The 287,386-nt window shown below is 47.6% G+C and overlaps 3 protein-coding genes and 1 long non-coding RNA gene across 7 annotated transcripts; 3 read left to right on the top strand and 1 right to left on the bottom strand.

The window, feature by feature from the left end:
• The first annotated feature begins 52,487 nt into the window (after positions 1-52,487).
• On the top strand, positions 52,488-238,982 carry SLC22A23 (solute carrier family 22 member 23). Of its 3 annotated transcripts, XM_030817249.1 has the most exons (11): positions 52,488-53,222; positions 92,065-92,168; positions 98,001-98,155; positions 183,426-183,594; positions 209,546-209,673; positions 217,821-217,923; positions 220,637-220,869; positions 222,605-222,637; positions 222,758-222,781; positions 223,741-223,864; positions 234,577-238,982. In XM_030817249.1, exons 1-11 carry the CDS (start codon positions 52,566-52,568, stop codon positions 234,932-234,934), a joined length of 2,088 nt encoding a protein of 695 aa, XP_030673109.1. In that variant the 5' UTR covers positions 52,488-52,565; the 3' UTR covers positions 234,935-238,982. The 3 variants fall into 3 exon arrangements, with proteins under 3 accessions (XP_030673109.1, XP_030673108.1, XP_012364345.2); XM_012508891.2 differs by lacking the exon at positions 222,758-222,781 and having other exon boundaries at positions 52,566-53,222; XM_030817248.1 differs by lacking the exons at positions 223,741-223,864; positions 234,577-238,982 and having other exon boundaries at positions 222,758-223,732.
• Positions 204,138-249,021, bottom strand: PSMG4 (proteasome assembly chaperone 4). 2 transcript variants are annotated; one of them, XM_030817250.1, is made up of 3 exons: positions 248,725-248,997; positions 244,218-244,293; positions 204,138-204,362 (listed from the first exon to the last, which is right to left on the bottom strand). In XM_030817250.1, the coding sequence occupies exons 1-3, from the start codon at positions 248,896-248,898 to the stop codon at positions 204,286-204,288; spliced, it is 327 nt and encodes a 108-aa protein (XP_030673110.1). In that variant the 5' UTR covers positions 248,899-248,997; the 3' UTR covers positions 204,138-204,285. The 2 variants fall into 2 exon arrangements, with proteins under 2 accessions (XP_030673110.1, XP_003272258.1); XM_003272210.3 differs by lacking the exon at positions 204,138-204,362 and adding an exon at positions 240,178-240,376 and having other exon boundaries at positions 248,725-249,021.
• LOC115836340 lies at positions 240,391-261,776 on the top strand. Its single transcript, XR_004031338.1, has 3 exons — positions 240,391-240,867; positions 241,594-241,597; positions 261,728-261,776. It is a non-coding gene; the product is annotated as an uncharacterized LOC115836340 (long non-coding RNA).
• Positions 261,777-279,737: 17,961 nt separating this feature from the next.
• On the top strand, positions 279,738-283,243 carry LOC100600510 (tubulin beta-2B chain). The gene is made up of 4 exons (XM_003272206.3): positions 279,738-280,033; positions 280,848-280,956; positions 281,249-281,359; positions 281,707-283,243. Exons 1-4 carry the CDS (start codon positions 279,977-279,979, stop codon positions 282,765-282,767), a joined length of 1,338 nt encoding a protein of 445 aa, XP_003272254.1. The 5' UTR covers positions 279,738-279,976; the 3' UTR covers positions 282,768-283,243.
• The last annotated feature ends 4,143 nt before the right edge of the window (positions 283,244-287,386 follow it).

Below are 287,386 nucleotides of genomic sequence, written 5' to 3'. Positions count from 1 at the left end.
CCATAAATGACCCAAATGTTAAAAACAGAAGTGACCTTGGGATGCCATCAGTCCAAGCCACTGGTGTGGCAGATGAGCAAACCAAGCTCCAGAGGAAGTCAGGGTTGACCTAGGGCCACCCCCTCAGGTGGTGGCAGACAGGACCAGAGCCAGCTTCTGCATCAGTGTCCTTGTCACTCAGCCTCTGGAGGTCACCTCCCACCAGCGTTGTCCACACCATGTCCTGAAGGGAGACACCACTCCTTAATGTCTCCTTCTGTGTTCAGAAAGTAGACAGGCAGGAATCACTTTTTCACTGGGGAGTGTGAGATCAAACACATGACACTTTTGCAACTTCAGCGGTTAAAGTGTTTTTCAAGGTGATGGATACAAAGCACAGGGCAGGAGGGTGCTCAGGTCTCCAAGGTTCAAGGGTGTGGACAACTGCATCTCACGGGGCTTTCCAGCTTTATGCCACAAACAACAGAAGTATGTTCCCAGCACCATCTCCTCTCCCTGAAGACCTGCCTACTGTATCTTGAGTGCTCAGCCTGGAAGCCGTGGGACGAGGACCAATCTTAGAGTAGAAAAGGGAATGAAGAACAGCCTTAGCGGCCACTCTCCGGATGAGACATTTTCTCCCTGCCAGCCACTACGCTGTGGGTTTTACACACAGAGCAGGTTAGTGTCACAGGGCACAAAACGCAAATGTGCAAAAAGGCCACATTTTCACTTTAACTGCATTTCATGTCTACCTCAAGCCTCCATTCTGCTCAGAGGCAAAAAACTTAATGCAATGACTCCCCAGACAGTCACTTCACGTGAAATGCAGCCAATCCAGTGCTGACTCCTTCTCTGCCAGCACATGTCGATGTTCTGAGTGACGCAGGCAGCATTCAGCTCTTGGGAGAGGGGTCTGGTTGAGGTCATCTCCCACTCCGCTCCCATGCACACCAGGGTGTGCTTCTCCTGATTCACCCTTGGGAGCTAGAATCCGTCCCCACTGGCATCTCCCAGGAAATCTGAGGGCTTGGCACCCTCTTGCACAGCAGCCTATGTGTTCTTCTGTTTCCCCTCCCCAGCCTGGAGGAGCCCGTGGCTTTGAGAGATGAAGCCAGCTGGACCTCCTGGGTCGAGTGAGGAGAACTTTTCTGTCTTACAAGAGGATTGTAAAACACACCAATCAGCACTCTGTAACTAGGATTGTAAAACGCACCATTGAACTCCCTGTAGCAAGCAAGGGGATTGTAAAATGCACCAATTAGAGCTCTGTAAAAACGCACCAATCAGCACTCTGTAGCTAGCAAGAGGATTGTAAAATGCACCAATCAGTGCTCTGTAAAACACACTAATCACTGCTCTGTAAAATGCACCAATCAGCGCTCTGTAAAACGCACCAATCAGCAGGATCCTAAAAGTAGCCAATCGCAGGGAGGATTGAAAGAAGGGCACTCTGATAGGACAGAAATGGAACATGGGAGGGGACAAATAAGGGAATAAAAGCTTGCCCCCCTGCCCCCCGCCCCTCCCGCCCCTCCCCCGTCCCCCTTCCATGCTGTGGAACTTTGTCCTTTCGCTCTTGGCAATAAACCTTGCTACCACTGGGTTCCTACCATTTTTAAGAGCTGTAACACCACAAAGGTCTGAGGCTCCATTCCTGAAGTCAGCAAGACCAAGAACCCACCTGCAGGAGCCAGCTCAGAACACAGCTTCACCAGCTCTCACTCAGGCTCATTTCCAGCTCTCCTGGGTACATAGATTACACTTCTCTTTGAAGTTGGGTGACCTTATGTCATGTTGGGGCTGATGAGACTTTTAGCAGAGACATCTCATCAGCCAAAACATGACATAAGGTCGCCTAACTTCAAAGGGATGGGAAATGTATGTATGTGACTTCCAGGTAGAAGCCTGTGAGAACAGAGGAGTAAGCCTCCACCTTCCTTTCCCTGTGTCTGGGGTGTGCAGTGGCTTTTCTGGCTTCCTAGGTCTTTGGATGAGGACAATGTGAAATAGACACAAGATGTAGCAGCAGCGAGAAACAAAACCTCATTGTTTCAAGTCACGTGGGATTTGGGGGCTGCTGGGAACCACCTAATATAGAGGATAATGAAGTGTTCAAATGCTCTCCTGTGCCTCTTGGGGCCAGGGGAGATAGGTGAGTTCTTGGGGACCCTCCATACGCTAGCCACATGTCCATCTTGTGCCCTCTGCTGCTACCAAGGGGCAGAGGTCTTCTCTGTACGGTTTGCTGTGATATTCAACTTCCGGCATATGAAACACAAGGCCCCCAGACTCTCAAATTCTGAAACTCTTCTGAGGCTTCAGTGATCATTTCTCACCAGAGGCAACTTGGTCTACAAAGCGGAAAGACAGGCGGGGCGCTATGGAGTCCACCCACTACCCACAGCGGGACCCACCCTTCTCCTTCCCTCTCCACCGACTTTGTCTCAAACATTGATCTAGATCCAAAGGGCGCATCAAGCTGCTATAGCCATCGATTCTCCTTCTAATGCATTGTTTGTGGCATGAACTTTATGGCTATCTCCTCAGAGGGTAACCTTTTTAGATTGTCAAGCTTATGCTCTTGCAAATCCAAAGCATTTTCTCTCAAGACTGTCCATTTCCTTTTTCTCGACAACTTATTTTTTAAAATCATCAAGGAAATACATGTACATGGTTAAAATCAAAGAGAACCACAAGCCTTGTGATGAAAACGGACACTTTTAACTCTTTGCCATTCTAGTATTCACAGCCTTAATTCTAAACAATATTATTAAAACATTATTTCTTGATTTATCCATTTTAGACATCATCCAATGACTTCTTACTATGGAAAACGAGCATTTAGTATCTTGCGTCTTCTCAGCCCTTCAGTCTGCAGTCCCTCCTCCTCCACCTTCCCAATACTGACTAGATCAACAGTCTGCACTTAACCGTATGATGGTCAGGAACTGTGATTTCATTTATTCCTTACTTACAATTTTAATTTTTCCCGTGAATCTAATAATCTAATAACACTAATAGTTACCATTTGGGTAGCTAATCATTTTTATTTGTTTGCTTGGTTTGTTTGTTAATTCTTCCTTAATCCTTCAACAGAATTATAAAACCCTTCTGAATATTATTGTCTACCTACATGACTAAACACATCAGGTAACTGATCCATTCCATCTTTTTCCAGGATATTTCCCTCCTAAGCCTTCAGTCCTCCTACCGAGAGGACTTTGACTGTGCTGGTCCCCACATGCCTCTGCCGGGGGTGGCCTGTGCTTCTCTCTGCTTTGGGATGCTCTGTTCCCTGGAGCCCCTGTCTTCCTCATTCTTGCTATACCGCTTTATTTTCCTGTAATAACTCAGAAGAAAGGGTATATGAGAGTAGATGTTTTTAAATCATGCCTCACAAGAGACAGGACAAAAGGCTTCCTCTCTCTGGATGGATAATTTAGTAAGGTAAGAGTCATTTCCCCCTGAATTTCTGGCTTCCATTATGGCTTTGAGAGGCCCCTATGAAATTCCAATTCTCTTGCCTTTGCATGTGAACTTTTCTTCTCCTCTCTGGAAGCCTTTAGTACCGTGTCTTGTTATTAGTGTTTGAATATTTCAGCAATGTGTTTTAGTGAGGGTGCTTTCTTATCCACTGTATTGGGCATTCTGTGGGCCTCTCAGTTTAGACGTTTATGTATTTCATGATCAAGCTGTGCACTTCAGATCTGTGCATAGTATTTATATTCACATGGTACTGTATTTGCATATCAATAGCATTTTTAAGAACAGGAAAGGAGAGACCCTACTTGGAGCTCAAGAGCTGAGCTGTTAACCCTTTTGTATCTATCCCCCACAAATCCCTCCCCCAAGGCCATACACACTTTGAGAGAACAGAGGGCAAAGGTGATAGAAATTGTGGTCAGGAAGGAGCATGCACATGGGGAGAAACTTGGCTAATATCTCAGAATTCTGTCTTGCCACGCTTACCTGGCTTATTTAGGCCTTACAGTGGCTCTGCAAGGTTGGTATTATTATCCCGTTTACCAATGAGAAAATCAAGACTCAGACCATTTGAGGAACTTCTCTAAGATCCCACTGCTAACTCAGCTTTCAACCTGATTTGGAGTCTTGCTGACCCTGAAGCTCATCTTCTTCTTCTTCTTCTTTTTTTTTTTGGCTGAAAACTTTTCAAGTTTTATAAACCCACAGATCAAAGGCACTGAACAAGCAGCCTAAGTGCGTAGTGTAAACACAAAGAGAACCTCACCAGGGCCCTTCGTAATCCAGTTTCTGCAAACCAGTGACAAGGAGAGAATCTTTAAAAAGAGCGAGAGAGGAAAAAAAAAAAAAAGTCATGCAGAGGAACAGAGTCTCAGGCAAGAGGCTGCTTGTCAGAAACTAGCAAGCCAGGGGACAGTGGAATGATATATTTTGTTTGTTTTTTAAACCTCACAGTCTTAATCAATGGAAAGAATAGGCCACCAGCTGCTGAAAGGAATGTTCTGTGAGCAGCACATGTCAAACCCCAGACTTGAGATCCTTTTGTTTTTTACTTGCTCTCTTTCTGCTCCCTTACAAGGCTGGTGGATCTTCTAGGTAGAGTCAGATGAAAACCTAAGCCCTCTGAGGCCACAGAAAAGTGTTGTTTTCTTCCATGGAATCCAGCAAGATTAGGAATCTAGAGAAGACATTTTTAATTGACTAAGAATGATCTTGTTCTCCTGCCCCCTGTGATTCTAAGCTTATATTGTGTCGGCATTGACCACATGTCCATAACTCCGGAGGCTGGCAGAGAATACCCCATTGGATCCCCTTCCTTTTTAAAAACAGATTTCTTTTGGAGGTGATCTGGGACTCCTTCACATAAACAGGAAGCATGAACAAACCTGCTGAGTCCCTGTGGGTTTTCCCCATTGGGCTAGTTGACATTTTTCCAGCTGATTCCCAAATGTTTCTTTTCCAATTCCATGGTGAAAAGTAGGCCAGGCGCGTTGGCTCACACCTGTAATCCCAGCACTTTGGGAGGCCGAGGCCGGCGGATCACAAGGTCAGGAGATCGAGACCATCCTGGCTAACACGGTGAAACCCCGTCTCTACTAAAAATACAAAAAATTAGCCAGGCGCGGTGTCGGGCGCCTGTAATCCCAGGAGGCGGAGGCAGGAGAAAGGCGTGAACCCGGGAGGCGGAACTTGCAGTGAGCCGAGATCGCGCCACTGCACTCCAGCCTGGGCAATGGAGCGAGACTCCGTCTCAAAAAAAAAAAGAAAAGTAAACTAAGCATTTTGATTTTTCTAGTGACACAGAAGTCTCAATGAAGTAGGACTATTCATTAGTGTAATAAAAATCCAATGGAAATGGAGGTAAATATTTCCCTGATAAATGAAAACTGCAATTGGATTCTCTTTCCACAATTAAATTTGCTAGCTTAGTATCCTGGTTTTGCAACACGGTGATTAATACGTTAAACCCATTAAACCCTAAGTAACTCTTTACATCTGTTTGCATATTTTTTTTTAGAAGCGCACACAGAATTAGTCTGAACCAAAGGTGTAATTTATTTGTCTGCAGTCTGAGTCACTGAGTTCCCTCAGGGTATCTTTCAACTTGTTTTTTTTTAAATCTCTATAGAGTGTGTTTTTTTTTTTTCAAAACATGTGATCTATTTAGAAACAGGCTACCCAGCACAGAACCAAACCTGTTCTACTGTTTTCTATTTCGGAATTTGCTTACATGACTTAAAAAATTTTAAGGCTCTGTATTTTACATGTTTTCACAGCTCTGAATTGAAAAAAGTAATGCAAGCTTGTCTGACCCACGGCGCACCGGCCACATGCAGCCCAGAACAGCTTTGAATGCAGTCCAACACAAACTCGTAAACTTTCTGAAAACACTATGAGATGTTTTCGCGATTTGTCTTTTTTTTTTTCAGTTCATCAACTATCATTAGTGTTAGTGTATTTTGTGTGTGGCCCAAGGTAATTCTCCTTGTTCCAGTGTGGCCCAGGGAAGCCAAAAGATTGGACACCATGGCTGCTTTATGGCAAAAGTCAGAAATTGCCTCCCTCCCTTGATGTGCTTGTCAATATTGGAAAGGCAAATCAAGAAGCCAGGAGACTAGGCTGCCTTCACACAGCCTTTCAAATATATGAAGCGTTATGGAATTACAGCGTTAGATAATATTTTACCTAAAGTTCCGAAAGAGTTTTCTTCCTATTTAGTTAGCATTCAGCCTTGAGTTGAATGAGAATCAAAGATATACACAATTATTAAAACCCAGATATAAGACCACAGCTTTTTGCAGACACTTCTAGAATATTCATGCAACCCTATAGGGTGTGGCCAAGAAGACACCAGAACTCAAGCTGCAGGTTCGTTACCAACTTACCCTCTCTGAGCCTTAGTTTCCTCATGTAGAAATGGGGATAACAGCTGGCAGGCCCACTTTATGAAGCTGTGTTTGGGTCCAAACGGCTTAACATCTGTAGAAGCCCTTTGCTGTGCATAAGATTGTCCTAACACAGGCATTGTCATGTGGTTTTTAATTACTGATCTTAAACAGTGATCTCCATAGAGAGGCCTGCACCTGGACCCATTGCGGTGCAAGAAAGTATCAGAATGACTAGAATGTTTACTCTTGACGTCTAATTTCTATGTTTGTGTTTCTATGTTTTCTATATGTGTGGACTGTGTGATTTGTGTGTGCTTGATGGTGGACTGGCTTGCTCCATGTCAGTTGCAGTTTTCTTCTGGTTAGACTTTCTAGATGGCAGAGACTGGAAGGCTGAAAAATCACCCTTCCCAGACTCCCAGACTCCTGTGGCTAAGGTTTCCCGAGGTGATTTGGCTTTGCATGTTAGCCATGTTTCCAGATTCTGTCAATTGGATGCTTTAATACCTGCCCTGCATGGAGATGCTGAACATGCCTTATACTGGACAACCCAGTAAGATGCCCGAGTCAATCTGCCTTGGTCTCCTGCTTCCCTTGTTGGTCTCCCCTTCCTTGAGGAACATCTTCCTTTCAGGGGCTTGCTTTTCAAATACAAACCAACAAATCCGGAGTTCACACGTCCAACCACCTCCATTTTCAGGCTGTCATCCACTGCCCCAATCACTCCAGGGCGAGGCACCAGATAGCCACGGGCAGTCCTACGCCCAGAGCCTACTGAAATTTTCCAAACTGGCCAATCCTAAACCTGCTTACCCTGCCTGACCTGTTCCTTCCTGCAGAACCACCATGAAGGCTCTGGCCCATGCCTTCCCTGCTCCCTCTGCCCCCAACTTACCTTAGTGCTTCTCCATGTGGCCCCCATCGTATGGCATGCCCCCTCCTCTTGGGAACTGTGACTAATAAGCTTTGTTGTTGTTGTTTGAGACGGAGTTTCACTTTTGTTTCGCAGGCTGGAGTGCAGTGGCGCTGTCTTGGCTCACTGCAACCTTCGTCTCCCAGGTTCAAGTTATTCTCTTGCCTCAGCCTCCCAAGTAGCTGGGATTACAGGCACACACCACCATGCCCAGTTAATTTTTTTTTTTTTTTTTTTTTAAGTAGAGATGGGGTTTCTCCATGATGGTTGGGCTGGTCTCAATCTCCTGACCTCAGGCGATCTGCCCACCTAGGTCTCCTAAACTGCTGGGATTACAGGCGTGAGCCACCTCGCCCAGCCAATAAGCTGCTTTTCAATGCCGGTTGTCTCCTGATCTGTTGGCCTAGTCCAGTTGGATCTGAATCAAGTCTTTAATTTCATCCAATTTCAGTCTTTTGCTGCTTTCCAGCTTCACCTGAGGTGGCTCAGAGACATGGAGGGGGTTGTGGGGGCACAGGCAGCCTCCTGACCAGGTCTCTGCCTTACTCCTCCACTTTCTCCACTGCCCTGACGTGAAACAGAAGAAACAGAAGATGTGAATCAGGAGGGGAGGGCGAACACACAGCCCCCACAGCTCTTGTTGGAAGCCCTCTCTCAGGCTCTTCTCATTTTATCACCTCCCAAATAGGTCAGGAAGTGGCGATGTGCAAAATGGCATGGTTGAAGAAAGCTGTCCTCTGTCTGTCCCTCTGTGCTCCGACCTGGCTCATAAGAACTTATCCGTGTGTGTGTGTGTGTGTGTGTGTGTGTGTGTGTGTGTGTGTGTTTGTGTTTGCTTTTTTGTTTGTTTGTGCCTTTGGTTTTTCTGGTTTGGGGTCAGAAAAATGAGAAGATGGACAGTGTTATTTCAACATGTTGTGACATTACCATCTTTTGCTCCTCGCTCAAAACACTTTCATGTTCTTTCACAAATGTATTTTTCTGATAATTCTTGGAGGTAAGCAGCCTCATGTATTCATATAAGTCTTATTTTTTCTGTGAAGAAATCCAAGGCTAAGGGAACTTAAGGGACTTGCTGGAGGTTACCTAGGGAGTTATTACCTAAAGCTCATTTGCACTCAACATTTTTGCACTTCATTTTAATAATGCATACCTACAAAATAATGTTGCCCTTCCAATATGGAATATTGCATTGGTTTAACACTGTCATGATATAAACAAGATTGGGAATGGGTTATTGTATTAGTCCATTTTCACGCTGCTGATAAAGACCTACCGGATACTGGGCAATTTACAAAAGAAAGAAGTTTAATGACTTACAGTTCCACATGGCTGGGGAGGCCTCACAATCATGGTAGAAGGCAAGGTGGAGCAAGTCACATCCCACGTGGATGGCGGCAGGCAAAAAGAGCTTGTGCAGGAAAAAATCCCCGTTATGATAACCATCAGATCTCACGAGACTTACTCGTTATCACAAGAACAGCACAAGAAAGACCTGCCTCCATGATTCAATTACCTCTCACCAGGTCCCTCCCACAACACGTGGGAATTCAAGATGAGATCTGGGTGGGGACACAGCCAAACCATATCAGTTATAAGCATTGCTCATAGCACGGTATGTGGAAACATTGCTGCCAATTATGACAGTTGTTGCTGATTTGTAACCCAAGCCAGCTTGTGTCACCCTGGCCTTTAACCTATAGTTTGCACTGGCCCAAATCCCTGTTCCAGGACTTGTCAAAGGCAATGCCACCCCAGAAGTTCCCATGGTTATCTCTGGTCCTGAGTTCCCGTGCTTTCCAGGCATATCGAGCCTGCAGATAGCCCCTACCTACTGGGCCCATGTCAACCTATACGTGGGTGTCTGGCCCCTTCTGTGACTGTTATCAAAGAGACACCATTCAGGCAAAACCTTTGTGTCTACAGCACACTTTCTGAGGATTTGAGGACAGGGAGGAGATTTCCATCGGAATAAAGTCAATGTTCCCATTTCTGAAGTCCTTTCAGCCTCTCCCAGACCAGGCACTGCTAACTGGCTGCCACTCCATGCTGTGTCCCAGGCTCACCAGCCACTTGGTCAACTCATCTTATCTCTTATCTCTTCTCCCATTTTGCCACATTCTGTCCTCTTTAGTTGTTGCTGGGAACTCTAAACTCTTCCCATTCCATGTTGTAGTCTGCGCTTTTGTAATAAAATACCTGATACTAGGCAGTTTATAAACAGCATAAATGTGTTGCTCAAGTTCTGGAGGTTGGGAAGTTCAAGATCAAGGCACTGGCAGGTTTGGTGTCTGATGAGGACCCTGTCTTTGCTTCCAAGATGGCGCCTCGGATGCTACTTCCTCCACTGTCTTCACATGGTAGAAGGACTAGAAGGTCAAAAACGCCCAGCTAGTTCCCTTCAGCCCTTTTATAAGTCATTAATCCCATCTATGAGGGTAGAATCCTCATGATTTAATCACCTCTCAAAAGACCCTCCTCTTAATACTGGTGCATTGGGGGATTAAGTTTAAACATGAATCTGAGAGGGAAGACAAACATTCAAACCATAGTATTCTGCCTCTGACCCCCAAAATTCATGTCCTCCTCACATATAAAATGCACTCATTCCATCCCAATGGCCCCCAAATCTTAACCCATTCCAGCATCAACTCAAAGGTGTAGGTTCAAAGTCTCATCTAAATGTCATCTACATCCGATATGGATGAGACTCAAGGTATACTTCATCTTGGGGAAAATTCATTTCCATCTGTGAACGTGTGAAACCAAGCATGTTATGCACTTCCAGAATACAGTGGTGGTAGATATTCTCATTCCAAAAGGAATAAATAGGAAAGAAAAAGGGAGTAATGGGTCCCAAGAAATTCCCAAACCCAACAAGGCAAATAACATTAAATTTTGAGGATTGAGAATAATCTTTAACTTTATGTGCTTCCTTCCAGACAACTGAGGTATGGATTGGGCCCCAAAGGCCCAAGGCAGCCTCACCCTCATGGCTTTGCTGGGTTCGGCCCATACTGAAGCTCTCAGGAGTTGGAATTGGGTGCCTGCAGCTCTCCTAGGCTGGCATTACTCACTGATGGCTCTCCAGGTCTGTTGTCTCGGGGGTGGCCTTGCCAACAAAGATCCACTAAGCATTGCCCTAGTGGGGGCTCCCTGTGGCAGCCCCACCTTTGTGGCAGTTATCTGCCTGGGCTCTGTGGCTCTCCAAGGCATCTTTCGAAATCTAGGAGGAGGTAGCCATGCCTCCACAACTTATGTATTGTCCATGCCTACAGAGTTGACATCATGAGGATTTTGGCATGGTTTATGGCCTGTGCCTCCTGGAAGGACGGCTCAAGCCACACCTGGGCCCATTTGAGTTATAGCTAGGGCAACCAGAGTGCTGTGCTTGAACACAGGGAGCAGAGACTTGAGGCAGTGCAGGGCAGTGAATGCTGAGTTTCCATGCATACTTGAGTCCTCTCTTTGGACATAGCTCTGTCTCCTAGGTCTTAGCACTCTGGACTTTGGTGAGAGGGGTGGCCCCAACAATCTCCAAATTATCTTTGGGGTCATTCTTCCATTGTCTGGATGAATAGCATGCAGCTTTCTTCTATCAATACTAATCTCCTTATCAAATTCTCACTTGGCTACACCCTTAGTGTTTTCTCCTCAAAATACTTTATAATTTGGCCAGGCTGAGAATTTTCCAAATCTTTAAGTTCTGCTTTCCTTTTAATTATAAATTGCATCTTTAATTTGTTTCTCTCTTTTCACATTTTACTATAAACAGCCAAGAGAATCCATTCTGAATATTTTGCTTAGAGGTTTCTTCCACCAAATGTCCTAGTTTATTGCTTGCAACATCTGCCTTCCACAAAGCATTAAGACATGGATGCAATTCAGCCAAGTTTTTTTGCTGCCTTATAACAAGGATGGCTTTTCCTCCAGTTCCCAGTACTTTGTTCCTCATTTCTGTCTAAGACCTCATCAGAATTTCCTTTATCATTCATATTTCTACCCACATTCTGATCACAAATGCATGCTTTCCTTACAGCTCTCCTCTTCTGAGCCCTCACCAGAATAGCCCTTTATGGTCCAGTCTCTACCCATTACCCAGTTAGTTCCAAAGCCACTTCCACATTTTTAGGTATTTGTTGTAGCAACATCCCCCTTCTGGTAACCAATATCTTAATCCATTTATGCTGCTATAACAAAATACCTCACATTGGGTAATTTATAAACATCTTAAATGTATTTCTCACAGTTTGGAGGCTGGGAAGTCCAAGATCAAGGCACTAGCAGGTTTGGTGTCCGGAGAGGTCTCTGTCTCTGCCTCCAAGATGGTGCCTTGCATGCTGCGTCCTCCAAAAGAGGGGACAAATGCTGTGACCTCACATGCAGAAGGGACAGAATGTCAGAAAAACCCAGCTAGTTCCTGCGGCCCTTTCATGAGGCACTAATGCCATCCATTATTAGAACCCTCATGGTCTAATCACTTCCTAAAGGCTCCACCCCTTGATACTGTTGCATTAGGGATTCAGTTTCCACATGTATCTTGGAGGGACCATAAACATTCAAGCCATCTCATAGACCTACTATTCAACTCTTCTAGCCCTTGTGCCCAAAGTAAGCTCTGAGCTCTCATCTACAAATCCAAAATCAAAAGACTCAGTGAAATAAAGGGGAGGTTTTTCCTTTAACAGCATAGCATTTTGTGTTTACTCTCTAATGCATCCTTTAAGAGAGTCCCTCCTCCTTAAAAAGCAGATATGATTTAATTTCAAATAGCCATTTGTTTCCTTTTTTATATATTTATGGAAGTAGGCCCAATGAGATATCTGCTTGGAAAGATTTTATATTTCAATGGGTTAGATTTATGTAAGTAAGTGTTTTAAATTAAGAAAGGAAAGGCCCACCCATTACCCCAGAAATTAATATAACATTGTTTAATTTGCTTAGCTGTTCTACAGATATCCTTATCTTTGTCAAGATGCTACAACTAACCTCTTATCACCTGTTCTTAAATGAATGATGAAGATTTTAAGGAGAGACATAATAAACAGGGTAAAAGAAAGTAAATTTTATTTGCTATTCATCCAGACTTCATTGTGCTCACGGGTCTCCCTCTCACCTCTGATTTGAACCGTGTTTATTGAATAAGGCTCCATTTTTCACTCTTATCTCATGGTGCCTCTCAGCAAATTCCCTTAACACTTCCTGGGGCATCTCTTATAAGCTGGAAACAGCTTATCCTATTTTGTTGTTAGTCAGTCTACTCCCCTATAAGCCTTCAAATTGGTTACTCAAGTTTGCACACTTTAGGTGTCGGTTTTCCCAGTAGACACCAGAGTTCACTCATATGCAATGGTCATTCAAAGTACAAATTTGCTTTCCTGATGATTGTCAAGATGAAAAAAAGAGTCAAATGTTTGATAAGCCAACTAGCTAGCACATGATCTCTTCTTTCTTTCATTCCAGGTTCGTGGGTTTTTGTTTTTGTTTTTCCTGATTCAAGTTTTCATCTCTGCTCTTGAGATTAATTCCCCAAATTAGTGTCAAGTGTCTTCTTTTAATCATCTCAAAAATAATGGTAATAATGAAGCTGGAATGTTGGGAAGGAAGCAAGGAAGGAAGGAAGGAGAAAGAAGGAAAGAAAGAAAGAGAAAGAAAGAAAGAAAGATAAAGGAAGGAAGGAGTTAGGGAGGGAGGGAAGGAATACAGAGAGAAAGGCAGGGGGTGAGAAGGACAAGAAAGTAGCATTAAAGCAGGCCAAGCTTTGAGTGTTTCACTAGCTCATGGCACAAACTGCAGTCTCCATCCAGAAAGCCTCTACCCATCAGTGACCCATTGCATTCAGGCTAGCTTTGTGTGGAAAACAAGTCATTTAGGGGCCGCATAAAAGCTTATTGATTATCAATGCTCCATTCTGTGCTAGGTACTTAGACAAGGGGGGGAAAAAAGTTTAAATAAGCCCCAAATTTACTTCTGCAGAAAGAAATGGATGAAATACCGATATGGCACCTTCCCAGCTTAGATCATTTCTTATACTCATTAAAATGCAAAAGCCATGGTCCAAGTGTGTCCTCCAGGAAACTTCCGGTGTCACTAATGGATCTTCCTAACCTTTTTCTCCACCTCCAGTGAAAGTTCTCTGAGGGATGGAGGGAAAGGAGGGCAAACACTGAAGGTGGTGGTTCTCAACCTTGGGCATCCATCAGAATCACCTGGGGCACTTGTTAACACAGCTCTGGCACCCACTCCAGTAGGTCTGAGTCAGCCCAATAATGCATTTCTAACACCTTCCCAGGTGTTTTGGTTCATCTGTGCTACTGCAACAAAATACCATAGACTGGGTTATTTATTTATTTAGAAACAGAGTTTCGCTCTTGTTGCCCAGTCTGGAGTGCAGTGGCGCGATCTCGGCTCACTGCAACCTCCGCCTCCCAGGTTCAAGTGATTCTCCTGCTTCAGCCTCCTGAGTAGCTGGGATTACAGGCATGCACCACCACACCCGGCTAATTTTGTATTTTTAGTAGAGATGGGGTTTCCCCATGTTGGTCAGACTGGTCTTGAACTCGCGACCTCAGGTGATCCACCCGCCTTGGCCTCCCAAAGTGCTAGGATTGCAGGCATAAGCCACCACTCCCAGCCCAGACTGGGTAATTTATAAACAATAAAAATTTATTTCTCCGGGTTCCGGAGGCTGGGAAGTCCCACACCAAGGCACCAGCAGGACCAGAGTCTGGTGAGGGCAGCTCTTTCCTTCCAAGACGGTGCTTTCTTGCTGCAGCCTCTGAAAGGAAGGTATGCTGTGTCCTCACATGGCAGAAGGCAGAAGAGCAAGCAAGAGTTCCCTTTAACCTAGAGCCGTTTTATGAGGGTGCTAATCCCATTCATGAAAGTGGAGCCCTCATGACTTAATCACTCCCAAAGGCCATACATCTTAATACTGTTGCATTAGGGATTAAGTTTCAACATGCATTCTGCAGGGGACACTATTATTCAAACCATAGCACCAGGGGATTGAGGGCTGCTGGTCTGGGGACCACTCTTTGAGCACCACTGGCTACACTGGTTACAAGGCAGTAAACCATAATGGTGATGAACATAGACCACCTCTATCCAAACCCTTGCTCCACAACTCACTAACTCTGTGACCCTTGGCAATTACTTATTGGTGCCCCATCTTTAGAATGGAAATAATGGGAGCACTTCACAGTACTGCCTACTTCATAGATTGTAAAGAGAACTGACTGACTTAATAGGGATAAAGCACTTAGAATAATGCCTGTCACATGGTAAAGACCATGTACAAACATTAGCTAATAGCTATAAATTTTTAACATCTTTGTTGTTTGTTCTGTGATTCCTTCCTGGCCCTGAGTGAGCAAACCTGTTCTTTTGAATGTTTTTTGTGTGAACCCACATTCTCCTCTCAGCTCTGCAAATCATTTGCTGAGTGACTGAGACAAGTCGAAGCATACCTGGGCCTCAGTTTCCTCATCCATAAAATAGGGGGGTTGACTGGCTGACTTTCAAGGTTCCTTTTTATAGTAAATAGAAAATGACTTCTCTAGCTTACTGGAGGCCCTTTGAACGTTCTGGGCTGTAACAAGCTTCTGAGTCAGCACATCTTGAAGAGTACCGCAGAGCTGATTGTGCGTGGATTGCTCCTGAGTGTCCCTTGTCTCTTTCAGGCATGTTCCTTGCCTCCCCCACAATCATGGAGGAAGGAAAGGAAAGAGGGCTGAGCCAGCTGCTGTGAAAGCCCCTCACATATTCCTTAGGGCAGCCCCTGCGGGCAGGTGGCATGGTCCCATTTTCCAGATGAGGAAATTGAGCTTAGGAAGTCGCCTGCTCAGAGTTAGCCAGTTGGCATGGAATGGAGCTGAGATCTGAGCCTGTGAAAGGGGATGGGGGTGGAGACGTAAACATAAAAACAGCCAAGACCAGAACACCCCCAGAGGGTCCATCCAGAGTGGGCACACTCCCGGGCCAGCTGCCAAACCAGTTCTCAGTGCCTGTTTGTCACAATCCTCCCAGAATAATCAACATTTTATTTTCTTCCATGGTTTTGGGAGGGCACCTTCTTCCTCCTCTTCTTTCTTCTCCTTCTCCTCCTCCTCTTCTTCTTCTTCTTCTTCTTCTTCTTCTTCTTCTTCTTCTTCTTCTTCTTCTTCTTCTTCTTCTTCTTCTTCTTCTTCTTCTTCCTTTCTTCTTCCTCCTCCTCCTCCTCCTCTTCCTCTTCTTCTTCTTCTTCTTTTTTGAGACGGAGATTCACTCTGTAGCCCACGCTGGAGTACAGTGGCGCCATCTCAGCTCACTGCAACCTCCACTTCCCAGGTCTCAATTCAAGCAGTTCTCCTGCCTCAGTCTCCCGAGTAGCTGGGATTGCAGGCACGCACCACCATGCTCAGCTAGTTTTTGTATTTTTAGTAGAGATGTTGGCCAGGCTGGTCTTGAACTCCTGACCTCATGATCTGCCCACCTCGGCCTCCCAAAATGCTGGGATTACAGGCATGAGTCGCCATGCCCAGCCGGGAGGGCACGTTCTTAGAAAGCTCAGGATGACAGGCAGTTCCTACAGGGTAAGCATTACCCGGGTGTGGAGAGCCCAGAGTTCTGTTAACTTCCCCAAATTTTACAGGGAACAAGAGGCACCAGCTGCCCTGCCTGTACTTCCCTCCACACACCTATTTCCCCTTCTCGTGGTTAGGACACCTCTCCACTGCCCTCCCCCAGCCCCTGTGCCCACTGGAGTCATCACTCATCTGTGATGACTTGGCCCATCACTGCCCCTCCAAAAACTCTGAGACCTGTGTTCTCATTTGGCAATGCCTGCTCCTCCGTCCTTGCACCCTGCAGAGCACCCTACCCATCTCTACCTTAGCCCTGGGACAGATTAAAGTACTCTTACCTCCTTCTGTATGACTCCATCTATGATATGAAGCTGTGCTCCACACCCCAAATTCATGTGTTGAAGCCCTAACCCCAAGGGGTAATTATGATTAAATGAGGTTGGCCAGGCACAGTGGCTCACACCTGTAATCCCAGCACTTTGGGAGGCCAAGGTGGGTGGATCACTTGAGGTCAGGAGTTCAAGACCAGCCTGACCAACATAGCAAAACCCCGTCTCTGCTAAAAATACAAATATTAGCCAGGAGTGGTGGTGCATGCCTGTAGTCCCAACTACTTGGGAGCACAAGAATCGCTTGGACCTGGGAGATGTAGGTTGCAATTAGCTGAGATTGTGCCACTGAACTCCAGCCCAGGTGACAGAGTGAGACTTCACGTCAAAAAAAAAAAAAAAGTCATTAGGATGAACCCGTATCCAGTCAGACATATCCTTATAAGAGGAGGAGATTCAGACACAGACACACACAAATACAACCCCTTCACCCCAACACCCCAAATACTTGTATTACAGCAAACAGCTTGGCATCTTAGGGATGGAGTAGTGTTCATCCAGGAACCGCTCACGCTCAGGGTAGCCCGGCTCTTAGGAGGCCTTGGTAAAGGCATGCTGGCTGAACCAATGCATGGGTATCCATCCTGCTCTTTCATTGTAAAGCCCCTATTGTATGCCCTCACCTGATACAGGGGATGCATGAGATAAACTGAGACCCCCTCACTGCAGCTTAGAGCTGTGCATGAAAAATAATGGGTGAATGAAATTGGCTGAATGAATTGGTTTTTCTTTAATGGGGTGCAGGGAAAATGAACAAATTGCAACCCCTGACATCCAGAGACTGGCCTGATACTCACAGCTGGGCATACGCCGCAGCACAGAATACCAATCTCAGATGCCATTCTGCAACCACGACACAATGAGGCAGAGCAAGGCGACTGCATAAGCATAGATCAAAATCAAGGTCACCATGCCACCCACAAAAATATCCCCCTAAAGCCCTTCTTTTGGCTAAAATGAATGACTACCACTTTGCTGGTGACAGCTCTGTCTTGTTCTCATCTCTCTTCCTTATAGAGAGTTGTTGAGATGCCCAATCACAGACTTGCCCATCTTTCTGACAGCATCCAATCTAGAGCCGACCTCCACTTCCTGACAGCCTCCCCAAATCATCCAACCAAATCTCAAATCCTATCATGGAACCTTCCTAACACCCTCTATAGAGACACCCCATGGCTCCCATGGGGGGCGTCCTCCCACACTGTAACTCGTGATAAACCCAACGTGTTCAGTGGCAGGGGTGCTCCAGGGGTCTCAGGCTGGGCCTCCGTGACAGTGCCATTCAGTTGGCTTCTGTCTGATGACCCACAGACCAGCTGCCAAATTTGTGAGAAGATGTGTCGAGAGGATGATAAAATGGAGGCCCTGAAGATGAAGAAGAGGGTTTGGATGATTTCTGCAGAGAAAGAGAAAGAGGAGTTTGGAGGGCGTGTTGGCATGAGTTTCCTCTGTAAGGCAACGCAGCCCTTTCCTCCATCTCCCAGCCTTCAGCAAAGGATGGATGGTTCATTAAGCTCTTGAAGGAAGTTGGGTGTGGGGCAGAGAAGGGTTGGATCTTTAGCAGGATGAAGAGATTGGACTATAAGCTGATACCACAAGAGAGGTAGATGGCCCCAGAATGCTCCACCTATCAGGTTACCAAGATTTTCCCTTCACCAATCAGTCTGCAAATGTCTACAGGACAGACAATTTAATCACATTTAGTCCCTACCGTACCCTATACTGTGTACTGGCCATGGTGGGTTCTCAAGACTTGGGTTCTGGGTGAGAGGTCCTCTGTGAGAAGAAACTCTCTCCCTCCTTCCAAAGAGAGCTAGCCATGTGACCCACCGCCACCCCGCCCACAGCCAGAGGAATTCGCTCTGGGCTCCTGACCTGAGGAAAGCCCATCAATAGGCTCCCGCCAGTGACTCTGCAGATCAGGGATGACAGTGGCTGATGGGCTCCTTCTGGCCGTTTCTCAGGAAGTTTGGCAGTAAAATAGAGAAGAGACAGTGTGAGTATATTCATTTCCTGGGACTGTCAGGAGCTACCACAAACTGGTGGCTTCAACACAAGAGATTATTGTCTCACCGTTCTAGAGAAAAAAAGTTCAAGATGAAGGTATTGGCGGAGTTGATGCCTTCTGAGAACCACAAGGGAAGACTCTATTCCAGGCCTCCCTCCTTGGCTTGCGGGTGGCCATCTTCATGTCCACATGGCACCCTCCCTACACGTGTGTCTCTGCATCCAAATTTCCCCTTTTTACATGGCGTGATCGTACTCACGTATGGAAGATTTAAAAAGGTTGATCTCGTAGATCTAAAAAGTAGAACAAAGGATACTCGGGGCTGAGAAGAATAGGGAACAGAGGATTAGGGAGAGACTTATTAAAGGATTCAAAATCACAGCTAGATAGGAGGAGTAAGTTCTTTTGTCCCATAGTACTGTAGGGTGACTATCACTAACAATGCTCTGTACTTTCAAACAGCTAGAAGGAGAATATCGAACGTTCCCAACACAAAGAAATAATACGTGTTTGAGCTGACAGATATGCTGATTACCCTGGTCTGATGACTATACACCACAGTTCCCCAATCTTTTTGGCAGCAGGGGCTGGTTTCATGGAAGACATTTTTTCCGTGGATGGGGTGGTGGTGGATGGCTTCGGGATGATTCAAGTGCATTCCATTTATTGCTCACTTTATTTCTACAATTATTGCATTGTGATGACATATAATGAAATAATTATACAACTCACCATAATGTAGAAGCAGTGGGAGCCCTGAGCTTGTTTTCCTGCAACTAGATTGATGGGAGACAGTGACGGATCATCAGGCATTAGATTATCATAAGTAACTCGCATGCACAGTTCACAACAGGGTTCATACTCCTATGAGAATCTAATGCTGCTGCTTATGTGACAGGAGGCAGAGCTCAGGCAGTAATGCAAAAGATGGGGAGTGGCTGTAAATACAGATGAAGCCTCACTTGCTCACCCACAGGCTGCTCACCCCTTACAGCCTCGTTCCTAACAGGCCATGGACCAGTAGCAGTCCGTGGCCTGGGGTTTGGGGATTCCTGCTACGCACTCTATGTATTGAAACATCACTGTGTACCCTCACCCCGTGAATATGTTCAATAATTATTTGTCAATTAAAAACATAAAATATTTAAAAACCAAATTTCCCCTTTTTATAAGGACACAACTCGTACTGGATCAGGGCCTACCTTAATGACCTCACTTTAACCCAATTACCTCTGTAAAGACCCTGTCTCCAAATAAGGTCAGACTCTGAGGTACTGGGGGTTAGGACTTCAATATGTAAATTTTGAGGGACACAAATGGACCTATCACAGCGAGCCACCAGCAGACACCCACAGCAGACCCTGAAAGACATCATCCAGACTGTCTCTTTCAAACCTTAGCACATGCAGATTCTGATTTCTTCGTTCTGGGTTGGGCTCGAGGAGTCTTTATTTCTAAAACAAGTGTCCAGAGGATGCTGATGCTGGTGCTGCTGGTCCATGAATCCCACTGGGACTAGTGAGGGAGCAAGACCTCTCCTGGGGCCCCTACTGCCCCCTCGAATAGGACTCGTGGACCTGAAGGATTGAACTGTTCTCAGCGGCTCCTTGGATTCTGTGAGCTTAAGGTAGCTGTTCTCAACTTCGCAGCTCATTGGAACTACCCCGGAAGCTTGAAAAAAGTCATCATGGTTACCTCCCAGAGATCCTGATTTAGCATTTTTAAAAGCTCCCCAGGGGATTTGACCACTGCTTTCAGGGATCCTTCCCACAGGTCATAGATTTACATTTTAGCGGGTACACCTATTAACCAGTGACCCTTACTGTGGGAATTTCAACCACCAGTTTCAATGGTGGGAAAATATCTATGGACAGACAAGTCTTTTGTTCTTCAAATAACAACAGAATGAGGTCATTTTAGTGCTTTGTAAGATCGTCCTTGCCAGAAAGTATGGGGTGGGGAGTGAGAATGGGCTTGAGTCTTATTTAGAACAGAGCAATGTATTAAATCCTTATTTTCCAAGAATGCGTTGAGCACTTCTCAAGGCGAGAAAAAGCTCTCACCCTGTGCAACGCCTGTAATTGTCAAGGGACAGGAAAGAGTCTCTTAGTTGTTGATGATGCCTTAGCAGAATGAGGGTGTCTGGATGGGAGGGGCCTCCTGAGACCAGTCCTCTAGGGACCGTGACTCAGTAGGGACACCTCCAAGACTAAGTGCCTGGAAATCATGAAATATGCTTATGAGACAATTAGCATATGTGGCCTACAGTGTTGGCCGTGAGAGCAGGAAGCTGAGATTGGGTAAAATAGGAGAAAGTCATTTCAATGACACCATGAAGAAGGGTTTTTAAACATCATATAAAATATGAAAAAATAAAATAAAAACAAGCCAGGTGTGGTGGCTCATGCCTGTAATCCCAGCACTTTAGGAGGCTGAGGCGGGTGGATCACCTGAGGTCAGGAGTTCGAGACCAGCCTGGCCAACATGGTGAAACCCCATCTCTACCAAAAATACAAAAATTAGCCGGGTGTGGTGGTGTGCACCTGTAGTCCCAGCTACTCGGGAGGCTGAGGCAGGAGAATCGCTTGAACTCGGGAAGTGGAGGCTGCAGTGAAATGAGACCACACCATTGCACAATAGCCTGGGCAACAGAGCAAGACTCTGTTTTAAAAAAATAAATTTAAACATTTACAAAAATATTCCCCTGTTAAAGAGTTTTATTTTCTCTTTGTCCAAAATTTGTATGACATATGAGCATCAAGTTCTAAATACTCTTCGGTGTGAGTGCCACCCTGATACTGTAAATGCCTACATACAACTCTTTCTTCCTGACCATAGTCCCTTCTTGGGAAGCCTGTGCCGTCTCCATCAAGGAGTCTCCGGTGTCCAGCATGATGCCTGGCACATCGCCATCACAGACATGATGGACTCTGTTTGTATGGTTTGCTCCCTGTGGTCCCAGTGCCCTGCAGAGTGCCTGCACACACAGGTGCTTAGTGAGTATTTGATAAATGAGCATCAGCCCATGGAGAAGTGGAAAGTCAAGCTCTCACTAGCCAGAGGTACGCTCTCTGATTTTTCAGATTATTTCATTCACCCAGATTGGTGCAGCGTTAGCAGGAGGGAGGGTGGGAATGGTGAGAGGTGGTGGCCATGAGTGGCAAGGAGTAGGGTGATCTTTGACCCTGACCTTTACGTTTTCCCTTGGAGACAGTCTGTGTTGCAGCAGCCCAGCCTCCTCCCTCCCTGCTCACCCCTGAATTCAGAGCCAGGAATCCAAGCTGCCTTTCCACAGAGCACTGTTTCTTCAGAAGATGCCTGCAGAGTCCTTGTTGTAGACACCGCCTCTGTCTCACACTTTTCTACTGCTTCCCACGCAGTCCCACACCCAGCTCGCCACGCTCCCAGCCTTGCCCTCAAATGACCCTGAAAGCTGCCTTTTTCCAAATGTGGAGACCCAGCACTTCTTAGCCACTGTCAGGAATCTCAGACCAGGACTACACGCCCCAAATAGATTTAAAACAGCACAGCTGACATGTTGGAAACTGATTAGTACTGTGACATTTGCTCAGCCCAGCTGCCTAAATTGAAATCTATTCACATCAATCAACTAGTAGCTGTTGAATATCTACTGGGGGTTTAAGATTGTGCTAGGTCCTACTGCAGGAGACACAAAAGAAACACAAAATGGTCTGTACAGGGAAGCAGCGTCCTCCTTTTATGGGGTGGCAAGAGTAATGCTGAGGATAGTGGCCAGGTGCTTCCTTGTGTTTTGATGTGGATGCTGAAGGTACAGCAGTCGAGGGCCAAGAAGAGGATTGGGTACAGGAGTAGATGGACAAGGTGGGGTTGGGACTTGAGCGGACAGAGTACAGAAAGAGGGAAGCGTGATTGTGTCAGTGATTGTGGGAGCAAAGGTACAGAGGTGAAAAAGAGCATGGTGTCTTAGGGGACCACAAGGAAGCTGGCCCACTTGGACGGAGGGCATGTGTTGAGACTTCTGACAAACCGAGTCAACTGTCTGGGGCAGGGCCAGCTGATGGGGGATGTGGAAAGCCTTGCCGTATAGAGCATCAGGACAGTACTTGGGGAAACCAGCTTCCCCAGCAGGCTGAATAGGAACTAGACCAGAAGCTACAGGGCACCAACCAGAGAGGAGCATGGCAGGCATGACGTGGTACAGGCCTGGGCTGTATTAGCAGGACTGGAATGGGGAAGGAAGGACCACTCTAAGCTAAGAACGAAGGATTTGGCGACACATTAAATGCAAAGAGCAAAGGAAAGAGAGACTTTAGGGTGCCAGGAGGTAAGAGGTAAAAAGTTTCAGGTAAATTTTAATGGCATGAGAATTAGTTGGAGAGCTGTTTTTCTTTCTTTCTTTTTTAAATTATTATTTATTAAGTTGTAGTAAAAGGTATATAATATAAATTCACAATTTTAACCATTTTAAGTGTGCAGCTCATTTCACCATGTTTGGAGACGGAGTTTCGCTCTGTCGCCCATGCTTTCTCCCACAACGAGGCTGAGACCCACTGTGGTTAAATGCCTTCCCAAAGGGGCAGGACTAGGATGGGTGGAGAAATTGCATGTCTGAGGGCATTCACACTGCTGTGCAACCATTGCCGCCATCCACCTCCAGAACTCTTTTCATCTTGCAAAACCGAAACTTCATTTCCACGAAACAGCAACTCCTCATTTCTCCCTCTCCCCCACTTCCTGGTAACCATCATTCTCTCTTCTGTCTCTGTGAATCTGACTACTCTAGGTATTTCATGTAAGTGGAATCATACAGTGTTTGCCCCTTTATGACTATCTTATTTCACTGAGCATCATGTCCTCTGGTTCATCCATGTTGTAGAATGTGTCAGAATTTCCTTCTTTTTATGGCTGAATAATATTCCACTGTATGTATTTTGTTTACTCATTCACCATTGATGGATACTTGAGTTGCTTCCACCTTTTGGCTATCGGGTATAATGCTGCTGTGAACATGGTGTGCAAATATCTCAAGACCGTGCTTTCGTTTCTTTTGGGCATATAACCAGAAGTGGAATTTCAGGATCATATGGCAATTCTCTGTTTAATTTTTGGGGGAATCACCAAACTTCTTCCACAGAGGCTGCACCCATTTTACATCTCCACCAGCAGGGTACAAGCATTCCTGTTTCTCCACATCCTCACCATGGAGGGCCTTTAAAATGCAGATTCTCAGGACCCTTGGATTTTTGGTTCCAGGATCCAATGTGAGGGCCCACAATCTGGATTGCTAACAAGCTCTGCAGCTGATCCTGATGCTGGTGGCCCTCTAAACACGCTTCGGTTGGGGTTCTATTAAGGTTCAGTCACTGGCAGGGCCTTCAGAAGGAGATTCCATCATGTGTACCCAGGGTTTGCTGAGTCTTACACATGCCAGGCTGTTGGAGGCAGTCTGAAATGAGCCCCGTATTCCCCAACTCCAACTAGTGTCAACACAGCTTAGGAAGAATACATGTGGCATTCCCTTACAGACTCTGATGTGCCAAGTGCAGGGCAGATGGCCTGTGGCGCTCGGTTTGGGAAGCTGTGATATCCTGGAGTGGGTGCTGGGTCTCAGACACGCAATTTCCCCGCCCATCCTAGTCCTGCCCCTTTGGGAAGGCATTCAACCATAGTGGGTCTCGGACTTGTGAGAGAAAGCGTGACCTGTTCTCAGAGTCGTACAAAGGGCTAACTCTGATAGAGAATGTGGAGGCGGCCGGGCACAGTGGCTCATGCCTGTAATCGCAGCACTTTGGGAGGCCGATGCGGGCGGATCACCTGAGGTCGGGAGTTCAAGACCAGCCTGGCCAACATGGTGAAACCCCATCTCTACCAAAACTACAAAAATTGGCCAGGCATGATGGTGTGTGCCTGTAATCCCAGCTACTCAGGAGGCTGAGGCAGGAGAATCGCTTGAACCCAGGAGGCGGAAGTGGCAGTGAGCCAGGATTGCACCATTGCACTCCAGCCTGGGTATTACAGCGAGACTCTGTCTCAAAAAAAAGTGTGGAGGCACTTTAGCACCCTGCACACTCATGGAATCCTAGCCACAGCCTTGCAGGCCACGCTAAGTGGTCTAACAAACAACGGAAGATTCCCTGTTCTCTCCTCATCCCTTGGCAAACGTCTTTCGTACTGGTCGCTTGCCTGCTATGAAGTGTGGGAGGGGTAGTGTCCTCTTTGGGTGGCATTGTTTTAGAACAGAGACCAAGAATGGCAAATATTGTATTACAGAGGATTCTTAGCTGTGCGCAGTCTCTGTATGGACAAACGCCTGATTGGGTGGCAGTGTCTGCCACGGGCATGAGTCAGCGGGTGTAGGGTGACAGAAATGTGTGATTCCTAACCCAGGCTCTGTGGGACCCTGCTCTTGTTTTTCAATTGATTAGGCTTTGGTGACCCCACCACCACTCTTCAGGATGGGAATCTGTGGTCCGAGGATATAGAGTCATAATGCCAGAGGGCAGTAAACCTATTTAACGATTGAACCCAAAACTACCATCCTGTCAATCTTCAGTTTTTGCAGAAGCTAACACAGGGCCTTACACTAACTGAATGTTTGATGAGTGAATACCTGCGTGCACACAAATGCATTGCTATGAAACTGTCCCTGGCATTGCACCTCCAGCAGCATACCTTGGATCACAAAGAAAATAGAACAGCAGACCTCCACGTTTCATCTCAGATGAGACAAATATGTAAGATAGCAAACCAATACATAGTCACAAGCGGATTCACCTGGGTTTCCAGGCATCCCCCTTTGGCATATTCCAGCAGCTCTCTTTCCACCCTGCCATTTGGCAGCTCCTGTGTTGTATTATAATTACATGACTATGCTGTCCCTGTCACTACAGAATAAGCTCCTTGAAGACAGGAAGCCCCTTTTATTATTCTTAGTTGCCAAAGCCTGGCACAGAATCTCCCACGTAGTTGTGGTTGCGTGTGGGATGACTCAACAGATGAAGGAGGAGGCAAGCTGTGGAGCCTCCAGAGCTGGAGATGCCGGCGATGGCTTCCTTGTTCCCATTCCTTTCCACGTGTCTCAGCACCTAAGGGTAGCAGAGCAGGCATCACTTGATTTATTTTGGCCTTTGTGTCTGCGAATGCATACATTAGCTGGCTTTTTAGAAAGAGTGGCTATTTGGAAGACTGGAATAAGACATTATTTTGAATGCTTAGAGGGCTAATTATGGGATTAGAAAAATGCCCTCACCCCAAATAGGAATTGAGATGCTTCCTGTTTTTTAATGTAAAACATGAAATCAATATAATTCACTGTCATTTTTAATGCCCATGTACATTACAGAGACCCATTTAAGATAAATGATTTTCAAATGTCTGATCAGTCTGATTTGAAAGCCTCTATGGAATTAATGTGATATAATGTATTCAAAGCATTTTCAATCCAGGCCCTGCTTCAATATTTGTTTCCCATTGTCATCGTTGATGGAAATACAAGTCCACATAAATAGGACATTGCCAATGGGCTGTGTTCTGCCCTGACTCAAACACTGGCCTTTAATCTGAATGCTTTTCTTCTAGCTCAGCCCAGATGAATGGTCAGGTCACAGAATAAGCCTCCGGAGATGTTTATTGTGACCCACGTGCAGTGAGGAGGGACAGAGGTGAGTGGCATGAGAGTGTGTGGTTGTGTGTGCGTGTGTGTGTGTTTAGCTTCAGATGATTGTACATACCTACGGGAGCGAAATTTTAAAATCTGTTGGATGCAACAAACAGAAGTATACACATGAAAAACTTTTGATTAAAAAATCTGTACATTGAAAAGTTATCCTCCCACCTCCTATTCAGTAATTTCTAGTGTGTCTCTCCAACATTCCTTTATGAATATGTAGCCATATCTTCTTATTATTCCCCCATAAAGGATATTATAAAGGAGAAGAAGTAATAGCAGGTTATATTTATTAGTATTTATGACAGGCTATAAGCATTCATTTGCTCCTTGAATCAATTCTAAGAGGTATTAGTATTATTCTCACCTCATTTTATAAATGCAGAAACTAAGGCAAGTAGAAACCGAGTTAAGTAACTTGTGCAGGGGAGTGTGGAGGCAGAATTTGAGCCAGGCGGAGTTGGAACCCCTAATCTCCACTCCTCCATCTCTCAGACAGAGAGAAGCGTCTGTGGGGCTTCTGTTCTCACCAATGGTGGAGTCTTCCCAGTACCTGGAAAGTGCTAAGGATCAAATAAACCATTGCTCCCCAGGTCCTAGAAAAGAGGCCAAGAGGTCCCTGGAATGTGAGAGGCAGGAGCTGTAAGGATGATCCTCAGCCCAGAACCACCGTGGAGTCAGTCACTCCTATGGACGCGTCCGTGTCTATGAAGGAGACTTGCGCTACTCCAAGGCGTGTCCAGGATGTGGCAGAAAGGCAGCTGCACGTGGGTGGCCCTTCTGTCTCCCCAGCGTGGTGTGTGTGCTGCACAAGAGTGCCAGAGCCCAGCAGCGACTGGGGTACCTCTCTCTGTGTGTTCAGCACCTAGAGCCGTCTCTGACATACAAGGTGATGAATGAATTTATGCCCAGAATAAGAGACGCAAACATTCACTGATCCATTTACAAAACCATTGCCGACCACTATGGGCCAGGCACCCGGCTAGAATGGTGGGGATACAGGGGTGACCAGGACATGTTTCTGCCTCAAGGAGTCCATGATTTAGTGAGGAACGTGAGCAAGTTCACAGAAAGCTGCGATGCGGGACCGTAAATGCTGCACTGATGGCACCACATGTGCTCGCGGAAGACAGCCCGCTGTGTCTGCCAGCGTCCTGCTGGGAAACAAATTCCGCACAGATGATTTGTCTGAAAAGGTGTGGGTGGAGAAGGGGAAACAATTGGGGGTTGTGGTGTAAGAAAATGTGTGTATTTGGTCTTTGTCCCCTGGTTCCTGGCACCAGGGCTCCTAAAACTCTTGGGACTTCCTGAGCCGTAGGAGTGTATTTTGTTATCCATAACAAGCCCCTTCTGACTATATCTGAGTTTATGCTAATGAGGTAACTATTCGTGGGCCCCCAGATAGCTTTAGGGGAGGGGCTGCTAGCCAGGGCAGCCAACAACACGATTAAAGGGCTGGAAATTTCAGACCCACCACTGACCTCTAGGTTGTGAAGGGGGTGGGGACTGAGTTCAGTCACCAATGGCCAATAATTTAATCAATCATCTGTAAGTAATAAAACTTCTAGAAAAACTCTGAAAAATGAGCCTTGGGGATATTTCCAGGTAGGTGAACAAATCAATGTACCGGGATAATGGTGCATCTCAACTCCATGGGGACAGAGTGCCTGCACTCAGATGCTTTCCAGACCTTGCCTTATGCATCTCATGATTTGGCTGTTCTTTATATATATTACATTCTTTATAATAAAAGTATATTATATTATACTTTTATATTCTTTATAATAAAAGTACATTATATTATACTTTTATATTCTTCATAATAAAAGTGTAATTGTAAGTACAGTGCTTTCCTGAATAGTTTGAGTTGTTCTAGTGAATTATGAAAGTTGAGGTGGGGCCAGGAAGCCCTGAATTTGTAGCCAAGTCAAATAGAAGCGTGAGTCACCTGGGGACCTGGACCTTGCAGCTGGCATCAGAAGTGGAGGCAGTCTTGTGGGACAGAGCCCCTTAGGCTACGGGATCCGTGCTAACTTTGTTAGTGTCAGGATTGAGTTGAATTTTATAGCACCCACTTTGTGTGGGAGAAGCGGGACATAGGGGTGTCATGGCACCCAGAGTCTGGCAGCAGTGGGAAGCTGTTACCACCCCCAGGGGTGGAGGGACAGAGGAAAGGAGTGGCAACCAGGGACAGCAGGAGGCATGAGGAGAGAACCCAACAGGAGCTGTCATTGAGTGTGCAGCTGGAATTGTGCTCACAGTGCTGAACGCGAAGTGGGGAAGCAGCACAGATGAGAAGACATGACTTACATTAGATGCTGTGGAGAATGGAAAGCAGGTATTGACTCCGGAAATATCAAAGGCTGTCAGGTAGTACCAATGGCTCAGCAGACGGTGATTTGTAGTAACACCCACCTGGAGTGCTTTCTCCAGCAAAGCTTGGTAGCCTAAGTTTAGGAGCACGAAGAAGAGAAAAAGATGGGTCTAGCGATAGGGTTTTGGAAGAATGGGGCAGAGCAGATTAGAAGAACAAAAAACCAGTGGGGTTTGGGATATTAACCAGATTTTGTGAAGGTGGTGGGCTGCGGAGTCTAGGTCAGAGAAGAAGTGAAGGCAGCAGGAAGGGGGTGGTAAAGAAAAAGGGTTGCACAGAGGAGTTGAACTTCTCCAAACCCTGGTGAAGGTGAAGACAGGTAGAACTGGAGTAACTGAGAGGATGATCTGGAGGAGACAAGGTTGTATTTAGAGATGGGATAATCAGTCTCAGAGTTTGGGGTAAAAATGGCTTTAGGGCATTGCTATGCACTAAAATGTGACCCCCTCCAAAATGCATATGCTGAAACCCTTTCAATGTGATTGTATCTGGAGATAGGGTCTTCAGGAGGTAATCAACACCAAATGAGGGCTGGCCATGGTGGCTAACACCTGTAACCCCAGAACTTTGGGAGGACGAGGCAGGTGGATCACTTGACGTCAGGAGTTTGAGACCAGCCTAACCAACATGGTGAAACCCCATCTCTACTAAAAATACAAAAATTAGCTGGACAGTAGTGGCGTGTGCCTGTAATCCCAGCTACTGGAGAGGCTGAGGCAGGAGAATCACTTGAGCATGGCAGGTGGAGGTTGCAGTGAGCCGAGATTGTGCTGCTGCACTCCAGCCTTGGCAACAGAGTGAGACTCCATCTCAAAAAAAAAAAAAAAAATCAAATGAGGTCATAAGTGTGCTGCCTTAATATCATAGGGCTGTGGCCTTATAAGAAGAGGAAGATATAGATGTATATCTCCCTCCTCGCCTCCCTCTCCCTCTCTTTCTCCCCTTCTCCCTGTTGTGTGAGGGCACAGTAAGAAGGCAGCTATCTGCAAGCCAGAAAAATGACCCACACTAGACCCCAATCCAACTGGTACCCTGATCTTGAACTTCCAGCCTTCAGAACTGGGAGAAAATAAACTTCTATTGTTTAAGCCACCCAGTGTGTGATATATTCTTATGGCAGCCTGAGGTGACTAACACAGATTTTGGTACCAGAAGTGGGTTGTTGACACAAATACCCAAACACTTGGAAATGGCTTTGAAACTGGGTAATGGGTAGAGGCTGGAAGAGTTTTGAGGTATCTGCTAGAAATATGAGCATTAAGCGCAATCTGCTAAGATCCCAGATGGAAATGAAGAACATGTTATTGAAAACTGGAGGAAAGGTGATCCTTGTTATAAAGTGGCAAAGAATATGGCTGAACTGTGTCTAGTGTTTTGTGGAAGTATAACTTGCAAGCAATGAAATTGGATATTTAGTTAAGGAGATTTCTAAACATAGTGTTGATTGAAGGACAGGCTTGGTTTCTCCTTACTGCTTATAGTCAAATGTGAAAAAAGGAAGATGGATTGAAAAAAGGAATTGTAGGCTGGGCATGTGGCGGCTCACGCCTGTAATCCCAGCACTTTGGGAGGCCGAGGCGGGCAGATCATGAGGTCAGGAGTTCCAGAACAGCCTGGCCAACATAGTGAAACCCCGTCTCTACTAAAAATACAAAAAATTAGCCAGGCGTGGTGGTGGGTGCCTGTAATCCTAGCTGCTTGGGAGGCTGAGGGACGAGAATCGCTTGAACCTGGGAGGCAAAGGTTGCAGTGAGCTGAGATCGTGCCACTGCACACCAGCCAGGGCGCAACAGTGTGAAACTCCATCTCAAAAAAAAAAGAAGAAGAAGAAGAAGAAAAAAGGAATTATTAAAAAGGAACCAGAACTTGAAGATTTGGGAAATTCTCAGCCTATTCATATTACAGATGCCCCTTCCAAACAGCTGTGCCAGTGGGTCTGGAAGGCAGGGCACAAACTCGAGGATTATTCTAGAACCTTAAGATATAATGGGGCTGGGCGCGGTGGCTCACGCTTGTAATCCCAGCACTTTGGGAGGCCGAGGCGGGTGGATCACGAGGTCAGGAGATCGAGACCATGGTGAAACCCCGTCTCTACTAAAAATACAAAAAATTAGCCGGGCGTGGTGGCGGGCGCCTGTAGTCCCAGCAACTTGGAGAGGCTGAGGCAGGAGAATGGCATGAACCCGGGAGGCAGAGCTTGCAGTGAGCCGAGATTGTGCCACTGCACTCCAGCCTGGGCGACAGAGCAAGACTCCTTCTCAAAAAAAAAAAAAAAAAAAAAAGATATAATGGGATTTGCCTAACTAGGTTTTGGACTTGCTTGGTGCCTGCTGTCCCTTTCTTCTGTTCGATTTATCTCTTTTGGAATGGGAATGTCCCTCCTATGCCTGTCCCACCATTGTATTTTGGAAATAGATAACCTGCGTGAGTTCACGGGTTTCAGCCAGAGAGGAATTTTGCCTCAAGATTCATCATCAAATCTCACTCGTACCTGATTTAGATGATATTTAGATGAGTCTTTGGACTTTAGGCTTTGGAGTTGATGCTGAAATGAGTTAAAACTTTTGGAGCTGTTGGGATGGAATGAATATATTTTGCATGAGATAAGAACATGAATTTGGGGGGCAGGGGTGGAATGCTAGAGACTGAATTGTGTCCCCCTAAAAAATTTGTATGTTGAAGCCGTAGCCCCCAATATGACTATATCTAGATATAAAGTTTTAAAGAGGTAATTAAGGTTAAATGAGATCATAAAGATGCATCCCTAATACAATGGAACTGTGGCCTTATAATAAGAGGAAGAAAGAGAGCGCTCTCTCTCACTCTCCTAGATATGTGACTCAGTGAGAAGGCAGCCCCCTGCAAGCCAGGAAGAGGGCCTTCACCAGAACCTGACCATGCTGGGACCCTGATCTTGAACTTCTAGCCTGCAGAACTGGGAGAAAATTAATTTCTGTTTCTTAAGCCACCCAGTCAATAGTATTTTATTATGGCAGCCTGAGCTGATTATTAGAATCGTGGCTGTGGGAAAGATGGAGTGGAGAAAAAGGTCACAAGCTGAGGAAGTCAAGGAGCTGAGAAGTCAAGATATCAGCTGGGTGAGCCACATACACATCAAAGGCACCAGAATAACAGTGGGACTGAGAGTGCTGATGACAAGGGGCAGTTGCCAAACACTTTAAAGCACAAATGAGGGGGACTGTCCAGGAGGGTGTCAGATGACAGCACATCAGAGGGATAGGATGCATTCTCCCTGAAAGCAGCAATGGCTGCTGATGGAGGGAAAGAAGACAGGCTCCAGGACCCCAAGAGTGGGGTCCACAAGGGAACAAGGAGATGAACAGCCCACCTCAAAGACAGATGACCTAAAAACATTTATACTGCATTGACTCCGCCACCCAGATACTTAGTTCAGTACACAAATGCCTCCCATCAAAAGCCCAAAATGTTTCTCTAAAGTTTCCCTGTGAAAAAGAGACTGTGAAAGGAGAGGCAATTATTAACACAAGTGATAGAACATTACGAAAAAGAGAAGATGCCTAGGGGAGTGATGGCATTTCTGAATGTGGGGATTCACAAAGGGCTCCAGGTACATCCTTTGGGGATAATAATCTGATCTGCAACACAGAGCAGATGAAAAGTGCATGAACTAGAGGAAAGAGGCACTGTCAAAGAAACTGACACAAAGTCATGGATTGCCACAACAATTGTACCAGATCAGAGGGAAGGCAGCCCAGCAGAGGGCAGGTGTTTGGGCACCTGGGAGTGAGTCCACTCAGTGTCATCAGGAATCCCTGAGAAATTCCAAGGGAGTTAGCCAGTCCTCCAACCTCCCAGTGAGTGGGTACCAGTCAAAGTGGGCAATGCACTTAAAACCAGAAGAAGCGGGCCGGGCGCGGTGGCTCATGCCTGTAATCCCAACAAGGCGGGTGGATCACGAGGTCAGGAGATCGAGACCATCCTGGCTAACATGGTGAAACCCCGTCTCTACTAAATGTACAAAAAATTAGCCGGGCGTGATGGCGGGTGCCTGTATTCCCAGCTACTTGGGAGGCTGAGGCAGGAGACTAGTGTGAACCCGGGAGACGGAGCTTGCAGTGAGCAGAGATCGTGCCACTGCACTCCAGCCTGGGTGACAGAGCGAGACTCCGTCTCAAAAAAAAAAAAAAAAAAAAAATCCAGAAGAAGGTTAGGAAGTAAAGAGCACTGCATCAAGACTTGCCTCTATTTCTAACTGGAAGAATTTTCCAGTCCTTTAGGGCAGGGGTCTAACCCCTGGTACCAGTCTGTGGTCTGTTAGGAACCAGGGCACACAGCAGGAGGTGAGCGGAGGATAAGTGAGCATTACCACCTGAGCTCCACCTCCTGTGAAATCAGTGGGGGCATTAGATTCTCACAGGAGCACAAACCCTGTTGTGAACTGTGCACACGAGGGATCCAGGTTGTATGCTCCTTACAAGAACCTAATGCCTGATGATCTGAGGTGGAACAGTTTAATCCTGAAACCACCATCACCTCCTGCCCCCTGACCCCCATTCCATCAGTGGAAAAATTGTCTTCCACAAAACCGGTCCATGGTGCCACAGAGGCAGCAGGAGCAGTTTTGTGTCACCTACCTAGGTTTTAATGCACATAGGAATGACCTGGGGCTTGTGAAAATGCAGATTCTGATTCTGTAAGTCTGGGCAGGGGCCTGAGAATGTTCTTCATAGTTAAGAAAACTGTTAAGAAAACTGCAGTCAAGTTCACCCACAATATTGTATTAATTATTCTCCACTGATTCTTATTGTTTACAAAATCCTGAGTTACAGAGTGCATCTTTATGATTTCTTAAATAAGATAAAAGAAGCATAAGCCACAACAGAAAAAGATTGATAAGTTTGACAAAATGAAAATGTCATATTTTTATATAACAAAAGACACCAGAAACAAAGTTAAAGCCAATATCAAGGACAAAAGGAGCCACCGACTGGAGGAATATATTTGTAATGCATGAAACTGATAGAGAATGAGTATTCAGGATACACAAAAATCCCTGCAAATCACTGTTTTTGAGAATGAACAATTAAAAATAACTAACATATTCACCAATAAGTAAATGAATGCACACATTTTAATAAATTCATAGAAATAATGCAGAAATAGATGTTCAAAATGAATACACTAGATCTCCAAATATCAACTGAGACAAGTCTTGAAAACATGGAACTGAGTGAAGTGTAAGTTGTAGAAAACTGGATGAAGTATTATTTGTATAAAATACAAAACATTACTAAATGTTGATTATGTACACCTATGCATGGGTAGAGGAGATACACACCAGTATCAGAATGGGGGTTCTGCTGCAGAACACGTGGGGCTGGGAGGAGGGAGGAGTAGAAAGGAATTTCCACCACAGTGTCAGAAGTCATGGAGCAGGCTGGGTGCAGTGGCTCATGCCTGTAATCCCAGAACTTTGGGAGGCCAAGCCAGGCAGATCACTTGAATCCAGTAGTTTGAGACTGGCCTAGGCAACATGACGAAACCCTGTCTCTACAAAAAATAGAAAAAATTAGCTGGGCATGGGCACACGCCTGTAGTCCCAGCTATTTGGGAGGCTGAGGTAGAAGGATCACCTGAGCCCAGGAAGTTGAGGCTGCAGTGAGCCGTGATCATGCCGCTGCACTCCAGCCTGGTTAAAAAAGCAAGACTCAACAAAGAAAAAAGAAAAGAAATCATGCAGCAGATGTGGTTAGAAACCCATATTTGTCAAATCTGTATAGCAATTATTATTCTCTGAACTTTTCTGCATGTTCAAAATATTTCGGAGAGAGATTCTTTCAGGCATCTGGAACAAGGCGACCTGAGCTCCTTTCCGAGTCATGCTGAGCTGCTTGCAGGTCCCTAAATGGCCCGGTAGGACTCCTTCCCTCCCCTCACTACTTCAAGTGAGGTTTGCCAACAGCCGCATCACCTATAAATGCACGTTCTCAGGCCCCCGCCCAGACTTTCAGAATCTGCATTTTCACAAGTCCCAGGTCATTCCTATGTATATTAAAACCTAGATAGGCTACACAAAACTGCTCCTGCTGCCTCTGTCCCTCCTGTCCACTGCCCCTATTATTACCTAGATAACGCCAAAGGCTCTACCTGGATGGAGTTTAAGGATTGCATGTTCGAAGACTGCTGTGAACCCCTATCTAGGGCAGGAGTTATCTGCGTATACTGGACACTTTATTTTGTCAAGATCTGCAGCATTGTTATCAGCTGCTAACCAGACAGTGAATTCCATATTAGTCCCATTAACCTTTGGGGGGTTGTTCATCGCCTTACAGTACACAGCACATGGCATGAGTTCAATGAACCTTTTATGAATAAATGAAGAATCCACATTTTTAAGACACTGGTAAGGCCATCACCCATACTGAAAATGTTCACTCAGGGAATGGAATTTCTGATTCTGGAACACTTTAATACATGGAATTAATTTCTTATCATCTTTTAAAGTTCTAAATCTAAAATAGATTAAATTTATTTAAAAATTATTGGCATTTAAAAAAACTGTGCATGTTTAACCTTTTGTAGCAAAGTACTATTTTTTATAGCACATCTTAATAAATTGATGTAAAAAATGTCTCCACTTCAGGAACTCTTAGTCTTTCAAGGACTCTTCGCCCCATTTGAAAGCGTAATGGCAGATATAGACCTTTTCCCCAGACAAATGCACATAATCAGCAATACATAATTTCAGTCTTCACAAACCCCAGGCAAAGAGTATCTGCCCTAAATTCAACAAGGCTGTAGATGACATCCTTATCTCACATCGTTCCAGAGTTTTCTACTGTGTCATGTGAATGAAGATGTGTCACAGAGAATCTCACCATATGACACCTTTCATAGCCACTTCATTCCTCTCGCTGTGAAAACAATCCCCCAAATTATGACACCTTAAAAAACTCTTATGAGCATTGACTGATAAAGTGGTGGTCAAAAGTGTTTCCCTGGCCGGGCGCGGTGGCTCACACCTGTAATTCCAGCACTTTGGGAGGCTAAGGCAGGTGGATCACGAGGTCAGGAGATCGAGACCATCCTGGCTAACACAGTGAAACCGTCTCTACTAAAAATTAAAAAAATTAGCCGGGCGTGGTGGCATGTGCCCATAGTCCCAGCTACTTGGGAGGCTGAGGCAGGAGAATCGCTTGAACCCAGGAGGCGGAGGTTGCAGTGAGCCAAGATCGTGCCACTGCACTCCAGCCTGGGCGACAGAGCCAGACTCTGTCTCAAGAAAAAAGAAAAAAGTGTTTCCTTTTGAACGTGTCCCCTGGGTTTCCACCTGTGGATGTGGAAGACAGGAAGTCTAGAATCCATACTGCTGCTCAGAGGCCATCACTCAGGGTACATGGGCCTGAGTGAGTGACCACACTGCCCTCGTTAACTGGACTAAATAGTATTTTATCACATTTTGTTGTTGTTTCGTTGCTTTTTTTTTTTCTTGAGACAGTTTCATACTTGTCGCCCAGGCTGGAGTACAGTGGCACAATCTCAGCTCACTGCAACCTCTGCCTCCCCAGCTCAAGTGATTCTCCTGCCTCAGCCTCCCGAGTAGCTGGGATTACAGGCACATGCCACCATGCCTGGCTAAATTTTGTATTTTTAGTAGAGATGGGGTTTCTCCATGTTGGCCAAGCTGGTGTTGAAATCCTGATCTCAGGTGATCCACCCGTCTGGGCCTCCCAAAGTGATGGAATTAAAGGTGGGAGCCACTGCACCCGGCTCTTATTGCTGTTCTCAAGAGACATTTAAAAACGCCTTGGTAGCAGGTAGAAAAGCAGCGGAAATATTTTATTCTATTTACAGGCACCATCAAACTACCACATGGTTTTAAATATAAACAACTACCAATAAACAAGTAACACCCACAGAAATCCAGAGCTAGGAGGAGACATCTGCATTAGGCTCTGGTGCTGAAAGAAGCCTCCATCACCAGGTCAAGTTTATTTGCCAAAAAGAAAAAAAATAAATAAGTCCACCACCCAATCCCTTCTGGAGCAGCTGTCCTTTTCCCCTCCCCCTCCACATTCAGTCACTGGAACTGAAAGTCACTTTCATGCCAAATAATAATGACGGCCGGGCGCGGTGGCTCACGCCTGTAATCCCAGCACTTTGGGAGGCAGAGGCGGGCGGATCACGAGGTCAGGAGATCGAGACCATCCTGGCTAACACAGTGAAACCCTGTCTCTACTAAAAATACAAAAAATTAGCCAGGTGTGGTGGCACGTGCCTGTAGTCCCAGCTACTCGAGAGGCTGAGGCAGGAGAATCACTTGAACCCGGGAGGCGGAGGTTGCAGTGAGCTGAGATAGCACCACTGCACTCCAGCCTGGGCGACAGAGCAAGACTCTGTCTCAATAATAATAATAATAATAATGACGATACTAATTCATTATTAGTGTCATTTAACAAATAATGAACTTGCACCATTTTTAACTTTGCAAAGCTCTTTCACTTTTGTTAGTGTAGCATTTTAATTATGTTACCAGAAAGGAAAGAGTGAGCTGGAAGCTGGACCGCCTTCCTTCACTCAGCCCCACAGCCCATCCCAAACGGCTCCAAACACAGCTCCTGCAGAGCACCCGCAGAAACCACCCACGTGTGTGTGTGTGTGTGTGTGTGTGTGTGTGTGTGTGTGTGTCTGAATTCGTGCTGAGTCATGGGAGCCAGTGTTGTGCATTGTCTGGTTGGTGAGGAGCTCTCAGATGTTTGTGAAATGATCCCTGGGGGACATGAGTAAGCTCTTCCTAGACTCTGAGTGCTGAGGTCAGAGATTGATTGAAAAAGAATTAGAAATTTTGAAAAAGGCTTAGAAATTCCAAGCAGAGCAGAATTCCTAAGAGAGATTAGCCTTTTAAAAATTACTGACTCTCTTTTGAGGACTCATATCATTAAGGATCTGGAGATAAAGAGAAACTTTGGATGAGTAATACTTTTATTTTGAATTTTACATATTGCACTGATGTTTTTAAAATAAAGCAACCTCATCCAAATAATAGAAGTGCAAGATGAGCTTCCCATAGTAGAACTTGCTTCCACCTGTGGCTGGTTAACTACAGTAATTGGTTAACTAACAGGGCAGTCAATTTGGTCCTTGGTGGGATAGCTGGTTTCTCCTTGCTTCTTTCATTCACCATTTATTGAATGCTAACCCTTCATTCGCACCATTTACTAGGTGCTAAATGTGAAGGAAACACAGTTGGACCTTCATAGAGCTTAATGTTTCATGGAAGAACTCAGAGAAAACCCATTTTAATAGATTTAAGCCATCTGTTTCCAGAGAGATGAAGCTGGGAAATGACCGTGTAACCCATCATCTGTGCAAGAGGGGAAGCATACCCTATTGTCAGCCATTTCATTACTGGTGAAACGAAGGTGTTCTACACAGATTCGGTTTTGCAGGGAGGCAGCATGGAGAATGTACTGGCTGAGAACCAGAAGAATTGAGCTCTAGGACCGTATCACCCTCTAATAAACTCTTTTTTTTTTTTTTTTTTTGAGATGGAGTTTCACTCTTATTGCCCATGCTGGAGTGCAATGGCACGACCTCAGCTCACCACAAACTCCGCCTCCTGGGGTTCAAGTGATTCTCCTGCCTCAGCCTCCCGAGTAGCTGGGATTACAGGCATGGGCCACCATGCCCGGCTAATTTTGTATTTTTAGTAGAGACCGGGTTTCTCCATGTCGATTAGGCTGGTCTCGAACCAACCTCAGGCGATCCGCCCACCTCGGCCTCCCAAAGTGCTGGGATTACAGGCATAAGCCACCGTGCCTGGCCGCCTCTAATAAACTCTTAAATTTAGGTCAAAGGATTCCACTTTCCTAGGCCTCAGTTTCCTCTCCTAGAAAACGGGGGGGCTTCAGTAGATGGCTAGAGGCTCCATTTAGCTTCATTATTCACTATCACTCAAAAACCTCACTGTGGTGAGAAAGGGAGCCATGATTAATTCCTCGTTGTGTTGGAAGAGAACTAGTTGTGGTGCACTAGCCAACGCACAAGCAAGCTCAGCCCTGAGCCAGCGGTTGCCTTCCCTCTTCTACTGTGACTAACCACCACCGGACCTTAAGGCAGTTGTCGGAACCAATAAAAAGAATGTTCCTCCTGCCCGTAAGTACAAGTGGTTATTTGCAAATCTACATAATGACCTTAATTAGTGAGAGTTCACACTTGGGCTTAATGTAAACAGACTCTCCTAGTAACAGACAACTTCAAACAGTGAGGCTGAATTCCAGTGAAGATACTACCTAAGCAAGTGAAGAATCAATTTTGAGGGGAAAATTAGAGACTTTGGGATGGAGTCCAGAAACCATGGGGTGGGGCTCGGTCATCGGAGGAAGGAGACAGGCCACCTGAATGATTTTCCCGGAGCAGCTGATGAGCACATTAATCTGGGCAACAGAAGATCCCTATCAAACTATTGATACAGCTGTGTTTGGGTCCAAGTGTGCTCAATCTGTGCTAGCTCTTCACAAACTGTGATCTAATGAGCTGAGGAGAGGAACTGGGACCTGGCCCTTGTGTGCTCCTTTGAAGGAAGAGGCGGAGGAATCAAAAGTGGAGAAAAGAGGGCTGGGTGTGGTGGCTCATGCCTGTAATCCCAGCACTTTGGGAGGCAGAGGTAGGCAGATCACCTGAGGTCAGGAGTTACAGACCAGCCTGGCCAACATGACGAAACCCGGTCTCTACTAAAAGTACAAAAATTAGCCGGGCGTGGTGGTGCGCGTCTGTAATCCCAGCTACTTGGGAAACTGAGGCAGGAGAATTGCTTGAACCTGGGAGGCAGAGGTTGCCGTGAGCCAAGACCACGCCACTGCACTCCAGCCTGGGCGACAGAGCGAGACTCTGTCTCAAAAAAAAAAAGAAACAAAAAAGAAAAGCGAGCCCACAGGAAGGGGACACCGTTTTGACTTTGTTTTCTGGTTCTTTTACCTTACCTGCATTCGAAAGCTAGGCCTATCAGACTAGCAGCAAATATGAAACGTACCTTTACGGAGGGGACATATGGGCAAGGAATGATTTAAATTCTTAGCCAATTCCTCTTGGGGTTTAGACACATTGTCACTCTCGTTAAAAGAAAATGTGAAGGATAAATTCTTAGCCAAGATCAAAAGGAGTGGCATTTGAAAGTAGCGATAGAGAAGAAAGCGGGCTCTCTCACAGTCAGAGGCATAATCTCGCCCCGTCCCCACACCGCACCCACCCGGATGAGGGTTCCTTCCTGGACGCTTTCATGTGTCTCAGAAGAAAATAATTACCATCAGAGCCACTTGAAGAACAACAAAAGAAATCCTTCCTTCTTATTTTATAGTCACGGGTTATTTTAAACCCCAAATGGTATTTCTCGGTTTAATCACTAAACTTGGTTTCAATTAACTTTCAGTCAGTTTTCTTAAAGTCGAGAGCATAAAAAATTTCTCACAATTGAGAATATTCAAAAGAACCTGCGGAAGACTCCAAATGCAATGTCAGGAAGAGGGGGCCAGAGGGGTTTAGACAATACAGCACCTTCTTCAGAAGTCTATTGTCCTCTGTGGAAGAGGTGAGAAATTTGTCTGTACAAATCCAGGCCTCCTTATTTTAAAATATCTAATTTTATATGTAACATTCTTATCCGATAGGCAGCATTAAGATCATCTTAAAATGAACTCAGTGGAGGAAAAGGGCAAAACCATGATGTACAGTCATAGGAAACAGTTTAGATTTTCCTTGATTGGATTCCTTCTGCAGAGAGATCCCCTAGGACCTCCAGAGCCACACCTGGCTCCTTTGATGACTTTCAAACTCGCTCCAGGCACCGATGGTGAATCCCTAAGGGGCCTCAAATAATGGTGGGTGTCGAATGAAAGGCCAAAGTAGTTTACCTGAGTGTCTAGTGAGTTCTGTTTCCAGTAGTGGGGTTTTCTGAACGTCTCACATAATGAAGACAGAGTGGAAGTTACAGAATTTTATACTCAGGAGGCTTTGAGTCTATCCCAGAACCGGAAGCAAAAGAGAGTCAGGCAACTTTTTAAGAAGCCCTCACTGTCTAGGGGCCTGTTTCGTTCAGGGAATAAGGGCTAATGCTAAAATGATCCTTCTGACTTTGTAAATGATTTCCAGGGAGCTCAAGGGCTTACGGATGTCTCCAGGGAGCGCACAGTGGATGACAGTACTGGCCTGAGGAGCTGGAAGTGGACACTTTCCTGGAGGGAAGTGATTTGGGATTTCCCAAGGTCACTGGTATTGGGGCAGAGAGGAAGCCAGTTCCAGAAGCAAAGGTATGAGTCACAGAAGCCCACTGGGCCCAACTCTTGCTGAGAGGACAGGGAGAGGAAGGGGCAGTGGGCATGCAACCGACTGGAGACGAGCCCTGTCAGATCTAGACATCTACCCCATGGAATCAGAAAGACCTGGCAGAAGTACCCCCACTCTTTCCACCCAGGGGAGGTGGCTAATTGCAGTGGATGAGAGTCCCGAGCATCAGCATGAGACAGGTCTGAGTTTCTGTTTTGAATCCTGGTTCTGATACTGCGTGACTTTGGGCAAGCTACTTAACATCTTTTAAGGTTTGTGTTACGTGCGTCCGTGTGAAGAGTCCACCAAACAGGCTTTGTGTGAGCAACAAGGCTCTTTATTTCACCTGGGTGCAGGCGGGCTGTGTCCAAGAAAGGAGTCAGCAAAGGGTGCTGGGATTATCATTCGTTCTTATAGGTTTGGGATAGGTGGTGGAGTTAGGAGCAATTTTTCGTGATCAGGGGGTGGATCTCACAAAGTACATTCTCAAGGGCAGGGAGAATATTACGAAGTACCTTCTTAAGGGCAGGGGAATAATCACAAAGTACATTATCGCAAGGGCAGGGAGGGTGTATTGTCATAAGGTCAATTGATCAGTTAGGGTGGGTAGGAACAGATCACAACGGTGGAATGTTATTTTTTGTGGTTCTTCACTTGCTTCAGGTCATCTGGATGTACATGTGCAGGTCACAGGGGATATGATGGCTTAGATTGGGCTCAGAGGCCTGACAGTTTGTATCCTCGTCTCCATAATGGTGCAATAATCCTTCCTTCGCAGATGTGTAGGGTACTTTAAGTGAGATGAGATATGTGGAAAGGTGATCGCGTGCTCAAGAAATGCTAGCTGTGAGGATTATTAAGGTTATTAGGAATGTGTCACGTTTCCGGTTCTGTCCAAGATGCAAAGCAACGTGTTTGCAGCGAGACAGGGCAAGTGGGAGAAGGTGGAGCCAGGACCTACCATTAGAGCTGCCGGGTGGATGAAAATAGGGGCTGCCCCTTGTGGGGGTTCTGTGGGGTGGACAGGACACTGCTGGAGTGTGGCAGGCCTTCACTCTTGCTGCCCTTTAGCCTAGGGGACCACCCAGAGGGCCAGATCTCCTGCCCTGGGGCAAGGCGAGGCAGCAAGGCATTCAGGACAGCACAGGTCTGGCCTGCAGACATTTGCTACCAGGAAGTCTGATCATGGCAGCAAATTCAAGCTCTGGGTCTATTGGTCTCTAATGTAGAATTATTTAGTAGAACTAATGGAATGAAATGTCCACTGGGGATTCCAACCTCTTTTCTCTATTTGATTGACAGTGGAATCTGGCCCCAGATTTGTGATCATGAGGAATCAGATAAACTCTATAGAGATAGCTTGAGTGGTTGAGGTCAGGATGACCACTTCTGATAGCAACTCAATCATACCGAATTCATCCACATTATCTCATTGGTTCCTCACACCAACCTGTGTGATGGGCAGTAACTCAGGTGTGATGATTATTCCCATTTTACAGATGAGGAAAGTAAGGCTGGCAGAAGTAATGGGATTTGTTCAAGGTCACACAACCAGAAGGTTGTGAGGTCTGGGCAAAAATACAGGAGGTCTGACCTAGATGCTCTACCTTCCCCACGAGGTCCTGTGAGGTGTTTCTTTGGGCTTGAAACTTTATCCTCGTGAATGTAGGCTTTTATCTTTAGAAGCAGACAGTGAAATAGGGCTTCATGTGCAAGGAAGCAGGCAATGGATTTGGGACTTTTGTCGTCCGTACTCACCTGTCCCAGGTTAAGGGGGAACTAAACTCCCAGATACTTCTTTTTTTTGAGACAGAGTTTCACTCTTGTTGCCTAGGCTGGAGCGCAACGGTGCGACCTCAGCTCACTGCAACCTCTGCCTCCCAGGTTCAAGCGATTCTCCTGCCTCAGCCTCCCGAGTAGCTGGGATTAGAGATGTGCGCCATCACCCCCAGCTCATTTTGTATTTTTAGTAGAGACGGGGTTTCTCCGTGTTGGTCAGGCTGGTCTCCAACTCCCGACCTCAGGTGATCCACCCGCCTCAACCTCCCAAAGTGCTGGGATTATAGGCGTGAGCTACCGCGCCCAGCACACTCCCAGCTACTTCTTACTGTGTTGGCAAATCAACCAAGACAGTAGTAATTAAAAAGCAACGCTTTGAAAAACAGGTCTAAAGTTGGGGGCTGATAGAAGTAAAAGTCCTTGAAGCTGGCCTCCTTTCCCCAGTCTCCAGACCCCCAAACTTAAGTAAAGAGCCTGGAGGGAATGTGGACAAAGCAGCGAAGTCAGGCCCTACAGTGTGACTTTGGCCAGGAAGGCTTTGAAGCGCCCTGCATCCCAATCACATTATGCTGGGTCATGTTAATAGCAAATCTTGGTATTTTTGGTTACATGAGCTAATCAAGTTCCTTTTTTGCGTAAGCCAGTTTACCCTGAGTTTTCTATAATTTGCGTGTGAAAAAATACCAATGCTGATGCACTTACAGTACAGGTAATTTCCTGTAGATTTCTTGCCATGAAGTATGAAAACCTAATATGCCACCTAAAACTAATTTTCAGGCAATGACATGTAAAGTATTCCCTGTAGATTCAGACTCACTGACCAGCATACTGTGCCTTCTCCCCATTGTTGCTGTGTCCTCATAGAATGCGAGCATTATTCAAATATCATAAAGTCATAAGCTGTTCTTTGCCAGCTCAGATGATGCTCTTCCCAGCCCTGCTTTCTTTGTTCCATTAGCGGCCATAAGGACAATTTTTGTGGATTGGTGATCCACAAGGTGTCATTTTCAAAAAATGAGAAATGGTTTATCATACAACCCATCAGTCCTACTCCTAGATATTTATCCAGAGAAATGAAAACATATTCTACACAAAGTACTCTATACAAAGGTTTCTAGCAGCTTTGTTCATAGTAGCCCCAAACTGGAAGCAACCATGATGTCCATTAACATGAGAATGCATGACAAGCTAGGACCTATGCCTGCAGTGAGACACTGCTCAGTGACAAAAAGGAATAAAATGTTGACACAGCAACCACATGGGCGAATCTCACAAGTGTTAAGCTAAGTGAAAGAAGCCAGGCACAAGAGAGTGTGAGCTGCCTCGTTCCATTTATTCCAAGTTTTAGAATAGGAAAAACTAATCTGTAGTGAGAGAAGGCCTAGGGTGGTGTGTAGGGGGTTGGCCGCAAAGATGCACAACAGATCTTTTTTGGAGAGAGTGAAATGCTGGGTGTCTTGATTCAGGAGATGGTTTCAAAGGGGTACACATCACTGAACTGTACATTTAAAATGTATGTATGTAAATTATACTTCAATAAAGTCATTTTTTAAAGGTGAGGTATTTTGGGGTTTTCTTAACTTCCTTTTAAAACTTGTAATATTGCTGGGTGCAGTGGCTCACGCCTGTAATCCCAGCACTTTGGGAGGCCGAGGCAGGCAGATCACCTGAGGTCGGGAGGTTGAGACCAGCCTGACCAACATGGAGAGAAACCCTATCTCTACTAAAAATACAAAATTGGCCAGGCGTGGTGGCACATGCCTGTAATCCCAGCTACTCGGGAGGCTAAGGCAGGAGAATTGCTTGAACCCAGGAGGCGGAGGTTGCGGTGAGCCAAGATCGTGCCATTGCACTCCAGCCTGGGCAACAAGAGCAAAAAGAAACCTCTGTCTCAAAAAAAAAAAAAAAAAAAATATTTTTCAATCATTTTAATTGTTGTGTTCCTCCCATCAACTTTGGGTTTCAAACCATCAAACCTTTTCTTGATTAAAAATGTCATCATATCTGGGTGCAGTGGCTCACGCCTATAATCCCAGCAATTTGGGAGGCCAAGGTGGACGGATCACTGGAGGTCAGGAGTTCGAGACCAGCCTGACCAACATGGAGAAATCCTGTCTCTACTAAAAATACAAAATTAGCCCGGCATGGTGGTGCATCCCTGTAATCTCAGATACTCAAGAGGCTGAGGCAGGAGAATCACTTGAACCTGGGAGGCAGAGGTTGAGGTGAGCTGAGATCATGGCACTGCATTCCAGCCTGGGCAACAAGAGCGAAACTCTGTCTTAAAAAACAACAACAACAACAACAACAAAGTCATCATAGAGATAAAAATCTATACAGAGAGAAATTACTGATTGTATTAGTTCATTCTCGCATTGCTATAAAGAAATACCTGAGACTGGGTAAATTATAAAGAAAAGAGGTTTAATTGGCTCACAATTCCAGAGGCTGTGCAAGCGGCAGGATGGGCATCTGCTCAGCTTCTGGGGAGGCCTCAGGAAACTTACAATCATGGTGGAAGGCAAAGAGGGAGCAGACACTTCACATGGCCAGAGCAGGAGCAAGAGTGGGGGTAGGGGTTCGGCTTCTGCTATGTTCAGAGAAGCCCAAAACACATTTTGGGTGGAGGGGTTGCTACACACTTTTAAACAGATTCCAAAAGAGAACTCACTATCTTTTTTTTTTTTTTTTTTTTTTTTTTGAGGCAGAGTCTCGCTCTGTCGCCCAGGCCAGAGTGCAGTGGCATGATCTCGGCTCACTGCAAGCTCCACCTCCCAGGTTCACGCCATTCTCCTGCTTCAGCCTCCTGAGTAGCTGGGACTACAGGCGCCCGCCACCGCGCCTGGCTAATATTTTCTATTTTTAGTAGAGACGGGGTTTCACCATGTTAGCCAGGATGGTCTCGATCTCCTTACCTTGTGATCCGCCTGCCTCGGCCTCCCAAAGTGCTAGGATTACAGGCATGAGCCAACGCGCCCGGCCCCAGAGAACTCACTATCTTGAGGACAGCATCAAGGGGATGGTGCTAAACCATTACTGAGAAACTGCGCCCATGACTTACTCACTTCCCACCAGGCCCCACCTCCAACAATGGGGATTACAATTTGATGTGAGATTTGATGGGGAAACATATCCAAACCATATCACTGATTTAGAACTTGAAATGAAATATTAATGTTCGAGATGTCATTTTTTTTTTTACAAAAGTAAACTTTTAATTTTAGAATAGTTTTAGACTTATAAAAAATATTACAAAGATAGTACAGAGAGTTCCCTCATACCTCACTCTCAGTTTGCCTTCTTAACATCGTACATTAGTCTGATACATTGTCACAATTGATGAATCAGTATTGATACATTATTATTAATCAATGTCCATTGTTTAGTGCAATTTCCTTAGTTCTTCCTTAACATCTTTTCCTGTTCCAAGATCCTATCCAGCATATCCCATTACGTTTTGTCATCCTGTCTCCTGTAGGCTCCATCTGGACATGACACGTTCTCAGTCTTTCCTTGTTTTTGATCACCCAGACAGTCTGAGTACTGCTCAGGTATTTTGCAGACCCTCCCTCAGTAGGAATTTGTTTGATGTTTTCCTCATGGTTAGACCAGGTTATGGGGGTTATGGGAGAGGAAAGGGCCATTCTCACTGTATCATATCAGGGGTACACAGCGTCAGCGTGATTCATCGCTGTGGATGCTAACTTTGATCACCTGGTTGACACAGTGCTTTTCACTGTCAGAGTTTTTCCACTGTAACCTTATTTTTCCCCGTTTCCACACTCTTTGGAAGGAAATCAATACGTGCAGCCTCCACTTAAGAGGAGAGGACTTACACTCCTGCTTGAGGGCTGAGTATCCACATAAATTATTTGAAATTTTCTGCATGGGAGATCTATCTCTTCTTCCTCATTTATCCAATCATTTATTTTTCACATACAGACACATAGTATAGATTTTATAATTTGGGTTATTTATTATTTAATAGCACTTTATTTTTTGCTCAAATGGTTCCAGCTTTGGACTTTGGGAGCTCTTTCATTTGGCTCCGGTGTGCCTTTCACATACCCCATAGTTGTGTGGGTAGAGGGGTGTGGAGGTGTTCAGCTCTTCCTTACTTCCTGGCACTACACAAAATGCCCCAGGATCACCTTGTAGATTTCCTGCCCTGTCCTAGAATCAACCATTTATCTTCAAGGGGTCCTGGTTCCTTATATTGGAGAATGGCATTAGATACCAAGATCTGGGTGCCAGGTGTGCTTGTTGATACTAGGGTGTTAAATCACCTTATAAATAGAAAAAGTGCTTTCCTCAAAGTTCAAATTTCAAAACCTTAAAAATACTGTTAACTTAGAATGTTTTAGTGACTTTATCCATATATTTACATATATTTTGCTATGGGAATGATAAATTTTAATTCAAAGCTCTCTTAGATGGCCTAGAATTTAGACTGAAAATAATATGCATACACAGCCAATTTTTTAAATATGAAAAGTCATTTATGACTATCTAATGGTAATAAATTCAAGCCAGCCTTATTAAAGAAAGAAGTTAAATAAACCAAAGTCTTGGTCAAAACAGCTTGCCTCAGAAAGTATACTCTGGGTCTAATAATCTACCTCCTTCAGGAATATTCATTCCTCTTGTCACCCGCTAGCTTCCAGTCATAGAAAAAAAAAATCCATTTAATAACTTTAGATTTGGTTACATCCATCTGTGATTTTTTCTTCATCTCCATTTAGAATTAGTAGGAAAAGCATTAGGACAAAAGGGTTGTTTAAAGAACATTAGTTTATCTCTTTTGAAAAGTGAAACTTCTTTCCTCTAAGCTCTGGTTACTCAGTTGTTCTTTCCACAAGCCCTTCTAACAGTGATTATCTGCAGTTTGCTCACCCATTGTCAAGAACTCAGCATCCATACTTGAAACTCAAGCTTCATATGCCAACTTTGGGATTATTCTCATCAAACAGAAGAGGCTGTTTCCATGCTGGAATAAAACATGTAATATTCACTTATAAGTCTTGGCATTGTGTTATTTTCCTGTGTGCGTGCGTGCGTGCGTGTGTGCGTGTGTGTGTGTGTGTGTGTGACAAAGAACATTCTTTTTTTTTCTTTTTTGAGATGGAGTCTTGCTCAGTCACCAGGCTGGAGTGCAGTGGTGTGATCTCGGCTCACTGCAACCTCTGCCTCCCGGTTCAAGCGATTCTCCTGCCTCAGCTTCCCGAGTAGCTGGGACTATAGGTGCGCACCACCATGCCCAGCTAATTTTTGTATTTTTAGTAGAGATGGGGTTTCACCATGTTGGCCAGGATGGTCTTGATCTCCTGACCTCATGATCCCCTTGGCCTCCCAAAGTGCTGGGATTACAGGCGTGAGCCACCGCGCATGGCTCAAAGAACATTCTTAAGTACAGTAAGACAAAGAGGACATCTATGATTTTCATCAAACAAAAGCCAACATCAAGTTTTAGATCAATTTGCTTCACTAATTTTTTTAACTCAATAAAAGAGTTCAAAATTACATTTTGACCAAACTTTGAAAGTAACTGGGCCCTAGCCATCACATTTACAATGCAGTAGCTTTTTGCACAGAAGTCTTATCTTCACTTTTTCTGTTTTCACTTGGCCTTCTGATGAATTTGGCTTGTACTAGATGAGGAGGTAGTTTTTCTCAAGATACTACCTGTAGCTTTCCTTAGGATAGACCATGTGACATTTTTATTACTTCTGTCACTTAACCAAAGTAGCTTTTTCATTTTCATTTATGATAGGTTTTGTAAATGTCAAATTTCTTGTTAAAGAGTCAGACTTGACATTCCAAAAGGCAAAGGATGATGTAAATAATATTCAAGTATACACAACTAGAGTTGGAAATAATTTCAATCACTTTCTCCCACCCTCCCAAAATCAAGGTAACCAACTTTTCAAATAGTTATTTGAAAGGAAGAAATCAAGCTGCAGTTAAAAAAAAAATGACACAGGATATTCTAAAATGTGATATATCTATCTATAATTCAAGTATAGAGACCATGAATAATCAGAGAAACCAATGTGAAATCCATTTGGTATGACTTGTAGCGTACATTTAAAGTTAATTAACCCTGACTTGAATTCCTTAGAATTAACTTTTACAGAATTATAGAGGATTTAAAATTAGGTTTCCATCAATTTTAGAGGTAAGCTAACAAATTTTTTCTCCTGTTATCTCCAAGGAAATAAAACTGTTCAAATGTATCGGTGATTAGGTTATGACTTTCATTTCCTTTCTTTATTTTCTCAATTTTTAGGAAACTATAAACTGGTAGATTCTTTAACATACTTTCAAAGGAAAAGGGAATGACGCAGCTTCTTTATGAAGATCACTGGGTTCGGGATACTCACATAAATTTAGGGTCACAAACAGCTACTTTTGGGGGCCAAATGACATGCATGAGGGGCGTGTGTCAGGCAGGGATGAGGGCAAGCTGGGGAGCGCCTGCTCATTTACTGCAGTCCAAGAAAGCACAGTCCTGCAAACACGGGGCATCAAAAGGACAATGGCTTCTGCTATGTTCAGAGAAGCCCAAAACACATTTTTTTCTAAGTATTCAATCTCCCAATTTTGAAATGTTAGCAATGATTTTCCTGAAAACATTGCCTATGGTCTGTGAGCTGCATTTGGCCTATAAGCCACCATCTGCAAGCCAATACTGCCCAAGAGAAGATCATATTGGGAGCTAATCCAGCAACCGCAATGCCTTACAACAAGACATATAATTGCCAAATTTATTTCAAGTCTCATGTTGGCTGATCTGAGCACCATCTTTGAGAGATGAACAAATACAAAAAGGTTGCTTGATGATTTAAGAAACAAAGTAAACAGTTTGACGATTTGAATAGACAGTATCGTCAAGTGATTAATAACTTGATACACTCATTTATTTGACAAAGATGTATGGAGTGCCTTGCATGTACCAGGCACTGTTTTAGCCACCAGGCATACAGCTGAACACAAGGCACCTATCCCCGAAGGTGCTTACATTCTGGAGGCAGAATGTAAATAAATACAGAGGTAGTAAATAACTAAGCAAACAAGAAAAATAGCAGCTGATGATAATGATCATGCAGAAAATTAAAAACAGTAATTTTTTAACAGGTGTCTGGCTTTCCTATCCTGGTCCATGGATCTCAAACCTCACCCCCTGAGGCTGTCAGAGTGTCAAATTCTTCCTCTTTACTCCTTTTGCTCACGTTATGAGATCACTTGTGGTATGTTTTAATAAATTGAAGGCCACTTTATTTTAAAGTAGTTACATTTTAATCTTCTTGACTAGATTTGGTGGAAATATCAATCCAGGAGGGATTTAGGGAAACCTCTAATCTAATCAACAGCTTAATTACAATGCCTGGGTCAGTGCTGCAGCTAGTTAATTTCAAACATTTTATGTTGCCTCCTTTTAGCTTCAGTTTTAGAGGATACCATTTTCCAGTGTGTCCCTAAATTCTAAGAATGTACCATTTGAGGATTTTTACCACCTTTTGGGAACAAAGACTAATAACATCTTCACAATGAAACTCTTTTCCTAGGGCCAGGGCTTCTGCCACGTAAAAATGCACATTAACAAACATCCTTGTAAACTCTTCCCTATAGCTGCCCCTGTATGATGAAATGGAGAAATACTGTAATGTCCAGTCAGGAAATCTGGGTTCAAAACCAGATGTTTGGCTCAGCTGGGGACAACTCTTTGATCTGGTAGCCAGTCACCTGATCCTTGCTGTTTCTCTTTGAAAGCCCACTTCTTACGGCGCTGAATATGAGGACTGAGTGAGAGTGTGAATTTGAAAGCCAACTCTGAAACGCTGGCTATGATAGTTATTCTGATTGGAAGGGCCATTAAGGTCAATGGCAATGCTCCTTTTGTGATCAGTTACAAGAAAACAAATGGGTCCTTGTGACTGTGGGGGAAAGGAGGCAGAGCCAGACACAAAGTGGACCTCTTCTGGAAAATCAGCCGCTGAAAGGAAAATAAATAAAATCCGTAAAGTTATATTTCAGTTCAAAAAGAAATGTGATTGTATGTAATGGCAAGAGGAGCACTGGTAATAATACATGGCTAACATTCACTGCGCACTTACTCTGTTCCAGGCATGGAGGTCAGAACTTTGCATGTATTAGCTCTTCAGATGAGGGGAGGAGAAGGAAGGAAAAGAGAAGTTAAGCTAATAAATAACGTGAAGTTGAAAAACTACCACGTACACAACGTGCACTATCGTGTCCCCGCCCCCAGTTCTTTATATATGTGGTTTCCAGACCCATTTCTCAGAGGTTTGGTGTCTTTTGCAGCCCTTAGGGCCCCTTCCGCCCATTGTTATCTAATCTCCCCTTCTCGGCCACGCAGGAAGGTCCCAAGACCCGCCCCCCCACCCCCCGGCAGCCTTCAGATATAGTTCTCTCGTACGTATGTGCCAGCATTTTATGCAGTAAACACATGTTGCCCTTAACACTGAACTGCAGGTTAAAAATGTATTCCACTAAATTATGCAGCGGTTAGCTGAGCAAACAATGAAAATGCAAAAGAATACATTCAGTATATGGAGCTTAGAATACATCCTTTTGGAAAGCTAAACATTTTTTTTTTTTTTTGCCCCAAATAAGACTAGAAATGGATTGCTCCATTTAAGACTTCCATTAATAAACTTCTCAGAATATGAAATGTCTCCAAAATGTGGGGACGCTGGGGTGAAAGGTGCCGGATAATTCTCATTGGTGCGTGCGCTGGGTGCAGGAGGAAATATGCTAATGTAGCCGTTTGCCGCAGGGCTGGTGTTATTTATACAGCGCTGGCTGGGCAAGGTTGGCGCTGGAGCAGGAGAGGAGGGAGAGGTTTGTCTTCTTGTGTGAGAGTATAGATGTGTGCGCCTGTGCACACGGCGTTCCAAACGTGAATACAAGATCTTAGGGAGGGGGTGGGGAAGGCCATCACGTTTATACTGTATTATAACTTGTGTTGGAGATACATCCCAGCATCGTGCTTACATCGCATTCACTTAGGAGTGGGGGAAGAAATGGCGATTTGGGAGTGGGTGCGGCGGGTCGCAGGTGGCCAGACACTGCGGGGGACTGGCGACCTGAAATTGGCAAAGGCGCCTCCTTGACCCTGCTCCACGGACACAAAAATCAACCTTATTCGCTCCTGGAAAAAGCGCAGAGGGTTGTTCCCGAAGGCTGAAGACCCTCGGGCTTGGGACTGGGAGCGGGACGCAGGCAGCGGGACCGCCGGGCCCCTCTGAAGAGACAGAGGTCACGGAGACCTGGAGCGCGCGGAGTGGGTGGGGGGCCCGGGCGGCTGCGGGAGCCCAGCCTCAGAGAAGACCCGGCCCACACGTTCTCAGCGCACGCCGACTTTGCCGGGCCCCGTCGTCGGCTGGCGACCCCTGCTACGCGCGCCTCCTCCTCCCCCGCCCCGCCCGGCGCGAAACGGGCACGGGCAGGGGATCCTCCAGCCACGCGGGCCCGGGGTGTCCCGTTTCCCCCGCCCCCCTCCCGTAGATCCCGGGCGGCGGCGGCCGCGCGTCCGGGCTGGAGGGGGCGCTCGCGAGCAGGAGTCGAGCGCAGCAGGTGCCGCGGTTACCTCCACCTCGGCGGGGGGAGAGGGGGCGGGCCGGGGGCAGGGAGGAGGGGGAGGAGGAGGAGAAGGAGGAGGAGGAGTGGGGCCGGCTCCAGGAGCTGGAGAGCGCGGCCGGCTCGGCAGGCTGGGTCCCGAGCTCGCGGCTTCCGGGAGGCGCCCGAAGTCGGAGAAATACAGCGCGGCCACCCCGGGAGCAGCAGCCGTTGCCCGCACTGCCGCCCGCACCGCCGCCCGCAGGGCCCTGAACCGCCGGCAAGGGCGCGGGCCGGGCGCGGCGCCGGCTCCTCCTCCTCCTGCCGCGTCCGGCGCGGAGCAGCGGAGAGCGGCGGGCTCGGCGGCCGGCGCCCGGGCCGAGGAACCGATGAGCCGCGGCGGCTGAGGGCCCGGCCGGCCTCTGCCCGCCTCTGCCCGGCGCCCGAGCGGGGCCGCAGCGCCCGGGGCGCGGGGTCCGGCGGGTGACATGGGGGCGGCCTGACGCACCCGGAGCCGCCGAGCGCTCTCTCTGGAGCCGCGGGCCCTCCTCGGCGGCAGCGGCTGCAGGCGCCTGGCCCGGCGCGCTGTGCCCGGGGCGCCCGCGGAGCCTCCGCCGCGCTCTATGCGCCTCTGCGGGAGCCGCGGGCCCGGGCCATGGCCATAGACCGGCGGCGCGAGGCGGCGGGCGGCGGGCCCGGGCGGCAGCCGGCCCCGGCCGAGGAGAACGGCTCCCTGCCGCCCGGGGACGCGGCGGCCTCGGCGCCCCTCGGGGGACGCGCGGGCCCCGGCGGCGGCGCCGCGGAGATCCAGCCGCTGCCCCCACTGCATCCTGGAGGCGGCCCGCACCCGAGCTGCTGCTCGGCGGCTGCGGCCCCGAGCCTCTTGTTGCTGGACTATGACGGGTCGGTGCTGCCCTTCCTCGGGGGCCTGGGCGGGGGCTACCAGAAGACCCTCGTGCTGCTCACCTGGATCCCGGCGCTGTTCATCGGCTTCAGCCAGTTCTCGGACTCGTTCCTCCTGGACCAGCCCAACTTCTGGTGCCGCGGGGCCGGCAAAGGCACCGAGCTGGCAGGGGTCACCACCACAGGCCGGGGCGGGGACATGGGCAACTGGACCAGCCTCCCCACCACCCCCTTCTCCACTGCCCCCTGGGAGGCTGCGGGCAACCGGAGCAACAGCAGCGGCGCGGACGGAGGCGACACACCACCCCTGCCATCCCCTCCGGACAAGGGGGACAACGCCTCCAACTGTGACTGCCACGCGTGGGACTACGGCATCCGCGCCGGCCTCGTCCAGAACGTGGTCAGCAAGGTAAGGGCCGCGGCCGCCCAGTGCCTCCAACCCTCTCCCTGCAGACCGAGGTCCAAGCCCGAGCCAGCAGGAGACCCGAAGTCCCCAAAGTGGTGGTGCTAGAGTGTGTGTACGGGCATTCTGCACTGGCTTAATCTCCTTCCGTCCTCCAAACCACATGCCTTTACTTGGGTGTAAAGGGAGCACCATTGCCTTTACTAGTTTGCACCCAAACTCCTGTCCCAGTACGCGGATGGAAAGCGCGCCCTTCCCCCACCCTCGGGGCGAGGCAGCTGACCTGTCACCAGCCCGCTCTGGAGGAGTCGGACTGGCGTGGTTCAAGGTCTGCTGGGGGAGTCGGGACCACAGCCCTGTTCTGCCCGGCTAGTTGTCCCTGAGTCTCCCATCTCGCACTTGATTTTGACACAGGTAAAGCCCACTAAAGAACTGGAGAGCCAGGGAAGCAAAGACTCCTGCACATCCCCAACCCGCAGCCCATGCTTAGTCCTCCCCAAAGATATCTGACTTTAGAGTTTGCTACCCCAGTGTCTCCTCCAGTGTTTTCTCAGCACTTCAGTAAACATCACTACAGTATAGGAAGGACGCGGAGAATATGTCATTTGGGTGTTCCCCGGCCGTCACCGCTCTTACACAGCAGCTGCTTTGGGCTGAGGCACTGAGAATGGGGGTGTGCTTTAGCTGAAACATGCACCTTGTCCCCTGAGTCCTGTAGCTAAAGCGCCCTTGCAGAGGTATTGCATGGTGTGAAATGTAGCAGAAGGGAGTTGTGAGACAAGTGTGAAGGCCTAAACACAGAGTGGGCAATAGTGGACACTCAATGCCCCTAGACAGCTATAATTTTATTCTTAACATATAGGAGATATCAAGACATTTGTAGTTTTGCTCCCTGTGTCTAAACTAATTAATTCACATTTTAAAGTAAATATAGACTCTCCCCCACCCTACCCCCTACCCATTCTGGGCAGTTCTGGCAGAGTTTTAAATGCTTTGTCGAAATGTATGAAATTGGACAGTTTTAAATAGTCAATGTGCATGTAACCTCCCCCCACCCCGGTGGTTAACAGTTGTAGCTCATGGATGTGTAAGATGAAACTCTTACATCATCATAATCATTGTTTTAATCTTGTACCAACCTGGCCAGAAATGCCCTGTCCTGTGGGAACTGTCTGACTGAGCTGCCCCTGCTGCCCTGCACGGTAATGGGGAAGGTCCTTCTAGCTGGGTTCACCTTGATCCCACCCACCTCCTACCCCCTGCTTTGTAAAGGTGTTTCTGTGACTGTTTTCCCTTCACGGAGGGCAATATTTCTTTTTTGGTTTAGCAGCACAGAAAAATTAAGAACAATGACTATTTAAATCACTGTGTATGTCTGACAGACTGAGGATTTGGCAACATTGTTAAGTATTTTAAGTACCTTTCTAGAGCAGAGGGAGAATAATGTATCAAAGTGAGTATGTGTGAAGAGCGCTGTGTCCTGGGGTCAAAGTAGAGGTGAACTTGAAAGTGATGAGGTGGGATAGTGTGCCATTACCTTGGCAGTGAGGACTCAGGAAACAGCTATTCACACTCAGCCATGCATGGTGGGAGGAGAGAACAAAAATAGTTCTTAAAAGCAGACTATGGAGGCATATTGGAGAGCTGGGCAGTTTTTCTAAATTAGCACTCGAGAGGGTCACAGACAGCACTCATGTGTGTGGCATGTTTTGGGTGATGCTTGATGACACGTTGCAGTTACTGGGCCAGACTGAGAGGGGAAACCTGGGAACAATAATTAGACACACATTTTCTTATACGGTAAAGCCTAGAAAGGACATATTGATTTTCACAGACAAAAAAAAGATCTAAATAAAGGACTGCCTTCCCAGTGTTCTGTGTGTTTCAAGCACATAACAAATGCTTCAAAGAGCTTTTCAAGCACATTTTGGCATGTTGGAAGGCAGACTTTTCCTGTGCTGCTGTGTACGTTGAATACTGTATCAGATGCACAGATGTGGGATGTACACTATGATGAGTGCAGGAGTTCTAGGGGTCAGGTGCTTGTCAGCCCACATCCCAAGTCGAAGCAGAAGTGGAAGGAGCCTTTGCCTTCTCTCAGCGGATAAAAGCTCAGGGTTTGAGAAGCTGTCTTTTGTGCCTCTTTCCTGCTCTGTTCCATGATCTTTCCCTTGCAAATAAGCCTCATGCTGTCTTCAGCATGTATCCTGTATTTAGCATGTATCCTTTAGCATGTGTGTGCCCTGCAAAATATGCACTATTCTGTCCCTAGGTGCCAGATAGGGAGAGGAAGACAGAAGAGCCACCAGGCACAGTTCTGGACCTCTTTCTCATGTGGCTGCTGGTATCCTAGCACCTACCTACACACGTGAAACTGTCAAGCCAGTTAGAATCCCAGGTTATTGTAGTTAAAAGGGATCTTAGGGCTGACCAGCCTCTCTCGCCTTCTGCATGATATCTCTGACATGAAGTTATCCATCCTAGTTTGAACACTTCCATTGATGGGAAGGGAGTGCTTTGTTAACAAGGCAGCTAGCCCATCCTGTAGTTGCTCTTCCTTGCAGGAAACCACACTTTTTGGAAAATAAAACTCAGGTCAACTCATGCCTATTTGTGCCACTTGCTCCTCAGAATAATTTTTTTAAATTATTTCTTAAATAAGATGTGTTTTCAATAGCTTCTTTCCTGGCTGAAAAGTCTACAGTACTTAAGCTATTCCATACGTGCAAAAATTTGCCATATTTATCGCTCTGGTTGGCATGTGTGTCTCTTATGCATGGTACCCAGAATGCAACCCAGCCAGGCCCTGTGTGTTCTAACCCAAAGAGGGGATTGATGGATACTGTCCTTCCCTTACTGCAATCTAGAGTTGATGCATTAGGCTTAAACTAGACATGACATACTTCTGCTTCCAGACCGTGATCACCAATCCCCCAACGTTGTTTTCCTGGGAGTGGTGGATGAAGTCAGGATTTTTTCAGTTTTAGGCTCATGCAGCGTGACCATGACTTAGGTTTCATCTTCATAATTTTGAGTTTCTAGATCTCTCCTGTTAGGATCTTTTTGTTTTTATTTTTTGCCTTGGCCTTGGTATTTGTTCTCGGTACCAGAATTTGTATTGCAGAATCTGCAATGCGTTCAAAATAATGACAACACTAATGTCACTTTCTTTTGTGCAGCCCTTTATAGTTTATAAAACATTTCATATACATTATTTTCTTTGATTAAGAATAATAACCCAAGGCCAGTCTCTAGTCTTTTTTTTTTTTTTTTTTTTTTGAGACAGTGTCTGGCTCTGTTGCCCAGGCTGGAGTACAGTGGTACGATCACAGCTCTCTGAAGCCTCCACCTCCCAGGCTTAAGTGATCTTTCTGCCTCAGCCTCCTGAGTAGCTGGGACTACACGCATGCACCACCACACCTGGCTCATTTTTATTTTATTATTTTTGTAGAGATGGTGGTCTTGCTATATTGCCCAGGCTGGTCTTGAACTCCTGGCCTCAAGCGGTCCTTCTGCCCCAGCTTCCCAAAGTGTTAGGATTATAGGTGTGAGCCACCAGCCAGACTAATGGCAAGTGATAATCATGGATTTTCAGTCAGTGAACACACATTTGAGTGTGCCATGTGTTCTGTACAAGAGCCAGGTACAGATGCTCCTCTGCTTAGGATGGGGTTGTGTCTTGTGTCCAGATAAACCCCTCATCAGTTGGAAATATTGAAAGTGGAAAATACATTTAATACACCTAACCTATTGAATATGCTGGCCTAGCCCAGCCTACCTTAGATGTGCTCAGAACACTCACATTAGTCCACAGTTGGGCAGAATCATCTCACACAAAGTCTATTTTATAATGCGTTGAATATCTCATGTGACTTACGGAATACTGTACTGAAAGTGAAAAGGAGAATGGTTGTGTACTCCAGATACACAACCATTGTGTTTTTCGCTTCTGGTGAATAAAGCAGCCCTTATCGATACAGTTTCTACTGAATGTGTATCGTGTTCACACCATCATCAAGTCAAAAAATCGTCAAGTTGAACCGTTTTAAGTCGGGGACCATCTGTGTTCAACTTTCTGATGACTTTCACAAGCTCTGCATTTTATCTCCCAGCTCTGTTGTAAGGTATTGTCAGTGCCTTGCAGAAAAGAATCATATCCCTTCCAAGTCACATAGACAGCAAGTTTTGGGGAACTAAGGACAAACAGGTCTGCCGCTCAGCTCAGTTGGCTTGCTTCTCCCACACCAGCACTCCCTGCGCAGCCCAAGTTCTCAGATACTTCTGAGATCTTAGTCAACAAAGTTAAAACAAAACAAAACAAAAAAACAAAGGCTCCATGGACTTCAAATATTGCTATTGATGATTTCCACAGGCTGGGTGCCGTGGCTCACGCCTGTAATCCCAGCACTTTGGGAGGCCTAGGTGGGTGGATCATTTGAGATTAGGAGTTCGAGACCAGCCTGGCCAACATGGTGAACCCTCATCTCTACTAAAAATAGAAAAATTAGCTAGGTGTGGTGGCGCGTGCCTCTAATCCCAGCTACTAAGGAGGCTGAGGCAGGAGAGTCACTCGAGCCTGGGAGTGAGAGGTTGCACTGAGCGAGATCACACCGCTGCACTCCAGTCTGGGCGACAGAGTGAGACCCTGTCTCAAAAAATAATAATAATTTGCACAGTGTATCCGGCATTGTTCTGACTGAATCTGTTGGTTTCTAATACTCAGCACTTTCTTGAGTAATCTCTAGAATTTTTGCCAATAATCAATGCCAGCTGAACTTGGCCCGTTTTTCCTGTATTTGAAGGGTAGGATGTTTGTCCACCTCCAGTCTTCTGGTAGCATTTCCTCTGTTCTCGTGAATTTGCAAAGATTTCTGACCTTTATCCTGAAAGTTGCTTAAATATCCTGGGAAGTAATTTGTATCCTTTCTCTAGGGCTAAAGAGTAGAAGTTATTTAAAGTGACTTTAAGTACAATTCAATTAAGACTAGAAATAATGATATCATTGCAACAGTAACACTTTTAAAAATAGCCCACGATTCCATGATCCTAGTTATCATATGATAACTAGTCTTCACTTTTGAAATGCCTTACACACAAACCTGTTTTTACAGTTCTAATCAAAGTGTTCATTTAATGGAATCTACTATTTTCTTGACACCTTATCAAAAGAATTTGTCCAGTTCTTCCGAAACATTTTAAATGCATGGTATTTTTGCTGATTTATTAAAAGTTCTTAAATTCTTTTCCTAATACTGAACTGACGGCTGGGCACAGTGGCTCACGCCTGTAATGCCAGCACTTTGGGAGGCTGAGGCGGATCACGAGGTCAGGAGTTCCAGACCAGCCTGGCCAACATAGTGAAACCCCATCTCTACTAAAAATACAAAAATTAGCCGGGCATGGTGGTTCACGTCTGTATTCCCAGCTACTCGGGAGGCTGAGGCAGGAGAATCGCTTGAACCTGGGAGGCGGAGGTTGCGGTGAGCCGAGATCACTCCACTGCACTCCAGCCTGGGCAACAGAGTGAGACTCCATCTCAAAAAAAATAATAAAATAAAATACCGAACTGACTACCATGAGGTCATCCCAGTGGTGGCGTTTGTCTAGTATATGCAACAACAGTGGATATCTTCATGCATATCTATTTTTAAAAATTGACTATAGTAGGTAATACATGTACATCATACAGAAAGCATAGCATAAAAGTAACATTTCTTTCTGTCTCTGCCCCCAGTTTCCCTCTTCAGAAGCAACCATGGTTACCAGTTTCTCACATCCCCTTCCAGAAATGTTCTACTTTCATTTACATATTTTGTCTCAGAAACACTAGCGTATCCTAAACACTGTTTTTTCACTTATGCTGGAGATGAATACATCAGTACATAGAGATACTCATTCTTCTTTATGTCTGCATAGTATTCCATTGTCAGACTGGACTGCCATTTATTTAACTAATCACTTACCGAGGAAGCATTGAGTTTGTCTCCAGTCTTTGCTGTTATATTCACAATATATCACAAAATCTTGGCATGCACAGACATTTGCACGTGTGTAAGAAATTTTTAGAAGTGGGAGGGTCAAAGTAGGACGCATTTTTATGTTAATAGGTACTGTCAGAGTGTTTTCTGTAGAAATCTTAGATATGTACAATTATACTAATAATGTGTGTGGTCCTGTTCCCTACACCCTCCCTGACCCAGGGGGTTATCAAATCTTTACATATTTTCTAGTCTGATGTGCAAAAAAATTATATTTGGTGGTTGTTGTGATTTGCATTTCTCTTGTTATGAGGGAAGTTAAACATCTTTTTGAAAGTTTTAGAGCCATCTATATTTCCTGTTCTTTGAACTGTCTCTTCATTTCCTTTGCCTTTATGTGTGTGTATATGCTGTGAGAAGCATTATTTTCTTATGTATTTATAGGTACACTTGATGTATGATGTAAATTAACCCTTCTAGATGACTTGTAACCATTTTCCTCGAGTTTGCTGTTGGGTTTTTTAAATTTTGTAAATGATATTTTTGTTACATAGAAACTTATGGTTTGGTTAGAGTTGTATGAATTAATCTTCTTTTTTATGATTTCTTATGTTAGATTTAAGGCTTGGAAGATTCCTGGAAGACTGGGGGGAAATCCTATGTTTTCTTCTAATATTTTTATGATCTTATAACTTCTTTATTTTGGGGTTGGAGATACCTGTTTTGCTTTTCTGAGCTATTAGGATAAATTGCTAGAAAGGTCAGAGGATATAACCAGCATTTCATGCAGACTTTGACTTGCTCGTAACAACATCCTAAATATTTAATTTGGCAGTAGCCCTTATTAATGTCAGGATTAGAGGCTAACCAGCTGTTAAGCAGCCTTTCCACCTGTTTGGGAGATAGCAGTCTTCCCAGGTCATAGGTCTACCTTTCCTTCTTCATCTCCTGTTCTGAACCATCTGCAAATCTCTCCCTCTCCCTCTTCCTCTCCCTCTCTGTCAGTAACATTTTTTGCAGGTTGCCTTTATTTTGGCCTTTAGCCCAAGGTAGGATTGAGTCAAAAGTTGGTGTCATTTAAAAACATGGTAGACTTTCTGAATCTTTGTCCTGAGATTGCCACAAACTGGTGGTGTGTGGGAGTCAGCTTGGCTTCTACTGACTCTGAACCCGCTGCACATGTCTTTTCACGCTCAGTAATGTCATGCTGGCAGCTTGAAATTCACCATGGTGGGAGCATTTACACCACAGGAATTGGCAAACAGTATAGATCAGGGTTTTTTTTTTTTTCTTCATAGAGCCAGTTGTTAAACATTTATCACACTAATGAGTGTGACCCTGGGCCACTTGAAAAAAATTTTTTTTGGCCTGGTGCAGTGGCTCATGCCTGTAATCCCAGCAGTTTGGGAGACCGAGGGAGGTGGATCACCTGAGGTCAGGAGTTTGAGACCAGCCTGACCAACATGGTGAAACCCCGCCTCTACTAAATATACAAAAATTAGCTGGGCATGGTGGTGGGTGCCTGTAATTCAGCTACTCAGGAGGCTGAGGCAGGAGAATCGCTTAAACCCAGGAGGCGAAGGTTGCAGTGAGCCAAGATTGTGCCATTGCACTCCAGTCTGGGCAACAGAGTGAGACTCTATCTATCTCAAAAAAAAAAAAAAAAAAAAAAGAGGCCAGGTGCGGTGGCTCATGCATGTAATCCCAGCACTTTGGGAGGCTGAGGTGGGCAGATCACGAGGTCAGGAGATAGAGACCATCCTGGCTAACACAGTGAAACCCTGTCTCTACTAAAAATGCGAATAATTATCTGGGTGTGGTGGCGGGCGCCTGTAGTCCCAGCTACTCGGGAGGCTGAGGCAAGAGAATGGTGTGAACTCGGGAGGCGGAGCTTGCAGTGAGCCGAGATCGCGCCACTGCACTCCAACCTGGGTGACAGAGAGAGACTCCGTCTCAAAAAAAAAGAAAGAGAAAAAAGTTTATTTCCTCTCTCCTCCTTTTCACAGATTTGAGTGCCTGTTCTGAGCTGAGCACTGTGCTATGTGTTGGGGACACAATGATATGTGAAAGTAGACAGCTCAGCTTCAGTAGAGCTTAGAGACTTCTGGGGAAGGCACACCCAAACTGATCAAGTAAGAATCTTTTAATTACAAACTGAGTTAAGTGTGTAGAAAGAAAGGGAATTGAGAGACTAGAACAACAACAACAACAAAACCCTGACCTGGACAGACTGGTCTGTGTAAGAAAGTGACATCTGAGATGAGAGCTGAGGTTTGAGAAGGAGATAGAGAGAGAGGCAAAAGAGGAGAGATGTGTGTGTTTTCCAGAGAGTGCAAATGGCATTTGCAAAGGCCCTGTGGCATGCAGCACCTGGAATTGATAGCAATCGATATGGGAAGGGGGGGTGGCGATGGCTTATAAACCGTGCTAAGAACTTTTCCTCTAATTTCAGAGCAAAGGAAAACCATGAGAATATTAAGTGGGATAAGGGATATGATGCAGTCAGAATTCATATTTTTGAAAAGACCTCTCTGGCTGCAGTGAGATCTTGTGTGGTGGGGAGGGGAGGCTGTGCTGAGTGCACAGGAGAAAGCCGGTGAGTCCTGTAGAAGATGCTGAGTTATCCCAGGGCTGACGGGGAGGCAGACACTCTCGGGAGATACCAAGGAGATGCCCTTAGCCACCCGAGGTGAGGTCTTGGGAGTGGAGGGCTTCCATGGAGGGCATGTGGAGTGAGACGAGGGCCTGGGCCCAAACACTGCACGTACTATGAAGACTTGGGGCTCTGCAGCCACCCGTAGGCAGAGGGGAGGGAGGAGAGCTTTTGACAGGGAAAGGCAGCCTGACCAGAGGTTCTGGAGGAAACTGAGCCTGTTTGGGAAGCAGACATGCTGGCCTGTGCAGGGGTCCTGGGGATGAATGGTGGGAAGTCCTACTGGAAGCTCAGAGGCCAGACAAGGGGGCCTGAGCCTGTTTCCAGGGCTGTCGACAGAAAACACGGGGCCTTTGGAGTGTTCTGCCATTTTCTCTTGCCCTCCTACTCAACAAGGGAGGATGCTAATTAAATTTCCACACAGCTGAAAGACCCAGATATGTGAAACCATAGGGCTAGAATTTGCCTTCAAATTCAGCCAGCTCTGCCTTTGCTAATTGCTTAGTCTAGGTAAAAGATTGTCCTGGGCATGGCAATGTTTAATATGATTATCTAGTCCAAGCCTTCAGTTTAGATGAGAAGGCTGAGCTGGAGGGCCATTGGCTTGTCCAAAGCCACAGCCTATTAGGGTTTGAATCCAGTTCTCCTTATCCTCTGCCCCAGAGTGGCCCTTACCATGGGAGAGGGGCTGGGAAGGGCTGGTAGGGGCTCCCACCCTTTGTGACTTCTCCCTGGCGCTGGCCTTTCAGAGGTGACCCTCCCATTGTGCTTGAGAATGGTGGTTGCTCTATTTTTGGGTTTCTGGACAGTTCTGCTGTGGCTTTGCGTGGGTGGACTTCTGCAGGACACCTCTCTGGGCAGATTTCTCTACTCTCTGTCTTGGACCCTGGTTTGAAGGATGTCTGTCTCTTTCCCCTCCTGAGGGTCTTTGACTTTATGAGGTCAACACCATAAATGTCTGAATTCACCTGACCTTGACGTCATGAAAAGGGCAAGAGTGGCCGGGCGTGGTGGCTCATGCCTGTAATCTCAGCACTTTGGGAGGCCGAGGTGGGTGGATCATCTGAGGTCAGGAGTTCAAGACCAGCCTGGCCAACATGGTGAAACCCTGTCTGTACTAAAAATACAAAAATTAGCCGGGTGCGGTGGTACATGCCTGTAATCCCAGCTACTCAGGAGGCTGAGGCAGGAGAATCGCTTGAACCTGGGAGGCGGAAGTTGCAGTGAGCTGAGATGGCACAATTGCACTCCATCCTGGGGGACACAGTGAGACTCTGTCTCAAAAAAAAAAAAAAAAGGCAAGAGTGGCAGGCCTGGCTTGAAGCCCTGACTGCCACTTGTCATGGGTCTGTCTCCTGGAGCGTTACTGCACCTGTTTCCTCAAGGGTAGAATGGGGTCAGTGCTGCCTGACCTTGAGGGCCATTGTGAGAACAGAGGCAGAACACTGGGAAGCGTGCCCCACCCCCATGTGCCTGACAAACAGCCCCCACCCTGGAAGCCTCAGGTGCCTTTCTTCCTCCCCTTGGTGGGATGAGGATGACCCGGATGAGTCATCTGAGAAGCGCTTTGAAGGGGGGGAGCTGAAGGCCACACCTGGAAGGGCGATTTATTCCTTGGGTGCTGCCAGGTGTCTGCCGCCTTCGCCCAGAAACCAATGACGTTCAGAGCCAGGTATGCCCTTCAGACAGGAAGCCTGCATCCAGGGCGATGGGAGGAGCCCCACCAAAAAGCACCCTCCACAGGGTTTGTTTATGTGCCGAGTTCCAACCTGAAAACAAAACAGGTCACTGGGCCACAGGGCTCAGAGAGAGGCCAGGATCAGAAAGGAGGGGACCTTCCTGGGTAGCCAAGACCTGGTTAGCCAAGGCCGGGAGAGTGGGGCTCTGCCTGGCACTTCACTGCCTCCTGGAGTTCTTGGGCCGGAAATCTGAGTTTATGCCCTTTAGTGGAAGATGAGCTTCATGTGTTTGAAAGCCTGGTTTGGGTGTGCTGCGTGAAAATATGGCTCAGACAGAGTGGAATTTGAGAGAAGAGTTGATGATGACTTTGAGCTCATAGCAGCAGAGCTCAGAGAGCAAATGTAGGGGCAAGTTGAAAACTGGAGAAAGGCCCTTCCGACTTGCAGCTGAGATTTTATGGGAGGCCATGGACTTTGACCTCAGTATTGTAAAAACCTTAATCTTCTGCAGGCTGGGGTTTAGTTGTTTTATTCTTTTGGTCACTGTTGATGGGCAGATCTCCCTCCGCACAAGTGACTTAGAGATTGACAAGGGCCTATTTGTCTAGGAAAGGGCAGGGGCTGTTGAGTGCACGAAGTGGATTCCGCTAAAATAAACCATTGCTGGGAGAGGACACCGCCAGCACCGCCTGCCCATGGCATCTGCATGGTATTGTAGCCTGTCAGACCTCTCTTGGGTCTCTTTTGGCTACAAGTAACTAAAACAAGTTTAAATTACATTAACAAAATATAAAAGGAATTTCTTGGAAAGATGCAGGGCAGGGGGTGGCGGGTGGGATCTGAGATCACCAAGTGGGGTGGGAGTGTCTTTTAGGATACTCAGGAGCTATATCTTCTCATCCTGTTCTCCAGAAGTGAGCTCGGTTCTCGCTTCAAACTGGCTTCGCCTGATGCTTTTGCTCATGTGATCCCTGGTCAAGCAACGGCCAACACAGAGGCCAGCATCTCTCTGTCCAACTCCAGCTTCCTGGGTGCAAATCTGATTCCCAGCATGGATTGGGGTGAGGAAAAGGAGGTTTTGGAGCAGGGAGTGAGGTTACCCAGGGCTAGGGACTCCTTCAAACGGTGTGACAGGATATGGTTCCAGCTGTTCTTCAGGCTGGGGTGGAAGGGGTTATAGGCAGATGTTTCTGGCAATTAATTGAGGGTAATTGAGTATTGATGATTTAACCACTAAATGCTTTAAAAAAAGTATTCTTTTCCCTCCCAGAAACTCAGGATGTAACTCACCTGCTGGCTACTTGGGCTGAGTGTGGAATTAGCAGGAACACACCTCCTGAAGCTTCTCTTCTAGGAATAATTAAACATGGCCTTAGATATTAGCTCCAGATCACCCAGGGAGCTTGGAAGGAGCCGTTGGACAGTCACCAACACAGTGTTGCCAATTGTCACTCCCACCCCTTCCTTCACACAGGGCCAGTGTCCTGCTTTCCAAACATTTCTTCTAGTCAGGGCCAGCTACATAATTTGCAGGTCCCCGTGGAAAATAAAAATGCAGAGTCCCTTGTGGACAAAGTGTGTTGTCACCACTGCAGAGCTAGGCAAGGGTCTCCCCAAGCCTTTCCCAGTGTGTCTGCCTTATTTCTCAGGAACTTCTCTGCCTCTCCTCCGCTGTATTTCATATCTTTTTCTAGATTTCTTTTGGTAAAAAGCAAAACACACTTTTTGAGGGTCTGCTTTTCCCGGGGAACAGCTTTACAAAGCCCTGAGCAATTTTGTTTGGAATGTTTGGTTAGCTCAAGTGTGCGGTGGCATGAAGGAGCCAGGGAGCAGTCTTCCATCTGAAAATGCCGCCCTCTCAAAGTTAAGACAGTTGCTTTACTTATCTGAACAGAGAACCAAAGAGCTGAGTCACAGAGATGTGTGGTTGAGGATGTTAAGTCATAGGAATGCTAGTTAAGTGTTTATCAGGTGTTGGTTTTTTTTTTTTTTTTTTTTTTTTTTTATAAAGTGGGGAGGAGGCTCAGTCCTTTATATAATTTAATTTAACTAGCTGACAGTCATGCTTTATTTCTTAGAATCATTTTAAAAATAGGTGCAAAGGAGAGAATGCTGGCTTAAAGCAACCACAAGCACCCCAGTGGTCATATTGTATTATGGACGGGTTATGTACTTAGCATCGGAATTTGCACTGTGGAGTGTTTCCTCCCAGACTAGATGAAAAGCTGCCTTTTGCGTGTGTTTACAAGATGCTTTACAAATTGGGCGCCCTTGATTGCTATGTGTTGAGGACCTCTACTGTTCTCAAATGGATATATTTTAGTGTCTGCAGTGAGCGGATAGTCTTTGTCCTACTCTTTTTAAAAACTGTCTTTATTTGTAATTGTGGTAAAACTATGTAAATTATAAAATGTACTGTTTTAGCCATTTTTCAGTGTACAGTTCTGTGGCATTAGGTACATCCTCATTGTTGTGCAGCCGGCGCCATCATCCATCTCCAGAACGATTCCATCTTCCCAAACTGAAACTGTCCCCATGAAACCCCAGCTCCCTGTTCCCCTCCTCTGGCAACCCCATGCTACCTTCTGCCTCTTCGAATTTGCTTACTCCGGGTACCTCATATAAATAGAGTGACACAGCATTTGTCCTTCTGTGACTGGCTCACGTCCCTCAGCGTGTGATGTCTTCAAGGCTCATCCATGTGGTAGCGTGTGTGTGCGTTTCCCTCCTGCCTTAGTCTGAGGAATACGCTATTGTGTGCCTGTACTACATTCTGTTTGTTTGTTCACCCATCGGCGGACACTTGTGTCACCTCTACCCCTTGGCTATGGTGCATGTGCAGCTGGGAACTTGGGTGATGCCCTTCTTCTTGAAGACAGTTCTGGACAATCCCTCCATCCCTCCCCTGCCCTCCCCTTCAGAGGCAGTGCTGCAGCCGCTTGCGTAGTGTCCCTGTCTTCCTCTCAGAACATCTGCCCTGGGCTGGTGTCACAGATGGGTAGAAGATCGTGCCTGCCCTGGAGAAGGGAGCTCCTCACGTAGCTGGAGACGGTTGGGAAATTGAATATCCCTGGCATGTGGCACAGGACGAGCGGGGCAGGGAATGGGAGCTGAGGGTGTGGGGGTGAACCGAGCACATCCCAGGAAGGCAGGTGCAGTGCACCGTGAGGTGTCTTGGCCCAAGAACGGGACAAGGTGCAGGGGTGCAGAGGAGTCGCTTCCGTCAGTGGGCAGGGAAGCCCAGGGGGCTGTGGCATCTGAGCCATCCCCAAGGAGGGCTTGGGTTTGAGCAGTGGAAAGGATTGAGAGAGGACCTCTTCTGGGAGGAGCTGATGAAGGCGGGGAAGGCACATGTGCAGAGTGCAGAGAGGACGTGGCCTAGAGGAGGGCATGGGTCCTGATCCTGCAAGGCCCCCCTACAAAGCCATAGAGTCAGCCTTCAGCATAGCTTGATTTTTTTCCCCCAGTAGACAATGAGTCTCCTGAACTTTGTAAGTAAGGAAATGATAGAAGAACGAGATTTTAGGACTTGATGGGAGAGATCCAGGAGAGAAGGGCTCATGTCCACCCAAAGGGTCTGTCCACAGCCCCTCAAGCCAGGCCCTGAGGTGCTGGACCTCCAGGACACACCCACGTTACTCAATGCCTCTTGAAAACCGCCTGAACAAGCCGCCATCACAAAACACAGCCATGTCCTACCTGGGGGCCACAGCCCTCTCCCTCTCGACATGTCTGAGCTCCTGCAAAGCGCCTTCTCTGCCCAGTGCCCAGTGCTCCTGCCTCCTACAGGCCCCAGCCCAGCATCATGTGGTCTCTCCACTACAGGGGCTGTCAGGCTTGCCTGATGCCGGACCCCATACAACTGCTCAGGGATTTCAGCTGACCTCCCTGGGTAAGTTTCTAGGGCTGCAGAGTACCACAGACGGGCGGCTTCAACTGCAGAGATGTATTTCCTTACAGTTCTGGAGGCTGGAAGTCCAAGACCAAGGTTCAGCAGGGTTGGTTTCTCCTGAGGCCTCTCTCCTTGGTTCATACATGGCTGTCTTCTCTGTCCTCACACAGTCTTCCCTCTGTGTGTGTCGCATTTCCCACCCCTGCTGTCCTGGCCCAAATATATATCCTTCCTTCTGTGTGTGTCTTATAGGGACCCCAGTCGAATTGGATCAGGGCCCACCCTAATGGCTGCATTTGACCTTAATACCCTCCTTAAAAGCCCACTCTTGAAACACAGTCACATTCTGAGGTCCTGGGGGTTACAGCTTCATCGCTGGAGCTTTGAGGGGACAGTACAGCCCATGGCAGCAGAGCTCCAGCATGCACCCTGAGCAGGGCAGCTCTGATCTGTATCTGCACCCGGGATAGTTCCCTGAAGCCCTAGGCCTGTGCATTCCCCAACCTGCTGGACTGGCCCTCTCCTGTGGTACCTGATCTTATCTGTGCCTTTTCCCTAAATCCCAGTGTTTTTGGTCCTTGGACGCTAGCTGAGTGGCTCTTTATCACTCCCTTGCTTCAAATCCTCCGTGGCTCTCCATGACCTTTAAGATGAAGTTGGGCCTGGGTGGTAGGTTTCAGGGTCTCTGCCTGCCTCTACTGCCTCCATCCCCACCATCCCCACAGGGACCTCAGAGCTCCACCCTCCGATTTGTTTATTTCCCAAACAATGCTCTGTGTTCCCCCATGCTCTTCTTTCAGCCCAGAGTCCACCCCTCCATCCTGTTGCCTCCTTCAGACCTTCTTGGCTCCCTCTTCCTCCCTTCCCATTTCCCACCCCTGCTGTCCTGGCCCGAATATATATCCTCAGCCCCTGGGCCTAGCGGGTACTCTATAAACACTTCCTGCATGGTGCCAGTAAGGAGGTGGCGAAAGGGTTTTGCTGTCATCTGGGTGAGGTTGGATGGTTTAATTCTAGGATGACAGGAATAAAAGAGGACAGATTCATAAGTCAGCTCAAACCTAAAGTCACATTTCAGTGAGCTGTTGAAGATTAAGAAGAGTTATGTAGCTTATCTGAAATGGCAGCTAATCAAACTTGGGCGGATCATACTGGGCTCTGGAGTCGATTATGTCTTTAAACCACTGCTGTTCAGAACTTTAGGTAGGTCACAGAGCCTTTTCTTCACGTGGAACGGGCCCATCTTCGTCCAGGGCTGCGGTGGCTCCGGTGCACTTAGAGTCACCCTGGGGAACTTTCAGAAATGCCTGTAGGACCCCAGCATCCATCGTTTAAATGAAGTTGTCTGGACACTTACCACGTGGTGTGATTTTGCTGCCAGAGGACATTCGGCAATGTCTGGAGACGTTGTTGTTGTTGTTGTCACACCTTTGGGGGCATAGGGGGAGGGTGCTACTGGCACCTGGTGGGTAGAGGCAGGGGTGCTGCTAAACATCCTACGGGGCACAGGACCGTCCACATCACAAAGGATGATCCGGCCCCAAATACGGCAAGTTTGAGAAACCCTGGTCTAGACTAATGAAAACAATCATTGTATTTGCGGACCACACCCAACAGATGGCCAAGCCTGTGGGGTGGGACAGTGGGACCTCTGCTCTTTAACCCACAGTCCGGGGTGTTTCATCCTGCTGGGAATTCCCACGAGGCAGCCACGGTTCCCTGCCGTCTGTGAAGAAAGGGTTTGCTGAGCTCGTTATGGGATAAACAAAGCTCAGCAGGCAGCAGGCACGGTTAGCCCACCTAGGAAAGCATGTTTGGGAAAAGGGCCATAGTATATTTATACAGGAATGAATGTTGCTAATGACCAAGTCACTCCTTGAAGTAGATCCTTTGAACCTCTACTTAGAATAACGGTTAATTACTAGAAAAGGAAATGTTTGTTTGGAAGTAAAAGGTACTTATTTTCAAAATGTCTCTAATTCAAATTGGCCTTTTCCATAATTAATTCCTATTACGGTGGTTTTATAGTGTTGTCAGCAGCAGGAAACTGGAGCTCTCCCGTGGGACACAGACACCAAGCGCTGGAGGCCAGAGCTGAATGGAAGCACTGTTTACGTTTGCTGAGTAATAGATCGGGCTGGCTCCCTCCAGGGGCCCAGGCAGCAAGCCTGATGGATCATCCAGTCCTAGCGAAACATCTGCTACCTGTGCCGAGGCAGGCACCTCGTGGCTTTGCCGGCTCCGAAAGTGAATGTGCTAGGTATTAGCTGGACTGCTGGCCGGGGCCCCCTCGGGTAACCAGAGCGACCCCTTCCCCAGCAGGATGGGTCCTGCTTACATGATCGCAGCACTGTCTGCCTTGTCTCACTCTCTTGGCCCTGGACTTGGTAGCGTTGTCTTCCTTTTGGAGTGTTCTTGATGTTCTTGGTGCCTCTAGCACATGGCTGTCAATGGTGGTGGTGGCAGGGGAGACTTAGCTGGGTGTCCTGGCAGGAGCCCATGTCTGACTCTCAGAGCTACTTTCAAGCAGGCAAGAAAGATGTTCAATTGGAGCCCATCTGGCCAGAGGGAGCGAAATGCAAGAAAGTGATGGGTTCCCACAGGAGCCTGTCCGGGGCTTACCGGTTTCTGGAACTCTATTTCCTGGAGTCATCAAAATTTTCATGAAAAAATTAGGTGGGAGTGGTGGCACATGCCTGTAGTCCCAGCTATTTGGGAGGCTGCAGCAGGAGAATTATTTGAACCTGGGAGGCAGAGGTTGCAGTGAGCCGAGATGGTGCCACTGCACTCCAGCCTGGGCAACAAGAGCAAAAAACTCTGTCTCAAAAAAAAAAAAAAAAATCTAGTAGGTTCCAGAGTGGGTTTTTAAAATTATTCTTTCTTTATTTTTTTTTTTTGAAATGGAGTCTCACTCTGTCACCCAGGCTGGAGTGCAGTGGCACGATCTCAGCTCACTGCAAGCTTTGCCTCCTGGGTTCACACCATTCTCCCGCCTTAGCCTCCCGAGTACCTGGGACTACAGGCGCCTACCACCACGCCAGGCTAATTTTTTTTTTTTTTTTTTGTATTTTTAGTAGAGACAGGGTTTCACTGTGTTAGCCAGGGTGGTCTCAATCTCGTGACCTCATGATCCGCTCACCTCAGCCTCCCAAAGTGCTGGGATTACAGGCTTGAGCCACCGCACCTGGCCTATTATTTCATTTTAAAAGAAGACTTATTTGTAATATTTTTCTGGGAAGTCCCATAAGAAACAACTTGTCAGAAGTGGATATCATCAAGACTATGAGGGAATTTTGATGTGTGTGGTTTTGTTTTGTTTTGGGGTTTTTTTTTTTGGTTTTATGTGTTGGCTGATAATGTGTTTGATTTAAGTATAAGCAAGTGGTTTCTCTGTTTAATTCATTTCTCATTTGCCTTCTTGTTAATCGTTTATAACTATAGTTCTTTTGGGGCAGAGTCTTAGACAAGTGACCAACGGGAGGGTGGTGAGGAAAGGCGACAGCAACTTTGACGATGAATCTCATTTTTAATAGCAGTTTTTGCGAAGCCGAAATGACCTTTGACAGCCAGAAGGTTACCAGGGAATTTACAGACTGAGGATGTGTGGATCATCTTACTGAAAAGAGGTTTTTAAGTCTTCAGGAGGCATTTTCTCCCTGAGTACGGGGAAGCGACGACACACAGCAGCCTTTCTTTTGCGATCTGTTTGACTCTGTATAGCAAACACAGTGGTCTAATCTTATAGTTCAAAATTATGTGGGGAAAATACCGCACCAGGCATGTCCTGAGCAGTGTGTAACATTCAGATGTTTATTGAGCCGCTACTTTGTGCACAGCACTGTGCTGGGAGCTGCAGGAGACAGGGAGGATGGATCTGTGAGTGTGCCTGGAGAACAGGTGGTCCCGGGAGACAGAGGCGGGGCTAAAAGAGTCAGCCTGGCAGAGCGGTGCACTGCGCACAGAGATGGGAAGAGAGTGAGTTGGGAATCCCTGGAATGTGCGCCCTGTAATGGGAAGGAGCGGGGGACGACACTTATTTCAGTTAGGAGGAGAGAATGGCCCAAGACTGCGAAGGGTTTGAAAGCTTGGGGGGGTCAGTCAGGATGCTGCAAGTAGCAGAAACCCCTGCATCAAACTGGCTTTAAAAAAATACAGAAGTGCCCGGGCCTGGTGGCTCACGCCTGTAATCTCAGCACTTTGGAAGGCCAAGGCGGGCAGGTCGTCTGAGGTCAGGAGTTCGAGACCAGCCTGGCCAACATAGTGAAACACCATCTCTACTAAGAATACAAAAAATAGCTGGACGTGGTGGCGGAGAATCGAACCTGGGAGGCAAAGATTGCAGTGAGCCGATATCACACCATTGCACTCCAGAGTGAGATTCCATCTCAAAAAAAGAAAAGTATAGATGACATTTCTGGAAGTCCAGAGATAGGACGGGCTGCAATCTCCAGTTCTTTCTGGTTCTCTTCTAAGTCATCCTCTGCCCTGGCTTCATCCTCACGCTGTATGAGCTTGCTGGGCTGTATACCAAATACCACAGACATGTATTCTGTTACAGGTTTGGAAGTTGGAGGTCCTAGATCCGGGTGTGGGCTGGGTCGATTTCTCCTGAGTTCTCTCTCCTTGGCTTGCAGATGGCGTCTTCTCCCTCTGTCCCCATGTGGTCCTCCCTCTGTGTGTGTCTGTGTCCTCATCTCTCCTTGTAAGGACACCAGTCATGTTGGATTAGGGCCCACCCTAGAGACCTTACTGTAACTGAATCATCTCTGTAAAAACCCTGTTTCCAAACAAGGTCACATTTTGAGGTTCTGTGGTTTGGATTCCAGCATGTCTTGTTAGGGGCAGGGTGGACACACTTCAACCTGCCCAAGGTCCCTTCAGGGAGAAGGGAGGCAGTCGCATCTCTGGAGCATGGGCTGAGTGTGTTCTCACGTCACTTCTGCGGTAAGTGGGCTTTCCGTCCAGTTTGTCTGTTGTAAATCAGAGATGTGCAAATGAAGGCAGCTGCCAGAACTTCCATGGAAGTTGGCTGCCATGTTCAGAATCCAGGTGGTGACAGAAGGGAAGGGCAGGTTCCATCACTGTAGGAGAGGTAGCTGGGAACTGGGGTGGGAGTGTGGGTCCCCGTCACAGGGGAGGAGGAGGGAAAGGAAAGGGGGAAAAGGGAGAGGGAGAGGGGAAGGGGAGCAGGGATGGTGGAAGAGAGGGGAAGTGGGGAGAAACAGGAGGAAGAGATGGGGAAGGGAGAGAGAAGGGAGGGGAGGAAGAGTTCATTGTTGCAGGTTGGCTGGGCTGAGTGTTTTACAGATGCCATGGCTGAATCCTGACAGCCCCCTGAGAAGTGGGCTTCTCTGTGGCTTATAGCAAAGCTAAGCCACCTGCTGGAGCTGAGATTTGGACCCCAGCAGCCTGAATCCCAGCCCCTGCACACTGCCCCTCTGAGCAGGGGACTTCCAGCATGGGTCCTTCACTCCCAGCAGCCGCTCCCAGCGCCCTTGTTGCCTGGGTTCTCCGCCCAGGTTTCTATGGAGCAGTGTGGATGGGTTGGGGCTATTTTTCTTGCCTTTGATATAGTGACAGTAAGGCTCCTGTTTGGAACTGACAGGCAGCCCATAAGCACACCTGTTAAGAACCTCAGACCTTGACATAGCATCTGTGTGACTCGTTCACATCTCTTTTCTGAGCTCTTGGCCTGGAGATCTACTTCCTAAGCACAAGGGAGGATACGATCAAATGCCCCCTCTCCTGGAGATTGATCCAGGCATTGCGGTTATTCTGTTGGTGGATTGGCCACACCCCTCGCGTCTCCTCCCATCTGCTGCCTAACCTTCTGCTGTTGGAGGAACAAAAAACTGATGCTCCTTGCAATCCATCAGATATTTCTGCCCTGTCTTTGGATCCATTTTAAATAATTTCACAGATTTTTTTTTTTTGAGATGGAGTCTCGCTCTGTTGCCCAGGCTGGAGTGCAGTGGCACAATCTCTGCTTGCTGCAACCTCTGCCTCCCAGGTTCAAGTGATTCTCCTCCCTCAGCCTCCCGAGTAGCTGGGATTACAGGCGGGTACCACCATGCCCCGCTTATTTTTGTATTTTTAGTAGATATGAGATTTCACCATGTTGGCCAAGCTGGTCTCGATCTCCTGACCTTGTGATCCACCTGCCCTCCCAAAGTGCTAGGATTACAGGCATGAGCCACCGCACCCAGCTCTTTATTTATTTATTTATGTTTTACAGAGTTTCGCTCTGTCACCCAGGGTGGAGTACAGTGGCATGATCTCGGCTCACTGCAATCTCCACATCCCGGGTTCAAGTGATTCTCCTGCCTCAGCCTCCCAGGTAGCTGGGATTACAGACATGCACCACGACCCCTGGCTAATTTTGTATTTTTAGTAGAGACGGGGTTTCACCATGTTGGTCAGGCTGGTCTCAAACTCCTGACCTCAGGTGATCCACCACTTCAGCCTCCCAAAGTGCTGGGATTACAGGCATGAGCCACCATACCCAGCTTTCACAGATTTTTTAAAGTGGAGGCATAATGACCATCTAGTAAAATGGACAGATGTTAAGTGTATACCTTAGTGCTTAGTAGGTTTTGACTTGTATATATGCCCATCAACCACCCCCTAAATTAAGATATTTCCCTCACCCTAGTGACTTCTGCACCACCCATCTCCAGTCAGCCCACCCCTTAGGCAACCGCTGCATTAATATCTATCTCCATAGCATGGTTTTGCCTATTCTGGAAGGTTATATGAAGGAAGCCTGTGGTCCGCCGTGTCAGTCTCATCCCTGGATTCCTGCGTGGTACTGTGTGCATTGATAGTTGTTCCTGTTTGTTGCTGAGCCATATTCCACTGCATGGGTAGACCGCACTGTGTTTCTCTCTCCATTGATGATGGACACTGGGTTGTTTCCAGCCTGTGGTGATTATGCATAGACTGCTGTGCACATTATAAGCTGAACATTGTCAATCCTTTCCACTCCTGGCTACCCCTCTGTTCTAATATTTAAAAGTTGATTGGCAGAATCAGGGCAGCCAGTGAAAAGTCTTGACTTATTTATAAGCTAGGCAAGTTTCCGTCTTTTTCTTTTCAACATCTTTGGGGTAGGAAGCAGGAGTGATGGGAGGAATGTGGGGAGAGGGTTACCATGTGTTAGGGGCAGGGATCCCTGGCCCTAGAGACTTGTGGCCCCTGTGTGGCCCCACAGCTTCTGGGACTCACTCCCTAGGGCCGATAAAGAGGCCGTAGGAATGGTGCTAGTACCATTTGGGCAGGGAGAAGCCACCTGGAGGTGGCACTGCCAGTCAGCTGCTGTTTGTGTCCCAAGGGTGACTTAGCAGCTGTTCTGAGGAGTTTCCTCCTGTCCCTATAGCACACGAGAGTGGCTTTGGCAGCCAGGCCCTCCCGCCTCTCTGTAGGCGTCTCTTGCATGTGAGTGTTTGATGGAGACCTCTTTATCCTCCCTTTTTGTAAGAATGACCTGGGCAAGCCTTTTGAGCGAAACTCAAGCAAAACAGGCGGGGCCTCTGTTGTCATCCAGCCCACAGCTAACTGCAAAGAGGCACAAAGCCCCAGCTTGTAGGGTTTCAAGCCAAAGAGGGGAATTATTTTGTGATGGAACCTGCCCTGCAGAATTGTACATTCCCTTCACAAGGTTCCGGAGGCCACTGGGGAAGTATTTCCCAACAGGGGTGAGTTAGTGAGAGAAGAAGGGCCGGGCCTCCTGATTTGCCTGCTCCTTGCTAAAAACCTTAAAAAAGGGCAATGAACTGTATGTGGGCATTTCCACAATATTTAAACATATGAAAAGCTCAGTGCTTTTTGTAAGATTTTCCCAGGGCTTCAAGTTTGCAAGCCACTCTGCACTTCATCAGGAAGCGTGTTTGTGCTTGTGTGCGTGTGTCATCCTGAGACGAACTGCATTCCTCTGAAAGCAGGTTAAACAACTGATGGTGTGCTTTTATTAGGGTAACAGTTTAGAATTTCAAAGCCCCCAAATATTCCACATAAATGATGCATTTATCATGATGGCTACTGAAATTACCGAGCCAAAGCGGAGAGCTAGAAGGAGACGCATTCCTGGAAGTCCTCCCTCTGCCTGGTTTTACAGTGGGCTGAAGAGCAGTTGTACACAACAGCAAGGAAGATTGGTTCCTTTAGGTTCTGCAAAAGCAATTTCAGAATTTGGGGAAAAACCATTAAACATTTATTTTAAACTTAGGCGTCTTCAAAGTCTCACAGCCAGCCTGCCCTCAAAGCCTGAGTGATTGTGGAAGGAGCCAGCATTCACTCAGCAGAGGAACAGAGCTTTCCTGCCGCAGGCTCAGTGACTGAAGATCCAGGGAGCAGAGGCGCAGGCAAGGAGCACTGGGCTCAGCTGCAGGAGAACCGGTTTGAACCCCAGCACTACCACCTCTACACTGAGGAACTTTGGGGATTACGCAGCCCCCTGGAACCTAATTTCCAAGGTGGAGATGACACCTACAGCATAAAGCTTTGTGGGGATTACAGAAAATGATGGATGTGACGCTCCCTTTCAGCAGAGTGTGTACTTTGAGATATGCATTTAATCTGAGCCCTTTTCTGCAAAGAGCTCCCAGTGGAGCTCAGAGGACAGTCATGTAACCAACAACTACAATGCATTATACAACCACCTGCAATCTCCCAACCATTAACTCTAGACCTCTGAAACAGAAGTATGGAAGCTCATAGGAAATGACCGAGGTCAGCCCTGGCAAATGGCGGTCTTTGTGGCCCCCAGCTGGCCACCTGAGCTGTGGACACGTTTGTCTGCCGTGTGCCCTCACTTTCAGAACCCCTCCTCCTTTGGCCTCATATTGTCCCCATCTATTCCACATCTCCTCATTTAGGAGTGCTTCTCAGGTGCTCTCAAATGACCTCTTTTTCAAAATTTCCTCTCTATTCCTACTTTCCAAAACCAAAATATCTGGGCAGCTAATTTTAGCTAAGAGATGAAAGCAGTTCACACTAAGGTACGAAAGACTGATAAGATTGACCCTACGCCCTCTGAGCTCATCCATAACTTCAACTTGTTAATTGAGGACTGGCCAATAGCCCACAAACTTCATGCCCACCCATAGGTGATTCTGAAAGGCTGACCCTTTAATAGCCCTCCCTCCCTTTCTCCCCTCCCTGTCCCCTGCAGAGCCAGGCTCAGGAATTTGGTCCTCCTTTTCTGAAAGGCTGTGATCCTTGATCAGGATATTTCTAACAACAGTAGCATCAACTGAAAGCCCCAAATAAGGTTTGATTGAGTTAACATTTTAATTGCATTTTAAGTCTAGTCCTGATTAACATTCCACTCTGTGACATGGGTGCAGGGTGTGTCCTCACAGGACCTGCCCCCACGCCCATTCTCACTCAGTGTCCAGTCCAGGTGCAGGTTTCCCTCCTGGAAGCCTCCCTTGAGCCTGCCCCACATTTTTCAACCCTCACACATGCTGTGTTTTCTTTTTCTTTGTTTCTTTCTTTTTTTTTTTTGAGACGGAGTTTTGCTGTTGTTGGCCAGGTTGGAGTGCAATAATGCAATCTCGGCTCACCACAACCTCCACCTCCCAGGTTCAAGTGATTCTCCTGCCTCAGCCTCCCAAGTAGCTGGGATTACAGGTGCGTGCCACCACACCCAGCTAATTTTGTATTTTTAGTAGACATGGGGTTTCTCCATATTGGTCAGGCTGGTCTCAAACTCCCCACCTTATGTGATCCACCCGCCTCAGTCTCCCAAAGTGCTGGGAGTACAGGCGTGAGCCACCATGCCTGGCCATATGCTGTGTTTTCTAACACAAACAACTCCTCTCCACTCCCCTCCACCCTCATCCCTTCTGGTCTTCCCGGCATGGATAGAGCTGGCCAGGGCACACTCACAGCACCTTCTGTGTGTCTGCTGCCATTACTCTTTACCCCTCAGCATCATCCTTTCTTAGACCTGCCCCAAACTCTAAAGAGCAAGGACAGCACTTTTTGCACTACTGTTTCCTTGGGGTCTGACACTCAGTAGGTGACCAATAAATAGTCATGGAACACTGAGACTGTGGCACTGGTTTGCAGTCCCTCCTGGGACCTGGCCCACAATACTGGGGACCGGGTGGTGGCACAAAGGAAGAAAACGTATTTACACAAGGCCAGGACGTAAGAGCTTGGGGTGGCCTGCCTTGAACATGTGAGAAGTCAAGGGGGTTGGTGACTGAGGGAGGGGGACAGTCTGGTCACTCTTCCTTTTGGCAGGCAACGTCCTTCGATCCTTTCACCCATGGACAAGCTTGGGGAGAAAGGACATCTCACTGCCAATGGAGACGAGATGTCAGAGAGGGCTGCACCTTGGAGATTTGCTCATAAATATAACCCGTAAGACAACAGGCAGGAAGACCGTGGCTGCTCTGTGCTTTCTGCTGCCTAATCCAGGATTCTCTTCAGAGTGCTCTGCCATCCATGTTTAAGTTAATTGGGATACTGGCTAGCCCATTTTCTGAAGATAACACTTTCTTTAAACTTTTTTTTGTGTGTGCGTGTGGGAAAATATAACAGAAAATTAACCATTTTAAGTGTACAGTTCAGTGTAAGCCATTCACATTGTTGTGCAACCATCACCACCATCCATCTCCAGAAATTTTTCATCTTCCCAAGCTGAAGCTATATCCCCATGAAACTATAATTCATCCCCACTCATCCCAGCCCCTGGTAACCCCCATTCTACTTTCTGTGTCTATGAATTTAACTACTCCGGGCACCTCATATCAGTGGAATCATACTATATTTGTCCTTTAGTGATGGCTTATTTCACTTAGCATGTCTTCAAGGTTCATCCATGGGTAGCCTGTGTCAGAATTTCCTCCCTTTTTCAGGCTAAATGATACTTCATCATGTGCATGCACCACGTTTTGTTTCTTTGTTCATCCGTCAGTGAACACTTGAGTTTCTCTCAGCCCTTGGCAACTGTGAACAGGGTTGCTATGAACATGGGTGTGCAAATATCTTTGTATGTCCCTGTTTTTGCTTTTGGGGGGTCAACAGACTATTTTTTAAAGGATAACATAGGCTAAATCGTTGCCTGCATACTTCCTAATCAGCCCTGGACTTGGGCTAATGGAGCAACTGTCCTTCCGCAGAGAGGTGGGGACATGCAGGGCTGTGATTTGTTCTCAAGGAAGTGGAATTTTACACAGTTGACTGCTTCTTGTTGTGGTTGACCTTTTGCAGATCATTTCCTTAGAGTTTTCAATGTTTGTCCATATCTTACCAATTAGCAGTTATAAACTCTTGAGAAGACAGGAAAATAGTTATTTTTATTTTCTCAGATCAAAGGCAGAAAAACATTCCTCTGGTTCTTGTGAACATCCTTTGATGTACATGCATATCCCCCCTCTCTTCTTTCAGGTAGATTGTCAGGGGTGACAGGACTGTTTTACCCCAGCCTTTAAAATCCCAGAATTTCCGCGTGTTATAATTTTGCACTGTGTTCACATATTAGGTCATGCGGGGCAAACAAAATATACGTGGCAACATCTCTCGTGTTCTGCAGCCCAGACGTGCCTTTGAAAGTGTGTAGGAGGGAGAGGGTTTCCGAAGCCAAATACATTTGAACAAATGCGTTCTACAGAGCCCCCTCTTCAGGATTCATGATGCACATTAACATATTAAAGGCTCTTGAGAAGTCCTGAAAATGAGACACCAGCTTAACTTTGTTTCACTGAATGTTATCGCTAATTAGCCAGTTACTCCCTTTTTTAGATGAACACTTATTGTTATCCTTTTAGGCATGCCACCTTCAAAAAAAGATTCAACTGCTGGCTTAGAAGTGGGTGTGTCTTTCAAATGTAGCTACACAGGGAGGAGAGTCCAGTTGTGAAGGGCTTCCTTATTGGATCGTTAATTTTATTAATATATTTTTACCTTGTCTTTTGCTGTCTATTTGCCTTTGAGAGAGACAGAAGGAAGAATTGGGGAATGCTGAATGGATCAACTTGACTGTCCTGTAGCAAGCTTTGTCAAACCCGCTGTGCCGCGTCAGTAGTGAATGGAGAGAATTATTTTGGCAGGGCTGGGATGGAGTTCGGGTGCCCTGGCTTGTTATGCAGAGCCAAGCCCGTGAAGCCCGAGACACTGATTGCAGTTAGTACTACAGCAGAAAGGCCTTCTCATGTTCATCCCTGGAGTTCCCCCAAAAGTTCACACCCTCCAAGTCCTGTAATTCCAACTCCACAAGTAACAGAAGGATGTCCCCTCAGGAGCTGGCCATCCCAGGCGTGTCACCAGTATTAAAACACTGTACCACTCTGAGCAGCCTGGAGGGTGAGGAGGGGCAGGAAGGTCTGATCAGAGACTCTGGTAAGGGCCGCGACTTGGGCAGCTTTGCGGCCTCCTTGGCATGAGAGGGTCTCTGTTCCCTTTCTCTGTCCACTTACTGAGGTTTGAGTTGTGACATGTGTTCTCTGCTCCTTTCCCTGTCCCACACGCGTCTGGCCAGGCCCCGGTGAGTTCTCAGGGTAGTGATCCTGGCTTTGGCGTAAGGATGCTTTGAGGTTCTATCTGAGGAAACTCTTAGAGAGCTGCCTCTCAGTCCGCTTGTCCCCAGGATGCCGGAGGCACTGAAGTGGAAGGTCGGGAGCCTTCCTGGCTCACCCCACCTCTGGTGCAGCCGACCTTCTTCCTCTCTCGACCAGAGGGCGGGGGCCGGGAGCCAGACTGCACAGTCACTTTCTGCTGTCATGCTGCCAGTTTGGCACGGTGTTTTTAGAAGATTAATAGTTAGTTCAAAGGAAGAAAATAAAAACACACTCTTGGGTGTAATAGTGTCAGCTTTTGAGAACCATCCTACTGTGTTTTTTCTTTTGGTCAGAAAAATAGTATATTTAAGGAATGATTGCAGGAAGTGTTGGAAATGAAGCTGTTGCTGTTCCCAGGATGCTGCTGAGGAGGTCAAAGTGAAGGGCACTGCATCCTGAGAGGTGGTGGGAGGACCTGAAAGCACAGTAGAGCCCGGGTAGACCTGGACCCGCTTCTCCCTCAGCATCTCCCAGCTGTGAACACAGCTGCTCCCGGGAGGGCATCTTCCATCCTCGTCTGGCCCACTTCCTAATCTGGTGCTGACTATGCAGACAGGATGTAAAACTAGTAAAATACCCCTTAATTTGGGTCAGTTAAGGGTGAGGCTAAAATGAGTAGCTCCGACTCTAAGTAATCAAAACCCTTTTTGAAGTAGTTTTATTACTCTCAGATCCAAAATGTTACTTACCAACAGACATAAGCCCCCGAGGACCTGCTTAACTGACAGACAAAATTAATGAGTAATAATCACTTTGTGCCGGTTACTGCACCAGGCACATTCCTGATGTTATTTTTGACTCTTGTAACAACCCTGTAGTGAAGGTTTTGTGACTCCTACGTCATAGATGTTAAAACTGAGCCCCCACACAGTGTAAAAGCTTGCCCTGATGATCGTGGGGCAAAACTAGAAATAAAACTGGGGCTTATCAGGCTCAAACTCCGAGCTCTTAGCCTGCATCCCAGCTGTGCTTGACAGCACATTTGCACGCTGGCTCAGATCCTACTTTAGGCTCTGAATTCCATGCGACCAGGCTCTCGCTTACCATGCGATGCCCTTCCTCAGAGACCATGGTAAGCCAGAGTCCAACCCAATGAAGACAAAGGCCAAATGGGTAAAAACCTGAAGGATTATGCTGTCCTGTGGTAGTAGTCACACCTACTACAGCTGAGACCTACTATAGTTGAGTAATTTTGGGATGTGGCAGCCTCGAGCTTTGTGTACCTTGTTTGTAGCTGGTTGGTGTTAGCTGTTTTCATGGAAAAGGTCATCATTTAGATCCACGGTTGTACTGGCTTCTAGTTTGAGCTAAATAAAGCAAAAAAAAAAAAAGAAGAAAGAAAAAGGTATCATGTCCTCTTCAAGATGGTTAGACTGTGTTGAAACAGTAGAAAAACTGGTTTACCATCTCAGGTACTCTGATTCATATGTTACAGAAAAAGATGAGTATTTGGCAGGAAGCCTAAGAGTAGGTCTCAATTAAAATGTTAATTTTTTTTTTTCCTAATCCTTCCTGTTGTAAGAGTTTGGGACTAGAATGAAGGTAGTACCACTACACTGACCATTAGATTAGCAGTTGTCCTGGCTTGGCAGTAACTGACTTGTGAAATTTGTTGGGATAGTCATGCGTCCCTGTGCATCAGGTCACCCTGTCTGAAAATGACATTTTCCACGGCAGCCTGGTATGGAGCAGCTGAGCCCAAGGAAACCTGCGCTCTGCTCAAGACTGGCTTGGCTATAAGCTTTTTAAATTCTGAGCGAGTCACTTCACCTCTTATTCAGTTTCCTTGTTTTTAAAATAGGGAGTTGATCATAACTTTTTTCAGCATTTCAGTACTAAAAATTCTATTTAAAAAAGATACTGCAGTATTAGTATCTTAAACAGCCATGATGTGTCAAATATCTGCTATTCACAGACCCTTGACAAATTATTATTTGTTTAGTCACTGTAACAATGAAATAACACCAAAGTCTGTCCTGTTTTCAGTGTGCTACTTTGCTTCTATATGCACATAAAGTGTATTGAATACTTGTCAAGACAAATGCTATAACCTATAACAAATTAATATAAACCAGAGAGTTGTGTTTGTATGAACTAGGGCTGTTTCTTTGAGCTTACTGGGGGAAAGAACCTGAGTTTCAATCAGATGCAGATTTATAATTTATGTAAGAGACACGTGATCTTGGACTAGCGTCACTTCTCAGCCTCAGTTTCTTCATCTGTGAAATGGACACACTGGTAATAATGTCCATGCAATGGGCCTGCTGTGCTGTCAGGGTGCTTAGTCAAAGCAGCTGGCAGAGTCCCTAGCACAGGGTAGATACTTAATGAATCTTAGTTTCCTTTCTTTGCCTAGAACAAAGCTTAATTTAATGTCATAGATTTGTTCTATTACGAGAGAATTATTTGGCCGGGCGCGGTGGCTCATGCCTCTAATCCCAGCACTTTGGGAGGCTGAGGCAGGCGGATCACAAGGTCAGGAGATCAAGACAATCCTGGCTAACACAGTGAAACCCTGTCTTTACTAAAAATACAAAAAATTAGCTGAGTGTGGTGGCGGGTGCCTGTAGTCCCAGCTACTCGGGAGGCTGAGGCAGGAGAATGGTGTGAACCTGGGAGGCAGAGCTTGCAGTGAGCCAAGAATGTGCCACTGCACTCCAGCCTGGGCGGCGATGGAGCGAGACTCTGTCTCAAAAAAAAAAAAAAAAAAAAGAAAAATTCATCGTTTTAAATAAATTTCTCATATACCCAATTTTCTATTGGCTTTTATAATAAAACTAGAAATATCTTTCCCTAGAGGAAAATTACCAATAGAGAAAAGTTTGGTAGAAACATTTAAAAACTATATTGCCTATATAAATTTGGTATAATAATTATGTATTATTTAAATTAAATTATACTTGAAAAATAATCACAGAAAGAGGATAAAGAAGATAAATAGCAGAGCACAGCGAATACAGGTGGACACAGGAGCATTCTGACTTCTGGGAGGGTCATTCCTACCTGACGTTAACACTTTGCCCCTCCCTCATTCTGAGCGTTAGCTTAGGCATGAAGGAATAAGACATGGTCCCTTTCTTCAAGGAACTTGCAGCCTAGTGCAGGAGTCAGCAAAATTTTTCTAAAAAGGGCCATATAGTCAATATTTTTGGCTTTGTAGGCCATGTGGGCTCTGTTTCAGTTGTTAACTCTGCTGCTATAGTGCAGAATCAGCTGCAAATGAATATATGAATGAAGGAGCACGGCTGCGTGCCAATAAAACTTTATTTACAAACACAGCAGGGCTGTGTCTGGCCTGTGGGTTACAGATTGCCGCCCCCGAGCTAGTGGAAGAAAGACTTGTAAACAGGCAATTATGGTATATTGTAAGAACAGTCTATGTGTTTTATCATGAGTACAGGATGCTTCAGAGGCACAGAGAAGAGGCTCCTGATCCGGTCTTGGGAGAGGATACCCCTCAATGGAGTTTATTAAACTTTATAGAAATAGAGAAGCATTTTCATTTGTGCATTTGTAATTTTGTACCCCTTTCCCTTTTCACTTGGTTGTGTGCTTGCGAAAGTAATACGTGTTGCTTGAAAGAAAAAATGCATGCAGTACAGAAAATCGGTCATACTTTGACTGACAGGTGATATACAATGTTAAATCATTTTGGTTGTGGTGAGGTTTGTCCTTTAAAGCAGGCATCAAGCCAGAAAAGTTGGAGTGGGAGAATGAGGGTGTTGTGGGAGTGGGGCACAGAAGAGCAATGTGGGCCAAGGGCATGGAGGCTCTGGGGAGCCGTGAGCACTTTGGCAAGGCTGGGTCATGGCAGGGGTTGGGGCAGGCGGTAGTGATGAGAGAGGTAGGTGGGGGCAGCCACCCCTAGCTCTCTTCCGGAATTGATGGCAGCCAGTTTGCAAATGGGAAGAATAGAAGGTGACAGGTGACTCCAGCCATAAAGGGACGGTAACAGTGTCCTGTTACAACAAGGCCATAGCCTGTGGCTGTGGGAAGCCACTGAGGCATTTGTTTTCAGCAAGTGGAAGATGACTTTCCTTCACCCTCCAAGTTCTCTCCGGGATGGATCACCTGGGTCATTACAGTCTTCTCATTTCAAAGATCCCCTGAGGCTCCCAGCAGAAGCTCCCTACCCCTGGCTCTCTTCCGGAATCGATGGGGACATCTTAAATGTTAATGCTACAGTCCAGCTCTGTTGATGCGCTGTGTTATACTAGAAAATACCCTCCAGTAACACTTGAGACAACTTTTGAATTTCTCAAGTTAACGGTCTTCAAGTTATTTCATATAAATGAGTTGCTAGAAGCCTGTGTGCTGACTTCTTGCAGGGCATTAATAGCTGCTCCCTTTTGATGCTAAGGGATCTGTGGGGTTCCTTCCTTCCTCCCTCCTTCCCTGCATTCCTCCCCACTCCCTCCTTCCTTTTTAACTTACAGGGCTTACCCTTAATTTCCTTTCTTAGAGGTAGTTGATGAGAGCCGTTAGTAAAATACACATTGCAGAATTTGGAAAGACTCTTCAAGGTTTTGGTAGCTAAAAGGGCATTGCTTTTTAATTATCTCCACTGCTTTGTGGGCATCTATTCAGCTTCCCCAAATGCCACCAGGGCCCTGTACAAAAAGAATAAGAACGTTCAATATGCAAACCTCTGCTCAGAAAGATACACCTCCCTATTTCCTTCAAGAAAAAGTAAAAGAAACAAACAAAGAAAAGTGACTCATTGTATTTTTCCCTCAGAGATAATCCTACACATCGCTGAGTATGTGTTCAGGTGGTATTTTTTTCTGTTTTTCAAGTTCTACGTCTCTAGCCCTTTAAAAATGATCAAATTCAGTGCGAACCAGGAAAGCCCCAGTGTCAGTAAATGAAGCAGTTTCTATTTCTCTCCCACCAGGAAGGCTGCACTGCGCAGAAGAGGAGCGGGCAGTAGAATTGTCATTTGAAGAAAAAAAGACAAAAAAAAAAAAAATTATTGCTTAAAGGTTCGAATGAATCAAAAGTTACTACATTACTCATTAAAATGGGACTACGTGAAGTTTAAGAAATGTGAGCAGCTTTCACAGTGTAGCTCCGGGATGGGTTTCCTTAGAGAGGCTCAGAATGCAGGTCTGCTAGAGTTCGGGTGTATCTTCCATCTAGCAGGAACGGTTTGCAATCTATTTTTGCTCTGGCTATTCCCCTCAATGTGCCATGGTTATTATTTTAGCACTCAGGTAGAAAAAAGGAAAGATGAGGAGCAATTTGAGCAGCAAGTAATATTCATTAAAAAACAGAGAAACAAAATTGAAAAGAAAAAATTTCCCGGGAGTGCCCAAGGATGTTCCTTATGTCACTCAAGGAAGCTTGCAACGATGCCAACTCTCACTGGCAGTTGTGTTGGCTACTGTTGACAGCAAACCTCCTAAAATTGGAGGATGAGCTTAGAGGCAAAAAGCAGAGAGTAATTTGAGGTTTTCAAGTCATGCAGTATATCTTGAGTTTTGATGGAATCTTTTAGGGGAAAAAAAAATCTGTCAACTGTTAGATTTAAAATACTGAAAAACACATTTAGGTAGCATAGGCTGCCTAGATGTTGAGAAACTAATCGTAGCTAATGTGCTTCATCAGCCTGGCTTGTGGAGGGTGTTTCTTTTGTCCGTCTGTGACTCATCTTCCAGGGTGGACTCTGTGTGTGTGTTCTTGCCATTTCTATTGTCTGCAGTTAAGAAGTGCAGAGCACAGCACATCCATGGTATATAAAACACTGGTTCATGAGAGGCTGCTGAAACTCTATTTTAGGGGGGAAAAATGCTGACCCTCCATTTCTCTAAATTCCTGTGACCCAGTCAGGAACTTTGTTTTACTTAAGCTTTTGAAGTTTTAAGCAGTACTATCCTCTTTGTAGGGCTGAACAGAAATATTTTCTTTTATCTCAACTGACACTGCTCAGCTTTAGAACAGACAGTGTGCACAGCGATTGGTAAAACCCTCATGGTTTGCTGATAGAACAATTTCAAATGGGGATCTCCACTACAAAAGATGAAACTTGGGGGAAAATTTTCATTCACTTCCCTAAAAACCACTTTTCGCTTTAGTCAGTGAGCATTAACATGCTTAACCTTCAGGCTGTGAAGACGTGGTTTGTTCCCACTCACTTTCAGAATAAGCTTCCTGTAGGCCTGATTTATAGGATTGTCTTAAAATACGTGTTTCCGAGAAGGCGAAAAGGTTTTTCCTTTGTTGGTTTGTTTTTTAATGATTTTGTCTTTGCCTCCCCACCATCGCTACCACTGTGGGAGTTTACGTTATTTTTCCCTGCATTTTTTTCTGTCATTTGAGGGCTTATAGATTCATTGTAGAAAGTTTGGAAAAGTGAAGAAAAGTATAAAGTTGAAAATAAAACTCAGTCTTATTTCTACTCTTTAGAGAATATTTTGGAATGTCTTCTTTTAACTTTTCCTGCGTATACAGACATCTCTTCTAGTCACCGTTTTTCCATTCTGAAGCTTTCATGCAATTATATCATGAGCATTTTCCTCGATGATTCATTTTCAAAAGCGACATTTTTAATGGTGCTGTGGTATGATTGACATTTAATCAGGTTCTCAACTTCTGCTCTGATAAGTTACAAACAGTGAAAATCATTACATAGGGACCGCTGTGGGTGTCTCTGATAATTTACTTGAGATAAAGTTCCAAGAAAGGGAATTGCTGGGATAAAGAGTGGACCCCATTTAAAGTAATGTGCGGCATATTGCCAAATTGTCTTCCAGAAAAACAGTGCCTAGTTGATGCTCCTCGTACAGATTGGTACCTCCTTGTTTCTCCTTCATCTTTAGAAATTTTTTTTAAATTTTCTTTTTGAGTCTCATTCTGTCACGCAGGCTGGAGTGCGGTGGCACAATCTTGGTTCACTGCAGCTTCTGTCTTCCAGGTTCAAGCAATTCTTGTGCCTTAGGCTCCTGAGTAGCTGGGATTACAGGCACGCACCACCACACCCAGCTAATTTTTGTATTTTTAGTACAGGATTTTACCATATTGGCCAGGCTGTTCTAGAACTCCTGACCTCAAGTGATCCTCCCGCCTTGGCCACCAAAAGTGCTGGGATTATAGACATGCAGCCGGCCGTCTTCATTAGTGAAATCAAACATTTCCCAAGTGTTTAACTATTTGTGTTTCATATTTGGTTAATCATCTGGGCGCTTAACTCAATTTCTGGTTGCAGTATTGGTGTATATTGATATGCAAGTGGATATCTATTACAAATTTAGGTCTTTATAATTTTGCTTATTGTATTTTTGATGTGTAGATTTTAAAAATAGTAATTAATAGTAAAGTAGTAATCGTTAAACTGTTACAAAATCTACCAGTTGTTTCCTTAGGTAGTTTTTCCCCCTTAGTTTTTCTCTTTAGAGATTTTATCTTCACTTCAAAATTAAAGAAGCAATCTATTTGCTTCCAATTTTTTATATTCTTGTTTTACATTTTATCATAGAACTAATTACTGTGGAAAATAAGATTGTTTTCTTTATCTCCCATTTATTTTCCATCTTCTTTAGAAATTTTCTGAGTTTCCTTGATGAATGTTTCTCCACTCTGACAAGTCAAGCAATTCGATTATTCCTTTCAAAATAATATTAATGGTATTTTCGTTAGCTTATCCTTAAACTATATAGGTACAAAAACAGTCTACCAGATTTTCTGTGCCTCCACAGTTTTTGGGTTTTTTTTCTTGTTTTGCCAGAACACGTAGCAACTAACGTGTGTGAAACATAGACACACTCTGGAGTCATTTGTCTCACCACTTAGTCATGGCTCAGAAGCGTCACATGGCATCATCATGAATGTCCCTGGTCTTGGAAAAATGACAAAGCAAGCAAGCCTAAGATTATGAAATGGGGCCATGACTTTAGTGCTTTTATGATCTTGTTAAACCTGCTGATTAGGTGTTAACAAGCTTCATTAAAGGATGCTTTTCATTGTTCTCTAGGGAACGGATTTGAGGGAGGTTGGAGTTAATGCAGGGAGACTCTTGTATTAGTTCAGGAGAGGGAGGATGGATGGTGACTTGGCATTATCTTGTCTGCTTACCCCCTGCAAATTCCATCCCAAGGAAATTTGACCAGAGAACAAGGTTCAATTTGCAAATGACAGAAGCCACTCTGGTATTTCAGGAGATGGGGACTGAATACAGGGAATAGTGCTTACTGAGTTGCTAGAGCAACTGTAAATGGGCCTCTGGAAGGATTCCCAGCAGAGCTAGCCTGTCCAGGGAACTGTGCCTCCATTAGGAGGCTGAAGAATTAGAAAGTCACTGTCCCAACCACCGGTTCCAAGATCACACCTCCTTAGCCACCTCCAGAACTGTTGGCTCCCAGACCACCCAACCCTTGCCAGATCTGACCAGCAAAACGGATGTTTCCCTTCCTCCCCTCTTAACTCTCTTCCTAACTCAAGTCATCCGGAAATTAGAACAACGTTGCACACAGAAAGTTATTTTGGGGTGTGCACCTCATTGGCAGGACCAAAATCACATTTGAAACCATAGGTATACCAGAATCTGGAAGTATTGTTTTTGGCCTCCCAGCCCACACTATAGGAGCACACATTGGAAGGAGACTGGAATCACATGAGTGAGCGCCTACCCCATCCCTATAAATCGGGGTGTCTGTGGGGGCAATGGAGCACGGATGGTATGTTCAGGATATATTTGAAAGGTAGAACCTGCTGGAATTGGTGATTGATTTGATGGGGAGGGAGGCGACAAGGGTAATATCAGAGACAAAACCCATTACATTAAGTTCTGGTTTTGTACTTTTTAGAACATTACTCCTGTTATATATTTTTTTTAATCTGAAATATTATAAATTGCTTTAAACATTGCCTACCCAGCTGGTCAGTGACATGACCAGTTGCCATATCTTATCTAGAGCAATGTGAACAAATTTCAAGAGCCAGGTGACCTCAAAGCTTCCTCATACTTCTGAAATTCTTTAGGAGATTATACTGTGTCTGAACGTATTTTCTTTTCCCGATACATTTTGTCAATACCAGAAGTAGAAGTCAAACAAGGGTGTGGGCACCATGGGTTCCCCCAGCGCCACCCTACCCTGCTAAACGGCGGTGCCTCCAGGATGGCAAGGGTGGTGTTGCAGGTGGATCCCCAGGCATGAGTAACCCTTATCGTGGTAAACTTACTGGGCCTGGGAATCCAGTTGGTGTACTTGTTGCTTCAGATATGCTGTCTATTCTTGTGCCTAGTTGAGGAGGGTTTAAGGTAGCAGGTGGCTGCCTTGCCCTGGGTTTCCTGCACCCCCTCCCCATGGGGAAGCCCATAGGCTGGGAACTGTGGAGCCAGCAATACTTCTAACCAGGCTTCCTCTCCCTACCAGGCATGTGAGTGGCTCAGTCTCCCTCCACTGTCTTCATTTTCCACTGTGGCACTGTTAATGGATAGGGCTGACCACTGAACATCTTATTAGCTAGCACCTTAATGGGGTCATGGCTGCCCAAGGCCAGGTCTGGTCATTGCTCAGGTGGCTGAACTCACAACAGTTTTGGCAATTTCCTCCAGTCCCCTAAATGCTTTATTAAAATTTCTTCTGCCTCCTGGCCATCTCATAGAAGCATAATATACTCATTTGCATCCTTTAACCTCAAGTAAACTCATCAATGGGAAGTCTTGGCTGAGACATGAAAGCATTTCAAATGACTCCCTGCCATCGAAACAGCAGCTGGTGCCCTTCTCCCCGGCAGCAACCTGGGGTTGGGATGTGTTCCTCTCCTGCCAAGATTGTGCCCAGCTGAGGCTCCCAAAGGCATGATGCAACTGGGAGATGAGTGGTTACAGGTGTTGAGAGCACCACCTCTCCCAGAGTGTATAAACCAAGCTGGAAAAACAGAATATGCACCCACCGTGATTTATGAAGCTGTCACTCACGTTTTAAGGCAAAACCTGCATTCCTGAAGTTAGAAATAGGTTGCGTGGTGAAAGGTTTTTATTATCAAAAATACATTTTTTCCCAGAAACAGCATACATATGTGAATGTTCGTTTTCCAGGCTTGCCTCCAAAAGCTCACTGAACTCATCACCTAGCTGTACAACCCTGCATTTGCAGGGCAGAGCAGCAGCAGCCAGTAGTCTTTTGCATGGTTCCTACAGCGTTTTTGCTTCTCCCTGCTCTTGGGAGTTGTTTGAACCCCAGCCCAAGACAGTGAAGCTCATTCATTGTCTTCAAAATGGCAGGGCAGTGTTGGCCAGTAGTTCTCAGAGTCGCGGGGCAGGCTTGCTGAACCACACTGCTGTGCTTACCTGCAGGAGTCTTCATTCAGTGGGCCTGGGATGGGCCCCAAGAACTTGCCTTTTCTAACTAGTCCCCAGGTGGTGCTGATGCTGCTGGTAGCAGTTTGAGGACCACTGGAGCAATCATGGAAGGAAGTTAACCCTGTAAGGAGCTCCTGTGTCTGAATTCTTAAGAATCTGTGCAACCATCAGTGCCCTGCTCCCCAAATTCATGAATAAACCCTGACAACAGCAAATTCCAAGCCTTCTTTTATTGATGAGGCCCTTGTGCAGTCTGTGCTTACATTCCCATATTCCGTTTCTTCCTGGGCCTGGAGTTGCAAATCACTCTGGAAGCAGATGGGGTTGAAAAAGAAGTCACCCTCCTCAGATCTCTGGAAAGCCATACCTGTGTTGGGGACATCGGCGAGCCAGTGTGTGTCCCAAGGAGTCCAGGGCAGAAGTGGGGACATTGTGACAGGCAGTGGCTTTCTACTTATCCCAGCCAGGCACCTTTCCCTGTATCCACTGACACAGAGCTTGGCTTTTCCTGAATTTTAGTGAAGCTTAGAACCACAGCTGTGGTCTCAGGGGCCTCAATAAGGCTCTGGAAGTTTGGAAACATGGGGCAAGACCTGAGCTTACAGTGCCCTCTAAGGATCCTCTGTGCTTCAGTCTGGGTAGCATAGAGACAAGGGGTGGGGGGAGACATCTAAGAAGACAGAACTAGGACCAGGGGTCAGCCCATCACCTTCCATCTTCCCCACCCCCTCCAATCCTGCCTCTGTTCCCAGAATACCTCCCACTCTGGTGTTCCCAAATGCATTGGCGTGAATTTCTTCAGCTGCTTCCCTGCACCACCCCACCCCCGTCTCCACTGACCTGGAGTTGCGCGTCCAGACCAGAAGCTTTGCCCACTTCTTTGCGGCAGAAGCAGGGGCATCTAGACCCCCAGCTCTGCGTCTCCATGGCCTGGCCAGGAGGGACCCTGCTTATTTGCCCCTCTGGCCCAGAGGAAAGCTGCATGTGGATTTGAGTCCACACCTTGGACACACATCACTTAGAGGGAACAAACGGGTTTATATCCTGATTCTGCAAGTGGAGAAAAGAAAAATGAGAAGATTTGTATTTGTTTGTATTTTTCTTATTAAACAATACAATAGTCTGAATGTTGTATTTACTAATTGACCGGCTTTCTCTCCAAGGAGAGCAGATGGCTTTAGAGGGAAGCGTAGGAAAACGCAAGGGACACTTCCAAGGACAAAATAGAATGTTTAGTTAAAGTTCGTATTTCAGCATTTACTACTAATGCTCGCCTTTATTTTTAAGACTCCTCGTAAAGTTTGGGGAATGTTTTGGGATGAAAACGCAAAAGTTACTTTTAACCTCCTCATGTCATCACGATGCCCATGCAGAAAGTTGTCAGGGTCTCCCAGCCCCTGGGCACTCGGAGCAGCTCTTCATGGTGAGGGACCACTGGTCCTCAGGGTTGCCTGGTCTCTGCGGCTGCCCACCTCTGCCTCAGTTTACATTTCCCGTGGTGGTTGGGACAGAAGAATACACATCCCCAGACTTCCTGAATCATTTTTTGCAGACTTGTAATCTGTCCCAGACTAAAATGTTACATTTCCTTTTGTGGGCAAATTATATGTCTCATTGGATTTTCAAAAACGTGGAAGAGACTCTGACTGGCATATGTGGCATGGTACTGGCAACGGTGCTGTGGTCCCTGCAGAGTTATTGTATTGCCCTTATCATTGAGTACGACTAGCTCTGTGTATGTTTCTCTCTGATTTATTTTCTATTTGCCCCTCTCTAGTGGGATCTTGTGTGTGATAATGCCTGGAAGGTCCATATCGCTAAGTTCTCCTTACTGGTTGGATTAATCTTTGGCTACCTAATAACTGGATGCATTGCTGACTGGTGAGTACCAATGTGCCCGCGGCACGAACCTTTGGAGGCCACAGTACGCCTTTGCTGGCTAAAGAGAAGTAGTCAGTGTTAGCTTACCATGACTGTCTTTTCCCAGTGCCAGAGCAGAAGGCCAAAGCTGCCACGTGGAGAATGCAGAGCTCAGAGAAATGGCCCATGCATGTAGCAGATCATTTGGAAGGGTGAATTTAAATTCAAAGCAGTTCTCTAGCTTCTAGAATATAGCAAAACCAGCCTGCAGCCCCATCTACTTCTAACCTTTGAGGTTTCGTTAGAAAGAGCTTGAAGACTTATGTGCAGGGTTCCAGTGGGTGGATGCACTAAGGGGCGGATGCAGAAGATGCATTAAAAAATAGGGGATGGGGGAGCTAAAGACCCTTCCCCCATGTGAGCTGAATGAGTCAGGCAATGCTTATTAGCACTTCTAAATGTCACGTAGATTTTGGAGAGGGGCAGTCCTTGGCTTGGCCAGGAGATGCCTTTGTGGGGTCTGTAGGGAGCTGCACCTTGAGCCATAAAGAGCATTTGGGTAATACAGATGGGCGCTGTGGGCAGGGGAGGGTGGTGGCCAGAGGTGAGAATGCATATGCAATAATGATAACATTAGCAGCTGGAAGATTACCATGTAGCAGGCACTATGCTAAGTAGTTCCATACATTAACATCTCCTTACAACACCCCTAACAGGAGATGCTATTATTACCTGTGTTTTACAGTTGAAAAAGCACAGAAGTGTAAGTAAAATCTCCAAGTTCACTCACTTTAAGCTGGAGAGCCGGGACTTGAAACTCAGCCACCACGTGGCCTCAGAGCCTGCCCCTCCACCGGGATGCTGCAGTGCTTTTATTTAAGGCGTTCTGTGGTCACAGGGGCAGCAGCGGTGATGTGTCTAGGCATGGAGGCAATTGTGCAATGTCGACAGGTTTTTCAAGTAGCGAGATTGCTCAGGAGAGAGGCGTAGTGTAACTGTCTCCCCAGCTTACATTCTTTTATCTTTAAAGGATTTTTTTTTTTTTTGTGTGAATCAGGACATCTTGGCCTTGATGAAATAAGGGCCCAGAGTGATATGGAACAAATTCTGTAGATTCTGTGACCTCTACACCTCAGTTAACTGAGAATGCTGGCCAAGGCAAGTGCCTGGGCGGACAGCAGCAGAGGGTCACATTACACATGTGGAAAATTTCTTCCAAAACCCAGCATCTATTTGGGAGTTCCTTGAGCTGACATGTAATGTGATTTCCTGTGTGCTTGACATCTGCCTCGTCATCATTTGCAAGTGCTTCTCATGGACACGTTCTCTGTGGACAGCAACAGAGAAGCAGTCAGTGATCTCTGGAGACCTATGCAGGGGGCCTCTTGGGGGCTTTCTTTGGTAGAGGCAACACAGGGTTTATTTTTTAAACCAAATACTTGAGTTCATAGGTTTCTAGTGTGAGCTATATTGGTCTAAAATATATGGTTTCCCAGAAATCTACATTGAAATAGATTAGAAAACTATACTAATATAACCCATGTCACTGTCTTTCTAAAAAAATGCAGACTCGACTGGGGTCATAGTGTCCTTATTCAATAAATAATTTAATAGAAAAGTAAAAATCGACTTTTATGAATGAACCAGTCTGTAACAGTTTAAATGTTTAAAGATTGTTTTCTTAACTTTCTTCTTGTACACACATGTGATGTGGCCTCCCTGATCACACACCAGGCCTAAGGACAAAAGAGTTTGTGTCTTGCTCTTAGAGTAACCAGAAGTCTGACATCGCAAACCATTTCTCTGCAGTTGCTTTTCTGAGGTTCCTCCTCAGATGGGCAAGATTGAGGGGGTGCCCTGGGAATCAGGGGCAGGCTGCCTGAGTGGTAGTTTTTGAACATTTTGAGTGGGCTTCCCTTTCAGTTTGAAAGCTTGGTATTTTCCAACCCCGTTTTCTGGCATTTGACTCCCTGCTTGAGCCTTGCTTAAAAGGAAATAAACCCATTTAAAGGGAACTCCAGACCTCTTGGCTGTGGGCCCTGTTTCATGGCTGCAGGGGAAGTGGATCAAGTCATATAATATGCTTCCTAAGGCTGCAGTCAGCATTTAGTAACATTTAAGTAGTACACTTCTTTCTTTAAAAAGTTACTGTTTTTGACACCAAGTTTTGTCTGGGGATGTTCACTGGGTATTGGTATAGAATCCACTAGCTCAGGCGGGTGGGCGGGCCGATGGCCAGTGGCCCCAGGGATGCGCTCACTTCTTCACTGTGTTCGTTACTGCAGCAGCCCTCCGCCTCCTTCCCCAGCCCGCCCTGGGAAGCTGGCCAGTGTGGGCTTCCACAGAGGACCCCTTGCCCGCCAGCTCCTGGCCGAGTGTGGCCAGTGGGGAGCACCAGCTGTAGATCCTCAGGCGAGAGGAGAGTGCGGTCAGGCACTTGTATGCCCAGCTTGCTCTCTGCCAGGCTGGAGGGGCCAGCCACCTCCTGTCCATGACCTCCACACAGCACCTCTTTCTCTCTGGGACCAGGACCGTCCTTCCCCTACTTCCTGCTGTCGAGAGCCGCAAGGTCAAACACCGTCTCTTGTGGGTTCCCTCTCAGCTTGTTCACTCTTCTGTAAATAATCCCTTTATTAAAATCTCCTCCAGTCACTTCATTTGAGTGGGACCTCTGTTTCCTGCTGAGACCCTGTGTCAGTTCTCTGGTTGCTGTTACAAGTTACTACATGCTTGGCGGCTTCCAAAACCCAAATGAATGATCTTACAGTTCTGCAGTTCACAAGTCCAACAAAGGTCTCCCTGGTCTAAAGTCAGGGTGTCAGCAGGGCCCCGTTCCTTTTTGCAAGACCTAGGAGATAATCTGCTTCCCTGCTTTTTCTAGCTTCTAAAGGCCACCTGCATTCCATGGCCCATGGCCTTATCCTCCATCTTCAGAGCCAGCAATGTCAAGTCCAGTCCTTCTCACACCACTACCTCGCAGGTTCCCTGGAGCCAGGGGAGTTTTCCTTGTCATTAGATTGGACCTACCTGGAAAGTCACCTCATCTCAGGGTCCTCAAGCTTAATCTCAGCTTCAGAATTCCTTTTGCCATGAAAGGTAAAATACTCACAGGTTCTGAGGATTAGGACATGGACATATTTGAGGACCATTGTTCTGCCCACCACAGATCCTAAGTGATAAAGTCCTCTGCATTACAGACAAGGACTGTGGCTTTATCAGTCCTCTCTGAGAGGGTTCTGCCCTGGGAGCCAGTTTCTAGGAAAACCATCCATGCTTGTAACTAACATGTATTGAACGCTTGCTGAGGCATTTGTTCATATCCACTCCTGTCAACAACATTATGAAGCAGACATTAATTGGCCCTTACCAAAGGGAACTCCAGGCTCATTTGAACAAGCCTGGCCTTACTCAAGATCACACAGTTCAGAAGTGGTGATCCTGGATCCAGAACCAACACACTCTGACTTCAAAGACCGTGTTTGCCCTGTAGACCTTGATAAGTTTTACTTGTTGATTTTAGCAACCATTTTTTGGAGGCAGGGACTTAGAATGGTTGCTACACGCTTAAAAAAATCAAACATCTGGCCGGGCGCGGTGGCTCACGCTTGTAATCCCAGCACTTTGGGAGGCCGAGGCGGGCGGATCACGAGGTCAGGAGATCGAAACCATGGTGAAACCCCGTCTCTACTAAAAATACAAAAAAAAAATTAGCCAGGCGTGGTGGTGGGCGCCTATAGTCCCAGCTACTCGGAGAGGCTGAGGCAGGAGAATGGCGTGAGCCCGGGAGGCGGAGCTTGCAGTGAGCCGAGATGGTGCCACTGCACTCCAGCCTGGGCGACAGAGCGAGACTCCGTCTCAAAAAAAAAAAAAAAAACAAACATCTTTTCTAAAATATCAGAACAGAGCAAACCATGTTTGGTAGGCATCAGGAACGTAGAAATGCAGGAAGGAATGAGCACTACAACATTTCATTATTCCCTTTGTGCCGGCATTGCATCTGTGCCCATCATCCCCCCTAGTGAAGGATCTCAACACTCCACAACGTGGGATGCTTATCCCCATTTCACAGACCAGGAAAGTCAAGGGTAATGCAACATGTTAGAGTTAGTTCATTTTTCTTCATTTTAGGAGAATGACTAAAGCTGTATTTTAAATTTATTTTTGTAAATGAGTTAGATTTGGACAAAGTCAGCTACACAGTCTTTGCTGGTAAGGGCTTCCTGACCCCAGCAGTGGACAAGGGAAAGTAATAGCTAAAATCTCTAGGTGAGGTTATTGACTTACATTGAACTCCTAGCCTTGGCCTTGTTTCACTGAACCAAAGTGACTGATGGGAATGGTTAGAACTAAAAGTTCTGAGTGTAATTTCATCCTGTTTTTCGTTTCCCAGTATTTTCTTAAAATTACATCTCTCTCTATAGGGTAAGGCCATGCCTTACTTTTTTTTTTTTTTTAAGTTTTATTGACATATACTTTGCATCCCATAAAACCCACCCATTTTAAGTGCACAATTGAATGAGTTTTAGTATATTTGCAGAGTTGTACAACCATCACCACACTCTGAATTTAAAACATTCCCATCCCCTCAAAGGATGATGGAAACATCACCCCCCAGTCCTGGACAACCACAAATCGACTTTCTGTTTCTGTATATTTGTCTTTTATGGGCATTTTACTTGCATGTAGATGCCTTGTAATAAACACGTCTAGGACAGTTCGAGCCCCTCAGCTACCCTTTATGGTACTGGGGACATTAGGTCTGGATTTTTCCCTCTTTTTTCTCCTGGCAAATAGCATCCACTCTGCCCCCATTTCTCTGAGTTATCCTGTAGACCAAGCCAATCATGTTTGATGGACAGTTATTGTTGCCATTTTATTTCTAATCGGTTAATGAAGGAAAGATGGAAAGTTAGCATGGGGCCACAGGAACTGGTGACTTTCCCATTCTTGTGGACCACCCTCTACTGTCCTCCTAGGCACTCTAGAAGCACATCGCCCCCTAGTGGTCACTGATCTGAAACTGGCCAGCTCCAGAACCCACGAATTGAGGGTATCTGTGGCCCTTTCCAGAAAATCATCACAGCCTGGGCTCCCTGCCTCTCAGTGCAGCCAAGGGGCTGCACTGTCAGCTCACTATCAGAACACTGGGCATTTAAAGTTCAAGCTGTCTTACTTTAGTGTGTGATCCCTTAAAAATTACTTCTTGTCGTGTAGCTGAAACAAATTGACAGATGGCTTGGCCCTGGCTCGGATAGGCTGTGTGTAGGATCAGGTATCTGACTTAGTTAACAACCTGGGGAGAGAAAACAAAGCCGCTTTGCTTGGTGACCATGTTGACTTTTGATTCAATCCCAAAGGTCAACGATTTCTCAAGACTTTTTATGCTGGGTGTATCAAGGTTCCTGTTTAGAGAATTATTAATTTTGTTCCTCTTGCCTTGAATTATATCACTATACACTCAGAAATAGACTCAGCAACAGGAATTGGGCTCAAGTCTGAATTCTCTTACTCTGTAATTGGTTGATCCCTGCTCCTTTATCTTGAGAATTAGGGGATTGGGCTAAATCTCCCTTTCTAACCCTAGTAGTCTAGGATCTAGTGAAGTGGATATAGATGGCACAGGACTTTTTGCCCAGTACTCATTCAACATAGGTTGAGTGCCTGCTGGACACCGGGTTTCAGCATCTAGCGTCATTGTCTTGTTTCACAATGATTCCTAACTTTTTCCCTATTGTCTTGTTTCACAATGATCCCTAACTTTTTCCCTGTTGTCTTGTTTCACAATGATCCCTAACTTTTTCCCTATTGTCTTGTTTCACGATGATCCCTAACTTCTTCCCTCTCCATCTGCAGGGTCGGCCGGCGGCCTGTGCTGCTGTGTTCCATCATCTTCATTCTGATCTTTGGACTGACCGTGGCACTGTCAGTGAATGTGACAATGTTCAGCACACTCAGGTTCTTTGAAGGATTTTGCCTGGCTGGAATAATTCTCACCTTGTATGCATTACGTAAGTAGGAGCCTTCACGACTGGTCTTCAAAGAATTTAGCAAAAGTACTGTTGCCTGGGAGGTTCTGGGAAAGATACTATGCATGCTGCTCGTTTGGGCTGGCAGTTTTGTGGAAACACAAACATTAAAGGCCTCAAGTGTTGTGAAAGAGGCTTTTCAGGTGATGCCGTGAAACATTTCACTCAATCCTGATCTCCAGCTCGGGCTCAGTGCACATCAAAGGACACGGGAGGTTGCGTAATTGCTTGGAGGAGTGGCGATCGGTTCTTTCCTGATATGGAGAGACTTTGGGTTTTCTCCAGAATTTTCTGCATTGACATCCTGTGTGCTTCTATCTGGTGCTTGATTGGGTATCCACACACAATCCAAATTTTCCACATTCTCATGTCCACAGATGTGACCTTAAGTGGTCTGGAACTGAGACCTAAGCATTGGTACTGGAAAAGTAAATGACAACGTTTGGTAGAATTTGGTCTTTTTAGGAGGTTGAGACATTTCTTTCATTGATCTATCTTGTCTGTTGGCTGTATTAACGCTGGTGAATATAGTTAGGTTTCACTTATTTGTAGGTGGTGTTTGCTAGAACACAACCACACACCCATAAGGAGAAGAAGAGTTTTAGGCATGGTTATTTTACTTATTTACTGGCTTTATACTTTTTAGTCACTTTGTGGAAAGATCTATTGGGAATACTGTAAGATTTACCATGTATTTTGTCTTTTTCTCTTTCTTTGACCACATGCATAGGAGTCAGGTATAGATTAAGTAGCAATTTCCAGTGTGACAAAATAAGAATAGTTCTAATTCTCTTAAATTTGCATATTAAAGACTTCTTTTAGATAGCTAAAATTTCTGTTCCACTAGAAATATAATCAATTCAGGACATAGTTTTATTGTCACAGGAAGGAGCAGACACAGAAAAAGGCTACCGGTATATTCTTCTAGATCCATAGTTGGCCATTTTGTCATCAATCTTTAACTGAACAGTAGTTTCTTAGAAGTCACCTTTTCCAGTTTACTTGCATTTATCTTAGAACCCTTGTCTCTTGGGAAGTTGTTTAGGAAGATATGCATGACAAGATCAGTGGGCCTGGGGGATGGTGTTTGGGGACTTCGTTTCTTTGAATAAATGACGTGAGTATTGGGCTTGAACTTCCCCAGGCAAAATGCCTGTGCCATTGTCTATGGCCCTGACCCCTGACAGTCTGTGCAGGGGAACAGGTCTGAGCACTTTTCTGGAGAAGCCTCCTGGTCCTGCCCTCAGGCAATCCCTTGGCCTACATGTGTGCAAGTGCGCTGGGAGCCTGACTCCAGGCAGCCGTCCTTCCCAGGCTTCCATTCTCACAGGGGAGGGCAATCCAGTCCTCTCACATGGATGGCCATAAAAGGGGACAGCTCTGCACTGGGACAAAATGGAATAGCTGTGCTTCAGGAGCTCTGCAGAGAATATAACCTCAGCCTCACCACCCCCAGGCCAGAGAGTGTTCATGGAAAATTGCCTTACTGTAAAGATGGTGTATTGGTTTTATCTTGCATGCCAACTACTAATGACTGGCTGAAGCTGCCAGAGAATGGGGAGAATACTTCTGAGGAGACTTTGGGGCTCAGCAGAAGAGAACACCTTGATCCATTAGCCATGTCTGCTAGTGTCAAGGAAGGAGGGTAGGGAAGGGCTACCTGTGTAACTGGCATTTGCCATCTGGAGAGACTATCCATGAATGAAGCCAGACCAGGAGTGAATTGTACCTGAATGGCATTGTTTCTACCTCACATATTCATGGAATTGTTTTACTGACTTGCACTGTGACATCATGCCGTTGACCTCTGAAGCCAATTGCTATATTTACTACAAAATATTATGTTGAAGATGTGTTTTCATTAGATTACATAGTGAGCTCTTTATAGCAGAAAGTTCTCTTCCACTTCAGAACCATTCAAAGAAAGTACTTACCCTAGGAGATTGCTTCACTCCAGTCTCCTAGGCGCAGAATCATATAACCCAGGCATTAGCAAACTTTTTCCATGTGGGAAGTTTTTTAGGCTTTGCAGGCCATATGGTCTGTCGCAGTTACTCAACTCTGCCATTGTAGCCTGAAAGCAGCCATAAAGAATATGTAAATGAGCAGATGTGGCTGTGTTCTAATAAAACTTTATTTACAGAAACAGATGGTGGGCCAAATTTGGCCAGTGGGCCATAATTTTTCAACCACTGATGTAAATATTTGTGTGTGGGCCTGGTAACACAAGCTTTAAATTCTGACCTGTCTCCTAGTTTCATCTTAGCTTCCCTACTTTAATGTCTGCTTTGTCCCATTTTTCTTCCTCCATAATTTGTGTTATTTTGTGTGTATCTTGTTAGTATAAGCAGCCTTAGGTTTTTTTTCTGCAGTAAAGCAGGGCTTAAATAAATGGTCATGTTTTCTTAGATTGGGACCACAAATTAAATAAACATCATGACAAATGCCATTGCAGTGAAAATGTCCCAAGGATCAACAAGTGATTGACCCACTGTTAGACCTAATAAAGTATTTGGGGTTACACAACTAAACTAAACCAAAGGGCTGGGAATGATGACTCAGAGTTTGTTGAGATAATATTTAAACAATGAAAATTTAGGAGAGTTGGTTGAGAGATGGCAAAAGAGCAAAGCTTCTGAGAGAAGAATCAACAGGAAATAAAGGGAGAATTTAAAAAGGAAATAGTCATAATGGGCAGGTGGGATTGGGGTAGGATACGGTTGGCGTGACCCATGTCTCTGCACACGTGGCAGTCTTGGGAGAAGCCAGAGGCTGGTGACAAGAAGTTAAGACAGCAACTCCCAGTCAATAAAGCTGAGTCAATAAAGCAGAGTCACTGAATATCCATATTAATGTACTTGCCAGCATTTTATATACAGTAGTATTTATGCCTAGGTAATGCTTGGAAATTTGTTTTACTTGAAGAAAATTATTGATAAGCCAGGTCACAGGGTTGAAGTACTTCTTGACTCTAAAGGGAAGTTTAAAACTTTGGGGCATTGATTATTTGGAAGTTACATTTGTAATGGCCCCAACGTCTTTTCTTCCTCCAACCATAAGGTTTTTATCTCACTTAATGTATCTGCTGGAAAGGCCTGTGCTTTCTCAGAACAGAACTGGATAGCATTCTTTTTTTAGTCTTGCAGGTGCTTGGCAATGTAAGTAGGGAAAGTAATGATTTTTGCAGTTTTAGTTTCTTGTGTGGCTTGCCGTAAGGGTGGACTCTTCATTTTGAGAAATGCTGCTGACTTGTGGAAGTTTTCTGCTTTATTTGCAAGGCTGCTGAAGGCTTTTTTTCTGCTTTGGAGTTTTTCTAAAGTACATTCCAGTTAAATACTCTACACTGTACATGTTTGTTTCCCTCAAGTCGCCAAAGGGAGATGTGGTTGTGTAATTAGTACATAAAATAGAGATTGCTGGCATCTTCCTAAGGAGTGTTTGCATGGAAGCAGAGTGCACATTGGCAAGAGCAAGAGAGAACAAGCCAAGCTCAATGGATTTCCCCAGCACAGTAGTGGCCTGTAAGACCTTTGTGAGATACTGAATTAATTTCTAAATACGCTTGGGCTGGATCAGTGGCCTCTGGACACACATACACACACACACACACACACGCACACACACACACACACACACAGGCAGTCGAAAAACTGACTTAGCAAGGCAAGGGGCACAGACCAAGAAAAGAAGCAACAGATCACATTTTCCTATTTGTTTATGAAAATGCAGGTCTTATTTTCAGCCTGAAGAAATGGATACTTCTCAGCATAGGCGGACGTGATTTGTTGTGGTATGAATCCTTTTCCTAACCAGGATCCATAATATCACAGACAAGGTCATATAGCACTGCGAAGGGTATGTCTTTCTTCAAATGGAGCCATGAGAGATGATGTTTTTTTAAGTTGATTTGATATTGGATGTAGTAAGTCCTGTGGGAGGGAATTTTTTTAAATAGAAATACTGTTTAAAAATGTCTCTTCTAACTTGATCTCTGCCTTTTCCCTCTCCACTTCTAACTGCCTCCCCCAGCTACACTTTCCCAGTTTGAAATAATGAACAATACCTTTTGCTGACAGAAAGACCAAACCTTAGTTCCTGTGGGCAAATGAAGGGGTTTTTTTCCCCCAACAATGAACAATTTTCTTGAAAAAGTCTCTAAAGATGTTCTTATTATAATAACCCTCCTTCAAGCCAGACAGCCTAAATACTTGGATAAACGTTACACAAGATCAAGGAGCAACCAGAAATTTCACAGCTGACTCAGTCACTGATTACTTTGCAAAAATAGAAGCCAAGTCTTGACTTAACTGGTAATAGACTCAGAGTTTGAGTTTGCTCTGGCCGGACTGCTGGTCCCTTTTTCACATGACACTAATGGTTTCAGACACAGAAGTGATTGAGTAATTTCTAATGTGCTGGTGTTGCATGGCTTTTTCTTTCTCACTATCCCATATATTTTTACACTTTGATATTTCCCTGAACTAATATTCCTTGCAACGTATTTCAGTCAACAGGATCGTTAAGCGTCAGCACTATGCTATATAAATAAAAAAAAAATTGACTGAGCCAAATGGCTCCACAGAGTGAGTTGTCAAAGTGTGGAATGAAGAGAATGGAGATTGCCGATGTCAACTAGAAATGGCTTCAGCTAACTTGTGGGCTTCTGGGGAGCAAACATTTGCTCTGCATTTGGGTGAAGGGAAAGTTTCACGTGAATATGTGCTCAGTCATCTCTTTCTCTCCACCCGGTTTCCCCATCTTCAGATACGTGGGCCTTTCCAGTAGCAGCAAGTTCTCAGGGCGAAAAGCCCTTCTCCCGGTGGGACCAACTCCACTCACAAGGCTTTTTCCACCAAGGAAATGAGTCAGAGTTTACCGAAGGCCTTTGACAAATTTTTTTTTTTTTTTGAGACAGAGTCTCGCACTGTCGCCTGGGCTGGTGTGCAGTGGTGCCATCTCAGCTCGCTACAGCCTCCGCCTCCTGGGTTCAAGTGATTCTCCTGCCTCACCCTCCCGAGTAGCTAGGATTACAGGCGCCCGCCACCACACCCGGCTAATTTTTTTGTATTTTTAGTAGAGACGGGGTTTCACTTTGTCGGCCAGGCTGGTCTCGATCTCCTGACCTCGTGATCCACCCGCCTCGGCCTCACAAGGTGCTGGGGTTACAGGCATGAGCCACCGCACCCGGCCGACAAATCTTTTTTTTTTTTTTAAGCTTCAAAGGAATTTTGGTTTTACTGAGGTTCAGATGGGCACAACCGGGAAGTCGGAGCAGATTGAGGTCTCTCCATCAGTCATTTTCTTCACTGGAAACACATTACTAACCCTGCAGGCAAACTGCGAAAAGCAAAGGAGTAAATTTCTAAGCAAAAAATAACAGGGCATTTGCTCTGTACCCCACTGTCTTCCCTATCCCACCTCTGAGCAGTCAGAGCTTCTGGCCTCACTGCAGGGTAAGTAAGAATAGAAGCGTCTGGTGAGGCAGTTCCAACCCCTGGGAAGGTGAGGATGCTGTGCTGGCCAGTTAGGCAGGGCCGCTGGTCATGGGTCGGAGCCTGGAGGGGTGAGCCATCCAGCAGGGAGCCACAACATGCCGCTGGAGACTGATTTTTCTCAAAGTTGTGCCAGTCCTTCAAATAAAAATTTGCTCAGGCCTTTCTCTCTATCTCTACCTATATGTTAGCCAAACCCTGGACTTTTCTTTCTATAGACATTTCTCTGGAAAAAATGCAAATGTCTCTAGGGCATGTAAGGATATATCATCTCACCTGCATATTAAAAATGGAAATATGAGGACAGAGAAAGAATAAGCGGCCAGTGGCATCACTGAGACCCATCTGCCCAGTCTTCTGTCCAGAAGTCTGTGCAAGAAAACATGTAGCTATTGCCTAAATGTACAGATAGGCTTTCCAGTGCGTATATCTTTTGGTGTTTTGAATTTGGTGAAGGTAGATCTATGTCCAAATCAGAGGAAAATAGTAGTAAATATTCGGAGATATCTGGGCATTTTAAAATTAGAGTATTTGGATGCTTTTCCACACCAGGGAGGCTGTTCCTAAACTGTGCATCAAAACCTTAGGGACTAGGTTTTTTCCAGACTGGAATTTTAGTAGTGTGTCTGTGCTTCATTTGAAACAAAGCTGTTCACTACTCTAAAAGGGGAACTGAAAAGATCTGAAAATCAGGAGGTCTGAGTTGGATTGCAGACTCCACAGTTGACTGACAGTGACTGTGACAGATTGTGAGATCTCTCTGAGCTTGTGTCTCCCGCTCTATAAAGTAAGGGGATGAGATTTAAACCAAGTTTTGTGTAGCTGTGCGATCCCTTCCTGGAATAACCTGTGGAGAAAACGAATGGAAAACAAAACAAATGGAAAACTGTTGAGCTTCAACATAACTTCCAGTTTTAGAATTCTATGGCTTTTGAATTCTTAGCCATTAGCCTCCTTCATTGTTGAAGATTTCTTGGGGTGGGAGTGGGGGCAGTGAAACCAGGGGTGCTTCCTCTTACCTCCCTAGATGTGCCAGTCTCAAGTCCACACTAGTAACTAGAGTTGTTGGACTTCCATCCTTCCTTGCTGTGTGGCTGCTGCACCAGTGCAGATCTACAAAGGTGAGCTGGGAAGAGATGCTGTGATAGGGTAAGATTAATGGTTAACAGCTTCCCTTTCCCCAGGGTTCCAGACCCTGCCCTCATGTCAACAACCTTGCCCTTGCTGGCCCCTGCTGGGAGATCCTTTCCTGCTTGCTCCATTCGCCTCTCTTACCACATGTTTGCTGGCTGGAATCCTATTACACTCCCTGGGAGTTTTTTTTTTGTTTTTTTTTTTTTTACACCTGGACAGACAGGATGGGACCTGAAGCTAAAAGCTGAGTCGACCAGAAAAGATTGTTCAGTAATGTAAGACAGCAATATTGGGCTGACTTTGTTTTGTTTTATGTTCTTAAAAGCAAATTAAAAGAGGAAATAAATCAGTCACCTTGAAAACAAGTAAAAAAAAAAAAACAACAACAAAACATTAGGCTTCTTGAAAACATCGAAACGTATCTAGTGGGAAGCAAAATCATTACTGGTTTGCCAAGACTTGCTGTTAGTGAAAAGACAGACTCTTGGCTGAGAGCACAGAGAGAAATATAACTCAAATGGTGCAGAGCCATGAAAGTTTGTTGTCAACAACTGTTTCTCAAATCAGCGCATCCTGCCAGATAGGCTCTGCTACAAAGAGTTTAAGTTTTAGTTTTTCATGACCTGCCTGGAAGCACAATTTTCTCCTTTGCTCGTTTGCTCCATGAACATGTGAGGACCTGTCGGGTGTCAGGGGATGGACAGTTGGTTCCTTGATTACATACTAAACCCTCGCCATTGTTGAGTGTTGAGGACATAGAGGCAAATATGTGTTCCTGCACACTCAGAGTTTAGTGAGTGAAGAGGCAGAGACACACCCTGCTGGGACAGTGAGCACCAGAGGAGACTCCTGAGCTGTGAGTTCTGTGGGGTCAGGGAGAATAGGTGTTTGCTATTTGCAGTGGATGCTTAGATCCTGGAAGAGCCTAGTGCACTCTGGGTAATGTGGGTGATTGAGGTTGGCTGGAGCCTAGTGCACTCTGGGTAATATGGGTGATTGAGGTTGGCTGGAGCCTAGTGCACTCTGGGTAATGTGGGTGATTGGGGTTGGCTGGAGCCTAGTGCATTCTGGGTAGTGTGGGTAATTGGGGTTGGCTGGAGCCTAGTGCACTCTGGGTAAGTGGGTGATTGGGGTTGGCTGGAGCCTAGTGCACTCTGGGTAATGTGGATGATTGGGGTTGGCTGGGGCCTGGTGCACTCTGGGTAGTGTGGGTAATTGGGGTTGGCTGGAATCTAAATTATGACTAACAAAGCCAAGGAAGGAGGATGGAACAACACACACAGACCTATCCTCCATGACCTTAAGGTAGTGGCAGGCCACTGAAGGACCTCAACTGAGAAAGACAAGCCTTTAGATGAATGTTTTGGAGGAATGTCTCAGGCTGCAGTGTGAGCAGGCCGAAGAGGAAAAGAAGGCCAAGATAGGAGCTGGGAGGCTGCTGTGGTATCGAGGCGAGGAAGAAGAGCCTGAATGAGGGAGGAAGAAGAGCCTGAATGAGGGAGGAAGAAGAGCCTGAATGAGGGAGGAAGAAGAGCCTGAATGAGGGAGGAAGAAGAGCCTGAATGAGGGCCATGGCCATGGCGCAGGAGGGCCATGCCACACTGAGGAGGCAGAATCACAGCCTCAATGACTGAGGAAATGTAGTGATTAATGTAATGTGAATTATTTCGAGCATAGGTTTTAATTTATGTATACCCCAGAGAAACACTGTCTTGTCCTATGCCAAGTATTTTAGAAAGAAAGTTACATTTTTTTTATTGTGGTAAAATATACATTACATACGGTTTACCATTTCAGCTTTTTTTTGTTTTGTTTTTTGTTTTTTTGTTTTTGTTTTTGTTTTGAGATGGAATCTCACTCTGTTGCCCAGGCTAGAGAGCAGCGGCACAATCTCGGCTCACTACAACCTGCATCTCCCAGGTTCAAGCGATTCTCCTGCCTCAGCCTCCCAAGTGACTGGGACTACAGGAGCCACCATGCCCAGCTAATTTTTGTATTTTTAGTAGAGACGGGGTTTTGCCACATTGGCCAGGCTGGTCTCAAACACCTGACCTGAAGTGATCCATCCACCTTGGCCTTCTGCAGTGCTGGGATTACAGGCATGAGCCACCATGCCTGGCCCATTGCAGCCAATTATAAGTGTGCACAATTTAGTGATATATTTCCATCGTTGTGCAAGAAAATGATTTTTTTAAGAGTGGTAGATGTTCATGATTATTGAGCAGAAAAAAACTGAATTGGAAGGCAAGTCAGTAATGGCTATTTTTGCTTAAAGTCACCTGAAACATGATATTCCCATGACTCAATAACTGGATATTCAGTTACATTTAATACAATTGAGTTGAGTTAGAGATGCAGTTTTGTTCTGATGTTCCAATGTCCATACTGAAAGGCAGTGTGTGCAGACTTGCCATATCCCCACCCTCTTTCTCAGCACACACCCACGTGCACACACGTGTGTGTGATCACACGGAAGCAGTTGAGAAGATGCTTGGGTGGAATCCAGGCTTGGATTGGAAGCCAAGCCCCCCACTTGCCAGCTGTGACCTTTAACAAGGTAGCTGACTGACTACTCAAAGTCAGTTTCCTCACCTAGGAAAGACTGGGCAGGTGGCTGACAGGATGAACATGACTGTCATCTGTAAAACCATGAAGTTCCAGGGAAGTGTTGGTGGACATCTGCATGTTTGTGACGTGATGGCCACCATCCTAGTGCAAGCACCAGTGCTGTCTGGAATAATCGGCCCTTTCCTCTTCCACGAGGCCCACTCATGTGAGGGAATCTGGGGGCTCGCAGCAAGCTTGGGAACTTTGGACTGTGGCTGTCTAGTAGCTTCAAATAGCAGAATAACTGGTGGGTGGGGGCAAGAATCTGCTTCATAATTGTTTTTCCAGTGGCCAGCTTAATAAATTACCTCTCATATAGCGTCCATTCAGAGCTTTTAAAATTCATTTTAAAATGCAGTCTGGCCGGGCGCAGTGGCTCACGCCTGTAATCCCAGCACTTTGGGAGGCCGAGGCGGGTGGATCGTGAGGTCAGGAGATCGAGACCATCCTGGCTAACACGGTGAAAACCCATCTCTACTAAAAATACAAAAAATTAGCCGGGTGCGGTGGCAGGTGCATGTAGTCCCAGCTACTCGGGAGGCTGAGGCAGGAGAATGGCGTGAACCCAGGAGGCGGAGTTTGCAGTGAGCCGAGGTTGCGCCACTGCACTCCAGCCTGGGCAACAGAGCGAGACTCTGTCTCAAAAAAAAAAAAAAAAATGCAGTCATAGGCCAGGCGTGGTGGCTCACGCCTGTAATCCCAGCACCTTAGGAGGCCGAGGCAGGTGGATCACTTGAGGTCAGGAGTTTGAGACCAGCCTGACCAACATGGTGAAACCCCATCTCTACTAAATGCAAAAAATTAGCCAAGCGTGGTGGTGCATGCCTGTAATCCCAACTACTTGGGAGGCTGAGGCAGGAGAATCACTTGAACCTGAGGGGCAGAGGTTGCAGTGAGCTGAGATTGTGCCATTGCACTCCAGCCTGGGCAACAAGAGCAAAACTCCATCTCAAAAAAACAAATGCAATCATATATTGCATTTTGAAAGTCTTAACCACTTTAGGGGTAAGGGAGGACAATAAACTCAAGAAAAAATTCTCCTGGACAGATCATTCCTAGGGCTCTTCTATCGACTCCCTGAGTATCTGTCACTCACAGAATGCTTCATTAATTGGTAAGAAAACCCAGTGAAGAAATAGAATAGTGGTACTCATTTTCAAGATTTATCTTATCTGTATGCAACCTCTCCCTTTCCCTTCCTTGTATTAATCCCTAAAAACGCCTGTAAACATTTTGTTCATATTGTTAAATATTAACTCAAGACATTGCTCATTATCTGTACCACAGCTGTAGGCTTGGCCCTGTGGTTTGCCATGTTCTGCCATAAGGTTTCACTGCCTTCCTTCTGGAGGGGTGGATGGCAGTTCCTGTTTGCGATGTGGCTGTGTGAGAATGTGTGTTTTCAGGATGGACATGAATGGCCGCTTGAGGAAGGGCATGACTTTGAATAACACATGGTTCATTTTTTATTGTAATTTCAAATGGCCCTTCTGGGGGAAAAACCATTCAGGAACCACATTCCAATTGCTGGCCCAGAATCCATGTAAGACTTAGCAAATGTTTGGGGTGAAATGATGGGCAGTGCCTTGTTTTGCACATTTTATGATGTGAGTTTGTGGTCCCCTCTGAAGAGGCGTTTCCTCTGCATGGTGAACAACCTCCCAAGTCCAGCCGCCAGGCCTGTAGGAACCCAGCTCCCACTGGCCCAGACTCTGGAAGCAGGGCCTTGCTGGCAATTCTCTAAATGGTGAAGTCAGACTCAGGGGCCTTCTGAGTGTTTTTTGGTTTTTTGGTTTTATTATTTTATTTTATTTTTAAGAGTCAGAGTCTTGCTCTGTTGCCCAGGCTGGAGTGCAGTGGTGCGGTCACAGCTGACTGAAGTCTCGACCTCCTGGCCTCAAAGGATCTTCCCGTCTCAGCCTCCTGAGTATCAGAGACCACAGGCATGCACTACTGTGCCTGGCTACTTGTTAAATTTTTTGTAGAGATGAGGTCTCACGATGTTACTCAGGCTGGTCTTGAACCCCTGGATAAAGCAATTCTCCCATCTCAGCCTCCCAAAGTGCTGGGATTACAGGTATGAGCCACCACATCTAGTCCTGGGTGTTTTTAAAGCTAAGACCTCTACCCCAGTAGAAACCAACGTCAAGGAGCCTGAGGAGGCAGGGAAGATTGCAGCTGGGGTGAGATTCTCTTGGGCGAAGCTGAAGGGCCTCCACTTCAGGGCAGTGTTCCCAGGTGACAGAGTGGGACAGCTCAGAGGGCCTCTGAACCTCCTGCACAGAACACCGAGACCAGAAAATGGGTCTCTGATTAAGGGCTGTTATTTTCTTTTTGTTTTTCCTTCCACAGGGCTTTTGATGATTCTTGTTAAAAAAAAAAAAAAAAAAAAAAAGAGTGCTTTGTATCCAACCAGAGTTGGCTCTGCCTGCCCCTGTTTGCTGGCTGAAAGGTGCTTGTGTCCTTTCTAACCTCTGCCTTTTGAAAGCATGTCTTGCTTGTTATTTGCTTTGTGTGAGTTCTGGGAAAAGGCTCAGAACTCCCTCCAAACTAAAGTCAGATTGTCAGGGTTGGGGGCAGGGTTAAGAATTAAGAGCTATTTAGTTCTAGTTCATTTCCCCATCCATATCAGTTTTAAATAGTAAATAAATTTTGCTAAGTTCTGTGGGACTTAGAGTTTTTCACTATTTCTTCCTTGGCATCAGTTTAATATGTCAAACTGGCATTGCTAAGTGTGCAAGGCTCCCAGGGTGAACAAGGACTCTGAGATGGAGAAGAATGCAAGGGAAAATATGATTTCTCCTCTTTGGTAAATAGTACTGGTTGCTTTGTGTTAGGGTGGGGGCATGTGACTACCCTCACAGCGTGGGAAGTGCTTGCTGGGAGGCCCCAGGGCCCCCCATTCTTGGTCATTTGCTCCCCGTTGGGCTGACCTCAGTGCTTGGAGCATGATTGTGTCTCATATCTCATTATGTCATTGCCTTACCTCTTTTTAGAAAGAACCATATACAGCCCTGGAGTGTAAGAGTTAGACATCTAGTAGCTGCAATGAATCTTGGCTTGAGACCTCCCTTTTGGCACACCCCAGCATGTGTGCATGTATATAGCATGGCGCTGTATAGCTGAGCACTGTTTTGATATTAGGGAGTAAAAAGGGATTGAGGCTATCATGATAGTGCCTTGATAACAATGATAATAAGCTATTTATTAAGCATTTTCTAAGTTCACAAACTATGCTGATTATACATATCTACATATACACAAATATATATAGAGAGATGTCAATTTCACAGTAACCATGTAAAGTAGCTCCCACAAATAGCCCCATTTTACAGTTAAGGAAACTGAGACTTCTAATTCCTGGACCTTGTCTAATTTGCTAGAGATGCCTTTAAGCCAGAGATAACACTTACTGAGCTTGTACACTGCATCTTCCCTGAGGCTCTCTCGCCAGGGACCCTGGCCAGCCAGGATGTGACTCTCCATAGGTGACACGGAATTGTCATGTGGGGACTGTGCAAAGGTGAACTTTTTCACTGCTGAGTGCTATGGAACTATTTAATCCACCCAGTAATTCTGTGATATAAGCACTCATTTCACAAATGGAAACCTGAGGCTTAGGGAAGGTAACTTGCCTAAGGCTACATACTAATCAAATGGGAAAAGTTCCCTTGTTCCCCTGGCAGGGTGTGGGATGGGGGAGTGGGTCACTCCTCCAGTGCCGCACTGCTCAAACCTCTAGGGGAGCATAAAGTGGGCAGGCTGTGGGGCTCCGACCCCACAGCAGTGTCTATGGGTGGATGTTTACAGCTCCTGAAGCCCCAGTGGGCGTGTGTGACAGGGTGCTCTTTTAGTTTAGCCATCGGAAGGCAGCTTGTGTTAGCTCAGTCAGACCTCTGCCTTATTGCAAGGACAGAGGGCTTTCTGTATCCTGGGGTTCTTGCCTTGGTGTACCAGAAGAATCAGATCAACCTGGGTTTGGAGAATGAGTGCAAGGTTTTATTGAGCAGAAGTAGCTGTCAGCAGATGGGGGAGCCAGAAGGGAGATGGTTTTTCCCTGGAGTCAGGCTGCTCGGCGGCCTCACTCTTCTCCGACTACCCCACCAAATTCCATGTCATTCTGCTGGTCGATGGCCCGCCAGCCTGCCGGTGCATGCCGGTGCCTGCCGGGGCATTCCTCTCAACATCCGGCCGCCTGTGTGTTCCTCTGCTGATGTGCTCCTCTCAATGTCCAGCTGCCTGTGTGCCTCCCTGCTAGGGTCTTGGGGTTTGTTGTTGTTGTTGTGTTGTTTTGTTTTGTTTTGTTTTTGAGGCGGAGTCTCACTCTGTCACCAGGCTGGAGTGCAGTGGCCTGATCTCGGCACACTGCAACCTCTGCCTCCCGGGTTCAAGTGATTCTCCTGCCTCAGCCTCCCGAGTAGCTGGGACTACAGATGCCCAGCTAATTTTTGTATTTTTAGTAGAGGTGGGGATTCACCATGTTGGCCAGGATGGTCTCGATCTCTTGACCTCATTGTCTGCCCGCCTTGGCCTCCCAAAGTGCTGGGATTACAGGCATAAGCCACTGCACCTGGCCATCTCCAGGGCACAGGATGGGGGCGTGGCAGGCCAGGGTGGTCTTGGGCAGGAAATGCCTGTCCTCACCTAGGTCTGTGGGGGTGAAGCCCTAGCCAGGGACCATGCCCTCCTCTACCCAGCTCTTCCCTTCCTAGCACTTCCCTTCCGTATCACTAAGAGGTGGAACAAACAGAACTTCCCTGGTCCCAAGTCCGCCCGACTCTAGTGCCCTGTTTATACTGCTGTGTTGTTCCCAACAGCCCCATCTTTTTTTGACTTGAAATATGTTAGTATAGTATTATTTAAATGTGTGCAATCATCTTGTAAGGAATTTGCATGAGTTCTCGTAACTTCCAAATAACTATAAAACCAAAGTATTAACAACAGACAGTTTCAAAACCTGTATAATATAATTTCAATCCAGGAGTTCCGTGTGATGGACAACAGTCTTTTCCCGAAACAGAATTACCCACTGACTCATGTTGGGTTGAATAGCAGAAAGATGTAGCTTCAGATTCAGATTAATATTTAATCTATTTTGGCATTTTGACTTGGGTAATTCCAGTGTACATGTTGCCTTTTTGCATAATTTTGCCATCTGAGATGGCAGTGATTTTAAGGCTTGGCTGGCATGGAATACTCACGCTTTATGTATTTCACCCCTGGCCTGCTCCATGAGCAAGCCTCAGTCATTCGCTGTAATGGGGTGTCACTTGATATCTGCACTACTCTATCTGTCTCCTGAAGATAAAAAGTTAGATTTGTGGCATTACTTTAAAGTAATAATTAAATATGCATTTAGTCCATTTATGGCTGTCATTGAGACTGGAAGCATTTGTTATTGCCTGTTTCCTGTTACTCTTCTTGCTAATGAAGCTGATCTTTGCCACATGGATGGGCACAGTCCTTGTGGTCCCCTGCCTGACGCTCAGGCTCAGTAGGGTTTGCCGTACACACGAGAGATCTTGATTCTCCTACTACTTTATTCATACCTGTTAGACCTGCATTTGTGCAGCCGATCATGGTGACATGTGGCCTTTGGTGAGTATAAATCCAGATGAAAATGTGGGCTCCAAAATCTTATTATAGGTTCACACTGGGCTACAGGCGTCCCATCCAGATGATTGAGAATACCCTCGTATTAATATAAGACTAAGATTTTCACTGACGTGGGAGCATACGATTTTAAAACTTGTGTAGACTGCCAAGAACGCACCCAGAGATGGCTACAATCTTCCCGCCCACATATGGAGCCAGCCTCACCTTGGTGACCCGTCCTTCCTGCCCCATACCTGCCTGCCTTGGTGCCTGCTTTTCATCACTGGGTTGACGGTGTGGTTTAGACCTGCCCCCTGCCCATGACTCCATGGTCTGGCTGCCTCTGTGACTCTCTGGCTGCTTTCTCCAGCATCTGAGGATGAAGTCCCTTCCCCGAGTCTTAGCCCCTGTCACCAGGGAGCCTGGCCAGACAGGATGTGATTCTCCACAGAGGACACGGTATTATCATGTGGGGGCTGTGCAAAGGTAGACCAGAGCAGGACAGGCCTCAGAGTGACGTGGAGACTTAAGGGGTCTGGTCCTTACCCTGTGGGCCCTGAAGAGCCACTGCCAGCTTTTTGAGGGACAAAGTGATGTGCTTTGCTTTGTGTTTGGGGGAGATCACTCTGGGGGTCACACCCTTCTGATTCCAGGGGCTGTCATGAAGCAGTCATAGTTTGTGCAGTTTCACAAATTCAACCTGAGAATTTCCTCTTTGATGCAGTAGGCACCCTGGAAAAAGTTAAATGGAGAACTAATCATTCAAATGTATATTTCCCATAAATGAAATTTACCACAGTCATTCCTGTTCTTGACAGTTTTGCCACTGAAAAGATGGTCTTTGGAATAATCGTTCAGTTTTCTTGTGTTTCACCTGGGCTTCTTGAGTCCTGTGAGTCTACAGCCCACCAACCACATACAGAAATTATTGTGAGAACTTTCATGGGTGCCTGGAGTTGTTGGGGGAGGATCTGATGACTCTGTGATACATGGATCTTGTTCTTTGCAAGGATTTAATCGAATTACAGAATGCACCACCCAGGGAGTGCAAGCTGCAGTCCTGGGATATTACAGTGCCCAATCCCTCTTTTCCTTTGTAATTGTTACCCTAAAGCACAGTGGTGTTCTCTGACCAGTTCTGGGTTGGATCTTATTTTCCGTTTCTTTAGTGGGGTCACTGCCAGATCTCATTTCATGTTCTCTGCAGGGGGTCATTGCTCTTCTGCTGTGTTTCCAAGCTCTCCTTTTTGGCATTTTTCCTCTTCACCTTGTGACAGTAGAAGCGAATGTTTGCACAGTTGGCTTTTCCGTTTGTGGTGCCTGTGTGGAGTGCAGGGAGAGGAGGGAAGGGCACAAGGAGAAGCCACACCATCTCCAGGGCCTGAGAGGCATTGCCTCGTTCCTATCCTCTTTTCAGAGGGATGAGGAGGTAACTCCAATGAAGGAATGATTGAAAACCTGAGAATAATGATCTCCTGAGAAGCTATGCAGACCGCTGCCCTCTTCAAACGTTGAAAGTTATTATAAACAGTTTGTAAACATGAACCCGAAGAATTTGGACAAAGGCGTGGAGCAACGGTTGTCACATGTCTAAGTTATAAAAGGAAAATCAAGTGGGAAACATGCTTTTCCTCTGCCATTGTCCCGCTCACATCATCCTACAAGGCAAACCAAGCATAATCAACAGTTTCAAAGAGGAACTTAGAGGAGGATTTAGGTCAGAGCTGCCCAAGAGAGCCTGCAGCATCAAGGGAAATGGTCTCTACCTGCACTGCCCAATAGTCCAGCACTAGGCACGTGTGCCATTGAGTGCTTGAGATGTGGCAGGAGTGACTAAGGGACTGAATTTGTCATTTAAAACCATTTTAATTCACGTAAGTTACCATATATGGCTCGTGGCTATTATATTGGACAGGCCCAGTTCAGGCAGCAAGTAGAATTAGAGACAGTAGCATCATTTCTCCCTTTCACAGCAAAACTTCTCCAAACATGAGCCCCAAGCATTGTCTCTGGGGCCTTGCTTCCCGTGCTTGCCTCAGTCCACTCAGGCTTTCGTCATCCCTGCTGCTCGGGTGGAATTCCCTTGATAAGATAACCCACAGCCTCCAGGCTGCCACAGGCTTAGTCATTTTCTCTTTTGCTTATCTGAACTCGACTTCTCAGCAGTGTCTGACCCAGCTTGACCACACCCTCTTCTTTGCTTTCATGACACCACACTCACTTGGCTTTTCCCTTCCTTTGCCCTCCCTCCAAAGGTTGGATCTGGGGCTCCTGACATTTCTCCATCTGGATTCTCTGCGTGTCTGCCCTGCTAGAAACATGGCACTAATTCACCTCTCCATAGGCCAGAGACTCCCAGGTGTATATCACCAACTTTGACCTCCCTCTTGAGTTCTAAAATCGTATACCCTACTGCCTTGTGGATGTTCCACTTGGATGTCCAGTAGGCATTTCAGATTGTGTGGCCAAAACAGAACCCTCCTTCCTCCCACATCCTCAGAGCCATCCCTCCCTAGAACCATTATCCTTGCAGTCGCTCAAGCCAAAAATGGGTAAGAGTAACCCTTTCTTCTCTCTCTCTCCCTTGATCAGCAAATCCTCTCAGTTCTTCCTCCAAATTACATTCTGAGTCCCTCAATTTCTCTCTATCTCCACTGCCACCCCCTGAGGCAAAGCCTTTTCATTTCATGCCTGGAAAACTAAGCACAATGGCTTTCTAACTGATCTTCCTGCTTCCTGCTCAGACCTCTACAGCTCATTCTTCACTTACAACTAGGGTGATATTCATACAGCCTGAATCAGAACTTCTACTCTCCTGCATCGATCTGTCTATATAGTTAGCAATAGCTTCATTTCTGAAAGCATTTAAAACCAGAACAACAGGGATTTAAACAAAGTTTATTTCTATCATCAGTATAGTCAGTCCTGGGCTGCTGTGGCAGTCCCATGACACTGAGAATCCCAGGCCCCTTCTGCTGTCCTGATCCAGCCAGCAGAGCAGTGGAAAAGAGGAAGAAGGAACACTTCTTCCCCTTCAGGTCACTGCTCAGAAGTCATGGGTACCACTTTTCACATCCCATTGGCCAGATCTCAGCAACCTATCCACACCCAATTGCAAGGGTGGCTGGAGAACTTGATCTTGTTTTGTACAGCTATGAGCCTGTAGGAGGAAGGGGAGAATGGTCTTGGGGGATGACTAGTGGTCTTTGCCACACCCTCTAACAGCTTCCATCGTGCCTTCCACACTTCTCACTGCAGCCCATGCTATCCTGCGTGGTTTGGCCCTTTGATCTTACACTGTGTCCAGCCAGATGGACCTTTCAGCTCCAGCTTGCTTCTTAGTTCCTTTGTACTCACCTTTCCCTCTGCCTGAAATGCTCCCCTCCAGACCTCTGCAGGTCTGGCCAGGTCTTGTCACTATGATCTCTGTTCAGTTGATGCCTGTGAAACTTCCTCAGGCTAGCTAGTCTAATCAGTACCCAAACAATTTCTTTAGACTCACCCAGCCTTTTTTAAAGCATCTGCCCTACCTTAAAATGCCTTCATTTATTTGTGTATTTGTATCTCCGCATACCACTCATCCACTCTAGAGGAAACACCTTGAAAGCAGGGTCTTTATTGTTCTTGCTCTCTACTCCATCTCCAGTGCTTGGATTTGCACCTGGCACAGAATGGGTATCTAAATACTAGTCTGATGAATGAATGAATTCATGAAACATGATGAAAATCTGTGCAGAAGTATTGCAGAATAGATATACATATGTGATTCTAAATTGTTAAAGCTGGGAGGGCTAGACTTTTTAGTCCAATCCCCACATATTAGAGATATATCATAAGTGTTTTTGAATAGTAGAGGGAATTTGCTGAGATTTCTCACAAAGCCTCATGACCCAGATGGATTTGGTGTGGATGCCGGAACAGTTGGTGGGATTCAAAACCTGTTGCTCAACGACATCCTACAGGTATTGATTAATGAATTGATATCAATCAGAATAAAGTCTCCATGAGTTGGTGAGGACATTTGTGTGCAAATCACATTTCCATGAGCCCACAAGGGGAATGGTGAAGAATGAATGATAACCTAGAGTCACTCTCTTCCTTTTCCTTACTATTACTGGTTGATTCCCCTGAGTCATTGCTGTTATTTTCATTGTAGCTCCGTGAGAGGAGGGACAGGGCTGATCTTGTTTCCTCTCATCAGGGGCATTTTGGTAAGTTTGAGAAATTTTTCATCACTCTAATGAGTCAGGCTATGATTTCTCTTCATTCCATTCAGGCAGTTGACCAAATTTGCGGAAAAAGAGGCGCCAACATCAACAGTAAGTGTCCTGGTTCCCTCAGACCTCTGGGTGGGGCTCCTAGGCAGAACTCCAGCTTCCACATTGGAAGCCAGTGGTTTGGCAGATAGGCAGCATATTATTTAAGCCTGTAGGGCCTGAGACTGATGTTTAGAATATAAATGTTTAGTGATGATGTTTAGTACACTCTATAGCCCCAGTCGGGGTCCACTGATACATACCAGGCTCAGAGCTGCTGAGTGGCAGCCAGCTTTTGGTGCATGGAACTGATGGATAGTGAAACAGAACCAGAGTGGCCCCAGTGTGTACATCTCTGCATTAGGTTATTCTTAGATAACATTTAAACCTGCAAGTGAACCCTAAGTGTACCCCCAGAACTCTAGGCCCCTGGGAGCACTAGAGTTCACTCCAGCTGTGTGGCTTTCTTCTCATGAGAAATCCTGTGGACTAAGGTCATGGTAGATGTGAACAGAATTCTTAGCCTTCTCATGTTAGGTTGGCACTTGGACTTAATTGGACTTTGGGGAGGGAGGAGAGAGGGAGTGGGGCAGAGAAGAGGGATGCAGGATCTACTTAGATCTCTCTGCATTCTGACAGAGGGGCATCTTTTAAAATCTGATTGAATAGTATTCTGTGATTGAGGCCAATTACCTGAGATGGCTGAGTGCTTGTAAAATTACCAGGCAGTCCTACTTTCTTTCTTCAGTACCTTTTCCTCCCCGGTGTCCTTGGATGTGAAGTTTAACATAGGCCCAGAGGTTATGGAGAGAGCCTCATTCCTTTTCCTGACTGTGGCTCACCGCTGGTTGCTGTTCCAGATGAGCCCACGGATGGATGGTGGCAACTGGCCCAGTGATGCCGTGCCAGGAGAACTCTGTTCATTTCATCCCAAACCAGGCCTTTTTTTTGAAATGCAAAGTGATGATGTCACTTTTGTATTTTAGCCCATCCTTTGACTGGCTGAGTATTATTTTTGGAGGATGGGCACATCAGCTTTGCGAAGTTAGCCAAAAGGCAACAATGAGAGAGAATCTTTGAAACCGGTTCCAGCAAGGCCATTCTGCACTAACAGGTGTGGTGCTGTGCAGTGGATTCCAAGCAGCTGGCAGCAGGCTGAAATGCACGTACCAGCTCCCTTTCCCCTTACACCTGCTTTGCAGGGGTGATTCTGATCCTTCGGTAAGTCAGGAAGGATAACTTCATCCCTGTACTTTCTCCTGCACAGGCTCTAGGTCATCTCCATGAGTGACTCCACCACCCTGAGGAGTTTAGAGCTTCATGGAGTGGGAGGACGGGTGACTCTAGGGAGCCTGCAAAGGTGGCGAGGCAGGGCAGTAAGAGAGCAGTAGACAGAAAGGATGCCAAGCACTCTGTGGAGACATTGACTCTGTTCCTCGCCCCACCTCCCTGCTGAGAGAGGCCTTCCCTGACTGCCTCCTCAGCGCTCACCAGCTTGTTTCTCTGGTCACAGTCTCCTACTCTAATTGTCTGCAGAGACTTCAATTTCAATTGTGATAGAAAACATATCCCATAACATTTACCATCTTAACCGTTTTTAAGTGTACATTTCAGTAATGTTAAGCGTATTCACATCGTGCTTCCGTCATGCCATGCCATTCAGCCCCACAACTTTGTTGTTGTTGCTTTTTTTTTTTTTTTTTTTTTGAGACAGAGTTTTGCTTTTGTTGCCCAGGCTAGAGTGCAGTGGGGTGGTCTCGGCTCATTGCAGCCTCCACCTCCTGGGTTGCAGTGATTCTCCTGCCTCAGACTCCTGAGTAGCTGGGATCACAGGCATGCTCCACCACACCCCGCTAATTTTTATATTTTTCGTAGAGATGGAGTTTCACCATGTTGGCCAGGCTGGTCTCGAACTCCTGACCTCAAGTGATCTGCCCGCCGCAGCCTCTCAAAGTGCTGGGATTACAGGAGTGAGCCACCACGCCCACAGCCACCGCAGAACTTTTTCATTTGCAGAACTGAAACTCTGGTCTGCAAAAAATACTAACTCCCCATTCCCCCTCCCCACAGCCCCTGAGAACCCCCATTCTGCTTTCTGTCTCTATGAATTTGACAGTGCTAGGTACCTCATAAGTAGCATCAGATGGTATTTGCGTTATTGTGACTGATTTACTTCAGTTAGCATCACGTCTTCAAGGTTCATCACACTGCAGCACGTGACAAGATTTTCTTCTTTCTCAAGGCTGCATCGTGTTCCATTATATCCATATATCTCTATGGATGGATCACATTTTGCTTCTCCATTCATCAGTTGATGGAGACTTGAGTTGCTTCCATGTTTTAGCTGTTGTGAATAACGCTGCTATGAACTTCGTTGTACAAATATCTTTCTGAGTCCCTTCTTTCATTTGTTTTAGGCATATACCCAGAAGTGGGATGGCTGGGTCATATGGTAATTGTATTTTTGTATTTTCGAGGAAGTGTCACAGTTTTCCACAGTGGCCGGCTGTTCCATCTTACATTCCCACCAACAGGCCACAAGGGTTTCAGTTTCTCCACATCCTTGCCAAGACTTGTCATTTTCTTTTTTGCTTTTGTTTGATGGTGGCATTGTGATCTGCATACACTTTCCACTCTGATGTTTTTGTTTATTGCATGTTGTTTCTGTTTATTGCATTTTATTGCATTTCTGCCCTCCCCCATGAGGATGTATGTGAGCCCTGTGACACCAGCACTTTCACCTGACCTACTGATTCTCACGTTCCAAAGCACTGGATACATTTGTTGGATGAGTCTCCTTCGTTCTTTGTTGAAGGAACCCCCTTCTGTGTTTCTGTGGCGGGCTTGCCCTCTCCCTACGTCTAGGCCAGTGAGCCGTTTTGATTTTACAAAGTCAAGGGCTGTACCAGTGATTTGAGTGCTTGATTGTAGCCTGCATCCGGTTTTAATTTGACTTTAGGATAACTGGTGGGAAAAATTGCATTTGCCAGAGGTGCCTTGTTGGGCTTCTCTTTCAGGCAGCAAGAACAGCACAAATTCCACCCAAAGGAGATGCTGTGGCACAGACTGTCGTGGGCTGCCAGAACATCCTCGCTGTGGCCTGCCTTCTCCTTTCCTGCCACTCCACCCTCAGAGAACTTGATCAGAGAAGCCCACGACTCTTGGGTTTCGTTAACTCTTTGAATGAAATATAAATATACTTACTTGTTCACCATATTTTAAAAACATTTTAAGGTAATTTTGGACTTATAGAGGAGTGGCAAAGGCAGTACAGTTAAAATAATTTTAGACTTACAGAGAAACGGCAAAGGCAGTACAGAGATTTTCTGTAAGCCCTTCACTCACCCACCTTCCGCTAACATGAACTCACATAATCACGCTACAGTCCCCAGAGCTGAGAAATGGACGTTGTCGTGGGACTAATTAAATGACAGACTTTCCTCGAATCTCACCAGTGTTTTCTCTACTGTCCTTTTTCTGTTCCAGAACACTCTATTAAATGTAGCTGTGTCTCCACAGTTGCCTCTGATCTGTGACAGCTCCTTGGGTTTGTCTTTTGTGACCTTAACACTGCGATGAGGACAGTGTTGTAAAGGGTTGGTATTTTACAGAATGCCCCTCAGTGTGGGTCTGTCTGATACTTTCTCTTGATCAGACTGGGGGGAAGAGCACCACCCTGCTCATGGCGTCGTATCGAGGCAGGAGCTCTGATGTCAGCGTGAGCCGTCACCGATCACGCTAACCTTCCTCAGTTGAGACGGGGTCTGCCAGGCTTCTCCTCTGCAGTTACTGTTTTTCCCTTTCTCCACTTAGTTTGTTAGGAGCGAGTCACTTTATTTCTTCCGGAAAGGGACTCACAGCTATGAAGGGCAGATAATCCACATGGCTAGGTACGCTGCTGTTTACCTCCTCACTCCTCAAAAAGCTGTCTCTTCTAAATGTGTGTATTTTTTAAAGGTTAGTAGGGTTTTTCTGAGAAACAAAGGTAAAAATCTGAGTGAGGTTGGAAGAGAAGAGTTGTATATGGTTGTTGTTGATTTCAAAGGCTGGAGTGGTGGTCTGAGTGATGAACCAGAGAAAGGCCTGCTGTACCCTGGGGTGCCTGCCCTGCCCTGGGGTGCCTGCCCCACCCTGGGGTGCCGGCCCTGTGGAAGCAGGTCCTTGTTCCCCATGTTGCCGTCAGGTCCGTGTGTCAGCATTAGAGTATGCAGACTCTCCAGATGTCCTTCCAGTGGTGCCCTGGGTGGGAGACCCAGTCCTATTGCCGCCTCCACCCCTCCCACACTGGGTGACCCTGGGGCAGGTCCCCAGCAGTCCTGGATTCACTCTTTTCATCTGTAGAGCAAGAGGGTTGGCCCTGGAAGTCCGTTCTGAGCTCTCGGGCTGTCCCCGGCCATGCTTGGCATGGCTACTAAGGAGCAAGCAGCCTCCAAGCCTGGCAGTGCCAGCCTCCTCTGTGTCTGGAAGAACAAGGCCGCCTCAGAACCCAGAGCCTCCTGGTGGCTGCTTTATTCAGACCCTCCCCCACTTTCCAGAGAAGCCAACTTCTTGAGGAGGAAAGAGAAGCACCAACTCCTGGTGCCACATCCAGGACCCCGGGGCTGGTGGTGCATGTGGCGTACGTGGAGCAAGCACACTCTCCCTTCTCCTGCACTCTCCAGCCTGAGGCTTGTCTGCCCTCCGGCTTGGGCCACCGCCACCCTCAGCAGCCTTTTCTGCCTCCCCTTCCTACCTCCCCTCCCTTGGGTTTCTAAACCCCTAACTGTGCGCTGTCAGGGCACACTGGCTTCCCTGTGATGTTCCCTGCTAATGTCAACCCAGATCATTAATAAATCCACCTTGCCAGGTAATGAGACACCCGGGAGGGGTGTGGAAAGGTGTGAGTTCTTCAAGCCGATTGAAGTCCCCTCATCAGTGACCACAGGAATGGGCGTGAATGGGGAATTTGAGAGCTGCATCATTTAGAGTGAGATGTGTCCCGTCTGGCAGCGTCCTGCTCAAATGTGGGGCTGGAGCATTTGTTGCAGTATCTTGGCAGCCTAATAGGCTATTCTGTGGATGTTCTTTATGGAAAAGAACTGTGAAAAAAAATGAGATGACCAAATTTCCCTTTGCAGCATGCTAGCTCTAATACGTCTCTCTGTCCCGGCAACAGAGTGCTCTCTGAGGAATGTTGTTTGTTTTGAGGACAGGGAGTTTTTGTTTTTCATATGGGCCAGTTGCAGGCATATGTGTTTGTGGGCAGCCCTGGTCAGGCGTGGCTGGCACTGAGCACAGGCTGTGACTTCAGAGGACTTCCCCAAGGAGCCCAGACTTGTAAGGGAACTCAGACAATTAGCTCCAACAGTAGGGGACAAAGCTAATTTTTAGTAAACTTGTCAGTTGTGTGGTTCAGCTAAGGCACCTGTGTTTTACAACTTTCTATTTGATCATGGTAAAATACACATACCATTGAAATTTACCATCTTAACCTTTTGTTTGTTTTTTGAGACAGAGTTTTGCTCTGTTGCCCAGGCTAGAGTGCAGTGGCACCATCTCGGCACACTGCAACCTCTGCCTCCCAGGCTCAAGCACTTCTCGTGCCTCAGACTCCCAAGTAGTTGGGACTATAGCCGCAGGCCACCACACCCGGCTAATTTTTTTTTTGTATTTTTAGTAGAGACAGGGTTTCGCTGTGTTGGCCAGGCTGGTCTCAAACTCCTGGCCTCAACTGATCCACCCACCTTGGCCTCCCAAAGTGCTGGGATTACAGGCGTGAGCCACCGTGCCCATCTTCACCTGGGATTACAAGCGTGAGCCACCGCGCCCGTCTTCACCATTTTTAAGTGTATGGTTCAGTGGCATGAAGTTCATTCACCCTGTAGGGCACCCATCACCACCATCCATCTCTAGAACTCTTTGCATCTTTCCAAACTGAAAGTGCACCTATTTAACAACAAACTCCGATTCTCCCTCCTCTCCCCAGCCCTTGGCAACCCCTGTTCTCTTTTCTGTCTCTGTGGATTTCACTACACTAGTGCCTCATATAAATGGATTCATACAGCATTTGTTTTCCTGTGACTGGCTTATTCCACTGAGCAAATGTCCTCTGTGTTCAGCCATGTTGCAGCAGATATGAGAAGCCCTTTTCTTTTTAAGGCGGAATCGTATTCTATTGTATGGATAGGCCACATTTTGTTTACCCATTCACACTCAGGTTGCTTCCACATTCTCGCTATTGTGAATAATGCTCCTGTGAACACGTGTATACAAATGTGTTTTGTACACTGAAAGAGTCCTGCTTTCAGTTCTTGAAAGACTATACCCAGAAGTAGAAATGCTGGATCATATGATTTGGGGGACTTTTAAAATCATTATGTTCTTTGGATGCTATCTGTGAGGTGCTGGCTTAACTTACTGTAAGCATTAATGAATAAAAGTTTTTATTGACATTTTTTAAAATAGAAATAACAAGAAGCAAAAAGAATGTGGTAATTATTTGGTAATTAAGTTTCAAGTTCAAACTAGGTAGTGTGATGATGAAACCAAAAGGCAGCTCTGTTCCACGATTTATTTTCTTTGTATCATTATCTACCTCCATGTTTATTCTTGCCACCAGGAAAATATGTTTTTTAAGTGATTTTCCCACTGATATGATTTAGAATTATTTATAAAGTGTTTACAGCATTCATAATTTTTACTTATCTATACTTTTAAGGGATTAAGAAACATTCTTAGACAGAAATGCTTATTTAACATGAGTCTGAGATTAAAACGTATTTTTATAAAGCGGACGTATGATAGGAGATTCTTTAATTTAGAGAAGGAGCAACCGGTTTGCAAAGATTCACTGTGAGATGTCTTTACAATTGCAGCCCTACAGGTGCACGAATATTTAATTCAATGTACAAAAAGTCGATTTACGCAAAAATGTTTTCTCCTGCTTATAGCAGTCTATAAGCATCTGCTATGATAATGAAGCACCTCATGCAATTTTGACCTGGCACCGTTTTTGTTCTTCTCAAGTAATAGGGGCGTACATCATTACTGCGGACATCCAGGAACTGGCACTGGTCTCAACCCAGCAGAAACCCGAGGGACTTTAGGATACCAGAGGAAGTTGGTGTTGCCGCAGCCGGAAGAATCTTGTAAAAAGGCAGCTCTGATCATGCCACTTTTCTCCATACCATAAATCTTTCAAAGGCTCTTGTTGCTTTTAGAATAAAGGCTTTCTGTAGCTGGTCAGGCACATAGTAGGGCCCCAGGTGGCCCTCTCAGCCCCATTGCCTGCCCCCACCTCATTTGCTCTGCCTGTTTTGCTGAGCTGGTATCAGTTCCTTGAAAACCTTGCAATCTGTGTCATCACTGGACTTTCGCCAGAACACTCTCCTGTGACCTTTTCTTGGGGTGAAGTTTGCTCATAAAGTCCTCAGATGAGGTTGGCGCCACTTTTTCTAGGGATTTTGTTCTGACCCCTCACATCAGAGTCAGAGGCCCCTCCTCCGTGTGCCTGTAGCACTCTCCACTGTCCTAGTCACAGAATCATAGCGCTCATCACACTGACTCTGTGTTCAACATGGTTTGGTTTTATTTAACCAGGGAGTAGATATAAAAATACTAATAAGATATATGTCAGCTATAAAGGATTCTACACCATGCACGTTCATGTACTCACTACCCGGCTTTGGTGCCTTTCAGGCACCCTGGGTGTCCCTCCCCAGCCCCACCCTCAGAGGAAAAACCAGCCGGAATTTTGTGTTATTTGTTCCCTTTTCTTTATAATTTTACCTCATCTGTTAGTATGCATAAACAGTACATCATTTAGTTTTGCATTTTTAATAAGTCAGATCATACTGTGTGTGTTCCTCCATGCGCTATCTTTCACTCAGCATTATTCCTGAGATGCCGCCTGTGTTGATCTTTATAGCTTTATCATTCGTTTGTTTCTCTGCTGTCTGAATATGCTGCTATTATTTGGGCTGTCATTGCTTTTATACACGTCTCTATTCCTTCTCTTTCCCTTACACCCCCATCTTCACCCTAACACACAATTTCAGTCTCCAAAAGGGTGGAGTTTATCTTGCTTGTTGTTATGTCTTAGGACCTGGCATAAGAAAATGTTTGTTAAATGAAGTGCATACCCTTTGGTCTGAGAGTCTGCCTGTAAACAATGAGTGAGTTTACCATTCCATCATTCCATCAGTAATCAGCAGCAATGCCCTTCTTTGGCAAGAGCCCTTTCCTCCCTACACCTTCCCTGGCTATAATACTAGACTAGGGCTCAGCAAACTTTTTCTGTAATGTCCCAGATGGCAAATATTTTAGGCTTTGCAGGCCATATGTTTTTTGCCACAGCTACTTAATCCTGCCACCATAACATAAAGCAGCCGTAGATGATATGTAAACAAATGGGTGTTACAATAAAGCTTTATTTACAAAAGCAGGCAGTGGGCCAAATTTGTCCCACAGGCTATAGTTTGCCAACCTCTGCTCTAGATGACTCACTTCGTTGGAAGGAAGGACAGTATTGCTACTAGGTCAGAGATGGGAAACTTTGATCACAGAGTCCAGGGGGACTCGCCCAGTCTATTAATAGCACAGGCAAGGATAAAGCTGAGCTTGTGGTACCTCATAAGGCCTTGAGGCAAAATAAAAGTCAAGGGAGAAAGGTAGCAATTTTCAGACTAGGGCATAAGTGCATCTTAAGGGTCAGTATGTTATGCATTGTAGACTACATTACAAAGCCACAACTAAAAATACTACCATGAGATTTGAATTTTGGGCTGGGACAGAGTGTAGGCATTATCTCACTGTCCTTCATCTGACGCTTTCTTCCCTGATTCATCTCCAGCATCTGAGGCTTGATCCTGGCTGGCTATGCATACTGAGGACTAAGAGTTGGTGGCTCAACCCTGTCACTCTGTCAAGCATACAGAATAGATTCTCATGGCGAAAATATTGACTTGTCTTTGTTGAACTGAGAGAGCAGAGCAGCATCCTTGAAGAGCTCTAAGTACAAGTGGAGGATCCACCTCCACTGAGTTATTCTCCTTATGTTAAAGCAGACCCCCTTGTCATCCTGACATCAGGGTAAGCGAGGTGGAACATTGCAGGGAAAGAGCATGGGCCTGGGGCAGACAGATGGGAATCTGGGTCACTCATAGTCTTCTCATTCTTTAAGCAGGGTGCATGCCTATCTCACAAAATCATTGTGAGGGATGTGTCTTGCTCATGGTGGCAGCAAATGAGTCTGAAAGGAGTGTGGCTGAGGAAGGCCAAGAGGATGCTGATAAGAAAAGGAACTAGGGACTTTACTGTGCACTGCCAGGCATTGTTCTAGCTCTTTTCTCCTCATTCCATTCTGACTATAAGCCTGTAAGAAATAAATTCCACTACTGTCCCCCTCGCACAGATGGTAAATGGAGCAGAGAGAAGGCAGGGCGCTGGGCCAGGCTTGCTTGGCTGGAAGGCAGTAGAGCTGGGATTGGGAGCACAGCGTGTCTGGCTGGAGAGTCCCCACTCTTCTCCGCGACATGGTTTATCACAGTGGCAGTGCTGATATTTTAAGCCTGGCTGTTGTTAATTTTTATTGAAGACTGGTCCTGAAACTCCTCACCACTGAGGCTACTCAGTCAGCCCCATTCTGCTGTCCTGTAGTTAGTTGATCCTGCCCAACCTGTGGCAGAATAGACAAAAGGTGTCCTAGGGAAAGGTTACCAAAAAGATCAGAGTATAAAGTTGAAGACGGCTGAGCCACCACTGTACTACAGTGCTGTGGTTAATGGGCAGATAGACCTCACTAAGGCAGGGTTCCCTTCCCCACCTCCCCACAGAGAGGCCCCAGTAGGCTGGGGAGATGCGGTGTCCCCATGCCTGGCAGAGATAGCCACGGGAAGGGACTTCAGTTAGTCCTTTTGATGGTTCTTGGGCTCTGATGAAGGAGACACAGAAAGTGGCCTAGAGACATCAGCCATTCTCCTAAGGACACAAAGCACCCAGGACGTGGTGTCAGTGCCTTCACATACGATGCATCTTTGAAGCAGCTTCGAAAAGTTGAAGAGATTTCAAAATGCCCATGAGGTTGGGCAGATCCGTGCGACTGGTCCTGACCAATAAGCTGTGAGTGGAAGTGACAGTGTCACTTCTGGACTGGAGCATTCAGTTACCTGTGAGAGACCTGCTAGGCCTCCTGGATGCCGGCCAGCAGCATTCACAATGGTAGCTGCCCCTTCAGCCTGCACCCCCACGTGACAATGACAAGCAGAGACCCACCAGCCCTCAATAGGCATGTATTGTGAACAAGAAATAAGCTGTTGGCATTTTCAGCCTCTGAGATTTTAAAAAGTTGTTTGTTACTTCAGTGCAACACAGCTTGTGGCTGATACACAAACTCACTGCAGTTTTCCCCGTCCTTGCTAATAGCTTGATTTTTTTTTTTAATAACTTAATGTGAGTTAGTACTAGCATGAAAGGATGTTAGTGTTGACTTTGGGTGTATAGAGTTTTGTAGAGAGTAAATAGGAAGTTCCAAAATAGAATCCAATTTCACAGGACTTTGTACATATTGATTTCAATCTATCGGAATGCCTAGTTTCATGATAATGTCAATAAATGTTTGATTCATTGGTCAGGCCATTGTTAGGCCACTCAGATGTATGGAAATACTATTAGCTGATGCATCCAAATTAGTTATTCCCTGGAATATTCTTCTTACCAATTCCTTATTATTGTGGTTTGAAATAGTTCAGCCTTATACTAGTATCTTACTCAACTATGTCAAGATAGGTTAGTGGAGGTGTTATAGTCAAGGCTATCATGCCTAGTTACCCAAACTGATTCATTTCTGTTTGAAGCTTTCATCCAAATGTTTCTAAAGTCTGCTCCCCTTGTTGAGTTTGGGTAAGCCACTCACCCCTATGGAGTCAGTGTTGTTTAGATATCAAGCACTACTCTGGCTTAGAATTCTTATTCTATTATTTATGTCTTTAACAGAGATTGTTTGGGATTTCTCCACTCTTCACCCTCTAGCCCCCTCATCCCTCATTATTTTCTCACATTTCCTCTCTTTATCTCTCCCACAGGCATGTGTACACATGCGCGCACGCACACACGCGCGCACACACACACACACGCACGCATCCACACTCCTTTCTCTCCAAAGATTTAAACTGATCCTGTTCTAAGATCCCTGATACTGGGAAAATGTGTGCACAATATTTATCATCCCTAATAAACAAAACCACAGGAACCCTTTGAAGCCCCTGCTCGGAGCTGAGGGCAGCTTGTTGAGTAGTCATCAGGTAATCTGAGCCCGTCCCAGCTGCATGACTTCTGTTTGAATTGCGTAAGTTTCTGCTTAAGCACATGCTGCAAAGGTTTAGGTTTTCAACTTGTGTTCAAGGTGATAGGAAGCAAGGGTAGTCTTGGTGGGAGAATTTCAGTATTGGGGGAAAGGAAAAAATGGCAGCATTTCAGTCCCCAAAATGTCTGTTTGCCTTTCTCTTTCACTTAAGCTAAACTATCCAAAACCACGTGGAAAATGCTATCTATCCTTCTCTCTGCCCACCCTCGCACACCTCCCAAATCCCGTGTCTAAGCCCTGCAAGCGTAAAGCCTTGAATTTGCTGCATGGTGTTCGATAGTTCTATGACAGCGTTCCATAGCAGGAGATATACATCTCATTCTGGACAATGAGAAGCACACTCTGAACTTTATCAGGGAGCATTAGGTGGTTTTTTGAGTTCATAGATACTCATTAAAAAGGTAGACCATTCCCTCAAAGAACTTCCAGTCCAGCAGGTTTTTAAACTACTTTTGCCAAGAGGAAAGAGCATGTTTATTGGGGGGGGAGCCGAAGTCCCATTGGTGGAGGAGAAGGACATTTTAGAATTGTTGCTGTGGTCTAGACTCGACATCAGAGACTAGAACTTGTCTCAGAGACAGGCCAGGCATGGGAGAGAATCTCCAGAGAGCCCATTAAGGGCACCAGAATTACACTGTGGAGAAAACAGGGCAAAAAGGGGCAGGCTGGCAGGGAGGCCCAGACAACTCTCCCATAAAGACAGGTTTTGCCTGACCTGCAACTTAGAGCCCAGGCCACGATTCAGCTCCTCCTTCATGTTAAAACCTGACACTGAGGCTGGGCACAGTGGCTCAAGCCTGTAATCCCAGCACTTTGGGAGGCTGAGGCAGGTGGATCACCTGAGGTCAGGAGTTCAAGCCCAGCCTGGCCAACATGGTGAAACCCCGTCTCTACTAAAAATACAAAAAATTAGCTGGGTGTGGTGGCAGGTGCCTGTTATCCCAGCTACTCGGGAGGCTGAGGCAAGAGAATCACTTGAACCCCGGAGGCGGAGGTTGCAGTGAGCCGAGATCATGCCATTGCACTCCAGCCTGGGCAACAAGAGCAAAACTCCATCTCAAAAAAAAAAAAAAAAAAAAAAAAAAAAAAAAAAGAAAAAGAAAAGAAAAAAAATCTGACGCAGAGAGAGGTTCAGAGACGTAACTAAGGCTGGACAGATGGTATCTGAGCCAGGGTGAGAACTCAGACTTCCAGTCTAATGCCCTTCAAGTAGTGAAAGCCAGTCACAGTTGACAGATAAGAACCACACAAAATAGGAGAGGAAGTGATGGCTTTTCAAGGGAAACAGGCACCCTATTGCCTCAGTAGCAACAGCAGCAATGGTCGCTTTGTAAAAAGTTTTAAAAATACCCCTCAAGTCTTTCAGGAGTAAGGGCTGAAACATGGGCAGAGGTCTGCAGGTGCTTTCACCCTTCTATTCCTGGGAGAACTGTCCTGGTTCTCACCACCTGTGCCTGATGGACTTTGGGCCATGTTGACTTCTGACCTCTCAGTGCACCCACCTGACAAACGTGGGCCCAGCTAGGAGGGAAAAGGACCAAAGGCTTCCCGGTCAGCTGAGCAAAAAGTACAAAGTGTTCGGAGCCATCGGTGATATTAAATGTTAAAGAGGAGTCGCGGGCATGTAGGAATCAGTCATAAGTGCCCTAGGTATTCTTAGGTATGTGGCATCGTGGTGGTTTCCGGGTAAACAGATTCCATAACAACTGTTGCCCTGCCCGGCAGACACCTCGGGACTCCTGGGTGTCCTGTTCCCTGGAGGAATTGCTCCCAGGAGCTATGAAACAGCAACATCCTCAGGCTGGCAGAACTGCTGATGCCTCAAATGCCTTGTTGTTCTTTTGGTGGCTGCTGGGCTGTAGAAGGAGCACGATCCCCTCAGCAGCGGCTGTTCTCTGGAGGAGCTGAGACTCCCTGTATGAGGTCTAAGTACTTCCCTGCCAGGGCCACTGTGCTAGTGTCATTCCATCTTGGGATGTTGTCAGTAGTCTCCTCACTCGTTTCCCCGCCTACAGCCTCTGCCTGGCCCAGGTGCTGTTCTCGACTGCTCATTGTCTTTCTTTAGTACAGCCTGAGTCACTGATCTGCAGCCTAGACACGTTCAGTGCGAGACTTGGAGGGGCACAGTTTGCTCATCAGGTCCTGTGGATGCAGCTGCATGGGAGGGGAATGGCATTAAAGCTATAATGGTGCTTTCTGCCTTCATGCTGCCCACAGACTGGAGAGAGCACACACGTGGCACCCAGTCACTGCACCATTCAGGCACAGCAGGGTGGCCTCCCCTGCCAGAGGGTCCAGGAGGCCTGGCGGAGGTCTGGCAGTTGGTGGGCTCTCTTAGCATTCATCCCACTGCTTTCCATCCAGCGTTCCCTCCGTTGACCCTCTCCATTCCATCATTCCATCAGTAATCAGCAGCAATGCCGTTCTTTGGCAAGAGCCCTTTCCTCCCTACACCTTCCCTGGCTATAATGCTAGACTAGGGCTCAGCAAACTTTTTCTGTAATGTCCCAGATGGTAAATATTTTAGTCTTTGCAGGCCATATGTTTTTTGTCACAACTACTTAATCCTGTCACCATAGCATAAAGCAGCCACAGATGATATGTAAACAAATGGGTGTTACAATAAAGCTTTATTTACAAAAACAGGCAGTGGGCCAAATTTGTCCCACAGGCTATAGTTTGCCAACCTCTGCTCTAGATGACTCACCTGGTTGGAAGGAAGGACAATATTGCTACTAGATCAGGATTGGAGATCTCCACCCAGCCCTTCCCCTGACACCTTCACATGGACCCTTCCTCCATCTGAAATGCCCTTCTTCCTCCATCTACCATTTGCATAGCCACATTCTATCTGTTTCTCAGGGACTAACTCAGAAGGCCCTTTTTCTTGAAAGATCTTCTTCCCATCTCCCCCACCCTCCCAGCCAGGAGGCCAGCCTCACTTTCCAAACCCCTGCAGGACCTGCTTCACTTTTGCCTTTCTTACACGATGCCTTCTCACTCCAGCTAGTCTTCAAGATAAATGTCTGTCCTGTCCATTTTTGTCCAAATGACCTAATTCAGTGAACTGTGCCTAAATACACTGAATGAAATGTTTGTAAAATAAGTGAATGATGTAAGGATTGATGCTGGGTGGCTGAAAGTCTTTGGAAATTTAGGAGAAGGGAAAGAACGGCATGAACTTTGAAAGATAGGAAAGTCTCCCTGTGGAAGGAAGGACTCGAGAAGGAGGTATTTAGTTGGGCAAAAGGACAAGAAGGCACATTCTGGGGTGAAAGAGGCACAGAGCTACTGAAATGGGAGCTACAGGATGTTGGTGGGGGCAGGCAGAGGGGAGGTGGGAGGTGAGGGGCAGTAGGGACTATAACCCAGCTCAGAAAGGTCAACTTCAGAGGAGGACAGTGGGAAGGTTTGCTTTACTCCGTGATATAGAGTTGGTTTCCTTTGACTGAGGCACAGCAATGGGCAGATGCATTGTTCAAATCAGACGGTGAAATGAAGAAGGAGGAGGAGGCAGCTGGGTGTCCAGTCTTCAGTCTGGTTTCCCGCTAATGGATAGAGCTCTGCAATGACTGCACAATAAACCTTTTACTCTGAAGCCAGCATTGGTATTTACTGAAATGCTCTTACTGGCACGATTGTTTAATAAAATCTGCACGATCTTTATTGCCTCAAAAGCAATGTGTTTTTCCAAAGAAATGTATATGGCCATAAAATATTCAAAAATGAAATATGGAAGAGGCTTCCTAATGCCTTCTAGAAATAGAATTGAAATACACATGGCACCAAATGAATTTATTTCTACTATTAAAATTCCTAACTTACCAACTACTTAAAAGGCAACTTCAAGTAAGCAGAATAGGTGTGTGTTTTCCTCTGAGGGGAATATTTTAATAAGAATAGAGACAGTTGATAGATAGATATTTGTACCTGGATCTTTTCATTCTGCCCCATTAAACCGGAAATTGGTCTTTGCCAGTAGTGACCAAGTATATGCGTCCAAAGCAAGATGATTAACTGGAAGGGGGCCAACTGCAGAAGTGCTTATCCTGTCATATTTAATACCCACCTTATATATTCAACACAGATATACACATTAGAGGCTTTAAATCCCCTCCGTGGTGAGAGAGACTATACACAAAGCAGTAAATTACATCTGCTGAAAATAGGTTGAGCAGTTTCTCCCCAGAACTCATATCCCTGCCCACAGTGATGGCCTCAGCACTAGCCCACTGGCTCACATTGATTCTGGCAATAAAGCTCACTGTAGTGCACCACTACCATAGTCAGCGAATGGTTTAGTTGGACGCATAACTGTGCTGAATATATTGAAAAGCAATTAGCTTCCTGAGGGTCAGTAGCTGATATTCCATTTCAAAACACTGAATGTTGTCAGATATAATCATGAGAATTCATCAGACTCCACAGAGTTTATAAGCACTATTTTGACAGGAGGTGGTTTGTTTTGAATCTGGGAGTACTGAAAATGTTAAATGATGAATAGAGGTGGATAAACCAACCATCAACTGGTTCATTTTTTTCATAGGCTTGTTTGTCATTTTTTTCTGCTGATTTTTTTCTTCCTGTAGCTTATTGTCATTTAAAGTCTCACTTCTTGTTGCTATTGAGATGACTGTTTTCCTTTATGCATAATTTTGTGTGAAATAAAGGATGTTTGGATTTTCTTCCAAGACGTCCTTACTCCCATCATCAGCACCATTATTCATTCAGTTTTCTGCATTTACTCTTCAAAGACCCCTGCCACCGCTAATGAGCTACCAGAGTCCATCAGTTCCCTCTCTAGAAATGGTTCTTAAAAACCACAGCCACCACCCAAATTCTAACCTGAATCTATTAGAATCCTAAAAGGATAAAGTGGGAAAGAATGTCAGAGATGGTTCTCTGAGGTCTTACTTGGACAGATCTAGCACTGAAACTGCCTCCAGTTTTGGGTTTGGCCTGTCCCCAGGGCTGGCTGTGCTGGGTGACATTGTGCTGAGATTCCAGCAGCAACTTGTCAGCTCCTTGCCCCACTTCAGGGCTTCGGCCCAGCTAAGCCTTCCCTCTCTTCTGCCCCCAGATTCATCTTCCCAAATCCTCACTTTCATTATGGTCACTTTCTTTCTCACTGGCTACCAATTACTTTCAAACTTTTTTTTACTTAAGGGTCATCATCGTTTCAGCCCACTCAGTTTCTCCAAAGCATGCCCTTTATTCCAGCCAACCTTCCTTTGGCTTATCAACTTACCGCCCTCATTGCTGGCTCCAGCACTTCGCTCATGTTGTTACCGTCATGTAGATTGCTTGTTTTCCCTTCTGACTCTCCAGGATTTACCTTCAGGATCCATCCTCCATGTGTTTCTTTCTGCCTGTCATCCCAGGCCTCCCAGTCCCCAGTGGTTATTCTCATCCACCCAGCTGGTGTCCGACCGCTCACCATGTGCATGGTGCCAGGGAGGGAACCCAAAGATGCACCAGGCTGGAGCCTGGACACACAGCTGAGAGCCCAGCATAGGCATTCAGACTTGCACACAAATCATTCTGATGCTGGAGAGGATGTTGTAAATGCTATTTAAAAAAAGAAAAAGATGAAGGTAAAGTTGGGCCTGTGTTTATGCTAGTGCAGACCTCTCTCTATGTCCAGAGAGAGGTAGTATGACATAATAGTTAAGAAGTGAGGTTTTGAAACCAGAGGATGTGTTGCTGATAACTAGCCTTGTGACCTTGGGCAGATTGTTAATCTTTTTGTGCTCAGCTTCCTCATCTGTAAAGGTGGAGATAACAAAAGTACCTGCCTCCCAAGGTTGCCATGAGGATTGCTGGAGTTAACGTCAAAGTGCTTAGGACAGTGCCTGGCACGTAGTGGGCACCAGATAAGTGTCCACTGTTCACTGTTACTGCCATAATCACCATCTCCATTGCTGCCTCCTTTACTGGACTGTAAGTTTTTGAAGGGCAGCGATCACAGTGTCACTGTCCCCTGAGCATGTAACTGGTGCCTGGTCAACACTGAATGGAACAATAGATGACCTGCTGTTGCTGCTGCTTCCTCCTCTTCTTCCTCCCCCTCCTCTTCCTTTTTTTCTTTTCTTCTTCTTCTTCTTCTTCTTCTTCTTCTTCTTCTTCTTCTTCTTCTTCCTCTTCCTCTTCCTCTTCCTCTTCCTCTTCTTTCTTCTTTCTTTTTTCTTCTTTCTTCTTCTTTCTTCTTCTTCTTCTTCCTCTTTTTCTTCCCAGCTTCTTCTTTTGATTTAGGGTGGGTATAGTCAGAGCCCTCCACCTCTCCCCCAGGCCTTCCTATGCCTCACAAAGCACTACTCCAGAACAGTATTCTAAAATGAATTGGCTGAGGATGGCTGTGTCAGGGGTCCCCAAGACCACCCCCAGGTTGGCTGAATAACTGGGAACCACAGCACTCAGCATATAGTTGTACATGTGGCTATGATTTGTTACAGCAAAAGGACACAGAGCAAAATCAGCAAAGGGGAAAAGCAGATGGGGCAAAGTCCAGAGGAAACCAGACACAAGCTTCTAAGAGTCCTCTCCCAGCGGAGTCACACAGGATGTGCTGACTTCCCCCACATGGGATTGTGACAACACATGTCCAGGGTTGTCTATCGGGGAATTGCGCTAGGGACTTAGTGCCCAGGGGGTTTTGTGGGACTGGTCACACAGGCACAGGCTGCCTGGTGCATGCCAAAATCCCAGACTCCCAGAAGGAAAGCAGGTGCTTGGCACAATCCACATTGTTTGTGAGACATCTTAGGGAAGATCAGTTAGGGGACAGTGTTAACCCTTCTGGAATCCAACGTCCCAGATGCCAGCCAAGAGCCAGCCTCGCAGGCAGGCCTTCCTAAGGAGAGCAGCCTCAGAACTAATGGGTTAATTCTTTCCTGCATGATAACATAGGCTGAAGGCATGGACTGGGCAAACTTTTGGCTAATTGGAGTTTTATGGAAGAATCCTGACTCTCACTTAGCATATTTTAAGTATTTCATAAATGTTTGGCGATTAACTATAATGAAGAGAAGGAGATTGGAGATCGACATTGTGAAATAAAAACAAATCAGAATTTGGAAGAGAATGTTGGCCTAGGTTGTCCTAGGACTTGCGCACCCCGTACCTAACGCCCAGGCTGTGCTCCAGCTCCCTGGGATGCTCGTGGTCTCCCCTGCTGCTCACAGCTGAGCTGGGAGGCTGCAGTCCGGGCTGAGGACCCTGTGCATGAGACACGGGGGAGCCACGGTTTCCTCAGGCCACGCTGCCAGTACACGACGCAGCTCCAGGCTGGTCTCTGGCCCCTGAACTCCACAGCCCACATGTGTTCCTTCTACACAAGACAGTAAAGCTCAAGTGTAAGAAAGATCTCCCTGGGCTTCTCCTCCTGCCCTGCTCTGTCCACGTTACGTGCTGTCAGCATCCATGCCCATCCCCCCTTCCCAGCACAGCCATCAGGAGGAGCCTGCAGGCTTAGATCTTCGTGCGTCTTGCCACTTTTATTCCACATTTTCAAATCCCTGTTATCTGTTACTGCATTCATACCCTACTTTGAAACACTAGAGGGACAAGATTTACTGGCCTGGTGGTGTTTACCCTGCTTCAGACTTCCTTGCCCTTCTCGTGCATATCCAGAGTCCCAAGTGGTCCAGCCTCCTCACAAGAGTCTGTGCCCTCGAGGCAGAGCTCAGATCCTGGACTAGGTTGCCCAGGTTCACGGCCTCAGCACGGATGCTTCTAGCTGTTTAAGCATGGGCTAGGAACTGTTCCTCAGCTTCCTCATCTGTAAATTAGGGATGATGAGAGTACCTACCTCCTGGGATGGTTGTGGGATTAAGGAAGATACCATATTGTATTGATTCTAAGAAGCATCCTCCAAAACACACATACTCTTGAGCATTTGTGAATCAGGATCTTACAGTCGATGCTGTGTCAGAGGTTAACTTGCAGCTTTTTCTTTCTTGGTGGTACATTCAATAATGGTGCATCTTAAAATCAGTGGCATCTTAGGTTAGATGAAATACTGTAAAAAGTAGGTAGCACTTAACACAGTACCTGGCAGGAAACAAATGTTCATGAGGGTTAGTTGTTATTGCTGTATCAATGTGGTTATCATCATCAAAGAAGGAGATTAGCCAACATTCATTTAGTGTTTTCTGTGTTTCAGTATCTAATTCTTAGAACCCACAAGACAAGATTTTTATCCCCATTTTACAGATGAGAAAACTGAGGTTCAGGAAGTTCAGGCAATTCCCCTCCACCCATAGGGCTGGTAAGGGGCAGGCCTGAGGGTCCATCCAGGAGTCTAAGCCCCCGCCCACTGGCCAAAGCCAGCTGCCTGTTTTCATAGCTGCCTGCAAGCTATGAATGGTTTTTACATTTTTAAACAGTTGAGGAAAAAAATTAAAAGTTCAATGTTATGTGACACATGAAAATTTAGGAAATGTCCATTTCAATGTCCACAAATAAAGTTTTATTAGAACACAGCCCTGGCAACCCTTCACTTATGTTGTCTATGGTGACTTTTGCTCTCTAGCAGCAGATGCCATGTGGCCTGCAACACCTTAAATATTTGCCATTTGGCTTTTTTTCTGGAAAAGTTTGCAGATTTCTAGTCTAGCCCTTGGCACTCTGACTTGCGCCCATTTGAGGAAAGCAACGTCTTATTTATCTTCTTATCTTCCACTCTTGGTAGGCACTCAATAATTATTTGCTAAAATGACTTTCCATAATCACTCTAAGTCTGAAAAGTAAATCTCAAGTCATGAAAGTTACCATGGCACCAGATAAACATCAAAATAACATGCTCGTCAGCTCGAGGAGAGGAAAGTGAGGTGCAGAGGCTCTCCAAGACTCTTTTTCAAGTGAGTTCATATTCGTCTTGTGGTATCTCTTGGATCTCTTGGAGATTAAGTAAAATAAAATGATTCTAAAGAACAAGGCCACGTTGCTGGGAGCAGCTGGATGGTACATAAATCTCAAGTAGGAGCTGTTTTCAGGAAATTGAACACTTAATAGTCCCTGCTGCAGGTCTGCAGAGAAGTGAGTCGTGATGTCCTGGCTTTGAAAGTCCTATTGGTTTTAAGAGATCAATCAAGTTATTGAAGCAAAACCACAATTGACGTTTTCTCTGCATTAAATGTTTGCAAGGGAAGCAGGTGTAGGCACACTGAAGGTCATCGTGAGGACTTGCTCAACTTGGAGTTTGAGCTGGCCTTGAGCACACAGGCCTGAGTCAGGTGAGAGGCACTGAGGGGAGCCAGGAGCTCCCGCCACTGCATGCTGAACGGGCTGGGCACGAGCTGCCCCGCAGGCCACCTGGCCGCCACCTCAAGGGCTGTGTGTGTATCTGTGGCTACAAGGTTGCAGCACACCTGGAGGCTTTGTCTCCAGTGTGAGTGAGCCTTGCTTTCAACACCTGTGCAGAGAAAGCTTTGTACAAAGTGAGAGCCAGGCATGGACCACCTGCCGTTGGAAGGCATGTGCACCCCCGCTGCCCCGGTGAGCCTCGCAGTTCCTCGAAGACCCACAGTCAAGGCTCTCCAAAGCTTGTTTTAAGCATTTTAGTTGTACTGTTAAGTAATTTCCCTTCCAGTCATCTCCCACAGAACCATAATTCTTAAAAGGGTTTTTGCCTTCCTACATATGGCTAACCTCTTTGTTTTTTGAAAGAAAATCCAAGGAAAAAATAAATTTAGGGAAAAAAAATTCCCAACCAGGAATTTGTTTAATGGAAATGTATATTCCAAAAAGTGAAATTCAGCAAAGTCTATTGTAGCCGATTTTCTGATAGTCATCCTGAAAAAATTGGATCTATTTTCTTATAATTTGCCTCTTCCTCCAAAAAGAGAAGTGTGATGCTCAACAAATCTTAATTGTGGTTACAGCATACTGAGTTTTTGTTCATTATTTTTTCTCTTGAATGTGGAGATATACCTACATGTAAGGGAAATTTTCACAAGAAAACATAGTCATGCTTGAGATTCATTGAAAACCATTTCTAAAACTGAAGCCATGTTTACATATGCGTGTGCACACACATTCTAAGCATGAAACATTTCAACAGTTTTTGGGTTAAAATGCTTGTATGGACTAGTCCAGGGTTGCTATAAATGAGAACCTAAACATATGTTTATTCCATCACTTTTTTTTTTTTTTTTGAGATGGAGGCTCACTCTGTCACCCGGGCTGGAATGCAGTGGCACGATCTTGGCTCACTGCAACCTCCACCTCCCAGGGTCAAGCCATTCTCCTGCCTCAGCCTCCTAAGTAGCTGGGATTACAGGTGTGTGCCACCACACCCAGCTAATTTTTGTATTTTTAGTAGAGATGGGGTTTCACCATGTTGGCCAGGCTGGTCTCGAACTCTTCACCTCAGCTGATCCGCCCGCCTTGGCCTGCCAAAGTGCTGGGATTACAAGTGTGAGCCACCGTGCCCTGCCTATTCCATTACTTCTAATCAGTTATCCATGGACGTTTAGAAAACATTTGTGGATGTGGATACTACCTTGAAGGGTTGGAGAAAAATTATAAGGAGGTGATGGTGACCTTTAGAATGCTAAGGCTATAGTCCTTTTTGTGCCACCATTTTTTTTAACCCTTTAGATTTAACTGGGTGAGCAGGGGACAAGAATTCGCATGGTTTTTGCCAGTTCCCTTCTGCCCAGGAATGTCACCACATCTTTAGACGAAATGCTTGAAGAAGACTAGAGGAATTATCAGCCAGGCTAAATTATTCATGAGAATATTAAGAAGGGAAAAAGTATTTTCATAAAAAAAAAGTAAACCTCACACTGTAGTGACAGTCAGAATTAGGTTAAAAATAGAGCCATCTCTGGGAAAGACCATCGAATTTTAATTAGCTCATCACTCTGAGCAATTCTGGTGTGTCAGCAGGTTCTTCCTTGCCATATAGTCATTTTTATAGGTTTAAGTAAAAATAGGAACTGGTGCACAGCCTAAACAAGCTGCATAACGAACCCACCTTCCTGGCAACTCACATCTTGGAAAGAGGATGCCGCTGCCTGGCCTGTTCGGACTTCCTCTCCTGTTTGGCATCTCTACTAATCTTGGCTGTCTTTCCTCACTCATACTATTCTTGCCCACCCCCATCCCTTTCACAGCTAATTATTCCCCATTCTATTGGATTTTTTTTTTGTGCATAACTTATTGCATTGGAGGATTTGTTTTAATTTCCCTGAAATCTTACAAATTAAATTGCCCATCCTTAACTTTCTCAGCTGTTCATCACTCTGACCCACTTTATGTTGAAATTTGGCCAATTTGACTGAAGCCAAAGCTCCTTCTAGGGCAGTATTTCTGAATCTTATGAATATTTTTGGGTCAGAGACCCCCTTCCAGAATTTGATGGCAGCTACGGGTCCTTCCCCTGGAAAAGCACATATCTCTTACACACATGCACACATGCATAGAGTTTCACATAAAGTTACAGAGGCCTCTGGTATCCCTGAATACATTCATGGATCCCAGGTTGAACATTACATGGCCAGAGAGCAGCTTGGGTTGAGCATGGGGTGCAGGGGCCTCGCGGGGAAGCCTGGCCTGCATCTTTGCCAGCACCGGGACCATGTGGAAGAGCAGGGTGTGAGGGGCTGGAGAGGGGAACGTATCCCCAAGATGCCGATGCCATCAAGCCCTTTGTCATGTAGGACCAAGGATTCAAATAAACCTTCTGTTTCCAGAAAACAGCATTTGTCCAAAAGGATGGGAAGTGAGTGGTTGTGACTTCCCAGCCCAAGGCCACCCTCCTTTGCTCTCTGCCTTCAGTCACCTTGACCTTGCTCAAGTCCAGTAATTGGTGCTGGGCGTCTCTGTCTGCTGGTGAAGATGCAGAGAGATGGACATTTCTGAATGAGGCTGAGACAGCAGAGAGGACTCCGTATTCTGGAAAATGAGATTTGACCCAGTGAGAAAAGCACAGAGTCCAGTGTCGGGGTTTTTCCCTGTACTAAGCAGAAGGAAATGCTATTACTGATTTGAGTCCCAGTCGGGGTCACTGGGTGCATTGATGGAGGCTGGTTCCTCTTTTATTTCATGTGACTAGTCTTTAAGTGCTAACAAATAGGAGTTCTTCCACATAGAAGCCACTGGAAAACTTCACCTAGAATTCACTGTAAGCCCTTCTACTGTCACTATGAGCTGTGTGACTTTGGGCAACCTAACTTACGTCCCTCAGGCTCCTCATCTGTGTGATGGGAACATGAGTTTTTTCCTCTCCGGACCATAAAGTCATAGAGTAGCTGCCTGGCCCCTCCTATGCACTCTCTGAGATCCAGATGCATCTCAGTCCTGACCAGGCTGCCAAGGAATGAGATACAGGTACTGCAGAAGCCTGTTCCTAAGGCAATGGGAGAACAACCCTGTAGGCGCCGTCACAGCCAGCTTGCTAATGCCCAAGATGATGGCATATTGGAATAGACGTTTCCCATTACACAGTAAATCACAAGCAAAAAGACAGAGACGTTTTCAATGATGGCCAAAGAATAGGCTTTGAATACCCGACTAACTGAACCAGACTGACCCTTTATCCTGCTTCAAAAATTTGATTTCTGGACTGTTTTGGAAATGTACTTTGACCTTCCCCAGGCCATGAGACTGATGCTGTTGCCACTAATGCAGTTATAACCTCAGGGAAGCAGAAAGCTCCAGGGAAAAGAGCATTTCCTTTAAAATGCACACACACTTCCCTCTAAAGGTTTGCTAGCAGATGTTTGGTGGAGACAGAAGGCATCTCATCAGGAGTTGGTGGGGTGCTTGCAATGATTGATTGCCATGTTTGCACATAAGTAAGTTCTTGTTCATCTGCTCGCTGCCTAAGACCTGGTGTTCATCCCCCCTGCCCTTCCTTCTGGAGGAAAATGATTTCTGCCAGGGGAGTTGAGTAACCCTGACAAATATCAACTAAGTTTTCATTTTGAGTGGAGGATGGGGTAGGAGACAGAAGCCACTTGCTTGAACTAGGTCTTACCCACCATTGCTAGGATCCTGCCTGTCCAAGGTTCATGGTGGCTTCTGCTGGGGATGAGGTCGGGAGGTGAATTATTAAGCTCTGTGCTTTCAGTCACTCTCTGAGGCTGATATTTCGGACTGATGTTTAGCTTATGGGAGTGGTCTGTGAAGTTTTTTGAACTTCAGCAATTACATAGATCGCATAGAAGTATTGTCCACATGAGATAGCTTGAATAGCAATAACTCAGGAAAAGTTAGTTTGCATATACTACTGGTGGTAATAATACTAATAAAGTAAGAAGTGATTTGTGGAGTCAGGAACTGTGCTAGGGACTGAGCATGTGTTAACCCATCTCCCCGCAACACTGTGAGTTAAAATTAACACCATTTAACAGAGGAGAATACCGTGGCTCACCAGGTGAACCAAGACTACACAGCCCTAACGTAGTGACATCATACCTCATACCCTTCTCTTTCTTTCTTTCTTTCTTTCTTTCTTTCTTTCTTTCTTTCTTTCTTTCTTTCTTTCTTTCTTTCTTTTCTTTTCTTTTCTTTTCTTTTCTTTCTTTTCTTTTCTTTTCTTTTCTTTTTTTTTTTTTTGAGACAGTGTCTTGCTCTGTCACCCAGGCTGGAGTGCAGTGGTGTGATCTCGGCTCACTGCAACTTCCACCTCCCTGGTTCAAGCGATTCTCCTGCCTCAGCCTCCCTAGTAGCTGGGACTACAGGTGCATGCCACCATGCCCAGCTAATTATTTTGTATTTTTAGTAGAGACAGGGTTTCACCATGTTAGCCAGGGTGGTCTCAATCTCCTGACCTTGTAATCTGCCTGCCTTGGCCTCCCAAAGTGCTGGGATTACAAGCGTGAGCCACCGCGCCCAGCCATACCCTTCTCTTTCTGATGCTGACACCCATGGACCTTCCACCATGTCTTCTGCTGTTGCATGATGCCATGCACACTCCGATGCAGCATCATTACTGTGACAAATTAAAGGAGCCAGAGAGAAATTAAGTGAATAACAGATAAGAAACTAACATGTCTTTGGTTAGCAAAGTATGTCGGCCAGAAGATCAAGTTTTCTGCTTTCCTTTTTCCTTCTGCTGCTGATGTTTCCAGTAGACTTAAGGGTAAGGATGCATGCATTAAGGACATGATGACTTTTTTTTAATGTTTTAAAATTTTTAGGAGAAAAGATTGAACGTATGTTCAGCCCTTGACTATAGGAACAACAGAAAAAAAAATACTTTTTAGTAGGACTATCCTGGAAAATCCAAGAGGATCATTCCCAGAGTTTTGGGTCTAATTTGTTTTCTTTAGTGTTAGCTCTTCGCCGGAAACACTATTAAACAGAGAATGTGCTACGCAAGGGCATCAGGTCTGCCCCCTGCTGCATCCCCAGCACCTAAATGGTAGCACGCACTCAGGCTCGGCAAGACCAAGTGCCTGCCTGAACCAGATCTACAAGCCAGTATTTTAGGAAATTCTGTTTTGTGTCAAAGCATCTTCACTGTAGTCTACTCCTGTGTTTTCCCAAATTAAACAAAGAACAGAGGTCATGTCTGTCTGGAGCTAGGGCAGTTTATTTTGTTTGTTTGTTTGTTTGTTTGTTTGAGACAGGATCTCGCTCTGTCGCCCAGGCTGGAGTGCAGTGGCGTGATCTCAGCTCACTGCAACCTCCACCTCCCGGGTTCAAGTGATTCTCCTGTCTCAGCCTCCCTAGTAGCTGGGACTACAGGTGTGTGCCAACATGCCCGGCTAATTTTTTTTGTATTTTTAGTAGAGACAGGGTTTCACCATGTTGACCAGACTGATCTCCAACTCCTGACCTCAGGTGATCTGCCTGCCTCGGCTTCCCAAAGTGTTGGGATTACACGTGTGAGCCACTGCGCCAGCCATAAGGCAGTTTATTGGTTAATAAACTATACAGCAGACACCTGTGCCTCATTCCCTCAGCCCTTTAATGTCCCCTTGGCTCCCTGGGGCTCAGATCATTCCAGGGACCTCTGCACTTTTTGGCCGTCCCCCTACCCCCTCTCCACCGCACCGCCAGAGTGAGCTTTCCAAACCCAAACCCGTTGCCTCACTCTTCAGCTTCATGTCCACTCAGCTGCTCTGACTGTCCCCAGGCCAGATTCCAAGTGTTAACCTGCACGTCCTGGATGGTGGACAACAGTAGCTCATCTCCCACCACCCTCCGTGCTGTGCTTCTCCTGTCAGGTGCCTCCTGCTCCTGTGTGGCTGCCTCAGCTGGGAGTGAACTGTTCCCTCCAACTGTGCCCTGCATGCGTGAGACCTCTCGCTGACCCTGGAAACACAGCAATAGGATCACTTCCTCATGCCCTCCCTCACCTCTGTGTTGAATTTAGATGCCTCCTATGTGACCTCATCACATGGTGTGAGCAGGGCACGTGGGCCAGGTGTGACCTCATCACATGGTGTGACCAGGGAGCCTGCACTTGGTGTGACCTCACTTTTTTTTAAAGAAGGGAATGATTTTTTTTTTTTTTAAGGAGGGAACAAATATAAAAAATCTTTGTCCTAGAGTCAGAAAACCAAGGTTCAGGTCCTACATTTGAGGCTTTCTTAGCTCTATAACTTTGAGTAATTTACTGTAGAGAGCTGATGTTGGTTCCTTGAAGTATAACATGGGAATTGTGCCTATTACATCTTACCTAATTGCCGTAGAAATCGAACGCGCTCATATGTATGGAGAGGTTTTAGAAGCTATGAAACCCTGTACAAGTGTTTGGTGGCACCATAAGGACAGTTAGTGTTCATTTCCAAGCAATACAATATTACATATTTGTGTGCAGATAATGAGCTTTCTATTACCTTTGACTCATCCCAAAGAGGTTAGTGAAAGTGCCCCAGGAGAGAGGGAAGGCAAAAGCTCTGTTGGGTGAGATGCACAAATGTCAGACCATGCCAGAGCCTTCTGTTGTGTGGGTCCATGGGCCAGGCCAGATAAAGTCAGTACTGTTTGGGGCCCACCCAACTACACCCGAATGTCCTTCATGCCTTTGCCATGCCCAGAGGCAACTCATGCCTGTGAGGATCAGCCAGTCCCTGGCTCTGCCCCATGTCCTGTCTCCTTTTGGAATGCAGAGCTAGTGCCCAAGAGAGTACCAGGACGGGGGCAGGGGCACTGGAGTAACCATGTAGTAGATGGCTGAGCAGAGGCCAAGGAGGCAGCTCCCACCACTGCCCCAGAAAAGTACCCCTTTTTCTCTCCAGAACATGGCAGTGGTTGAAGCCAGGAAGGACCAGGCTGGAACACTGTGCTTTTTCCTTTTTGGGGTGGCATTGTCCTCTGGAGAATCGCAAGCAGGCACCTTAGTGCTGAAGGTACCACGTCCTAGTTTGGGTGTGACTGCCAGGTGCCCCTAGTTTGGGTGTGACTGCCGGGTGCCCACACTGGGCCCAGGGCCAGCCGCAGGCAGCAGCCTGTCACATCAAGGTGAGCAGCAGGCCACGGGCAGGGACAAAGCCATGACTCATATTCCTGCTCGTTCCTTTCCATCCCCTCCCCTTCTCCCTCATAGCCTCTCCTCAGCCTGTGTCCTGGGGTGTCACAGTTCCCCGAGGAGGAAGCCTGGGCCCTGTCTTAGGTCCTGTTCTGGCGGTGGCCTGGCCCCTGGGACACAGCCCTACAGACAATTGCTGACCATTCAATCCTGCTGTGGCACATGGGCTGTCGCCGGAGCTCACCCATGCTGCTGTGCCTGGTGAGGACAGGCCAGCCAGGGCTGCAGGAGGAGAAGCCTGACTTTGGTGGAGGGGAGACCCAACTGCTTTTGTATTTTGTGTTAATTTAAAATGGCAAAGACATAAGTCACAAAAAACATGCCCCTGCATGAGCGTGCTATGCCTCACATCCCAGCTGAGCGGAGAGCCTGTTTCTGATGCTCATCAGAAGTTGCAGGCAGTGGGCTGCGGGATGTCCCAGGGTGCAACGAAGGGTCCTGGGTAGATGTTCTCAGGCAGGGACATCACCTGCTATAGGCACAGGGGCCGGGCTGCCTGGGCTGGCTGTGGTGGGCACGGACCCAGCCAGGGCAGCCAGCGTCCAAGGAAGTAGGGTCAGCAGGACGCTCACGCGGGACAGGATGCTGTGCCCACCGAGTGCTGAGCGGGTCAAGTGGGAATGCAGATCAGAACTCTCTTCCTTGGGCTCTGAGCAGTGCCGAGTTGAAAGGCTGTTAATTGGCCAAGCCTATTTAATATTTCATTCACGCAGACATGGAAACAAAGAGGCGGTCATGGCAAAAGCTGGCACAGGACATTCCCCTTTCCCCACCACCCCATTCCCCTTGCCCTTGAAATCCTTATTGGATGGTCCTTAATGTCTGCATTTCATTCATGCTTCCTCTCCTGGGTCCTGGAGGTCTGCCTGCTTCTGGGACCTGCAGCCTTTCTGCATGGGGAGAGCTGGGCTCCCATCTTCGCTCTGTAGTGGAGAGACGGAGAGGCCAGATTTGTAGATGGCATCTTGGGAGTTCTGCCTGGCCCCAGAGCTCCATTCCTTTGTTACCTTCTAAAGAGATGGGATGGGGGGCTTTGCTGTGCTCATTCATCTCAATCCCATGGAGCCCAGGGCCATGGAGAGATCTCAGAAAGGTCATGGCCTTTGCCTGGTTAACAACTGTTTGGTTCGGGAAACAGTATCCTTGGAGGGTGTTTCGATCCCTGATTAAAATGCATGCTAATTTTTTTTTTTTTTTTTTTTTTTTTTTGAGATGGAATCTCGCTTTGTCACCCAGCCTGGAGTGCAGTGGCATGATCTTGGCTCACTGCAACTTCTGCCTCCCGGGTTCAAGCAATTCTCCAGCCTCAGCCTCCCGAGTAGCTGGGACTACAGGCACATGCTGCCACGCCCAGCTAATGTTTTGTACTTTAGTAGAGATGGGGGTTTCACCATGTTGCCCAGGCTGGTCTCGAACTCCTGAGCTCAGGCAATCCACCCGCCTCCGCCTCTCAAAGTGCTAGGATTACAGGCATGAGCCACCATACCCGGCTGCTAATTTTTTTTAAAGTTTGCTTAAAAAAAAAAAAAAACTTTATTTTTTCCTAGAGGACCTCACAGAGCCTTTAATTTGCTGACAAGCAAATGAATCTGAAGGGAAGGTGTGTAGAATGATCTGATAGGTTTCCTCCGTGTTTCTACAGCCCTTGTGTGCACTCCGGTGTGACCGTCAGCACGTGGCAGTGTGGTGTTGGATTTGGAGTATTTTCCATGCCCGATTGTAAATCCCTTGGGGTAGGGACTGTGTCTTTATCTCCCTAGGTCTTAGCGTGAGAACCGGCACGTGTTTCCCGCTTTACAGGTGTCCCAGGCGTGGATGCCTTTGCGATCTGTTGAGATGGCCTCATGTTTCTTCTTGCCCCAACAATGTGATTCAGCAAAAAGACAACTGGGTAACAGACGCATGGAGCAGTATTTCTTGGATCCCTTGGGGCTTGCTGTGTTGAGACTGGGCTTTCGAGTCTGAATTCAAATGAGAGTGAGGTGTTGCTGATGCAGAGAGACTAATGGGCCCAGCCCCTTGTCCTCTGTAAAGCTGGGAACAGAAGCTAAGTCTGGAGACTCGAACCCCAGAGTTTTAGAGATAGAACTGATAGGCAGGTCGCCGTTCTCCTGGGACCCCAGCCTTTGTGGCCTTTCCCAGCAGCTGAACTTTGGACCCCTCTCTCTGTGACATCCTGCTCCTAACCTGGCCACATGATGCTGCTTGAGGCAGCCACAGCCTGAGCCAGGGCAGGTCTCAAGAGAGGAGGACAGGCTGTGGGATGAATTGTCATGGCCACAGATGGAAGGGACCCAATTCCTTAAAAAAAAAAAAAAAAAAAAAAAAAAAAAGAGTGATGTAGGAGTCTTTAAGCTTCTCTAAAGGGCAGGGCTTGGGGGTCCTCGTGTCCCTCTTATTGAAGCACGTTTCCCTCTCTTTTTTTCAGTAGAAAGACAGTCAAGGGGGTGTGTTCTGTGTGACGCTGCTACAGGCTCCTTTGGGGGAGAAACCCTGATCTAGGTCACAGCTGGCTGGGGTCTTAAGTCCTTAAGCAGTTTAACTTGAGGTCAGGCATAAAATAGGGGCGGGGGTAGAAATAGAAAATATACAAGCAACAGGAATATAAAATGTGGGACACTTTCTGTGGCCTGGACGTCCCTGCTGCCTCGAGCTCCCCGCAGTTGCTGATGTTCGCTAGCGCCTCTCGTCACCCCAGTACCACGCTCTGACCTTCTGTTCCTGCTACACCCGTTCCCCACCCCAGCATCTTTGCCTGAGGGAAGGCTTCGTCCAATCCCGTTCCCACCCTGGATGGCCACGCCACCTGTGGGCCTGCCTGGCCGAACGCAGGTCTCCATCAGAGGGGCCCGTCTGCATGGGGGTGCCTGCACATCTGTCATGTTGACATCACTGAGGACCCCTTAGGGGCTCAGGCCAGCTTGTGAGCCTCTTTGTCTCCTAAATAACTGGGACAGTATCTGGGGCTTAGATGAGCAGTCAGCATAGCAATAAGTGACCAGAAATACAGAGATGTGTGGACTAACACTGTCGAGGTTGACTCGGATGTGTGCAAAGGCCCCGAAGTGATCTCCTTCCACTGTTGAGCCGTTGCCTGAAACCCGACTATGAGAATGCAGTTCTGTATTTTAAGGCACATGAGACAAATGCCCCCAAGAATGGCAATGCAATGAGCTCTGTGACTCACCCCACCTTGTGGTGATTGAGCTTATCTGATCCTCCTGAGTTTAAGGATCCTTGGGTGGATGGGTGGGTGGGGCACAGCTGAGGCCAGAGCGCTCAAAGGCCAATACTACGGACTTGCCTTTTTTGTTGTTGTTTTATTTGGAGGGGGGTGTTTGTTTTCTCATGGTAAAATAAACATAGCATAAAAATTACCATTTTAACTACTTTTAATTGTACCATTCAGTGGCGTTAAGTAAGTCACATTTTTACGCAGCCATCACCACCCTTCATCTCTAGAGGTCTTTTCATCTTCCCAAACTCTGTCCCCAATAAACACTCCCCATTCCCATCCCCTAGTCCCGAGCAGCCACCCTCCTACTTTCTGTTTCTATGAATTTGACTACCTAAGAACCTATTTAAGTGGATCATGGCAATATTTGTCCTTTTGTGATTGGCTTACTTCACTTAGCATAATGTCTTCAGGATTCCTTCAGAACAAGGACCTCTAAGGACAAAAATAAGTGAAAATTAGAAAAAAAGAAAAAATGCTTCCTTCATACTATAGCATGTGTCGGAAATCGGCTCCCTCTTTAAGGCTGAGTTATATTTCATCCTCTGGATGGATCACATTTTCTTATCCATTCATCTGTTGATGGACACCTGCGTTGCTCCCACCTTTTGGCTGTTGTGAATATGCTGCTGTGAACACAGGTGTGCAAATATCATTTCAGGTCCTTGCTTTCACTTTTGGGGGGTTATACCCAGAAGTGGCATTGCTGGGTCAGATGGTAATCCTCTGTTTAATTCTATGAAGAACAGGATATTGTTTTCTCCAGTTGGCTGCACCATTGTACATTCCCACCAGTGGTGCACCAGGGTTCCAGTTTCCCTACATTCTTGTCAGCACTTGTTATTTCCTGTTTGTTTGACAGTAGCCACCATCCTGATGGATGTGAAGGGGTACCACATTGTCACCATGATGTACATTTCCCCGATGACAGTGATGCTGAGCATCTTTCCATGTGCTTCTTGGCCATCTGTATGTCCTCTTCAGTTTTTTTGTTTTGTTTTAAACTTGCACTCGGATAGTTATATGTGTGACCTAAGAAGAACCACTCAGTGATGAAGAATAAATGTGGCAACACCAGCTAGCATAGCTTAGCAGCATCTGTTATCTGCCTGAGGGCGGTGAATTCCCAGTGAGATGCTCATTCTAGTACTGTCCTAGAATGAAATGAGTCTCAGCTGGCATGTTCCTCACGCTCCTTCTTGGTGCCCATCTTTTTCTTAGTTGAAGTGATCTGTGATTCTGGATGCAGCCTGTGTTGTTCTGGGATGTCTCTGTGTTGCGCTAAATTAATAAAGGAGCTTTCATTTTTGCAGTTATGTATTTTGAACTCCCTATTCCGTCTTCATCCTGAATGACTGAGACATGATTAGACGTCGGCACAGCACACCTGACATGGTGCTGACGTGGAAATGCAATGGATGGCAGCTCAGGACGCAGACACCACCCAGGACGCTGTGCCCGAGGGGAGCCAGGGCTTCCCTCTGAAATGGCAAAGGTTCCCACCATCCCTCCAGCCCCCGATGGCAGATCCCTTCTCACTTCTTTCTCACTGGAGCTGTGGCTCCTTCCGGTGTTTCCCTTGGGTTGATGAAACAGAAACTCTCCTGGGGCCTTTTTAATTTTATTTTTAAATTTTATTTGTGGTAAGAACATTTAACATGAGACCTACCCTCTTAACAGATTTTCTAAGTGTACAGCACAGTATTGTGAATTATAGGCACAATGTGTGTGTAGCAGAGTTCCAGAGCTTATTCATCTCGCCTGACTGAAAGTTGATGCTAGTTGACTAGCAACTCCCCACGTCTCCCTCCCTCTACCCCCTGGCAACCATCAGCCCACTCTTTGATTTTCTGAATTTGCCTATTTTTACATGCCTCATGTAAGTGGAATCATGTAGTTTTTGTCCTTCTGTGACTGGCTTATTTCACTTAACATAATTCCTCCAAGTTCATCCGCGTGTCGTATGTGTCAGAATTTCATTCGTTTTTAAGCGGAATCATATTCCATTGTATTTTTCACTGTGTTTCGTGTGTCCATTCACCCATCAGTGGACCCCTGCCTTGTTTCCATATCTTGGCTGTTGTGGATAATGCTGCAGTGAACATGCTTTGAGATCCTAATTTCAATTCTTTTGGATAAGTACCCGGAAGTAGAATCACTGGATCATATGGCAGTTCTAGTTTTAGTTTTCTGAGGAACTGCCATACTGTTTTCCATAATGGCTGCACCATTTTTGCATCCCTACCAACAGTGTTTAAAGGTTCCAATTTCTCTCCATCCTGGGGACTTTGATACTGAGAACCTAACCTGTCTAGCCTCTTCTGCATTGGCTGCCTTTGCAAGAGCTGGTTGCCTCTCTGAAAACTCTCCTCCCAGGCTTCTTCCCTTCCCCTTACCCACATGGCAGGACAGTCCTACTTACTTTTCCCTTAAGGGAAAATTCAAATGCTGCCTCTTTGGTGAAGTGTCTTCCCCAGGCCTTGTCCCTTTCTTTGCATTCCTGCAGCACAGGACCCCATCTGTGTCTCTTCCATCAGACTGTGAGCCCCTTGAGGCCGGTGGTGTGGCTTCATCTTGGCATCTCCCCTGGCATGGTGCTACCTCATCCTCCTTGCTGAATAAGTGAATGAAAGGCATTCATTATACACAGCCTCCTTCTGTTTTCCATTATTTGCCATTATTCAGTGTGTTCTGTGAACCAGGAGCTGGGCATGGCTTGTGGAATAAGAACACAGTCCCTAAACTAAGGAGCTTTTAGGTTGGTAACCAAAAAGGGAAATTCTAAATTTTTTTATGATAAGCTTTTAGATATCTTTTTGATATTTAGAATGAAGTAAACACAGTAGATGTAGTCCAATTTTGGAAATCATTTAAGACCTGAGCCTAATTGAGCAGGTGGAAAGCCAGGAAGAACACACCTACTTTGTATCTGCCGTCCTTTCCTCATGCTAATTGATAAGGGGATTAATCCTTATACTATTGCTGAGCCACACCCCCATTTAAAAATAAAAATTAGGAAAGCTGTCTGGATAATTATTAGCAAAGACTTTACAGAGGCTGGGATAAGTCCTCCAGCTGGCTGTTTGCACTGGGAGTTTTATAGTGTACTTGACCTTTGCTTAAGGTAAGGGAGTTTGTTTGGCAAAAACAATGATAAATATTTCCATGGCATTGGAATCCTGCCGGATTTCTGAGACTCTGGGAATGCAGATGTGGGCACTGGAGTAAATGTGAGCATTTCATTACAGTGCCTGCCTTGTTTTGGGGTTTTTTTTGGCTCTCTTTTGGTTTTCTCTTCCAGGCTGTATTGCTAGGTTTACTGCTTTAAAATTGTCTTTATGGTTCAGGCTGCTGCAGCCTTTAGAACAAACCACAGCAGTTGGGATCTAGAAGCCTGCACCTCTCCTGGAGGCACCACCTGCATCACAGTGTCCATGACCTGACCTTTGAAGGGGCCATTTCCCATCTTGGAAATGGGGATACTAGTTGATATTCTTATTTATAGGATTTGGTGAGGGCATATGAGGTAACACATCCACAGATGCTCTGAAGGGCTTGAGTGGGATCATGCACCTTATTACAGGTGGTTGTTGATATCTTGGGCAAGTTTCAGGACCTGGAGGTTCAAGTCAGCCCATCTCACTGCTGAGCCAATAAGGAGGAAGACAACATGGTTACAACAAAGCTTCAGGCTTAGGAAGAAATGTTTCACGTGGATGGTGTCCTGGCCAGCGGGTTTGGTTCTAAAATAAACACTCTGGGGTTAAAGATTTGCCCAGGACAGTGGAGAAGCCAGCGGGAGGGTAGTGCAGGGTGGCTAAGTTTAGGGTCAGCTTTATTTTCACAGGCAAATGAGGAAGTAAGAGGCTGCCAAAATCACTCCTCTGAGGCTTCCCCTGCCCCTTGGATGAGGTTGCTGCCATCTCTGAGATGGGGGTGTGGCCTTTTACCCTTGTAGGCACCAAGGGTGGATCTAAGACACTGTTTTACCATCCAATCCTGTCAGCTGTTCCATGGCCCACCGTTTCGTTTTGAATGTTTCCAGGAGCCAGAAGTCCAGATCCCAAGGGCTGGCACGCGGAAGGAGAGCCCTCCCGAGAGAGCACGCATGCTTCGGGTTCTTTCGTGATTAACTATGAGATGTTTCTGATGTCATGTGTATCTGCTATCCAGACTCAGAAACAAGCCTCATTAATAAGTCCCACCCTCCCACCCCACACCTTGTCCCCCTCCTGCCCCCCGCCTCATCCCCCTCCTGCCCCACGCCTCCTCCCCCTCCCCTGTCCACAAGTCTCCCCACCCCGTTTGCTGTTTTTTATCCTCATGAGTTTCGTTAGGTTTTACCACATCTAGAACACTGCGTTGTACAGTTTTGCCTTTTAAAAAAAACTTTCTACAAATGCTGTCATACTGTGTTTGTTTTTCTGAACTTCCTTCTTTTTTTTATACCTCAGCGTTCTATCCAGTGGCTCCTCCGTGTCGGTGCGGAGACAGGGAATGAGTGAGAGCGACGCCAGCTTTGAGAGCTGGGGTTTGTGCAGGGCTGAGTGAGACCTTGGGCTCCCGTGGCCCAGGACTTAAGAAATAGCAAAAGAGAATAGTAGATGAGCCAGAAGTTGAGAGTAGATTTGGGAAGGCACAGAAAGGATTGACCAGGCATCAAGTGGCCTAGCTCTGGAGCCTGGGAGTGGGGCTGATACAGGGAGCCGGACGGGAGGGCAAAGACCTAGCCCAGACTCATGAGAACGGTAACCTTGTTATGACCTTGGCCTTCACACAATAACTTCCCTCTGCCCAGCAATGTCCTGTTCTCTTATACACATGGTAAGAGGGAAAATATCTATCTATAAATGCATTTATATTTCTAAGAGATTATCATGGAGATTATTTTTCTTGACCCGGGGAGGGTTGCTGTGTTGCATAGAACAGGGTGTGAAGAGCCCATGCATTGCATGCTTGTCTTCCTCCTGTCTTTTAAGTTCAAAGGCTTCTCACTGTACCGAATAAGTCAATGTCTTTACTCTGATATTATTTCTGATTTCCAGTTTGAAGATGAGAAAACTGATAGTATCAAGGCCTCTCTATTCATCCTATTTTATTTGAAGAGCTGCTGGATAGTATTTGGAGGGAGACTTTTTTTTTTAGCTGGGGAGGGTGGCGGCCACAAAGATAGGGAGCTGTTTCCAAGCGGATAGAGGGTAGGAGCCCAAAGATAAGGATTTGAATACTGCCATGTGGAGAGGTGCTGGGTTTTTTGTTTGTGTTTTTATAAACTCAGTACTAGGAGTATCTTTTATTGTTTTTCCTGTTGCCTGTTTAAAGGAAAGAGTATAGCACAAATTGTCCAAATGCCTTGTGCTTTTAGGGGCGGAGTTGAAACTGTCGCCGTCTGGCCCTCAGGTCCTACTTTGTCTGTTCTGCTTGTTGTTTACCCATGAACTAATGAGGCTGCCTGCTTAACTGACATGGAAAGACAAGTGTCAATTGAAGAAGATGATGTTGAATTATGAGATTCAGCAACCCATTATGTGGCCACTTGGCCCAGCATAGTACCTTCCCCATTTGTTAGACATTCACTATTTGATTGATTAGTAAGAAATTAGAGATGGTGTGGATCATTGAAATCTAGAGCAACCCCTCCAACACCTTGACTTCCCCCTAACACTCTTACTTGGACATCAACTAAAAACAGACTGTGTTTCAGTTTGTCCATTACTTTGCCCACTAATAAATCGTTCACCCATCCTTTCCTGAGTGCCTGCTGGAAGCTGGGTCTCTTGAGGATGGAAAGACATTGCCTTGCCTTTGAGGCACAGAGTCTCTACTATATCAATGGATCTGACCACAGTACCATTTATTCTCAGACCTCCAGGAAGCTTGGCAGTTTCCATATGCTGTGAGAGTATGATTTAAGGACTCAAGTGAGTTCATTTTCCATGATTCAGGTGAGTCCCAGTAGCAGGTTTCTCATTTTCAGATGGAAAAACAAGAATGGAGCAGAGATCAGAGCCTTTTCTCCCTTTTGTTATGGCTGGGGCTTAGTGTGTGCTCGTATGGCTGGGGCTTGGTGTGTGCTCACCTGCTCTCTTTCTCTCTGTCTGTGTATTTGTGTGTCTGCGAGTATGCCTATGTGTGTATGTGGCTGTGTATGTGAATGTGTCAATATGTGTCTGTGCATGCATGCTGGTGAGCTTCTGTGGCTGTGTCTGTGTGTGTGTCTGTGCATGTCTGTGTGTGCATGCTTGTGTCTATGGCTGTGTGTGTGTGTGTGCATGTCTGTGTGTGTATGTTTGTGAGTGTCTGTGTGTCTGTACATGTCCGTGTATGTGGTTTTCGCTGTCAGAGCAGCAGGACAAGAGGCACTCTCACATCTCCTTCCACAACCTGCCCTGCTCCTCCCTTCCTTATCTGTGGTCCTGGTGGGCCTGGTTTTGCCCATGGCCTCTGCAACCTCTCAGCACTCTAGCAGCCCTGCCTGGGGAGGGGAGGCCATGGAGTGCTTTCGCCTTGACTCCCATTTCAGAAACAGAGCAGCCTTCCCAGTCAGGTGATGGACAGCCATCCACCCAGAGCATCCCTCCCTGCTCTCCTGTTTGGTGTGGCCTAGGTGGGAAGTCCATCTTCCTCGAGGTGGTCCCCATGACTGCAGCAGCTCAGGCCTTGGCCCTGCTTCCCATCCTCCTGCTCACCTGGGGGTCATCTACATTTGATGAGAATGCGTTAGAACCTGGGTTTCCTGGCTCAGTCCTGAATGAAACAGCAAGTCCCCTTGGGGACAGTTTTGATACCAAACAGCAGAAATATGGTTCCATAGGGCCCACCCTGTGGTACAGTGTGGCTGGGGGAGGAGATGGGTTACAGAATCTTTGCAGTGGCCAGTGACGTGTTCTTAGGCGAAAGCCAGGAAAAGGTCGAGGGGAGAGAGGTTTCCAGAGCGGCGGGTGGGGTGGGAGGGGTGGGCGGGAAGCCACAGAGAGGGCTGTTGATTGAGCCTGGATGACTGCTCATTAGTCCTGACCATCCAGTACTTGTGGGCTGAACATTCCCCACTGCCTGGCACGCTCAGGGCAACCCCCAGGATTTGTGTTCATTGCCCAGCTCAGCCACCCCCACCCCATAAAATCTCGAGACTTGTCTTTCTTCCAGCACTAGCTGATAACATCAGATTATTTTTCCCCAACCCTTTTCCTTCGCCCCTTCGTTTTCCACCCCAAGAGGCTAAATTGCCTGGCATTTTCCACCGCACTCCGATTACACTGGACAAAGGGCCATCCGGCTAGAATGCTAATAGGGAGATTTTTTTTTCCATCCCGCCTGAGCCTCACAAAAGCTGGGGGCTTTAACTGCGAGGGCCTCTCTAGTGCTCACTTTCTTTCCTGTAATTCTATACAAACGGCATTAGCCTTTTATGAGGTCTTTGTTTGTGGTCATTCTGAGGGTACTTTTCATCTCACATGGGTTTCTTGAATTTTAAGTGGAATTTGTTCAAATCGGCCTGGCCTTGCTTCTCGTAGAGGAAATGCAGGCTCACCATTATAAGTTAGTAAATTCAAAAGGGATTTTTTTTTTAAGAAAAAAATCTTTCTCTCTCACCACAAATTAAATGCCTCAATAAGAGAAGATGATTAAAAATTCAAGTGCCCTTTGAAGATGCAAGATGATTGACCTCAGAATGGGAGCGAGAAGGGCAGCGAGACCAGCTCCCCATTACCACCAAGAAATTCCATTTGTTTTCTCTCTCTGATGTGAAAATAACTCAATCTCCCTTGAGGAATCTGCTCTCATAATAAAAACCACCATTTGCATTTTTTAAGTGATAATGCCGATTTTTCTGTTAGAAACTGAAGGATAACTAAAACATGCTGGCTCTGACAACCAGTTTGACGAATGGATCAGTTAATCCAGCCTGCAGCTGTCAAAGCTTCAGAGCAGGCATGGGCCAAGTTTTCTGCAAAGGGCCAGAACATGAATATTCTGGGCTGTGCAGGCCATACGGTCTCTGGCCCACCTACTCCCTGCTACCGCAACAGCAGCCATGGACAATCTGGAGGTGAATGAGTGTGACCACATTCCACAAAAGCCGCGTTTGTCGACACTAAAATTTCAATTTCACATAAACTTCACGCACAGATATTATTCATCTTTTGGTTGTCTTGAACCATTTAAAAATGTCAAAACCATTCTTAGGGACAAGCTGAATAAAATCAGGCAGTGCGTTGCACAAAAACAGCAGCCTTCAGCAGGATTTGGCCCGAGGGTCATAGTTTTCCAACTCTACTTTAGAGCAGCTTTTAAAACTGTAGTTTATGACACATTAGGGCTTGGGTTAAGGGTTATAGAATCCATCGGGTGGTTCCTGCCCAGCATTTTTAAAGAAAAAAATAGAATTAAGTGCATCACACACAATAAGGGTTAAGTATTGTTTCATGAAACGGGGGTGTGTGTGTGTGTGTGTGCGTGTGTGTGTGCGCACGCCTGTGGGTGTGTGCGTGTGTGTGTGTGCGCGCATGTGTGCCTGTGTGCTGAGTCACTATGCTGTCTAGTACTGGGAAATAATTTTCTATCAACCATGGTCCTACTCATCCACCAGACTTTTATGTGCTTCAAAGGACACAAAGACCAAGAACCAAGGGACTGTGAATGTACTTAGCCCACAAGAGGGGATGGAGGCGACCGTGATCATTTGCCTTCGTGTATCACAGGAATCAAGAGCCCTGGGAGAGGTGCTCTATCCCAGGTCTGTGATCAGAGAGCGATGGGCACAATAAGCTGCCACCTTATCTTTCCCGAAGATACCAGGTTGCTTGGGCACTGCCCACTCAGTATGAATTTCCTGCTTTCATGTTAGGCTGATTTCTGAGTAGTTCAAAGAATTCATCTTCTCCACTCTGCTCTTCCACCTCCCGAGATTCAGTGATATTTAAAGCACTTGGGTGGCTGAGTATTCAATATTCTTCACCAAACAGTAATACAATAGTGTGTGGGAAGAGGGGTCACGCATTTTAATCTGATGAAAACAGTTCATGCCAGCCATGACGGTTAGCCTAACTGCAAGCTAGGCTGTGAGGAGGTGGAGGAGGAAGGAAGGTATATTTTGGTACTATAATAATTCAGGGCCTGCAGGGGATGCCCCATGGGTGAACCACATTCTAGAGAGGGTTCCAGAAAGTCCAGGGGCCACAGGGCTTGCCTCGGGGTTGGCATTGGGATTTCGTGGTGGGAGTCAACTTGGCTGAAGAGTCCTCGGGTAGGTGGGATAGGGAGAGAGAGGCTGCCTCTTAGGTCCCCAGGAAGTGGGGAGGAAGAAAGACAGGTAGGAGACAGAAAGGTGTTTGGGGCTCCCACTGCCCAGTCCGAAGCCCCAGCTCAGTGCTGAGCTGCTTGGTGGCTGGGGCAGGCTTCCTCGAGGGCTCTGCAGGCTTCGGCAGGGAGGAACGAAGAGCAGGGAGAAGTGCCCAGAGGCCAGTTGGCCCCAGTGGGAAGCACCCCATCGCCTAGCTGTTTGCAGAAAAGGCAGCTGTCCTCGAGGGCAGAAGCAGAGGAGCGTCCCCCTTCCTTGTCATCCTGCTCAGGGGAGGCTTTGTGACTTTCTGGTTTACCCAGAGGGAGACACTGTTTACTCTTCTGAAGGGGTTCTGAAAGATGACTATTTCCAGAGTGGTGATGAAGGCTGGGGAGACAGGTGGAAGGGAAGAGAGTACCAGTTGACTCTCCTCTGGAGCAAAGCCTCTAAATTCCTAAACCCTCCCTGCCCTGTCTCTGGGTCATGGGGACCCGGTCCGTTGGCTGGGAAGGGTTTGTCTCCTTGTGACCCAGGATGCTTGCTGTAAGATTTGGTGACTTTCTGTAGCTGGAAGGTTTGAAGCTCTGTTTTCCTTGGACAGTTTGCTAGTTGGATCTTGGGTTGAATGAGCAGCCGCTAGGGTGAAGTGTCTGACCTCAGGTGTTGGGTGGGTCAGGTCCTAGGAGTTGGGAAGGGCACCACACCCAGCTCAGTGCCAGGAATGTGGTGGATGCTCATGTGATTGCCAGGTTAGTAAGTGCCGAATGGTGGGCTGCATTTTTCCATCAACAGGGCCGGATTCTATAGTGTGCACTCACTTGGGTGCAGATGGGACTCAGAAGACAGTGGCCTTGCTAAATAAATAACCTGAGAGCAAGATAAACACAATGCCAACTGCTGTTGTCACTCTGAGCAGATGGCCACAAGTCACCCAAAGCTCAGGTAAGAAGAGAAAACAGAAGCTTGTAGAAAAATACAGCTCCTGCTCCAGGAAAGATGGCACCTAGGCCTTGGTTCGGAGACCAGACCCCTTAGTTGTAGTAGTTGTTCCAGGCCATAGTCAGAAACCAATTCCCTCCCTCACTTCCCCACGTCCCCACCTCCTTCTGTCCACAAGCATGGAGTCATGGAATGTGCAGGCACCAAGGATTAGAGGTTTGGGACTGAAGATGACAAAAAGAATGTCTCTTTCCTCCTGGAGCCTTCAGTCCAGAGCAGGAGACACACAGCACACAGGTAATTAGATAAGTGTGTCCCCTGCAGCTGGGACAGGTGCCGTGAAGGAGAAGCCTGCAGTGAGATAAGACAGCCAGGGAGGCCTGAGTTAGATGAAGGAGTGGAGAGCAAAAGCCTCCATGAGGACACATCACCACGCAAAGACAAGAGGGCGTCCAGGCTGTGGCACCAGCTGCACACCTCCTGACCCTGGGCAGAGCTTCGTCTCTAGCAGTAGAAGGAAGGGCTCTTGACCACAGCCTGAGGGCAGGGCAGACTGTGTAGGACCTCCTATGCCAAGCCAAAGACTCAGGAATCTTGTGCATAAAGTGAGTCTCCAGTGGAGATTAGAGGAATAATGAGAAAATATCAGACTTTTAAAAAATTCAATATGAAGTCATAAAATCAGATTTTTATGCCAAAAAGTATAGATCAGAAAATGTTAAGTAGGAGGTGAAAGAGAAGACCATTGAGAAGAACCAGGAGGTAGCCAACACGGGCAATGAATGAGAGAGGGAGACTGGGGGAGAAGCAGCTTAGGAGACCCAAGAGATCAAGCAGATTCCTGAGGCATTTGGCAGTTCATTGCATGGCTGGGCCCTGCCTGCTGTTACCCAGGGGAAGGAATGACTAAGTGCTCCTGGTGTATTTAAATTCTGTGCAGTTCAGCTCTCAGAGGTCGGCTGTGATGATGCTCCAATGTTGGGGGTTGGTTGCTCAGGTCAGCCGCCAGCACTCACCAGAGTCTTCTCTGCGTCAGCTCTTCACCATCCTGAGGGGTGTGAGGAAGTGTGAGAGAAGGACGTGGCCCACAAGAATGCCGGGGTCCAGGTGGGGGGACAGAAGCATGTGCGTGTAAGACAATGCAACCGTACAAAATAGGAAGCCGCTGAATGTCCAGCAGTGATGCAAGGGGTTAAGACCGTGAGTGGCGTAGCTGCACGGTCAAACTTTGGGCACTCACAGGACATCACAGTGTGGGGGTAGTTAACGACTTGGGGAAATGTGTGCAACGTAATGTAAAATAACAAAAGCAAACTGATAACCATTTTAAAAAAAACTTTTTGAAAGATTGGGAGGAAATGTACTGAAATATGAACACTGGGTGTTTCGGTTATTGGTGATTCCCTTAATACATATCTCTGTATTTTCAGGGAATTCCCATGGTATCTTTGTTTAATGTGAAAAGTTGAAACGTATGTATGTTTTCCATTAGATGCTACTAAGGGGTATATGCTATGTGTGCCCTGACCCAAGACAGCTTTGCCAGGTCCTAGGTTAGAATTCATTCCAGGTGTCAGCAAGGGCAGAATATTTCTAATAGAACTGAGCTGAGCAAAGGCATGGCAGGGAACCAAGTGGAAGGTGGGTCTGAGGGATGGCCAGGGAATGGGCACAGCTCCCGTGGACTCCCAAGAGGCTGTGGGAGGGTGCAGCTGGGAATAGCTGGAGGTGTTGCATGCCTGTCCAGGATCTGGATGTGATGACACAGGAATGCAGTGCCAACACAAGGGTTTGAAGAGCCACTTGCTTGCTTGGGGACGCCCTTGTAAGCTGTGTGGCAGCAGATACGGAGGGGACCCTACCCAAGCTGGAACAGAGTAGCGGCAATGGGGTGCACAGTCACTAAGAGGATTTGTAGGGAGGAAGCTGGCTGGACTGGGACTTCATCTATGCAGGGGAGGAAGGGGTTGCTGCCCCCAGTTCTCATCCTGGAGTGACTGAGGGAATGCATGGGTCATTAACAGACATCAAGTGGATGGAAGGGCTGGCTTTTGTGTGGAGAGGGGCAGGGGTGAGTGCAGCTTCAGATGTGCAATGCTGGGTGTTAGAGGTACGTGAGCATGTGAGCAAGTCAGCAGAGACGTTGAGCTGGGATGTGGGTGGAGGTGGCGCTGGCTTGTCAGGTTGGCATCGTGCACATCCAAAGAGAGTCCATGCCCTTGAACGGCCAAGAGCCCGTTTGGGCTTTGAGCAGTTCGAGGCGGGAAAAGTTTCAGTGGCACCAGGCTGAATCACCCATAGGCTGTAAGTGGAACATTTCAAATGCTGAAGTGGAAGCCGTTTAGTGGCAGCATGACAGCTGACAGCAAGCGTGTGTACCATGTCGCTCAGTGTATTCTGCAATACCAAGGAAGGCCACAGCAGCCAACACTCTCGGAGAATAGGAGACACCAAAATAAGAAACAAGCTCAGCTGTATGTACAGCAGGTTATAAATATAAAACTGAAACAAAAACAAAATCTGTTTAGCAACAGGTAGGCCAGTTCTACTTCATGATTATTTGGAGGCAGAGTTGGTTTTACATAATGACAGAAATGTATTACTGTAGTCAACAAGCATTTGACCATCTCAATTCCATATAAATACAAGTCCCACGTTTCTCTTATCCTCTTGTCCTGGGAAGGGCTCCATGTTTTTAGAAATATAAACTACTAGGGCCAGGTGTGGTGGCTCACGCCTGTAATCCCAGCACTTTGGCAGGCCGAGGTGGGAGGATCACCTGAGATCAGGAGTTTGAGACCAGCCTGGCCAACATGGCGAAACCCCATCTCTACTAAAAATACAAAAATTACCCAGGTGTGTTGGTGCATACCTGTAATCCCAGCTACTCAGGAGGCTGAGGCAGGAGAATCACTTGAACCCAGGAGATGGAGGCTGCAGTGAGCCACAGTTGCACCACTGCACTCCAGCCTGGGTCACAGAGCAAGACTCTGTCTCAAAAAAAAAAAAAAAAAAAAGAAAGAAAGAAAGAAAAGAAATATAAACTACTAGTACTTTCTTTATAACTTAAAAGTGAGTGCTTTCCCTCTACGAAGTTGTTTTCTTAAGTTGACTGGAGGTGGACTATATAAAACTCAAACATGTGTCTTTCGTTTCTCAGTCATTTGAATGAACCTCAGTACCTATTGAAACACCTCTGTGCGCTAATTCCCTAGATGCTGATGCCAGGAGTCTACTGAATTTGGGAATGTAGTAGAAGTAACACTAAGATAAAAGTAAGTTAAGAATTCTGACAAAGCCAATTGTTCTTTGCATTCAGACACAGGGACATATTTATTACAGTATTAGCCAAGGGTCTTTTGTGTAGTCAAGTACTGGGCAATAAATGGCCACTTTCTTTGTATAAAGGAATTTTGCTCAGTGAGGAGTCCACTTGTTTCCTGATACTTAAAATTTCTTGAACAATTCACCAAGACGAGGAAGATGGTTTCCTTAGCCCAGGCTGCCAGTGCTGCCAAGAAATGAGTTTTCTCCTGTGTTTGCTTCTAGTTCCAGAAGCACCTTTACCCCATTTTAAGGAGGCAGCAGGTGGATAGTTTGCAAGAAGCTTGCTTCTGAAATTATAAGGACCAAAGTGTGATACTGAAAGAGTTCGTGATTGCCTAATGCATACTTATTTCAATATGCTTAAAGTTTGGAATTGGTTCTTTCAAGACATGCTGTTCATTTCTACCTCCAGAAAAAGGATCTTTATACATCACTCTACGTGTACAAATTAGTTTCATTTTAACCTTCAATGAAATCCCAAACATTTTAGAATGGCTTTTAGTTTTCCAGAAAACGTAGAACCCAGGCTGTTTGGCTCCAGAGCCCAGGTTTTTTGTTTTTTTTTTTGGGACGGAGTCTCGCTCTGTCACCCAGGCTGGAGTGCAGTGGCGCGATATCAGCTCACTGCAAGCTCCGCCTCCCGGGTTCACGCCATTCTCCTGCCTCAGCCTCCTGAGTAGCTGGGACTATAGGCGCCCGCCACTGCGCCCAGCTAATTTTTTTTTTTTTGCATTTTTGGTAGAGATGGGGTTTCACCGTGGTCTCGATCTCTTGACCTCGTGACCCGCCTGCCTCGGCCTCCCAAAGTGCTGGGATTACAGGCATGAGCCACCGCGCCCGGCCGAGCCCAGGTTCTTAACCACGTGGTCGTGTCAGACACTATTGCTTGTGTCCTTTGAACTTTTCAAGAGAGCCCTTTAGACTCATCAAAGGGATCCAGTAGAGCTTCTGCTAGAAAAGGGGAAGGAAAGAGGGGAGGAGAATAGGGCACATGTAGAGACTTAGCCAAGCTGTTTTGGGTATTCTCTATTATTTCTTATGCTTTTTCCATATATGCGAAATATTACTTTTTTTTTTATTTAAGTTCGGTTTTCCCCTCCTTCTTACTTACATGTCATTGAGAATGCTAGGAAGGTGTTTTCATTTTGACACATTAACATCAGATTCTAGATCAGTGCTGTCCAGTAGAACACTTGAAGTGTGGCCAGTGCAACTGAAGAACTGAAGGTTTACTTGTACCTAATTTTAATTAATTTAAGTTTAAATAGCCACATGTGACCACTGTATTGGACAATGCAGTTCCGGAAGAAAAAGCCACAGAAACCAAGGCATTCCCCAGTGCTGTCAGAGACTGGACAGTAGATTCTAATTCGTGTACCATTCCCCTTAGTGAAAATCCTCTTAAAATATTTTTTAACTTAGGAAAAAGTGAATCGAATGTAAAATTTACTTGAGAAAATATTCTCAATATTTATAGAATGTAAGTTCCTTCTTCTGCCATCCTGTGCCTTCTGTCTTATCTTTCCCAAATGAAACTTTTTTTTTCCTTCTTGTGTGTGTGTATCTAAGGGCTGCTGTCTGTTCGGCACCAATGTTTGACAGTGATTGGCTCTTCCCTTAAATATAGCCGACTCCCCAAGGTCATCAATCACCGTCATTATGTTTGGAAGCAGTTGGGCAATTCAAGAGCAACCTAGGGTCTTTCGACATTTGGCCGGTTGCTGAGTATTTAATTACGTCTCGACAAACACGGGAGAGAGCCCTCATTGATAAGCTTGGCTTGTTAAGGGCTGGTCTCATTAATGGTCATGGTGATAAATTGTGCTAGTCTTATTGAAAAAAAGATGTCTAAAACGAGGACATTATGTCTAAATGATGAGGGTGTGTGTGTGTGTGTGTGTGTGTGTGTGTGTTTGCGGGGGCTGGGGATGTTTTCTTTGTTCTTAAAGGATAAATCTGGTGTTTAAAATCTGAAGATCTGAATTCAAGTCCTAGATACTATAAATCATATGACCTAAGGCCTATTTGGTAACTAACCTCTTGAGGCCTCCCTGTTAAATAGGATTAGCACTTGTTTACATAGCAAGAGTGTGGTTGGGAATAGATGTGGAAATGCCGTGACTCTGTTTGCTGCTGAAGTGGTCCAGAATATGCCACTGGCCATAAGGACTGTTTTAAGCTGAAAGCATTTGAGAACCAGCAGATGCAGGACGCAGCTTTGTCGGAACTCCCCCATCTACCTAGAAACAGAGCTTTCCCAAAGAATTCGACTGTCATAAATCCCCCTTTAAGGGAGACTTCTCCCAACAGAGGTGAAGATGAGAAGTTGGTGCAGGATGAGAAATTTCATAAACACACCTTACTAAAACAAACCTTCCCTTATGTTATTTCCCCCGTATATTTCTCCGTCATTTCCCACTATTTATTGTCTCTTGAATTCCTAACCCCCTCCCTGCATTAGGATGGTATATAAAGCCCCAAATTCCAACCTTTTCTCTGAGCCATTTTTTGCACTCTCCTGTCGGTATATGTATGTGAATAAGCTTTCTTTTCTCTTCTTTCTTTTCTTTTGTCAGTTTAATTCACAGGCCCCAAGCACTGACCCTAGGAGGGTAGAGGAAAAGGTTTTCCTCCCCAGCACTAACGTGAAGGTGTTATTTGTATGACGGCAGTTTCAGGCAGATGAGAAATCCCAGCAATTTTGCTGACATCTGACGGCAAAAGCTCCTCAACGTTTCAATCTCCTGGTCCCCCCATCGACTGGGTTCCTGGGCTCCATCTGGAAAGCATGTTTCTGGGAATCTGGGCTCAGGGCCCTGGGGGACTCTGATGCTGTGGGTCAAGGAAGCCCCACCTTTGAGAAGCACTGTTTTCAGGGACCTCTGCAGATTGGAAGAGAAAAAGGGGTGTGTGTGTTTCAGAGGAGGTGAGCCATGAGCCCAGGGGGCCTCACTTCCATAGTTTCTGGGGCTGTACTTCATTCTGAATTTCAAATTTTAGTATTCGGTTGCCTAGATGAAGTAAGGTCTTCCTTTAAATTTTGTTTTATCTCAATTTGTTGGCCACACAATGACTTTTTTAAAGAGAGTTGTGTTAACGAGACACATAGCCTTAAAACAGCAAACCACGTTGGGCTGGATTTCAAATTCAGGCTTCCATCTTGAAACAAAACGGTAACTGAAAATAAGTTTTCATTTTCACGTAGACACACCTAAAATTTAAACCCGTAGTATGTACCTAGAGGAACAAAATGCTAGTTTAGGAGCTGCTGAACCGGGATTTTCTTCTTAATGCTACTGAACAGATTTCTTCCTCTATCCATGAATCGAAATATAGATAATCACTTGGGCCCTAGGATTTGTTTAGGAAATGAAAGAAGTACAAGAAGATTTAAGTTGTATGATTTTTTAAAATCCGTTAACTTTTCTTTTAAAGGATTTACAGGTGTGGAAAGGATGGTCCCCGCCTGGAATTTTATTCCCAGCTTGTGTTCTGTTTCCTGCACTCCCCTGCCCCCACCCCCCTCGCTTGACAGGGAAGCTTCCGTCACAACAGATGACAAATGAATTGTGCGTGTGGTTTCTTCTCTTTTGCTTCTTTTCTCTTCTGCCAACTCTGTCAAAGGCAGCCCAGCGTGAATCAGAAGTGCGGGCTGAACACTTACCCCAGAAGTCTGAGATGGTTTGGTAATCACGGCATTTACATTTGAATGTCACCTAACACCAGTGATTAACCAGTGACTGCGGAGTCACATCCTAAGTAGAGTAATACTGTGATTTTTTTTCTGGGTTTTCATGTTCTGGACCCAAGGAGTTGGAAGAAGAGAGAGAGAAAGAACAAAACCCATCCACCTCAGAGTTTTCCAGTGAGGTCTGACATCTGCCATTCTAAAAAGTTTCAGGTGTGTCCTCTAAACCTCGCCTTGAAACAGCCTCTTGCACTGTATAAAAGTTAGGCTTTTGGAACAAAATCTTTTGAACAACTACAACAAAAAGTATGCTTCAGTGGCATAACTTTTTTTTTAGCATTTCAGTCCTTCATATTTAACATTTTTCCTCTCAACTTGATCCAAGGGAGGGCATCCTGAGAAACCCTCTTTCCACTGAACCTGGAAACAGCTTCTGAGGTCATCTGTGACTCGGGCCAGCCTCTCAACAACCTCTGTGTGGGGAGTGTTTCTCTATATTAAATGCTGTGTGTTCCTGAATGTGCTTCCTTCAGAGCCAGGAGTTCACAGGAGCCATGTGACCCCTGACTTCACAACAGGCCACCTTCAACCCTGTGAAGGGAGGGGAAGGTGCCACAGCAGGCATTGGTTATGTGTAACATGAGAGACCGGCCCCTCCTCATTCAACCTTATCCTGAAAGAAGGAGCATAAGCGTGAAGACATGAGTCCTTTAAATATCATTCCCTTAAACTCATATTGCCCTGGTTTCTGTTTTCCCAAATGGTAAATATATCCTTTCCAGACAGATCCCATCAAAACCCACAAGTACCTAGGGACAGTCTCTCAGTTCTCATGTCTTCAGCACATCATAGGGCTACCCTTTTCCCAGTAGACCCATCTGTTTTCCATAAGGGCTGCACTCTGTCACTTTATAAATTTGCTATGGCAATTGTCTCCTGCTTTTTCACATGGGACCTTGAAAATCGTTTTTGGCCTTTACACAAAGGATCGTTTAGAAAGGTCCTTATATTGTGGTTAGAAATCGGGTCACTTTGCAAGTTGCCATTCTTATGCAAAATGTTCCCAACTTTTGCAAGAATTATAAACTATTACAAAAGTTCATTTATCTCATGGTTACCTGGAACTAAAGGGGCAATTTGTCATAGACTCTGTTGTGGTTACGCATGGGTCCCCAGGCCAGCCCACAGGGCTGTTTAATTGTGTCCCTGAATTATTATACTAACGTGCTGTTTGAAGGCACTAGAGAGAATGTGCCGGGCAGGCGTTTTACCTTATATCATCTGGGCGTTTTACCTTATATCATCATTTTCTTTGACTCTCACAAACATTTCTTCCAGATAGTACCTCTTGCCATTTCATAAGAGAGTCATAAGTATGTTAAGCCTCTTGCTCAATGTCATTCATATAGCTGGTACTTGGAAAATGGAAATGCCAACCAATTTCAAAGCCCTCGCCCTTGCCACTCCCTTCTCCAGGCCATCCCTCCTGGATAATACTGCTTCTGTGGGAGCGCTCTCTGGGCTAGGAAACACCTCCCCTGTGGGGAGAGGAAAGGAGGGAAGCCGTATTCTCATGGACACATTTTTAATTTCATATGTCTACATAAGGAGGCTCAGATGTTCCTCAACCATTATTGTTACGGGAAAGGGGTCCTGATCCAGACCCCAAGAGAGGATTCTTGGATTTCACCCAAGAAAGAATTCAGGGCAAGTCTGCAGTGCAAAGTAAAAGCAAATTTATTAAGAAAGTAAAGGAACAAAAGAATGGCTGCTCTATAGACAGAGCAGCCCCAAAGGCTGCTGGTTGCCCTTTTTTATGGTTATTTTTTGATAATATGCTAAACAAGGGGTAGATTATTCCTGTCTCCCCTTTTTAGGCCACATAGGGTAACTTCCTGACTTTGCCATGGCATTTGTAAACTGTCATGGCGCTGGTGGGAGTGTAGCAGTGAGGACAACCAGAGGTCACTCTTGTGGCCATCTTGGGTTTGGTGGGTTTTGGCCAGCTCCTTTATTGCAACCTGTTTTTATCAGTAAGGTCTTTATGACCTGCCTTTTGTGCTGATCTCCTATCTCATCCTGTGACTTAGAATGCCTTAATCTGGGAATGCAGCCCAGTAGGTTTCAGCCTCATTTTACCCAGCTCCTGTTTAAGAGGGAGTTGCTCTGGTTCACATGAATTGGAAAGCGGAGGCTGTCACCCCAGGAGGGACAGGACCAGGGTTTGGGAACTCAGCTGCACCTGGGGAATGAACAGAAAACAAAAAACTTTGTAACAAAGCTTGACAAAGTCTTTGAAGACAGATCACCATCTGTCTCCATCTAAGGCCTGTGTGCCTGGTGGTGGATTATCAGATCGGGGGTGGGGGAAAGCACACTGTTTTAATTTTTATTAAAGTTGGGAGAGGGGTTTTAAAGGATACGAAATCCTGATTGGTAGGAGGCTGACATGGATTTCGGCTGCAATGGCAATAATAGCCACAGAGCTATTATATCACTTAAGAAATGACTGGCTCCTCCCTCCCCTCGACCCTGCTATTCCCTCTGCGGCTCTGTGCTCTCCACACACATCCCCTCTTCAATTGCTCAGACTTCAGCCTAGGCTTTACTTTCTCCCTTGGGCCTTCCTGGGCACCTTCTTTGGACCTCTCTTGCTCCATGTTCCCCATCTGGTCAACGTTGATGGAATAGTGGTTCTAGACTAGAAAGAGCTGACGTTCTCAGACAAGAGCAAGAAACCCAAAAGGTGACATCATCTTACATAATTAAACTCAGTGCTGCCACTTTTAATTCTGTATAGGCTTTTAAATCTCTAACAACATTGTTCTTTTTATTACAAACATTATCACATAATTATGAAATGGTACAACTTTAAGGACGCAACTATAAGGGAAGAAAAAATATTTTCCTCTACCCTTTTAGGTTTAGAACCTGGGACCCTGCCAATAAAACTGACTAAAGACAGATTAAGGCTGGGCGCAGTGGCTCACGCCTGTAATCCCAACACTTTGGGAGGCCAAGGCAGGCAGGAGTTCAAGACCAGCCCGGCCAACATGGTGAAACCCCGTCTCCTAAAAACACAAAAATTAGCCCGAGCGTGGTGGCACACACCTGAAATCCCAGCTACTCAGGAGGATGAGGCAGGAGAGTCACTGGAGCGGGGAGGCGGAGGTTGCGGTGAGCCAAGATCACGCCACTGTACTCCAACCTGGGCGACAGAATGAGACTCTGTCTCAAAAAATAAAGACAGATTAACAGGAGAAAAGGGCATACTTGTACTTGATGTCAATATTGTAATTTTTACATGTACAGGGGAATCTCACAGAAGAAGAAATGAAAGCCTAAGGAAATGGTTAAGCCTAAGAGCTTATATACTATTTTAACAGAAAGCAATACATGATTTGAGAAATGACAAGACAAAGGAAAAGGCTTTGGGCTTCTAGGAGCAGTAAATTGTGGGAAGATAAATATATGGGGGAAACTGACGGAAGACGGGGCTATTTCGTGCGGTTTGTTTATGCAGATTCAAGTCGGTAGTGTCCCCAGGGATGAGTCATCTCACTTCCTCTTGCTCCTGTGGGAGAAGGGAGGGAGTTTGGGGGTGACAACTTCACAAAGGGAAATTTATGCCCTGCCTCTAAGCAGAAAGGTGGGTAGAGAGCTTTTCTTGCATCTGCTCTTTCTCCAGTTGCCTTCAACTCAAAATAATCCTTATGCGAAAGTAGCATATTTGCATATTTCAAGGTGACATACTCTGAGCCCCTTCACAATTTTGTGATCTTGTTCCACATTCCTTTCACGAATTTGGAGACCCAGGGCCTGAGGGAGTCCCCGTGGATCACCGAGGCCGAGCCCAGCCTGTGGCCTCTGTGCGCCTGTCGCCAACCGGGCTGTCCTTGCCCTCTGTGGAGCCCGAGCACATAGCACACAGGAAAGACTTGCCCGGGTCCTTGCCTTGTTGACTCTTGTCACCTTCCCACCAGGGCTCTGCAGGAGCCTGGGCTTGAAATCTAGCTCTTCCTTTTACTAACTGCGTTTACGGGAGTCAGTGAGTTAGTTTTTCCAGAGCTTCAAATAAGAATGTTAACACGGGGCAGGACAAGGCAGGATTTAAAAAAAAGGGGGGGAATTTTAACACTTAACACAGAGCTTGTTGTGCAGATGATAAAAGGCACTATGACCAGTACCTGGCACCTACAAGGCCTCCCTGAATACTCACCACTCTCCCCAGCAGCACCATTGGCAGCTCTGTAAATGGCACCTCCGCCTTAGGCACACATAGTCACTGAGTGCAACTATGTGGGGTGGGCTGGCGATTTGCTTCAGCAAACAGGCCACCTGGCTCTCCTGTGGTTGAGGCAGCCCTGAGGAACTCTGTGCATTTGTGTTCAGTGCAGAGCCCTCAGAGGCTACATTCATGACGGATACGCATGCCCTTGTGTAAATATGCTTAATAAAAGCTAGTCTGCCAGGAGCGGTGGCTCACACCTGTAATTCCAGCACTTTGGGAGGCTGAAGTAGGAAGATTGTTTGAGCTCAGGAGTTCAAGACCAGCCTGGGCAATGTAGCAAGACCTTGTCTACTATAAATTTTAAAAATCAGCCGGGCATGGTGGCATGTGCCTGTAGTCTCAGCTACTCGGGAGGCTGAAGTGGGAGGATCATTTGAGCCCAGGAGATCAAGGCTGCAGTGAACCGTGATCACGCCAGTGCACTCCAGCCTAGGTAACAGAGGGAGACCTTGTCAAAATAAAATAAAAACTACAGTCATTTCTTCATTTACTCAGTTTGTTAGCTGAACGCATTGGGTGATAAATTTCCACATGGAAGTTGTGCCTCTCTCATTTCTGTGGTCTGATTCAGGGAGTGTTGAGCATCTGGTAAGTGCTGAATACAATGCTAGACGTTAGGAAGGACACAGGTGACAGAGTGGTTTTCCTTTTCAAGGAGCTCGCTGCTGTGGCAGTGTAGGGCTGACAACCATCTGGCTTGCCAGGAGCATTGAGTTAGGTGAGAAGAACAGCCTGTGAGAAGGGGAATAGGCCTGGGACGAAATCATGGAGGACCGTGGTTGGTGGGCTCAGAATTTGGACTGACATAGCATTTTTAGCGGTATTGAAAGAGAACAGAGCTGGGCTTTAGGGGCGGTAACCTGCCAGCAGGATGTCAGATGGATTAAAGGGAAGAAAGAACTCTTTGGTGCCAAAAGCCCTGGTCACAGGCGACCGTGGCAGTCCACCTGAGAACAGTGTGGGCGTGGCATGGAGGTGCTGTCTCCTCCTTGCCGCCACCCAAGTGGATGACCACACACACGCTCTGACTCGCAGCCTCCCACCTTGTTGGGAAACATTTGCTTAACTGCGAGTTAGGTGAGGTGCAAATCTGTGTGTGTGCATTTTCTACAACTTCCAGCAGCCACTCCTAGGAGAAGAGTCCAGATTTCAGTCAGCTCATTTATAAACTCAGATATCTTATTAGGTTGGTGCAAAAGTAATTATGGTTTTTGCCATTAAAAATAATGGCACCAATCTATAGAACTGGAGGGAGACATGGAGCCCCCAGGAAAGAAGAGCTCAGCATCTATTTGCCAGCCCAAGCTGTGCACGCAGCAGGGCATGGGTGTGATACATGCAGTGTGACCCGTCGAGTCCCTTGTAGGGGACATGAGAGCCCTGCTCACTGAGGGGGCTACCTGATACATGGGGCGAGAGGAATTTGCCACAGAGATGGCTGAGACTCTGGGAGGACACTGTCACTAAATTCCCTGTGCAGGACTTGGCTGAGAACTAGCATTCTGTAGTGTTAGAGTCCTCATGGCCCTGTCCACGTGGGCAGGAAATCAAAGGCAGACACTGTGTGAGACAAGCTCTGTCAAAAACAAGATGGCGCCAGAGCAAGATGGCGCCAGAGCAAGATGGCGCCAGAGCAAGATGGCGCCAGAGCAAGATGGCATGGGGTGTCAGAAGGCCTCGGATCCTCTGCCGCTGCTGAGGATGCACCATTTTGCCTGGGTTTAGAGGAAGACCTCTTACTGCTCCCACCTACTAGTGTTTTCCTCAATCACAGACCTGTTTCTTGAAAACCCCTTTCCAGTTGCTGGCCTGATCTGACCCTTTGTTTCATTAGCTGGTGCCATTATGTTGACTAGAACACGAAAGGACTTTCTGATTTGGTAGAGGAGGAGGAAGCTGATTTTAACTGCTGTATGTTCTATCAACTTCAACTTTTGTTTTTATTGTAATCTCCATCTTTACAAAAACCCAAAAGTAATCCTAGGGACTTGTATTCTCCGAAGGCAGTGTGGTGAGAGGCCCAGAGAGCCCCTGGTGTGGAAATCACAATTTGCTTTTGCTACCAACTAAGTCTGTGACCTTATGTTCCCCTTGAATAAAATACCAGGTTGGACAAGGATCAGCAGCTGCAGACTGGCAGTGTGCAGTCAGACCCTGACCCTGCTCATGTTCTGTGTGACCTAGACAGCGTTTTGTTTTCTAATTGAATTTAAAGGCCTTTAAACTGGGCAAGCACCAGGCGATGTGCCACAGGCTCCGCCCCAGCACCTGGCAGGCCTCACACATTCCTTATCTGCCTGGCATTTGATTCTGCCAACCTTGGTGGGTGTTCTCTGAGTTTCCTTTTATCTGAAATAGGCTGAGAAATTTTGAATTCTCTGCAACTTCAGGTTTCTTATGCTTCTGCCTGCTTTGCCCTTTGGGTGTTGGAAGAAGTTTTTTTATTGGAAAAAAAAAAAGTCACATGTCTGCTGTTGGTTAAAAAGCCAACATCTACGCTGGGCGCAGTGGCTCACACCTGTAATCCCAGCACTTTGGGAGGCCGAGGCGGGTGAATCACCTGAGGTCAGGAGTTCAAGACCAGCCTGGCCAACATGGTGAAACCCCGTCTCTACTAAAAATACAAAAATTAGCCAGCCACGGTGGAAGGTGCCTGTAATCCTAGCTACTCGAGAAGCTGAGGCAGAAGAATAGCTTGAACCCGGTAGGCGGAGGTTGCAGTGAGCCAAGATTGCGCCATTGCACTCCAGCCTGGACAACAAGAGTGAAACTCCATCTCAAAAAACAAACAAACAAACAAAACAAAACAAAAAAAACCAGCCAACATCCAGTTATCCCAAGGCCAGTAGGCCAATAGGCATTACAAGCTCTAAAGCAGCTTTGCTTTGTTTTATTTTTAATATGCTAATGCTACAATGGAAAAATTAATTATAGGATCTCAGGGCTGAGATGTATAAAACTCTGCAGTGTTCAGAACACTGCTTTTCAAAGGGTGTTCCCTGAAGCAGCAGCGTCACCATTCCCAACCTCATCCGCTTATGAGGAGGATTCAGTGGCTAATATTTGCAAAGTATACTGCAGTGATTCTTCACCTGGAGCCAGCATCAGAATTACTGCACAGCTTGTTGACACAGATTGCTGGACCCAACCTCAGTTTCTGATACAGTAGTACTGAGAAGGGCCCTGACTCTGTGTTTCTGAGGTGGTGGCCCCAGGTGAGGCTGCTGCTGCAGGTCTGGGGCCACACTTGCAAACCACTGTCTGGGAGGCACTCTTCTCTGTGTGATTGCAACATGGGGAAGCAAGAGGGCAGGGATTACCATTTTATATAGCATGGTCAGGGCAAAGCTTTGCTTCTGGGCAAGATCGCACTTAGAGACCTGAGAAAAGGAGGAGGGAGATATGCAACTCTCTGGGGAGGACAGACAGGGAGTGCACAGCCCAGAAGGGGGATGTGCTTGCTGGGTTAGAAGAGCAGCAGGGAGGCCAGTGTGGCTGAAGTGGAGCGATGGGGTGGGGAGGGGCAGGTGATGTAGTCTGAGGGATGCCAGAGGGGTGGAAATCACGTGGGTCACTGTGAAAGACTTTGCTTTCACTCTGAGTGGAACAGGAGCCCTTGGAGGGGGACGTGTGGTGTGAAATTATCTATCACCCAGGGTGATTGTGATTTTATGATGCTGCCTCTTCTGAACTGACCATATTTCAGGGCAAAGAGCTGGCCCTTGTTGCTGAATGCAAGTTCTTCCTTCCAAAGTAATTCAAGGTGAAAACAGTGCACAGCGAAGGATGGAATTAGAAAATCAGATCACCATTTTGCACTCCCTAACAAAACCTTTAGGGAAAATGTTGACGAACAACTCTAGGATGGGAGGCTGAGGTGCCGCCGCTTTGCTCCATGGATCAGTGGTAGCGTCATTCCCAGTAGGTGACCCCCTGCGGGGCAGCACCGTGATGCACAGGCACCAGCTGCGATACGCTCTTCCAAAAACCTGAACCTGGCTCTCACCAGAAGTTAGGTGGAACTTCCAGTTTAGAAATTAAAACAGGGCATGAAGGAACACGTGAACAACATCATGGGAAAGTCACATAAAACCAGCAGTTTCTTCAAGTGCCATGGGGAAAGAGGGTGGGGGGAGGTCTGCTCTAGATTGAAGGAGAATTAAGATATGTAATATGTGGATCTTGTCTGGATCCTGATTTAAAAAAAAAAAAACTATAAAGAGACTTTTTTGAAGTAATTGAGTAGGTTGGACACAGACTAGATATTGAATAATATTAAAGAAATATTGTTAATTTTGTTAGATATGAAATGTCTTTTTTAGGAGAGACATATTTGTATTTAAAAGTAGAATGACATGATTTCAGGAATCTGATTTAAAATATTATGGGGAAGAGAGAGAAAGAGGCAGAAGAACCAACAGGGCAAAATATCCAAAATATTCATGACATGATTCTTTCTTCTTTGTGAATATATGAACATTCAAAAGAAAAGTGTTTTTAAATCCAGATGCAAGAGAAGATGGGAAAATGAGAGAAGAAGAGAAAAGGAAGACTTACCTGGAAAGACTAAGTTGCTAATAATTCTTCTCTATTTAGGAGTATTATGCCAAAGAGTAAAATGTATTTACTATTACTAGATGTTACACAGTAATGATGCTATGAACTGGTATTGAGATCTATTCTGTTTACCATACGCCCAGCCCCTGATTCCCTGATTGCTTGCCAAGCTCATGAAATAATGACAATTGATGATGACACTGATGATAAGAAATAAAAGTCAGATCATCTTCCCTACCCTCCGACAGCTGGGGAACTGAGAGCATGCTGTTATGGGACAGAGCTTGAAGTAATTTAGGGCTCGGCTATTTGGCCACACTACTCAGAGGTTTCAAATCTGAAGGCCTGTGAGGCTTCCATTTGCTCAAAAGCGTGATATAATTATACAAACATGGTCACTCACTGCGTGTGATTTTGATCCGTAGAATGGATAGCACCAGAAAAACTGAGGATTGGGAATTGTCACTTTGGAACTGGTTGTTGGAAAACCTGGGTGGTAAACTGTGCTGTCCACCTTAAAGCTACCCTGTCCCATCTCTGCTCCTTCACTTAGCTTGAAAATGAACGACAGACCTGAAATGAAAGAATTCCAGTGGATGGGAGGGGATTCTGATATTTGAAGTCATTCCTCTCCTTGGCTTTTCCTGCTGTTTTTAAATACTAGGAGACTAAAAGTGTCATTAATTTAAATTCTTAAGCATGTGCTGCTGAGCATCAGTCTTTGTTTTTAAACAGAAGAGATTGCTGAGCATTCAAATCCCTATTCCTCATTTGAGTCATTATAATGTTAGTTTTAAAGAAAAAACAGAAGGTAGTAAAATCTGAAAGGAAACTGAACTCTGTGGCTCATGTTGGGTTTTATGGTTGATTTTCCTCAAATTATTATCCACATATGAATATATAGAACCATGATGTGGACTTTGATGAGTTCCCACATAGGGTGCCAGGCCAGCCTCTACAGAGTCACTGGCCAGTCTCTTCCATGGTGACTATAATTGATTGGGGGTCACCAGTAAAGTGACTGAACTAGGGAGGAAAAAACGTTTACATTTATTCATGCGACAATTATCTGAGCTTCTGGTGTGTGTCAGGCACAGTCCTAGGCTCTGAGGAGCAGCAGTAGGCAAAACCTAAGAAGCCCTTCCCTCCTTGGAGCTTAGATTCTGGTGGGGCACAGAGGAGGCCGTACCTGAAGACAGCTTCTGCCTGCAGCAGAGATATGGGGTAATACAGGGGAAGCCGGCTTCAACTCGCATCTTGTTTATTTCTTAGCTGTGGGATCTTGAACTAGTCACTTAATCACCCTGAGTTTCAGGGTCCTCTCATGTAAAATGAGCATTAAAAACAATACCTACATAATACAGTCATTGTGCAGATTAAATGAATTTAACGCATGAAAAATACCTCCCAAAGCATTTAGCTTTCAGCAAGTGAGAGCTGTTACTTCGCCTAGTACTGCAGACATGATAGGTATTCAATTGGTAGTTGATTCAGTATTTCTGCATTTGAGCATTTAATGCCTATGTCTACATGTCTGGCAGACACTGGAATGTGATTTGTAAGAAATACTTAAAATTTCTCTGTTTTTTTAAATTTTCTCTTTCTCTAAGTAGAGAAAACTACTCTTTCCGATTCTTCTGACCATGACTTTGGGTTGGCAGACCTTAAGTTAAGAGGAAAGAGGACGTCTTCCATGCGGAAGGGAAGATGTAGAGCTGTAATAGCAACCTTTTACAGTCATACCCTCAAATGCCATTTGGGTCTCCATGACTGGCAATTTCAGGCCCTTCTGCTATAATAAGGAATTCCACAATCACATGTCCCAAAGTCTATTTTCCAGGATTCTGGGGGCCATGCGTCCTTGCCTGTGGCAGTAATTATCGAGTGGTGTGTTCACTTCCAGGCCCATTTGGGGAGTGACAGGAAGGAGGGAGGGTGCAGGAAGAGGAGAGAGGCTCGCATGGTTGTCTGGGAGACGGTGAGGCCAGCGAGTAAGAGGAAGCTCCCCGCAGTTCTCCACCTTGCCAGGGAGGGGCGCAGTCCAGGATGTTGGGGCTGTCTTCAGAGCACTCTGACGGTCTCCAGGTGGGCACCAGCAGCCTAGGGCCAAGCCGGAACCAGGTTGGAGGAAGCCCAGCGAGGCAGGCAGCATGGCCAGCCCTCCAGTCTGTTGAGAAAGCTGCGCCTCCTTCCTTTCCACATTTTCCTGCTGCTAGTGGAAATGGACTTCTAGTCTATTGGAAGATGGAGGAGGGCTGGGAGAGGGGAGGAGGGCTGGGAGAGGGGAGGAGGGCTGGGAGAGGGAGGAGGGCTGGGAGAGGAGGAGAGCTGGGGGAGGGGAGGAGGGCTGGGAGAGGGGAGGAGGGCTGGGGGAGGGGAGGAGGGCTGGGAGAGGGGAGGAGGGCTGGGAGAGGGGAGGAGGGCTGGGAGATGGAGGAGGGCTGGGAGAGGGGAGGAGGGCTGGGGGAGGGGAGGAGGGCTGGGAGATGGAGGAGGGGCTGGAGGAGGGGAGGAGGGCTGGGAGATGGAGGAGGGCTGGGGGAGGGGAGGAGGGCTGGGAGATGGAGGAGGGCTGGAGGAGGGGAGGAGGGCTGGGAGAGGGGAGGAGGGCTGGGAGAGGGGAGGAGGGCTGGGAGATGGAGGAGGGCTGGGAGAGGGGAGGAGGGCTGGGAGAGGGGAGGAGGGCTGGGAGATGGAGGAGGGCTGGGAGAGGGGAGGAGGGCTGGGAGAGGAGGAGAGCTGGGGGAGGGGAGGAGGGCTGGGAGAGGGGAGGAGGGCTGGGAGAGGGGAGGAGGGCTGGGGGAGGGGAGGAGGGCTGGGAGATGGAGGAGAGCTGGGGGAGGAGAGGAGGGCTGGGAGAGGGGAGGAGGGCTGGGAGAGGGGAGGAGGGCTGGGAGATGGAGGAGGGGCTGGAGGAGGGGAGGAGGGCTGGGAGATGGAGGAGGGCTGGGGGAGGGGAGGAGGGCTGGGGGAGGGGAGGAGGGCTGGGAGAGGGGAGGAGGGGGTGGTCCACTTGTAAGGACAGCGGCTTTGGAGAAGTGGCCTCTTTGAATCCTGTGTGTTCCGGGGCTGGGCTGGGCAGTGGGATCCCCAGGCCCCCGTGTCCTAGTGGCCCAGTCGGCCTTCGCAGAGGCTTGCCCTTGGGAGAGGATGGCCAGGCCGTTCAGCAGTGGCCTCTGGATGGATTTCTCATTCCGCAGGCCTGTTCCAGGAATTGTGTTTAATTTGGGAGCCTGAGCAGCGTGGGCAGACGCTGTCCTTTCCTGAGCCCATCTCACCTCCCTCTGCCAGTGAGTTGTGCAGACTTGCCCTGTCCTGAGAGTGGCCTTGGGCCTGTGGAGTGCCCGGGGCAGCTTAGCAGAGTGGCCTCGTGTCTGTGAGGCCAGCGACACATAGGAAGCCTTCCGTGGCTTCAGTATGAGGTAGGTGTGCTCGAGTGCTTCGTGAGGGTCGTTTTTTCATGACCACCCCATGTGGTAGGTACGATCGTTATCTACCTTGGATACAGGGACACAGGCTCAGAGAGGCTGAGTAACTTCACACCACCCAGGAGAGGCCGGGGAGGAATCTAACCCCCACCACTAGGCCAGAGCGGGCGCCTCATCCCGTACCCTGCATGGCACGCTTTGTTCCGCGGGCACAATTCTGTGAATTCCTGTCCTCTGGCTTAAGTATTGTCAGTCAACTTAATATATTCCTTTGTTACTGGCCAACTCCAGTCCAGAAAAATCCTGTACTCTCATTTCAGAGAAGCCAGGAGCACTTAGCAATCCCAAGAAAATGTATATTCTCTCTATGGTCACAAGCATTCAAGAGTTTCTTAAGCATATTTAAGGAAGAAGAAGTGTTGTGTTTTATTCATTTGTGCATTATGGAAGGATGGGCCTTTTTTTTTCAAAGATTGGCTTCAAAGGGTTTTTAAAATTTCATGTATAATCACTGAATCCAATGAACAGTTAGATCAGTGTGTGTGTTTGTGGGGGGTGAGGGAGGTGGGGGGAGAATGTTAAAACTTTGGCCACCCCTGGTATTTCTGGTGGGCAGATGCCTTAGCTGCTGGAGCTGGGGCCGAGCCCTGCTCAGTAACACAGCTCGGGGCTTTGCGTGCTCCCTGGGGCTCCTCCCTGGGTGCTGCAGTGTTTTGACAGACGGTCCCTTGAGCTTGGCAGTGCCCTGTGAGGCTGGGACCTGGTCCAGGCTGGCCAGGGAAGAGAAGCAGCGACAGGATGAGAGAGTGGGGAGTAAGAAGGAGAGGGAGGGGGGTGCAGCTTTGGAGATGGGCTTCATGGGAGGCCCTGTGTGATGTGCAGGACCCCCTGACCTCTGCCTCAGAGTTCAACCAGAGAAGAGGAAACAACAGGAGATAGTTAGAGATTTTCTGCGAGGAATTGGCCCACACGACTGTGAGGGGTGCCCAGGCTGACATCCATGAGGGGCCAGCGGGAGGGCCAGCCGTCAGGACTCCAGGGCACAGGGGTGGGCACTGCCATCCACAGGTGGAATCTTCTTCCTCCTCAAGGAAGCCTCTGCCCTATGTTCAGGTCTTTCAACAGATGAGGTGAGACTCACCCAAATTATCTAGAAGCCCCTTGCTCAAAGTCAGCTCTCTCCCGGCAGCACCAGGGTTCCTGTTTGAGCAAATGCCTAAGACTGCAGCCCCGCCACGTGACACACCAAACCCCCACATCCCACTCCCTCAGGCCTTCCTCCTCCGTCACATGCAGTGTCTACCCTGGGAAGCGCAATGTGCTTTTCCTCCTGAAAATTTGTAAGAATCTGACGACTTCCGAAAAGAGTATCTCCCAGAGCTGTGGCCTCCTAACAATGCCACGTTTCTATCAAAGCCTCCGGGCGGCCTCTGTGCTCAAGTTACTCATGGTCCCTGTTGATTCACTGACCAAATGCCTCAGTTCAGTCTCAGCTACGTACTGTTTCATTCTCACAACCCTCAGTAATTTATCTGCTTATCGACAAAGTATATCTAGTTGCCAAGAGTAACTTGTAAGCATCCTTCATTAAGGTGTTAGGGGAAAAGGAACGGTGGTTTGTTTGGTTGGTTGTTTTTTAGAGACAGGATCTCACCATGTCGAATGAGACCAAAGAGTGACTTGGCAATAATTATATTGTTGTGCAGGTTGGGCATCCCTAATCAGAACATCTGAAATCTGAAATGCTCTAGAATCTGAAGCTTTTTGAGCACCTAAATGACACCACAAGTAGAAAATTTCACACATGACCTTATGCGATGGGTCACAGTCAAAACTTTGTTTCATGCACAAAATTATTTAAAATCTCATATAAAATTACCTTCAGGCTATGTGTATAAGATTTATATGAAACATAAATGAATTTTGTCTTTAGACTTGGATCCCTTGCCCGAGATATCTTGTTATGTGTATGCAAGTATTCCAAAATCTGGAAAAATAATGCACGAGATTGTAACACATAGCACTTATGTTCTAGCACTATATGCTATTTAGTGCTCAGAACACCCCATTTTGCAAACAACAAAACTGAGGCACAGAACACCTAACTGACTGCACCAAGCTCGCAGCTTCTATGTACCAGGAGCAGGATTTGAACTTGGGCACTCTAGCTGCGGAGTCCAGGCCTTTAACCACAGCAGTGGAAGTGCTACATGCTGGCCACTTGAGATAGTTTAATGTTTGAATCTTTGATGCATCACCCAAGGTATTTTCTTGTGGCCCTTAAATGTTTTACATAATCAGGGGGAGTCATGCTGCCCATAAATGAAAATCCACTAAAAGGATTTGGATTTGGTTCCATTGGCAAAGAAATTGATTCTAGCAAGTACCAGGACACAGCTGCCAGCCAAGGTCTTCCACAGGCACTGTGGACGCCTGCCTGTGAGTGATCTACTCTCCACAGTAGCCAGGCCGTGAAGGGGCACTTTCAAGCTCAAGGCCAGTGGCCCTGGCCAGGCGGCTGGAACCATCTTCAAGGTGTGGGAGCTGCTGCACCAAATGCTTCTGCTTGCAGAGCCCAGCAGAAACGATCCACCTGCAGTCCCCGTCCCTCCTGATGGATGCCGGGACTCAAGGCTTAAATGTCCTCATGTGTTCTTTCCTCTCCCACTTCCAAAAAAACTGATTTGTCATCTTCCAGAGAAACTTGTGATTAATGGCAATCCTCAAGTGCCTGCAGTTTCTTAATCATTGCTTTCTTTTACAAAAACATCTTTATGGCCACCTTCAGAATATAGTTAGATTCAAGCAGTTTGGAAAGATTTTCTGGCGAGTCAAGACAAAAAAGGTAGTTAACTGCAGATGGCCACACCTGTGTCCTTACAGCAAGCCACTGCGTTTTTCCATTGCCTAGGCAGGAATGCTAAAATATACCGTCTCTGCTGGAGTGCTCTGCATTTTCCTACCTGGTGAAATAAAGTCAAGGGTGTGCTAGGATTCCTAGCAAAATCAGAAGGAGTGGAGAGGTCAGAAAATTATTCCACTTCTCCAGCTCCCACAGAGATGTCTGTGAGGCAAACCATGCTTACAGTTTCGGAGAAACACGGGGAGCCAGTGCTGCTCAAGGAGTTGTCTGAGGAGCTCATTACCATGCAGATGCTGATTCTCTAGGTCTGGGTGGGGCCTAAGATGCTGCATTTCTAACAAGCTTGCATGTGATACCGACACAGTAGGTTCACACACTACACTTGAGGCAGCAAAGAGTTAGGGGCCACACCGACCACTTATTTACAGGAGAGGACTGAGACAACCTTTGGAAGAAAAACTATGACCGTTTAATAATTGTCATATTAACAGTCACACTAGGAGATGTGCCAGCCACGGTAACTCACTTGTACCAAGGGGAGACTGAAGCCAGACTGGCCCAGCAAGGGACCATTTTCCCTGCTCATCTCCAAACCTAGAACCTGGTCTGGGCAGTGGCCTCATGATCCCTTGTGTGACATCACATCAGTGTAGATTAGGATGTGGGGTTAGACATCCCAAAGGGGGACTCTGGTAAAAGAAGTGCAGTTGCAGATATTTTCATTGTATCATGTCACTAAAGAGAGGGATTGAAGAGAAAACTGGCAAGCAATATATGTCTGCTGTACCAGCAAACCATTGATAGGACGCCGTCTTGCTGTTTCCGTATTATCTCTTTGACTTCGTTTAAAGGTTACCTGGATGGCCAAGTGCTGAATTTCCTTATCTGATACTAGCCCATGCCGAGCTTCCAACACTGAATTTACTTACCGTGGCTAATGTAGATTTCTGGTTTCCATAGCAGCCAATTTACTGCTTGTGCTTAATAAATGAAAACAAGACCTACAACTGTTAGTCTTTTCTTAAAAGACCTATTTTTCTTTATTATTTGTAAGAGCAGAAATGCCAGATCTGGACCCTGCCAGGTAGTGATCTTTTAAGTGAACCTGACCTATGGTACCAAAAGGAACAGCATCGCAGCAAATGGCTGAGAGTGAGCCATTTAATCTTGTTTTCCTAATTAAATGGTAGAAACCTCTTTATAAGCAATAATCAGTGAAATCTGGTTTCTCTCTTGTTCACTGATAGCTATGATGATGATCTGTTTGCTTGTGGCTGAGCAGGAATGGAAATTCTGATGGCATTATTATTTTTTCCAGCAGATGAGCTGCTGTAGGAATTGGCTGGCATAGTGCCTTCTCCTTGTTAGGGCTGGTAATATCCTTGTAGCCAAGCATAATTCATCTGTTCTCTCTCTAGTCTGCTTCCCTTATTGCCCTCTGACCTCCTACCTCTGCTGTGGTCTCTAGACAGCCAGCAGATGAGCTGTCACAACTGATCCATGGAGCCCACCATCTGAACAGCCTCCAACACACAGGCATAAAAAGTGTTCTCTCTGAAGGGTCTGTCTTCTTCCTCCTCCTTCCTCTTCTTCTTATTCCCCCTCTTCCTCCTTCCTCTTCTTCTTCTTACCTTATGTTTAAAAGAGCAAGCAAGCAAGAAACCTTTAGAGAATACTGCATATTGCAGGAGAATCGCAAATAAATGTACATGCTTTGTGGGGAAAAATATATATATAAAACCCAGCGGCTTTTTCTACTATAAATGTCTTTCATTATGGTGATTCTTGTAGTAGGTCTGTATTGGTTGTCACTTGGGTGCCACAGTTTAAAGTTTTCTGATCATCTTTTTGACTCAAGGTCAAAGTAAAAGAATAGATTCTTGCAAATAAGAGGGGCCGTGGTCCCCCTCTACTTAGTGGGCATTTGTTGAAAATAGACACTGTTTTTGGTTTTGGAGCTACAGAGATGAATTAGACATGAGCCTTGCCCAGGGGGCGGTGTCCAACAGGGACAGAGAAAGGATGTGCGACTCACCCGTGTTGCAGTGGCCCACAGAACTCCCACGTGGAGAAGGGGCTTTCTGGTAGGGTCATTGCTATATGATCTGAGTCAGCCTTATTGTTGGTTTTTGTCTTGTTTAATAGACAAGCTGAGACTCAGCTCAGTCTCCGTCTCACAGTGTGAGTAGGTTGCCCGGAACTCAGAATGCTCAAGGAGCCCTGGAGTGAGAACCAGAAGAAGGGGTGGGTGGTGCATGTGGGTGGGAGTGAGTCTATGGACATGCCTGGTGTCCTGTCTGGAGGTGGAGATGGCCCCTCATACAGCATCATGGACAGGAAGGAATGGCGACAGGGTGGGCACGAGGGGGGAACGTGCTGGACAGCAAGCTCACTGACGTCTGGACAGCAGAGGAAGTGGGAACAATGGGCGATCTGTCCCATAGGCAGCACTGTTTCCTGGTTTCTGAGCTAAGCTCCTCTGAATTATAGCATCCCTTTGTCATCGACTAGCCCTGTAGCCTTGAACAACCATCTCGCTTCCCTTCCCAGCTGGAACCTCAATGCGCCCGTAAAACACTGGCACACCACATAGGACACTTCTGATGGGCAGCAGATGAAAACAGTTTCAGTCGTTGGTGGGTTGAACAGTGCACTGGCCCAGGTGCACCCAGGACTCCTCGGGCTGTCGAGCTGAGCACTCATCTCTCTCTCATTGGTTCTGTGTTCTAGGAATAGAGCTGTGCCCCCCTGGAAAACGGTTCATGATTACGATGGTGGCGAGCTTCGTGGCCATGGCGGGCCAGTTCCTCATGCCCGGGCTAGCCGCCCTGTGCCGGGACTGGCAGGTGCTGCAGGCCCTCATCATCTGTCCCTTCCTGCTCATGCTGCTCTACTGGTCGTGAGTATCCTCTGCACAGCACCCTGGGCTGGTGCATCTGCACATGCTTCCTGAAGGCCCGGCCCCGGGCAGGACACACGATCCCCACACTTCCCACTAGTTGCAGCTTGTGGTTCTGTCTGAGAAGGTTTTCCTCTCTTTTAAAAAAAGTTTATGGTTTAAATTTTCTGTCTTGGAAAAATGTTCAAATATACACAAAAGTAGACAGAAGAGTGGAATGAGCCCTTCACCCAGCTCCAAAAATCTGCAAATCCACTGGCCAGCCTGGTTTCACACCTGCTTGCTACCCACCCCACGGGGTTATTCGGACATGAATTTTTATGAATGGATTTGCAGGGAGGTGGGGGTCTTGTGTTAGGAGGGGAGAATTTGGACATACTAAAGAAGGGATGTAGAAAAGTCCCCCTATCTCTTCTAGGTGAGGGGTGGGCAACCTTCAGTCTGTGGGCCACATCAGGCCCACTGTCTGTTTTTGTAAATAAAGTTTTATTGGAACACAGCCATGCTCGTGTGTTTACATAGATATTACCTGTGGCTGCTTTCTGGCTATACACAGAGTTGAGTGGATGCAGCAGGATGGTATGGTATAAAGCTGAAAATATTTACTATCTGGTCCTTTACAAAAAATAGCTTGCCCACCCCTGCTCAATATCAGCCCGATATGCCTTTTTGAACTATGGGTAACCTTAAGTCTTTTGACTTGCTAGCTTCAGGGGGGAAAAAACACTAAACACCCTGGTAAAGGGGGTTTGCCCTGGACAACTGGGTTTTTTAAAAAACTCTCCAGGGAATTAATGTTGAGTCAAGATTGAAAAACACTGCTCCATGGATAGAGAGATGTTGACCCTAAAAATGATACTTTTACCTTTTTATAAATGCTGTTTTTCTTCCTTTCCCTTCCTTCCCATCCCCCTCCATCCTGATACTCTCACCTTACCTATAAGTAGATTATGGATGTGACCCTGTATTGCTACTGTTTAGTCAACAGTGAAAACCAAATTTCTGGCCGTGCAATCAGTCTTGTCCTTGCTTTAAGGGTTCACTGGAGCTGAGCTTCCTTTGCTCAGGTACCTGAGAGGGAAGAAAGCACCTACCTTTTGGCTTAGTGGTACTGCCCCCCGCCCCTGCCCTGGTAGTAGATGTACTGCAAGGGCACAGGTGTGGTTTCCCCAAGAGCCTGGTTCTTGCTCCCTGTGTCATGAGGACCTCGGCAGCAGCAGGGAGCCAGCAATAGCAGATGGGAAAAGGCCACCTGCCAGAGAGGCCACTCAGCAGCCACCGCTACCTGAACTGAGCTCCTCTGCTGGGACCGCCTCCAGCTCTTGTCCCAGAGTGGATGTCCAACCTCCTCCCACGGCACAGCCGTGTTCCAGGACAGCCCCTGTGCCCCAGCAGGGCCTTAAGGAGCAGATAAGGAGCAATAGTTTCCCTGGAGAAGGATGGAGTGGGCAGCTCTCTTCCTTCTATCTCCTAAGGAAGCCTTTCTGCCCCCTCCCTTGTGGCAGCCTTCGCTGGGCTTAGCTGTTTCAGAATTCAAGGGTGCTGATTTATCTAACAAATGCTTCTCTGTGCTTCCCACTGTACCGGGCACAGATGGCAAGCACTTTGCGATAGTAAATGGCTCCACCCTCATATCTCAGCAGCCCATCCTATAGAGGACAGAACTGCGGTCCCCTGACCCCTGCTGGCTCATGTCAGAGCCTGGACCTGAAGCGGCTGACTCTTGCCACACTTGGCTGCTGTCTTCCCCTGCCTGGCCCCTATTCCTTCTTTGCTCTTTAGAGATACAGTACTCCAAAGCACCAAGTAGGCTGCCGGGCACCCTGGTGCATGCAATAAATACTTGCTCATTAAAGGAAAACAAGCGACTTTCAATATTTTGCCACCAAAAGCTGGTCATGCTGGCTGGTGCTACAGCTCACCCCCTCTCCCCAGCAGGCCCCTGTCTTCCCTCAGTTTCCATCCCATGTCCGCACCCCGGCAGATTCTCTCTGCCACTTCCTCTGCTGCTGGCCTGCACCAGTGTTCTCTCCTAGGCTAGGAGAACAGGGCACAGCCTCTTGGCGACTCATACTCCTGGGAGGAGGGGTCACACAGGGTTGTTTCCCTCACCCCAGGCTCTGCTCCCACCTGTCCCAGGCAGGAGGACACCTGACAAGGGAGAAGTGGCAGAGAAGGTCTTTCCAGAGCAGCTTCAGTTACGCAGGGCTGACCCATGTGAGAAGGGCTGGGTTTTTGTTTTTGTTTTAATTTTAGAAACAGATTGAGGTTTAGTGATAGGCAAGGTAAGGCATTCATTTATTTCAATATATTCTAAAACCTCAGAAAAATTCTTTGAAATACACAGTTTTAGAAACAAATTATATAGCTTTTGAATAGACATCCAGGGGACTTGGAGAAGTAAACGTGTGTGCATGTGTGTGCGTGTATGTGTACGTGTGTGCATGTGTGTGCATGTGTGTGCGTGTATGTGTGCGTGTATGCGTGTATGTGTGCGTGTGTGTGCGTGTATGTGTGCGTGTATGCGTGTATGTGTGCGTGTGTGTGTGCGTGTATGTGTGTGTGTATGCGTGTATGTGTGCGTGTGTGTGTGCGTGTATGTGTGCGTGTATGCGTGTATGTGTGCGTGTATGTGTGCGTGTGTGCATGAGGATGGTGGTCCCAAGGTGCTCTGCCTCCCGCTTACAGCTCCAGCTCTGCAGTCTGGGTAGAGCTGGCCCAGTGACTGGCTGTGCTGCCTCCAGCCTGCCTCACACCTCTCTGAGCCCGCATTTTCTCATGTCTGTAAAAACTGAGTCATAATAGTTCTTATTTCATGGGTTCTTTTGAAGACTGAAATAATACACGGAAAAGATACGCATGGAGGGGCAGTCTGAAGGAGGCTCGGACATGGAGCCTGGACCTCTGCCACTTAGTAGCTGTGTGACCCTGAGCAAGTCGCTTAATCTCTCTGTGCCTCAGGTTCACCAGCTCTGAGTCATCGTGGGCAATAATGGGGTTGGGAGGAATCAGTGAATTAATGTATGAGACATTTAGAACGGTGCCTGTCACTTAGTGCCATATGTATATTAACTGCCATGATAATCATAATTATTTTCATATTTATATTACTATTAAGGTGCTTAGTACATGTATGCTCTATAAATACTCATAAATAGTAAATATTAGTCACTGCTATTATTATTATTGCGTCCTCTTAATATATATATGGGAGTCTGGGTGTAATGGGGGCAGGTTAAAAAATTGGTGGTGAGAAATGTAAACCACCTTTGCCTACCAGACTTGAAAGGCTCCACTAGAATTACTGGCTTTAAAGGCCAATAACTGCCTACCCTTTTTTATCGTCTTCCTCCCATCTGCTGCAGTGGGCTCTGTTGTTTGACAGGATTTGAAGTGGCCCGCTGGGGAGAGGGGGTGAGCTGTAGCACCAGCCAGCATGACCAGCTGTTGGTAGCAAAATATTGAAAGTTGCTTGCTTTCCTTTAATGAGCAAGTATTTATTGCATGCACCAGGGTGCCCAGCAGCGTACTTGGTGCTTTGGAGTGCTGTATCTCTGAAGAGCAGACGGGGGAGCACGTCCATTAACAAAGACTGGAAACCAAGCTGCACGAGGCACAGTCCCCAAGGGTCGGCTTCTTGGGGGTAGGGGCAGTAAAGACAAACGTGTGGGGACTGGCCAGAGGGGATCTTCTGGTTGAGATGGTAGACTGAACAGACAGGGACCCCTCCACCCACACATATAAATGCTGGATAAAATACAGCAATTTTTAGAAGTATGACGCTGAGCTCCAGTGCAAGAAAGGGAAGTTCCCAAGAGTCAAACCAAGGAGGGAATCCCAGCAGGAGCAGACACAGAGGCAGCTCCCAGGGCATCTGAACCAGAGAGAAGCATGAGGAGCCTGGGTTTCAACACCTGCCCGGGGGCTAGAGCTGAGCTCCCAGGCCTCTGATGCCGTTAGAACTGAGCTCCTTCAGTCAAGCCAGGAGTCAAAACTGTCAATGGCCACAGGACTGGGAGATCTTTGCCTGCCACAGGGACACAGCCCAGAGCTGGCGGACTACCTTGGACCATGGGCAGAAAAAGGTTCACCCCGAAGAAATTGGAGCCTTGAAGTCTGCACCACACAGGGCTGTGTGTTCCAAATTCCAGCTGCTCCCTGAGGCTGAGATATCAATGTCAGAACCAGTGAAGCTCATTGGACCCCTCAGGGTCCAAAACACAGCCTTCCACAGAGGCATCCAGGACTCACACGGAAGAAAATTCTCTTTAAAGATGAGCTCACAGGCAAAGATCACAGATCCACGGGGAATCCACTATGAGGGCCCAAACCTATAGATTGGGGAGTGTGCATCTCAGGAACTGTAGAAAATAGAGGAATCTGAACGGGCAGTGAAGGGAGCTGGTATTTGTTAAGCAGCCACACTGCTTTATGCTGATGCTGTTGCCGGTGCCAGGTATTCTAGATACATCTCCAGAGCAAGCCCCCGATCGCCTGAAAAACACATTGCGGGGCGGAGGCGGGTGGGAGCCTGAAGAACCCACACACACGTGAGGAACATGCTTTTACCAAGTAGGGTGGTCAGGAGAGACCCCTCTGAGGGGCTGATGTTCATGCTGAGGCCTAAATGTTCAGAAAGAGGAAGTCACACAAACTTCTGGGCGGAAAAGTGTTCTGGGCAAAGGGGAAAAGCCAAGGCAAAAGCTGGCTTCTGCTCGGCTTCTCCTGGAACCGGGAGAGGAAGGCCAGCATGACTGGAGCATGGGGGACAAGAGGGGACAGAAGGTGACTTGGAAAGGCAGGTGGGGTCAGACCCTGTGGGGCCTGAGGAGCACGGGCTTATTCTACAAAGACATGAAGATGCACTGGAGGGTCTTGAGCAGGGGAATCCTATGTCCCGGATTGTGCTCTGTGAGGACCCATCTGTCTGCTTTGTGGAGAAGGCATAGAGCTGGGCGAGGGCCAGGACAGAGACAGCGCACACACTGGGTTGCGTGACATCCTGGTGCCTGTACTGGGGAAGGCTGGGTGTCACCTGCAGAGGGCTGATTCAAGAGATGCTTTGAGAGTGGCCCTGGTGAGACTTGCTGAGGGATCTGAGGTGACTCTCAAAGCTGAGAGAGGAGGCAGTGGTGGCAGCTGGCTCTGTTTCCTGAGACGGGGAGGCCGGAGCTTTAAGAAACATGTAAGCTCAGGAGGGCTGGAGGCTGAAGTCCTGTCCTGCCATCCTACTGTGGAGGGTGACAGGATGAGGTGACCAGGAGACTTGACTGAGGCCGCAGCCTGTGTTAAGATGTGGGTTTTATTATTATCCAGGTAAAGTGAGTGTCGGCAGGCCAGGAGACAATTGCCATTGAAAGATCATTTATTACTCGCAGTTCCCAGGAGGAGGGGGTACATGGGGCCACACAGGCCCTCCCGGGAAGCACCAGGGTGGGCCAGGAGGCAGACGGGGAGGCGAAAACGTGGGCAGGAGCCTTTATTGTGGTTTCTGCAGGAGGAGCCGTTGAGGCAGGCTGTGCGGGATGAGTTTCGGTAGTTTGATCATTTCTGCAGCGCGTGGGCTTAGGGCTGTCCCTAGGTGTCTGGAAGCTGGCCCCGGGGTGACTGGGGCAGGTGGATGGTGGCCCATGTGTGAGAGCCCAACACAGGAAGTGGTTGGGGTATCAGCTCTGGATGGGTTGGTTTGTGTGTGAAAAGTACACTTGCGGGTGAATCTCTTACTCTGTCTAGGAATTAGCGAACCCTGGGAGGAGCAGCCTCTCTAGAATCAGCAAGGCTCCCGATGTTAAAACACTAGGAAATACAGAAAATACAAAGCCTTGATTAATATGCAGCAGCCGCAGGGTTGCAGAGTTCTGGAATGAAGTGACCCCCATGGTGGAGACGCTGGCCAGGAAAAGGTGGCAGCAGCGGCAGCAGCGTGTTGCACCCAGAGACTGGACAGGGACCTGGTGGGGGGTGCAGTGAGCACAGGAGTCTCTGGTGACACCGGGAAGATGGGACGCATGAATGATTTATGCTCCAGCAAGTGGAGCCAAGATAGGCGAGCGATGTCATTGCATGAGCTGCCTGGGGATGCTTATAATATGTTGAGCCTTCTGGGCCATGGCAGGATCAGCCAGGCTTTAGGTGAAGGAAGAGCTGCAGCAGCTGGTGGCCAGAGAATGGGAGGGTGTGCTCACTTGGTATTCCCATGTGGTTTGCAGAGTCAAACTTGAGCACTTAGTTGTGAAGGAGGAGCGCAGAAGAAAGAGCACTTGTGAGTACTTTTCACATGAAAGTAAGCCCCTTCAAAGCGCTGGGTAATTGCACTGATGGACGCAGATGCCTGAAGAGAAATGAATCTTCAGTCATTTTGCTCAGGCATTTATTGTCACTCAGTAAAGAGCAGCAGGGATTTAGCGCTCATCTAGAAGGAAGTCATACCGACTGATCCTTCTTCCAGAATAAACCTGAAATCCTTCCGGGGGCACAGCCAACAACGAGGGGTTGGGGGGGAAGATGCAAGATCCAAACCGCAAGAAGAAGGGAGTATCTAGGAGCATCTAGGAGGAATTCTGCTTAGATGCGCTGGGAAGATAGGTGGCAGGAGGTGCCAGAATGGAAGAGGGAGCTGAGTGCAAGAGCTGCTGCTCTGAAATTGTACACACTGCGGAAAGGTGCCCCTTCCAGGTGGCCATAGCCTGCACTGGGCGCATGGCTTAATGACAGAGCTTCTTCTTCAGCTGGGAGTCCTTGTGCAAGACACAGCCTGGTCTTGTGTTTGGAGGTCCAGGTCTGCGTTACGTTAGAACATCCTAGAAAATCACAGCATGGAAGATCAGGAAGGTAATATGTGGTACAGGGTGACATCAGATTTCTTGCGCAGGAATTCACTATTGAGGAATGACAAGGGAGGGAGAAGGCTGTTGGAGAGACTGCCCGTGTGGTGTTTATCTAAAGTGGTTTGGAAGAAGTCACAGGGAGTAAGGACTTCTGGAGATAAGGGAGATGTGAGTGCCACTCTCCCAAAACATTGGTGCATGCCATCACCATTCCTCATCAGGTAAATTAAGGGTACTGAGTACACATGATCATTTATAACACAAAATTTGCAGCTGGGCATGGTGGCCCATGCCTGTACCCAACACTTTGGGAGACTGAGGCAGGAAGATCACTTGAGCACAGCAGTTCGAGACAAGCCTGGGCAACAAAGGGAGACCCCATCTCTACCAAAAATTTAAACAATTAGCCACACATGGGAGCATGCGCTTATATTCCAGCTACTCAGGAGGCTGGGGTGAGAGCATCACTTGAGCCCAGGAGTTCAAGGCTGCAGTGAACTATGATTGCACCACTTCACGGCAGCCTGGGTGACAGAGCAAGACCCTATCTCAAAAAACAATGTGTTTGTCTGCTCTAAGAGTAGGGGCAGAATTTTGATGCTAATTCAACAAGCTCCCCAGTGAGTGCTCTCAGCCCAACATGTGAGTGCTTAAATGTTTTCTAGGGGTGGAGGTGTCATCGTAAGCAAGGCAGACAGTCCTGCCCTCATGGAACAGTGGGGCAAAGAAAGAAAACATTGCACTTGGACATCTTATGCCTCCCTCGTGGCAGACACATGGACTGTGACATTTGCTGATTGTGTCTTCACATCTTAGAAATATGCTCTTCTTCAAATCAGCTGCACGCTTCTTACGTGTGAAAATGTATTAACCATAGGACTCTCGAATTCCTTAGCTCTTCCTGGATCCAAGGAACCAGAGGTTGGTGGATTTATTCCTATTTGTAGGTGGCGAAACCAAGAAATGAAAAAAGCTTCACCAAATCACTCATAAATGTGGGAAAAGCATTCAGAACTGGTTTTCAGATGTCAGTGGTTCTCAAAGTGCAGTCCGTGGGCCAGCAGCATCAGCATCACTTGGGAACTTGCTGGAAATACAGATCTCAGGCCCAGCCCCCGCCCCAGGCCTGCTGAATAAAAACGCCTGCGGTGGGCCTGGCAGCCTGTGTTTTAAGAAGGGCTCTGGAGACGCCGCTGAGCCCTGCTGTTTGGGAATCACACAGAGGACCTAACATATTTTGAAAAAGGATGATAAGAAGTCGCAAAAGAAGATCCTGTGAGTCAGCTGCATCGAACACACACTTTTCTTTTTTTTTTTTTTTTTTTTTTTTTTGATGGAGTCTCACTCTGTCACCCAGGCTGGAGTACAGTGGCGTGATCTCAGTTCACTGCAAGCTCTGCCTCCTGGATTCACGCCATTCTCCTGCCTCAGCCCCCCAAGTAGCTGGGACTACAGGTGCCCACCACCATGCCTGGCTAATTTTTTTGTATTTTTAGGAGAGATGGGGTTTCACCGTGTTAGCCAGGATGGTCTGGATCTCTGACCTAGTGATCTGCCCGTCTCGGCCTCCCAAAGTGCTGGGATTACATGCATGAGCCACCGCGCCCAGCCGAACACACACTTTTCTTACATGAAAGAGGGTTCGAGATTGTGTAGTGAAATGAAACACATGCCATCCTCGAAGGGCCTGTGAGATCTGATGGTCCTGTCCAGTTCCACAATCGGAACAGACAGCTTGACCGTCTCAGATTGCAGAAGTCATCAGTATTCCTGGGAGTGATGAAAGCAAGTAAAACAAACTTGGTCCTGGCTCTACGCATTTCCTCTGCACTGTGGGGACACGCACGCATTTGTGGAGTCTTCAGTCATGGCAGTGTTCCAGGTTTATGAGAAGAGAAGGCTTCCCCAGCCTGCTCCCCCGACCTCCCTGCAGGCACAGATGGGGCATCTTGCTGGCAAAGTGCTTTCCACACCCAAATCCATCCCTCCAACCCTGCGGGAAGCGAGTGTGTGCAGTTTTTTTGCACTTTCCCCCAAGACTTTTAATCAGGTGCACACCTAGTAGAAAAATATTCTCACCTCCAGCCCACCTAATGTGTGTGTTTTGCATGAAATGCCTGGAGATAGAAACACAAAGGGCCGAATGTGTGAAGCTGGTGAATTAGAGGAGAGAGCTGCTGGCAATCAGCGTGATCATCAAAAGCATCTGGGAAAGCAATAAGAAGAAACAGTGTGAGAAATAATGAGGAAATCAGAGAAGGATCACGCTGCACTGCATAACATTGGAGGGTAAGGAACAGAACCGGTTCCCCAGATGAGGAGGTAAACCCTAGCACGGAGGACGTGAGAGTGTGCTGCTGTACAGGACACTGGCTGGGAGAAGACACTCCACACGCTGGCCGTGCAGAAACCCTTGGAAAAAAACGGACATGCTACAAGGAGTTTTAATTTTTTTCAATTTCAAGAAGAAAGCTATTGTAAAACATTTAAATGGCCTCAGGTTAAATAAATGCCTCATCAAAAAAAAATTCCAATATGTAAATAGCCCTAATTTTTTGGCTCTTTTAAATATCATTAAAAATATTTTGGTCAGAGTAATACTGATTTTTAGCATCTCTTTAGGGTTTGTTTCTTAGACCCTGCTAAGCATTTTACATAACTCCTTAAATCTTCCTGAAGACCCTCTGAGGTAGATACCAGGATGGCCTCCAGTACAGATGAGGAAACTGAGGCACAGAGAGATGTGGTATTGCTGAGGCCCCATGGCTAGTAAGTGGGGCTGGGGTCTGAATTCCAGCAGGTGGACTCCAGAGCCACAGGGACCACCACCTGCTGCTCAGCCCAGTCACACACGCTGAGCTGGGGTTCTGTGGCCCAGGGACCCGGAATGCTGGGCAAGCAGAGGGCCCTGGGCTGCTGAGAGCAGCATTTACTTGGCAGAGCTACACTTCTGTCCTGGGAGGAATCCTCCATGCCCTCTTTTTTATTTAAGTACATTGTTTAACATTGACAAAAACATTTCTTAAAATTATTGGGGTATCAGTACCTGCCCTGATAAGGGCTCAATAAAAATGGGTTAAGCTGATCAATTAATTTTGCTTCTTGTTATCATTGAAATGACTTTTAAAAGACCATTTAAGAATTTTTTTTGAGACAGAGTTCTGTTCTTGTTGCCCAGGCTGGAGTGCAATGGCACAATCTCGGCTCATTACAACCTCCGCCTCTTGGGTTCAAGCAATTCTCCTGCCTCAGCTTCCCCCGTAGCTGGGATTACAGGCATGCGCCACCATGCCCAGCTAATTTTGTGGAGACAGAGTTTTTCAGCAGAGACAGGTTTTCTCCATGTTTGTCAGGCTGGTCTCGAACTCCCAGCTTCAGGTGATCTGCCCACCTTGGCCTCCCAAAATGCTGGGATTTACAGGCATGAGCCACCGTGCCTGGCCAAGAATTTTTATACACACGTAATCCAGCAGGTATCAGCCTTTTTTTCTTGCCCAAACACACTTGAAAGACACAACAACTTCCTCTATTAAAAACAGTTTTATTTCAAAAGGGGGGCAAAATTCTGCATTATACAGAGAGACTCTATTACAGATAAAATAAGTGCTGTGGGTTCCCTACATGAGAGGAGGGAACTGAATTCAGTTACAGCAACAGTTAAGCATGCAGGAAAATGCCTTCCTCAGAGGAAAGTGGAAGAGGTGAGCCATGAAAACCATGCAGTCTCCGGGAGCTTGAATCAATAGGCAATAATTATTTTTACAAGTTATCCAATAATTAATTTGAGAGATCAATAGGAAACATAAAAAAAATTTTCTTGGTCAAATCTTTTTTGCCTGCAAACTATCCAGATAGGAGAAAGATTAGGTAATATGGACAAAAGGCAGATGTGGAAATAAAATGGTAACCCATACTTCAATCATAAAAAATGGAGCAATTAAAAGTGAGATTGAAATGCTTTCTGTAAGTGGGTATTTTGGGATTTGCTGATGGCATTGAATTTTAGGGAGCCCTCAGGCAACACTCCACAGAGATTGTGTAAGACAGTAGGAACCCCTGCGTCAACATAAATGCCTGCAAGTAGAAGCGGAGAGACTCCTGCGAGGGGGAAGTGAGCACTGAGCCTCTGCTGTGGAGGCCAGTGTGGCTCTACCCGGTGCCAGCCTTCGTCCTTCCTGTCCTCATGCTAAGATGTGCCCCAAGAGTCCATCTCACCACGCTGCTCCCACTGGGAAGCTGGGGTTGCTCCAGGCCAGTTTGAGATGCACTGCAGCTTTGAAACAGGCAGAGCGCTGGCAGCATGCATCTGTGTGTGCATGTGTGCACATGTACAGATGTGCACGTGTGTGCACTTTGTGGGGTGGTGGGGCTGGCCTGTTGGCAACTGACAGAGACCAAGTGAGTGGGCCTCTGGTGACAGGTGTCTGGGGTCAGTTGCTAGGGTGTTGCCATTGCTGGCGTCTGGCAAACGTCCACATGGTGGCTGGAATGAGGACAAGGGGACCCAGCCGCCCATCTGCTTGGCCCTAGGGACTCTGGCAGACCACATGGCCAGTACTAAAGAGTGGCAGTCCTGAGTGCGATCGGGACAGCCTCACTTGGCCATCAGAATTGGCTAAGGTGGTGTGACTCGTTTCACTAGGAGGTGAGGCCGCTAACATAGAGGTGTCGATCAAATTCTGCTTAGGAGCAGAAGCAACAGAGTGCCCTTATTCCTCTGCCCACCTACCTCCTCACATTGTTTTACAACATCAGACTTTTAAAAAATCACCTGCCAAATTAATCCCCTACCACATTATATTTTGAAGGCTCCGTGTGACTTATATTTTCTGCAGCCTGACAATGGCTTGTACGGATAAATGAGTGAAAGGTGCAGACGGAGGGAGAAGGTTAACCCAGCCACATGGAAGGTTATAGATTGTAGGTGAACCTGCAACTGGACTCCAAGTATTCATCCGCTTATAATATGAATTAAGGGATGTTTTAAATGTATGCCAACTGTTATACATTCAGAGTTGGTTAATCATGAAAAGTCCGACTCCAAAGGTGTTTTAGGCACTGACTTCATCTGGTCTCGCAAAAACCTAAAGCAGCGTAAGGTGTGTTGTCAGGAGCAGCGTCTTCTTCACCTTCCAGAAGGAGGCAACAGTGAGCATTAGCCCTAAGTCTAGATGGAGAGTGTTGAAGCCAGGCAAGACCTTGGTGCTGTTCCACACCCCGGTCTACAGATGTAGGGAAACTGAGGCCCGAGGGAATAAGGTGACTTGCCCAGGGCTACAAAATTGGCACAAACCCAGGGCTCCCAAGAGAGTTCCACCATAATTTTTCTAGAGCAGAATTTTGGAGTCTCAGTGTATATCACTTTGAAAGACAAATGAGACGCAAGGTTCTGAGCTTTTGTAACAGATATTAGCAGCATAGTCATTTAAATTATGAATGCGCTTTTTCTTTCGAGAGATTTTCAAGGAATTCATTTGCCTTACGAAAACCTTGGGGTCTAACCATCCTCAGAGCCAATCTTTATTCGATTTCATGATACTCATCCCCTCTCTCTAAAGTCTGAAGTTTAATGAAAGCCACCTTATTGTTTTAATACCAAACGGGACTAACGTTTAAAAAATCCAAGTGGAAGATTATGTACAAAATCCAAGCTTATATTTTTTGCAAAAGTTTTGAGCCAGAAACTAAAGATACTCCCAAAACTGGTACTTAATTCAACTTTAGCCTTTAATTTATTATTTTTTTAGAATCTCTTCAGAATCTCATAATACTCTGATACGTGGCAACACCCCAAAGCATCAGCGGCTAGAATCACCCCTTTAGATCAGAAGCATCCTCACTGCAGCCTACAGCCCTTCTCACATCACATTCAGGGAAACCTTATCTCCACGATGCCATTTGAGATTCTCCTCTCTCCCCCAGTCCCTGCTGTGTCCCCCACTCTGTGATGGGAAGGCCTATTTGATAGAAGCTCCTCCTTTATTGGGCATTTATTAATTTACACGGTTTTGCCCCAACTAGACAGTGAGCTCCTTGGGGCCCAGACACTGTGTGTGTTTCATCTCCAGGCCAGCCCGTCCGCAGCAGGTGGATGGTGCCCAGTGCATGTTTAGCCCATGAATGGCATCACGTGGAACCACAGACAGGAAGGCACACCTGTCTGCACAGGTATCGCCCTGCAACTAAATATTTCAAAAAAGAAATAAAGGAATGACTTGAGGGTAAAATTCATAAGCGTGGGCAGTGCATCTTATTCCCTTCCTGTATTTTCTTTATGAGTAAATGTGCTAGTACAGTACGTTAAAGAGGGTAGACGTGCGTCTCATACAGTTGCCAAGCTGGCATTTCATCAGAGCAGGTGTTAAGTGAATTGGCAAGAAGGCAGCCAACATCGTATACTTGTCTATGTCAGAGTCTCCAACTGGATAGGGGAATAATTTATTTTATTTTTATATGTCAAGGAAAAATTATCAACCTCGTAGGGTTTCACAGTATTGAGTTTTAATTACAGATTCTACTGAGCAATTGCTCAGGTTACAGGGACTAAGATGTAAAACAGATCCATGAAATGTCAATCAGATGGGCCTGAGACTTAGCCAAATCTCCACTCCAGAAAAGAGGACAGAGATGGGAATGTGGACCACAAGCAACACACCGCTGTTAAATCATCAATTACCCTGCGATGCATCAGGTGTCAGAGGAGAGACATGGTGCTCCCACTTGAACTTCGTGCTGACACTCATCTTTGAGGAGTGACGATGTGATGGTATTAAGAAAACACGGAGAAATTTTCCTGCCTTGATACAGTAACATTGTGTACATGATACCACTGGGGAAAAGTTCCACATAAATCTCTAAGAACCAGCTCTTCCGTGTAGCTAATTTGGGTGGGACTCTTTGTAGAATACCTTTTTCCTGCTGTAGAAGCAATACTGTAATCATGGTGTGATGTAGGAAAACTCCACTGGTCTAGGGGCCTTAAGCCCCAGGTTCCAGGCCTGCCTCTGCCATTCATGAAGCCCCAGGCAGGGTATTAGCATGGCCAGGCCTAGGTCACCTGCCATGCAGTGAGGGGCTGGGTTAAGTGCAACCTGGAGATGCCCTTCTGACTGTAGTTCCGTTTTGTAACATTGCCTGTCCCTGGTGAGCGATTGGAGAGCCATCCCTGTGGCAGTGGGTACTTCTGTGTGACCGTGGTGTAATCCTTCAGAAGCATCTGTGTGTGAAGCTCCTGTACCACCAAGGAGGCTGGAACGCCTGTGTGCAGCTGGCCCGCTGCCTCCTGCCACCTGCTCGTCAGCCCACAGTCCTTATTACGGTCGGGTGCCACCCTGCTCCGAGGCCTCTGCCCAGCGTTAGTGGCCTGGGGCTTTCTCAGCTAGGATCCAGTTGTCTGAGTGGAGACCCTGGGCGCGCCTCTGTGAAGCAAGTCTGTGTTTTCAGTGAGTGGACTGAGTTACCTCTGCATTCACGCAGAGACCCCTTTTACTTAATTTTGAATTCTTGGCTCTTTTCATGTTTATTTTTATTTTCATTTTGAGACAGGGCCTCACTCTGTTGCCCAGGCTGGAGTGCAGTGGCATGACCTTGGTCCACTGCAAGCCTCCCGGCTTCAGGCGATTCTCCTGTCTCAGCCTCCTGAGTAGCTGGGATTATAGGCGGCCGCCACCACGCCTGGCTAATTTTTGCATTTTTAGTAGAGATAGGGTTTCACCACGCTGGACAGGCTGGTCTCAAACTCCTGACCTCAAGTGATCCACCCGCCTCGGCCTCCCAAAGCGCCCAGCCCTTGGCTCTTTTTAGATTAATTGAAGCCATGGGGTAAGGGACCTGCTGATCCACACTGTGGGTTGTTGGGGTTTTTTTGTTTGTTTGTTTGTTTTTTGAGACAGAGTCTCGCTCTGTTGCCCAGGCTGGAGTGCAATGGCACGATCTCGGCTCACTGCAACCTCCGCCTCCTAGATTCAAGCGATTCTCCTGCCTTAGCCTCCTGAGTAGCTAGGATTACAGGCCCACGCCACCATGCTTGGCTAATTTTTGTATTTTTAGTAGAGACGGGGTTTCACCATGTTGGTCAGGCTGGTCTCGAACTCCTTACCTCATGATCCACCCGCCTCAACCTCCCAAAGTACTGGGATTACAGACGTGAGCCACCACAACCAGCCCATGCTGTGGTTTTATGTTAGGTTTTATGTCCCAAGTACATGCTGGAAAATGGCATGGTTCACGTGTTTGTGAAGTTCGATCGACCCTGAGTTAGTGCCCTCTTCTCATAAGTAGGAATTAATGTGCTTTTATTCAAGACCTCAGGAGACAAGCCAGTGTGCACACCTGGGGGAACTGTCTCTGAGCACCAGGTGGGCAAATGTGTGCCAATCTGAAAGGAAGGGAATGTTTAGAGTGAGACTGGCGTCTTTCACCGAGATGTGGGGGGCAGTGTGTCATAGCAGAGGCAGCACCTGGAGATGCAGGTGCGTGTTAGTGCCCTGAATACGGTTTGGAAGGACACATACCCAGCCAGGGAGGGCTTAGCCCTGGAGGATGGGAGGGTGAGTGCAGGCGCACTGGGATTGGGGTGAGTGGTGTGGGGAGGCTTTCGACTTCTCTGTAATATTTTCTTTTAATTGTGGTAAAATACGCGTAACATAAACTTTTCCACTGTAACCATTTTTAACTGTGCAACTCAGTGGCCACATCCACAATGTTGTGCAGCCATCTCCACCGTCCATTTCTAGAATTTTTTCACCTTCCTCTATCCCAGGTCCTGGCAGCCCCCACTCTGCTTTCTCTGAGTTTGACTCCTCTAGTGCCTCACGTGAGTGGAATGTGAAGGTGTTCCTCCCTCTGGAACTGGCTTGTTGCACACAGCACGGTGTCCTCCAGGTTCTCCCATGCTGTAGCAGGTGTCAGATCCCTTCTGTTTAAGGCCAAATCATATTCCGTTGTACAAATGGACCACATTTTGTTACCCATTCATCCATTGATAGAAGCTGTAATATTTTAGTTTTTAAGTAGAGAACGGGTTTATCTGTGATTTGCTTAATTAATTCCATAGCCAGACTCGACCCTGGCATCCTCCACTGTAACTCACAGTCAGTCACCGCTTCCAGCTGCTGTGGACAGTGTCACAGGGGGCTGTCCCAGCAGGTGCTCAGCACGCGCCGACCATGGTGTGGTTCCTGAGCAGCTCTCGCTGATCCGAGATACGTCCGTATTGGACGCCAGCAGGGCCTGGGCCTCAGTCTGTCGTCCAGCATATGACTGATGACTGTCCTGCAGTGGAACATCTGCAGGGCTCCGTGAGGAGGGACAAGTGAAGGCTAAAGGCACTAGTATCCCAGTTGGGTTCTGCCTGCATTGAGTTTAGGCCAGTTCAGGTATTATGGCCAGAATGCTTTAGGGGTTCCAGAATCATGAATGAAGATTGTGGACCTTCTAACCATCCTGAAGGGGTTTCTGAAAAGGGCTTGGGTCCAATCTGTCATTCACCTTCAGAAGAGAACTCCACTAGATGTGTCATCAGGAGGAAAGAGCCCTCTCCACAGTCCCCAAGTTCTGCTGGAATGTGGGGGGTCAGAGTGTCGAGACAAACTGAGACCCGGAGCCAGTGAGGACACTTGCCTGGACGTGCCACTGAGAATGCAGGTTTTGTGCCTACCCTCAGCTTGTCAGTAACCAAGTACCACCTGTGCATGTCGTAGCGCTGCCGTATGCCATCTGCTCAGCATGTTCTTGACCCATCAGCAAACATCTGCTCTAAAATCCTCCAAGTTGGCAAGTGTCCTACTTACCCTAGAGGAGGAATCCTTGTGCCCCTCCATTGCTGTATCCATACCGCGCTGCGGACACTGACGCCTGCTTGGTGGGAAGGCAGCTATCTGCCTCCCTCTACCCCTGGGTCACTGCAGACACACAGCCCAGCAGCGCCTCTCCCTGCTCCTTCCTGGTCCTGGGTGACCTCAGCTTGAACATTCTGCTCTAGACAGCGTCCTTGTCCTGAATGGCTCTTTAGAAGCAAAGAGAAAAATACTCTCCACTCTGTATCCAGCAGGGCTCTCTGTCCTTCTCTGCTTCTCACTCCCTACCTGGGGTTTAGGTCTTGGAGGGTGAGTGGAGACTTTTAGTTCTGCCCACATCCTTCCCACAGAGGCCCTGGGGATCAGTGAGCCAGCCAGCTTAGAGCAATCACTTGTTAGTTGTGAAGGTTGGGCTCCTTTAGGTCTTCCCAGCCTGACAGTCTCTCCAGTCGGGCTGTCTGGGTTTAAATCCCAGCTCTGCCTTTGAATAGCTGTGTAATCCTGGGCAATGTATTTGAACCTTCTTTGCCTGAGTTTTCCCACCTGTAAAATGGGGATAATGATAGTACCACCACATAGTAAAGAATTAAATACTTACAGCTTTAGAAACTTCCTGTTCCACATCTGTGGTTTCAAGCAAGCCCTTTGCTGCATGAACCAAATTCTTTTTCCCTTACCTGGGTGATACAGTTTGCACATGAGTCCCTTCCAAATCACACGTTGAAATGTGACCCCCAGTGTTGGAGGTAGGGCCTGGTGGGAGGTGTTTGGGTCACGGGGGTGGATCCCCTGGGCTTGGTGCCCTCCCCACGGTAATGAGTGAGCTCTATTAGGCCATTCAAGGGCTGGTTGTTTGAAAGAGCCTGTCACCTCCCCCTTCTCTTGCCCCTTTTCTCACCCCGTGACATGCCAGCTCCCCTTGCCCTCCACCATGAGTAAAAGCTTCCTGAGGCCTCACCAGAAGGAGAGCATGCTTCCTGTACAGCCTGCAGAACTGTGAGCCAAATAAACCTCTTTTCTTTATAAATTACCCAGCCTCCAGAGCCTCCAGTGTTCCTTTATAGCAACACAAACAGACTAAGATAGTGGGACTCCTCCAGCTTGCACCTCTCCTCTTGCACTGCCATCCTGGCCACAGCCACTCTGAGAGCCAACTTCAAGGCTTTCTCCCAGGGAAGCTGCTGTGGTTTTAATGCCTGGTCGTGTTTTACCGTTGCAGAAGTCATCCTCAAGGTCGCTTTTTGGCCATCTGCATGTGAGGATGAACCAGACAGATGTGGCTCCAGCTACCCATCGTGCTTCCTGACTTTTTGTTGAAAGTGATCAATTTCTCCGAGGCTCAGCTCTATTTCTACCAAGTCCTGGGCCCTTGGCTGGCTTTTTAATTTGTGTGGCGTTATTACATTATGTACTTGTCAGCAGAGATTTCATTAAGTTCCCACAATATGGCCACGCTGCACATTATCCAAACTAAAACAACCATCTCTGGGTTTGCTCAGAGGCTGACAGGCCAACGAATTCTTAATGATTTTGCAGCAAATTTAAATTCATGGAGTGCATCATAAAACTTAAGTATTCCCTACACATACCCTTTGGGCTTGTGGCATTCCGCAATGCCTGAGGAAGCATCCCTGGAACACTACTTCCCAACTTCAGTCACCGGAGTGCCGTCCAGGCAATATGGGTTGGCTGCTGTGCTGTGTCCACAGAGGTTAAGGGTGTGGGCTATCTCATCAGACTGCCTGGGTTCAGACCCCAGCTCTGCCGTTGAATAGCTGTGTAATCCTGGGCAATGTACTTGAACTCTCTTGGCCTGAATTTTGCCATCTGTAAAATGGGAGTAATTATAGCGCCACTATATGATGGACTTGCAAGCATCAGACACGGGGGAACTGGTGGAACAGTGTCTGTTGGTCGTAAATCCCGTCATGGGGAAGGTGGTGAGCAGTGCTGCCCCCCAGTGGAGACAGTCGTGTAGCTACGGGGAGCCTGTCCCTTGTCTCGCGCCCAGATCTCCTGGGGAGCGCTGTGTCTTTACTTAAGTTCACTCCAGTCTCGTGGCTGCTGCTCATCAGAACCCATAACACTCAGGATCTTCCACTACCTGGGCCCTGCGTCCCTCTCCTCTCCTCGCGTCTTCTCACCTTATTCTCAGCATTTGGGTTTATCAGCTTGCAGCGCTCTGAACACAACAAATGCACCGTCCCACACCCCCACGCCTTACCTCTGGGTCCTGCCCCACACACCTCCAGCAGTAGGAGGGGACGCAAGGCCTGCCCTGTAGCTGCTCATCTTCCAAGACGGTCCAAGCAGAGCCCGGCCTCTCCAGAGCCTCCCCTGACCAGCCCCTGGACCACCTGCCTGGGCCTGTCCCCACCACAACCCACACCATGCGGGCTTTTATCCAACTCGCTCAGTGGATTTGAGTGAGTAGTGACAAATCCATTTCAGATGAATTTGTAGTGACAATGCTCAGTACGTATTAGAAAAAAACAATTTGGAGACCCATTGAAAGCTTGGGCTCCCAAAGAGTCCCATACCCATTTCCTAAATCCTAAGGTCAGACCAACCCTTTGTAAACAGTAATATCCTTGACATCTTTTCTATGAGCTTTGCAATTCTCAGAGACTCTCTAGAAGGGGACTTGCTCATCATCACTTCTCATAAAGACATTTATTTGTTGTTGTCAGTTTTTAGGTATCCAAAGTGTGTTGCCTTTAGACCCAATTTGAGGATGACAAAGACGAGGGAGTCACTAAGGAGCAGGCAGAGTCTCAGAGGCCCTTGCACTGCTGGGCTGCACACACACCCTCCTGCCTCAGGCTCTGTTCTGTGCCTGTGGCTTTGAAGTCTAGGACAAGGAGAGACTTTTCTCCTGAAGGGCAAGGGCTCTGTGGGCCCAGATAAGAAAGGGGAACAGCAGAACTGAATCCTCTCTAGGATTCAGTTGGACTGATGGAATTCCAGTAGCGTCGGTGTCTGCCTGGTATGCATAATGCAGGGGTTTATCTTTGTAACGGCATGTGTTAAATTGACACATCAGAATTGTACATATTTATGGGGTACATCGTGATGTTGTGCTACATTAAATGTATAGTGGTCACATCACAGCATGCGGCATATCCATTCTCCCAAACGTTTATCATTTCTTTGTGTTGGGAACATTCGATATTTGAAACTATATGATATATTATTAACTACAGTCATCCTACAGTGGTCCAGAACACTAGAACATATTCCTCCTATCTCTTGTAATTTTGTATCCTTTAATCAATCTCTCCCTATTTCTCCCTTCCCCCTACCCTTCCTAGCCTCTAATATCCTCTGTTCTACTTTTCACTTCTATGAGACCATCTTTTTTTGAGCTTCCACATGAGTGAGAACATGTAGTGTTTAATTTTCTGTGCCTGGCTTATTTCACTTAACATAATGTCTTTCAGTTCCATCCATGATGCCACAAATGACAGGATTTCATTCTTTTTTACAGGTGAATGGTATTCCATTGTGTATATATACCACATTTTCTTTTTCCAGTCATTTGTGTTAGACACCTAGGTTGATTCTGTATCTTAGCTATTGCAAATAATGCTGCAATAAACTCAGGATGCAGATGTCTCTTTGACTGATTTCCTTTCCTTTGGATAAACACCAGTAGTGGGATTGCTGGATCATGAGGTAGTTCTGTTTGAAGTTTTTTGAGGAACCTCTGTACTGTTCTCCATAGTTGATGTACTAGTTTACATTCCCACCAGCATCATGTAAGAGTTCCCTTTCTCCACATCCTTGCCAGCATTTTTTTTTTGTCTTTTTGATAATAGCCATCCTAACTGGGATGAGTCGATACCTCACTGTGGTTTTGATTTGTATTTTCTGATGATTAGTGATGTTGAGCTTTTTTTAATATATGTTTGTTGGCCATTTGTGTCTTCTTTTAAGAAATGTCTATTCAGATTATTGTCCATTTTTAAAATCAGGTTGTTTCTTTTATTGCTGTCGAGGTGTTTGAGTTCCTCGTGTATTCTAGATATTAATCCCCTGTCAGATGAATAGTTTGCAAAGACTTTCTATCATTCTGTAGGTTGTCTTCTCGGTCTGTTGATCGTTTCCTTTGCTGTGCAGACGGTTTTAGTTTCTCCAGGATCAGCTGTATGCAGAACACAAAACAAGTCTCAAAAAATGTTTAAAAATCAAAATCATACCAAGTATCCTATCTGACCATAATGGACTAAAACTAGAAATCAGATAACAAGAGGCACATTCAAAACATACAAATACATGGAAATTGAACAACGTACTCATGAACAACCAATGGGTGAAGGGAGAAATTAAGAAGGAAACTAAAAAATTTCTTGATACAAATGAAAATAGAAACACAATATGTTAAAACCTATAGGACACAGTAAAAGCAATATTAACAGGCAAGTTTATGGCAACAAATGCCTACATCAAAAAACTAGAGAGATTTCATATAAACAACCCAATAATGTATTTCAAGGTACTAGAAAAGCAAGAACAAGCCAAACTCAAAAGTAGTAGAAGGAAAGAAATAATAAAGGTCAGAGCAGTCACACATGAAATTGAGACTAACAAAACCATAGAGAAGATCAATGAAACAAAAAGTTGGTTTTTGGAAAAGATTTTTAAAATTCATAAACCATTAGGTAGACTAAGAAAAAGACAGAGAAGACCCAAATAAATAAAATCAGAAACAAAAAAAGACATCACAACAGATACCACAGAAATACAAAGAATCATCAGAGACTACTATGAATACCTATATGCCAATAAATTCAAAAACCTAAAGGAAATGGTTAAATTCCTGACACATACAACCTACCACGATTGAGCCAGGAAGAAATAGAAAGGCTGAACAGACCAATAACAAGTAATGAGATTGAATCAGTCATAAAAAGTCTTCCAAAAAAGAAAAGTCCAGGACCGGAGGGCTTCACTGCTGAATTCTACTGAACCTTTAAAAATGTAATACCAACTCTTTTCAAACTGCTCCCCCAAAAAATGAAACAGAAGGAATTCTTCCAACTCATTTTACAAGGGCCTTATCTTGAAGGCAAAATGGCACCACTCAAATGTCCATACTCGAATATGCTGCATTTTGGATTTTCCCTGAGCTGTCACCTCCCATCCTGGCTTCAAAACTGTGTATAGTGAGCACATCTCCACGGTTCTCCCCGCCCTGTGGGCAACACTTGAGGATAAATCAAGGAACAGGACTTGAGATTGCTGGAGCAATGAAAAAGTTATGTCCTCTTGTGGAAGCTCTGCCCTGCTCGTTCACACTACCTGTGCCCTCAGCCCTGGGCAGTGGCCCTTAGGGTACCTGGCCCTAGGGGTTGGAAAGTGGGGCTACAGCTCCTTCTCTGCTGTGTCATCCGGGCCTTGTTCTTCATTTATGGTCTCGGTTTTCAAAATCCATTTCCTGCCATGGAGTTCCATAAGCATTTGATATAAATAAATTTTAATTATTTTGAAAGGACACAAATTTCCACATTGTATGCCATATTTCAAAACTGCAGAGACTACCTGCAAAATGGCTTGTGCTGTCATATTACCATATTTATATATATTCATATATTTTCTTAGATAAGCAAAAATTCTCATAGAAATCACAAAATATTTAGAATCAAATCACAAATGTATCTCAAATGATAATACTTAGATGAATTTTGAAGTCTTAAATATACTTATGAGAAAATAAATAATAATGACCTCTATGTCTATCCTGAGAAATTAGAAAAAGATACTAAACCCAAATGCATCAGAAAGATGGAAATAGTATAGATCAGAACTTAAACTACGGGGGGTGGCATTTGTGTTTGTTTTATTATAAAGAAAAGATCTGATTTTTTTTTTTTTTTTTTTTTTTTTGAGACAAAGTCTTGCTCTGTCGCCCAGGCTGGAGTGCAGTGGCACGATCTCGGCTCACTGCAAGCTCCGCCTCCCGGGTTCACGCCATTCTCCTGCCTCAGCCTCCCGCGTAGCTGGGACTACAGGCGCCCGCCATCACGCCCAGCTAATTTTTTTTGTATTTTTAGTAGAGACAGGGTTTCACCACGTTAGCCAGGATGGTCTCGATCTCCTGACCTTGTGATCCGCCCGCCTCGGCCTCCCAAAGTGCTGGGATTACAGTCTTGAGCCACCACGCCCGGCCAGATCTGATTTTTAAAATACAGCAAAATGTGAATACATATAATATTAATGTCATGCATCTGTTTCTATTTCCTTGGATTATGTTATTCAAAATTAATTTTGTATAGCTAGAGGCCAGGAAAACAAACATTGAGTATTTTTAAAAAACAAAATCAGTGCCTGCAAAGGCATTTGGGACTTCCATGTGAGATGACCGGAGACCTTCTGTCCATTCCACACGGCCCTCCTGCATTCCACACACCTGCTGAGCAGCACAGGTTTTAGCTCTTCAGGAAGCTCCCAAGTCTCCCAGAGTGACTTATCATTCAGAGCAGACCATCCCAAAGGTGCCACCGAATTCAGTGGGAACCACCTCATCATGTAAAATGCAGTTGCAAGCAAATAGAAATTTGGACTTTTTTCAAATAGGTAAGAAGGCGGCAGTAGTTATTAGATATCAATAGTGATGTGACTTTGAAATAAAAATTTTCTACTTCTCACAGTCTGTTCCTGCTGCTACAACAAAATACCTTACCCTGGATGATTTATAAACAACAGATATTTATTGCTGACAGTTCTGGAGGCTGAGATGTCCAGGATTAAGGCACCAGCAGATTCTGTGTCTGGCAAGCGTGTGTTGCTCATAGATGGAGCCTTCTGTGTGTCCTCACATGAGGGAAGGGGCAAGGCACCTCTCTTCAGCCTCCCGTTCTCATGACTTAATCACCCCTAAAGGCCCTATCTGTTAATACTATCACATTGGGGTTTAGTTTCCAACATATGAATTTGGGCCGGGGTGAGGGAAACACCATTAACGCTTTTTCTAGCTGCTAGACTCCTTTTAAAACTCTCCTGAGGCTGGGCACGGTGGCTCATGCCTGTAATCCCAGCATTTTGGGAGGCTGAGGCAGGCGGATCACGAGGTCAGGGGTTTGAGACCAGCCTGACCAACATGGTGAAACCCCATCTGTACTAAAAGTACAAAAATCAGCCAAGCATGGTGGTGCATTCCTGTAATCCCAGCTACTAGGGAGGCTGAGGCAGGAGAATCGCTTGAACCCAGCAGGCAGAGGTTGCAGTGAGCTGAGATCATGCCACTGCACTCCAGCCTGGGTGATAGAGCAAGACTCCATCCCAAAAAAAAAAAAAAAAAAAAAAAATCTATCCTGAGCTTGCAAAGCAGGTGTTGGGTAGTTACAATAACTTCTTACCAGCATCAGTCGTGACCTTCCTGATATAATGTAACTAAAATAAAGTAGAGTGATAACTAGAACACTGAGAGCTACAAGAAGCTAGGACTGTCATCTTGAGCTTTGATTTCTACCTTTTGTCTCTCCCAAATAGTCAAAGGTCAGCTGCCTGTTTTGCAATAAAGTATTATTAGCCCATAGCCACACCCACTCCCATACATCCTCTCAGCCCATAGCCACACCCACTCCCATACATCCAGCCCATAGCCACACCCACTCCCATACATCCAGCCCATAGCCACACCCACTCCCATACATCCAGCCCATGGCCACACCCAATCCCATACATCCAGCCCATGGCCACACCCACTCCCATACATCCACTCTCAGCCCATAGCCACACCCACTCCCATACATCCAGCCCATGGCCACACCCATCCCATACATCCAGCCCATGCCACACCCACTCCCATACATCCACTCTCAGCCCATGCCACACCCACTCCCATACATCCACCCAGCCACACCCACTCCCATACATCCAGCCCATAGCCACACCCACTCCCATACATCCAGCCCATAGCCACACCCACTCCCATACATCCAGCCCATGGCCACACCCAATCCCATACATCCAGCCCATGGCCACACCCACTCCCATACATCCACTCTCAGGCCACACCCACTCCCATCCAGCCCATAGCCACACCCACTCCCATACATCCAGCCCATAGCCGCACCCATTCCCATACATCCAGCCCATAGCCACACCCACTCCCATACATCCTCTCAGGCCACAAGGCCAAGACGAGGACAGACCATTTCACCCTCAAAGTCTAAAATATTGGTGACTTGGACTTTTGCAGAGATAGCGTGCCAACTCCTGCTCTGTGCAGTCACGGTGTTCTCTTTGAGCAGCTTGTATATATTGTCATAAATGTAAATTTATAAAATTAATAATAAAACACTAGTTTTTTTGTCTTGGGGCTCCTCACAAGGTTCCATCTTTTAAAAAAAAAAGATTCCGTTGCTTTGGTAAAACTCGAAAACCACTGTGTTGTGGCATCGTCTGAGGGAAAGTGACAGGCAATTAGCAGTAACATGTACATAGCTCTGAAGGAAAACCCGGGAGAGTGAGCCTTCAGGTTCCAAAACTGAAAATAACTGCAGGTTGGTCATATTTGGAAGTAAGTTTTTAAACGTAAAATCATTCTATTACTATTTATTGTGACAAAATACAACAAAATCAGCAGCCTTCCTTGAATTGTTTCTCCATGCTTTAGAAATGTATGGTTACTTTGAAAGGTATACACTGATTTCGTGACACAGCTGGTAGAATGTTGTTCATATCTGCTACTCTGTTACATTTGTTAAATTATTTTTTATTTTTGCAATTGACACATAGTAATTGTACATATTTATGGGGTACACAGTGATGGTGCCGTACATGGAATGTAAAATGATCAGATCAGGGTAATTAGCATGCCCATCATTGCAAATATCACTTTTTTTGTGTTGGGAGCATTTAACATCCTCCTCCTAGCTATGTGAAACTGTATATTATTAGTAGCTATGGTCATCCTACAGTGGCGTAGAACATTAGAACTTGTTCCTCCTGCCTAGCTATAATTTTGTATCCTTCAACCAACCTCTCCCTATGCCGTTTCCCTCCACCCTTCCCAGCCTCTAGTATCCTCTGTTCTTCTTCTTACTTCTTTGAGATCACTTTTTTTTTAAGCTTCCATATGTGGGTGAGAACATGTGGTTTCTAACTTTTGTTAAGCATTTTTAAGGTCTCGATTTTTACTCTTTGGAAAAGAAAACTGGGAACGTTTCAGTGCCCACAGTTTTATCTCCCCTGATTGGGCTGATGCGTGTCTGGAGACTGACCGCCACCTGCCTGGGAAGCTCCCGGGCCACACCTAAGCCATGCTTCCCGGTGCCGTGCAGAATCGGAAGACATTCACTGATCCCCTTTCTGTCTTTAAAGGATATTCCCCGAGTCCCTCCGGTGGCTAATGGCCACCCAGCAGTTTGAGTCTGCAAAGAGGCTGATCCTCCACTTCACACAGAAGAACCGCATGAACCCTGAGGGCGACATCAAGGGTGTGATGCCAGGTGAGCACACCGCGGGCTGGCCAGGGCGGGAGCCTGTGCAGGGCTCAGAGAGGCTCCACGGGGCAGGTCCCTGACACCTGGGCTGGTTTTGTTGCACAGACAGCTGTCTCAACCAGCTGTGCAATTCTCCTGTGACCTTTTGGCCTGCACAAGGGCAATGGAGCAGCCTTGACACTCTCTCCACTTGCTAGGTGTTGGTTTCTTTCATGATCAAGTCCAGCACACTCTGGATCTGCTCATCTCCTGCCTAAATCCAGAAGCGAGCCATGAGCCCAATATATACTGCTCAAGGGAATATTTGGCTGTCTCGCCCATAGCCTACCTGCCTGCCTGGTCTAAACACTGCCAGAGTGCTGTCTCAGGGTGTAGATGGCCCCTGTGACCTCAGCTTTCCTAAGCATGACCTTCAGAGAGCCACCATTGTCTTTACCTGGCCATGACCTATTTGTTGGGCAGCTGAAGACGGGAAAGGTGAAGTGTTTTTGGATAGTCGTTCAGATCCATAGAATTCCTGTGTGTCAGGAGCGTTACCACAGGTAGGTGGGGGTTCTCAACCTGGGGATCCACGTGTCACCGGGAGGCTGTTAAAATCCAGATTCCTAGGCCTCTCCCTGGCACCCAGAGATCCTGACCTATTAGATTTGGAATAAGCCCTGAGAACTTGCATTTCTAATAAGCACTAGAAAAGATTCTGATGCAAGTGGTATACAGATCTCCGTTTGAAGATCACTGGTGGTCTCGGCCCAAGCTCTGACTCACTGCCCTCACTGAAGACCTGGGATAAATTGTTGTTATAAAATTCCCTGGGAAAATAACCTCCAGGCCATTGTCCAAGACAGAATATGCTCATTTTCCCCCATGGCCAGAAATGCTTGTGATGATGATTCATTCATTAAACCAACAAGTGTTTACTAAATGCCTGCTGTGTTTCAGGCGCTATTCTAGAGCAGAGAAGACACAGGCAAAGCCTTGCTCTCACGTAACTTGCAGGCAGGTGGGGCACACAGACAGGGAAGTTACACGTGCGTACATACGTCAGGAGGGATGAAACAGCAGGGCCGTGGGATGGAGGGTGGCGGGGAGGGACTACAGTCAGAGTGGCTGCGGAAGCTTTGCTCCAAGGGCACAGGTGCAGGGGCCTGAGTGAGGTGGGAGAATGTGCCCTGCAGGTATCCATTTACGATGGGAAGGGATGCGCGGGAACCCCAAATCAGAGAAGCCCTTGGTACCTGGACAGGCCTCTCGTTAAGACTCCCAGTTCAGAAGATTGGGGACACTAGGTCACTAGAAGCTCCTTGGTGCTGCCGTAGCTCAGCCAGGATGTCATCCTTTGCCTCAACTTGTGCAGGGACCTGAGAGTCAGGACACCCAGGCTGGACCACGTGCTGGGTGGGGTGGGGCCCACCCAGGGACGCCTGAAGCTTTTGCTTCACTGGACAGAAGAAGGACGTGAACCAGGTCTGGTTGACATGAAGGGTGCTGAGTGCTGGTGCATCTGTGGTCCCTTTTTATCCAGGGACAGTGACAAGAAACAAGATGACACTCACATGGCACTTACATGTCAGCTACTTTTCTAAGTGATTTGCAAATATTAATTCATATTTAATATTTAGTCCCAAGCGCTTCATTTGTATTATTTCTCCATGACAGCCTATGAGAGAGGCACTATAATTAGCCCCATTTGCCGACGAGGAAACGGGAGCACAGAGAGGCTAAGCAGCTTCCAGAGGTCACGCAGCTGCTAAGAAGTTGAGCGAGGACTTGTCCAGCAGGGGTGCAAAGTCCAGCAGGGGTGGCTTTGCCATGCTGCTCTAAGATGAGGGAGAGCTCTGGATAGATACAAACTTCCCTGCGCTGAGTAGTGAGTACTCAATCCAGGTTTCTCCAGCGGGACCGTGCTTGCTCGTTTTGGATGGTCCAGATGGCTTTCCCAGATTTCCCCAGACCCCACTCGTTAGCAGGTGAATGCTCTTAGGCTTACGGTACAATCTTTGTGGCATTTCCCTAATTAAGTCATCACACTCCGCTTCTTTCACGTTAAAATATTGTCTGGGAATAGCTTGTTTTCTCAGCCCTAATTACACTGATTCATTTCCCTCCTATATTTGGAAAGTGGTATTAGATCCTTTTTAAAAATTTATTTCTTTGCTTATGAGTTTTGCTGGTGCTTATTTCCTTTCCAGAGTCCCAGGCAGGAGGCTGGGTGAGAGGCAGTTGGTGACATGTGACTTAACAAAGAGGAGAGAGGCTTCACCTCCTTGGGGAGCCATCCTCAGGCGGTCGCTCTGCCCTGCAGCCCTTCACAGCGGCCTCTGCTCTCTGCCGCCCCCGGCTGTCAGATGTGTTGATGGCAGCACGATCGGCAGGGCTGCTGAGTGCTGGGGGAAGGCAGCGTGTTTTTCAGTTGCTACGTCTCCCACTTCCAGCTTCCTCTGCCCAGGCTCAGTTTTCTGCATGGAATCTTCCTCCCATCACCCCATCTAATCCCACAGCCAACACCTGCTCCCAGCCTCGTGTCTGTCACCCTCTCGCGCCCTGGCCAGCTGGCTGGGCTCCCAGCTTTGTCCCATCCTCCCTGCCACCAGGTCACACGTGATCTGATCACATCACCACCAGCTTCAAGCCTCTCCAGTGCCTCCCAGTGCCTTTTGAGTAGACCCGAGGTCCTCCAGGCCACTGCGGAGCCCTCTCTGATCTCTGCCTCCCGCCACCTCACACCCTGGCCTTCATTTGGCTCCCAGGACACACCACTGTCTTCCTCTCCACAGGTCCCTCCCCGTGCACACTCCCTGTCCTCTCAGCTCCTCAGAGACCAAGTCAGCCCTCCAGTTATTCACTGTTACAGCTTCAGCACTTCTCCCCGCTTCCCCTCATCCCAGCTATGACGAGTAATTGCAGGGTTCCTTATTACTGCCTGTCACCCCTGCAGAGCGGCGAGGCCAGGCAAGGCAGGGCCCCTGTCTGTAGAGCCAGACACTTCTATGCCCCCAGCAGCAGCCCAGCTGAAGGCCTGACGCGTAGCAGGCATGCCATGAATATTTATGGGCTAAACGAACCCAGGACTCCTGTAGTAAGGAAGGGTTAGGATTGTGGTTGCATCGCCGCTGGGAGGTGAGCATCTCGGGCCTGGCTGGAGGTATGTGTAGGGGTCCAGCAGGGCTGCTCACTGCCCCATCAGTACATCCTAACCTTGGACTTACGCCAGGGGAAAACCTGATGTTCCCAAATTTCTTACTCCCTTTTCTCTTTTAAAGCTGTCCTTGGTTTATCTCCTAGCAAGTGTGATGTTCTCAGTGGCCGGTGCAGCTGAGTTACTTTAGATATGTGGGTGCGTTCCTGGGCGTCATTCTCTCAATGTCAGTCCTGCAACCCTCGTATCACATAACGTGCCCAAGTGCTGAGAGCACCCCTGTGTCATTAGTTCCTGAGGTTTCGGGCGTTTATAGCAGGAGTAGAAGGCCCGCTGGTTCCCAATGTGGCCGTGTGGCCAGCAGCCTAATGCAAAAACGAGACCCGGGATGAGTGCCACACACAGCACTGTGCCTTCAGTTCCACAGGCTGAGCACCCCTTATCCAGAATGCTCGGGACCAGAAGTGTTTCGGGGATTAGATGTTTTGGGATTTGGGGATATTTGTATGATACTTACTGGTTGAGCTTTCCCAATCCCAAAATCCCAAATCTGAATGCTCCAGTGAGCATTTCCTTTGAGAATCATGTGGGTGCTCAAAAGATTCTCAATTTTACAGCATTTCACGCTTCAGATTTTCAGATGCAGAATGCTCAACTGGTAGTAAGATAAGCAAAGTCACTGGACAGTGACTCTGCCAGGCATGGGAGGAAGCGCTTCATGTGCATCTCATCTGCATCTGAGCCTCATGAGGGAGAGGAGCCATTCTCCCTACTTTACAGGAACAGAACAGGCCCAAAGAGGCTGAGCACTGGGGAGCAGTAACTCCATGATCCCTCTCAGTGTCAGGCTAGCCCCAGGGGAAGGACGGCAAATGCACTCCTGTCTTCTTCCTTGTGGGGAGCCATGTGCAGGGTGCAGGCATCTTCCGTCCTCAGCATCAGTCCTCTCTGGGCAGCCCCACACCTTACCCCAGAGAAGCCAACCTGCCCAGCGTTGCCAGGATGCACAGCTGTGATCCCAGCGTCCCCATCTTAGCCCCATGTGGGGCTCCCTGCTACCCTTAGCAATGACAGAGCTTGGGTTTTGTCCTGGCCTGCCTCACTCTGCCTTAACAATCTGTTCAGATCCCGAGATGACGAGAGGGTGGATGTGTCAGGTCCTCTCCACATTCCACGCTAGGTACCTTGCCCAAGTCACACCACCTTTAAGTGATGAAAGCAACATCTGACCCCAGACAGGCTGCACCGGGCCCTCGTTCCGCAGGTGACCTCCACGGCTCACTCAAAGGGCTCGGGTTAGGTGGAGCCCGTGTCTGGGCAGACGAGGACAGAGACGACAGAGGTCGGCAGTGCTCGGTCAGTTGCTGAAGGCTTGGCTACACATTGAAGATTGTGCTGAGGTGACTTCGTGATAAGATTCCTATGGATGCTTATCTTCCACTTGCTTTCAAAGCACATTTATTCAAGTGGCCGAGTAGCCCCATTCTAAATCTGTCCCGGAGGGAAGAGGGGCTGTGTGGAAGAGGCAGCAGGTGCTTTTTCTACTTCCCAACACGGGTGTGGGGCTCAGGGCTGCCTCCTTGGAGCGTTTAGCGTGCGTTTTTAATGACTCTTATGGCAGAGATGGCAGCATCCGTTCTTCCCTTTCATTCTTTTTCTCCTCCTCCTGCTCCTTGTCCTCCTCCTTTTTCTTGTCTTGCTTTCCATCTCTATAACGATGTTTCTCCAATTTCACCCCTAACGCACTAGCATCATCCACTAGGATGACAACAAAGCCGGTGTCTCTCACACCCCCACGCAAGCCAATTCCAGTTCTCCTCTGCGCGTGTTTTCCCTGCTTCTCCTGAGCCTGGTCTTGGGCGAGCGGCCACTGCCTCCTCTGCTGTCCTTAGAGGCCTGGTTTACCTCACACCAGATGGCCAAATGTGGAGAGGCCATGCCCTCCTCCCAGTGGGTCAGCAAGGTCGTCAGGGCCTCCTTTCCCTCCCTCTGTTGGTGAAAAGAAGCTGGAAGATGTTGAGTTCACTGAGCACGGGGCAGGAGGACACGTGCTCCCCGAGTGCTCCCAGAGGCCGCGCCGAGTTCTCCCATCCGGCCCTCAAGGCAGCGCTTCATCCTACTTCACAGACGAGCAGCTGGGCTCAGAGCAAGGACAGTGTAGCTTTTCCAAGGAGCCAGCCAGAAGTGCAGAAGTTGGGTTCCTGCCCAGGCTCATCGGGCCCCTCACAGCACCCAGACCTCAGCCCCGACCACACGGAGATCCGTGAAAATGCGGAGGCACAGGGGCTGCAGGATGGCGTTGGACATACCTGGCTCATCAAAATTCAGTCGGCTCGACATGGGTTTTGGTTGGAAAATTTTCTGATGGCTCTAAGTCAAGCAGGCTGATGTGTCCTCCTCCTCCTCTGTCTCGAGGAGAGCATGGGAGCTGGGTACTCGCAGCAGCAAATCCTGGATGCCAGTGTCCCACAACCTGGCCGGGCTCCCTGTTGCCCATTCATTTCCATGTGTGAGGAGTTTAGAGAAGTCCCTAGATGTCCATCTGATACCTGGACAGACAAAAAGGCCTCTTGGCTTCAGCTACCACTGAGGGTGTTAGAGCCATCTGAAGTGTCCTGTAACAGAGAGCGCTGCCTTGAGGGCTGGATGGGAGAACTCGGCACGGCCTCCGGAAGCACTGGAGGATTCGGGGCCCAGAAGAACAGACATAATGCTGCGGAAGCTTCATGCTGTTGTTGACAGGCTGGTGATATGAGTAACTGGTAGTAAGATAAGCACAAAGTCATTGGACAGTGACTCTGCCAGGCATGGGAAGCGCTTCATGTGCTTCCTGAAAACCTATCAATAGCCCTGGAAAGGTTAATCTAATTCCACTTAGAAGAATTCAGTTACCTCTGCAGACTACAGTCAATTTTTTAGACTGGGTTCTAGGTTTAATTTTATTTAAAAAGCTCAGGTCATAATGCAGTTGTTGTTGCTTAACATCATACTTCATAAACAATAACATATCAGGAGTTCAGTTTGGGGTATATATTTTTTAAAACTTTAAACTCATATGGACTTGCCAATGGACATTTAAATTTTCTTCTCGGAAGTCTTCCATGGTGAGAAAACATAGCTATTACAGTTGGTTTCTGATGAGTTCTATAATAGGAAAGATATTCAGATCATCGGATCCAAGGTTTTCTGTTAACCATGATATTTTCAAGCTCTTTACAAAATTTGTTTCTTTTTTAACCATAGAGAAACTGTGCCTATAGTCAAAGTAGCCCATTTTTGCTGAGGAAAAATGGACCTTGGGAGCTGAGAGGGTCCGTGGACCCGCAGCTGAAATGCCGGCCCTGTGGGCTTGCACACACACCTCAATCTTTGCACCCAAGTATGGGAAGGGAGAAAGTTCTGGAAACTCAGGAGACATGAGATCCCTCAGACAAGTGAAAGGTTTCTCCTTCTCCCTTCTGTGCCCTGGCTGGTGACACTGAGTTCAAAAACAATGTTTGAATAAAAAGTTCCTAAATCTCTATGGTTTAGCAACACATTTTTTCTTCAAACTATAATGAAAGAGCTTTGTGACCCTCCTGCCGCTGGATGGCAGGAAGGAGGTGGAAGAGGAGGGTTGAACTTGAGCCATCCAGGGTTCGGAGTGGCCCTCGGAAGCACAGGGCTGGGGTCCTGGAGACGCAGCCCGAGGGAGCAGGAGGGTCTCTCCAGAGGCAACGCGGCGCCTCCCAGCACTCGACTTCCCCGATTGCGAATGTCTGATACTGTCATGATACTATTGTCAACACTAAGAGAGTGACATTGGAACACTACTCTTCACCAAACCCCAGCCTTTATTTGGCGCTTCTGATCATCGGGCTTTCCATGACGACTCCTCCCGCCCCGGGATGCCGCCCAGGACTGCGTCTCATCCTCCCCTGTCTCCTGGTCTGACAGCTGCTCAGTCTTTCTTGTTTCTTGTGACCTTGACAGTCTTGAAGAGTCCCGGTTCCCCTCGGCTTCGGGAAGTCTCCCTTTTGTTTTTTAGCTCCCCAGTAGGGGATTATTCCATGAAGACATGCCAGGCTAGGAAGGCAGAGAGGCGACAGAAGGCTGAGAGTGGCATTCCTGCTCCCAGACGTGCACGCAGACAGCTCCTGGAGGCCAGCGCCGCCCCACACCCATTCTGAATCTTCCCTGTAAATTGCCAAATCAACACCAGCACCTCCGCAGACCCCTTGGCCTGGTGAATGTAACACTGTGCTGGTGGACTCCCTTCAGAGGGGCTTTCAGAGCTGCTGGAGCCGCACAAGAAACTCAGTCTCATGACTTTATAGTTGCTCACATCCCTTGGAGCCAAAACATTGTCCAGCTCCCAAGGACTTCTGTTAACTAAAACATGCACACATATACATATGCATATGAATGCGTGCATGTATGCGCGTATACACATACACGCAGATGTATTCACTTACGTATTTGTCTTTCAAAGATTCATACGTCCTAAGGGCAGTTTCAGCAGAAGTAGCTACAGCCATGGTAAGTTCCACCCCACAAGGCTGAGGAGCATATCTGCATGTGGCCTTCCCAGTCGCCAAGCCGGGGGTGACACAGGCGGATGCAGAGTGTATGGAAAAGAACTGCGTGTTTAGATTTGCCCAGTTTCTAATGAGTGCCTCAGTAACCTGGAATATCATCGCTGAGCTCTGTACTCAGACAAAAGTGAACTGAGTCGACACTGTTTGTGTGTACTCTGCCTGGTTCCAAAAAAAGGGTTTGTGATGGAAACTTCTGCTGATGGTGCACCTTGGTGCCCTCTCAGGCACCCGAGGGAAACCTGAACTGCAAAGCTGGGGTCTTATGAGTGCCTTTCTATCCTGGAAACCCAGACCCTATCCACTGGCCAAAAAAAAAAAAAAAAAAAAAGCCTTTCTCTCCCTTCTGTGGTGCCCGAACTGGGGAACCAGGGCTGTGACTGCAGCTGCTGTCCCGTCCTCCGTGGGCCTGCCCAGGGCTCACAGGGTCTGTTTCTTTGCAGAGTTGGAGAAGGAGCTTTCCCGGAGGCCCAAGAAGGTCTGCATCGTGAAGGTGGTGGGGACACGGAACCTGTGGAAGAACATTGTGGTCCTGTGTGTGAACTCGTGAGTCACAGAGGACAAGTGCCAGCTGGGTGGGAGGGGGTCAGGGAAGGGGGGGTGGCAGTGAAGTCCAGGGCCCTGCTCCCCACCCCGCTGAACTCGGAATCTTAAGGGTGCGTGTGAAGAGTGACACGGGCTAGAAGGTATTGACCTCCCCCTCCCGGAAGCCTCAAGCAGCCGGCGCCCCCAGCCCAGGCATGTAAACCTGTGAACAGGGCCTCCCCAGCATGTGCCCGTGAGGTCCAGGGAACCAAGATGCACATGAACGCACCTCCTCAGGGACACAGTGGGGGGGTGCTACAAGGCTGGAAATTCTGGGCCCTGTCTCAGGACAGGGGATTTGAGACCCATGAGGCCTTGGCTGCAAGGTGGCTGTGTCCCCTGCCTGTAGCCGGCCCCACCCTTCTTGAGCCTGCAGCCAGCCTGGCCAGAGGCCCCAGGACAGCCATGGGTAGAGGCAGGTGGGCCTGAGCCAGGCCAGCGAGCCCAGATCTCCTCCCAGGGCCCTCACTGGCCCAGGTCACCGTGCCTGCTGGGTCCTGCAGGGGCTGGGGGCATCACTCATGCAGGTTCTTTGCAGCCCAGTCCCTGGACTTGGTGTGTACGTAGAAGGTCACTCCTGTCTTGAGCTCAGTGGCCCTGACTGTGCAAGGCGGTCCCTTGTTCAGGGTCAGAGGTCACCAAGGTGGCAGAGGGGAGGGACTTGACTCATTTGGATTAGAGGTCACCTGGGGTGTTGCACTCATTTGTGGAAGGTCTCGAGCTGCCACCAGGTAAAGACAGAGGCCCAGGGTGAGGGTGAGGGGCCAAGCATCCCCCATGGCTTTTTCTGTCAAAGCAGCTCTATTACATTAGTTCTCCATATTGGGGTTCTGGGTTGAAATTGGTTTGTGAGGGGTACAAGAGGCTCTACTGCGAAAACAACAGTAGAGCCTCATCCTAGAGCTCAGGAGAGAGACTGAGGGCAGGGACCGGCCACAGCCATGCCAGGCCAAGCCCAGGGCCCCAGCCTTGGCTACCCTGCTGCTACTGCTGCTGCTGCCTGGTTCAGGCAGATGCTGGGTGAGCTGGTGGCACTATTAGGAGTTGAATGGCTTCTCCAAATTTTATGTTGGAAAAAACATGAAATTTGACATAGACAAGATGGTGAGTTTCCATTTTAATGATTCTTTTTGTGGAGACAGGGAACCAAGCTCTCTGGCTCTGTTATCTTCAGATGACCTGTTGTGGTCGGGGAAGACTCCATTTCTACCAGAGCAAGAAGGTAGAAGATTGCCCTGCTATCTCAGCAGGCCAGAAGGGTAACTCTGGAGGCTAACTGAACCAAATCAGTTGCCGGATTATAAAGCCATTGCATGGGGGCTGGGTCCTCTGCATATTTCCCAAGAGGAAAGGCATTCACGTGGCAAGGGGTGGCCTCTCCCTATGGAGCAGGGATGGGGTCTGTTACAGCCGACCTTGGTGCATTCTCAAGGTTAGATGAGAAGGACTTAGATTTCCCTGAAGCACAAAAGGGTGGTTGGGAGAGAGAAGGGGCAGTTTTTGGCTCTGGGATGGATGCCAAGAGCAGATATAACAAGGGTCCCGTGAGGCACCACAGGTGCATCACACACAGGCACACCCCAAAGGTTCCTGAGAGCCCTGAAGCACCCCATGGATGGCCATCAGCAGCCTCCCTGGGAGGGCGCAGCCATGCCTTTGTTCCTGTTTTCAGGGCAGACACATGTTTCCAGCAGGTTGATACACTCATGTGGGGCAGTAAAGAAGCTTGACCCACGGCAGTGGAGGGGAAACAGGGATAAATTAAGAATCAAAATGAAGGCCGGCATGGTGGCTCACACCTGTAATCCCAGCACTTTGGGAAGCCAAGGTGGGCAGATCACTTGAGGTCAGGAGTTCGAGACCAGCCTGTCCAACATGGTAAAACCCTGTCTCTACCAAAAAATACAAAAATTAGCTGGGCATGGTGGTGGGTGCCTGTAATCGCAGCTACTTGGGAGGCTGAAGCAGGACAATCACTTGAACCAGGGAAGGGCATGTTGCAGTGAGCTGAGATCTTGCCACTGCACTCCAGCTTGGGTAACAGAGCATGGCTGTACACACACACACGAAAAAGAGAGTTTCCTGAGGACCATATATATGTCTTCCATTGGCCTGGCTTCTGCCTGGCTCCTCCAGGCTGCGTGGGTGGAGTTGAGGTTGGTGTGGGTAGATCACACCCTTCCAGAACCCTAAGTGCCCAGAGAAGCACAGACCCAGAGAAGCTGCGTCTCTGAGTTGCCGCTTACCCACCAAGAGCCTCGTGTGAGCTGCTCTGCCCCGCTGCCCCTGTGAAGTGGGTGTGCAGTGGCTGTTGGAGTATGGCCCTGGGTTAAATGAGTCAGTACCTGCAAAGCGCTTTGTCTTGGAGGATTCCCATGAAAGCGCGTGTTTTAACAAAAGGACTCACTGCTCTTGTGCCCACACCTGTCTACTAAAGCCGCGGTAGAGGAGCATGAGCCTGGACCTCCATCAGAAGCAGCATTCCATATTTCTCCAGCATCTCCTCTTGCATTTGCTCTGTAATCTGCTCGTGGTTTGGTCATGATGGGCTTTTCTATGACACATTGAGTTGCTTCTTCATCTCCTGGTCACCTGACAGCACGAGCTCCCAGGAGATGGCACAGCCCCTGGCGTGGGGGCAGCCCACCCACCGCCGCTCGGTATGTCTCCACAGGCTGACGGGGTACGGGATCCACCACTGCTTTGCCAGGAGCATGATGGGCCACGAGGTGAAGGTGCCGCTCCTGGAGAACTTCTACGCTGACTACTATACCACGGCCAGCATCGCGCTGGTGTCCTGCCTGGCCATGTGCGTGGTGGTCCGGTTCCTCGGGCGCAGGGGAGGGCTGCTGCTCTTCATGATCCTCACCGCCCTGGCCTCGCTCCTGCAGCTCGGTCTCCTCAACCGTGAGTGGGCCAGGGAGGTGGGCCGGGTGCAGGGAGGGGAACTGGCAGATCCCCAAGGGCATTTGAAGGGCTGCGTAACACTCCATTGGCCACTCTAAAATCTGCCGCTGGAAGATGCTGCTCTGGGGAGGACAGAGCTTCAGTTGAGAGCATCTGTGGAGCCCGCCTTAGAGGGCACTGGGCCTTCCCTCCTCCCCCTGCCCCAGCCCAGGCTGCACCATAATTCCTTCCGAGTCCTGGTGGCTGGGTCTTCGCTAATAGGTAGACTGCTTCTGTGTGACTCATCACATGACGAAGAAGAACAAAGGATTGTTTCTTTTGAGTGACATTAAGGGGGAAATAAATCTGTTTTGTCACCCTTGCATTAGGGCCCTGCTTTTCAGCAGATGTTCCCGAGTTCATCAGCTTCTCTTTGGACCAAAGAATTTCTCAGTAAAAGTTAAAAATAATCTGGCCAGATGCGGTGGCTCACGCCTGTAATCCCAGCACTTTGGGAGGCTGAGGCGGTCAGATCATGAGGTCAGGAGTTCAAACCGGCCTGACCAATATAGTGAAACCCCATCTCTACTAAATATACAAACAATAATTAGCTGGGCTTGGTGGTGCACACCTGTAGTCCCAGCTACTTGGGAGGCTGAGGCAGAAGAATCGCCTGAACTTGGGAGGCAGAGGTTGCAATAAGCTGAGATCATGCCACTGCACTCCAGCCTGGGTGACAGAGCAAGACTCCGTCTCAAAAAAAAAATAAGACAAAGCTAGAGAGTCCGTCTGGCCCTTCTAGCAAGCTCTGTATAGCTCCTCACCAACAAATACCCACTCCCGTGTATGGACAAACCACCACAGCACCTCCGTGGCCGGCCCAGGGCGCGACATGAATAGGCAGGACTGATAAGCCTCTTCTCCCACCCTGGCACGGTCCTCCTCGGACAGGCTCAGGACACTGTGGGAACATCGACCCCACAGAGCTCCCCTGCCTTTACAAGGAAAAGGAACCCAGGCTCTCAGAACTAGACGCCAGGGCTGTCCACCACACCCAGATGAGAGCAGCCTTGTTGTGCAGCGTGGATTAGAGATGGCTCACTTCAAAGTCAGGAGCAGCTTTCTAACTTGGACAGTTCCTATGCAAACTATACCTTGCTGGGAGACTGCCGTTAGGCTTAGCTAATGGAATGCACATGTGGCGCCTGTCTCCCTCCGTCCCCGTTCCCCAGCTGCCCTTCCAGGGAGTCTCTGCCCTGTTCACACAGTTGGGACGGAAGTGGCAGGGTGCCTCAGCCCCCGGGTGTTGCGATGCCCCTTTGGCCCTGAGCAGGAATGCACAGGAACCCCCAAGCGAACACCAAGCAGCCGTGAGGAGCACAGCTGGGGCTGGCAGGGGCGCCCCACAGCGCTTCACGCTGCTTGAGTGCAGGCCGCAGTGACCTGTGGGTGACTTTATATGCAAGGAACCTCACCTTTTGCACCTGCTAGGGTCTCACTGTGAAGGTTCCATTTTCTCCTCAGGCTCTGAGGCCAGCAGGGTCTCACTCCTGTCTTCCTAACAAAAAGATCTGTTTAGTGCAGTATGAATCCCACTGCCCCGGCGGCCAGCGCCATCCCAGACACGGAAGGGAGTTTGCTTGAACCAAGTCGCACGGGAACACGCTAGGCTAACTCCACACCTAATGTGCTCTCTCCTCCCTTCTCTCTTGCTTGGCCCTTGTCTGTGTGGGTGCGATCACGTCCGCGGGCCCAGTGATTGGAAAGTACAGCCAGCACCCAGACTCAGGTGAGTCCCAAGCGCGGGGCTGTGCTTCCTCGTCTTGTATTACATCTAAATGGGTGTTTTCTCGAAGACTCACAGACCTGTGTGGTTTCCATTTCCTCTTTCTCCCCCTTGCCCTCCAAGAACTGCAGCTGAAGTTGGCCGTAGGTTGGACACTATATGGATACATTTGTATTCTCCCTCTTGCCTCTAGAAGGAGCGACTGGTGCTTCCCTATTTGTGTGCTGCTTGGCACGCATGCCCCCACCCCTTCCCCTGGCACCAGGCTCAGCACAGGCCCTGGCCCAGCGCCAACATGCTCTGTCTTATGGACAGCGTCTGGGTGGGGGGAGAAAGCCCGGGAGTGCTGGGGCCCGGCTGTCTGTGCTGCCAGGGGAAGCCGCTGTCCCCCTTTGACTCATGTAAGCTTGCTGCCCTCCAGCCATGGGGACAGCAGAGTGCCACCCTGCACCTCGAAGCTGCTGCTACACCCGCCTGGCCTGCCCCAGCCCTCGCCCGTGTCCCTGGGGAGCGCTTGCCCTCTATGCAGCCTTGGGGGAGCTGAGCTGAGCCCCAGCTGTGTGGTCCTGACAGCATGCCCGTGCACTGTGCCAGACACTGTCCTGGTGCGAGGTCGGTCTCCGGTGCCATTTACGAGGGCCTTGATGGGTTCAACACTTGCCTTCCGGGCCCATAAATTCTGTGGCTTGAGTTTTTGTTTCCTTAAATCAACCCTGACTCAGCTACCCTGTCCCACAACGTTGGGCACATGAGACCTGACTGGAGCAAACGCAGGCCAGGGCAGAGGGATGTTGCTGTGGCACCAGGGACACGCCAGCCTGCCCTCCCACCAGGCATGGCTCCCGGCTGAGGAATTCCAATAGAGGCCACCATGAGCTCCAGCATGCTTGACGCACAGGGACTCATAGAAGCCCCACAAAACCCACTGCAGGGGTTCTGGGCTTCTAGTCCTTGAGGTGCTGCTTGGTCCCCAGAGGGAACTGCATACCCATCCATGCCGCATGCTGGACATTGGGGAGGAGCTGTGCTGTGCAGCCCCAGGCCTCCCTCCCACCCTGGCCTGCCTTCCCCTCTTCCCTCACCACCTTCTTCTGACCTTCCCCCAGGGATGAGTGACAGTGTCAAGGACAAATTTTCCATCGCGTTTTCCATCGTGGGCATGTTCGCCTCCCATGCGGTGGGGAGCCTCAGCGTGTTCTTCTGTGCGGAGATCACCCCGACGGTGATAAGGTGGGTCATGGGAGACACCCCGGGGGACGCCGGCTTCTCGGAAATCAAAGACGAGTCCCTGGCTCCAGGCTGGTGTGGGATTAACCAGCATCAGTTCTGTCTCTGGCTCTGGACACATCAGCTTCGTGGTTGACAGCCGAGGTGGCTGTTGTACCCAACCCCGAGGTGCCCTAGAGTCACGGAGAACCTGACCCTGGGGTCCTGTCCAGGCAGCAGCAGGAGGAAGGGGGAACAGGGACCTACTGGGGGCCCAGGAAATATATCAGTGTCTGAGTGTCTGGCAAGGGGGGGGAATTCAGTGGATCATTTATGCCATGCTTCCACCAGAACCTGTGCCGCCAACTCTGCTGAGACCTCACAGCACAGCCATTGCAAAATGTTTTAAAAAGTAGAAAGAGCCTACCCCCCTCCCACCCCCTGCCGAGACGGAGTTTCACTCTTGTTGTCCAGCCTGGAGTATAATGGCATGATCTTGGCTCACTGCAACCTCTGCCTCCCAGGTTCAGGCGATTCTCCTACCTCAGCCTCCCGAGTAGCTGGGTTTATAGGTGTGCACCACCACGCCTGGCTAATTTCTGCATTTTTAGTAGAGACGCGGTTTCACCAGGTTGGCCAGGCTGGTCTCGAACTCCTGACCTCAGGTGATGCCCCCTGCCCTGGCCTCCCAAAGTGCTAGGATTACAGGCGTGAGCCACCGTGCCAGGCCAAAAGAGCCTTATTTAATACTGACCTGAGAAGCTGATGTCATGAATCCAAAGAGAAAGCCCAGCGAGGGAGATCACTGACTCATGTAAGAAACACGGATGGAGAGCCCGCTGCGCGCCAGACACTAGGCCCAGAAAACACAACAGCACAGTCCCGCCCTCGTGGATTCTGTGGCCATTTCATACCTCCCTAAAAGGTGTGACTAACTTGTGCTTAGCCACTTTTGTTTTAGTTGGGAAAGTGAGGCTGACCCCTTCCTGGTGCTGTCTCTGTCCCTGGGTCGTGGTTCATGGGCGCTACACGCCATTTACTGTTGCCATGCTTATAGGTTAATAAAAAGGCACGCCTCCACTAAAAGGGCATCACTCAGCTGCAGTCATTTTCCTACACTGTTTGTGACTTACTGAGGAGCTTGAGTTATACCACACTGAACTTCTTAAAGGAGTATCATTAGCATTTCTCATGCATGTGCCTTCGTAAAACAGAACTTGACAGTAAGGGCAGTAGTTCAGCCGTGAGTCAAAACCCGGGTGTCCGCATAATGACACCCTTGGTAAAATCCAGTAGCGGCCACTCCAGTCCAAGGCAGACTATGTGGAGGCTAAGCTGGGGAAGGCTCTGGGAGCAAGTAGGCAGGTCCGTGGACTTTCTCACTTTCCATGTTTCCAGTAGCCATGCTAACAGCAGCATCTTCACGTCCGCACTTCGATTCATTCTCTTGGATCTGTATCATACAGGCCCAGCCTGATATCTACTGGGTACCTGGACAGAAATGCCAAGGCATTGTATGATTAAGCACCAAGGAACTCATCCTGTCCCTACCTTCTGCATAAACCACAGGGGAGAGATGAGTCAGGAACTTATCTTGCAGTTGCGAGATACCTCAGCCCGACCGCAGGCTCACTCCGTCTAAAGGACGGAAAGTGAAATTTCCCTCCTTTATCAAACAAAACAGCAAAGCCAAGTCTTTCAATGGACCAGAAGCCACAGTCAGACCTTCTGGGTTTCCAGCTGGCCTCTTGCAGCCTTTGCATGATTATGCATATTTTGTTGGGGGAGGGGGTGGCTAGCGGGTACCCCTTAACTCTTGGCAGTTGGTAGGGATCATTATTCCCTGTTAGATTTGGCTTAGCAAGCTAGACGGAAGGAAATGCTGTATGCTTTTCCTCTTTGATGCAAACCTGGAAAGATGTGGGGATAGAAATTCAACAAACATGTTCTCAGATACAGCTTGCCAAGATGACAAACTGGAAAAAATATGTGACCCTTGGTGATGTTTTTGTGCCTGCAGAGGATGAAAGGAAATTAAGTCCAAAGGGGGTCCCTGGGCCAGGCTGGGAGAATGTCTCACGTTCCTGACAAATCCCTCTTCTCGCTGGGAACCCTTTTCACCCGCGCCGTCGGGAGGCCACAGCTCTTTCTTGCAAATGCACTGAGCAACAATTCCCATGGAGGCCCTAGGATGGAAGTAGACTCCCCTACCATCCCCCTACTTCACAGAGAGAAATCCAAGATAAGCCGGGATGGATGGCCTGGGGCCCATGAGCTCCATCTTTCTTAGCACAGAACTAGCCTTTCCCTGTGACACTATTACAGACAAGCCTTCTGGCAGCAAAGGATAAGGGGCCAGGATGGACTGCCTGGAAGCAAAGATGAGGATGTGAAATTTTCTGCAAGAAGCTCAAAAAAATGCTTTTATACTTTTCATACTTGTTCCACCACAAAAAGCAATGAAGGCTTGCAGAAATCTATTGCCCCAAGGATGATAGAGACCAAGTTAACTAAATATTGTTTCATGAGATTCTGTTCAGACCTCACGTTGACAGAACCAGTTACCCGCTCAGGCCCAGGCCAGGTGGTGGTTCTCATCAGGCAGTGCACAGCTCCTCAGATTCATTTGTAAGACTATGGGACTTGGGTGACTTTGCAAGTGTATCTGACTGTGCCCACCTCCCAGCTTGACATGGGCAGAAGTGGCCTGGGGTCCTAGGCGGATCTTTTCTATCCACTGTCCATCTGGATGGTCCAGGTGGGCTCCGAGGCTTCCTTTGCCCTCACGGAGGGGTCCAGGTGAGAGAGGAGGCAGGCGCTGGTGATCACGACAGCCGCCTGTTTTCTCCTGCTCTGCCCACTCCGGCAGCCCTGGCCCTTTCTAGGTCATAAGTCGGACGAGCCTCCCTGAGACCCTCCCTGACTGACGACTCCCTGACATCTGTCTTCCGCTCTAATGCTGCCTCAAGAATAGGCACTGAGGTCCAGGATGACCTGGGGTTAAGGGAGTATCAGAGTCTGTTCAACTTCTTTAAAAAGTTGTATCTTAAAGGCCGGGCATGGCGGCTCACGCCTGTAATCCCAGCACTTTGGTGGGCGGATCACAAGGTCAGGAGATGGAGACCATCCTGGCTGACACGGTGAAACCCCGTCTCTACTAAAAATACAAAAAATTAGCCGGGTGTGGTGGCGGGCGCCTGTAGTCCCAGCTACTCGGGAGGCTGAGGCAGGAGAATGGCGTGAATCCGGAAAGCAGTGCTTGCAGTGAGCCGAGAGGGCACCACTGCACTCCAGCCTGGGTGACAGAGCAAGACTCCATCTCAAAAAAAAAAAAAAAAAAAAAAAAGTTGTGTCTTAAAAATGTCTGACATCTGAAAACAAGTAGTGAGTAGCAGACAGGAAGCCAGCATGCATCCCATGCCGGCAGCGCCTGTGGCATGCGAGCACTGAGGAGCCAGGCGGGATGAGGGAATGGTGCTGAGCATACGGCCCAGAGCCTGGGAAGGAGCCGGACGGAACTGCCCATGATCCTGAGGCCGCCTCCCTGTGTGGCCTTGGGCGAGTCCCTTGGCTGGCTTTAGTGTCCTTGTCTTAAAATAAAACTGACTACAGGCACCTTGTTAGGCGGGGATGGAGAATGGAGACCATGTACAAAGGGCCTGGCCTCAGCATAGGACAGTTCATGTTATTCTTCGCTGGGTATCTTCAGCAGTTGTATTTATTTCTGTAAAAAATGGTACAAATATTTGCTCATCCTTGACTTCACAGAAATGTAGTCAAGTCACATTAAGTAATATAAAAGAGGAGCTGGAATGGGAGAATCGCCTCCGGTGTTTCAATGCGAGATGGTAACGTTCACATGGCTAACAGCAATTTGATTCTGGAATCCTTAATTCAATGACGTTTGCCATTTCTAATAAGAAGTCGGCCTGCATATCAGTCTTCCTACCTTATTGAGATCCTATTGCTAGTAAAATAAAGATATCCCGTGGATATTACAATTTTGTGCTCCTAAAGCACCAGGAGGCACTGCGTGCCCTCGTTTCTCCAGTCCATAAATCAAGCAGCTCTGACTTGTAAACACGGGTGTATGCTGCCCTCTAGTGACAACCTAGAGAAAAGCAGAAAAGGCACTGGCAGAGCCCACATTTCAGGGGCAGGAAAGGAACCCAACACCTTAAAACCAAGGATGTAACAATCTCTTTCTCTAATCTGAGATTTCAAGAGAGAAAAAAAAAGCCAAAAATGGCATACCAACTTCTGCCAAAATTTTTCCTAATCTTACTGAATAATGTCAAGGAATCTTTTTTTTTTTTGAGACGGAGTCTTGCTCTGTTGCCAGGCTGGAATGCAGTGGCGTGATCTCGGCTCACTGCAACCTCCAACTCCCTGGTTCAAGCGATTCTCCTGCCTCAGCCTCCCAGGTAGCTGGGATTACAGGTGCCCACCACCACGCCCAGCTAATTTTTGTATTTTTAGTAGAGACGGGGTTTCACCATGTTGGCCACAATGATCTCGATCTCCTGACCTCGTTATCTGCCCGTCTCGGCCTCCCAAAGTGCTGGGATTACAGGCACATGAGCCACCATGCCCAGCCATGTCAAGGAATCGTTGATAGAAAACCAGAGAATTGCTTCCACAGAAAAAAAAAAAAAAAAAAGACATATTCCATATTATATATGCAGGTGTACATTTGTTGCATATTATGTATACACATATACATATAACGTAGACACTTTTCTAATGATCTGCAAATTAAATATTTCATTTGGCACAGTTAACAAGGTAAATCAGTATGATCTGCTTCACCAGGCACAATGCAAGGCTTTTGTTCCATGCAGTTTGCTCTTTAACAGTGGCCCTGTGCCCACCCCTCCTGGGGGTCTGTACCCTGCCCTCCTGTATGTGACTCCCGTGTAAGGGGAGTCCTCTCGCTGCTTGTCAGTGCCGACCACATTTAGTGCCGGGAAGGTCAGGCAGAAACCTGGGAGGTTTCCGAGAAAATGCTGTCCCCATTAAAATCATGTCCATTATCCCTAGCATCTGATATGCCCTGTGGCTTCCTGAAAGAGCCAGATCTACCAGAAAGACTTAATTGGCTATTTTAGGTGTTCAGTCTTCATCTTACAGAAGGATTTGATCTTATTGCTCATTGCAGTGGTCATCTATATTTTACCTGTCCCATTCATCTGGGTGAGCTGACCTTCCTATCCAGGAAGCCAGTGTGATCCGCAAGCATCCAGTACTTATTAAACACAAACAACACGTGCCTGTTGATGTCCCAGAAAATAATTCTTGCCCTTGAAGGGCTCAGAGACTAGTAAGGTGACAGGCACATGAACAAATACTGACAGAAAGACGCAGAGTGTCTTTGAACGGTGGTCTGGGACCCTCAGCCTGGGAAGAGTGTGAGTATCTGGGAGACATCTCCCAAATTCTTGCTCTTCCTCATCCTTATCCCCTTGAGGCCCAGAAGCACAGTGGTGTGGCTATTCCTGCAACTCTTTCAGCCTCTCCCTGGGAAGGGCTTTCTAATATGAAGTGCTGATGCCTGTTCACAGCCTACATGACAGGTGGCTGTCAGTCTCCCTCCGTGGGTAAGGCAGGGGAATCTGTCACTCACCGACTATCTTGGTTTTCTATTGCTGCATAACCATTCGCTCCAAAACATAGGGGCCTGAAGTAGCAAGCATCTACTATCTCATGGTTTCCATGGCTCCAGAGTCTGGGCACGGCCTGGCTGGGTCCTCTGCTCCAGGTCTCTCAGAGGCTACCATCAGTGGGTAGGGTCCACCACTGAACCAAGTCAGGCACTGGTAGGCTCTTTCCTCACGGGCTGTGGGGCTGGCAGCCTCAGTTCCTCGCTGGCCGTTGGCCATAGGGACCACGGTCACAAGGCAGCTCGCTTCATCAAAGCTAGCAAGAGTCTGCTAGAATCCGCCTTTTGGAACCTTGTGGAAGGAACATCTCACTATCCTGGCTGTAAATTTGATTGCTAAAAATTAAGTTAATTGTACCTTGTACCTTGAGGCCCAGCACACACTCAAGGGTGGGAATTACTGGGGCCACTCTAGAAATCCGACTATAGCACTGAGTAGATGCCCAGGTGCCAGCCAGGTCTCAGTGGCTGGGCAGGTGCTGGGGACAGCACACGGAGCCTGGCCCTGCCCTGGAAACATCTGGTGTCTATTAGAGACACACAGACACGCAACGCAAATGTGTCTTTAGGCTACACAAGTGCCCTGAGGATGCCGGGGGAGCGCCCAAGAGAGCCTGCTCAGTCTGGACTCAGAGGGTGGCTGGGACTGGGGATTCCCAGGGTGTGGCCTGGAGCCCCACACATAGTGGCTCTAGAGGGGATGCGTGTTTGGCAAGTGCACAGCAGCCAGGAGGTGAGGCAGGATTCCTAGGGCTCCCGGAGCAGGATCAGAGGTTCCTGGAAGGGTGAGGGTGGGCGGGTGTGAAGCAGCTTGAGGAGACAGTGTTTGCAGAACTTGGTGCCTCACTGAGAGGAAGGCCAGGGTGGAGGAGAAGGGTCCCAGTGGCACAGCCCCCTCTGCCAACTTTTAGGACTCCATGTCATGCCTGGAGGCTTTAGGCCCACGGGAGAGGCTCATCCTGTTCGCCTCCCAGTTCTTGAACCTCTCCAGCTGTGGTTCCTCCTACACCCAGCTGCCCCCTAGACCCTGAAAAACTTGGGTGGCCCCTCCCTGGCACTCAATGGATGCCACCTGGAACCAATCAACCCACGGATCTTCCCGTCCCCATGCTAGTCACATTCGTGCTTTAACCTCCATCGCACTTGGATGTCGGAGCTTTTCTCATCCCCGTTTTATAGACGCAGACCGAGGCTTCAGGAGGTGAAGCTGGTGGGCAGGCGGCTAGGATTCTAGCCCAGGCTCATGGGCTCCAGAACTCCTGCTCCCAGCCACGGCACTCGCACCTTTGTGGCAGCAAAAGTCTGTTCTATAGCTCACTTTGGGCTGGTTCTTTGTATGTGGGTTTACTCAAGGCTTGGAGGCTAATGGCTGATGCCCCGGTCTTGACAATCATCTAATGGAATAAACATTAACGAAGCCCCTGTACCGGAAGGCATCTCCTTCCTCTAGAACTGCACAGATGGCGCCCTACCCAGGTAGCCTGTGGGAGCTTGGCTGAGCCAGCGTAGGCCAGCCTCACAGAGCGAGCACCAGACAGAGCTGAGGGACCCCGGTGCCATGAGTATTGGGACTGAAAGGGAGAGGACAGGAGGAAGAGGTGGGGCCCCCAGGACCTGTGCCTCACCCTGCAGGCAGGAGGGAGCCATTGGAGGACTCTGAGCAGCCAGGTGACATTAGCAGCTCTGTGTTCTAGGAAAATCGGTTTGGCAGTGGTGAGGAAACAAAGTCCAGGGGGTACAGAAGATGCGCCAGGGAGGAGCGCAGACCCAGGCGGCCTGGAGTGGAGGCCCTGAGGACTTGGTCATGGGCTGGACAGGAAGGAGCTGGGAAAGGGAAGAATCCAGCGATTCTATCCCCTAGGGCTGCAAGCCTGGCAAGGCTGCCCTTGTGCCCCCAAGCCCTGTGCCCATGGTAGATGCAGATGGGTGGACTGTAACCTAGAGAGGCAGCCGTTTCTACATTAGAGGGAGAGAAGGGAGAGAGAAGTGTCTTCTATTCTTTTGTTATAGAACAGGACAAAAACCCCCAACACACACACACACACACACACACACACACACACACACACACACACACACAATCACCATTCTTCCACTGCATTCTGAGAAAAAGGCTCCAAATCTGCAAATCTTACTGGCATAGACCTGTGTGTATCTGGCTTATGAGGGCCACCTGGGAACCCCCTGGGACTGCCATCCTCCCTGCCCAGGTCACCCCTACCCAAGCCTCCTCCATTCATGTCCCCCCATGTAAACCCAGGACAGTCTGAGAGGGTCTGTGGGAGCAGGCAGCACGTCACAAAGGCAGGGAAGCTCTCCCCATCCTGAGCAGCAAAGCCCGGGGAGACCCCAGCACAAGGGAGCTGCCGCTCAGTGCTGCTCAGTGCCACAGCGGGCAGAGTGGAGCAGAAACCCTGGCTGCAGGTGGCGGTGGAAAGGGGTGTCATGGCCGGTCTGTTGAGTTCCTGGAAAGAGGAGGCAAGGCCTGGGCGCCCGCCCAGAACTAAACGCTTTGGAAATTTGTACCAGCAGGCAGCCCAGCCCCCACGGCAGGAATAGTTTTTTTTTTTTAAACAGCTTTATTGAGGCCTAATTTACAGGACCATGAAATTCATCCATTTTAAGTGAACAATTCAATGACTTTTGGTAAATTGACAGGGCCATGCAACCATTGCCACAATGCAGTTATAGAACATTTCTTTCTCCCCACAAAATCCCTTTGTCCTCCTCTGAGGTCGATCCCTACTCCCAGCCCCAGGCTACCATGAATCTGCTTTCTGCCTCTACACATTTGCCCTTTTTTTTGGGAGACGGAGTCTCGCTCTGTCGCCCAGGCTAGAGTGCAATGGCAGGTACTCGGCTCAGTGCAACCTCCACCTCCCAGGTTCAAGCAATTCTCCTGCCTCAGCCTCCCGAGTAGCTGGGATTACAGGTGCCCACCACTACGCCCAGCTAAGTTTTGTATTTTAGTAGAGATGGGGTTTCACCATGTTGGCCAGGCTGGTCTTGAACTCCTGACCTCAGGTGATCTACCCGCCTCGGCCTCCCAAAGTGCTGGGATTACAAGCGTGAGCCACCGCGCCAGGCCCAACATCATTCTTTTGCACGTGTATATCCTGTTGTCCCAGTACCACCTGTTGAAAAAACGATCCCTTCCCCCTCACTGGATTTGCCTCCATCTACAGTCAGTTGACCATAAATGTGAAGGTTTCTGAACTCCCAGTTCTGTTCCATTGATCTATTGATACATACACCAACACCACACTGCCTTAGGTAGTACGGCTTTATAAGTTTTGAAACTGGGAAGGCAAGCCTTCTAACTTTGTTCTTTTCCAAAATTGTTTTTGACTACTCTGAGTCTTTTGCATTTCCACATAAATTTTAGGATCGGCTGTTTTCTAAAGAAAAAAAAAAGTCACCTGGAATTTTGATAGGATTATGTGGAATGTATAGATCAATTTGGGAAAAATTACCATCTTTATAATATTTAGTCTTCTAATTCATGAACATGGAATGTCACTCCATTTAATCTTTTTAATTTTCTCTCAGCAATGTTTTATCTTTTTCAGCATACAAGTCTTGCATTCATTTATTTCTAAACATTTTATTCATTGGATGTTATTGTGAATGGAATTTTCTTAACTTCATTTTTGGGTGTTGCTAGCATGTAGACATATAATTGACTTTTGTATGTTGATCTTGTATCTTGTGACCTTGTAGGACAGTCTTTTGGTGAGTTAGGAGCTACATACAGTGCCAACCAAGAGAACCACAGACTAGTCAAGAGCTGGAGTTATCTACCTGCCTCCTACCTGTTGCAGGGACCTCCCTTTCAGCCCACTCAGCCTCAGCAGTTCCAAGGACAAAGGTCTCTTCACTTCAAGGGGGTGCCTCACAATTGAGCAGCCCCATTAGAAAGCTTCCCCAAACCAAAGGACCACTCTGCCTGCTGCCGTGGAGCGAGGCAGACAACTCCACTCCCCCTTCCTCGAGACAAGGCCACCTCTGCCTGCCCCCTTCAATGAGGCCCCAGAACTGGGGACCAGGCAGCCTTCTCTAACCTGGCCTGTCATCTGAGCCCCACAGTCCCACTGCAGCCTGGCACAGCACTGCTTTCTCAGGGGCCACAGAACACCTTTGTCCCAATAGTGTTTTTAGGTCAAAGTGGAAAGGCTTGAGGGATAGGGGTTCTGTAAGTTTTGTTTACCTACTAATCCCTGGGACTCTTGGCTGCTCCCATACAAGGCAGGGAGTGGAGATCAATGGCTGGCCTTCTGGACTTTGGTTGTCCTGAGCTCAGAGCTGCAGTGAGTTCCTCTCTGTCAGTGCACAGCTTCATTTGGGGGACCGTTCAGGCACAATCCTCAGAGATGGGACCGTTTCCAATGGTGGTATGTGAGCAATTTTGGGAGACACGTGGGCCACCAACTCACCGTGAGGAAACTACTCTTTTAAAGTATCTTGCAATCTCTCTAGTTATGACAAAGAGAAAGTCTCTGTTTGTGCTGATATGTCCTTAGTACCCTCTTTAACCCTTGGTAATCCCCCAGGCCTTGGGGGAAATGGCATAATTTCATTCCCTTTTGTTTGTCCTTGTATATTACTTATGGCAAGTAATACCGGCTTCCCATTTACAGTAGTATTATATAAAGCTACCTTTCAAAATAAAGTTCTCATGGTCCCCCAGCCCTGAAAAAACAATAAAAATAGGAAACAGATTAAAAAAAAGATAAGTAAAAGCTCTTGAATTGATGAGGAGAAACAGTCACTGCCTTAGAGTGGCCCTGTACAGATACAGCCGGGGTGCTGGTGATACGGGATGTGTGAGGTCGGGGAGTGGGGGTACTGGTGATACGGGATATGTGAGGTTGGGGAGCCGGGGTGCTGGTGACACAGAATGTGTGAGGTCGGGGAGCTGGGGTGCTGGTGATACAGGATGTGTGAGGTCGGGGTATACTGGGCAGTGCCCAGGGCAGCAGGGCCCCTGCAAAGGTGGCTTGCTGGTCCACCCAGAGCTCTCCCGGGATCCGGCCCGCTAGGCCACGGCAGCTCTCCCTGTGCTTCCCTCCCCCTGCAGGTGCGGCGGGCTGGGGCTGGTGCTGGCCAGCGCGGGCTTCGGCATGCTGACGGCACCCATCATCGAGCTGCACAACCAGAAAGGCTACTTCCTGCACCACATCATCTTTGCCTGCTGCACGCTCATCTGCATCATCTGCATCCTCCTGCTGCCCGAGAGCAGGGACCAGAACCTGCCCGAGAACATCTCCAACGGGGAGCACTACACGCGCCAGCCGCTGCTGCCACATAAGAAGGGGGAGCAGCCACTGCTGCTGACCAACGCCGAGCTCAAGGACTACTCGGGCCTCCACGATGCCGCAACCGTGGGCGACACACTGCCCGAGGGTGCCACAGCCAACGGCATGAAGGCCATGTAGCCTAGCCTACAGAACCCGGGGCCTCCAGGGTCTGGGGCAGCTTGGGCACAGGTTTACAGACCAGGGACCGAACACGTAGCCAGGGGTGGGAAAGCTGCCCCAGCCAAGCTGAGCCTCTCAACTGGTGTGGGGAAATCCTGTCTTTCCAAAAGTCCAAGGAGCGCGGGTCGGAGGAGACAAACTCTTTGGAAATAACCCTTCCAAGACTTTCTTTTCTGCCATTAAATGTGTGTATTTATTTTGGTCATTTTTACGAGAAGCACTTTATTCCCTCTCCCTCTCACTGATCACAGATGGAATCACCTCCCTCGGCAGCAAGACGCAGTCGCTCTGGGAAGATGCTGCAGTGACCACGGCCGCAGCCGGTCCCTCTGGGGAGATGGGACATGGCTCCTGGCAGCACCCAGGAGGCCCCCAGGCTGCCTGCCTGTGTGCAGAGGCAGGACAGGACCATGGAGCGTTTCCGGGACTGCATTTTAGACAGAGTGAAATGTACATGAATTTGGCTTTTGCTAGAGAATCTGTGTATGGTTTTTTAAGGTCCTTTTCCCCTTTCTGTTTGTAATGTAAGAGCTTCTGTTCCGTGTGCAGGAAAAGCAGCTCACAGACGCCATTAAAACCAGCTTCATCTTTCCTTCAGGATCATCCTTTTGTACTTGATGCTGGAAGCTCTTGGAGAAAAAGCTTAAACGTTTCACCAGAAATCTTAATTGAGCAGCGGTCATATCGCCACAGCTTTGTGAGTACATAGGTAACACATGCGTCGAGGCCTGAGATGTGCTCGTTTTTATTCCTCCTCTCCCAGATTGGCTCCAGCAGAAAAGTCCCTTGTGCACAGCCAGCTCTTGTGCCAGCACTACTTAAAAACATGGCTACTTTCTAAGCTACAATTAGAAAATAACTCAAAAAGATGGCAGAGGCAAATCCACAGAAGGGGGGCTGCCCTCCACACACACGCGCCCGTCACCCACACCTCGAGCACACACCATGAAGAAGATCACCAGCTTGGATGGCCGTCACCTCAGACATCACTCCAGGGAGCACCTGCAGGAGCTGGGCCCCCTCGCACCCACCTTCCTGGGCCAGCTTCCTGCTTTCAGTCACTCGCTTAGCACAGAGGCGGAGCTTCGGGCAGGGAGCGGAGATTCCTCATAGGTGAGTCCAAATGACCTCCAGCCTTTCGAAGGCATCAAGACAAATTGAAAGAAAGCAATAACTCACCAAAGCTCAACGCTGCCCGTGCCTCGACCTCCAAGGGTCTCTTCGTGTTCCTCGTTTCACCCCAGAAAGTGGAGGTTTACTCTTGGCATTTTCGGAGGAAACTTGTAGGACACCCAAGGCCACTCAGAGACAGCCTCCTTGGCAAGGGTAGGCACCACTTTGTAGCAACTTGGGCACCAGCTTTTCTGGACAGCCTGGCTTCTTACTGGGATTGTCCAACTCATCCCTTCTCGAAGCATGTCTTTGCCATGGGCTGTGTCCTTCCAGGGAAATTGTGGTCTCGGGCGTGGGTGACAATAAAGTGACTTCCAACCGACAGTTGCTAGAATTCACAGGGCAGAAAAGGGGTTGACCTTCTCCCTTTCCAGCTTTCCACCCGGCCTGCTGCTTGCTGTCTCCACTCATGTCTCCTCCACATGCGGTCCACACATCAGGAGCCTGGTGATGTGTAAAGACACAGCAAGGGGCAAGCAGACTCATAGCCACGTGTTTCCAGTGGCTGGACCACACTGACACCTGGGATCTTGAGATACCCAGGAAGGGAGGCTGTCTGGCCAGCCTCCACTTGCTCCACGTCCAGCTCATCTTCACCTTCCTTCTTTTTTAAAGTCACATTTCCATGTTTCAACATTAGTTTGCATTCACCTTTACAAAGGCCTTTCTTTAGATCTGTGCAGCCTTTGCGTGCCAAACTTGTGAAATTCCTTTTACCTTTTTTGGAGTACTTGCTACAAAGCCACCTGTCAACAAACCCCCATTGTGTACAGAATAGGACCTATCCAGTAGCCAGGCCAGTAGGCAGCTGGGGAAGGTGGGAAGGATCCAGCGGGGCCCCTGAGCCTGCACCTGGACAGGTGTACGTCTGCACCCATCGCCCTCAGCACCAGGCCACCCTGCAGTCCACTTACTGTACTGTGTTGTGGAAGAGTATGCTAAGTGATGAAAGTTGCGAGCAGTCTCACACTGGTCGTGTAAACTTTTTTTTTTGGAAACTGAAGCTGTAGAGTGCTACCCAAAATCTCTAGGAAATTGGTGGCAAAAGGGACAGCACTCACGCTCTTCTAGTCATGATCTCCGATTTCCACCTCAAACGACAATAAAAAACTGGTCCAACGAAGACAGTGCTCAGCACTTCAGCCGTCGGGACTCATCCGTCAATGACTGGAAAAGAGGCTAGCTTTGAGGCCTGGGCTCTTGGGACCAGCGGATGTGAGTGAGGCTGACTTGCTGACGGTCAGCGGGTGATGTCTCTCAGCCAGTAAGGCGGTCCCACAGCTGTCCTCCCAGGGCAGCCTCCGGAGGAGGCTGGGTGCCTGTTCTGTGGCGGGGTATCTGAAGCTGTCGAGGAACACCTTTATGAAATGTTGCCGGAGCAGCCACACTTCCCTGTGAGCACAGCCCCGGGAAACCTGGTAGCGAGTGAGCAAGGTGGCAGGACCCACCCAAGCCTGATACGCAGCTGGGCCCGCCGCGCTCGGCAGGGGAGGCTGCTACGGCTGCCCACTTCCCAGCACAGCCTGTCACGCTTGAACCCCTCTGTCCTGTTCCCTTCCTGGCTAATAGGGAGGCCCTTCGCAGGCACCCACTGTTTCAACTTGACCCTCCCACCCCCTGCTACTCTCCTCCACACACCCCTGCGTTCTGCTAGCCTACTCTGTCAGCCTTTCAATAAAAGTTATGCACAAATGTGAACACCTGAGACGGAGCTGAACATTTCTTCACTTTGTTCTTTTCCTGAAGTCAAACTCTTATCAAATACCCTAATTATTACCACCCAAGAGTAACAGGAAAAAGGTTTAAATGTTTTTGTTTACCGAGAGTAAGATCACCTGCATCTAGAAGATGGGCTGGTAAAGTGGTTTGGCTACAGAACAGAAAGAAAACAAAAGCATCGTCAGCGAAGTATCGCACTCAGACACCACCACTTCCTAGAGCCAAATGAGCAATCCCAAACTGGAAGTGCCATAAGTGGGCCTGTGACATCATACCGCCCGGCCCGAGGTATCGCATACGCGGGGGAGGCCCACACTACAACTGTCCTCTCGTCTAGAAGGCACCACCTCGCTTTCACGTCCCGTGTGCTTTGGAAAAGCAGTATGGTGTGTCATGTCTAGCGGTGAACACTTCCCTCCCTCTGTCCTTGAGGTTGTAATATAAAAACTGTTTCTGTACGTGTGGGTGGGGATTCTCTGACGGTGCTCGTTCATAGCACAAGCTTACGCTGAGTTCTGAACTGTCGCTCACAGCTGTGTGTCTGCATGGTGTTGCATCTGTTGTACCTTTGGGGAAAATTTGTATGTAAATGTACAGAAATAAAAATGTTGCCCCATTAACGGATTTCCTCTGGAATGTCCTCCCTACCTCACCTGATGGTATCCACCGAAGGGCATTTCACTACCATTAATGATGAGTAATAAAATCGTCCGTGTTCATTCAGACCTCGCTGCGTCACTACTTTTAACGCCTCTGTAAGCTGTGTCTTCACTCGCCCCGAGGTGGGTGGAGGGAGGCCTCTCACTCTGCTTCGAGTCCTGGTCTTAAAGGTAGTCAGAGGCAGAGGCTGGATCAAACACAAACTGTTTACCAAGTGCCACTCTCAGACCACCTGAGAGACAGGGGGGCCATCAGTAAAATTAAGAGGAATTTTTTTCCCTTGTTCGTTTATGTTCTGCTGATCCGTGGCCTGAAGGTTCCTAGAGACGTCAAGAAATGAATATCTTACACTGTGATTCTGTGAGGAAAGACTGGTAACCCAAAACTGTCTTCTCTAATGTAGTATTTTTTAACGAAAATGACAATATTTCTTTAATAAAGTATTTATACCAAACTCTTCTCTCCATAGCCCTGATTTTGTGTCACTTGCTATTATATTCCTAGAGAAGTGTCCACTCAGCTTTGCAAGCTGCAATGAGGCTGGCCGGGGCCTGGAGGTTAGCACGGAAAGTCCGCAAAGGAGGGAAGCACCTGGAACCACAGACGCACTCCTCCTCTGACATGCCTTTCCATCCTGGCCAGGGTCACTACCTTCACCTGCCTGCTGCTGGCTCAATGCAAGACTTTTGCCTCTGGATGAACAAAAAGGGTTCAGACGGACCCTAAAGATTAGAAAGTTCTTTGCTAGTGGTCCTCAACCTTGCCTGCACGGAGGCACCAGGGGAGCTTTCAATCCTGCCAAAGCCTGGGCCCCAGACCATCTGAACCTCTGGAGAAGGCCCAAGACTGGAACCCACTTCAAGTGGTAGTATTAAAGATTAAAGGCTAAGGAGTACAAATGACCAAAGCAGGTACCTGAGGTACTCTGGATTTGGGATAGAAGAGAGGGGAGAAGGGAAGATGATGAAATAACAGGAAGAGAAAGATGGACCTGAAGCCTCTGAATCCATAAAAAGGAAGGAGATCAAACTATAATTGACATCTAAGTGCCATGGCACTTATAGTTTGCAAAGCGTTTCTACCTACCTGCTTAAATCCTAAAAAGAACCCATCAAGGTGGGGATTACTCCAACTTTATAGATGAGGAGACAGAGCCTAGAGAAGTCAGACTTCACAAGACCACAAATGTAGTAATGGGGCAATGTAGGGAGGTGCTCAAATGTAGGCCCAAAAGAGAACATAGCAAAAAAGGAGTGCCCAGAGGAAGGGTTTAGGGAGAACACAGCAAGAAGAGAAGTGCCCTGGGGTTTCACTGCAATGAGAAGGAGATAAATGCATCAATTCACAAGGCAGAATTCTGAGGAATGCACACACAAACCTAAAGCATCTTTATACATCGCTTTAATTCTAACTGAGGATGCACATAGCAGTCATGTCTGATGGAAACTCTTAGGTTAGATTACAGCCTTCAATCCCAACAAAAATCCCATTTCATCCCTCTATCACTCACAGCCAAATGAGGAAGTGTATACTGCCCACTTTGCCTCTCCTTCAGCAGGTGGGTCAGTATTAGCCTTTTGGCCCACACACTGCTGAGAAGGAAGCTCAAAAGATTAACCCCTTAAAAACAAAACGGGAACGCGGCCTGATGACAAACTGAAATTCAATCCATTTATTTACATGTACATTGTACATAAGTTTACAAATTCTCACTTCTGCCACTCAGCTAGAACTTTTCGGGGAAAGCCTCCATCTCTTCCTTGATCCTGTTTTCTACAAGTAATGCGAAGTTACTGTCTGTGTTTTGAAGGTTATAGCTGACAAACACCTGTTTGTTGGTCTTCCTGGCTAGAAAGAGAAAACACATTGATACAGCCACTCCTGAAATACTGCAGGCCCCGAGTCCCTCACAGCCACGTGCAGCTGGGAAATGCTCAGAAAGAGGATGGGGTTGTAGGGAGAGAAGAAAGCTCTAATCTCCATGCCTCTCTTCAGACAGGTGCTGCAAATGCAGACGAGTCACTCAGGCCTCTCCCAGTCTCTCCACCAGACCTGGGGTTCCGAAGGGCAGGCCCCACCTCAGCAGCCTCCCTGGAACTTGTTGGAGAGGCAGCTCCTGGGCCGCACCCAGCCCTCCTGACCCAGAAAGCCAGGATTTGGAGCCAGCTGTCTGCAGGAACAGGCCCTGCAGGTGCTCCGCACTGCTTAAGAACCTCTGCCCTACACAGAAGAGGGTTTCTGGTATTTTGATTTTTAAAAAAAAAAATTTTTAAACACAAAAAATGGCCGGGAGTGGTGGCTCACGCCTGTAATCCCAGCACTTTGGGAGGCCAAGACAGGTGGATCACAAGGTCAGGAGATCGAGACCATCCTGGCTAACACGGTGAAACTCCCGTCTCTAGTAAAAATACAAAAAATTAGCCGGGCGTGGTGGGCACCTGTAGTCCCAGCTACTAGGGAGGCTGAGGCAGGAGAATGGTGTGAACCCGGGAGGCAGAGCGTGCAATGAGCAGAGATCACGCCACTGCACTCCAGCCTGGACGACAGAGCAAGACTCCATCTCAAAAACACACACACACACACACACACACAAAATAAAGTATTTAAAATAAAATATTAAAGTTCTCCTTCAGCACCACCCCACCCCAAACAGTTCCACTTCCCTCCCTCCTACATTTCCATGCATTTGCATATATGCGTATACACACAAACATATTCGTGTGTGCACAGGCACGCATATGGACACACATGTAATTTTCTACTGAATGTAAGTTTTTGTCCCTTTCTACAGAATCAATAAAAAATGGCTGAGGGCACATTGGGCCAACTGCAAAAATCAAGCAGAGTCATATACCTGGAATCTGAAAGCCGATATCCTGAAAATACGTGAGCAAGAAGGCTAAGGCAGTTGGATGTTGCCTGCCCCACTGCGCGGTGGCCGCCTCCTTTAGCCTCACCCACACGCAGGGCCAGTGCAGAACTACTCACCCCTGGAGAGACACTGACCCGCCCCCATCTCAACATATGGTAACCAGGTACTTAGCCCCATCACCAAAAGGCAGAAGGGTGGTGTAGTGAGGCTGAGGAGCACCAGGCCACCTGCACCATTACTAAAGGCCGATTTAGAACACGTGTCACAGGATCTCATCTGGGCAGCAGTTCTGTCCTTTCAGTTACTGCCGTCTGAGCTATGGTCCCACCAAGAACCCAGAGAGGCAGTGTGGCTCGGGGGCACAGGCGCAGGCCCTACCATGGCCTGGAAACCTCTTCCAGCTTTGTTTGGAAATTGAGGAAAAGGGAGAGCCCAGGACCACAAAAGCCTGTTTTTCATCAGCTGTACAAGGCTGTGTGGTTTTTAGGGCTGGAAAGATCTTGGGTATTAATTAACTGAGTGTCCTTACAAGGCAGCCAACGCACCTATGAGAAAGCAAGAAGGAGGCAAGCACAGCCTCTGTCTGAGGACAGCTGCTGAATTGTATGGCATGTGTTTATGTCTCGGTAAAGCTATTTTTTAATTAAAAAAAAAAAAGGAATGTGTCTGGACAAAGAGCTGTTCGGTTATTCCAAGAGCGGGTGTTTAAAGAACAGCTTACAACAGTACTTAGCACAGAGCCTCCCACCAGTGTGCTGGGTGCAGTGTGCCCCCGACGCAGACAGCTGTGCCCAGTGATCTGCTCTGCCCTGCGGGCAGTGAGGAAGCCTCCTAGGCATCCCCCACCATTAGGGACCAACCTCATCCTTTCCTAGCTGCGTTAGGCAGGCTGGGACCACTCATATAGAGGGTGATCTGAAGGCAGGCAGTGTGGCAGGAAGCTGGGGTTCACCAAGGCTAGCTAGGAGGAGCCTATAAGTCACACCCTGCCCCATCCCAGGGGCAGGAACCTCCCCTTTACCCCAAGGGGGCCCCCTGGGATTCCAAATGCTCTAACTGCAGAGACCGGACTTCCGGGAAACAACGCTGTGTCTGGAGGCACTGAGCCCCTCAGAGCCAAGCTGTGCCCTCCAGGGCCATAGGAGGTTGGGTCCCCTTGGCCACACCAACTCCTGCGATGCTTCCAGAGCTACTGAGAACCCACCAGGCCTTCTCTTTCCCTACCTGCTTTCATCTCTCATGTAAGATACTGATTCAGAACACCTCTCCCTTTTCGTTATAGTGCATTAATAGTGCATTGTCAACTTTAGGGCCCAGACCCAGGCTCGAGACCACTGGCACAGCACAGGACTTTGCTGGAAAACCCCTTCTTCGTCTGAGCTGTGCAGCGCCAGTCCCTTCAGAGATGCTGGAAGCCACAGCACACCCTTGACTTGTTGAGATACTGAGAACCCCTCTTTTTTGCATATAGATACTAGGCCTCCATCTCGCAGATATTCTGGAGACTAATTTACCTTATTGATATAAAAGTTATTCACGGCCTGCCAGACAAGCTCACACAAGCTCACACCACCTTCTCTACTGGAGTGTGTCTCGGCAACCCCACCCAGCTTTCTGAACACCTTCCTGAGCCTTCTCCCGCCAGGCATGGGCACACAGTAACCTGTTCCATGTAAGTGTGCTACCCCTTACACAGTCACAAACACAAAGTGACACACAGACACAAAAGGGGGCTTTTACTTTCATGTGGCTCAGAAAAAAGAAACACGAAGAGGGAAGGATGGCAAGTGGGAAGTCGGGGCAAAAGCTAAGCAGGAATTCTATCTTCTTTGCAACTTTTCTGTAAATTTTAAATTACTTCCTAGTTAAAAATTACCAAAGTAACTTACAAGTCAGGTCTCTACCTCCAAGGGAGAGAAAAAGAATACTGCGAGTTCCTGAAATGCTGACCTGTGCCCTCCCTGACCTCTGTCCTATCCACACACTGTCATGGGCCTGCTAGTGACACTCCACCCTGCCCTGCCTTCCCCCTGGGCCACGTGCCATGCTATTCGTGTGCATTTACCTCAGTGTGACTGACACAGAGGTTCCTGCTTGTCAGGCACCAGGTCCTTCTCTGCCTGAGACACAGAGAAGACTCCAGAGCTGAAGCAGCTGAGCCTGCTGGAGAATGCCAGGCCTGGGCAGGACAGGCATCCTGTGCACACTGGCCACAGGCGCTGGGGCTGGGGGTTGCAGAGCACATGGAATCCTTACCTGGCCCACAGGAAGTGTGTTGGGGTGTGGGAGGAGTGAAGCCTTCAGCCTCATGACCTTTGCTTAATCCCCGCTCTACGCCACACAGGCCAGGCCAGTCTTCCCTCCGAGCCCCGAAGGGCGTCACACTGAGTGAGGACAGTCCTTCCCTGCACAGAGGTGACACCTGCTCCACCAGCTGCACTGACTCCTCCTAAGGCCGGGGAGGCTACCTTGAGCCACCGCCCACAGGGGCTGTGGGCACTTCTCCCTCTCTTCTCCCAGGAGGAGGTGATGCACTTACGGAAGGAACTAAATCAGCTCATGGACTCAAGGACACACCCAAGGACAAGGTGGGAGTCCTTTGGGAACAGGCCAGCCCTGGGACGGTGGTGACAGGCGAGCATGGAATGTGCCCCTTAAATAAGACCCAATGTGCAAAGGTCTGTGCTTCCCAGCAGCAATGAGGTGATGGTTCTTAGCATAAAGATGCTTTACTTCCGAAGGGACTTGCTTCGTGGTTCCATTAAAGAGTGGGGCTACCACCTGGCTGGCCATGCAGCACCAGCTGTGGGTACGTACCTAGGCGCTGGGCAAGGCCAGTAGAGGTCGTGTCGGAAGTGTCTCCAAGGAGGGAGGTAGACACGGGGATGGAGTCCTAAAAGAAAAGCAAAGGGCACACTGCAGCTTCTCCACCCCCCGCAGGCCAGCCACACTTCTGGCTTCGGGGCTTCTGATTCTTCACGAGGATGGCAGTGGCAGGTTCAGAGAGGACAGGCACAGGTGCCAAGGGAAAGAGGGGGTGGCGTCTGTCAACCAAGTAGGTGGACCCCATGTCACATACGAGGTCAGCAGAGTTGGGAAAGATGAGGCTAGAACCACAGTGCTGTTAATAAGTTCTAGGACCAGTTTCACACGAAGGGCTCGTTTTAGTGTCTGAAACTCCAAAGCATGCTGAAGGGCAACATTACAACCAAAGGGGAAGCAAACAAGATCATTAAGGCCACAGCAAGAAGAAAGTGACTCACAGTCTGGGCACCTGTGCCCTGGTGCCTCACGCCCCACAGCTGCTGGCTCAGAGGCAGGACGCCTAATCTCCTCATCTCAGCCTGTGAGGGAGCATGCTGCTCCAGCCCCTGCAGGCTCCTCAGGGTCAATGAGTACCCTGTGACTTTGATACAAAGGACACCAGCCACCAGCATTCAAATAGGGAAAATAACAACTTCTGAACATGCTTAGCCAACCTCATTTCAGACAAGAAGCAATAAGGTGAAACAAGCAGTACAAATGATGCTCAGATCAACAAATGGGCCCTTCGGAGATGTGAGAGTAACCTGCTCCCAACTACTTTGGGAGTAATCTCTCACCATTAACAATGTCTAGCTAGTCCCACAATCCCAGCACTTTGGGAGGCTGTGGAGGGAGGACTGCTTGAGACCAGCCTGGGCAATGAAGTAAGACCCTGTCTCTATATTTTTATTAAAAAATAATAAAAAAAAAAAGTAAAAAAGTCTAGCTTAAAAGGAAAAAAAAAAAAAAACACTTATTTGTAATATGGCCAAAATTGCTTTTATCAAAATAGCAGATTTCTAGGAGAAGCAGCCGGCTACAGAGGTCTGAGAATCTTGGAAAGTGGCAAGGTTTATAGAGGTACAGAGACTTTGGGGTTTGGTCCCCCTGCCACCCCAGCTGTCCTGGTGGGGACAAGTGAACTGAACAAACAGCTACTGTGTGCCGGACAGTAGGGCAGGACACAGACCACAGGCGCTGCTCATCTCCTAAAGGTTCAAAGCCACTTCCACAAAAGACAGTAAAAGGCAGATCAAAAAACATGGGAGAAGAATGAAAGCATTTACTGTATGCTTCTTCACTAAACCCGATACAAAAATACCATCTTAATGAGCCTGCTGTTTACAGATTCCTCAAGTTCAACATTTAGCTGCATGGTAATAGTATTTACAGTTAAACCTTCTAGAAAAAAAAAAAAATCTACTTTACCTAGGGTGGCCTTTTTCTACCAAAAGTAAAATATAAAGCCCCATCGTGTTACCCTTAATAGTTCATTACTTCTAAAATCACACTAGGACTGTGGTCTCCCAGCAGATGCATGCCCAGAGAGTTTTGCTGCAGCTGAGGCACCACCTTCTTCTACTCCTAGAAGCCGGGCAGGGGGGTCCAAAAATCCCTGAGCAGGCAGGCGCCCAGGTCCCAGGCCAGCTTCCCTCAAGCTGGTAGGACTCAGTGTCACTAGTCCTGTAGCCTCTCTGGGCACCAAAAATCCCTGCTCAACCCAAGGTCAGCCAGCTCTGGGTTGTGTGGTGTCTGTTCTCTAGTCTTACACGTGGGAGTTTAGGGAAGCGGGAGGGAGGAGACCTCACAGACTGCCTGGTACCATTCTCCACACGTGGGCTGGCAAAATTCCTGAGAGGGGCCAGATAGTAACTAGTTCAGGCTTCATGGATTACAAAGTCCCTATTACAACTGCTCAGCCCTGCCACCAAGGTACAAGAGCTCCACAGACTCTACCTGCATGGACGGTAAATGGAGGGCCGGCCCACGGGTCACAGGTGGACGGTAGATGGAGGGCCGGCTCACGGGCCACAGGAACCTTGGGCTTCCTGCCTTAAGCTAAGGCCTGCACCTCTTTTCCCCAGCTGGCTCAGCCCTCTGCCCCTGGAGAGAACATCCAGGCACACTGTGGCTAGTGAGGGACTGGACTTCTGAGAGGTCAGGTAACTCAATCAATCCCCTGTTCCTTCTCCTGCCTGGCCTCGCTGGAGGGGCACTTTCCAGATGAAAAAATACACCCCACTGGGAGCTGTGACCACCATGGGATCGGGTGACCAAAACCACCCACAGGAGGAGCCTACTTCTCCCAAACTTACCAGCCCAAACCAGTACTGCACAAAGGGGCACAAGGCAGCGACACCATATCTGACCAGGGCCCAACGCCCTGCCCACTATGCCTTGGGATAAGGAGAGAATGCGAGGTGGCAGAGAGCACACAGCCCCACCCATCACCCCCGGTCCCCCAGGCCTCTTCCGCTGCCGCCTGCTAACAGGTCCACTGCCAGGACCCTCCAGAAAAGAAAAAAGGAAACACCGAGGAAAAGTAAATCGAGAAACGAATCCACATACCATCTCCTTCCCGAGGCCTTTCCAGGTGCTGCTGTGCACAACTAAAGGGCTCGCCCATGACTTCCCACCCCCAGCACCCTCAGTCATCACTGGCTTCAGAACGGTCTCGCTGAGAGGGCCTCACTCATTCATTCCACAGGGACTTAGAGAGCGGTGCATCAGGAGCTAGAGATACACACGCTCACCCTGGGCAAGCAGACAAACCTCACCGTGAAACACTCAACGGCTGAGACAGGGAGCTGACGTGGCTGGGAGGCCAGCACTGCCCAGCACGAGGACAGGCAGGAGCTCTAAGAGGTAACAGAGCCCAAAAGTCACTGGAGTCTTTGAGAGCTGAGTTCACCTCGTGAAAGATTTTGAGCAGAGAAATGAAAATATCCAACTTCAGTCTTAAAACTATCATTCTGTTGCCCTGATTACAAGGCACTGTTGTGGCTTGAATTGTGTCTCCCCAAAAAATATGTTGAAGTCCTAATCTCTGGGTACCTAATGAATGTGACCTTGTTTGGAAACAGGGTCTCTGCAGATGTAATTAAGATGTAATTTAGGCCAGGCCAGGTGCGGCGGCTCATGCCTGTAATCCCGGCACTTTAGGATAAAGATTAACATAAAGATTATTTCCGAAGGGACCTGCTTCCTTTTGGGAGGCCAAGGCAGGTGGATCACGAGGTCAGAAGTTCGAGATCAGCCTGGCCAACATAATGAAACCTCAGCTCTACTAAAAATACAAAAATTAGCCCGGCGTGATGGCTTGCACTTGTAATCCCAGCTACTGGGGAAGGTGAGGCAGAACTGCTTGAACCCGGGAGGCGGAGGTTGCCGTAAGCCGAGATCACGCCATTGCACTCCAGCCTGGGCGACAGAGCAAGACTGCTTTAAAAAAAAAAAAAAAAAAAAAAAAAAAAAAAAAAAAAAGATACAACTTAAGACAAGGTTATACTGGAGTAGGGTGGGCCCGTAATCCAACATCACTGATGTCCTTATGAGAAAAGAGTCGGGCTCACTGAGGAAGGAGGATCATCACTTGAGGCCAGGAGTTCAAGAACAGCCTGGGCAAAATAGTGAGACCCCCATGTCTACAAAAAAAAACAATTAGCCAGGTATGGTAGCACATGTCTGTAGTCCTAGCTACTCGGGAGGCTGAGGAAGGAGGATCACTTGAGCCGAGGAGTTTGAGGTGACAGTGAGCTATAATAATGCCACTGTACCCCAGCCTGGGTGACAGTGAGAGACCTTGTCTACAGAACTTTGAGAATAAACTGTTGTTTTAAGCCACGCGGTCTGTGGCACTTTTTTACAGTAGCCTCCGGAAACCAGGGGAAACCAGGTGGCGTAGGGTGAAGGAAGTGAAGGCGGCTTGGGTTTTGTCTGCTTTGACTGGCGGCAGTGCCTAGGGACTCACCGCCTGGAGTGCTGAGAAAGAGGAGTGTGAAGAAAGAGGAATCAAAGACGACTGCGAGGCTCCGAGCGCACAGCCAGGACGATGGAGCTGCCATCACAGCGCCAGGCAGGCGGAGAAGGGGGCAGGTTTGGGGAAGACAGCCTGATGTGTGCCTAGTGCGAAATGCCAGAGACATCCAGAGGAGACGCAGGAGTCCCCCAAAAATTATCAGTGTGCTCAAAATCCAGATGGCAGGAGAGCTACAAGGTAGACGCGTCCCCCAGCGCGCGTGTAGCGAGGAGAGGCCCAGGACATTCTCACCTACAGAGACCAGTGCGGGACGCAGCTACGGGGCGGCAGGACAGGGAGAGGGGCTCGGCGCCGCGCGCAGCTCCCGAGGTGGTGCAGGCCCTGGCGCCCGCGAGTTCCCGAAGACATCCCACGAGAGGGCTTCGCGGGAGTCGGGCGCCCTGTGGACCCAAGAGAAGCCTGGGGGGCGGCAGCTCGGGCAAGCCCCGCGCCCCTGCGCCCCCGCCCCGCCGCCCGCACCCTCAGCCGCCAGGCACTCACGTAGCGGCTGCACATGGCCACGGCGAGGTTGCGCAGGTGCGGCGTGGCCCCCACCCACAGGAACAGCGAGTCCGTCAGCCGCATGACGTGGAAGTGGACCAGCTGCTCCCACAGCCTCGCGCTGAAGTTGTGCAGGGAGACGTCCCCGCCGGCGGCGGCAACCAGTCCCTCCATGCCGCCCCACGGCTACCGGCCCACGGCGCCAGACCCGGGTCCTCACCGCTGCCGGCTCGGCCAGACCCGATGGAGCGAGCACCGAGAGACCGAGAGCGCTTTCGCTTTCGGCCCCGGAGGGGCGGGGACAAGGGGCGTGGTCGGGGAGGGGCGATCCCGGGCTTGGGTTGGGGGCGTGGTCGAGGCGGGGCGGCGACAGGCCCTGGGCGGAGCAACTGTCCCAGGCTGTCCTGCTGGCTTCTCCTGCACTCCAGTACCTCTCTGGACGCGCTGGGAAAACCCGCTTTAGTCGCAGAGTGCGACAGTGACCTCTAGGAGCCCACGGGCGCCCAGCAGAACTCGCCCTCGCTTTGTTTTCCCCCACACCCTAATTATTATTGACGCGGGGCATTCAAGGGCTGAAGCCAGCCGCACCGTCCTCCCAGGCCACGACACTTCGCTCTACAGACATTCACTTTTAATTAGTTCTTTAAGCACTCTGAGAATGGCCACCTCCCGTCCCACCTCCTCCTCCTAGCAGCCCTTTAACTCCAAGGAGGCTTCGACTGTACCTAGCCCTAATTAAGAATGGCAACGGTACTGGGGGAACGCCTTTAGAAAGGAAAATTGTGTCAACTAAGTTGGCGGGAGGATGGGCAGGCACCCTTTTGGACGCCGAGCCCCGAGCTGCAATCATGTACATGGCCTAGGGCTACCCCCTTAACCTCTCTGAGACTCAGTTTCCTCATCTGCAAAATGCAAATAAGAACAGGTGCCTTTCCGAGACGTGAAAGGATCTCAAGAGCTTCATGGGAAGCACCAAGAATCATCCCATTGCCATACCTATGGAGAGACCCCTTAATTTAAGCACTTTGGGACATTACGATTACAATTACGGAGTTGAAAAAAGAAAGCCTTCAACGGGTTGAGAAGGTGGTAAAACAGCCTATTTTGTCAGATGCGAGAAGGTGGTAAAAGAAAACAGCCTATTTTGTCAGATGCTGTTACAACTGACTTTAGGGATTTAACTTGGAACTACAAAAGATCTGCTTTTTAAATCTCTAACGGATCTAAGTTGACTAAATTGAAATTTAAGAGGGCATTTTCCATAGTTTCGTTCTATTCGCTAATTATCGATGATTCAATAATACAGTTAATTTTCAGGTCAATATTTTAACACCTTTTGTTAAAATGTAATTAACATACAATAACTGCACGCATATAGTATACAAATTGAAGTCTTGACACGTTATAGCCAGTAAAATCATCACAACCCACAGAGTGAATGCGTCCAGTACCCCTCCTGCCCTCAGTAATCACTCCTGCCCCCAACCACTGATCTGCTTCCAGCCACACAGATTAGTTTGCATTTTCCAGAGTTTTTTTATCAGTGGAATCACACAGTATGTATTGTTTTTTGTCCGGCTTCTTTCCTTCATCATAATTATCTTGGGTTCATCTGCGTGTCAATGGTTTGTGTCTTTGTATTGCTAAGCAGTGTTCCATTGTATGGCTACACCTAGTTGTTTTATCCCTTTACATTGTGACCTGAGACCCTTCATCAGCTAAGACGACCCGAAGATTAAGGAAACAAAGTTACCGACCAGTGGAGAGTTCAAGGCCTGGCTGGCGTGGCAAATTTCTAAATCTGGATTGTAAGGATGGTTTCGCTGGTTATACACGTCACAAAACCTCAATGTTCCTCTCTCTCCAGCTTTGCTCTGTCACTGCTGGGGAAACACACAGGCAGAGTCACAGCCAGTCATGCCCAACATCAGCGGCCCCGGAACACTGCCCTGCAGTCCCTAGACAGCGTCCTCTCACTCTCCTTGACTATGCTCCCCAAACCCTGAGCTGACCCAAACCCAAGTTCAGCAGATGCCCTTGCTTCTGATGTTAAGAAAATAGAGTTGACAAAGCCAGATTTTCCCACCTCCTTGTCCCTCTCCTAAAACGCTTATCTTCATCGGACCCTACCTTTCCTTCTGCTCGCTCTGTGACAGTGAAAGATAAAGATGTCCCTCCTTGTACTGAAGGTCAATCCATCCACCTGTGCTCTGACCCTGTCCTTTCACGTCCTCAGGAACCTCCCTCATCTGTGATGTGTCTCCAAAGAGCCTGCACGTGCCACCTAGGTCCACTTCAAAAAAAACACTCGTCCCAATTGCTAGAAATCCTACCTTCTGCCGTGGCCTCCTTCAGAGCTTGCACACCCACCCCGGGGCAGCCCACATCCAATAACTGGTGGAGGTAGACTATGAAAGCCAGGCCAGTTTGGCCCAGTGCAGGACAACTCACAACTCTGATGGGCCATTTTGGTTCCAGAGTTCCCATGGAGTCAGCCAACCATGCCTACTGCAAGGGCGATATTCACCTTCCACCATCAAAAGAGATCAAGGATGGATAGTGGGGCGGCTGAATGTTGTCACCCCCAAAAAATATTATGATGCCTTGCTCAGTTCCTGGGCCTGGAACCCAACAACTGGAGAGATGACCAGGTCCCCTGCACCACCATGTGCCGTAACAATTGCCCCAGCTGTTCCCCAGATGACCAACTGAGCGAGTGGCTGGCCACACATCACAGAAGAGAAAGATGCAAACATTTGAAGGGTTAGAGCTGGAATTGAGATCTGAGGACCTGAAGTGTCATCACAGTCCTTGAGTGGGGAGCCATCCATACAGGAACAAAATATAAATGGAGTCCTCGCCAAAGGTCCACTGGGTCTGTGGACCCATCGGGGGTCATTTCCCCGGTCCTCAAATGTATAACTGGGATATATATACCTAGAAATTGGCCCAGCACCCACACTGGATCTGTGGCCTATAGGGTACGAGCTATCATAATGGAGAAAGCCAAATGGAAGCTTCTAAAATTATTGCCCTTCCCCCAGCCAAGCATGCAAGTCAAAACTTTGCATCCTGGGGAGGATGGTGAAAATTAGTGCCACCCTTCAAGAGTCAAAGGATGCAGTGGTGGTAGACTTTGTATCTCTATTTAATTCAGTCAAGTCCTGGAAAATGGCAATTGACTTCTACAAACCCAACCAAGAAACAATCCCACTTGTGGCTGCCACAGCAGATGTGGGATCTTTGCTAGAGTGGTGTGGTAAGGCCTCAGGTACATGGTATGTGACCAAACATGCAGCAAATGTGTTTTCTATCCCAATCAGGAAAGAGGAAGAGAAACAGTTTGCATTCACATGAGATGGACAACATTCATTTACAAGTTTTGCCCACGATTCTAATCTCTGCGCTGTCAGTAAAAATTGGGACTGTCCAGACATTCCACAGAATATCACATTGATGCATTTGCCATTGCCACCTGTTTTACGAATACCCCTTCTTCAGTTCATGCTTTTGGCCAGAGGGGATCTCATACAAATCGCTTAAGGCAGTCTGTGGGTGCAGGCTACAAATGGATGACAGCGGCACTTCTGCCTCAGGCAGTGGGTCTGGGTATCCATTTCATGTAAATGAGCAGTAGCCCACGGTTGGAGTCTATACACTCATGGGCAGTGGGGAATGACTTGGCCGGGCTGGTCAGGTACCTTTGGGGAGAAAAAAAGATGATAGATGTGGTGGTCTGGGAAGGGGCATGTGGCTGGAGTGTCCGTAAAGTGTGAAAATCCTTGTGTCATGTTATCACTCAGCAAACAACACCCACCACAGGAAAGATTAAGCAACCACTTAGAATGACTCGGCCAGTGGCTGTTAGCCTCATCCACCACTATCCCAGGATGGGCACGACAGACCCATAAAACACCTATGGGGACAAAGAACCCAAAAGCATGGAATTCCTACCAGGGTTGATTTTGCTCCTGCTGCCACGAAACATCCTACTTCCACCAGAGAGCTCACGTAAGGCCTCAGTAGGACTCTACTCCTCAGAATGACCACATGGCAGCAAATTGGTGATGTTGGGCTCCTATGCAGTCATCACCTTCTTAGGAACAGAAGCATATTCCAGGTGTGAGTTTGTTCCCGTGCAGAACATCCGATAGCACCACAGCACCATTATCCCCGTGCTCCCACATGGGAGTGGGCTAAGGTCATGTGATCCATGGCCACATCATATGCTCTGCAGCTGCCACCCAATGAGGGCACAGCTGAAGCACCAGCTCAGATATTAACTTACAAGGATGGGGAATCATCCTCCAGGATCTTGTGTGCATCCTGAATTAAAGTATTTTCTAAGGTCCCACTGCATCCAGAATTGGATTGTTGCTCTGACTCCACTTAGCCACGGATGCTGGTGGTGAGCGTTACAGTTCTTAAAGGCATGTCTGGAGTTCGTTCCTTCTGATGTTCAGAGGTGGTCCACAACCTCTACCTTCTGGTGAGTTCAGTGGTTTTGTGGCTTCTGGAACAAAGCTGCAGACCTTCACAGTGAGTGTTACAGCTTTGAAAGCTCCACCTCGGGAGCTACTCATTTCTCTCAGTGAGTTCCGGGTCTCACAGCCCTCATGAGTAAAACCAATAAACCTTTCTCAGCGACCATTACAGCTCATAAGAGCACTACAGAGCCAACAAATAACCAGCAGCAAAATTTATCACAAAATACGTAAGCACACAAATCACTATACGTCAAACACAGATCTTCATATGTTACCACCCACGGCCAGGGCGGCCTGCTTTTATTCCCTTACCTGACCCCACCCACATCCTGCTGATTGGCCCATTTTACAGAGAGCTGATTGGTCCATTTTACAGAGAGCTGATTGGTCCATTTTACAGAGAGCTGATTGGCCCATTTTACAGAAAACTGATTGGTCTGCTTTACAGAGAGTAGATTGGTCCGTTTTGACAGGGTGCTGATTGGTGCGTTTACAATCCCTGAACTAGACACAGAGTTCTGATTGGTGTATTTACAATCCTTTAGCTAGACAAAAAAGTTCTCCAAGTCCCCACCAGATGACCTAAACACAGAGCGATCGGTGTATATATAATTCTCCGCCTAGACATAAAAGGTCTCCAAGTCCCCACCCAATTCAGGAGCCCAGCTGACTTCCTTGAATGGATCCCCTGCCAGGACCACAGGCGGAGCTGCCAGTCACAGCTTGCACTGTTTAGCCTTCCCGCGGTGGATGGGACCGGTCGCCACGGAGCAGGGGGCGGCGCTTGCCCGGGAGGCTGTGGCCGCACGGGAGTGCACCACGGGGGTGCTTGGGCCTGGCAGGTTTGCAGGTCTTGAGCTTTGCTCTGCGGGGAGGCGGCTGAGGCCCGGTGAAAATTCGAGCGCGGCGCGGGCGGCCGGCAGCGCTGGGGGAACCGGGGCCCCCTCCGCAGCTGTTGGCCGGGGTGCTAAGTCATTCATTGCCCGGGGCCGGTGGCGCCGGCCGGCTGCTCCGAGTGCGGGGCCTGCCAAGCCCGCGCCCACCCGGAACTCGCGCTGGCGGTTCCCGCCCGCGCCTGTCCGTCCACGATTCCCTGCAAGCAGAGTCGGCTCCAGCCTAGGCCAGCCCCAGAGAGGGGCTCCCATAGTGCAGCGGCGGGCTGAAGGGCTCCTCAAGCGCGGCCAGAGAGGACGTCGAGGCTGAAGAGGCACCGAGAGCAAGCGAGGGCTGGTAGCAGGTTGTCACCTCTCACTATGTCCCCAGTGAAAAGACTGCATGAATCAAGGAACCAAGGAGTGGAAGCAAGAATGGCTGTCACTTCCAACAGTCCACTGAGGAGAGTGGGCTTCCTAAACCTGCGCCTGTGGACTGCAGGATTAGAACCCGCATATCCCAAAGGGAGAACACTTCCGCCTGAGACACAGCGAGACCCCCACTAAGCAATAAACCATGGCTGCTGCCGGGCACTTTGGGCTCCTCGGTGAGTTGAGAAGAGTCACCATCCTGGCAAGGGAGATCCACCCTGGTCATCAGTAGGAAGAGGGCTGTTGACGCTCTGTGGGCGGAGCAAGGAAGGTATTCGGTACCCAGCTGATCTACTTGGGCGCCACAGGGGACTCCCTCGCCCAACTGTGACAGTAAATGGAGGAAACAGCAACTCCAGCCTGGGAAGGGCAGATCCCCTTGCCAGGGAAGAATTGTCGCCCAGCTGCTGGGAGCACAGAGCCTTGAAGTGTCATCCGCCATAGGGATTTCTTGAGCTACTGAGAACTGCCTTGCCCAAGGTCCTTCCTGTGGGGACTTTCTGATGAAGACAACGGATTAAAGACATGGCCACTTGGGCCCAATGTACGTGGTGAACTCTGACAGCCATTTTCACCCTTTCTGGCTGATTTTGTTCCTCAACTAATCTCTAAAGTATGAATCTGTGGCTAGCATTGCCCTCAGAGCCACAGGCACACCCAGCTGCCTGCAGGCGTTCCCACCTGTTTCACAGCCTCTCGACGCACCCACACTGAGCTCTTCTTCCCTTCCCCTCCCTTGGTCCTATCCCCAGGGCAGCTTCCCTGGCTATGTTCCGGGCAGTGGTGCACATACCAGACGCACCCATTTCCCAACCGTAAACATGAGACTCTTCCCAGTTACTGCAGCGGCGCTGCCTGCTCACATCCACAGTGGCCTGCCCTGCTGCTGTGACATTCTAATGTTTCCTTGCTTCTTGTTTCACTGGCTTCCAATTTTTCTTTCTCACTATTGCCAGAGAGATCTATTGAACCAATATGTCTGATGATGCTACGCCCTCTAATAAAAATTGTTTGGTGATGTGTAGCCCAAACACCTTTGCAGACACACCAGGCCCCTCACCTAGCTGCTGGTCGCCTTCGTGTCTGTCCCTGATGTCACGCTCAGGCAGTAACTCCACAGTTCAGTATCTGCCCCGTACACCACCACACACGGCGCCATTGGGCCTGGGCCTGCCCTGCCTTACCTGCCTGAGAGACTTCCTCTTCAGGTTCACCCCATCACCACCCCTCAGGGAAGCCTTCCCTGGCTCCAGGCAGGCTGGCGGCAGCTTCTCTTGACCCTCATTTTTACCTCCTATAGAGCAGTCATTGTATGCAATGTAAAATAAGATATATTTTATGTGATGGTCTTTCTGCATACCCACCTTCCTCTCAGGAAGCTCCTAAGGATAGCGACAGGGCCTTTCCTCTGCAGTGCAGTGCACAGCCTTGGACCCTGCATGTAAGGCAGATAGCAGAAGTTGATTGAATGGTTGAGTGAGAGACAACACAGAAGGGCCTCACTGCAGGCCTCATCAGGGTCTTAGGCTCTAGTCCTAGCTCCACCACTAATTATCTCTATACCTTTATTCTAGGTCTCTGTTATCTTAGCTGTAAATTGAGACGATTGGCTTAGATCGTCTCTAAGGCGCCTTCCCGAGCTAATACCCTGTGAAGATCAGATAAGAGAGCCGAATGGTAACGGGAGCCCTTCACTGCCGCCCATGTCATTCTGCAGGGGGCCACTAGGTGGCAGGTGGGAAGGAAGCGGGCAGGTTGAGAGCTGCTTTTGCTTTCAGAAAGCGATGGCAGTTATTCGATTCTTGCTCCTGCAAGATCACTCGGCCAGGACAGTTTTATTCTCCAGGTTCTGCACTTGCAGAACGCTCAGAGGAAGCACGGGGCTCCTGGTCCCCGGGTAGTTCACAGCCCATAAATGCAAAACCGCCCAGCAGCAGAAGGCGAAAGAGGCTGCGTCGAAGAGAAAAAGCAAGGTTTCCTAGGGTGTTTGATTCACCCCCTCCTCTTTCTGTGACCAGGTTAGATTGTGAGCCTTTGTCTGGCATGAATTTCATTAAGAACAAAGATTCAAAGATGATGGATAAGAAAACCGCTCCGTCACCAGCTGGGCAAGGTGGCTCACATCTGTAATCCCAGTGCTTTGGGAGGCCGAGGTGGGAGGACTACATAAAGTCAGGAGTTGGAGGTCAGCCTGGGCACATAGTGAGACCTTGTCTCTACAAAAAATGAAAAATTAGCCAGGCGTAGTGGTGTGCACCTGTAGACCCAGCTACTTTGGAGGCTGAGGTGGGAGGATCACTTGAGTCCAGGAGTTCCAGGCTGCAGTGAGCTATGATTGTACCACTGCACTCCAGCCTGGGTGATAGAATGAGATCCTGTCTCAAAACAACAACAAAAATCTTCCTTTGATCATACATTCACTCTGATTATCTCCCCGTATCTCTGCTTGTCTCTACAGCAAAACTCCTGGAAAAAGGCTTCATGTGTTCTGTCTTCAATTCCTCTCTTCCCTTGCTCTTGTGAACGCGCTTCTTTCCTGACATTTCACTAAACTGCTTCCACCAAGGTCACCACGCCACATCTTAGTCTCTTCCTTGCTCAACGGGCAGCATTTGATTTCCAGGGCGCTCCTCTGTCTTGGTGCCTCGTCCCTCCAGGTCCCTCCTTCTCAGGCTCCTTGGCTGGTTGTTCCTCATAGTCCCGCCTGTGCTGCAGAAGCATCCAGCATCCTGTTCTCTCCAGCTCCCAGCCCATGGCTTAATTCCTTCTGCACGCAGATGACTCCCACACTGTTTTCTCTGGAGCCAACCTCTCGCCTGAGCTCCAATGCATACGGTCAGCTGCCTACTCAGCATCTCCATCAGAACCTCCAACTTACTGTGCGGTTTCCCTCCAAGCCTGCTTTCCCACAGCCTTCCCCATCTTAGAAAGCAGCACCCGCATTCTTCCAGGTGTGGGTCCCAGCTGTCCCCACTCACCCTTCACAAGCACAGACAAAACACTTTGGCCAGCAGCAGCCATTTCCCAGCACACAAAAGAAGAAGCCTTGCCCAAGTTCTGATGTCATCAGGCCCTGGTTCAAAAGGAAAAATAGGATAATCCTGTTTGGTCCAGAGGAAAAAGGCTTAAAGTGGATGGAAACAAGTTAAGCCTCACATCACTGTGATTCACAGGCAGAATCAACCAGGATGAGATTTTTCTGTAACTCTTCCTAAAATGTCAGTACAGTTTTCTTAACCGAGCAAGTGTCAATACAGCCCTGCCCTACCCAGAGGACAGCTCTGGCCTTAGACCTTGGGCAACCCCATGAAGGGCATTAGGGAGGCACCCTGTCTTCACTCCACCTGACCCTTGCTGCTGTGGAGGCAGGGGCAGCAGGAGCCCAAATTTTATCTTCCCCAACCCTGCCCCTGCGGTGTAGGGCCAGCCCTGGGCTGCAGCTCAGGAGGAACCATGAGTGATGAATAGAAAGATTCCTCCCCATCAGGCTGGGCCTGGGGGGCAGCCCAGCTTTTTTACCCACTTGCTTCAGGGAAGGGCAGTAACAAGATGGCAGATTAAGCACAGCAAAGCAGAAAAGACGTTTCCAGCATGAGAGCAGTTGGGTAGTTGGTCCTCACCTTGCTGACCCTTTCTTCCAGCAGCTTTTCCATGCACTGAGCTCCGAGCACACTATTGAGTACTTGATTGGATCTCCAGGCACAGACAGCTTGTTGCAGAGACGAGACCAGCAAACACAGAATGAAAATCAACAATAGAAGACAGAGCACGAAACACCACACAGTTCAGGAGTAAGAAGGGGCTGAGCCAGGCTGGTCAGGTAGCTGGGCCTGGGATGTCAGGGTGAGTTAGGCTAGAGGAAGAGAAGAGGGTGTGCTGGGCAGGGGAAACGGGTGAGCAGTGCCCTAGGGCAGCATGGGACGGGGGGGTAGAGTAGCCTAGTGGGGTAAGAGTCAGGTCCTATGTTTGAAGAGCCTCACAGAAATCCCAGGAAAGCCAAACATGGCGGCATACACCTGTAGTCCCAGCTCCTCAGGGGGCTCAGGTGGGAGGATCGATTGAGCCCAGGAGTCAGAGGCTGCAGGGAGCTATGATCCCGCCACTGCACTCCAGCCTGGGCAACAGAGTGAGACCCTGTCTCTAAATAAATTAATTAAATAAAATAAAAATAAAATACAAATCCTGAGGCAGCAGGTATTATGACTCATTTTTCTTTTTTTCTTTTTTTTTTTTTTGAGATGGAGTTTAGCTCTTGTTGCCCAGGCTGGAGTGCAATGCTTGATGTCGGCTCGCTGCAACCTCCGCCTCCTGGGTTCAAGCAATTCTCCTGCCTCAGCCTCCCTAGTAGCTGGGATTACAGCCATGCCTGGCTAATTTTGTACTTTTAGTAGAGACGGGGTTTCGCCATGTTGGTCAGGCTAGTCTCGAACTCCTGACCTCAGGTGATGCACCCGCCTCAGCCTCCCAAAGTGCTAGGATTGCAGGCGTCAGTCACCGCACCCAGCCATGACTCACTTTTCAAAAGAGGAACTGAACACTGAATAAATGAAGAGTCCACAAGGCACTTAGTCGCTGAGGATGGAGCTGAGGCTTGGATCCTGGACCACCTTCCCGCACCCCTTACCAGGTGAAAGAGTGAGGATCCCAGGCAGGGATGGAGGGTGAGGATCCATGAGGAGCTATGGAGTGCTGAACCGAGGACCTGAATTTAAGTGAACACACAGGCTTCCAGGCAAGGTCAGGCAGCATGCACACAGTGGCGAGGAGTGTGGCCACCACCTCTCCCAAGTCAGCTCCAAACAGCCACACAGGCCCTGCAGGTAGACAGCAGTCCTGGGGCCATGTCACCAAAGCCAGTGGGAACTGTTCCACCTGCTTGCTCTGGGTTTCTTATCCCAGATCTCAAAATCTCTAGCACAACCCCAAGGTCTAGTGTTTCCATTAAAATGTGGGTCTCAATGTGATTTTATTTTGTGACTGTTAATGCTTTTTAGCTAAACGAATTCACGCATATGGGAAGGGGGAATCCCTCCCCAGATGGTGTGTACCCTCATTTGGGTTGGAAAATGTGTGGTTGCACATATGTGTGATTGTGGCGGGGGCTACCTGACAGTTCTGGAACAAACGCATGATCAGTGGGGCACAGTGAGACTCCCAGAGGATGGGCAAAGACACAACTCTGCCGTCCCACGAAAGAGAATTTATATCCTGGGTCCAATCACGCCTAGTGAAAGAGCACCTTGTCTTCCGGGTAAAGCTTCTGATGTTTTACTAAAATCCTCAGCCTGACTTCCGAGCGTTGTGCCTAAGATACGCAATCATGGAGGCTGGCAGAACAAAAGGCTGTTTCTCTCCCCCTCTCTCCTGCTGAAACGGATCATGTGATGCAGAAGCAGATTCATCTGCAAGGCCCCGTGTGGGTGGGAGGGGCAGGTGGGCTGCTCGTTGAGCTCGCCTTGGGGTTTTGCTGAGAACGTCAAAGCCCTTTTCCCGCACCGGTGGCCGGACTCTGCATGAGTCACCGCCTGTCTGCAAGCCCAGAGCTCGCACCCCCGCGCCGTCCCACAGGCTGTGACCCTCCAGCCAGCCGTAGACGGCTCTGCTTTGGCACAAAGGAGGGCTTCTTATCCAGGAATATGGCTGCCCGGGAGGGGCGACTTCTGTGCTTGTTTTTCCTTCCTGGCACTGAAAACAAGCACATCCACCCAACAAATAAAAACGCGGTCAATGAAAGCAGCTGTGTTTCAAGGGGAGACACGGAGCAAGCCAAGCAATAAATGAAAAGACCCAGTGACAAAATGCCTATTCATCGGGTTCACTCGGCAAACATTTACTGAAGCATCTGTGTGCCAGGCACTGTCCTGAGTGCTGGGAAGACACAAAGATGCCCTTGAGAACGATGACCCCCGCCTCGCCCTCCGCTGGAACCGGGAGGCAGACACACACGTAAATACGACACAGTTAACCATCCACGGTTCACAGCATCTAAAGGAACCAGGAGTGCAGGGGATGCTTATGGAATGTCCGATAACACGGGTGAATCTCACAAAAAGAATGTACACGGAGTACATACTGTCGGATTCTATTTCTATCAAGTCCTGAAGCCTGCAGAATTAACACCTACTGCTGGAGGGCAAGGCAGTAGCTGCTTGTTGGGGTAGGAGATGAGGAGAACACCCAGTGGGCCTCTGGAATGCTGAACACCTGTGGTCACGGCACTTTTTTTTTTTTTTTTCAAATTAAGACAGGGTCTCACTCTGTTGTCCAGGCTAGAGTGCAGTGGTGTGATCATAGCTCACCACAGCCTTGACCTGCTGGGCTCAAGTAATCCTCCCACCTCAGCCTCCCAAGTGGCTGCAACTGTAAGTACATGCCACCACGCCTGGCTAATTTTGTTTATTTTTCGTAAAGACAAAGTCTCACTATGCTCCCAGGCTTATCCCCAACTCCTGAGCTCAAGCCAGCCACCAGCCTCAGCCTCCCAAAGTGCTGGGATTACAGGAGTGAGCCACCACGCCAGGCCCAGATGAACAGGTGAGAGACACAAGCAGCTCTGGGAACTGCAAGGTGATCAGAAGAAGGGGGCAAGACTGAGCACAAAGGCGGGGGAGCACAGGATGGAGCAGGTTAGGAAGCTGGTACAGGAATCAGGACAGTGATGCCAAGGTAAGGAAGGCATCGGGGGTACACGAAAAGGCAGAACTAAATTCAGCAAAATGCTCCCAGTTGACCAGATCCTATGGAAAAACCCTCAGCTAAACGCCTGAGGCGCCCACTTACAAAGGCAATCTTACCTTATAAAGAGAGGGAATTCTGACACAGGCCACAGCATGGATGAACCTTGAGGACATTTGCTAAGTGAGAGACAAAAAAGGACAAATACTGTATGAGTCCACTCATAGGCAGTGGCTAGAGTAATTAAATTAAAAAAAACCAGAAAGTAGAATGGGAGTGGCCAAGGGCTGTGGGAACGTCGAGTTGGTGTTTAATGGGGACAGAGTTTTAGTTTGGGGAGATGAAAAGTTCTGGAATGGATGGTGGTGACAGTTGCACCCCCATGCTTCATGCCACTGAACTGTGCACTTAGAAATGGTTAACATGGCAAATTTTATGCTATGTGGTTTTTATCACAATGAAAATTTTAAAAATTTAAAAATTTGGGGCCGGGCGCAGTCAATCACGCCCAGTACTCTGGGAGCCAGGGGTGGGCAGATCGCTTGAGGCCAGGAGTTCGAGACCAGCCTGGCCAACATGGTGAAACCCTGTGCCTACTAAAAATACAAAATTTAGCTGGGCATGGTGGCGGACGCCTGTAATCCCAGCTACTTGGGAGGCCGAAGCAGGAGAATCGCTTGAACCTGGGAGGTGGAAGTTGCAGTGAGCCAAGATCACACCACTGCACTGCAGTCTGGGTGACAGAGCAACACTCCATCTCAAAAAAATAAATAAAAACATAAAAAAGTAAATAAATAAAAAGCAACCCTGGCCTGGAAGGTCAGTCATCTTAGGTATATTTTTAACCAAGAAGTCCCATCACCCTAATTGGGTTCTATATACTTTGCTGCCCAAACCATAACAGATCCTCCTCCAATAACCCAAAATAATTCACAAATTGTTACTGACTCTACAAAGATCTTATTTTATAATTTTCCAGTCTCATGAATCAATTGTATTTCCAAGAGCCCTGCTGGGTAAGTAGCCCAATTTCTGAACACTCCTCTCCTGAAGTTGCTGCTAAGAACCCACCATCCCCAGCTCCACAGCACGGTAGGAACCATGACTTAGCCATTGCCTCCTCTATGCCTAGTACTATCCTATGCCCTTCTTTAAACCATTTCTATCCCTCGCAGCAACCCCACGAGGAAGATATTATTTCAAAGTCAGGCTGAGGAGGCCAAACATCAGACCGGTTGTGTAACTTGCCCCCGGGCCCATGCAGTGGGTTGAGAGTGAAACCAGGATTCCTGGCATAAAGTCTGTGCTTTTCCCACTCACTCCACGTAGCCCCTAGTGCTTTCTTCCACGGCGATGGCATGAAGTGCAGATCCTTCTTCTCAGTCCTGACTCCTAGACTTTTCCCTCCAACCCCCAAGGTGATGGGATAAAGAGATAGGGCCTTTGGGAAGTTAGCGCTCTTATTAAAAAGGCCCCAGGCTGGGTGCGATAGCTCACGCCTGTAATCCCAGCACTTTGGGAGGCTGAGACAGGTAGATCACCTGAGGTCAGGAGTTCGAGACGAGCCTGGAAAACATGGTGAATCCCCGTCTCTACCAAAAATACAAAAATTAGCTGGGCATGGTAGCACACACCTATAGTCCCAGCTGCTTGGAAGGCTGAGGCAGGAGAATCTCCTGAACCCAGGAGGTGGAGGTTGCAGTGAGCCAAGGTTGCAGTGAGCCAAGATTACATCATTGCACTCTAGCCTGGGTGACAGAGCAAGACTCCATCTCCAAAAAAAAAAAAAAAAAAAAAAAAAAAAAATTTAAAAGGCCCCAGAGAGCTGCTTTCTCCTTCAGCCACATCACATGAGGACACAACAACAAGGTGCCATGAAGCAAAGAGCCCTCACCAGACATGGAATCTGCTGGCGCCTTGATCTTGGACTTCCCAGCCTCCAGAACTATCAGCAATCAATTTCTGTTGTTTATAAATTCCCCAGTCTAAGATACTTTGTTATAGCAGCCTAAATGGACTAAGACAGTCACCCATTATGTAATATAACACTGATGACAATTGTTCTGATCACTGGGCACCTACCCTGTGTCAAAAACTGCATTATGAGCTTTAGGTGTTGACATTAACCATATTGGGAGGTATTAATATACCTTGTTTCCACCTTTTTTTAGTGTGCCATTTGATTCCAAATGCTATGCTCTTCCCACTTGGCTCTTCTGTTTTGTTTGTGCAATCAGGGTTTGTCTCGGAAGTGTGTATTTAAGGTTCTCTCTAGGTTAGAGAGAATGTGGCAGCATGCCTGACGATGTCACCCACTGCTTCTGTTATACCCTGCCCGGCTTACCCCTTCCCTCTGGGCCTTTTATAGGACCTTGTGTTTAGTCCAACAACAACAATACCATCAACACCCATAAACAAAATACCTCTGCATATAATACAACGCACTTGCTTACTTGCTGACTGAAAGAGCTCCCACAGCCTCCCAGGTGCTACCCTGCACCTGGAGCAAAGCCCATTTGAGGCTGAAGAATGAGTAGGTCACCACCTGAATCCTGCCCTCCAGCCAGCTCTCTTCATCATGGAAATTCTTGGAGCAGAGTGGAAGGGAACCTGAAAGGAGAGATGGCACCTTCACTGATTCCTCCTTTATCTTTCCAGACTTCATGGCTGAGACAGAGCTGAGAGCAGAGAAAACAGGCTCATAAAATCCTGGCAGAATCTTTCCATTCTAATAGGTAGGTTGGGGTGTGGTGGCTCACACCTGTAATCCTAGCCCTTTGGGAGGCTGAGGCAGGAGGACCACTTGAGCTCAGGAGTTCAAGACCAGCCTGGGCAACATAGTGAGACCCTGTCTCTACAAAAAATAATAAAAAAAAAAAATTGGCCAGGCATCATGGCATGCACCTGTAGTCCCAGCTATTCGGAAGGCTGAGGTGGGAGGATCACTTGAGGCCAGCAGGTTGAGGCTGCAGTGGGTTGAGATGGCATCACTGTGGGCAACAGTGGGAGACCCTATCTCAAAAACCAAACAAACAAACTCTAATCGCTGTTAAAGTTAAATGATCTACAATTTGGCTTTACACTAAGGTAAACTGTCTTCTCACAGCTGGAAATGAAAATTCCCTATAGTAGTTGGAGGCTCCTGGCCCCCAGCCTCCCAACCTACCACACTCCAGCCTTGTCTATGCCCTGCCATGAACACTTTTCTAGAAGAGACCCCTTCTGCCGCCCCACATTTGCCACAGTGGGCTCCTCAAAGTGCTCATCCAGGAGACTGAAGATTCCAAGTTTCCAGCCCAGAGACTGGAGCCAACAGAATCCCTTTTCCAGGACTTAGCATTTGGGACTCACAGAGATTTCCTCTCCCTCAGTGGGTGACTGGGCTATAACAGTGGGCTTCAAAGTGAAGCTAGCAGACTGGGGACATGACGTTGGAGGGGTGCAGAGTCATGAATAACTGTCAAGGATTGGTTTCCAGATCTAAAACTGACACCTACACTCTTTCCTATACAGACATGCTCTACTGGCGAGTGTTCTGGTTCTGAGAGCTTGTCTTTCTTTATCAACTGCCCTTTCAAGCTCAAGCTTCCCCTACTGCACAGAAGAAATGCAAGCCTCTTCCCTTCTGGAATCGCACCATGGGCACTACTCCAGAGAGTGGAAACTCTCTGACACCAAACAAGGGACAATTCAAGAATAAATGGCACCTGAGTTCCCAGGAGGGCAAAGCAGAGTGAGAAAAGAATTAGTGAGTGATGTGGAAAGGACAACATCCTTTCATCCCAGAGTCAAAGCCCCGGCAAGCCTCCAGGCCTCAGCGCTCCCTCCGTCTTACAGCGCAAAAACGCCTTTTGTGGATGGGAAAGGACGGACTCAGGATGTGATCAGACTGGCCTGCTGAGAGTATCATAGGGAAGTGCCGGGTGCTGGATGGGTTCATGGAAAGAAGTATACACAGATGAGGAACAGCAGAAAGGCATGGTAGGTGGAAATCACTGGAAAAAGTAGAAATCATCATCAGTTATTAACAAAGAATTGAGTTGAATTATGTGTAGAAACATGGAGGGGTGATAGTATTGAATTTTACATTCACTTATGGCAATATAGTTTAAGGTGACAATTTTTCAAAAGGGGGGACAATGCAAACATCTCATACACATAAGAAGGAGAAAGAGTCGGGCACGGTGGCTCACACCTGCAATCCCAGTACTTTGGGAGGCTGAGGCAGCTGGATCACCTGAGGTCAGGAGTTCGAGACCAGCCTGGCCAACATGGCGAAACCCCATCTCGACTAAATACAAAAAAATTATCTGGGAGTGGTGGCACATGCCTGTAATCTGTAATCTCAGATACTTGGAGGACTGAGGCAGGAGAATTGCTTGAACCTGGGAGGCAGAGGTCGCAGTGAGCTGAGATTGCACCATTGCACTCCAGCCTGCGCAACGAGAGGGAAACTCCATCTCAAAAAAAAAAAAGGAGAAAGATTGCAGAGGCATCTCCAAGGCAGAAGACAGGCCTGGGGGTCAGGCAGAAGTGAAGACAGCCATGTGCAGCTTGCTGGTTACACACATGCACACACACACACACCAGTGTACCCCCACACACTCAATCACCTGCCAAAGGCACAGAAATGGGCCTGCAACTACCCTTGGTCTTACTTGGTCTTTTTTGAGTACTTTCAATGGTTAGGCTAATCACACTTAAGAATAATTTTTGACCAACCCAAATGCCCATCAATGATAGACTGGATAAAGAAAATGTGGCACTTATACACCATGGAATACTATGCTGCCATAAAAAAGAATGAGTTCATGTCCTTTGCAGGGACATGGATGAAGCTGGAAGCCATCATTCTCAGCAAACTAACACAGGAACAGAAAACCGAACACCATGTTTTCACCCATAAGTGGGAATTGAACAATGAGAACACATGGACACAGGGAGGGGAGCATCACACAGCGCCTGTTGGGTTGTGGGGGGCAAGGGGAAGGAGAGCATTAGGACAAATACATAATGCATGTGGGGCTTAAAACCTAGATGATGGGTTGATAGGTGCAGCAAACCACCATGGCACATGTGTACCTATGTAATAAACCTGCATGTCTAGCACATGTATCCCAGAACTTACAGTAAAATAAAAATAAAAATAAAAAATTTTGGAGAAACTAGATAGATTCAAGAAATGGAGGAGGGAATAGGAGGAAGGAGAGGCAAAGCAAAGAAAGAAAGTCAAGTAAGTGAGCACTCAGAGAACAAGCAGTGAGGTGAAGGAGCAACACCCATGTCCTAGAGATAGAAGATTTACAAAGTCTGTGACCACTTATTTTAAATATTTGAGAACCCGAACACTGGAAGATAATATTGGGGTTGGGAAACTAAGGCATGAAGTAACTTAAAATGAAAATATTTCCCCAAAATGACACTTATATATCAAAGAAAGAAAATGATTTAAAACAAAGGCAGGGTGGTGGTGGTGTGGAGGACATCAGATATCTGAAATCTGGAATGTGACAGTTATGGAGCTTGGACCTGTGACGACAATGAGAATAAGATGAGGGCATCCAGGGCTTACCATCTGACACGAGGAGGTGCGGTGTGATGAGCAAGGCCACACATGGCAGCAGTCTGTCCCATCTCTTCTCACAGCTCCCCAGTGTTGGGGGAAAGGAGGAAGCATGTTATTATTCTCGTTTACAGATGCAAGGCAGGGACAGGCTGGGCATTGTGTCCAAGGCCTCTTAGCTCAAGGCTGCAAAAGGCAGAGGAAGCAAATCTGAGTGGGCAACTCCTCTTCTGAGTGAATTAAGTTGCTTCCTGCTGCCTTCTAAAATCAAATTGTCATTGTAAAAACAGTGACACGCCAAGAGGGCCTGCCATCCAAACCTCCCCCGGCTAACTCGACAATGGACCTGTATGTTTGGGAAAATAAGTTCACCTTGGTCCTTCTGTGCAGTATTTCTGCAGTGGGATGGCACATGGAGGAGAGCCCGGGGTAAAATTCATTTCGCATCGAAGCTTCAGTTTTTCCTGGCTATAGCTACGGTATAAAGGAGAAATTTTTGGTTGTTGTTACAAATTGTTGGTTGTGGCTAGAACTGTTTAGTCTGTGTTTTCCAACACAGTTTGCCTTTCGATTTAGAGATCACCTTGGCGAGGATCCTACAATGACTAAAGACGTGAGTTTTTAGGCTGAGAGTTTGTTTATTTGTTTGTTTGGCTTTTTTTCCCCCAGTATCAGTTACTTACTTTCCTGTGCCAGGTAATCTACAATAATTCAGAGAGAGAAAGAGAGATCAAAAAGTGGCGAGGAAGGGGAGTCAGGTCAGGGATGGAACAGTGTCATTATTGAAAGTGTCAGTGTGACTCAAATAACCTTGATGGCACTTGGTCTAATAAGCTGTCACAGACTCTTTTCATTACGCTGTCATCAAAGTCATCTGCAGCCTTTAATTACTCAGTCTCACCACACTCTATTTAACAGAGAAAAGAGGAAGGTATGGAAGAGAGTGAAATTGGCATAAAAAATCCAATGAAGGGCAACGAGGAGGAAACAACAAAAACGTGGGCAACTGCAGACCTGAGGAATCGCGCTCTGCTAACTTTACAGCTTCACCTGCCGTGTTTGCTCCTGGAGGACACAGACTTTTGTCTGATTCATCTGCTGCTGTCTTCCTGATGCCTAGAACGCTGCCTGATGCACAGGAAGTTTTTGTCAGATACATTCCATGGCTTCTAATGCCATTTGCAAGGATGAAAGCTGGGTGTGCCTGGCTGTATGGTAATACTTCCAAAGGCCTGTAGGACTCCCCAGTGACTGTCCCATTCACCAGGAGGAGGACTGCAGCCACTTGCATTGTCCTGGGAAGGTCAGCCAGGCCTTTTCCCAATGTCTGTCTGGGAAAAGCCCTGGTGTAGTCTGCTCCGTCTTACACCCAGAATCACAGGAGCTTCCGGAGCAGGCATTATGAGGCAAGGAATAGCTTCTCCCCATCATCTCCCTCTCAGCAGAACGCACTAGCCCTGTGCTCTTCTGATCCTGAAGGAAGCTGAGTCTGAAAAGTTCCGGTGCCTTTAAAGGCACTGGAGGCAATGTGTTGCCCACTCAGGAACTGCATGATTTAAATAGGTTTCTAGGATAAAGGCAACTCATAGCACAAAGGAACAAGTCCCAGGGAGTGACATTCCAGATCATTTGATTCCTGAGTGAAGGAATTATTATGGTGTGGAGGTGGGGACCTCCTTACTACATTCCGAACTGCAATAATGTTGTAAGGGTTTTTTCTTCCATTTTGAAGTACTTTGACAATATTTTTGAACTTCAAAAATGTTTATTAAAGGTGTTTTCACAGCAGTTTCATAATGTTTAATTTGTTAATTACTGGAATTGATGCTGAATAAAGCAGGCAAGTAATACTTCAGATGGCTTCATCCTCAGAGTCTTCTTCATTTGTGACTCAAAATGCACAATTTTGGCCGGGCGCAGTGGCTCACGCCTATAATCCCAGCACTTTGGGAGGCTGAGGTGGGCGGATCACCTGAGGTCAGGAGTTTGAGACCAGTTTGGCCAACATGGTGAAACCCCATCTCTACTAAAAATACAAAAATTAGATAGGCGTGGTGGTGTGTGCCTGTAATCCCAGCTGCTTGGGAAGCTGAGGCAGGAGAATTGATTGAACCCAAGAGTCGGAGCTTGCAGCGAGCCGAGATCCCGCTATTGCACTCCAGCCTGGGCAACAAAAGGGAAACTCCATCTCAAAAAAAAAAAAAAAAAAAAAAGCACAATTTCAGGACAGTCTAAGCAAATAAAAAATGGGAAAATGGAAATGGATTCGAAGCAGGGGACACCTTCTGCCCACTGTCACACTGAAGGAATGGCAGAGCCTGTGAGTCCTCCTGTGAGCCGCCGCTAGAGAAGGGGCAGCTCTGGAACCTGACGACATTCTCCTATCTTGCATAAGGTGGAGACAAAGAGTCCTTCTGCGCTGGGACAGGATGAGGGTGAAGTGGAGATTTCAGGTCAGAAGCAGAGCCTTGGGGACTGATTCTCAAGGGCGAGTTCTCTCCAGAACCCCAAGAGATGGCCCTGACTGCATGGGAAAGCGTGTCTCACCATTGCAATGTTCTCTGAGTCTGGAGGAGGCGGAGCCCAGTGAGAATGAGAGGCAGACGGCAAGGAGGCCTGGAAGCCCCCCATGGCGAGGACGCATCCAAGTGCATTCTGTAGGAGTGACCAGTGGTCACGTGGGTAGTGGGCGGAGCTCGTTTTCCTCCAATGTCAGCCTACAGAGCAGGGGAGCCTGGTGAAGGTTTCTCTCTGAAATCATGGATTCAGCTGTATTATTTTCTATCCAAGGCTGGCATAGCTCACCTTCCACTCCAGCAATGACAGCAGGCCAGCTGTCACGAGCCTTCTCACCACGAGGATGGTCTGGGGTGGTGTGAGATCTCACTGTTGGCCATAATTCATTGAACATTTCTTCACTTCTCTGCTTGTAAGTTTTCATTTCCTCTGCAGCTGGTAGCTTCTGTCATTTCTTTTCCTATTTATACCAGTCCTGAATCAGCTTCTTTTTCAGAACCATGCATTTCTCTCGGTAGAGGTCGTTAAGAATCTCTCCACTTTCTGCTGCAAGATTTTTTCTTTTGCTTTCTGGCAGAATTTTGGTTGAATGTCATGCCTACATGACCCCTCATCAGTCGGTGTATGTTGGAAACAAAGGATTTGGCAAACATTTGTCCATCAGCACTTCATCCTCCTCCTTCTCTGATTTCTTTAAAAAAGAAAAAGAGGCCGGGCATGGTGACTAAGGCCTGTAATCCCAGCACTTTGGGAGGCTGAGGCAGGCGGATCACTTGAGGTCGGGAGTTTGAGGCCAACCTGACCAACATGGAGAAACCTCGTCTCTACTAAAAATACAAACTTACCCGAGCATGGTGGTGCATGCCTGTAATTCCAGCCACTTGGGAGGCTGAGGCAGGAGAATCGCTTGAACCCAGGAGGCAGAGGTTGCAGTGAGCTGAGATCATGCTGTTGCACTCCAGCCTGGGCAACAAGAGTGAAACTACATCTCAAAAAAACAAACAAACAAACAAAAAAAAACCTTCTCACTCCAGTGATCTGCTTCAACTATAAAATGCAGTGTTTTAAAACTTTAATTTCCTTCTCTTTGCAAGCAGGATTTTCTTATATATCTTTCAAAGATTTCACATTTGAGTTTGTTAGTTCCCTGAGTTCAGTGTATTTCTTATTCCAATCATCTTTCCCCAGTATTTGTTCCATGCACCTCTGAAATTTGGTTATTCTTTTCTTACGCTTGTTGGAACTTAGCCTTGTTTTCTTTTAACTTAGCCTTTATTGTGACATATTTTTCCCTCTGAAAATTTAACATAATGCTATATTAAAACGAGTACTTTTTTCATAGAGTTTTGGCATTTTTTTTTTTTAAGATGGAGTCTCGTTCTGTCGCCAGGCTGGAGTGCAGTGACGTGTTCTCAGCTCACTGCAACCTCTGCCTCCCAGATCCAAGTGATTCTCCTGCCTCAGCCTTCTGAGTAGCAAGGACTACAGGCACGCTCCACCACGCCTAGCTAATTTTTGTATTTTTAGTATAGATGGGGTTTCACCATGTTGGCCAGAATGGTCTTGATCTCTTGACTTCATGATCCCCCACCTCAGCCTCCCAAAGTGCTAGAACTACAGGAGTGAGCCACCGCGCCCGGCCCAGAGTTTTAGCTTTCTAGTAGTTTGTCCTGTTTCTTTACGTGACACGTGTCCTTAGCAGCAAAAATAAGAAGCAGCTTTTCTCCAGGAATCCGATTCCCTTCTTTAGGCCCCCTGACTGTCTCATCCTGCTCACCTCAAACACAGTTGTGTTCTGTATCCTGAGTTCCTGAGAAGATGCTTTGCTGCTTTGATCTTCTGCCTAAAATCTCACAATTGTTTAAGAGTCAGTGTTTTCATGTGATAGTGTAGTTTTATGCGGTCTATTGTTCCATCCCTTGATGTCTTCTATTCTTTGCAGCAGGAATAGCTTCCAGAATAAACTGACAAACAGCCAGTTCCCTGCAAGGTAATAATTCCAACCTCCAGGGAAACTGGCAGACCCCTAGCAGCACCTTGAAAGAGCATGTCAACATCCTTCCTGAAGGTGCAGAGCTTTCCACAGCCGAGAGACTTCTGCATTTGTCTCTAGGCCATTTCAGAGGCACCTCATTCCTTAGTTCACAGGCTGCCACACAGCCTCCGCCAGTGCCTGTAAGCCTCTGTATGGCACTTTCATTCTGAGACCTACTTCTACATTCTCTGGGGTCTTTTTTTTCCCCTAGACAGGACTCACAAGAACAATATTTTTTTAGTTCTTCTATGTTCAAAAATGTTATGTTACCTTTAAAAAATCCTTGGGCACATTTTCCTTGAAAATGTTATAGAAATTGTTTTATTATCTCCTAGCATTGACTATTGTTTTAGAAAAGTCTGAAACAACCCTGATTTCCCCACCGCGCCTTATAAGAGTGACTTGATCTTTTTTCTAACTTGCCCAGAAGCTCCTTCCTTTATCAAAGAGCTCCACGAAGTTGATACTTTTTATCTTTCCTCAATTTCCTAAAAGGTGGGGTTTGCATTTCCTCCATTGGGTGACTTCTGAAAGAAGCAGAAAGTTTATTTGGTTCTGTCTTCTCCAGACCTCATCACCAAGACAGTAGTCTGTTTAACACCCCTGATTTGCATGCCAAGAAAGAGAGTGCAGACTAGTGGGCCAGCTGGGGTGGCTCACGCATGTAATCTCAGCACATTGGGTGGCCAGGCAGGAGAATAGCTTGAGCCCGGGAGTTTGAGACCAGCCTGAACAATATAGGGAGACCTAGTCTCTAAGAAAATAAAATATAGGCCCGGCACGGTGGCTCACCCCTGTAACCTCAGCACTTTGGGAGGCCAAGGCGGGCATATCGTGAGGCCAGGAGATCGAGACCAGCCTGACCAACATGGTGAAACCCTGTCTCTACTAAAAATACAAAAATTAGCCGGGCGTGGTGGGGCGCACCTGTAATCCCAGCTACTCAGGAGGCTGAGGCAGGAGAATCGCTGAAGCCTGGGAGGCGGAGGTTGCACTGCAATCACGCCACTGCATTCCAGCCTGGGTGACAGAGTGAGACTCCGTCTCAAAAAAAAGAAACAAAGAAAAAGAAAAAAAAAGAAAATATTAAAAAACAAACAAATAAACAAACAAGAAAGTGCAGGGGGCCGGGCACGGTGGCTCATGCCTGCAATCCCAGCACTTTGGGAGGTCAATGCGGGCGGATCATGAGGTCAGGAGTTCGAGACCAGCCTGGCCAACATGGTGAAACCCCGTCTTTACTAAAAATACAAAAATCAGCCAGGCATGATGGGAGCGCCTGTAGTCCCAGCTACTCGGGAGGCTGAGGCAGGAGAATCGCTTGAAACCAGGAGATGGAGGTTGCAGTGAGCCAAGATCACGCCACTGCACTCTAGCCTGGGTGAAAGAGCGAAATCTGTCTCAAAAAGAAAAAGAAAGAAAGAAAAAAGAAAAGAAAGTGCAGACTAGTAATTCAACTCTGATTCCTGAGGAAGTATTTCCTTCTCTCCTTCCACTCTGTCTTAATCAGAAATCTTAGTTATGCATTACCAATATAGACAAACAAGGGTGAAAACGCAGGTGCAGGAAAATGGCTGTAGGGAAGTGAAAGATGATTGCAGAGGAGGGCACATCATCCGGGCCCTACCACGCTCACCATAGCCAGGAGCCGCAGAGTCTGGGAAGGATGGGATGTGGGCTGGACCTGGCCAAGAGGTAATTATGAAGAAAGAGGAGGAAGGTTTCTTTGTATTTATCTGCGGAACAATCTGCTCCTGCTTCAGGTTAGAAGTACCTGAGGGCTTTTCCTAATTGCTTTATATTTGTGATTTTTTTAACCCAAGTTCTGTTATTATTTGCCCATACTTAGTTTCAGGCAATGTGGAAGGTATAAAGACCAGTGAACTAACTCGAATCCAATCAGGAGGTCTCAGAATGGGGCAGGCAAGAGCATCTGTTGGAGCATGGGAAGAAACTCAGAACCTCCGTTTGTTTCATATAAAAATAAAGAAATTATGCTTTGGGTAGTTAGAGTTCAAAAATGACACAGGTGCCCTCACAGGATGCTTATGTTTTGTGGTCATGTGTCATGAATTGTTCCCTGGAAAGGGAGACCCATAAAGGAGGAACTGTAGCTGGGTTTGCTGAGCATATTATCTCCTGTTTGCTCCCCTGACTTGCACAACTGGCAAGCGGCTTTAAAGCCTACAGCAAAGAAACTGCAAAATGAAGACGACATTAGTGATATGAACACACACAAAAAATAAGGAAATGGCCAAGTTGACCCTCTGCTCGTTTATATAAGCTCTTTTTCAAGCCCATTTCAGGGCAAGAAAGTCGTGAGGAGCCCCAAGTCTGCCTAGATGTTGGCCAAAATAAAACTGGAAGTAATAGAAAAGTTGGAAATATTGATATCTGATATCATTAACAATGTACCTCATACTAAGTATATTGTGCCTTAGGATATTAGCTTATAAGAATAAATATATATAATTTAAGAATAAATAAATATACATATATTGGGAATGTATACCCTCCTTTTTCTTTTGTTAATAGAGATACACAATGAAAACTCATTACACCACTGCTCTGATGTAATAAATGCAAAACCTGTACCAGTCCTATGATGCAAACTGGGGGCATAGAGCATAGGCAGTCCATTGTTCCTGGCAACTAGTGGGACGTATCACTAGATGAGCTGCATCATGAAGAATGAGTGAGACGCCCCGCCCGGGTGAAGAAGCAGAGAGGGTCATTCCGGGTAATGGATTAGTGTGAGCAGAGACTCAGAGCCTTCAGAGAGCAAGTCCTTTTTGGAGATCAGTGGGCAGGTTGATGTCCCCTGGAATGGACTCCATATACCAGATGGGTGGCAAATAACACTGGAAAGGTAGGTAATGTCCAGATTGAAGGACCTGAATTCTATGCTAAGTATTTGGACCACATACTATAAGCAATACAGAGTTGATGGAGATGTATGAACAACCTACAGAACGGGAGAAAATATTTGCAATATGCCACAGACAAAGGACTAATATCCAGAATTTATAAGGAACTGAAATCAACAAGAATCAATAACCCCATTAAAAAGAGAGCAAAGGATATGAACAGACATTTTTCAAAAGAAGACTTACAAGTGGCCAACAAACATGAAAAAAATGCTCAACATACTGATCATTAGAGAAATGTAAATCAAAATCGCAATGAGATACCACTTCACAGCAGTCATTATTATTAAAAAGTAAAAAAAAAAAAAGATATTGGCAAGGCTGCAGAGAAAAAGGAATGCTTATTTGCTGTTGGTGCGAATGTAAATTAGTTCAGCCACTGTGGAAAGCAGTTTGGAGATTTCTCAAAGAACTAAAAATAGAACTAGCATTCAACCCAGCAATCCCATTACTGGGTATATACCCCCTAAAAAAAAATCATTCTACCAAAAAGACACGAGTTCCTGTGTTCATCATAGCACTATTCACAATAGCAAAGACATGGATTCAACCTAGGTGCCCATCAATGGTGGAATGGATTAAGAAAATGTGGTACATATGTACCACGGAATACTACACAGCCATTAAAAAAAGAGAACAAAATCACGTCCTTGGCAGCAACATGGATGCAGCTGAAGGTCATTATCCTAAGCGAAATAATACAGAAACAGAAAACTAAATACTGCATGTTCTCACTTATAAGTGGGAGCTAAATATTGGGTGCACACGGACAAAAAGATGGGAACAATAGACGCTGAGGACTCCAAAAGGAGAGAAGGAAGGAGCAGAGCAAGGGCTGAAAAACTCCCTATCGGGTACTACGTTCACTATCTGGGTAACCAGGTCAATAGAAGGCCAAACGCTCAGCATCACGCAATATACCCTTGTAACAAACCTGCACGTGGACTCCCTGAATCTAAAATTAAAATAGAAATTTTAAAAAAGAAGCAGGCTGGGCATGTGAAGCCCAAAGAACTCCGTTTGGAAACTGCCCTGCTGTCTCTGCAGTGTGGCCACAGTGACTGCCCACCAAGCATCTAGAGCCCAGAGGCAGGGGTGTTGCTGCATGGATGTGTCCACCTGGATACGCACGTTTTCATTTCATTTAAATGGCAAACAGAGGTCTTGGGCAGATTTCGAAGAGCAGCGGTGAGCTGCAGAGACATTTCCGAGCAGGAGCTGATGTGGAGGGTTTTCAGCGCCGGGTGAGGGTCCCACAGCCACAGCGATGTTCCAGCCTCCACCAAGGAACTCACAGAGGTTCCCCCGCCATAACCGCCCGCGTGCACTCATGCGCTTCCTCCAGACCTTGTTTATAAGTCTGTTGATTGCGCAGGCCGCACCTTGCAAGGGGCACACGGTCCGTCTTATTATTTCATAATCATTTCTTCTCTTTTTGTTTTCCACCCGGCCTGGCCCTGTGTCTAGGGCTCAGCGTGCATTCCCGGGGCTCGGCCTGCCCCGCCTGCCTAAGAATCTCACAAATCATTGACGGCCTGGGGGAGGGGAGACTGCCTGTAGCAGGGAAATGGTGCCCTGGAAAGCCAGGGTTCTACTCCGCCGATTTGTAGGACAAAGAAGGCACAGCTCTTTCGTGGAAGCTCGGCACTCTCAGTCCCGACCGAGGCCGTTATTAACTCAAATTCACAACCTCCGGGGATGCGATGCGAAAACACCCGGCCTTACTGAGGAACAAAGGGCAAGTGTTCCCGCACTGCGCTGCGTTCGTGGGCTCGGGGTTTTCGCTGCTGGTTCCAGCTTTTGGTTACCTTGCTTGGCTGGTCCCTGCGGGGCCCACGGCTGCGGAAGGACAGGGCTCTGAGGCTGCCACCCCGCAGCCCCTGTGACTAAACAGTGCCGGGCAGCTCCGCCGGGGCCGCTGGCTTCCCAGGCGGAGGAGGGAAGGCCTGGGGGGAAGGGGGAGGGCAGTGGAATAGAAACTGGGGAGCGACAAAGCTGAGAAGGCGCAGATCTTGGCGGATCCCGGGAGCCTCGACTTCCCGCAGTCACAGTATGGGGCTGCGACCGCTTCCTAGCCCCCATGCCCCGGGCATTTGGCTCTTTGACATAAATGTTAGGGTTGGTAGCTTTCCAATATTTCTAAATGGAGAGCTATGAGAAGAGGTGATTGTGTGTGTGTGTGTGTGTGTGTGTGTGTGTGTGTGTGTGTGTGTGTAAGGAAATAATGATGGATCTGCAGTCTCTTTCAACTCCTCTTCATTCATTGGCTAAGTGTCGGTTGCCTAGGAAACCGCGTGCATCTCGGCTGCAGAGCCGGCTATGGGGGCTACGCGCTGGGTTTTGGGGGTTTTAAGCGGTGAATCCCGGAAAGCAGTGGAGAACCCTAATGCTAAATGTCTAGTAATTTCAATAAATGTGTCAAAAATATATGCTGCATTATGAAAACAATGCTTTAAAAATTTACTACTATATAAAGCCTCCTTTCCATCAGACTTCTTCAAACAATGTGTGTGTAACAGATAAATGCAAATTCACTTGAGGACATGCCGTTGAAAGTAATCTGAAAATTGTCAAAGCAAATATAATTTTAATAGTTTAAGGGATATCTTGCTCACTTCAGTCACGCAATAGATTATGTGTAAAACAAATGTTGAATTGTATTTTATGCAGCAATATTTCTACAATTGTCCCTGGAAGGGAAAATTTTTAAATGTTAGTACATCATTAAGACTAACATTAAGAGATCACGAAATATGTTGCCCCCAAATCTTCGTGCCTGATATACGATGACCTAGATTGAGAAGCATTGCATATAATGAAAAGACAGAAATGCTGGGGACCCAACTGAAAACGACTTTTTTTTTTCTTTGAAAGCCGGGTACCAGTCTCTTCGTGCGAGCTACATGGATTAAGAATGATTTTTTTATTTAAGGGTTATCAGATAAACTGAAAGACTTCAGGGAAAGGTGTGGCTGTTGTCAACATTTTAACACAAAATCAGCTCCTTGTGAAAATAAAAATGAGCAGCATCACAATTCCAGCCGGGGTGGGGGTGGGGGTGGGATGTAGACCGGTTAAGAAGAATGGCTGCCCGGGAGGGGCGGGGGTGTGGGGACAATTCAAGCAAAATGCTTGAAAGGAAAGCAGATCTTGGGCCCAAAGTGTCCCCAAGGGCACTCTGGGCTTTCAGAAGGATGATTTCCAGCCTCATCCTATCCCAAACCTCTCCGTTTAAAAGAAATCTGAGAGGAAAGGGTCTTTTCATCTATCTATATGATCTTGAACACGCGTTTTCACCCGGCACTCACTGGAGATTTGGCTCGGAAACAGACGCTAAAAGATGAAATAGATGAAGGAGGCAGGCGGCCAGCTCAAGTTACTCGGCGTGGAGCTGAGCGGCCCTCATCCCCATTGCCCAGCGCTGAGAATCGGGGTTGCTCCTGGGAGCTCGCAGCGAAGCGGTGACAACTCCGAGTGTGTCTACACTCGCCGCGCGGGTGCCGCCCTAGCTGTTCTTTCTGGCGCAGCTTGGTCCCACCAGAGCCGCCACCTCGAGGCTGACACCTGCCACAGCCCTTTTGGCCGAAAGAAATACGGTCACTTTCCCTGAGGTCTGGTGTGCCCAAAAGATGAGATTCCAGTCCGAGCCCTGCCCTTAACTTGCTGTGTGACCTTGGGAATTGCTAGCCCTCGACGTTTCGGCATCTGTAGGATCTGGATTAGAAACTCGGAGGTCAGGCCCCGAGACCTTGGAACCCGGAGAGTTGGGCATGTGGACAGACCCTCTGGAGGCTGCTCTCTGCCTGTCGGCAGACCCCATCCTGACCCGGGCACGCTGGCCGCGTCTGGAATACCCGCCTGCAAGCTCCAGTCTGGGCGCCCTGGATGTTTGGGGGCGCCTGGGCTTTTGTTCTCGCTATTTCTCTTTGTACATTGGAATCGACTTGAACCCCCCACCCTCCACCCCACAGCGGGAAAGGGAGGCGATGACAGCTTGCTGATAGTTCCGGGAGGGTCTCGCTCAACAGCTGCAGGCTCCGCTCCGCTCCGCTCCGCCCCGGGAGCCCGGGTCATTCGGCCTTTCTCGCCAGGGGATGAAAGAGGTCACGTCACCTCGCCAGCGGCCCTTCCGAAGTGTGGGGCAGCGCGCTTCAGTCATCGAATTGCAGGGAACAGGTGGTGCAGTGAACGTTTCTGACACCCTTTCCCCTCCCGCCCTCAAACGCACGCAGGATTAGTGTCTCTCTCTCTCTCTCTCACACACACACACACACACACACACGCGCGCGCGCGCGAAAAGTAACAAAGAGACCAGTTCCTGCCTCGGTACCTAGAGACTGCGGATCTGAAGGGAGGGTCGGTGCTCCAAGACTGTGCACGCGCTCGTGCGAGTGCGCGTGGGTCTCGGGTCGTCTCGCGCGCGCTGGGCTGCAGTTTTTAGTCGTATTCCCCACCCTTCAACCGCAGCAAGAAGCCTCGGACCTCCAGGTCGCCGCGACGGAAGATAAGAAAGTTTGTTACTCGGGCATGGGCCACCCTTGGAACCCACCCTCTTACTTGACAATAGATGAACTGAATCCGAGGGCGGGGTGGGGGGGCGCCTGTCGTGTGGTTTTAAATACTAGGTTACACAGCGTATCCCACGTTTCTAGAGCCCTTTGTTCCGCCGACAGCCCCGCCCCTGGGACCCCACCCTCTTTCTGCCCTCCGGACGGTCAGTGCAGCGCCACCGGCCACTCCCACTCCATCACTCGCGAGAAACAAAAGTCAACCCTCGGAGCAGAGGGGTCCTGGGTACCAGCAGGGGGGTTATGCACTCCCGCAGAGGGTCGGGCAGGGCTGAGGGGCTCCGAGGTCGCTTCACCCCTAGATGCTGCGGCGCAGTGAGAGGAGCTACCAGCCCAAGACAGACAAAGGAGAAAGCAGGCCCACGCTGGGGCGGGGGCGGAGGCGGCGCTGGTGTTCATGGGCTGCAGGTGTCCCGGTTGCCATCAAGCACGACTTCCTTCGGGGGCCACCTGTCCTCCCCCAGGCCTCTGTGAGACGGAGCGCAGCCTGGGCAGTCGCTGGCCTCCAGGGTTGAGGAAAAAGGCTGTGGTCTCACCAGGGGCAGTTGACTGCAGGGACTCTGGCCAGTGGCCGAGTAGGAGCCACAATCCGAGGTGGTGGAGCAGCCTGTGCCACCTCAGCCCTCCCACCTGCCGGCACCGGAGCACCTGACGGCCTCTCCACCTGCTCCAGTCCTCCATCGTTCCCATCCGGTGCCAGCTCTGCCCCCACCCCGGTCAGGCCGCGCTGGTGGCCCTCGCCTCGCCGCCCTCTCACCCTCCTTTTCTTCACCCTTCCCCCATATCCCCATACCCAGACCCCCACCACAGCCCCAGACAATGCGCACGCCCCCACCTTACTCCGGGGAGCCCCCACCCCTCTCCGGGTCGGCACGCCCGCTCTGATTGGCCGCGGGCCGGTGGTCCAGCCCCCCGGACGGTCCCTGGGGCTCGGAGCATTACGTCAGCCGGGCCTGGAGAGCGCCAGCGCGATGGGGACTGGGGGGGCTCGGGCTAGGGGCGCGGCCTGTGCCGGCCGCCCCACCCTTCTTGCATAAAAGCCGGAGCCCGCGGGGCCGGCGCTCTCAGCCCGTCTGTTCCCGAGCGCCTTCCCGGTGACCCCACAGTGGGTGCGTGAGGGGAGGACGGACAGACCCACCAGACGCCGCCGGACCAGCAGGACGCTGACGAGGCACCATGCGTGAGATCGTGCACATCCAGGCGGGCCAGTGCGGCAACCAGATCGGCGCCAAGGTGGGCGCGCCGCAGTGCAGGGGGTCAATGGGGGCGGGAACCTGGGCCGAGAGCCCCTCAGGGTCCCCAGGCGCGGTCCTGGGAAGGCCTGGGGATCGCCAAATGCAGACCTTCCTGGCCGCTTTGTGCCGCCGAGTGTGGCCTGGGCTAGGAGGTGACTTTCGCGGACGGAGGGGGCACCTCTCTTTCTTTCTGCTGTAACTCATTTGGACTCTCCGTCACCCCCTCGGCCTCCCTCCGCGCCGGCTGCTTGGCAGGCACGCGTGCCTGGAGAAGACGAGGGTGTGTCCGCGAGGCTGTGCGAGGCGTTCCGCGCGAGGGGCTGGGACACCAGGAGGATTAATTGTACTCGCTTGAACCGGAGTCGAGCTGCCGGGGGAGGGGAGGAGAGCGATTGTCTTGCGGTCTCAGGACGTGCTTTGAATCTAAAACCGCGGTCCTTTAGCTCCTTCGCGTTCCTCTTTCCCCGCCCACCCGCTCCTCTAGGGCTGCAGTCCCTGTACCCTCGCCTCCTGCCGCAGCCTGGGGCTGCTACCAGTGCGCCAAGCTCCGCCACTGCCCGGCTTTGGCTGGTCCTTCCCCCCTCGACCCCTACCTCCCGCCGCGAGCAGCAGCTGTTTGCCTGGGAAACGCCCAGTTTCAGCTTTCTGACCCTGCAAAATACAAGCCCCGCGGCTGTGTCCGGGTCACGACGCCCTTTAAAGCTTCAAGCTCCTGAAATGTTGGGTTGTCGGAACTGAGTCGGGACATTTCACTGTGAGCCTTGGCGTTTCTGGGGGATCGTGCATGGCTAAATGCAGCCTTTCTGTCTCAGTTTTGGGAGGTCATCAGTGATGAGCATGGGATTGACCCCACTGGCAGTTACCATGGAGACAGTGATTTGCAGCTGGAGAGAATCAATGTTTACTACAATGAAGCCACTGGTAATCACCCTTGCCCCACCCCCACTCCCTTCAGTTTTTCCACCCTTCTCCCCTTTCCCTTGCGTGGGACCCCAGGGGTGTGGCCCTGGGAGAGGGTGGACTATTCAATTTAGGATCCCCGCTCTTTCCCTGCAGTATTTCATTGGGCTTCCTTATGCCGACAGAGCCCTTTGAGAACCTGATGGTGGGTCTCCCTTTGTTTCGGGCAACATCTGCATGACGGCGGCAGGCGCCAAGCCCTTCTCTGCAGAGGTCCCTGCCTGGGGGTCTAAGTCACTGTTGCTCCTTGCAGGTAACAAATATGTTCCTCGGGCCATCCTCGTGGATCTGGAGCCAGGCACGATGGATTCGGTTAGGTCTGGACCATTCGGCCAGATCTTCAGACCAGATAATTTCGTGTTTGGTGAGTGCCTGGTGTGGCTGAGAGCATGAGGGATTCGTTTTACACTAGGCAGCGGAGGCTGGAGAGGTGTGGCTGCCAGAGGGAAAGCATGAAGAACATCCGCGGTGTGCCAACTTAGCTTTAATATGGGGTAAAATTGTTTGCCTTTCAGCTGCTAAGAGCTTGGTGTCCTGGCCTTCCTTATTTATAATTATATTCATGAACAAATATTTTAACGTTTGGCCATTTTGGTGATAATCTGAAATAGTCTTATCTGAGTATTGACTCACTGATCTATATTAAGGGGTTTGGGGTAAGGTATTTAACACAGTCACCGGTGACTTAAGATGTCTCTTTCCCTCCGGCAGGCCAGAGCGGAGCCGGGAATAACTGGGCCAAGGGCCACTACACAGAGGGAGCCGAGCTGGTCGACTCGGTCCTGGATGTGGTGAGGAAGGAGTCAGAGAGCTGTGACTGTCTCCAGGGCTTCCAGCTGACCCACTCTCTGGGGGGCGGCACGGGGTCCGGGATGGGCACCCTGCTCATCAGCAAGATCCGGGAAGAGTACCCAGACCGCATCATGAACACCTTCAGCGTCATGCCCTCACCCAAGGTGTCAGACACGGTGGTGGAGCCCTACAACGCCACCCTCTCTGTCCACCAGCTGGTGGAAAACACAGATGAAACCTACTGCATTGACAACGAGGCCCTGTATGACATCTGCTTCCGCACCCTGAAGCTGACCACCCCCACCTACGGGGACCTCAACCACCTGGTGTCGGCCACCATGAGCGGGGTCACCACCTGCCTGCGCTTCCCGGGCCAGCTGAACGCAGACCTGCGCAAGCTGGCGGTGAACATGGTGCCCTTCCCCCGCCTGCACTTCTTCATGCCCGGCTTCGCGCCCCTGACCAGCCGGGGCAGCCAGCAGTACCGGGCGCTCACGGTGCCCGAGCTCACCCAGCAGATGTTCGACTCCAAGAACATGATGGCCGCCTGCGACCCGCGCCACGGCCGCTACCTGACGGTGGCTGCCATCTTCCGGGGCCGCATGTCCATGAAGGAGGTGGACGAGCAGATGCTCAACGTGCAGAACAAGAACAGCAGCTACTTCGTGGAGTGGATCCCCAACAACGTGAAGACGGCCGTGTGTGACATCCCGCCCCGCGGCCTGAAGATGTCGGCCACCTTCATCGGCAACAGCACGGCCATCCAGGAGCTGTTCAAGCGCATCTCGGAGCAGTTCACGGCCATGTTCCGGCGCAAGGCCTTCCTGCACTGGTACACGGGCGAGGGCATGGACGAGATGGAGTTCACCGAGGCCGAGAGCAACATGAACGACCTGGTGTCTGAGTACCAGCAGTACCAGGACGCCACGGCCGACGAACAAGGGGAGTTCGAGGAGGAGGAGGGCGAGGACGAGGCGTAGATGCCCCGCGAGACGGGTTAGGGAAAGCGGAGGAGGAAAGCGAGGGGGTGGGGGGCTCCCCGGGACGATACCCTGGCAGTCGAAGGAAAGAAGCATGGTCTACTTTAGGTGTGCGCTGGGTCTCTGGTGCTCTTCACTGTTGCCTGTCACTTTTTTTTCCTTTTTTTGTAATATTGATGACATCAATGTAACATTTGAGATATTTCTGAATTACTGTTGTAATGGCTAAAATCACATAAACGTTTGTGTCGGAATGGTGTCCTCTCTTCTTTCTCTTCCTTTTTCTCTTTATTAACGATTTAAATGTAACTTTCTGAACACATTGCATTAAATTCTTCCTTTAACAAAAAGCAAAGGCGTAGGTAAAAGCTCAAATGAATTTATTCTTTGGGTATGGTAAAATTGAACCAATCACAGTTAAGATGAGAGATCAACCTGAGTTTTAAAATACCTTTAATAAATATTAGTTGAAAAAATGTCTACTTGAAAGCACACTGTGTGTCTTCATGTGCAATTCCTACTATGCCTTTGTCTCCTTTACAAAAAAAAAGAAAAGCATTTTTGGAATAGGTCTACATACTCACAGAACAAAATTCTGAAGAGTGGAAAGTGAGTGTCTCTTTTTCCTGTATTCCTTGATACAGTTTCCTCCCTGGAGGGAAACCATCCTAATCACGGTTATCTTTCTTACATCCTTGCAGAAATACTCCATATATTTTCAAACCCATGTAGGATATTTCCTTTTTTTCTTTCTTCACACACATGATGTGATACTAACACAATTCTGCAGCCTTCTTCACTAAACAGTGTATCTTGAACCTACAGAGAGCTTCCCTCCTTTAAATGGATACGTAGCGTCCATTATGTAGTTGTGCTGTGTTTTATTTAGCCAGTTCCCTACCAATGGACATTTAGCTTTATACTTACAGCATAGTGTCACAATGAATAATTTTGTTCATTTATTAGTGTGCATATGACAATAGTTATCCTGTAAATTTCCACAAATGGAATTTTTTTTTCAAAGGCATATGCCTTTTTAAGTTATATCACCTGCACTTAGGAATAGCTATAGAGTTATAAACAGTGAATAGGCTCATTCTCTATTCTCAAGCAACTTTTTCTCCAGGCAATCATATTTATACTATATTACAAACTATTTGTACTTATTTTTAACATCATTTGAGTTTAGATGGAATTATAAATTCTGAATTGTTGGGGAATTTTACTTTAGGCAATCCAGAATAATTTTCAGCCTATTGCATTTTTTTTTTCCATGCAGAAATAGGATTTGGGATTTGAACCCAAGTCTGACTCTGGACTTGAACTCAACCACTAAAGAAGCTATAGGATTTCAATAATGGATTTTCAGTTAAGATTTTCCTATGGGATAAATTATACCTTGTCAAAATAGTGCTGATACTCTGCTTTAATCTGAGCTAATTTCTCATTTTGAGAAGAGAAAAAGAGTTATAAGCAAAGGTACAAAACTTATTTACACACCCCTATAGAAAGAAAGGATCATGAAAGCCAGGTTTTAAGATTTTTCTAGTTTTCACACAAACTCAAAATTAGAAAAAATGTGACCTTAAACCTGACCTTATATTTATTTTATTTTGCTTAGTCCTACTCTTACTTAAATGTTAAAAAAAAAAAAAAAGAAAAGTGTAGATACAAGATTTCCATTATTTAAAAGGCTGAAATATATTTGAAAATAGTTCCAAAGAAAACCATAAGCAGTATAATTCTAAATAGTGTGAAAATAAGTTAATTCTGCCACATGGCTCCCATAAATGGAAAAGAGCACAATTCACTTTACCAAGCATTATACATCTCTAAAACTTGACTGAGTGATGAGTGGGGTCAGACAGGTGCCTGGAGCCAGTGGCTTCAGCTCAGTTTTCTATATTTAACTGCAGACTGGCAGATATGATTCCTGCTGAGCTGGTGTAAAGCTTCCAACAACTGAATTGAAGGGTGGCATTAGCTTTAAATGCCCCCCAAACACCTGGGGCAGCTGCCAAGGCCCCCTGGATCTACCCTTGGGCATGCATTCCCTACAACCTGTCAGGCATGCGTTCAGTACCCTCAGAGACTAGTGGGATTGTATCCAAGGGCCTCTTGGCATATACTGGACGTGTGGTACTTCTCTTCCACCTGGTGAGAAGGGGACAGGCAGGCACCAGTAGGCCAGCTTGCTAGCCTGTCAGTACAACCACGTATGCACTGCTAAAGTTATTTTGGCATGGTTAGAATAGTGGGTGCCAAACTGACCTGTCAAGCAGATCTTCTGGGGCCTAACACAGATTTTAAATGCATACATTAAAAAAAGTTCAAAATGAGGAAAATGCTCAGACTAATTCCTGGATGAAGATACTATTTTGGAATCATTAGTTTCATTTGTTACATTACCTTTATGTGATGGGATTTGGTGGTGCTGGTGGTGGTGGTGGTGATGATAGTGGTGGTGATGGTAGTGGTGGTGGTAGTAGTGATGGTGGTAGTATTATAATGGTCATGTTGGTAATGGTGATGGTGATGATGGCAGTGATGGTAGTGGTGGTAGTTTAGTGGTGGTGGTGGTGATGGTGGTGGTGTGATGATGGTGGTGGTGGTGGTGGTGGTGATGGTGGTGATGATGATGGTGGTGGTGATGATGGTGGTGATGATGATGGTGGCGGTGGTGGTGATGGTGGTGGTGATGATGGTGGTGGTGATAATGGTGGCGGTGGTGGTGATGGTGGTGGTGGTGATGATGGTGATGGTGGTGGTGGTGGTGATGGTGGTGATAATGATGATGGTGGTGGTGATGATGGTGGTGATGATGGTGGCGGTGGTGGTGATGGTGGTGGTGATGGTGGTGGTGGTGATGATGATGGTGGCGGTGGTGATGGTGGTGGTGGTGGTGGGTGATGGTGGTGATGATGGTGGTGGTGATGGTGGTGGTGATGATGGTGGTGGTGATGATGATGGTGGCGGTGGTGATGATGGTGGTGGTGGTGGTGGTGGTGATGGTGGTGATGATGATGGTGGTGGTGATGGTGGTGGTGATGATGGTGGTGATGATGATGGTGGTGGTGGTGGTGATGGTGGTGGTGATGATGATGGTGGTGGTGGTGATGGTGGTGGTGATGATGGTGGTGGTGATGATGGTGGTGGTGGTGGTGATGGTGGTGGTGATGATGATGGTGGTGGTGGTGGTGGTGATGATGTGGTAGTGTTGTGGTGGTGGTGGTAGTGGTTGTGTGTGTCTGTTTTCAACACTTCCCGAAAGAAATGTTTTATCCCTCCTTGATGTGCCCTGAGGAGGATATTTACTTCCAAGCAGACACAATATCCAAATTACAAGACCCACTGAGATGTGATTCATGATTCAGAGATTGGGGTTTGGGGAGGGGAGCTGAAGTCACCCTGAGATCATCCAGAGAGTCTGAGAAGGAACTAGAACCTCGATGTGCTCTAAGTTGGCCCGCTCCTCTACATCAGCCTCAGGGATGATCTAAAACTACGGTAGATTTTCCATTTTATCACCAAAAGTGATTGATATTAGATTGATAGCAATTTGAACAAAAATTACCTTAAGATATCTCATTTGCCCTCCTTGATACGTAAGTAGGGAAACTGAGGATCAGAGAATTATCTAAGATCCCAGAACACTTTCTGTACAAATTGGGTCTTACACCCAGTGCTGACTTCACTGCAGCTGCATGGCTCAGGTTCTGTTGTATACAAAGCCACATGAGGATCATGAAGAAGGGAAAGATGATTTCCCTGGCATTAAGGAAAACCTGAACGTGTGCCTAGGTCCCACTCAACTTTCCCAGATGGGTTGGCCACAGACATAGTACCAGCCTTTTGTCTGTAATGAGGTCACTGACAGGTGATGTTGAATGGCCTGATTTTAAAACACCACATACACAATGCTCTAATGCAAACACGGTTGCAAAAGGGAATATTCTACCACAGGTTAGTTATTGTGAAAAAAAGTAGGAAGTTAAGGAGGACAGGAGTGGCCCTTTTTTCAAATCCCCATTTTAGTTAAGATGTGGCTTGGCAAACTGCTATAAGGCTAATTTCTTTCTGGTGTGTAAAAGATGTCCTATTGAGAGGTCATGCTTTTCTAAATGCACTTCAAAGTCCAGCCATTCCCTTGAAAAGACTCTTCCATACCTTTGTTTTTTAACCACCCTGCCTTCACGCATCCTCACCCCTCATGTTTCTCTGCAGGTGTGCTTGTCAACACACAGCCAAAGAAGCTTATTCTGGTGCATTCTATTTCATTCAAAATATTTCACAGTCATTTTTTTGTCTTTTAATTAAGATAAAATTTGCCTACCATAAAATTCACCACTTAAAAGACTGTAAGTCGGGGGTTTTAGTATATTCACAGGGTTGTGCAGCTATCATTACCATCTAATTCCAGAATATTTTCATCACCCAAAAAAGAAACCCCATTGCCTACTCTCAGTCAGCCCCCATACACCCTCCGCAGTCTTCCCTACCACTGCAAGCCCAGGAAATCACTACTGTTTCTGTCTTTATGGATTTGCCTATTCTGGACGTTTCAGATAAATAGGTCATTCTATTTGTGGTCCTTTGTGTCTGGCTGGGCTTTTTTTTTT

This window comes from Nomascus leucogenys, chromosome 8, assembly GCF_006542625.1.
Source record: "Nomascus leucogenys isolate Asia chromosome 8, Asia_NLE_v1, whole genome shotgun sequence".
Taxonomy (NCBI): Eukaryota; Metazoa; Chordata; class Mammalia; order Primates; family Hylobatidae; genus Nomascus; species Nomascus leucogenys.
The sequence above is the reverse complement of the archived record's forward strand: the minus strand, read 5'-3'. Positions and strand labels throughout refer to the sequence as shown.

Coding starts and splice junctions, on each gene's coding strand:
- LOC100600510 (XM_003272206.3), top strand. CDS start 279,977: ATGCGTGAGATCGTGCACATCCAGGCGGGCCAGTGCGGCAACCAGATC. Junction 280,034..280,847: donor GCAACCAGATCGGCGCCAAG/GTGGGCGCGCCG, acceptor TTTCTGTCTCAG/TTTTGGGAGGTCATCAGTGA. Junction 281,360..281,706: donor ACCAGATAATTTCGTGTTTG/GTGAGTGCCTGG, acceptor TCCCTCCGGCAG/GCCAGAGCGGAGCCGGGAAT.
- PSMG4 (XM_003272210.3), bottom strand. CDS start 248,898: ATGGAGGGACTGGTTGCCGCCGCCGGCGGGGACGTCTCCCTGCACAAC. Junction 244,294..248,724: donor TGGCCATGTGCAGCCGCTAC/GTGAGTGCCTGG, acceptor CTTTTCTTTTAG/GACTCCATCCCCGTGTCTAC. Junction 240,377..244,217: donor TGGCCTTGCCCAGCGCCTAG/GTACGTACCCAC, acceptor TTCTCTTTCTAG/CCAGGAAGACCAACAAACAG.
- SLC22A23 (XM_030817248.1), top strand. CDS start 52,566: ATGGCCATAGACCGGCGGCGCGAGGCGGCGGGCGGCGGGCCCGGGCGG. Junction 183,595..209,545: donor CTCATGCTGCTCTACTGGTC/GTGAGTATCCTC, acceptor CTGTCTTTAAAG/GATATTCCCCGAGTCCCTCC. Junction 220,870..222,604: donor GCAGCTCGGTCTCCTCAACC/GTGAGTGGGCCA, acceptor CCGCGGGCCCAG/TGATTGGAAAGTACAGCCAG.